Source organism: Lytechinus pictus, chromosome 5, assembly GCF_037042905.1.
Source record: "Lytechinus pictus isolate F3 Inbred chromosome 5, Lp3.0, whole genome shotgun sequence".
In the NCBI taxonomy this organism is placed as follows: Eukaryota; Metazoa; Echinodermata; class Echinoidea; order Temnopleuroida; family Toxopneustidae; genus Lytechinus; species Lytechinus pictus.
In genome coordinates this window covers 25,578,710-25,867,067 of record NC_087249.1, presented here as the reverse complement: position 1 = coordinate 25,867,067, position 288,358 = coordinate 25,578,710, and the positions used below count along the sequence as shown (strand labels likewise).

The 288,358-nt window shown below is 35.8% G+C and overlaps 2 protein-coding genes across 3 annotated transcripts; one reads left to right on the top strand and one right to left on the bottom strand.

The window, feature by feature from the left end:
* Positions 1–124,975: 124,975 nt before the first annotated feature.
* Positions 124,976–233,462, top strand: LOC129261620 (dynein axonemal heavy chain 8-like). The gene is made up of 87 exons (XM_064100109.1): positions 124,976–125,361; positions 132,782–132,916; positions 134,529–134,616; positions 135,365–135,510; positions 136,208–136,409; positions 137,677–137,840; positions 138,028–138,204; positions 140,118–140,231; positions 140,760–140,867; positions 141,382–141,630; positions 142,884–143,081; positions 143,604–143,680; positions 144,738–144,831; positions 145,157–145,276; positions 145,403–145,538; positions 147,626–147,813; positions 148,370–148,567; positions 149,880–149,999; positions 153,359–153,521; positions 154,148–154,331; positions 154,939–155,032; positions 155,537–155,705; positions 156,258–156,454; positions 157,372–157,498; positions 159,314–159,549; positions 160,381–160,485; positions 160,945–161,058; positions 161,445–161,507; positions 168,015–168,253; positions 169,391–169,631; positions 170,147–170,346; positions 170,779–170,932; positions 171,361–171,524; positions 172,504–172,606; positions 173,214–173,318; positions 173,752–173,913; positions 174,514–174,738; positions 177,734–177,906; positions 178,460–178,638; positions 178,868–179,055; positions 179,492–179,686; positions 180,021–180,155; positions 180,645–180,806; positions 181,764–182,010; positions 184,044–184,285; positions 185,768–185,908; positions 186,939–187,182; positions 187,443–187,585; positions 188,033–188,167; positions 189,674–189,796; positions 190,259–190,472; positions 190,764–190,870; positions 191,415–191,578; positions 194,601–194,793; positions 195,661–195,783; positions 196,216–196,346; positions 200,574–200,727; positions 201,205–201,369; positions 202,023–202,249; positions 202,555–202,777; positions 203,067–203,411; positions 204,086–204,301; positions 204,648–204,785; positions 205,919–206,046; positions 207,088–207,256; positions 207,595–207,750; positions 208,180–208,335; positions 208,806–208,895; positions 210,348–210,440; positions 218,116–218,220; positions 218,656–218,794; positions 219,203–219,317; positions 220,095–220,285; positions 220,545–220,666; positions 221,061–221,179; positions 221,814–222,016; positions 222,868–222,941; positions 224,437–224,589; positions 226,458–226,613; positions 227,239–227,355; positions 227,868–227,969; positions 228,440–228,600; positions 228,869–229,025; positions 229,516–229,668; positions 230,209–230,398; positions 230,661–230,782; positions 231,350–233,462. Exons 1-87 carry the CDS (start codon positions 125,206–125,208, stop codon positions 231,635–231,637), a joined length of 13,881 nt encoding a protein of 4,626 aa, XP_063956179.1. The 5' UTR covers positions 124,976–125,205; the 3' UTR covers positions 231,638–233,462.
* A 4,262-nt stretch (positions 233,463–237,724) lies between these two features.
* LOC129262212 (zinc finger protein 629-like) lies at positions 237,725–255,544 on the bottom strand. Of its 2 annotated transcripts, none has more exons than XM_064100107.1 (3): positions 255,415–255,544; positions 250,479–251,447; positions 237,725–249,751 (listed from the first exon to the last, which is right to left on the bottom strand). In XM_064100107.1, exons 2-3 carry the CDS (start codon positions 251,307–251,309, stop codon positions 247,277–247,279), a joined length of 3,306 nt encoding a protein of 1,101 aa, XP_063956177.1. In that variant the 5' UTR covers positions 251,310–251,447; positions 255,415–255,544; the 3' UTR covers positions 237,725–247,276. The 2 variants fall into 2 exon arrangements, with proteins under 2 accessions (XP_063956177.1, XP_063956178.1); XM_064100108.1 differs by lacking the exon at positions 255,415–255,544 and adding an exon at positions 253,560–253,745.
* Between the last annotated feature and the right edge of the window lie 32,814 nt (positions 255,545–288,358).

The window sequence follows — 288,358 nt, the reverse complement described above, 5'->3', positions numbered from 1 at the left end:
CGTCTTAATCAAATGTATTTTGTTTGAAATTAAAAGAAGAATCTACTGTATAAAATTGTTTACCAAACGAAATGGGAGTTGAGGATTGTGCACTTGTCTACTAAAAAAAACCCCAAGATTATTAGAGTATTATCTAAAGAGGGAGAGAGAGAGAGAAAGAGAGAGAGAGATGCATTACATACTGGTCTACATCGCATAAATCTAATTCCAGTTCTGATAATGATCACGAATTGAGTTCGAACAAACTTTAACGATGACCAATCACCAAGGACGAAGGGTTTTGAAACTAAAATGTACCAAATGACTGTAAAAAAGTCGCATTGCTGAGGATTGAATTAAGTAAACGTGGTAAGCTTACTGGGTATATGATTGTCATTGTTATTTATTTTATTTAAGGCAATAATACATTCTCTCACATCTGCATGTCTGTATTGGCCATATTAAGAGTGATTTTTTTTTCAGTTAAGATTTCATGATTTCAAAAGTTATGTTTATAAGTGTATCAGATCAAGATCTGTGTTTTTTATGGTAACAATTAACATTGATTTTAAAGACTTTCACGTGAAATAATTTTCCCCTGCAACTATGGTTTAGCTCTAACTTTGGTAAAATCACTAAGTGACAACTAGTGGCATTCAATGCATTTTCCATTATTACTAATGTAGATATGTGTGTTGAAATGTATGTTTAATCTATATACTGTATATTATTATTTCTACATATGGAAGGATGTCTTCCTACCAAAGTAAAACTGACACTCTCCACCCGAACTAAAAATCTATAGGGTAGAACAAAAAATATAGGGTAGAAAAAAAATGATATATATCATCTGCTGTCGACATTGTTAACACGATGTTTATCTTCACATATTCATCATATTGGAAATATTTTACCAATGTCTGTCAACCACGAGGAACACAGAATAGACTAAGAAAAATGAAAATGTAAATCCCAGTGCATACTGTGCGTGGTTGCTTCATGAAACCCCTGGACTTTTATTTCATTCAGTACAGTCTCTGACAGGACATTTCACATTTTAATAGCAGAAAGTACAATATATATTACTGAACTCTTTTTAAGTCATATGATAATGATTTGAACATTACATTTTATATTACTGGTATACGGGATTTCTATGACGGTATTCGTGGTGTTGGATAATACATGTAAATAATCTGCGTGAATTATAATTATACACCGCAAACTACTTTTACATACTGACCACCCATCAATCCGTTACTGCTTTTGGGATGACGTATTTGCCAATAACATTCAGTTATAACTCTGTTAAACTTGCGTCAGGCGTGTCAGAAGAAAAATACAGTAAACTGGTTCGGCTGTCATGTGAGAGGTGTAATAACCGAGGTCGTGAGAATTGGTTAAAAAGCTTGCGCAGGCAGTTTAACTAATAAAAGGGTGTCCTTCCCATTCTTACCAAAATTGTTTAAAGGCAAATCGCGAATAGCGTAGTACACCAATCCATATTATAAACCATTAAATGATTTAAAATCCCGGTGTATTTCCGAGAGATGAAATCAAATAACCTTAATGTCTGGCATGTGCAGTTTGTACCGTATGTAAGAAATATATAGCAGTTATAGAGGACCTTCTTCTCTACAATACCTCGATGACTACCCTTTTGAGATGTAAGACAGTTAATTAAATACTTTTTGAAATAAAGTCAATCTAGGTACAAAGAACAGAATTGCAATCGATTCAAGGGAATTATTGTACACCAGTACGGTTAACCCAATAATGGGTTTAAAGGGAACAAGCATGTTTGTTGGGTATTACTATACCTCTTAATGTGTGTAAATTTTACGCAATGTTGTGAGAAAATTGGGCAACTTTCTTTTCAATCTTTTTAGAGTGTTACTTTGATTTTTATTCGATATGCAAACAGGATGTTTCTCAGATATTAAACAAAGCAGCAACTTTTACCCATCCAAACGAAAAACGGAAACTCGTGCTGAAACAAGATAGTTATTGCAAAAAAAACCTTAATAGGCTGTCATGTTTACATTCGAAATATTTAGCTAAGAGGATGAGATCTATTCAACTGCGGGGCAAAATATTGTTCATGCTTCAATTTTCATCCATTCATGACCAACAGGTCTGTGTGGGATGTTGATACAGTACTTTTATGTTTGTTGATGTTTTTGGAAGTAGTTAGAATAGTCTTCTGGCAAGACATTGAACTATCGCAAAATCACCAGACAAATATTCTACATGGATGTTTGTGTCAATGCAATTATATTTATGATTAGCTGATTACCTACGGGAGAATGAATTCGATCAAAATTCATCAAAAAGGGCAAGTCGCAACGGGGAATGTCACATCCAACTGAGCTTTTATATAAACTCTGTAACGAAACAAACAGCTTATATCAAAGAGGCCTCTGTTTTGAAGGTTACACTTCGTAATTCCGAAGGTTCGTAATTCCGAAGGTTCTTTATTCCGAAGGTTCGTAATTCCGAAACACGTAAATTGCCTATACCTCGATGTTCGTTAATCCGAAAACGTAAAAGGGTTCGTTAATCCGAACATTTGTGGCGTTTTCCGAAGGTTCTTTATTCCGAAGGTTCGATAATCCGAAAACGAAATAAGGTTCGATTTTCCGAAGGTTCGTTAATCCGAAAACGAAATAAGGTTCGTTGTTCCGAAGGTTCGTTAATCCGAAAACGAAATAAGGTTCGTTGTTCCGAAGGTTCGTCAGTCCGAAAACGAAATAAGGTTAGTTAATCATTTAGTTTTTGGACTAACGAACCTTCGGAATTACGAACCTCATTTCTTTTTCGGATTAACGAACCTTCGGAATTACGAACCTCATTTCGTTTTCGGACTAACGAACCTTCTGAATTACGAACCTTCGGAAATACGAACCTTCGGAACAACGAACCTTCGGAATAACTGAACCTTCGGAATAACGAAGCTTCGGAATTACGAATGTATGCGGTTTTGAAGAGGTATGAAAATGTATTTTTGCTTTTATTGAACATTCTTATACTCTCGCTCTGAGGGGGTAGATTGAGTTAATCGCAAATTAATCTATCGTTACGTATTTTGAAATATATGAACGACAACAGTACAAATTTTTCGGAATTCGGCTCATGAACATGATTACAATCTTTACTGAATTCTGTTTCATAACAAGGTTCATTGCGCCATTGTAGGAACCTGGCTTCTTCTTTTTCTTTCTTTCTTTGCTTCCTTAGCTTTTTCCTCATATATCCTAACAAAAATTATATCGGTATTTCCACAACCATTGGTATTTGAATATTTGTTGGCTAATGAAGGAAAATAAAGTTCCAGATGGAAAGGGTAATAACTCATCCGTACATTGGCTGCCCCCCCCCCCTCTCCCTTGAGCACTTATCCACTAATCACACACCCACAACCTTGCATAAATGTTCAGAAAAGATTAAGAACACATTCAGCATGTTCAGGAGGTATTACTATCTCACTTTTGTCATAAGAAATTGTTATCCTAAATGTGCATCTCATGGCAGCTTAGGGGGAAATGTGAGAACTCCCACGTCTCGTATGTGATGTATCGCTTTTAGTCATTATCAATACGTTTATTTGCATTGAAACAAAAGCGAAGGCATGTTCCATATATCTAGTCAGAATTTACACTAATAAAGGGGGAAGACGCCTTTGTAAGGATTTATCACGCTCGCCGCTCTTTAAATCATTTAACATGAAACATAACACTTCCTACGTGTTCTAGTTAAACATCGTTTACACAACCAGTGATTTATGATGGTCTTATTGATATACCGCCACAAAGGATGGAGATCTCCAGTAACAAATCATGATATGCTTCTGTGTGATTAATCTACAGGATAGGTAGAGGCGGTGTGATGCATGGCGGTGCTAAAGTTAAAAACAATGCAAGAGCAATCCAGTTCATTTTTATGTTTGAAAATTGAAAAAAGGACCTACGTGTATTTATTCAACAATTTCTAGGCATTCTGGACAAATCAGCCTTTAAAAGAAACTGATACGTTAAGGGATTGTCATAATTGGACGTTTAAGCCAGCTCATAATACATCCGTATCATACATACCGCAGGCCGCACTGCAAAAATACCCGTGTACATGTAAATTTAACCCAGCTCGGTATCTACAATGCGTCCCACAAAAAAAAACGAGATTTAGAGATGATTTATCATTACTTAATCACAAATACAAAAGACAAATTACCTACCATTGTAAAGCTTAGTTTCCATTTAGAATTACTTAGATTATTCCTCATTCACGCATGAATGAGCAAAAACAATTTGAAGAAGGGATATCAAAAACTCATTTAGCGGGGGTATCTGAATTTCAAAAAAAAAATTACATGCCTAAAATATTCAGAATCTGCTTTGCTATTTGATACCTTAATTACAGAAAATGATTTCATTAAACAAACGTTTTTTCACCGGTTTCCCACAAGCTATCGCTCGGTTAACAAAAGACTTCATGCATGGCTGATCGTCAACAAAACGGATTGTCGAGTGAGTCTGAACATGTTGAACGCTAGCCTGTATAACCTATTCATTTTATGAAATCATTGAAATTCAAGCCTTATTTCAAATAACCAGAACTTTGTTATTTCTTGACTATTTTGTGTAATTGCGTAAAAGAGGAAAAATCTAAGTATTTTTAGATGAAAGAGGAGATTCTAAGCTTTGCAATGGTAGGTCATTTGTCCATTTTATTCGTGATAAATCATCGATAAATCTCGGTTTCGTTTTTTTGTGGAAAGCACTGTATAAAGGAAAACGCCAGAGGTGTTGAAACGGTTAGCACCACTTAAGGCTAGCACCAGATAGGCATTTAAACAACACTAACCAGTGTTAAACCAACATTGGTCTGATTCTTAACCTTGTTAAATGGTGTTGTTTCAACACTTCCCTGGTGTTTTCCGATACGGGCTTTTATTAAATCAACACCGGTGTTTTTGCAGTGCGTTTTTCTCATTTAATCCTCTTTTTCGATAATTATCAAGAATTGCACTTTAACAACAACACAAAGGTTTTTCGATACACAGAATTTAGGATCTTGATATTTTTGTTGTTGTAGACTGTAGGCAATTGTTTATATTAAGAATAGAAAGAAATAAAATTAAATGAGAAAAATGCTTGCCAGTTGGACCTACATGGCTACGCTTGGCAAAACGTCCAAATGAATTAAATCTTTAAAAAGGTCCCTGAAAATTGTATTTCTTGGAAACAGAGGAATACATATTATATCGTGATCAAAGTATCATAACTGACAGTACTTAGAGTTATCGTTTACGGATAAAACGCCACAAGCATGTCATTGAACACTTATTTCAATAAAACGCGTTAAGTTTCAATTGATTCCTATATAGTTTACAGATTGGCCGGACCGAAATAACATTCCTCGAAACAAATTCCACCGACGTCTTTATGTAAAAGAAAAATACTTTATAAACCTGTCTGTCTAAAAAATAGCTTTATGAACCTGTCTGTTCTAAGAAATGAAAAATTACTTTCGATTTCACTGGGATTCTTTTTGATTAACGTGACTTGAATGTGATTTTACAACGCAAAACCGCATCCCCCTCCGTGGGTGACACTGGGAATCAAAATATACCTTGCGGAGTATACGGGTCAAGTATATTGGTTTGATAATTGCCTACGTTATAACTGTCATATTAATAATGTGTGTCGGTTACCACGAGAAATTATTTGAATATGATGAATTCGATATCTATCGCCCGAGCGAGTTTTATTAATATTGTACAATAAATAAGCTTATTTCTACGCACACTGGCGGATCCAGGGGGGAGGTCACAGCCGTCCCGTGCCCCCCCCCCCCCCTTTGGAGAGGCACAATAAAAATTTGTAATGTAAAAATGCCGTTAAAACATAAGTGTGTCCCCCCCCCCCCCTTTGAAAGTGAAGACCTTTTTTTTTTGCTTGTCAATTTTGTTCGTGGATGAAATACTCTTAATTTTTGGTTAAAACCCTCTATTTCCTCGGGAAAATGTGCCCCCCCCCCCTCTTTGAAAATCCTGGATCCGCCCCTGATTACGCACATTGACTATTGCAATGAAATATGCAACAAAAGTGCAGTATGTAATGTAACAACAGTTCAAAGATTTGAAAACCCGTATGCTAGATTATGCAGATTAATATATACCTCTTACATCGACATTATATGAGATTTATTAGCAATTTTTGAAACAAAGAATTAATTATCAAGCCGCCTATGTTCAAATCTAAAACGACCATCCTTTCATATGCAACAAAAGTGCAGTATGTAATGTAACAACAGTTCAAAGATTTGAAAACCCGTATGCTAGATTATGCAGATTAATATATACCTCTTACATCGACATTATATGAGATTTATTAGCAATTTTTGAAACAAAGAATTAATTATCAAGCCGCCTATGTTCAAATCTAAAACGACCATCCTTTCATATTTGAAAAATGTAAGTATTACGAGAGAAGTTTTGTTTACACCTACCATGTTGCTAACCACCCACTTTATTTACAAAACCAAGAACTGAGTTTCGGTTTTATCCCTTATGCAAATTCGAATTCGATTTTATATCATACAGAAAATAATTTGAAAAATAATAACATTCAATGATATCAATGATAATACAGAAATCAACATTACATTTTCGTAGACAATATTAAATAATGAGTATCTTTGGAAATGAGGGGGATTCACTCAAAAGCAAAGCTTGTATAATTTGATCCCCACCCCTTGAAATAAAGAGAGACAATATATTTGTATACGACTATTTACTAATAACAAAGAATTAGAACATATAACAAAACGGATCGAGAACAAATTAAAACAATTTAGATCATGAAAAATGAATAAATAAATAAATACACAGGACACAAGAAGGCTGTATTAAATTTCAATAAATTAAGTGCTGAGACAAAACTTGTGAAATAAACACACAGATAAATGGAAAATAAGAAAGTCGACTAAATGCTACTAACTCCCGCTATTTTTTTTTATCAAAACCGAGAACTAAGTTGTTGTTTATACCGGTTATTGCTGTGGAAATTAACGCCCCACTATTTTTATTAAAACCGAGAACTGAGTTCTGTTCCCTTTATAATTATGCTGCTTACTCACCACTATTTTTAAACAAAACTGAGGGGGAAAAATCCTTAGAAAATTATGAACGTTCGTTCACTCAGTTGGAACAACTTGCCACCTGTATCTAACATCAATACATTCTTTAAAGAGACATTGTAAGCTTTTTACTCTAAACTAGCTTGAACTCTTTGTCGTTGTCTAATCTAGCTTTTTTTATTGTTTTTTTACAGTATAATGTATTCATCTTTCGAGTATGTTGGGGTGAGTGCTTGTGAATGCTCAAACATAATTAAAATATTCAAACTCAAAGTCTATTTTATTTCATCCAATATCATACAATATTTTAGGTTGTAGAGTGTATTCTACTCGATATTTTAATGTGATTTTGTATCTGTACAGACAGCCAGGTCTCCTTGGTCCTTTTATTGAAAGGTCTCCCTTGTATAAAGAAGATTGTATAGAAAAAATAAATATGAATAGAATTACAAACTGTGCTTAACTTGTCCCGTTTTCAGATCAGTATAACCGGAAATTTGAACTCGCGCTCGCATTTGCCGACTGGGATCGGCGGGTGAAGGGGCCGGGGTCCGCTCATCGGACTGTTTCCAACTCGCTAGTTCAGTGACATAGGTATACCGTTCATAAATTCCTATACAAACAACGTTTTAGATCACTTTGTAACAATCGACTCATGCTTTGCTCGCAATATTTATTTTGTTTGGTGAGATTCATTTCCACTTCATGACTTCAAACGATGCTTATAACTATTCAGGCCAGAAAAAAAATAAGCTCAATTAGACACATATTATCATTAAAAATAAAGATCAGTAGTCGAAAATGTGGAAGGCTCCCCCCCCCCTATTGGACTATACTGGATCCGCCCCTGATCATCACTAAATCGGACGTCTCACTTTAAAAATCATTCCGATAGACCTCTTACGCAATAATACATGATTAACTGGAAACAATTTGGTTTGGGGTGATGTCTAAACCTTTTAAGTAACAATGTTTTGTTGATTTACCCTTCTGAATTGAGCGATTTACTTTCAGTATCATAAAATTGATATATTTATTTTAAAAATAAATATGCGGGAGGATGATTTGGAATACTTCACATATATAGGAATGACTTAAAATGCATTTGTTCTAGAACATTAAAAGAATATATTTCGAAGTGCATATGCGAACTGTTCTAATAACGTTAATAAGGAGATCGCGGGACTTTAATTGATTCTCAAATAACGTTTTAGGATAAGTTAAATCTCCTTGTATCAGGTTAAAACAATGTTTGTTGCAAATTAAGCAGGAACATAAACCGAATTTAAAGTGCTCAGATCAATGCTAATGAAGTAAAGAAGCTTTAGAAACTTGCTGTATTACCTAGAATTCCTCTTTTCAGGAGGGAAGTGGGTGGCGTTGAAGTTTCTATGAAGATCATATTTTTTTTACTTTCCCCATGTACAGCGCGTCCCAGAGAAAATGTCCCTGTGATATAAGGCTGAATTATTTCCGAAATGTGGTAGTATCCTCTATTAAATGTTGTGGAACAGTAAGCTCATTTCATCTTCTAGCATCTATGAACATTTCATTGGTCTCGCTTCAGCGGTTTTTAACACACATTCTGTTACGTAACAGTGGTGCATTTCAGCCCATTCCAAGTTTGCCGCACTGGTGTATTTCTGCATTGTCCTTAATAGCGTATTAACTCCCATTTAACATCCAGAATTTGAGCAGGGAAATTTCCATTATCTATCCAGGCTTATCTAGATCATGTTCAGATGGGCAAGAAACATCCAAAATGAAGTTTGTTTAATGATTGAAAGGGGAATCAGTGTACCAGCCTAAAATATAATATGAATGATTGAGGATGATAATACGCTGAGAACAGAAGGGTAAACCATAAGTGTATCCTACTTTGCGAAAGCGAACATTACCAGTAGAAATTGGGGGAGGGGGTATCGAACGAAATAGGTACAGTGAATTAACTTGATCCCAGTTACTTAACGAATACAAGGATGCAATAAAAAAAACCTTAGGCATGAAACCAGCATGATCTGTTGGCTCAATCCATGTGCATTGCCCATTATCAAACTTGAAATTAACTGTCAATCACTGCTGTTGCTCGTCTGAATATGTGACCTACCACCCCCAAAACCACCAAGAAGTCGCCAGGTAAGTTTCTCTGTAAAAAGCCAAAATAGTAATTTAGTCTCCAAAAACGAATAAAAAATAGCTTATCTGAAAGAGCGAATCTTCTTCTTTACACTGTGAAAATTTGAAGTCGGGAAGTTGAATAAAAGACAAGATACAAGAATTTCTTGGACACTACTTTTTCTGACTGCTTGGAAGTTTCACTGAGATTACACAGTATGCACAAACTTCAAACCTTGTTTTCTCGTTATTTTTTAAGCTCTTGCTGAATTTCCTCTGCAATTAATCAAGCGGTTGTAATGGTTATTGTTGGCCAATTTAACATATTATATATCATTTTAAAGTTTAGGAAATTAATTTTTAAGCTCAATAAAAATTTCAACATTCATTTGGGTCGACTTATTGGGGTGGCAGGTCACATATGCTCAAGGATGCAATTTGATGAGCCTGGTTAGATCATGACCATTTCCCTGGTCAGATCAGGGAATTCCCTGGTCACTGAGATTCTGGATGATCAAAAGGGGTTGATATGCTAGACAGTGCAGAACACGCAACAGTACTGCATGCAAACTTGGAATGGGCTGAAAAGCACCACGTACATAATATATAGTGTATTCAAAACAGCTTAAGCGAGACCGATGAATTTTTTGTAGAAGATAGAACATGATCCGGACATTATTTTAATTGACTATGATATTTTATTTTAGAATTAATTCACCCGTATGGGGGTAAGCGCTGTATTTAGATTGATATTAATGTTTGCATGTCGTTTCATTATTTTTCAAACATGACTAATAATTTAAATAACATTATTAATAAAATCAACAAAATTGATATCTAATGGCAAGTTTCCTTGTGGCCATAAAACACTATTCACAAACAGAAAACACATTCTACTTACTGCTCCTTAAAACTCAAAGAGGAATCCAAAAATCATAAACCCAAGCGTACATAATAGATTGTGTATTCAAAACAGGTTAAGCGAGACCGGTGAATTTTTTGTAGAAGATAGAACATGATTTAAGCTTTCGAAATCCGGACATTATATTGACTAATATATTTGCATGTCGTTTCATTATTTTTCAAACATGACTAATAATTTAAATAACATTATTAATAAAATCAACAAAATGGATATCTAATTATGTCAATGGCAAGTTTCCTTGTGGCCATAAAACACTATTCACAAACAGAAAACACATTCTACTTACTGCTCCTTAAAACTCAAAGAGGAATCCAAAAATCATAAACCCAAGCGTAATCTCCGTTCTGGCTCGCAAAATCTTCTCTCTGAAATTACTGTCAAGACCAAATCATATGGGGATCGGGCTTTCCAAAAAGCTGCACCAGCACAATGGAATTCTCTACCACTGACATTGCGAAATATTACCCAGCTTGAGAAATTCAAAGTACAATTAAAAACCCACCTCTTTTCAGAATGTTTAACTTAGTCGCATGTAGGTCCAATCCATGTTTATTGTTTAATATTCTTTGATATTATGTATAATTATTTGATGTCTAATATCTAAATTTACAATTCTAACCATATTTCTCGCTTTCCTCGCGCATAGAGACCTGTAGGTGTTATGCGTATTCAAGAACTGTACTATTATTATTATTATTATTAACTTAGCAATGAATATCGGACAACGTCTTTTACACCTGTTTACAAAATGGAGAGGTGAACTAACGATGATGAATCGCACATGGACGTCATGGTTAACCATGGGTATCCCCTTTCGTATGTCAAGTGATTGTGGTTTCTACACGGTTCACTTCTATCAAATCATTTTAATGCGTTCATGAGGACGTGTCAGTGTAATCTGGGCCCGTCACACAAAGCTTTGCAGTCAATCGCTAGATGCCAATGACCAATCAAGATCATCGTTACATACGCATTTTGTTCAAAATCCTGTCCAGGATCCAATCAGAGGGGTTCTTTTATATCTGCAATTCGTCGCAAACCTTTATGTTACGGGGACCAAGTTACGTTCACTGATAACATTAAAATTTGTAGATGGGCTTTAAAGGTATTGTTTAACTTTGTGAGCAGCTGATTTAAAAAATTATCAAACCAAGATGAAACATGTGTACAAGTGCATGTATTAGAACTAATAAACCCTGAAAACAACCATTATTGAGAATGAAAAGCTAAAACTAAAAGGCAAACCCCGATTTTGTAAATAGGCGTCTTATAGACACCTAAATAGTACACATGAGTGTATGGGATGAAATTAGGATGGTGTTTTCGGTCACTTTATATTTCAATTTTTGAAGCACTAAATAATTATTTTCGAACGCAATTTTTTCTTGGCTTCATTTTTGTAACACATCACAGACACAGGTGACAAGTGTGACCTTCTAGCTCAGATTTTTTAAAAGTCAAACCAATGTTAACCAATCACTTTAAAGGTAGCCATTACCCATCCGAGGGCTAAGTAAGGTAGCTGATTAATGGCGATTCCTCTGTTATTGCATAAGAATGTAACACTGAAAGATGCATGGACGTCATTTGCCTTATCTCATTCCGTCCGATATCAAACTAGACAAAAATTATGACGATAAATACAGATGACTGATTTTCTTAATTCAGGGTAATTATGCTGCAGTGTTAAAGGGACTTCTGAAAGTAAGGGGTAAGCGCTAAATAAGCATGTATGATTACTATTCAGCTTTACTCTTGGTATTAGCAACTTTTTTTAAATACATTTTATTGAATTGACATGCTTGAAATTTTTTGAGCTACTATACCTAAAACATTAGCGCTGATGGAACTAAAAACCAAGCAAGAAGTATTTTCAATTTGTGATATTAATTTTAAAACTTAAAATTGATTAATATATGAGATTGCCTTGTTGCACCTTATTCTGACGCCATTCTCTATTGATGTTAATACCTTAAAACAAGAATGAATGTTAATTTTGAATGAATATACTTCTTAAATTTAAAAACTATTAAGATAAAATCCGTCGACCACAAATCTCTGGCCATTGGTCCTAATTCTCAACAACGAAACTCCCAACTGGTAACATTATTTTTTTTTTTTCATCCATGTTTTTATATCGCAAAAATTCACACCACATTATACTTTTACCATGTAGAACAAATTCTTAAATCGCCCAAAGATCGTTTAATTATGCCTTAAAGGCCTATACATTTCAAGACGGTCTGTCTGAATATCGTAGGTTGTAATTCCATTGAAATCTACGGAAGATGTTAACACACTGTATATATAAACGGACTCAATGATCATTATACCTTGTGGATTTATTTAATCTGGATTTCGAGGTGGAGTCTGATAACGTAGGGGCCTCAATCAATCCCTCTTTAATCACTTCATGTAAAACGAGATGAAATTAGCATAATGTTTAGAAGGCTTGAAGTAATTAAAATTGAATAAACATGGCAAATGATATTACATAATAGAGGCGAGGTTTTTGTCTCACCTGCATAGCAGAGTGAGACTATAGGCGCCGCTTTTCCGACGGCGGCGGCGACGGCGACGGCGGCGGCGTCAACACCAAATCTTAACCTGAGGTTAAGTTTTTGAAATGACAGCATAACTTAGAAAGTATATGGACCTAGTTCATGAAACTTGGCCATAAGGTTAATCAAGTATTACTGAACATCCTGCCTGAGTTTCATGTCACATGACCAAGGTCAAAGGTCATTTAGGGTCAATGAACTTAGACCATGTTGGGGGAATCAACATCAAAATCTTAACCTAAGGTTAAGTTTTTGAAATGTCATCATAACTTAGAAAATATATGGACCTAGTTCATGAAACTTATACATAAGGTTAATCAAGTATCACTGAACATCCTGCATGAGTTTCACATCACATGACCAAGGTCAAAGGTCATTTAGGGTCAATGAACTTTGGCCGAATTGGGGGTATCTGTTAAATTACCATCATAACTTTGAAAGTTTATGGATCTGATTCATGAAACTTGGACATAATAGTAATCAAGTATTACTGAACATCCTGTGCAAGTTTCAGGTCACATAATCAAGGTCAAAGGTCATTTAGGGTCAATGAACTTTGGCCAAATTGGGGTATTTGTTGAATTACAGCCATAAATTTGAAAGTGTGTTGGTCTAGTTCATAAAACTTGGACATAATAGTAATCAAGTATCACTGAACATCCTGTGCGAGTTTCAGGTCACATGATCAAGGTCAAAGGTCATGTAAGGTCAAAGAACTTTGGCCACGTTGGGGGTATTTGTTGAATTGCCATCATATCTCTATACATGTAAGTGTATTGGTCTAGTTCATAAAACGTGGAAATAAGAGTAACCAAGTATCACTGAACATCTTGTGCGAGTTATAGTAGTTTTCAAAATCAGCACTGCTGCTATATTGAATCGCGTGATGCAGGTGAGACGGCCAGAGGCATTCCACTTGTTATATATCAAGTTGGAAAGTTAATTAATGTAGTAAAACGTAGCTTTGAAAAACAAATCAAACGAGAATAAAAGGAAATATCAACTTTCATTTCAATTTTCAGCAATTATGTGTTCACATCTACTAAAGATAAGCTCAGTGAGGTTTTCCATGGGCGATTTGGGTGGTAACTTTTATCTGGCAAATTCGCTATCGACAAATCAGATGAAAGGATTTTAGTACCTGTTAAACCCATGGGCAAGAGGTTTCGTGTAACTCTACCCTTTACGAATATTATAAATACACTAAGCAGTTCATGAAAATGCAATTTTTTTTTTTTTGGTAATGAAGTGAAATTTTCTTACAGGAATATTAAATACACTCACTTTTCGAAAATCCCTATCATTCTTTTCATTCATCCTTGTCTATGTGTCTATCTATTTTTTTTCTGTGTCTCTCCTCATATATATCTCCCTTTATACCTATACGCCACTGTTGGCTATAAGGGAAACTATGTTTTCGTGCTGTATGTCCGTCCATCCGTCCCGATTTTATTCTCGCGATAGCAAAGAATCGTTCGACGGATCAATTCAAAACTTACGTGTGCAAACATCGATAAAGTAGTTTGGAATCACTTAGTTAAATTAAAAAGTCACCAAGTTCACTATCAACCATACAATATCTCGTTTTCGCAAGAGCCAAACAACCATTTAGGGATCGACTTCAAAGTCGGTACATGTATGCTTGTGCATGGGTAGTGCTTGATCCGATTGCATTTGGTGACCAAAAGATCAAAGATCACATTGGTAATTATTTCAAAATTTTAGAATATGCGCAAAATTTTTCTAATCTAGCAACGACGGAGGCATGAATTACAACTGCGGCAATTGAGAACCTGTATAGTTTTTTTCTCTCTTTCAGCCTCACCCCTCTTTGTCTGTACATTATTACCTTCTCCCTTTCTACCCACTATTCATTATCTCACGCTTTTAAACATTAATGCGTAAAATATGACGCAAGTTTGTTTTAACGCGACGAAGGAGAACATAGAACAGTTTTAACTCCATCTTGCTCATCGTCACTGGTTAATCAAAATAGCTTTTAAGGCTTAGTATCACCTTACCATTAAAACTCTTCCAATTGGTCTTATCTTGATATAACGTCGACTCTCTTCGGATGATGATAAATCACTCGCATAGTCTTCAGAGTAGGTTCTGTATGCATGCAATGAAAACAATGGATAATGCAAAATGTAAACATATCCCATGTTACTCTAAATAACCTCCGTCTGTCTACATAGACTGTTAAACATACTCAATACAGATTAAGTTCCCCCTATTTTAGGCTTCCGAGAAAATGAAACTTTAAACTTTTATTATTGTAAGAGAAAACTTGTTGTATATTTCATTAACATGGGTTAAAGTTTGTTTTAGTTCATAATCCATGAACTTGTTTTCTTAGTGGCGTTAACAATTATCTTGAAATCATCCATTCTTCATGTTCCTTCTGAATACAGCATATTGTCATGCTGACAATGACGACCCTCTATTCTCTAACATCTAAGTCCATTCTAAGATATCAGAACAACCATCACTGTGTGAAAAAAAAAATCATCAGAATTGATTCAGCTGGAAAGAAATAATCCACAAAAAACACAAGATGAATATTTTAATCAATTTCAACATACCTCCATGTTATGTCATGCATCTTGTTTATGAAGGAATGAATACTGCAAATACCTTTTCGTTTAACATCCGAATTTGATTGCTTTTCAGTATCTATCATAAATTCACCTCTTGGTTAAACAAAAATTAACGTTATGGTGTTGTTGCTCTTTGTGATTCCAGAGGGATCAGCAAATATATGTGCTATGTGACTGGGAAATATCATATTATTGTACGAACGTGTCTCCTCTTTATTTGGGTACTGTGGCTTTCTTTTATCGTTTTCACTAAAAATGGATTTCCAGGCACCATTTCGCCACACCACTGTTTCTCATCACCAAGTCTATTACGTTTTCTCCCTTGCTACACCTTTCCCTAGTTCCACTTGAACCCGACGTCTATATAGCGGCGTACCTAGGGCAGAAATCACCCAGGACAAACGATGAAATTATTCCCCTTCCGTCTTTCGATTTTTTTTCCCTGATTGTCCATCACGCTAACCTTCCACATTTTTTAAAAATAGATTTTTGCTCTTTTACCCAACCTTTAAAGTCGGACCCTGGATGCGTACCCCATGCCCCTCCCAAAACAGCACAACACCAACGCTGCCTCCATCCATCGACGGCCACTCAAGAATTTGATGATTGTTCCATTTACCATCTATCTTTCTCATTCATCTTCCATCAGTAAAATGTCAAGCACGACATGTCTCATCAGATTCATATGACATGGCGGTTAGTGTCCTTTAACCATAGTATAGGGCTTGACTCAGTTGTAGGCAGGATGTATTTACAAACATGTTCATCACTGTTGAATTGAATGATAAAATTTTGAATTAATTTAAAAAAATCAACCACGTATTTACAACGAAATTTCAGAAGATATTTTATCTTCGTTTCTCTCTCCCACATTGAATAATGACTACATACGTGTGATTTGAGGATGTGTGGTACAGTTGAAAGAAGTAGAGGAGAAATACATCGAAGAGTTAAAGGTAAATGCTAGTTTTGGTAACGATATCAAAATGAGTTCGTACAGAATCCAATGAAATGACCACCAAAGTGTCTGTTTGTATAAATAAAACGCATGTGCCAAAGGATTCTGGAAGAAATTGTGTAATTGCTGAGAAATCAGCAAATAAGCACAGGATTCGGGTAGAGCGTCGGGCCCGACGCTCAAAGCAATAATTATACACTGTCCCACGTGCGCTTATCTGTGTTAGGGAAGTTCAGTCTGAACATTTTTCAGCGTAGATTTCAAGATTTCACAAAGTTCAGTTTATGTAACTGTACCAGATCTAGATCCTCGATGATATACTGACAATCAAGCCTGGTTTTACAGACTTTCTCATGAAATAAGTGTTTACTGCAACTACTGGAATTTCTCTTTAAGACGACCTATGTTTGACTATCTGCATTTTTTTCTTAAAATGTTCATGTTAAGCGAATTGAGCATGATATTCATATTAAATTGAATATATTACCTAATCACCATGTCAATGTTTTCAAATCCACCATCGTGAAAGGATTACAATTTGGCAATTGGAATTTTAAAAAAAAATCATGAAATAGACACTAACTTGCTAAATAGGTGACCGTCTGCTATCTATAATTTTGCCCTCTCTTTTTGTTTCGAAATATCTACATTGTTTCGAATATCTACGATCTTGTTTCGGGTCTCCATGACCCCTAATACCTGCCAGAATAGATCAGTGGCGTAACAGGCGGGGGGGGGGTAGGGGGGCAAGCTGCCCCCCTGGCGGAGCTCACCGGGAAAAAAAACGGGAAAAAGAAAAAAAAAGGGGGGAAGAAAGGGAAAGGGAGAGGAAAGAAAAAAGGGGAAAGGGGAAGGGAAAAGAGAAAGGAAAAGGGAAAAGAAAACTAAGAAAAAACATAAAAAGGGAAAACGGAAAGATAACGGGAAAAGGAAGGAAAAAAGAACAAGTGAAAAAGAACAATTCGCCCCGATATACAAATACATTAGCATGATTAGTAAGACAGGGAAATAAATTAAAGATGACAAAAAGGCAAACAAAAGCGGGAAATAAAGGCAGAATGGACTTTAATAGCCAAAATCTAAATTGAAAAATAAAGAATAGGGACAAGATAACGTACACTACCGGGCTGCCGAGGATTTAGATAACGAGCGGGAAGAAAAAAATGATGGTATATAGCATAATGTCGTATGCAAGTCTATCATAAGTTTGCTAAATCTCCAAAGGCTCTATCCAAGAGTCAAGACCCCGTGCAGTGGGGGCTCTTCATCTGTAACCTTTAATGGGTTCTATAACGGGCCCCTATATGGACCCTTCCTGCATTAAGCTTTACGTTGAAGCACTGGCGTACCGGGGGGTGGTTCCACAGCCAAGGGGAAATAAAAGAAAATAAAGGAGGCAGCGAAATGAGATGAATGAAAAAATATATATGACATGATATTGCTATAATGATGTAAAAATATATCACATAATTAGAATTTCATTTTAACAGGCCATTTTTTTTTTCTGGCTCGCTTCGCTCGCTGGCGATATTTACAAATTTTCCCACATTTGCTATGGTGTGCCCATCACATATTTGGATGATTACGATACACAACTGCATTGAATTTATGTGTTGTGTTAAAGCTATATAAATTTACACGCAATTTGATTAAAATAAGTGGCCATCTGTAAGGTTTAAAATGGCTTTGATATCAAGAAGTTCCGGGGCTCTGCCCTGGACCCCACCCATAAAGCACTGTTATATGGATGAGTTTGGACCATGGCCCCCAAAAGTTCTACAACCAAACCAAAAAAAAAATGAGGAAAGAAAGGAAAGTCTATTATATTTTTCTGAATATCACGTTAAAATCTATCTTCATGTTAGATTCTCATGAAAAGGTGATTTATTTATCTCGCTCGCTTCGCTCGCTCGGGACCTATATTAAGCTACTTCTTGCCAGAAGCGCCATACTCGGCCCCCTCGGGCATATAGAGCTTCGCCCTGATGCTCACAATCATATTAAACAAAAATCCTGTTCACCGTGGCGTACAAAAAAAAGAGAGGAAAAAGGAAAGAGAGGAGGGTGGAATAATATGATATCATCTTTTTAACATTATGTCAAAATCTATCACAAAATTGGATTTTTGCAATAAAAATGTCAGAAATTTTTGCTCGCTCGCTCGCTTCGCTCGCTCGCTTATATATATTTGCCCGATACGCCATATTGCCCCCTCAAAATGTTTGCCTTATGACGCCATTGCCTGTTTCATGATATGACCGGGAATTTTTTGGCTCTGGCCACCGACCCCTGTTACGCCGCTAGAATAGATTCCAGTGGTTTGGTGATTGGGTGTCGATAACCAACTGCTGATAAATTACACTGCTCGTTAACACGCGATAATTTCTGTGACGTTTGTAAACCCATGTGACTTTGACGGATTGTAACGAGCTGCCAAGGCACAGGTGAAATGCCAATTACCCCTGGGCCCCGTCTTACAAAGAGTTACGATTGATCCGATCGGTCGCAACTATGGACGGCCAGCAACGTCAATATGTATTATATACGTCTGTTCAAAATATTTTGTAACTATGGCACTGTGCTTCTCTTTGTTTATAAAGGACATTGTGCCAATCTCCTATAGAACAAATTATGACACTGATGGATTTCCATAGAGTTACGATTGATTGGATCAGTCGTAACTCTTTGTGAGACGGGGCCCTGATGTGATGCGATAGAACATACTTGTGGGGTGATGTTGGGTGGATGTTGTTGTGGTCCTAGTAGCCGCTGCGGACCACGAGGTATCAATCAAACTCCGAATATAGCAAGTAATTATCTTATGAGGCTGACAAATGGGATGAATAATTTGTGCAACAGGAGCTATGGTCATTCCAAACCCCTTGACCTTAACTTGGAGGTGTGAAATGTCACATACCCATGCAATTATGACAATACCTAAGTATAATACCGAGTATAATGATATCGGTGTTTTTTATCCATCAACAGAATATATCATAACCACACGGTAACACAAAATGAACATCCGGAAGTGATAACCGTTGTATATTTAAGAGAATAGACCTACGTATATGAGATGAAGATTTATGATCACCTTGCTGCTAAATAACTTTCACTGGATTATATTTTATTGTGAATGCTATAAATCATGAAAAGCATGTATGAAATTCGAAATAATCTTCGATTGCCATTATTCTTCGTATTCGGGAGGCTTATCAACATGATATACTAGCGAAACTAAAGTAAAATAAAACGCCCCCAAATGTGTATTGTAAGCAGGCGAAACGGGACACATTTCTTTTCTTTCGTCATGTGTAACACAAATTATTATACATTCGAGTTTCACAAGCTGAGTGGTAGATGCATTAACCATGTCAACAACAGAGTAGTCTATTTACGGGGTGGTAATTTTGACCACAATAGTCCTCTCCACTTATTCTATTCACTCATAATAATGTGTTCGCATTTGAAATTACAATCTTTCGTTGTTTTTTTTTCGTGTGTGTGTTTTGCTTTTGTTGTCAATGTTCCTTTTTACTCGCGACAGGCGAGGAAAAGACATTTACATTACATTGTATTATACCAATTTCTGTCATGTAAGTGTGCAACGTGGCATTTGAGGGAACTTGTAGCCAGAAAGCCTTAAAGGTTTCTACTTTAAGTTTTCTCATTTCATTTCTTGAATTGGCGTGTGATGTGATTATTCAGAAAAAATATTATGAAAATGAAAATTTCATTTAGTCTTATTTATTTTTTCAATGTACATTTCACCCCCCCTTCCCACTGGCCAGATATTGGATGTCTAGATGATTCTCGATATTTAAACATTAATTGTGTATCTGCATGTATCATCACGTAAGAAATAATTCACTAGTTCAGCACTACCTTGATCATATTGGGGCACAGACGGTTAGAATGCCTGTTCATGAACTTTAAACCATTCCCTATGTTCACCATAATTAGCGTTGTGAAAACTCCAGCAGATAATGATATCAAGTGATGAACAAAGTAACACACGACCTTTAGTCATTCACAACATTTCAATTGATGGGGAAATCAGCCATGGGGGTAAATGATAAGTATAATGCTCGTACAGTGCAATACAAAGTTTACGTAGAAATAAAGTATCAGGTCACCTAAAAGGTTAGTAAATTGATATCATGAGATTGTCTGCAACACCAAAAAGTTATTTTCCCTGCGTTATTCAAATTAGATAATAACATTAAATTTATCAAGCGAATAATAGTTAACAGTTTATTCTAAGTACACTTTATAAATTGAATAACCAATAAGATCTAAAGTACGATCACGAAAGTTTATCTTCATAATGGGTGCAGAGCTAGGATAGCCAAAAAATATCAAGGTAAATTTTCCAGGGTGCTGTGAAGAGAAAATAATTATTCTCTTATTTTAATCGAGTATTAGGTAAGTTGGTCTTAATGAAAGCAAAAAAAAAGATGAATGTTTAAAAATAACAGAGCTATGACTAATTAAATTCTGATTTTGTGACGTCAGAAACGAACATCTCGCTACATCGTGTGACAATCTTCTAAAAAATGAATATGATTTTATTCATTCTTGTGATATTACTGGTCACATCATTCCATTTCCACTTTTATTAAAAAAAAATCTTTATCCAATATATTTCATTGAAAAAAATTATGGAATTTATGTTACGTGATATATGAGGAGCTGCTCACGTATGACGTCACATATTATATATTTTAAACATAATAGTTCTCTTATTTTTTAATGGATTTTCATCACTCCTTTAACATTTTTTATCTATTTTTCTGATTTTTATTAAGTCCTACTGATCGTCGGTGTGAAATTACTATTTCAAGATAACAAAACGACAAGCGTTGAAGTTAACAGGGTGACTAAAAATATATATTTTACGAACTAAATCGAAACGTATACGTTTGTCTATTTATTCCTTGAAATGCGTGTGCGCTGTAATCTTAGTAATTACGGCTGCCAAGCTACAGCTGGGGTAATAATATCCAAGTCCTTTGGAAGCGCATAGAGACATTATTCATAATCGTGATATGCGCTATACAAGAACTGTTTATTATTATTATAAATCAAAGCAATTTTTATAAGATAAGAAGAGGGAATGTCTTAGTTAAAAAAGCATTTGAGAAATAAAGTATATCTCCTTGAAGTAAAAATGTGACTTTGATTTCACTTTCCACCTTAGACACCTTGCCCCAGATTCGCATAGAGGTTTAAATTTATCCGCTCCCGAGAGTGTGTGTATGTATACGTATCGCTTTAACCTTGTTGATATTATCTGGTAGTCCTAACTTAATGTAAACAGCAACCGGGGAACATGGATCTTGACTTAAGACAACCCCCAGCAGCAGAAAGGCCTATATGATTCTTACTTTCACTGGAACAACCTCCAACAAGACAACCGAAGAGAACCAGCCAATTCTTTTCATTATCCATAGAGTTATTATACAAATGCACCACCCATCTCCTGATGCCTTTTCAAGAACAAAACTTTATATGGAATAACGGGATATGTGAGAAAGCTAGTGCGTTTATCTTCAGCAGCAAAATTCAACACTCACACTGGAGAATGAAGAAAAAGAAGAAGAGGAGGATGAATAAGAAGATGATGATGAAGAAGAAAAGGAAGAACAAGAACAAGAAGAAACAGAAAAAGAAGGAGGAGGAGAAGAAGCAGCAGCAGCAGAAGAAAGGGTGCTCTCTTTAAGAAGTGTTTACTCAATTATCCCCGGGCACTTACCTGCCTTTTATCCAAGATGTAGCAAACCGGGATTTTGCGGCCTCGCTCTTAATACCAAAACTGTTAACGTGGCAGCTCAGCTCAGCGAAAAACAGACTATCAGTAATATTACGTTCATGATATCACCTGCATTGATTTTATCTCCTCGAAAAAAATGATCATTACTAAGTGTGATATATGATTATGATAGTTTATAATCAGTATTCATCCATCAAGTAAATATTTATCCGGAGCAGGATAATATAGGTCTAGTTCTGACTTGCAGTATGATATGGTGTGGCGACATGCCCAAGATGTAGCTGTAAATAATTAAAGGGAATCCAGCCTTGGCCATTAAATGTTGTGTTGGGAAGGAGAAAAATAAATTAAACAGAATGGTGAAAGTTTGAAAGAAATCAGACAAGCAATAAGAAAGTTATAGCTGCTTTAAAATTGAGATCACTAATACTATGTAAATTTCAAATTGGCAACTGGGTAAGTAAATTATGACAAGGGGCAAGAACAACTTTTCCATAGGCCATGTACTTTATTATCAGGGATTTGTGGTTTTCTCCTAAGTACCCATTCCCCTGGGGCAGTAATCTAAACATAATCCAGGTAGTATATTGTTTTATGTCCTCATAAAGAAAAATATAATTAGCAATAAAAAATTTGGGAATAATGACATTTAAGCCATAATATGTATTGGAGTACATGGAAGAGTAGTCCTTGCCTTACATCCCTATGACATCCCATATGCGGCCAATTTGAAGTCCCCATGGGTAAAGTGATTACCAATATTTACAACTTTTAAAAATTCATAACTTTCTTGTTGTTTGTCCAATATTGTTCAAACTTTCACCTATCAACTTGTCTGATTTTTCTTTTCCTTATAAAAACAAGTTTTTCTTTGGGTTGGATTCCCCTTTAAGGCAAAATTGAGGATAGACTAGAGTCCCTAGACAGTGCCCATGGCCGTGTGCACAAGCTCAACTGCAAGAAGCGAAACATAATTTATCCTTTTTTTTTAATTATTATGGAACGTATGCAATATGATTCTGATGTGATGATGCTTTTATCGAGTGAGATAAAGTTTTAATTCCGGAACAAAATTCAGAATTTCAGAATACTGATTTGCAATGACTTTAGCGTCTTCATATAAAAGATAAGAAAGGAGATAAGAACGTTTTCAGAATACCACCCCAGAATTTTCTTCAGGTTCTAGGTTTTATTATGAAATACCATATGTACCATATTTTTCTCATCCAAAGTTTTGTTTTGGCAAGAAAAAATGGGAAGATATTCGAATATTGCTTTGAAATGATAAGTATTATCTTATTACAAGCATGATGTTGGTATACGTGATATAGTCTGTCTTGCATGCACGTTTATCCTTAAAGCACCCATAAGTTAACCCATTGAGTGTGTTGACAACCTTAGTATTTTGTTACTTAATAGCATAATGCAAACCCGATGGTTATAAAGTTATCCATGTTTTGGAAGCACGCTCTTATTTATCTTTTTTTTAAGTACTCCTTGAGAACGGAATCTTCTTGCAACAAGCCCGAATACAGATATTATTCCCCCGCAATGCTCGTGGTAATAATGCAACGGCTTGAGTTTCAATCTTTAGTTTTTTTGGCTTATCCGTCACGGGGTACATTACTGTCCCCTCGTTAATCAGGAAAGCACACAATAAATCCCTTCGGTCTGACATGTTTCTTTCCCAATCCCACTTCACTCTGTCTTCCTGCTAATTTCCGTATGTTTGTCACGAGTCATTTTCGATGTTTTCACGCATTCTAGAAAGGTGAACTGTCAGGGGTTGCTTTCAGTCAAGGATTGGGAAGGGAAGATCTAAGAAATAAAACAAGGTTAGGACAAGGGGGCTAGAGAGACTCAAATTTTAACAATACCCAAAGATGACAAATAAGCCCTAGAGATTGAAGCTATGGAATAACATTAGTTTCGACTGAAAGATAATCAGTGTGAAAGAAGGAAATGTAAAAGATGAAAAATATCAGTTATGAGCTACAGAGGTTAATTATATAACGGAAAGATACTACTTACCTGTATCTTGAATTTAATCGAAAAGGGTATTGCATGAGGGCCTTTTTATCAATCGTATGATTAATTGTAATACTGATAATACTGATTTCAGTTATGAAACACATATCCACTTGAATACCTAAGTTTGGTCATTATCATTACACAGTTTATGTTTATTTCCCCCAATTTAATGTTAAACATGGTTCAATTATTCCTGTTCGAGCTGTTAAGTTTAAGGAATTAATTTGGTGTTCGAATGTGTTGTTCTTGACCAATGTGAGGACAATAAAAAAAATGTGTTTGCCAATGAAATTTCCTTCGAGCCGATTAAAATCAAGGATTGTTGTCATATCTGACAACTTGTTGGACAACAACTGTTCACTAAACGCTTCCCTTCTTTTCAGGTCCAATCACTCCATGATTTAGAGAAGGGAAGTGGTCTACTACAGAATATGATATGACGAACTCTCTTTATCACATATTGCGCATGCGTTAGCGATACGTAGGTGTGCGGAAAGTATATGAAGAGTTTAGTTGCAAAAGGGGTTAGGTCCACTTTGGACCATTCCGAGAAAAACCATGTTTTTTATTCTCACTTACTGCAATATTCTTACGAGAAACTAAATTGTCATGATGTACTACCCTCTCATGTGAACATAAAATTGGGTTTAAAAGAAATCTACCTGTCTTCAATTTTTTCTATATATTCTTTTAAAGATTATCATTGTGGACCTAACACTTTTTGCAAGTAAACTTAAATGAATCAAATCTATTTTGATTAAAAAGGTGATTTTTCTTTGCCATTTTTATTCACGTTTTCATGTGAATTTCAAGTATTCTTTGTTTTCATCAGAGCGACTAAAAATTTAGAGGTTTTGAGACAGAAAACAATAAAATGTATAAACAATGGACCTAACCGCTTTTGACAAATGAGCTCTTCAGAAGAGTTTGCAAAAGGGGTTAGGTCCACTCCAAGAAAATCATTTTTTGTTCTCCCATATTGCAATACTCTTATGCGAAACTAAATGTTCATGATACCCTACCATGAGAATATAAAATTGGGTATAAAATAAATCTACCTGTCTTCATTTTTTTTAAATATTCTTTTCCATAAAAATTCTGTGTGGACCTAACCCCTTATGAAAAAAAGATTGATTTTTCTTTGCCATTTTAGATCACTTTTTAATGGGAATTTCAACTTTTCTTTGGTATCAATTTATAGAGCTTTTAAAAATCTATAAAATTGAGACCAAAAAATCAAATTTGATGAAAAATGGACCTAACCCCTTTAGCAAGTGATCTCTTCATGTGTGTAAGCAAAATTATTGGCAAGGTATCTACGAACGAATTGGGAAGACATGAATTTGATTCGTGCTATCACCGGCGAGTGGAACGCACGGCAAACACCGTCAATCAAAATCATCAGCACGGGTAATATAAGAATATGAAGAGCATTGTTCACGTATCTAAATTTTGTTGGCCAGGATTTCCAAATGTTTAAATTCTTGCAACGACTTCCAAGCATTGTCCTGTATCAACCCTCGACCTCCATCATGTTACAGCGAGTCTGACCTCAATGTACGAATTATTTAGAAATATTTCGAATTATTTCGAACGTTAACAAAAAGAACCACACCTGTACTTGATTAATGTAATGGGTGTGTGAGTTACTGTGCGATATTGTGTGTAAATGTGGATAAGAACATTCTGATGCGTGTGCTTGGTATTATAGAATCAAAGTCGATGTGTGTGCAATTGAGTTTTTCAGAGTCATATCAATATGATTGTTTAAGTTTGCATCAATGTGTAACTTCCACCAGGTAATTTAATTGGATTACAGGTGCACGGCACAATGCCCAGTTGTAATGAACTATACATAAAATACGTAAATCATACATAAAAGATAGGATAGGTCAATCGTGGGCGTAACAGTTCCTTATTTTCGTTCTCAAGAAGATCAGGATCATAAACTAAGGAAGCGGCTTTCAGGAAGGACATTAGTCACCGAAAAAAAGACAAACGTATAACGGAAAGGTTTTCAAACCATGCTCGCATACGAATAAGCACCTATGAAATGAGACAAATAAAACAACGAACAGCAACACATACAAATCTACAAATATCTACTCCCCGAAAATTGTTGAGGGGCACTCTGCTTGTCACTTATACCTACATATTGAGTCACGTGTATTGATACTGATAATAACTACAACCCAAATGTCTATGAACATTACGATTAAATTGAAGTTGTGTTAAGTGGATTTGTTGAGGGTGTGGCGACATGGCCAAGATGTTGCTGTAAATGGTTAACCTCAACACTTTAGCAAACGTCGTTCTCATCATGCGTTATGCATCAAAGTCGTATATTAGGATTTTTCTTCTCTTTGTGTTCAATCTTAGCTTCCTCAATAAAAGGTCTGAACCATCTCGTATTTTTACCTATTTGCGGGCCGGCTCAATTTTATTTTTTATAGAGGGACAGACCATATGCAGGTGCATGATGCCACCTCTTTTCAGATTAATAATAGGGGTGATAGAGAGTTACAACATTTTTTTCCCCTTTATTTTACTCTTATTCATTTTTTCACTCTTGTTCCTTGTGGTTTTTTTATCCTTTGTCATTTCATTTTTTACTACTCGAAAAAAAAAAAATCATGGGGGTGTTCACATTACCTGTAGCATCGCCATGATTTAACGTGACCAACAGGATAAATAATGCGCGAATGAAAGTTATTAGCGTAGAAGTGAAATAGCGCCGAGTGGTAGATCACATTTTCTATCCCAACTCTTGAAATGATAACATTTCGTTTGTTATTCTAAAATTTAATTAAAAATTGGTATTGTTAAAGAGTACTCCTGACAATTGTTTTATCTACATTATTTCAGGGTCACGTTACTAGTTATCAGATATAACAAATCTTGTTGGTTTTGATGGGCTAGGAATGACATGTATCTGACTGCTACTATGGTACATTAATTTTGTCGGTAATGACACTTCCATGAATACACTACTCTCATAATGCGTTGATCCAGTATCGAATTATGAGGCAATGCCTGTCCCCGTTCCTCTGACAGTATTCAACACTGTTGGTCGTTTTGGGTATCGTACTGGTTTCCAAACGAGTAAAAGTTACACCGTTTTTTAAGGTTTCATATTAATTATTCAGGCATTTACGAACCACAAATCAGTTTTAAAAATTACAAGGAAAGCTTATTGATTATATCGTGATCTTTGCTCTCGGGCCGGATTTTGATTCTTCCTTTTCTTTCAAAATATACTAAAATGAATTTGTGCTTATATCTCGTCATTTTCGCTCCTATTTGCGCAATCTGATCTTGGTGTGTGAACTTTATATACTTATCAACTTGTGACAAAATGATAATTATAAAGACTCAGTAATAACTATAGGTTTTATGCTATTAACTGATTTCCCAAATGAAATCAATAGTGTAGCACAAACCTAATTCAACAGCTAAAGACAAAATTTTGGTCAGCTTTTGGCTGCCTGCAAAATCCCGATTTATTAATTGCACGTTATTTTCTGATTTCATTCCTCCCCCAATTAAGTCACAATCCTTCCCATTTGCCCTCCCTCCTCTTTTCATCTTCTTACAGTATCCGTATCCCATCTTGTCACCGGCCATGGGTCCCATCACTCATTGCTTCTTACCCAACCGTGTTCATTTCCGAGATCTCTTCTTCATGGAGTGCATATTAATTACAGCAACCTAGGATAAATCGGTCCTCATTAATCCTCTTCGATTATTCATGAATTAATCAAAAACTTGTAACGAACGGTTCTCACGACTAGCAGATCCCTTACTCGAGTTAAGAATGGAAGCGTGGTATTCCTACTTGTGGATCTTAAAGGGAAAACGTTTATTTTGCTTTAAGCATTCTTTTTTTTAATATGAATATTGAATTAAGTTGCATAATTTGGGAGCGTAATTTGTAATGCCTACTACATGTAGTATATTTCTTAAAAATTTGTGCAATATCAAGGAAACAGAACGGTAAAGTTGATCATTTATGCATAGACATGTCACATGACTGTGAAGAAATCCATACTCGAAATTATTTACACAAAAAAAACCCAGATCGATGATCTTCAAAAGCGGATTAACAAAATGTACCGACAGATATCAGTACCGATTGCCGACGTCCGATATTCATCTATATCCAACCCAGGGGCAGATCCAGGATTTTCAAGGGGGGGCATTTTTGTTTACAAGAAATTTGACAAGCCCCACCCCCAAAAAAGTCTTCACTTTCACTGGCACGTTTAACAAAATGTAAAATTCTACACAACTGCCTATCTAAATAATGGCCTGGATTAATATCAGTGTTCCTCTGTTTCCACTTAATGTAACTTATACCAATTACAACTCGATTCCATTGGAGGAGATTTGCAAATAGAACGATCACAGCACCTACTGGTAATAATGGTGTCACCCGCAAACTGATGCGGCAGTACCTCACATTTTTATAGGATTAACTGCTTTAGCTCTTATGGTAGAAAAAGAAACAAAATATCATCTATTATACTTTCATCATTCATAGCAGTACTACAAATGGTAGAACAGGCACATAATACAGGTCTTGGTGTTGTAAAGTCAGATTTTGATAATTTTTTTTTTTTTGTATTCTGCAGTGATCTATGCCTAAGTGCGATAAAAAAAATCTAGTGCGGATTTAGGTTTTCTTTGTAAAGAATAAATTAAACAAATATATCAGGCTTTGAGAAAGTATAGTGGAATTATTTATCCGAGGTTGGTCTGGCAATTACTATTTTTCCCCGAGGGGCGAAGCCCCGAGGGAAATATAGTAGTTTTGCCAGTCCAACCGAGGATTCATAATTCCCACTATGCTTTCGGATGAAACGCCTGATATATTTGTTTTATATCCTACTTTTAATAATTTATAACCAAAATCTATGCGCTGAGCATGCAAAGTCCTGTTACTTGCGTTGAATTACCTACTTTTCTCCGAGCCACCGCGCTCAGCGGAACGCAGATTAGTGTCTGCGCTGACGCATCGCGCTGGACTTGCGCGCCCGGGAGAGAGAGCGCGCAAGCCGGTGCGTCGAGATATATCCAGTTTTGTGAAATAATGACGTCAGAATATTGGTATATCCAAAAATATATCGAGGTCTGACGTCACGCAACATCATAGTTGAAATATATTCGGTCACATGATGCTACTTGAACCAATCACTATACAGGATTCAATCTATGTAGGATATAAAAGTCAATTATTTCACACTCCCTTGTTTCTAATGCAGTAGGGCATGAAGATTTATATCAAAGTATTGTTATGTCTTTTATTTAAAGGGGAATGGTGAGTAGAATAATAATTCTGCCACAATCAAGTCACTGCAACCGCTGTTTAAACCCCCAAATTCCCAGAGAAGCAAACGAAAATTGAAAGAAGCAAATATCATCGTAATTATAGGAATTAGCGAGAATTATTAAGGAGTTTCTGTAATAAGTGGAAGAATTGGTAATGGAATGACATTCACGTCGTTATAACACTTTTCTACTATACTAGGGAAGCGCAGGTAGAGGTGACATTTTAAGAGAAATGCACAATATATTTGTTGAAGAGAAACAAAATTATCAGGATTCGTTAATAAAGCTTTTTTTTCAGAAACAAGCGAACTACTTTCAAAAGGTATCGCACTATGAGACGGATAATGAACGTAACAAATAAAAACTACTGGTAATGACAACTTACAATAGTTGATCAAATCTCATACCATAAAAATAAGGTGTTAGATACGGAACACTAAACAGTTGTTCATTTATTTACGGTGTAACACTATAACACCCATTGATGTCACATCTAAAGAGTCAAGATATATTTCAGGAAGGGCATAGATTTCATTTTGTACTTGTTGAATTTATATTACCTAACACACAAAATGTAGGTAAAATATACGCAATGTAGTAGCATACTTGTGAACACATCTACACCACAATAATATCATGAAGGTTAAAAAGGGAATACCATAGGCATACGATGTGGCCTCCTATGTACACTGATTCGTTGTTATGCGAATTGAATTACCACCAGTTTGGTAGAATAATGGAGATATATGGTATGATTATAATTTAGTGTCAGTGTTAAATTGTGTGTTAAAATTAACCCCATCACAGTTTCAACACTTTGTCAAAGTATATAGGCACTGCTTCGTTGAACACTAATGGTGTTAACCCCACACAGTTTCAACACCTTGTCAAAGTGGGCACTGCGTTATTAAACACCAATGGTGTTATCCCCTTCACAGTTTCAACACTTTTGTCAAAGTGGGCACTGCGTTGTTAAACACCAATGGTGTTAAACCTAACACCACTCTGTTTGCAGCGTAGTCGGTGAATGCATCTACAGATTTTCGGTCAAAATGTAATGGCTTTTACTATACAAGTCTATGTTTAAAATACCCGGTAGCGCTAGCGCTTTATCACCTATGCGGATACCACAGTCAAAGGTCTGAGGCCCATTGCAAAAATAGTTACAACCAAATGCAACTAAAAAAAAATCAAACGCAACTTCGTTTCTGACCAATCAAAAGCGCGTATTTGGGACTTTCGCACGATTTTTTTTCAAATTGCATAAACGCAGCTGTTTGTGAAACAAGCACCTGAAGTACCACACAGGTGAGTAAACACACTACAAGTGAAAACGACTAGGTTCCTGCAGCTTTGATGAATCCCATGCGTTGTTTGCATCACCGAGCTGACGCCTGCGGTCACACCAACAAAAACGACACAGGCTGATCAAAGATTTGAGTTATTAACAATTATTGGTCGATTTGGATACGCTTTCGTCGGTGTAAGTGAAGCAGAAGCGATCCATTCAATTTTGAGCCAATCACGTTATACACGACTTTTCGACGAACACAATCTGGAGAGGAAAATGTATGTTTCAGGATAGGAACATCTTTAAATATATGTATAAAAAAAGTAGTCTTAAATGAGGAATGTCTATTTCACTTCACATAAATCAATAACAATCTCGTAAGAATTTATGTACAAGTATACATTTTTGCTTAAGAACGTTCAATAAAAATATAATTTCGTTGTAAAAAATGTGCATAGTGTATTTGTTTATAGATAGATGTTGAAACTAAGGAATACAAATATAAGATATAAATAACAATAGATCGGCTATGGCAATAACGGGGTAATTCATTCACATTGAAAATATGACTTATTATGGACCATTTCAGATTTCATATTAAGAGTTACGAGTCTGACTCTTTGCCTTTAATTTTAGCATATTCTATATGTTTTTATGTTTTCCGCAATCTTCCCTATGTGAGCAAAACTTTGTATTTGATGACAGGCGTATATCAGGTGCTTTGCGGCACTATAAAGATATTTTCCAAATAACCTCAAATTGTTTTTCATTCCGAGACGCATTTGGCTGACACAAATACACTACCAGTTCAGAGTATACACTTTAATCCTGTATTTTAGACGTTTTTTTATTCTGGAATAAGCAATATTTTGTCCAATGGGATCAATTTGAAAACATATAAGTTCTTTTCTATTCTATCCAGCAGGATATTTTATTCATTTCTATCAGTAAAACTTCTAATTTCTGTTCAGATATACGTTCAGGTATTTTGCTAGCACATGATATTTGTGCATGATTATATTCCTGCTCTAAATTACGGTTGTGCATGAGCTATTTCTTTTTAATTGTGATTTATCAAAACAATGTTTTTATTTCATAATTTGAGTTAATTTTTTATTTTTTATTTTGATTTACTTACTTTCTTTATAATTGTTTGTTACTTGAACATTAAAGAATCTTAGGATTTTTTTATTTTTTCTTTTATTTTTAATCTTTGGAATTGTGTTTTATGCCTCTTTCATACATAAGATTATTTATATCGTTACACCTAAGCAATGTTGTATATTCTCAATATGTTTCTGTATTAGTTTGCGAATAATATTTATTAAGTTTCTTGCTTAGACCTATCGAAAACGAATTCAGTGCTGGATAAGTCTCGTCGTGTTGAAATTGATAAAAGAAAAGAAAAAAAGAAAATGAAAAAGAAAAATAAAGTATAAAGGTGATTTTCATATCGTATTATATTACATCAACACTCTCACTAATTGGTTTGGTATAGAATGTGATGTAGAGTTGGTGAAATTGTCTTCTGTTTACAAGCTCTGAGACCATTTTAGTAAGCATAAACCTGATTCCATTTCCGCCTACCGTGACTATGCTTTTATTTCATGGTCATCGGTCTGGCAATAAAACCAGGAAATATTACCACGTTTACTGATCTTCAGAACGTGATAAATGGCGTCCCACATTGGAATTTTGATCTAATCAAAGTTGTTTATAATATCTCAAATTTCTTTCATTCCATCAGAAATAAACTCTCTCCGAGAATTTCACACTGACTCCACATACATAAAGACTCAAGTAATTGCTTTTATCAAAGTACAAACCAAAATTATGTATCGTTTAATAGAGTTTCGAGTGTAAAAGGCTACAAAGAAAACATGCTATTAATTAGCTTGTGTAAAATCAGACTGATGATAATAATATCAACAAAGATTCGGGGGAAAATGGCCTTACAATAAGAAAGATATGAAAATTTAAATATAAAACGCTATGAGATCCTAAAATTAGCATTATGGTAAAAATGCGTGTTCTCGTTCATAATTAACTCTCCCATGTGACAAGGTTTGGTGGATAATGAAAATACAAAAAAAATATTTATTTGTTCATTTTAACTAGTACGTTTTTGGTTATGATTTCATGAAACCTGTATTACATGCCTCCCCCCCAAAAAAATAAATAAAAAAACATATCTTCCTATAAACCTGGTGAAAAAAAAACAAGTTAAGTGACATGCAATAATGTGTTCCTGTTTGACATCACACATCTTGCTTTCATTGCAAAAGTGAGGATTTTCATAACATTATTGATATTGATCTAAACATTCCAATACTCATGAGTTTTTATTACTATTATTTACTTAATTTTCATGAAGTTCCATTGATCTGTTTCTTTGATTTTTTCTTGTTTTTTTTAATATTCAACCAAGCACAATAGACCAATCTGAAGTGCTTCTCTCCCACATGCTATATCCAAAATTCCTCTGTTATCCCCTTTCTTGCATTGTGTTTGTTTTGTTTTTCCTGTTGTACGATAATCAAGAGGATATAGACCTCGATAGGCCAATGGCTTTCTGTCTTTCCCCCACATCCGCCGTACAGCGGAAATCATTGTTTATATTTACTGTGTTTTACTATCTGTTTATGACTACTTATACTTTATACTTGTCAATATCTGTTCTGTCGTATAAAATTTTTATTTGTATTTATGTATTTTTGTATTTTAAAGAGGTGTGAAATAAATGAATCTGAATCTGAATCTAAAGTTAAACGTAGAGAAATCGCGAAAATATCAAACTATTTTTTTTTGCTGGTTTAAGATTGAGCTTGGAGTGTCACCTGCGGTTATTCTAAGTCATGAAAAGTCAGTATGAAACATGTTTCTAAATGTGTGGAATGTCGTAGAAAAATATCAATACATCTTGTTTACACGTTAACGTTAACTAGCACATCGAGTATGTGTAGAATGTGAAAGGAGGGCAGTGAAATTGGGGCCAGTGGATTCTCTTTCTAATACCTGATGTTAGGGAGGTACTTCAGCAAAGAAGTGTTTGCATTTTAGGAGTGAACTCATTTTCAAGTATGCACAAGTACCCCAACATCAGACCTTAGTTTTTCCCTCTCCTCCATGAATGCCACCTGAATGTTGAAATTCTCGCAGAGCGACCTTCATTTTCATGCAACTATAGGGAGCTTTTGGTTTCACTCGTAGTGCAGTCACTATACAAGCACTTTAAGTGCTAAATTAGCACTTCATTTTTTACAGTGTAGTAGTAGTAGTAGTAGTAGTAGTAGTAGTAATAGTAGTAGTAGTAGTAGTAGTAGTAGTAGTAGTAGTAGTAGTAGTAGTAGTACTAGTAGTAGTAGAAGTAGAAGCAGAAGTAGTAGTAGAAGTAGAAGCAGAAGTAGTAATAGTAGTTAGTAGTAGTAGAAGTAGAAGTAGTCATTGTAGTAGTAGTAGTATAGTAGTAGTAGTAGAATCAGAAGTAGTCATTTTAGTAGTAGTAGTATAGTAGTAGTAGAAGTAGTATATGTACAAAATTATTGAAACAAGAAAACCAGAAAAAATAGTCCGGAGCCTGAAAACTCCAGTGCACATACATGAGATAGCAAAGTACAATAATATATATTGTGACACCAAATAAATTATTCTTTTTAGATCTAAAATACCCCTAAAATTCATTAAAATGATTTTTATCAGTGAGACATGTTCAGCATTTATAGCGCTTGCATTTGGGTATACACTAAAACAGTCAGTAAGATATTCCGAATATGTACCCCAATATACGCCTCGTTACTTCTCATACAACCCATCAAACCAATTAAGTTCTTAGATAACGCATTGCTTTTAAATATTACATGCAATGTAACAAAAAAGGACAGCGTGCTATTCACACCCCTAGGAAAAAATGAATATTCACGCTCTTTATCATCGTTACAAAATTAATTCATCTCTTTATTATACTTCTTGAATTCAGTTAAAGCATTCTGTGCTGTAATTCTACTGAATTCTAAACATGTCGAGATCTGCCTCCTGAATTTCACATTTATCATATTGTACCAGCCCAAGTGCGACTCCTTACAAATTTTTAATGAAAATTCTTTTGAAACACCCAAAGACAAAGAAATAAAGTGAAAACAGCGTCATCTACTTGATATTAATATCATCGATGATATTATCATCACCAATCATGACAAGAATACACTAGGCCTATATTTCTTAATCATCTAGTTTTGTAGTAAATACCCACAAGAAAGATAATAAATATATGTCCTAAAATCTGGCATACCTTTACCTCATACGTGTAATAATAACAATAATGATAATAATAATAATAATAAATGTGATTTGTAATGCGCCAAATCCACTCTGCGGAGTGCCCAAGGCGCAGTGAAAGAAAGAGAGAGAGAGAACAGTACAACTACAAAGATAAATTAGGAACAATTAAGAATAGGAAGCATTGAACAGACGTGTCTTAAAGTAGCGCTTAAATGTGTCAATGGAAGTGCAGTCACGGATAACCAGGGGAAGGTCATTCCAGTGAACAGGGCCAGCATGAGCAAAAGCCCGTGCCCCCCCCCATGTCTTAGCAGATTTGGGAACAACGAAGGGACCTGACAGGAGTTATTTGATAATTAAATTAGTATTGTATTGTGGAGCAGAACCATTAATTGCATGAAATACATGGAGAAGGACTACATTACTATGTCAAGCGTTTTTCCAACATGCCCGTACACTCCTGGGACCTATTAATGGTCATTGCAATGACCGTCTTTCGCGTCGCCGATTTATTATAACATGGGTCGTATGAGACGTGTTTTTAATAAATTACCTACAAAATTAATTTTCCAGGTAAAGTAAACGACGAGAAATCATATTTATAATATACATGTATATCATATGATCTATATAATATATCCTATGACCGGGGTAATAATAATAACAATGTAAAGCGCTTAGAAACCAACGTATGAAGCGCTTCGCGCGATATTTCCGAAACGCATAAACCTCAAAGAAAAAGTCTTAAGATTTTGCGTTTTTTTGTTTGTTTTTTTTTCGCGCAAAGCCTTGTTGGTTGCATGATGCCCCACAGTCCTGCTAGGGTTAAAGACTAAAATTGGGAAGCATTTATTATATTTTTTCAAGATCATTGATTATTATTATTATTCATCAGGATTTCCTTATTTCGATTGAAAAACAAAAAGTAAACCCCCCAAAAAAGTCCGAGTAGAAATTACAAACACGTCTCGGATTGCCACCATATTAGGCACATTCTACAATAATCCATTTTGAGATGACTTTTGATAACATTAAAATTCTAAACACGTCTTGTGGCGATGTGCACCATAAACTTTCATCGGAGTAGGAATTTGATCTTTGAGACCTACTACACGAATTTGATCTCATTCATGTTTTCTAAATTGTCATTATCCATTAATTATTTCCTATCTCGCCTTCCCGGGGGAGGAATGGTAACCCCTTATAGGGTATCGACGGGTAGGATAACATTTTTTTTTCAAAGATGTATTTCTTGGTAAAATAATATATATATTCTGGGCAATTATTATCCAATTGAACAAATCTATTACCAATTATTAGTTTTTATAACCCAAATTGGACACATTTTATCCAATAATTGTGTGGACAGTATGTTGCCCAGGGTTGGTTAAACGTTGGTCATTTTTTGCCCAGCTATTTTAAAAGTGTACAATAAAGCAGCATCTGTGGGGTCAGCTAATTAAACTATGCCATCGAATCGGACGGCAGATATTCTTCTGCTCCATTCGACAAATTTGAGTGCAGTTTTGAATACTACACTTCGTAAAATATTGGATAAAGTTTTAACCAGCACGAGGGTAATTATTATTTTGTTCAATCAATTTTGGGCGGTATTTTACCCAATGCGGGAAGCATGTTGTCCAGTAAGGTTAAACAAATAAGCAGCAATTACTTTAGAATGGGAAAATGTTCTCAATATCACACTGGATAGATAATGCCCAAAAGAAATACCCAATTTTGGTTGGACACATAATTACCCTCATGGAGCATTTTTACCAAACATTTTTAAGAGTATAGGGATTTTTACGTTTAACCGAGAGAGTTTGGTTTACTGCTACATTCCTATACACAGTGGGAGTCAATGCAACGAAGCTGATCAACGACAACGACTCTTCCCTCCGTCTCCTGCATTTAAGTTTTTCTGACAAAAATAAAATTATATCTAACAAGTTCGGTGAAAAGAACGTACAAGACAACGCGCGTCTACCTTCTTTGTTGGAAAATGTACACTCTGTACATAATATAAATGTGCATGCCATACCAAAATTTATTGTAGTATTTAAGTATTCTTGTGAATTTCCCTAACCTGATACGTAAAGTCCTTAATGACACCATACCTAGCTAAGAAATAAATGAAGCAATTACACTACGTCCTATTGTCAGAAATTCGATTATTTAATCGTGCAGTCGTAGATTTTAGTTTATTCATTGTTTTGCGACAAATTTGTCTGCACATATTGAAGCAACTGCAACAGCCTTTTAATTCAATTAAAACTGTTTCGTCCAGTATAACATTGATTTTGGGGTATTAACAGATGTATACAAATATGTAACAAAGTAAATGATAATATACAGAAATAATAAATCATTGTAATGAAAACATTACAAAACAGGATTTCAGCAATAAAACGGAATTTCAAACTGATAGTCATGACATAATTGCCTATGCCGATAGCCACTCTTTGCCAACACCTGTTCCCCATCAAGTATTGATGTATATCTTTGTTTGATTGTCTTGTCTCTCCTACTCCTTTCTAAAAGCACCTCACTTGGCAGTGTTATTGCAAAGGAAATCCCCATGAGATGGCTATGTCGTTTTAAGAGGGACCACCGTAAAAAAAAATGTCATAAATCGGGATGATTTTATGGAGCTTTTGAAAGGTACTTTGTGTACAGAAATACATATTCTAAAAAGAGTCGTTAATGCTTGATGCAAAACGGCAGGAAATCATTTGTTACTCCTGTACTTCCCTTACTGGCATCGTTGCGTGTTCTCAAAGATATCTAAAGTAAGCAAATACATGAACAAGTTCTTATTGAACTTCAAGAAGTGTATTAATCCGCGCATATGTTATTATTTAGGATTAATGTTTGTTGTCGATATGCTCCTAAACAAGGCGGCAAACAGTATCCAAATTCATCGATAAAGAAATTCAAAACTATGGAAATAATACCAACGTTAAAGAATTTTCATTTCAATTGTTCAAAAGCTTACAAAAACTCGAAGATGTGTAGATTTTTCAAGAATTGTCTGAGGTTCTCAGCATGTTTAGTTTAAAGGAGAATGAAACCTTTGGAACAAGATAGCTTATGTGAAAAAAGATAGCTTGTGTGAAAACAGAAAAATCAAAGAAACAGATCAACGAAAGTTTGAGAAAAATCGGACAAATAATGAGAAAGTTATGAGCACTTGAATATTGCGATCACTAATGTTATAGAGATCCTCAAATTGGCAATGTGACAAAGATGTGTGATGTCACTTGTGAACAACTCTCCCTATTACTTTAGTATATATTTCACTTAAATTGCCTCTTTTATCACATCTATCAGTAGATCATGTGTTCTTTCTATAGGAGGGCATGTAATACAGACTTTTAAAGAATACATCATGGATAAAGAGTTTGTATTACCATAAGAAAAAGCAAAAAGAGACATTTTGAGGGTATTTTATAGTCCATCAAAGGGAAAGTTGTTTACATGTGACATCACACACACTAGCATACCTACGGGGGGGGCAGAGGGGCAGTCTGCCCCCCCCCTGACGAGCCACCACTCATGCAAAGCCACCACCCACGCATGTATCCCTGCCCCCCTGACGACCTTGAAAGACCTTTTTGCCCCCCCCCCCCTGACGAAAATCCTGGAAAATCCTAGGTACGCCAGTGTTCACACATCATTGTCGAATTGCCAGTGGGAGGATCTCCATAGCATTAGCGATTGCAATATTCAAATACTCATAACTTTCTCATTATTTTTCCGATTTTTCTCAAACTTTCTTTGTTCTTATTCTTTGATTTTTCTGTTTCGACACAAGCCTACTTGTTCCAAAGGTTTAATTCCCCTTTAACTTTTTTCCGGATGAACATCTTTATTTTCCCAATGACATTCCCATTAAACCCTATTTAAAGGGTTCATAGCTAGAACAATATTGATCTAAAAACGTTTAAATATAATGTAATATTATCTGTCATTCATGTAACAAACCGTGTACATGATCGCCTGAAATTTCATCTTATTTCATGTTGCTGTTTTGTTTGAACTTCGATAAGGAATGAACACAGTATCCCACAGTGTTCACAGTGTGCTGGAAAACACAGTTTCACACAGTGTGTTTACAGTGTGTCATCTTAGTGAACTATATGAACATGTAATTCACACTGATAAAATGCTAACAGTGTATGAGAACACTGTGTGTGCGGTGAGGTGTCCAAAGTGTTTCCACATAGTGTTAATATGTTGAAATGTACCAACGTAGAAGGGATTTTACATCTGATTCACACTGTGACCATACTGTGGGGCACAAAGAGGAATACTGTATGCTCACAGTTACAGTGTTGTAATATATGGGGTTGATTATCACTTTGGAACACACTCCTTTCAACAGATTTCAGGTGAGCGCATGCATATCGCGTCCGGCGAAAGTTCGATCATACACTAAGATGTGTTCGGTGTTCCAGGATCGAATTAATCCAGACGCATTTAACAGTATGATCCATGGCATATAACACAATGTGAATCACACGGTGAACCACACTCTCGAATTGAATATGTAACACAGTGGGAACACGCTTAAATTGGTTTGTCCTTTTTGTATTTTCTGTTTTTAATTATTCATCTTGAAATAACCATATCTTAGTTTTACTTTTTCTTGCTTGTCACTACCTAAAGAAAAAAAATCTTGTCCATTGGTGTTTTTAGATCCTTCCGAAAATAGAAGTGGTGTAATGAATAAAACCTAGGTCGTTTTTTTTTCTTTGTCTGGGGACCAAAATCTACTTAAGAGATATTGAATGGATAAACCAACTTTTAATTTAAAAAATAAACAAATTATGCCTACTCGTTGTTACGCCTGCCAATGCCCTCGCAATCCGTATAACCCAGCATTGTAAAATCAATTAAAACAGTAGTATCGAATACGGAGTCTGCTTCCCCTTTTTTGTATCAGTAAAAACGGGGGGAAATAAATGAAGGATAAACACAATCGGCGATCAGTTAAACATTGAAATTCGCAGCATACAACGTGATAACATATTGAAATAGATTGAAAAAAATAATTAAAATGAAGAGCAACGAGGATACGGTAGGAGATGTTCCATAATCATTCAATAATGCGAGTCTTATGGGACACAACTAGTAAATTGGACAGTAATGTCTCCGACAGAATTGATATGGGATTGTGATATTTTCAACACTAAAAATACTAAATCGTGAGATTAAAATGCTTCGTTCTTCGTTCTAGATGCTAGAAATTCAATATAAGTCGGTTGAGTGAATGGATGTTCCATTTGTTTTTTGTTTTTTTCTGGAATAATCTATATACGTGATGCAATAGAGTACCAAAGCGATGACGTCAGTTGCCGTGGTGTCATGGTGGCCTGGGGCCCATTTCTCAACACCTGGACAAGTTAGTCATATCTTTATCCACCAACCACGGAGTAAGTTCCAATCTTACTAAACCTGTCTCACGAAAGGCTTCCTAACTGGAATACCTTGATATCAATACTATCGGTAAAAAAGAGCAGACGAGACGTAGCCTTAGTCACAAAAATCATAATTTTCAAAAAGAAAAAATATGACAAAATTGCGAATATTGTGATGAATTGGGAAATATATATTTTCAAAATAATAGCACAGGTAAATTATGCATCACACATACTTAGACCATGAAGACTGGAGCATTCGATTGCTTAGAAAATTAAATTATGAATAATTCAATTCATGACTAAAAATCACATGAGGACGTAGAGATGGGTACCCCCGGGATATCCAATTTTAATAGTTTACGAAAGTAAACCATAACAGTTTTCTTTGTAAAATGATGATAATTATACTGTCTTTTACGATTCCAAACATCATCGAAATATAGTTCAACAATTTTTTTAAATCTTTGATACCGAAACATACGATTTGACAAATTCTATGCATAAATTAGAGATATAATTTATCCAAATGTTAATAGGGGTCTGAAAACGACAAATACGAGTCCAGTTATGGATGGCCTGACGTGGTAGAATCTTTATCGATTAAATCATTTTACTATTTCAAAATGAATGGTTTTGTGGCGTTTTTCCAACAGTTTTTATAGTTTCTTTGTATTACAATGATCATTGAATGCATAATCCCATTTGTTTTGTGATGTAATTTCAACCTCTATGATTTATTACGTAAGATTATAATTTTCACATTTCTAGGCACTTTTGCATGTCATAGTCTACCCACGTGATGCCACTACGTCATTAAGAAAGAAGTTATGACAGGTTCGGAAGTGTCATAAATATTTAGTGAGGATGTTGTACCCGATCTTGGTAAAGAGGGCTTCGTGAAACGGTTAGCGGACAAGTACCTCACTATCTCCGATTTTTAGACTTATGACGGTGTTGAGAAACGGGCCCCAGGTTCTAAACAAATGAACCCGTGAGCCGTTCCATAAAGCTGGTCGTAAGTTAAGAGCGACTCAAAGACGACTAGTGATCCTTTCTTACGCGCTAAACCATCGCCAATTTATTTTACCATTTACCACAAGAAAGGTTCACCAGTCGTTCTTAAAACACTTGTAGACGATCGTGCAGCTCAGTTAAGAACCAGCCGATTCGTTGTCATGACATCGTGACGTCACACTTTGGTACCCTATAATGTTTCCAGCTATCCCAGATGTTCATTGGATATTTCATGATCACTTTTTCACCCTGTTCATCTCTGTCTTCGCGGAAAATGAAGTGCGCAGGTTTTCGAGTGGTGTGTGATGTGAGTTCATTACTCCCACACCCTCGTGTGTAGGTAAGGGTTTTTTAACTGGGGCCCGTTTCATAAAGCTGTTCGTAAGTTAAGAGCGACTTTAAGAACGACTGGTGAACCTTTCTTACGCGCTAAACCATCGCCAATGGTGTATACCATTTACCGAAAGAAAGGATCACCAGTCGTTCTTAAAGTCGCTCTTAACTTACGAACAGCTTTATGAAACACCCACCCGATATACAATCTTTCTCTCTCTCTCTACTTAATTTTCCTCTTCCTCTCCTCTTTTTCTTTTTTTTTCTTATTCTGTTTCTTCTTTGTCTTCTTCTTCTTCTTTCCTTTCTTCTCCTTTACATGAATGAACTTCATTTTGTTGAGAATTAGATTCCATTTAGATTCCATTTAGATTTCAAAGTCTCTAATTGTAATAGATTTCTAAAAACAAAGTGTTACAAAAACATATTCATGCAGATGTAGTGTTATGCGGATCAAGCCAGCGTTATTAATGGTAAGCTGAACGCTTGTTCTTTTACACAAAGAGCAAGTTAATTTGAAACACGAATGATTAAAAAACAATATTGGCTATAGGTAATTAAATCATCAGCTTCAACAATAACAGTTTTTTAAGTGACTAAAAGCGATTGTTAGCGCACATGATACTGAGTACCCCAATTACATTTTCTGCACGTATGCTGTATAGTCCAAAATGAAGTCAATTAAAGTATGTCACATTCATAAATCCCTGCTAATATGAAACACGAAATATGTATCATGGTTTGAAATGGCATGTTACAGACCCCCACCATGCCCAGCCACCCCCTCCTCTCCCTCTCCGAATCAACATGAATGATAAAATTCTTTTTGAGAGGATTTCATGAAAAGATTAGCCCTAAAATCATAGTGGGCGGATGTGTGTCCGTGTATTACCTGGAATTTGAAATGACCTAATTCTGGGGACATTTCCTTATATTTTATCCTTCATTTGGAGACGTCGGACAGCCAAGGATGTCCCCTGTTCAGATAAATATACCAATCAATTCCACTTTTCATTTCAATTCATTTTACATAGTAGATTTATGATGTGTAAAAATCGGCCAAAATGATTTAATTTCTCAGTGTTTATTTAAAATTTTGACATTTCCAAGTAGAGATTTTGTCACTCTCATATTGCATTATGATCAGTTCTTGTTAATATTCAACAGCAATGACCCATACAACTGGAATTTGTGTACCCATTACCATCTACCACCTTTAAACTCAAGTTGTGTATATTGGGGCTGTAGAATGCGTCCACGTTTAGCGAACTATTTCCGACCTTTCGTTGGAGAACGCGAACGCTTATTTACGACGGATGTTGATTTTGGAAGAGACTTTTGGACCGTCGTCATGGTCGTAAAACTCTGTCCTGCAATGCAAATTGTGTGACATGAGATTTTTTTTCGTTTCGCATCTGGAACGGAAACATTCAATCTGCGTTTCGTGTGCAAAATTCTGGTTGCTACTATGGTAACAGCGATACATCCGATTTAGGACGACTTTCCAGAGCCACATTTGGTTCCTCCCAGCGCTCGAGAGGCCGCCCGGGGGACCCACTTCCATTTAAGAGTGGATACCAGGCGCGACCACGCGTAAAAAGGGAAAGAGTGGGCAAGTACGTTACGTATAGGCCTATGTAACGTTATAAGGGTGTCAAAAACGATGTTTAAAATACCGAAAAGGGGATATTTTTCCAATACTTGTAGGGTTTCACAAGCTAAATACTTGTTTAGAGATGCATTTTCATAATCTGGAAAAGACTTGCTTCCCTTGTTTAGGGTGCTTTTCGAAACCCCATGGTCGCGCCTGGTATCCACTCATCAATGGAAGTGGTCCCCCGGGAATTTGAATCTAATCCCCCATTTCTGGGGAAAGTAATACATAATGCCCATTATATTGTGTGCTAGAGGCATATCGTTTGTGTAGGAGTAAGCAAAAGAAAAAACCCCGCAAATTCGACTGATGTTCAGACGTTTAGGCCTATTGCATATGCCGTGTAAATATCAACGCATGCGAAATGGTTTCGGCTGGAGAGGTGATCTGACCCATGGAATCAATTGCCAGTGATCCACCAATAATCCACATTAAATGCAATATCGATTCAATAGACTAATGATCTATATCTAAGCCTTAATTCAGTATTTTTTTCCTCACTCAATATGTACTCGATTTGTTTGAAAACCACTTTCTTATCCATGTCATAATCTATTGTAGGCCCTGCCTTTCGAATATATCCAGCCAGCTGTCATAGTAGAGGCTCGCCGCCGGCTCAGGGGGCATATACGATGATGACCATCAGTCGTACTCGTAATGTACATGCATGTATGGTGCGGGTGTCGAGTGAAATAATTTTGCAAACGAAAAGCAGATCTATAGGGCCTGTAACACAAAGCTTAGCAATGATTGTAGAGCAGTTTTCTACGTTTGATTCTATTGACAATAATGTACAATCAATCTTAAAAATCAAGTATATGATTTATCGTTAATTTTTGTTTTAGGGGACCCTAATGTTACCGTCCCTGATGTTTGCGAAAGGTGGCTATTATCAGGTAATGTCCGAATATACCGAAAAAATACCGGTCAACGGAATAAATTATTTTGTATGTATGACGCGGCCAACACCTCTCCACCTTGGGGATTAATGATAAGTGATGATTCGGAGGCAGCCATGATGAATTGCGAGAGTCGATATTTGCATATTTAATATATGCTGACGTCATGCGAGAAACGTTCGCTGATTGGCCGCTACCTCTCAGGTAGCAATTTCCGACTCGGAAACAATGGTTAACATAAGAAATCCAAGTCAGGTTCCAAAAGGCCCTCACGACAAGTCGTTCGGCTCGCGCGTTCACTCGGGTATCGCCAGGCCGCTAGTCTCGTATCAGCCATTACCTGACGAGGATAGAGCCAAGTCGCGAGGGCCTTGACAAAAGGCTAGGTTTCCCCCTACTCTTATTCGAATAGTGCAGTGGGTTCTTAACGTGCAAAGGTGGTGATTCTCCTCTACACGGGGACTCCATTTAACGCCCTATCCGAGGGACGGAGTGTTTTCCACTGTAACATAGCCTGCATCTATGAAACAGGGGAGAGACGTTTACACACAACGCACTGGATTCAGTCATGCGCCCGGGGTGGACTCGAACCCACGATCTTTGGTTCGACGGGCAGACCGTTTACACGACTGGGCGTGCGTGTTCGAATGTGTGGGCGTGGATGAGTGTGTGGATGTGTTTTTGCGCGTATATATATCTATAAAAAAATAACATAAAATCATTTCAAACAAAGAGTTGTATTTTTTTTCCAAAAGGAGCTAAATCCACTTTTGATCAAACTTGATTTTTTTATACGAATATATGTATCTTAGACGTGGGAATCAAAATAATGCAACATATTGCACTTGAAAAAAAAAATGGAAAGGTTGGTAAAAATTGATTGCAAATTTGAGTTTTGTTCCAAAAGGAGCTAAATCCAAAACAGTTTTGTTCCAAAAGGAGCTAGATCCACTAAACGGTTATTTAAAATTGGTTATTTTTCCTATTTTACATAATGTTATGCATTCATTTTTTTAGGAAATGCTGTGGATAAAAGTTTACGACATCAGTGCAAATTTTGCTGAAAATAAGATAACTTTACAATTTTTTATGAATATTTTTGGATTTAGCTCCTTTTGGAATTAGATATCAAAACGTTGCCGTCCTTAGAAAAGACGACAATTTTTTTTTCTTTTTGTATTTTTCAATGGATAAACATCAGAAAAGATGTAAAATGTATTCTGCTAGCCATACTTATGTGCTTCATGTTCAATATCCAATATCAAACATGTTTTAATTGGCAAAAAAAATACATTTTACTAAGGTTTTGTTCCAAAAGGAGCTAAATCCATTAAAAATTTAATTTAAAAAATTCTTAAAAAATCAATAATGAATGCTTGATTTCTGAAATCCTGATTTAATTTAATATCAGATGATGGTACTACCATACATATCATAGTAAACAGCAATGGCTGAAGGAAAGTGGTGAATTATAGAACCTTGATTTACAGAAAAATAACAAAAGTGGATTTAGCTCCTTTTGGAACGAAACTCTTCATTATATATATATGTATATATATATATATATACATATTTATATAATCCTTAATCAAACATTTCTATCTGTATATCCTTAAAGTGAATGCCTCCTCCCCTCTCTTTCTTTTCACTTCAAATATTATTGTTGTTTAATAATCCATTTATCTCTCTCTCTCCGATGTATCTATCGTTATGCGATGATAAGACATATAGACATATCTCACATAGTCAATAATACATCAATACCTAATCAATAATCCTACAGGAAATGTAACTGGTAACTATATGTTTATTAACTTCAACTTCCTTTAGAAAGAATTTTACTGATTCTCCTTCCAGTTAAAAGACCTCTGACGCAGACTAATTTTATACGTCGCCTCTTCACTAAAAGGTCCCCTACCCCAAATTCAGAGTAAAATTATGACGTACAGATTGTTTTGGTCAAGTACTCAAGGTTTGCCAGCAGATGTATGTCTTGACCATGTTGACCGGACTGTTATAAAAAGGGTTCACTTCTGAACTCCAGACAGATTGGTTTAAGATTAAGAGTTTATTGATACATGCCATTTCGTTATGAGTATAATCACCCTGCCTCGACTTACTCTTAATTACGGTTATCATCGCGTCTTGTTTTATACTTGAATATTTTTTTATTTAAAATGCAATAGATCTGACAGCTGTCATTATATATGTATACATTCAGCCCCCCCCCCGTACCCCCTCTCTCTTTCTCTCTAACTCAAACACTCTTCCTTTCTCTATTTTTTTTTTTGCGCCCACGTGTAGTGTGGTAAGTGGATACTTGAAAGAATCGATTCCGCACTTTGCTCAAATGGCTAAAGAAATCTACCTAAAACCAGATTTACGATTTCCAGCTCACTGCATATCGTAGAACGATTTTATGCTTAAGTTCGTAGACCTGAATATGGGCAGTCTATGGTCAGATCAAGCCATGACGATGTAGAAAAATATTGTATATTTTCGTTTTATTTTATAGCACAAATAATTATATTCTATGGAATATGGAACCCATGTAACTGTGAGGCATCATTCTTAAAAAAAAAAAAGTTCAATCCCTGAAGCATTTGTAAAACGATATTCTGACAGTGAAGCCCTTAGGTACTCAAAATTGCCCGAGGTAAGTCAAGTGGTCTAGGGCACCTGACTAGACAGATGTAATTCCAGGATTCCATGACTGTTTTGGGCTCAGTAAGCTAATAATAGAGAGTTTTAGGAGCGGTGAACGTGAACGACGTAGCAGTCATCTGATCGTTCGAGTCAACGTCGTCGTCTGCCCTTGTTCACTACAGATGCGAATACTTTAGATTTCACTCGACTTGTACGTGTACGTATATACGTCCACATGAAACAGCGCGATAACCAGCGGGTCATGACACGCTGCCCGACCCGGAAGATCTGGCGCACCATCGCCTGGCGACCCGGTTGGGTGATGCGAAGGTGCAACTTGTGCACATGTGCCCGTTCACTTGCTTTGATTCCTTTTTACGCGAGTTAGGATATATATCGATGTATATTTTCGAGATCAGAAAGCAATTTCAAATATGATAAACATAATGCATCGTACAACTTACATTAATTTTGTGAAAAGTCACTGAAAACTGTGTTTTAAAAGGGAAAGGTTGATCTTCATGCTGGGCTTGAACGGTTAAAATGACGTCACTCACGTGCACGTCGTCTATGATTTAGGAGAACCGCAAAATGGATGTGGCGAGGTTCTCGATTTTGATAGTGGACGTGTGTGAGGACCTGAGGCATATGGCAGGCCAAAAAATGACGTCATCTCGTACCAGTCCTCTATGTCGACGTACCTTTCTAAAAGTGCTCAAAGACACAGAGACGACTACAGAAAACTTGGTTGCAGTCTTGCAGACACAGTGCTCACAGGGTTTCTTGGGCAACTAATTAAGTTCCCATAAAATCCAGCATTGACAAATTACTGCTATCCCATGGGACTGAACAGATCCAGAAGTAATCCTTTTCTATGCCCATATGAAAAAATTATTCAAATTGGCACCATTGATTTTATATGAATATTTGTCTAACCATTTCTGTACGGGTATAAAGGGTAATTCCGAAATTGCCGGATCCCATTGGTGTGTGCGTTCTTCAAGAATGTTTCTCCTGCTGCTTACATGCACGCTAGTCTTGTTTACAGTCAATCATGGGGCTAGTCTTGGTCAAGGTGTAAATCTCAATATCCTATAACAATGACTGGCATGGCACTTGTGAATTTGAATGACGTATTTTCATTTACAATGCTCTGTAATCATGTAATTCATTAGAAAATAGTGTGTTCTCCATGTTCTTCACAACTATAGTCTGTTCTAGTAAAAAAAAATGCATTGCGGAACTCCTATTTGAAGTTCTATATTATGCATGGCATATGCCAATAAGTTTTTATATTATTCTATAATTTATTTCCTTGTATACGGCATTAATGCATCGCATACTGGCACTCTCAAACTTAACATCTACCTGTGATATGCGTGATACAACGTTTGAAAAAAATAACAATAAAGGTGATGCTCAAGCATAATTATTTAAAGGGCAAGTCCATCCCAGCAAAATGTTGATTTGAATAAATAGAGAATAATCAAACTAGCATAACACTGAAAATTTCATCAAAATCGGATGTAAAATAAGAAAGTTATGGTATTTTTACGTTTTGCTTATTTTTCACGAAACAGTGATGTGCACAACTCGGTGACATGCAAATGAACCAGTCGATGATGTCCATCACTCACTATTTCTTTTGTTTTTTATTGTTTGAATTATACAATATTTCATTTTTTTACAGATTTGACCATAGGGACCGACTTGACTGAACCATATAGTATTAAACAATGCTAATTCCACATGTATAGGGAGGAATTAATCACTGTTTCACTTGACAATGAGGAGAAATTTAGAATATTTCATATAACAAAATACAAAAGAAATAGTGAGTGGATGACGTGATCAGTCTCCTCGTTTGCATACCGACCAGGATGTGCATACAACTGTTTTGTGAAATTAAGCGAAACTTTGAAATGTCATAACTTTCTTATTTTACATCCGATTTTGATGAAATTTTCAATGTTATGCTTGTTGGATTTTTCTCTTTTTATTTAAATGATTTTTTTGTTGGGTTGGACTTGTCCTTTAAGTGAAAAACTGCAGTGGTTATTTACTGTGCATGTTTACAAGAAAAATGCTATCCCTCTTTTCCTTACTTTTTTTTAATGTCAGACTTCACAGTTCGTACAAGAGGCGCGTTTGAAGCATCGGGAGTATATTTAATACTGCGTGAAGTGGACTGCGACAAGCTCTGTTTTCACCGTACAATTGATTCGATGATTTCCATGATGGGCGCTTCATCTTTTGAACTGAACTTCAATGATACAGTCACACTAAAAACATCCCTTCTCCAAACCGACTGATGGCCTGCCATTTGTAGTACCTTAATAACTTCTGATGGTCTGGAGTCATTTTCAACAGTGTGACTGGAGCTTTAAGAGTTCGATGCAAGGATACACCGGCCGTTTCGTTCATTCCTTAAAAAAAAAACAGTGCGTTGAGAATGTTGCCTTTGATTCAATAACTCCATCGTCTAAAATCGCCATGAAATACATTTTCCTGTTATAAAATGGAAAAGCCAGTGGAAAGGAGTGTTGCTTTAACAGACCGTGGTAAGTTAAAGTTCTGAAATTCATCGTAATCGGCGTGTAAAATTAAACCCGTCGCTCCACCATCCCATTTCCCACCCACATTAATGTGCAATATCGGATGCGGAAATAAGAGAATTCCAAAGATAAATAGATGTGAGCATATCAACCTGTTTCAACAATCTGACAATATTAGTCAATATATAGTTAATGGTCCGATGCAATCACTTGCCGGAATTGTTTTTGTTTTGTTTCATAAATTATTCCTCATATGGACTCGATAATAAATAGCTTTCTGCTCAGTGACTCATTAAAGTATAGAACCATCGTACACTGGTGAGTAAGCTACATGGCTCAGCTGACAAGTACATGTATGATGCATGTTAAAGCTTAATGAGGATTCACTAATTTTCATTATAGTTTGAAGGGACTTACGCGATGACGTAAACACTGCAAGAGTGGTGTTATGTATATATTCAGGTGAATTATTAGATTCGACAATAACCCGTTTGTAAATTCTTAATTATTTCTTCATTTGGTTGACAGTATTTCGAGAAAGGCAGTTATTTATTTGGGACACAATAAATATAATGGGTACGCCGATATACGATATAATAATAGCCTAATATTACGAACTACTTTCTATCTTTTGATATATTTTTTTTATCCTACAATGTGATCTATTCAGGTATAATATACTCCACACTAACGTCGAGATGGAGATTTCTTAGTATATTCGATGCCATTAAATACAGATTAAACGATATTGTATCTACCCTTCTAATACACTATTTCATAAACATGTGCATAACCTAATTGAAACAAGTTAATTATGTTAATGTTGAATTCTGACCACTAAGGCAATGCCCTCTACGCGAGGGTTCAAAAGCTCAGAACTATTGTTTAACTGTCGTGACCGTTGGCGATTTGGTCCAACTGTCAAAGCCAAAATCATCGGCGTATTCTTTTAAAGCCATATTCATAATACAATACAGTAACAGTCTACGTCAATTTGATTTTATGATCAATAAATTGAGAAGCATAAGTAAATATGAAAATGTTATTAACGCATGGATTAATGATCAATTAACGGGTTTTCTCCATGGACTTACTCCGGGATCCGTGATCGAATTCTTCCAGTTACCACATTGTTAAAGGGACTATACTTGACACTAGTTCGTCAGAGGATTATATGTAGGATATTAATTATTGTATTCAAAGCGTTTACTGGTCAAGTCATATCTCAAAATGATTGATATTGGAATCCCATATTTATGGCCATCACTCCATTAGTACACCATACACACTTAGGGGGTGTTGCAAATATTGCAAATTGCAAATATTCTATTGCATTTCACAATTGATAAATCAATCTTAACTGCAGCAAGTCAGATTGCACTGCTTGTTTCAAGAAGCAGATTACACATAAATCGCAATTCCGTTTTTAATTTCAAAGCTTATGATCGATTTAGGGACTGAAAATAGACTTGCAATTGATTGCAAGTTTCTTGTAACGCACCATATATCCCAACACAAAATCAAAGTAGTGGAGATCATTCCTATTGCAGCCCAAGAAAAATCTATACTGAGAGCTTTTACAGCTCAGAAGAATAGATAATAATAGTAACTGCACTTTACAAATTCATATTACCATTTTTATCATTATCCATATTTTCTTATCAAAGCGAATAACAACGTAAAATTGACGGAATGATCTAGTACGTTTACAGCTTCCGTTGCAATTGTATTTTAATCCTTTAATCAAAATTGTTCTTAAAAATACGATTCTCTCAGGCTGGATGCTATGTTTGATTGGAAAATTCGTCACGTTGTTCACAATTAGTAATTATAAACTTTTGAATTGGCCCATTAAGTCATGACTGGGAGTGCATTATTAATTTCACTTTGATCTTTAATATTGTCGATTGCAGATGTGTTCTTGTTGAGACTTTTATTAGATAGATGACAAGAATTATAATTATGAAAGATGATCATGTTAATCACGAATAATAATGAAGAGAAGGAAATGGTGCTATTACGGTAATAGCTTCATAGACATTGTTTTAATTATCTTACAAGTATTAGTGAGAATAAGGAGAGGGATAGAGAAAAGTTGTCTCACCCCGTACCTTGTGGTTCCAACTCCGGACACCTAGCCACTGAGCCACACTTGTGGTTGGCTCATCGGTATCTTTCCCATTGATACACGAGCGATCGATACATAACCCAAAATGAGTTAGCGAAAAAAAAATACACTGTGGGATACAGGCCGGGAATCAATATTCTGACTTTGAATCGCATACAGAAAGATATAAATGGTGTTAACAAACGTCACTCTCCAGCTCCAAAACAAAAGTCAGTCTTGATTAAACCAGTCTGTGTCGTGTCATGATCTCATCAGGTACTCTGTCATTATCATCTATGTGGGTGTCGAGTTTATGTGTGGGCTAAGTTATTTGAAGTTCACAAACCTACACAACTCAGGTGTATGACACCTTCAACGCTGCTGCTATTGGCACTATCTTACTTCCTAAAATTAAAATGGTTTTACCACTCATCCGTTAAATATTAAATAAATACCCGAGAGTAATTGATTTGGCGTGGTGGGTTACCTGTAATTTGTTCTTATCTTCCCACCTCGCGTTTTGCCTTTCTCAAGGACATTTAATGCAGGGCAATGGCCCCATCACTTTACCTTTATGAAGCTTTGCAAACATTTCAACTACTAGAAAGCTATAATATAATATGTCTAGGTTGATTTCAATCTTAATTGTTTATTGTGGATTTTTTAAACAGATTGTATTTATTTTTAATCCATTATTGGATGATATAACATCTCACCTCCTCTAAGAACACTCCGGAACGTTTATGCCATCCATGTTTTTTCTACCTTAGATCACCCGTTCAGTAATGTGTGTGTCAATTATTCGTTCATTGATCGAGGGATGTCAAGAACCAACAAAACAACGAACAAAAAAATAACGAAACATCTTATTTTGATTTTCTACTTTGATTAGTTTTTTTAATTTGTTGCAACAATCTAGTTTCCCGCCAATGTATAGGATCGTTAGGGACCCAACAGAAAAAAAATGTTGCTCATATCTACATTTGTAATGTAAAAGAGGCGCAATTAGACTTACACACACTGGTACCGACTGGTTCACACACCCGCACGCACCCATTTTCTCAAGTAACACAGACACATACGCACACACACAAAAACTCACACATACATGTACATTTTGTTTGAAAATTACCTCACACTCCGGACAGTGCATTAAAAAAAACATGTTACGACATTACCGTAAATGGCTATTTCAGAGGCGTAGGCAAATAATGACAGTAACCATCCATACAAACAAAACCATGAAAGTCATATTGATGTCAGAATATGGATTCACAGAAAGATAGCTGCATATTCTTTTCCACAAATGACCATTATGCTCGTAATATAGTTCCGTTTATTTCAAACAAGCTTTTCATCAAATGTATAATGACATAAGTCGTGTGCAGTTAGGCACCACTACATCATTTCACTTCTGTGGCCCATAACCCATAATGATATTACGAGTCTGTAATGTTCCAAAGGAATAAGATATTATTACCTTTGCTTTAGCCCGACAAGAGTTTTTTACAGTGCACCAGCAATAATGAATGGATGCTGGCAGCTCCCGCAATTAAATCACCTGTTGATAGATATGTTTATACAAAACGTTTTTGTATTACTATATGGTAAAAGTCAATGAAAATAATTTCATGCAAGAGATTCTTATTCTTCAGATAAAACTTGATAGATTTTTTATTATGTTTCCTTTATCGTTTAAATTTTATTGTAAAAGGAAAATGAACATCAGTCAAAGCATTTGCACAGTATCGTTCAAATTTACCCTCATTTGTCGCTTTTAAGAAATAAGGGGGTTATGACTTGTGGCCGAGTGGGCTAACGCGCCTTAATACACACCTAAAAGTCTGAGGTTCGATTCCCGGTGCACGTTTTTATGTCCTAGGGCTCTTCTTATCTTCAGTCAAATAAATGAAAATGTTCTATGCATTACTAGTAAAAGAAACGTGTGCATGTGTTTAAAAAATTAATAGATAAATAAATGCAAAAAAGAATATCGTAGGGAGATGAGTTTGGAAATGATGTTACGTCATAACAATCCTTCTCTAATAGTACACTGCACGTTCAGAATATTCAGCGAAATGATCAATAATTTCCATCTCGACAAGCGTGAAGGAAATATATCTAACATACTTTGTAAAATTCAAATAAGGTTAAATGAATGTCATAGAAGGGGAAATCGTAGAGATCGAACGCTTCGATACACCTTAATCAGTGTTAAAAACGCTACCCTGTCTGAAAAGACAAAGACGACATAACCTCTAAGAACGACAACAAAACAATTATTATTTAAGGTTTAGTTTAGGAACAATAAGAATGTATGCACAGTGAACAAAATGCAAACTGGAATCATATTTTCAAGAAGTGGGCTGTCGATCGATAATGATACCTTTATAATTTTCCCACGCGGTATTAGAGGCTTCTATCCTAGACGTTAATTGCCTATTATTGCCTATTTATGTACTCCATCTGTATTTATCATTCTAATAAACCCTAATTGGACCAAATTAGACCTGAATAGCATTAAGAACTTTTTATTGATGTATTTATCTGCTTACAGTTTTCTTCTCCCAAACATTTTCTTCTCAAAGAAAGAGAGATATAAAACTGATTGCGTGTTCTGCCTAACTGCTCTCGGGAAATGTGAATTGAGGATATATATTCGTGTCTTACTCAAAATGCCCTTTGACATACATCAAAGGTGCCTTCCAAATCAAGTATCAGATTGAGAAATCCTTAATACTATTGTGATTTCTGGGAAAGTTCCATCAATTTCGCTCCTCAACTTGTGAATGTACAGTCCATTCTCTGACCGCCGAGTAAGTTTCCCTTAAAATTAAACTGTTGGTGCATTACATGTTATCCCTCTTTTGTACTTAACTGTTTGAGTTAATACAACGCAACAGCAGGCATGTGGATATTGGGATCATTAATGTCACAAAATATTTCTTTATTATCTGAACAGAAATGGGGAGAGGGAAAGTACAGAGAAGCGGAACAGTGGAAATTTATGCAAACTTGTCAAAATTCATGATTTCTTTCGAAGATGATTGAGGGCAATAATGTCCACATAAATGTAAAAAGATGAAAAATAGGAGGCCGTATAAACATGCAAATGTATACATACACATATACACCCTCTCACATACGCACCCACACCCTCACAAACATATATATATATATATATATATATATATATATATATATTGTGTGAAATTATACATGTACAACAGCTTTGGCAACTCTTTAATATAAATATTTTGTGAAAGAAATGGATGAAGAGAACAATGGTAGGCGTATAGCTTCAATCAAGGTTCCCAGAGCTATCTGCCCTTTGGAAAAATTAGTAATGCCGAAAAAATGTCTCTGCCGGCAATAACATTTTTTCGGCATTACTAATTTTTCCAAAGGGCAGATAGCTCTGGGAACCTTGATTTAAGCTACGCCTACCATTGTTCTCTTCATCCACTTCTTTCACAATATATATAAATATATATATATATATATATAGACGTGAACAAAAAACCAATTGCTTTACACGTAGACGCTAGTCGTAGCTTAGCTTCTCACGCTAATATTTTTAACGGGAAGAATGATATAGCTTTACTTTTACGGTGCAGTCGTTATCGGGAGTCGACTCTAATGAATACATGATTTAATACTCCATATAAGAACTTTTCTTTTTCGCAACATACCTTTCAGCGATCTTGAAATGACGACCAAACCACAGGTATGAGAGCTTGAAATTAGGTAACAGAAGCCGCTGAGAATGAAAAAGGTAGAGCATAACGAAGAAGTGAATACACAAACGCAACACAAAATTTTCCTTATTTGAAAGTCAATATTCTAAGAAGTGGATATATGTATACCCAAAGAGGTTGGACAAATGGATTTTTACTAATTCTAATTTGTTTGCAATGCTTATTTACAATTTTAAGGAGAGACATGCTGTGCAATATCACTTACATGCATACTACAATAGGCCAATTGCCAGATTGCTCTTGATATTTGAATCACCTGTACATTAGTTTTTTGTGACGCCATCGTATAGAAATATCAGTAGTTATCGAATTCTACTTTGAAATTAGTTTTTGGTTTAATCACCAGCTCGGAAAATTGTCTTTATAATGATTTCCATAAAATTTCATGCGGTATTATAAATTGACTGTCAAGTTTTTATTATAAACCGATACGGCAATACCCTCATTATTGGCAAACGCATTCTAATATTTACCGGATGGTGCAAACCCATCTGGAATCTTCTGTTAAAGGTCAAGTCCACCCCAGAAAATTGTTGATTTGAATCGATAGAGAAAAATCAAACAAACATGAAGCTGCAAATTTCATCAATATCGGATGTAAGGACATTTTTAAGTTTCGCTTATTTTTCACAAACGGTTAAATGCATAACTCAACGATATGCAAATGAGAGAGTTGATGATGTCCTTCACTCACTAATTATTTTGTTTTTTATTGTAAGAATTATACAATATTTCAATTTTAAATTTTACAATAAAACCAACTTGATTGAACCATAAACTGTTAAAATAATGGTAGTTCTACATGTTCAGGGAGGAATAAAATTTTGTTTCACATGACGATGAGGAGAAAATTACAAGTTTTCATATTTCATATAATAAAATACAAAAGAAATAATGAGTGGGTGACATCATCAGTCTGCCAATTTGCATACCAACCAGGTGCATATAACTGTTTTGTAAGATTAAGCGAAACTTTAAAATGTCATAACTTTTCCGATTTTGATGAAATATTTACTGTTTTGCTTGTTGGATTTTTCTCATTTTACTTTTAAATCAAGCTTTTTGTTGGAGTGGACTTGTCCTTTAAATGATAAATATAATAAATTTGTCGCTTGCATTTGTTGGTATCATAAGCATACAGTCAGAAAGTATCTTGGAATAAATAAGTAAGCAAAAGGAAAATACTGATAATAGACGAAGAAATCATCAATCATTACAGTACAATAGATAATTCATAGCAACGGGGATGTCGTTCTATTAATCTGTTAGAAAAATCGACTCTCGAACTGTTATTACATTCATCACGGTACAGCATAAGGGAAAGTGACCTATTGAGTGCGGATGTGGGTGTGTGAAAGAATATATAGAGGCTCTAATCAATGTAATGATTCGAGATCAATATGCTACCTCTATGAGATGAACACAGGTCAGCAGCAGGAGAGCTGGAGATAAGAAACACAAAACATCAAGGATGGAGCCGGGCTGAAATGTTGTTCATCTTATATTATCCATTAGTTGAAGCCCGATTTCCCTCCCTTACAGAAATGCTATTACCGTCCAGCAATATTTTCCATCCTATAATTCATGTATTGGGCTGTAACAATTTTATTACCAATAACATGTCGAATATGGATGTACTCAACCTAAATATTGCTCGAATTGGGGACATTAAGTTAGCGCTTATTGACAGGCTATAATGCCAAAATGGATATGATGACGTACCACTACTATGTCGTTTTGGATCTTCATATTTTAAAGGAAAACAAGTTAAAGTCGTTAGTAATGGGTAGACGATGTCGCGATTGAAGTCTCCGCTCTTTCAATTTCAGATTATTTGCCTTTATGCAATTTCTCACAAAGCAGGTGACAAAGAGAGTTCGAAAATCTGAGGGTTTGAAATAAGATGAATGAAAGGGAGAGAAGAAAAATTGTATGAGTAAAAATAAGTTTTGCTGATCTAATCAACCTTTAAGGGAAGTTAAGAACATGGCAAATATGACAATAAGGGCAACGTAGAAATTACATTAGGTGTGTCTTGTAACACACCAGCCTTTCGATGTTTTCACGCTGACGATACACTTATTGGTGAATTTATGAACCCTACTTTTCAACAAAAAATGAGGATATATGCATGGGAGTGTGTGTGTTTTAGAGGAGTGTGTGCAGAGTGTGGGGTATAGTGTTCTCACAGACATAAACTACGCATGAGTTTGGGGGTGTGTTTATATGTACGTGAGGGATGACGGTGTTAGGGGGCGTTGGTGGGTGTATCCTATGGTGTGTGGGTGTGGGTGAATAAGAGAAAGAGGTGGAGGATGTTTGGTGGTCCTGGTCCTTTAACTATCATTTTAATATGCTACTTTATATCTGATATGAAGCTCTGTCCAAACTTATGATTTTAAAAAGTGATATATTATTCTATCGTCGTGTCATATACCATATCTCTTTTTCTTAAAAAAAAACGACAAATATCGAATTTAGTCGTACACCAACGTGTGCAACCTACCGCAGTGCCTGTGGCATGCTGGCACCGCCTGACCGAAATATTGATTGACGGTATTGACGGTATAATGAAATATGAATATTCTAGCGTGGAGTTATTGATATTAACAAGTAAAATAACTGATCAGGCGATTCTTACCTAAATGTTTTCAATTACATTTACAACAACATCTCTGGCAGTGATTTTGACTTTTAAACCTGGACAAAGTAGCTGCCTTCAGATTTCAAGTAACCCTTTACACATCCTTCGATATAAATGTTTGCGATAATCAATATGTCTTGTCATATGTCAATCCAACGGAATGTACAGCAATCGTTACCCAACGAGTTGGTCAAGTTTCCATTTCTCACTCCGGGCTAACAGATTTGTATACAACAGTTTTCATTTTGTTAACTGTTGATGTGCTCGAAACACTTTTTACCAAGGTTTCTACTTAGCAAGCTTTTTCTTCTAACGTACTTTAGCCATGGATGTATAATTTTTCTGTAAAATTCAGATTGAATAATTAAAATATCGATGTTGTTACTAAAAACATGTTTAATACTTTCAACCTGAGCCATGCATAAAATGTTTTTTTCCACTGTGACTAAACAGACTAAACAGAATGGACCATCAATATACTTGGATGACCTTGGTGTTACATGCAAAACGTGCAGACTAAAAAGAGCACTAAAAACAATTAATCAAAATAAGAGCAGCTTGATAATCACCAATTACTCAACACGTTCCATTAGAGTAACAGTAATTCAATAATTGTACTTCAGCTTTATTAATCGTGTCTAAATTAAGTTAACCTTTTGCCTCCCACCGACAACTCATACTCGGACGCTCACGTTATCATCGTATATAAAACAAAATAAAATAACGATTTTTATGGGAACACATATAGACACAACATATTTCCCCATCTTTTCTAAACATCACCCATATGTGTTTGTTCTCCGCCTGATTAATTGTGTTTATTCTGCATACCTGTATGTGCTTGTTCGTCATCTATCTAATGAGAAGAAAGTCATGTTTGCTGATCGTGCTGAAAAATGCAAACACCGTCACCCTTAAAATACCAACACGCCTTTAAATCATATCATGACAGACGACACACGAAGGAATATTGCAACATACAACAGCTTCGTTTCCCTTTTTTTATAGGCGCCGCTTTTCCGACGGCGGCGGGGGCGTCGTCAACATCAAATCTTAACCTAAGGTTAAGTTTTTGAAATGTCATCATAACTTAGAAAGTACATAGACCTAATTAATGAAACTTATACATAAAGGTAATGAAGTAATGATGTATTAATGAACATCATGCCGGAGTTTCAGGTCACATGGACAAGGTCAAAGGTCATTTAGGGTCAATAAACTTTGGCCATGTTGGGGGTATTTGTTGAATTACCATCATGATTCTGTAAGTATATTGATCTAGTTCATAAAACTTGGACATAAGAGTAATCAAGTATCACTGAACATCCTGTGCGAGTTTCAGGTCACATGACCAAGGTCGAAGGTCATTTTGGGTCGATGAACTTTGACCATGTTGTAGGTAATTGTCGAATTGCCATGACTTTGAAAGTTTATGGATATAGTTAATGAAATGTTGACATAGGGATAATCCAGTATCATTGCTCACCTTGCACAAGTCGTAGGTCACTTGATCAAGGTCAAATGCCATTTAGGGTCAATGAACGTAGTATCATGTTATTATGAATGGTGTTTTTTTGTGAATAATTATCTTATAGTCATTTTCAAAGTCAGCACCGCTGCTATATTGAATCGCGTAATGCAAGCGAGAACGCCAGAGGCGCTCCACTTATTTAGAGTTGTATTAGTTTTAAGAAAAGAGAGAGATATTTTGAAATAAATCAGACTATTCATTGATTAAGTTCCAAATATTTCTATATCAGTTGTGTCAAATCCTTACCAATCTGAATATAGTTCTATGATAGAACTGATTTTGATGTGAAAGATATTTGACATAATCGCGTCGTGTTCCAAATCGTCACCGTTTTTATTTTCTTATATTTCCAAGGACGAGTAAAAACGGTATAAATTAAGATTACAGTGCCCAATTACTTAATATCCAGGTGAACAAGAAACGGTATTTTGCATATTTAAATCAACAGAACAAAGTCTTTTTGAATACCGATCTAATCGTCAGTCGAAAATGAGATGTACGGTATTTTGTGTATTTTAAGGCTTCAGCAATGTCAAAGTTGCATCAATAATTGTGATTATCCTTATAATAATGTATAGTGCTCGAGACATCTCCCCGAAGCATGAGTTCACATTCCCGGTCTCTCTCTGCTTCGTGTTGGATATTTGCATGCTTGGGTACACCTTCCGTGATGTCCTTCCTTGGAAATCGTTTTCACAGCTATGCATGAGTATTGAATGTTTTCAGGTGTTTTTATTAAGAATCTTTGTAGTGTCTTGACATGTGGATGAAGATGAGCAAAACAAAATCGTTCGGCTGAAACATCCAGACATGGTGCACAATTTACAAAATATTGCTGGGAAGATGTAAGAAAAGGTCGGCCATGTTAAATAATTAATTTCCCCACAGATTTTATTCAACTAAATATGCCCGCACATATGCATATAATTGGTCTGAACAAAATCTTAACCGAAATTATTATAACTGGCGAGATGACACTGTTCAACGGTTACGCATGATGAGTGCATTGTCTTTGTCCTTTTTAGTTGTCGGTGTTTCTCTTTATATTTTATGGAATACTAAAACTAGATTATCGCGGTACTCCGCCGACTGATGATGGCTTGATAATCAGATATTCCCCTATCATGATCGCGAAGATGAGGCAAAATAGCTTCAAGTGTAGAAACGTGGTGATAATTCATCATCACCCTAGGGCAATCAGTATTTCGGGTTCTGGGCATAACATTTCAGTATCATTTTGCAGATTCCCAAAGTTGCAAAACGCAGCTGATGTTTGCTTTACTATACATTACAAAGGCCTCTCCGAGTACATTCAGCCCCCCCCCCCCCCTCCTAGCCTAGAATACAAGGCACGTGACACATACTGATAGAGTACAGTGCAATGTTTGTTAATCCGTTACGTTCTCAATTTCCATATCATCTTGGCGCGATGTTCTTCACCTTCAGCGCCTTTTAGCCTCCTAGAGCAATCTGATATTCTCTCCGAAACCTGGAATATGGCTCTAGTGAAATAAGGACAGACAAAAAAGGTTAAAAGAGAAACGGAGGCTATAATTGTTAAATAATTTAAGCTGCATGTCAAAGAGATTTAGAGAAAGGTGAAGGGCAATAAGTTATCAATGATGTCTCATGTCCATCTCATGTAAACTCCCAAAGGTCAACCCCAAACCATTGATCATTGATTGTTACAGTTAGAAAAGCGAGAATCGCCGAAACGTGTGTTTTGGGGATACAAGGCAATCAGAACACTGCCCTTCAGCATGCTCATTCAAAGAAATAGTATTTTGCGTTTTATTTATAAAGTAGACCGATACTCTTACCAAACGTAGAAAATTCTGAGCTATTCTCTCTTGATAGAACAGCGAATTTTATGGAGGGTATATGGTCTTGGTGATCAGCATCCCGCGTCAGGAAAATGGTATATGAAATACAATTGCACTCGGCAAAAATTCAATGTTAAGTTGGTTGAAGATCCATGTTATAGAAATTTCCTTAGAATTACCTTAATTAAAAAAAGATAAAACGTCGACATATCCTACAATAACCAATATATTCATTATTTTTAATGAAATAGAAGTATGTCAGTAGGAGGCCAAAATTGTGAACATGGAATATGTTTACCGAACATTGCAATTTAAAAACAAAACATGATTAAAATAATTAGGTTTTGCCTCTATTTGCAACTATTGATCCGAATTCCATTGTCAGGAGGGGTCGTCTACTTAATCCTCTACTCCTACAGTCTTCCATAATGTCCGCTAGGGAGGAAGTCATTTGCTCCTTTATTAGGAAATAGAATGAGCAACGTTACTCTTGCAGATCGGTTTAATACCTTGTGACGAGTGATAGAGCTATACGAATGTTTATAAAAGAAGAAAAACATAATTGAGGATACTGCGCTAGCGTTCAGACTGCTTGAAACCTCAGGCATGTCAGCCTTAGATGAGATTTCAAAGTATCGCGCTCACATTAAGATGTAGTACTAATAAATCCCAGCACATCAGAAATGAGACGTGAAGACGTCGTTCGTGATAATGTTCTACCATCGCAGTGTATCACAAGATAAATATTTGAAAAGGGATACAGACAGTAGATAGCGGTTGTTATGATATAAATGCAAATTGATCTGATAATGGGGTATGACCAAGGTAACATTTTGCATCATTATGTCACATTAGAAATGTCAATAAAATGAAAGTGAGTTGTAGTAGCTGTGTACAGGAATATACCATTGCATCCTTTACAGCTATATCCGGATTCTACAATTTCGAAGAACAGATTGAAAGATGAATATTCCCGACAAAACACTCGGTTTCCTTCATGTCATTACTAATTCATCATAAGAAATTTTCGGGGTGCCTCCTATCAATGTATTCCTATCTTGATATACTGATATTAATTCACTTAAGGAAGAAAACTTTATCCGATATGTCTCGTTAAAAAGGGGTCATCTAAAAAATTGTATTCATCGATCATCACGCTTTCTTGAATTCGCAATGAATTAATTTTGAAAAAGGAGAGATCTTGTACTCAACATCCTGAGAGCCATGTCTTATCATGATTGGCTCCCCCCCCCCCCCCCCCCCCCCCCGTAAAGAAAATTGGGTAATATTTCAACCAACACGAGGGTAATTATGTGTCCAACCAATTTTGGGCAGTATTTTACCCAATGCGGGAAGCATATTGTCCAGTAAGGTTAAACAATAAGCAGCAATTACTTTAGAATGAGCGAAATCTTCATCACACTGGATAAATAAAAATACCAAAAAGAAATGCCCAATGTTGGTTGGACATATAATTACCCTCATGGAGCATTTTTACCCAATACACCCTTTTATCTATCTCTCTTTATCTCAACGTCAAAAGGGGAAAGAGTAAAGCGCCTGTAGAGCAGCTAATAAATAGCGAGAATAAAAAAAAACTGACAAGGATAGTACACTTCATGAATAGTCTTCCCTTCGTCGTACATGCATTTTAAGGTAATTAAACTTCGATCTCCACTTCTTCTGGTTACTTGGAGTATCGTTGAGTTGAAATCGATACCACTTCGGTTTCATCGCACCGGGTTCATGTGAAGAGTCAGATGCACTCCGCCTTGACCGCTCCTTGCAAATTAGAGCAAATCCGGACATTCCAGTGACCAAGACACAAACAAGCGTTGATGTAATGACCTCCCGGTCATGTTCACCTTTAATCGGACAAATAGGGCTGTTCTCCGGGATAAAAGGTCGTAAAATGTTAAATGGGTTTCTCGGATTGATAGCATCATCCAAATCAATAAACGAACTTTCATAATTGACAGGCTAAGGGTTTCATATTCGGAGGACATGCACTTTCTCTCCGTCTGTTCTTCAATCCTTTCTCATCATACCTCAACTCTACGCTGCCTCCGTACCACCCCCCCCCCTCCCCCCTCTCTCTCTCTCACCCCTTTCTCTCCCTTCCTCTCTCTCTTTCTTTCTTTCCGATTCTTTCTTTCTTTCTCCCTGATTCCCACTCTTTCTCCTCTCTGTCCCTATTATTCTATCTTTTTTTCTTTCTCTTCCCCTCTTTCTCTCACCCACCTTTCCGTTTCCAGAGTCCACACCTATAGGCCTGTAGATTCGTTCATAAATATTTCATACAATAAATCAAGTACAATCCCTCTTCCAGCAAATTGAACTATTTTCAACTTCACTTAGATCTGATATATTTTATCAATGATAGCAATACCTATCCATGGTCAATCGATGGACAGTCCTCGGCATATACGATGATATATCATCCTGGCAAGCAATGTCAATAAAATTACTTCGGTCAAGTTCAGTTGCCTTATGTATCATACCTTGTCCATAATCAAAGCTTGATTGTTAGACAATCTCTTATGTCCCCGTCTTAGTGTCTCATCCAGGGTATCAAATCGTATGGCAAAATGCCGAACTTCTCAAACGTTTACTTTTATCACTTTATGCAGTAGAATAGAAAGAATATGCAATGCATATTTCCATCCACGTTTTACTAAGATAGACATATATTTATATTTATAAAAAAAAAATTAAAGAATCAAAACAACGTTTAGACGGGGAAATTATTAAAACGTTGAAAAGAACGCGCTCAATTTAAACTCTCTTTCAGCGGAAACGGTCTGGCAGTCGAAAATATAAAATGATAGTGATTTTTTTTTTATTGAGTAGTTTTTATTGACAACTTCAATTCATATACAAAATAAAATATATATAACAAACAAATAGAACTTTGATGTCTTTACAAATACCTTAACAACTCATAAATTCAACATATTTTTTTTTTCATGAATGTTAAACACAATGTTAGACATCTTCCAATACATAATTATAAATAACATTGTTGATAATTGTATGCATCAAGAAGAAACGTCTACAGTAAAATCAACATATTGAATTTTTTTTTTTCAGTATCAAATAAAAAACATAAGAGATTTTCCAATTACAGAATAAATCATTACTAAAACCTAAACGAATTGAAGCCATCAGCATATATTTTTTAAACCCATCACCTCGGCCTCTTCACTCAATTAAATTCAAACTGAAATACAAACTCAGCCCTGGTCCCATACCCCCCCCCCCGACCCTCCCTTGGACACCCCGTCCCCTATCCGGTGGAGAACTGGCTCTGGGCTCCAATAAATGGTATAATATTTAAGTTTTCCCATTTGGAGAAATGGATTGTAAGAGTACCCCTCTTTGTTGCTAATTTCTTTTCTTCTCTTTGATCCCCCCTAATACTATTTTTTATTTCAATCAATGAAGGAGGTTTTTTCAATTCTCGGTTTTTGTAAATAAGATATTTAACTAAAATCAAGATATGATTAATTAATTGATATTTACCTTTACTTTTCTCCTGCTTCCCGAAAAGAATTTCCTGCCAACTAAATTTATTTATTTCAAAATTTAAACTTCTTGCACACAGATCCCAAAGTGATTTTGAAAATTCACAAGTATAAAATAGATGTTCATACGTTTCTTCTTCCTTTTCACAAAATGAGCATAAATTGGTCAAAGTAAGACCAAAACGGAAAAGGTGGTGGTTAGTGTATATAATATTATGCAAGAGTTTATACTGGAACTCCCTTAATCGACTATTCAGTGTGCAATATCTTAGTCTTAAAAATATACTTTCTATTTCCTTATTGGTAAGATCATAATTCGTTCTAATTCTGTCAAAAATAGAAGGTTTAATTTCATTTTCATACAACAGCTGTTCGTATATTTCTTTTGATTTTAAAAACATTAAATTAGTCGTTTTTTTACCCAAATTGAAATCGATTCCAGAGTTATGCTTTGCATTTATTTCAATATTGTTCTTCCAACTAACGGGTAAACAGGCATAAATATGCTTAATCTTTTCAACATCCTTTGCATCTAAATTCAAATTAAGAAAATGTGTATCACATTTTAGTTTACCGTTATTATCCAAAATATGATGCAATCTATAAACCTCTTTATCGTATAAAATCTTATCAAATATACAACTCCCTTTATATCGAATAAGCTTATTATTAAAAATCACCACTTTCCCAAACTCTGTACTCCTAATATGTCTTATATTTACCCACTCTTCTAATAAGTCCATGTAAAATTTGGAAGCTGTTACTTTCAATAAACCTGGTATATAGTCACATGAAAATAACAATTCTCCACCCAAATGTTTAGTGGCAAAATTAAAATACTGTTTCCATTTCATATCTTCATCTTTATTTAAAAGTCTTTTAATCCACATTATTCGCTGTGCCTTTACCTGTACTGGGAAGTTTAACATCTTTAATCCTCCTTGCTTATAGTCTAAAAACATTGTATTCCTATTAATTTTGTCTTTCTTACCTTTCCATAAAAAATCAAAAGTTAATTCATCCAATGATTCATAAACCCACTTAGGAACAGGAGTAAGAGACGCTCGGAAGAGGACTTTAGAATAGATATGCACCTTCAATAGTTGAATTTTCCCCATAAGCGTTATATCCCTTAACTTCCAAAAGTTCAAGAGTGTTTTAATTTTGCTTAAGATTTCTTTGTAATTTAGATCTTCTTTCTTATGTTCATCTAATGTGAAAAATACTCCTAAAACTTTAAGAAAATCCACAATCTCGCCGAAGGAAAAGTCATAATCCAAATGTTGGCATGAACCTAATTTTAATACTTTAGTTTTTTCATTATTGATTTTTAATCCAGAAAGTTTTTCAAAATCTGCGAATAGAACTTTTAGTCTATCAACTGATTTTACATTACGAGCAAAAACTGTCATATCGTCTGCATAAAGAGCTAATTTAATTTCTTCATCTCCAAATTTAATTCCTTCAATCAGATTATCTTTTCGTAATTTATGAGCCATTACTTCAATACACAAAATAAAAAGGTAAGGACTAAGAGGATCCCCTTGCCTTACCCCCCTTTTTATTTCAAAATAGCCGGTGGAATTTCCTTCATTTAAAACGCAACTTAAAGTATCAGTATACAAAACTTTGACCCATCTCTGAAAGGATGGACCAAAGCCAAAAGCCGTCAGAGCCTTTTGAAGAAAATGATGTGATAACGAGTCAAAGGCCTTCTCAAAATCTATAGCTAACAAAAAACCAGGTAGATTAAAATGGGATGTATGAAAAATGACGTCATCTATAGTACGAATGGCTTCACCAATATTTCTACCTTGTATGTAACCCACCTGATCCCCCACAACGATTTCATTAAGTATTTTCTTGATTCGCTTAGCCAAGATTTTTGTTAAAATTTTGTAATCTACGTTAAGAAGGGATATGGGTCTATACTTTTTCAATAAAAGAGGATCTTTCCCATCTTTAGCGATTAACGTAATAACTGCTTGTTTTTGCGACGAAGCCAATTCCCCGGACAAATATGCCTCATTTAAAGCATCTTTAACTAAATCTCCAATATCCGGCCAAAAAGTATAGTAGAACTCCGAAGAAAGACCGTCATTTCCAGGTGATTTGTTATGTTTCAATTCTTTTAAAATTTCTAGACATTCTTTGTTACTTATTACTCCTTCACAAAGTTCTCGAGATGTCTCCGCCAATTCAGGTAATCCTTGAAAAAATTCATCAAAGAGGTTATCCGAACACACGCACTCTACTTTATCATACAACCTACTGTAAAATTTCCTAATTTCTTCACTTATTCTTTTTTCATCACAGCAGATGTTTCCATCTGTGGTTTTAATTTTTTTAATTGAGGTTTTTCTTTTATTACTTTGCATCAACTGGTTGAAATAACGCGAGTCTCTCTCACCACATTCATACCAGGAGGCACGAGATCGAACCTTAAGACCTTCAGTGATGACAGTGTTGATCGATTAATAGCCGCTAACGTTAAGTACGTCAAGGAATATTTATTCACTGCACGCGTCTTTTCAATTACTTCCCATCATTGTACATATTATTTGAGAATGGGGCTAGAAAGCCTAATCCCTTCTCATACTTTTTTTAAATCGTTTTGTTATACACCCGCCAAACGAAGTTTGAAGAGGGTATATAGGAATCAGTGTTCGGGCGGTCGGTCGGTCGGTTGGTCGGTCCATTGCAAATCTTGCGCATCGAACTACTTCCTCAGTGTTTTAACCAATTCTCATGAAACTTGGCATACATATTGGTTCGGGTAAAGATGCGCAAGACACGTTTTTCGTATGTGTCGGAAATTGTGTTGCCATATGTCAAAAATAATATAAACATCTTGCGGTATGAATTAATTCATCAATTTTCAATCAATTCTCATGAAATTTTGCTCTCTGATAGGTTTTGAGGTAAAGATGTCCGAGACACATACATGTATTTTGTGTGTGTCGAAAATCGAATTGCCATGGTAACAACATTATATGCCCCAAATTAGGTAAAAATTATCCGGTTTGTACTTCTTCATTAGTTCTCAACCAATTTTCATTAAAATTTTGCTCACACATTGGTCTAGTGGTAATACTAAGCAAGACATTTTTTTTTCCATGTGTTGAAAATTGTTGCCAAAATAACGGCATAATACGGCGAGGGTATCAATCACCTTCAGTGATATTTCTTTTTTGTTGTTGTAAATATTAACGAAAATTATGTGTGCTTTAAGGGTTTATTTTAATGCACCGACATTATCCTTGCTTCACATTATAATTTTAAGTGTTGTATGCCAATTTGAGAGATATAACGAGAAAAAAAAACATGTATACGTACTTCACCCACGCATGATCTGTTGAGATTTTATAGCATGTAGCAAACCTGACCGAATCGAAGAAGTCGAGTTTGGGTATGTTTGCAGTTGAAGATTCGATTACGTTTTTAAAATGCGATGCAAAAGACGTAGGATGGCCATTTTGATAATGTGAAAGTTGATTCCGATGTTTGCAAGCCAAGGTCGTAGGAGAGCAAGCCACGTCGGTATTTTTGTCTCTACAGATCTCGCAGAATATTCACAGGATCAGTCTAGGGAACTTTAAAAAACAAGTTGAATATTCAGACACGATGCCGCCTCAGAGAACAAGGGAACTTACCAATTCGCGATTGTAAAATTAGGTCATACGCTAGTTATACAGTGCGTCCCAGAAAAAACGAAACCGAGATTTACGATGATTTATCATAACTTAATCATAAATGAAATAGACAAATGACCTACCAATGTAAAGCTTAGAATCTCCTCTTTCATCTGGTATTACTTAGATTATTTCTCATTCACGCATGATTGAGCAAAAACAATTCGAAGAAAGGATGCCAAAAACTCATTTGGCGGGGGGTATCTGAATTTTAAAAAGAAAATCACATGACTAAAAAGTTCAATATCTTCTCTTTTCTTTAATACCTAAATCACAGAAAATGGTCAAGTAGTAAAAAAGTTATGATCCCTCGAAACAATGCTTGTATTTCCATAATTTCATTAAATAAACGTGTTTTCACCGGTTTCCCACTGAAGCTATCGCAGGGTAACAAAAGACTTAATGCATGGCTGATCGTCAACAAAACGGAGTGTCGAGTGAGTTTGAACGCTAGCCTGTAAAACCTATCATTTTATGAAATTATTGAAATTCAAGCCTTATTTAAAATAACCAGAACTTTATTATTTCTTGACCATTTTCTGTAATTGAGGTATCAAATTAAAGAGCAGATATTGAACTTTTTTAAAATGTGGTTTTCTTTTTAAAACCCAGATACGGCCCGCCAAATGACTTTTTGGTATCCCCTTTTCAAATTGTTTTTGCTCACTCATGCGTGAATGAGAAATAATCTCAGTAATTTCAGATGAAAGAGGAGATTCTAAGCTTTAAAATGGTAGGTCATTTGTCTATTGTATTTGCGATTAAGTTATGATAAATCATCGATAAATCTCGGTTTCGTTTTTTGTGGGACGCACTGTACAAGAAGTTTGCTATTCCAAAACATACAAATTGCTTTTACCAAGATGTTAGTCCGACAAGATCCGAAAATGCTTCGTAAATCGTAAATTGGCATTTGTTCCTAAATTTCTTTCCCGCTTTCTTTATTCTGACAATAAAAAAAGAAAGCTTCGTTTTTTCCAAACATCCTAAAGCTAAAAAATGAAATAGGGTTCGTTAATGCGAAAATAGCGAAATGCTCAATAATACGCGAAATTTGCATTAATTTCGGACGATCTGATATTTTATTTAGAATAACGAACATAATCATGATTATGTCGTATTCGGGTTTACGAACATTCTAAAATAATGTCGATCTTTATTTCTTGTTCAGAATAACAAACCATCGGATCTACCTTGTTTTAAACTATTGAACCTTTTAAAAACAAAACCTTTTAAGTATTCAAATCTACTTCTAACCCTCCCAAAATGTGTTAATTGTTCTAACGTTTGTTGATAATCGCTTTCTACTTCATTTGCAAGTTCTGCTTAACCTTAATTCTGCTTTTAAACACGCTATTTATTTTGATTGCATGTAATCATTCACAGGCAACAAAATTATAGTATGAACTATTTAAAAACGTATGTAGATCATCGAATGAATGAGATTATGGCATAATTATTCTGAAGTTTGATTGTTCCCTCCACTTGCCCCGGTGCCCCTTGACATGTCCTCAGTGCCTTCGGGAGCTCCTGCAGATTTCCGCCACCACACCAGTTTAAATGTGTAACATTCTATCCCGAATATGTTTTCAAGCTTAAGTGTGGGCTATCAACTTGTTTTTGTATCTCATGAATTCTATCCCGAATCTGTTTTTAAACTTAAGTGTGGGCTATCAACTTGTTTTTGTATCTCATGAACTTAACTAATCTTATCCATACATAACATTTGCCTTCGGGAGCTCCTGCAGATTTCCGCCACCAATTTAAATGTGTAACATTCTATCCCGAATCTGTTTTTAAACTTAAGTGTGGCTATCAACTTGTTTTTGTATCTCATGAACTTAACTAATCTTATGCATATATAACATTTCATAAAAAATTCAGCGATCGGTGTTTTGATGTTTGCAGCATCTTCACTTTCAGTGGTGTTTAGCTTAGCCCTCTTTCGATTATTCTCTTCATTTTTTCTCCATTTCTCATTCATGAATTCGAGTGCTTACTGATGTGACTCCAGTGAGAATAATGGTAAAGTTCAGCATCCTGTTTCCACTGAAGTGTATACAGGACAAAAATGAAGAAAAATAAGTGAAACTGATCTTGTGGTTGAGTTGATAAATGAAGAAAAAAATATCCGCCCATCCGCTCCCTTAATCAATTTGTTCATATTTCCTTTTTTCTCAAGCAAATATACTTTATTGGGTTATTGCCAACATATTCACAATAAATAACTTAGGATACCTCCTGTGTAAACAGAAGGTACAAGGAATACAAGCAGCTGCGAAATCTCAATGCGTTGGCTGTGCGCTCCTCGTGAGACATGCGTGTGTGACCAAGCCTTAAAGGTCAAGTCCACCACAGAAAAAAGTCGATTTAAATAAATAGAGAAAAATATACGTATATTTATCTTTAAAAGGACAAGTCCACCCCAACAAAAAGCTGATTTGAATAGAAAGAGAAAAATAAAACAAGCATAACACTGAAAACTTCATCAAAATCGGATGTAAAATAAGAAAGTTTTTAAAGTTTCGCTTATTTTTCACAAAACAGTTCTATGCTCAACTCAGTGATATGCAAATTAGAAAGTTGATGATGTCACTCACTATTTCTTTTGTTTTTCATTGTTTGAATTACACAATATTTCAATTTTCACGAATTTGGCAATTAGGACACCCTTGCTTGAACCACAAAATGTTAAAATAATGGAATTCCATGTGTTCAGGGAGGAATGAAACTTTGTTTCACATGACAATGACAAGAAAATCAAAATATTTCATTTTTCATATAATAAAATACAAAAGAAATAGTGAGTGGGTGATGTCATCGGTCCCCTCATTTGCATACCGAACAGGATGTGCATATAACTGTTTTGAGAAATTAGGCGAAACTTTAAAATATTATAACTTTCTTATTTTATATCCGATTTTGATGAAATTTTCAGTGTTATGCTTGTTTGATTTTTCTCTTTCAATTCAAATCAGCTTTTTGTTGGGGTGGACTTGTCCTTTAAAGATAACAGATGTAGGAATATAAGAGAGATCATAATTCAACAAAAGAACAAACAAAACATGGTAACATTGATAAGGAGAGTACATACTTTAGAAGAAAAAACTTCTAATAGGGTAAACAATCACAACAGGACCTTAGTCTGTAGGTTAATAGTATGTACGTTGGAGATATTGGTAAGGCAAATGTATGTAGAGTTATTATCTTGAAATAATGAAATTATAACATCATGTATAAAAACATAATTTAGTAATGGATGGTGTTTGGAAAGAAAAGATACATGTGTTACCTTAAAATTAACAATTATAGAATTACACTTTATATGTGACCTAACACCCCCAAACCACCAATAAGTCGCCAGGTAAGGTTTTCTGTAAATAGCCAAACTAGTAATTTATTCTCCAAAAACCAAAAGTAAAAAAAAACGCTTATCTGAAAGAACTACTCTTCTTCTTTATACTGTGAAAATTTAAAGTCGTGAAATTTAATAAAAGAAAAGATAGAGGAGTTTCTTGGACACTACTTTTTTTCGGACTGCTTGGAAGTTTCACTGAGATTACACAGTATGCATTCTCATGCTTGAGTGAACCCCAAACTTCAAACCTTGCTTTCTCCTTATTTTTCAAGCTCTTGCTGAATTTCCTCTGCATTCAATCAAGTACTTCACTTGTAATGGTTATTGTTGATCAATTTCAACATATTATAATCATTTTACAGCTTAGGAAATGAATTTTCAAGCTCAATATTTCATTTTGGTCGACTTATTGTTGGTTTTGGGGTGGCAGGTCACTATTATGTGACCAACCAGCCCAAAACCACCAATAAGTCGCCAGGGAAGGTTCTTTGTTAAGAGCCAAAATAGTAAACTGTCTTCAAAAAGCCAAAATTCAATGCTTGTCTTAATTGTCTAAAGAAGTATTTCTTCATCTTTATACTGTAAAAATTTCGAGTTGTAAAGTTGAATAGAAAACAAGATACAAGTGTTTCTTTGACACAAGTTTTTTGCGGACTGCTTGGAAGTTTCATTATAACTCAGTGTGGACATCTCATGCCTGAGTGAGCAAAAACTTCAAATGTTGTTTTCTCCTTGTAGTCTGAAGCTCTCACTTTTTTTCTCTGCATTCAATCAAGTAGTTGAGTGAAGTTATTGTTGATCAAATTTGACAAATTATATATTGGTTTAAAGCTTAGGATGTGTTTTTTTTTTTCAAATTCAATAAAAATCTCAAAATTAATTTTGGGCGACTTATTGTTGGTTTTGATGTGGCTGGTCACATATACACAAGGGTTGTGATTATTAAACAGTATAGTATTTCAATACTAATAAATATAAATGTATAATGGCTGAATACTATTAAGAAGGAAGCATGCTTGTCAAATGAAAAAGAGTAGCATGGTTTAATCATAGCCTATACGTAAAGTGTACAATATTCCAAAAGCAGCTATTTCTTAATCATCTAAATGACAATGATACTAATGACATTCGTGTAGTAGATAAAAGCTTTATATGACATAGCCTACCCCTTATGAATGAATTATCGGTATTATGGCAGAGCAGCGCCGGTTTGGCCCATGATGGTTCAGCTCTTCCGTTAAATGTTGCATAAGATGTTAGAATGGCTATCTTGGATATGGATGGTTTCACAGAACGGCAGACAGACTTTAATAGTGCAGTTATCTGGTATTTGTTGTCCTTAGTTATCTGTCCCCTTGATCCATCCTAAAAAAATATGAGACGGCAAGAAAAGCCGTTTTCCAAATATCTTAAATTAAAGGGACATATTTCTCACATTTCTTTCAATATTGGGCTCGAAAGATACAGTTGATTTTCCAATTATGGTACTGATTTACGGTTGGTATCCACAATTAGAATATCCGGCCGTTCTGCTGTTGTAATTACATCAGTACAGGTATATGGGTACAGTTCCCCAATTTATGTGTTATACCTGAGATGTCTGCATATATCAATAGATCCGTGTCATTAACAATATGCTTAAGTGATTGCACAACAGATTTAATGATATTATCATGTCTGTAGTTAAAACGTTCTTGGCTATAAGGGAAGTAGTACATATATTAGTATGTGAGAATAAAAAATAAAGGAATATGAATTAATTAAATCAATTAATTAATTAATTCATGATTATAGAAGTAAACAAATAAATACATGATTAAATTTTCAATGAAATCAATAATCGATAGATAAAGAATTGAACAAATAAATTAACGAATGGATGAAAAACAGCCTAATTTTTTAAAATAGATCAATGGAATAAAATAATATTATATAAAGAATGTCAATGCTCTCAGCAGCGTGTTCCTTACCTCACATCCTACAGTCACAATAACAAACCGAGTCCTAACCAAATAATTCTATTTCATATGAAATATAACTGAACGTGATAAATTTAGTCGGTTTTGGAGTTCCTTCGCCGATGTGGCTGTTGCATTAATCCCAATGCCTCCCAACGTCTAGGCTCAATAACTTCCTTTGCAATATCAAATCTCCGCTACTGTTCTTGTTTTTATTACTTTACCCCACTTAACTTGACCTCATACAAATTAGAATCGCATTTTTCAATCGAGTCATGCTGAGCCTCCTAAAATTGTTGTTGATTCTTGTACGTTTTCATCCAATTTCCTAATCGCATAACTCTATACTTTTCGTATTATTGCCATTGACATTATTCAATATTCTTGCTACCCCTATACCCCATCGACCGATTAAAAACACTGTTCCCGTTTATAAGAGGTTGGAATTGACTATTGTCGGGGAAGAAATAAAGAAAACTTGATTGTACTTTTTATTTTTTTAGCTTGGTCATAGAGCTAAATTATATAGAGAATATAAAATAGCGGGGGGGGGAGAGAAAAGAAATAATGGGTGAAGAAGAAGACTACCAATCAAAGCATTTCTGATAATTATAGTAGTGGTAGTAGTAGTAGTAGTTGTAGTAGTAGTAGTAGTAGTAGTAGTAGTAGTAGTAGTAGAAGTAGTAGTAGTAGTAGAAGGAGTAGTAGTAGTAGTACTAGTAGTAGGAGTAGTAGTAGAAGTAGTAGTAGAAGTAGTAGTAGTAGTAGTAGAAGGAGTAGTAGTAGTAGTAGTAGTAGTAGTAGTAGGAGTAGTAGTAGTAGTAGTATAGTAGTAGTGGTAGTGGTAGTAGTAGTAGTAGTAGTAGTAGTAGTAGTAGTAGTAGTGGTAGTAGTAGTAGTAGTAGTAGTAGTAGTAGTAGTAGTAGTGGTAGTAGTAGTAGTAGTAGTAGTAGTAGTAGTAGTAGTAGTAGTAGTAGTAGTAGTGGTAGTGGTAGTGGTAGTAGTAGTAGTAGTAGAATAAGTAAATTGGTAGTAGTAGTAGTAGTAGTAGTAGTAGTAGTAGTAGTAGTAGTAGAAGTAGTAGTAGTGGGAGCAGCAGCAGAAGTAGTAGTAGTAGTAGTAGTAGAAGTAGTAGAAGTAGACGTAGTACCGGTAATAGCAGTTGTTAATGTTGTTTACATTGCCGTTGTCGTAATGAAAAGATACATCTTAATAATTATGGTAATTGAATGTGCATATTTCATTTAATTTTTTTATAAACCCTTAGAAAGGATACCTACCCGAAAAATGAAAATAAAATGTAAGACAGTAATATGGACCAATAATGATGCTAATTGGTTTGGACAACAGCAATGACAATAGTTATTATTATGTAATAGTAATTTCAAATTTACAGTTGATGTTCTGAAGATTTCTAATATTGATTTTACATTTCAATTCAAACTCCAATTTCAATTTCAATTTCATTTTAATTTCAAATATCAGTTTCAGTTTCAATTCAGATTTATATTGTAATTTGAATGGCGGTTTATTTAATTGGACAATAAACACTACCATACAAATCTTACCGGACCTTATATGGTGCCACGATCCTAATTACAACAGGAAGGCAAAATATATTCATTCGACCCGACCCATTCCAATTGATATAGCTATTTGACAAAGGTGTATGAATATGATTGAAAATCTAACACTCATTTTTTTTTAGATGGTATACTGTACTTCCTTTGCCCAAATTGTGATCAATGACTTTGGAACTACTTTTGACTGGCAGAAGAATTAGGGCTATTTTACTGTTTCGGGTGATGAATTTGATCCCTTCATGGGTTATCTTCATAAATGGCGATTTATTTTTAAAATGAGCTAGTCAAAGTGCCCTTTTCTGGTCAGATATGGAATGTCAGATATATATCCTATCAACTGGTACTAAACGTTCGACCCCCTCATTTCAACTTTATATTTATGATTAGTTTAACAGTGCCATTCTAACACACTAGTCTATGGGAAATGTTTTACGCGCGTGATCCATTATGAATTCATGTTGGTAAAATAGAATTGATAATTGCTATGTCCATAGTGAATAGCCAAAACCGCATCTAGTCAATTGTGGAATATTGCACAAAACCGTGATCACGTTATTTCCATTTTTGATCATGGAATGATAAAAGAGAATTTGTTAGGGAATAACCAAAAAATGCATATGATATGTTTTATTCAATTTCCTTGCAAAAGTTGACTGGAGAATTCTAAACAAATTAACGGCATGTTTTCAATTCCGGTATCCAACTCTGGAGACAGGGACCTGGGAAGCGGGGATGCTGCGTGTATTATTTTCCATAGGCAGCACCTCCACGAAATCAGGTTCCCCCTGTATTTTTTAAAATATGTTATAGTGTACATAATTATCACATCCGACACAATCGCAAATCATTTACATAATAGTCTTTCACATATTCCAATAACATCCCTCCTATAACGCGACTCAATCAAGCTCCGGCATTCCGATACAGACGTGGTCGCACGCGATACGTTATAACCATAGTTTACACACTACTCGATAGCAGAGAGGGACATAATAAGGGTGTGGTTGGACTTGACACAATGACACTTCCATTTTTTTTGTCGAATCAAGTGTGCGCGTGCCCGACCGCCCATGTTTTGTATAAGCAGTTACAAGTCAGACAATATAAATCAAATTTCACAGTCTTTTTCGCCCTGCCCCATGGCCCTGGGAAGCGGGGGTGCTGCATGTATTATTTTCCATAGGCAGCACCTCCTGGAAAGCTATAGGCCTAGTGGTAGGTATGATAAATGACAGAAATGTAATCAAAATGAACGACGTTTTGTAGAACCCCCCCCCCCTTCAGAATTTTCTGGTTTAAATTCACCCTTTTTCAGATCGGAATATCAAATATTTTCTGCTCGCGCTTCGCACTCGCATTTTTGACTTTTATAATAAAAAAATGTATTTAGAATGCCCATGCAGATACTAGGTCTAACTCTAAACAAGCGCACGCATGTTTATTCAGATACGTAGCTTGTTTTGGGGGTACTCCGGGCTGAAAATATTTATATCAAATACATTTTATCAAAATAAATAAATTTTATGAAAATCTGATAACAAATAGTTAATTTATTTAATTCTAAAGTTTAGCAATGTTTTATGAAAATAGTGATATGCATGTCGTCATGAATATTTAATAGGTGGGTTGACATGGGCGGAAATCTTTCCCCAAAGGTAGGGGGGACCAGGGCCTGTAAAATTTGACAAGCAAAAAAAAGGTAATCACCCTAAATGTAAGGTCACATTTTAACCCTAACAAAATTTGACAAGTCCCCCCCCAAAAAAAAAAAAAAGGTTTTCACCCAAAATGTAAGGTCATTTACTCCAAAATACATGTATATTATTTCGATTGTGAACTGATGTATTTTTCTCCATCACGAGAGACCAAAAATAATAGGGGGACATTTGATATTGTGTCCCCCTACTATTTTTGTTAGGGGGGACACGTCCCCCTGTCCCCTCTGGGATTTCCGCCTATGTGGGTTGAAGATGTCACATCCCACTATATCCTGTTTCTTGTGTTATTACATGGAATCAAAATTGTTTCATTTTTTCATACCAGTGTGAATGATATGTCTCCCTTATAATGAAATAAGATGCAGCAAAAAATATCTAATGGACTAAATCAGTTGTCAATTCAACTGTTTTTGGTTCTTGAAGGGAAAATATTGAATAAACCTAATTATATATAATAAAATACAAAAGAACAAGTGGGGATATGACATCATCAGTTTGCTCATTGAACATTAATGAAGACATGCTTAAAACTGTTTCACCGGAATAATGCTAATCTTTAAAATGCAATAACTTTGATATTCTTTGTCGGATTTTGATCAAATCTTTATTCTTATGTTCGTCTGATTTTTCTTTATCTGTTCAAACCATATTACATTCAGTGCGGAGTTTCAGATCAGAATATCAAAAAATTTCTGCTCGCGCTTCGCGTTCACATTATCAATGTCAGAATATATCCAATTACCCATCATTTTCTTGATTTACAAAACATGAATAGAATGTCCCGTTTATAGGTCTGAAATCTCAATTTTGTTTCCGCTCGCATCAATTGTATAGTTATATACCTATCCTGTTCATGATTAGAAAAGTGCTTAAGATGTCCTGTTTTTAGGTCTGAAATCTCATTTTTATTTCCGGTCGCGCTTCGCGCTCGCATCAATTGTATAGTTATATACCTATCCTCTTCATGATTAGAAAAGTGCTTAGAATGTCTCGTTTTTTGGTCTGAAATCTCAATTTTTTTTGCGCTCGCGCTTCGCGCTCGCATCAATTGTATAGTTATATACCTATCCTCTTCATGATTAGAAAAGTGCTTAGAATGTCTCGTTTTTTGGTCTGAAATCTCAATTTTTTTGCCGCTCGCGCTTCGCGCTCGCATCAATTGTATAGTTATATACCTATCCTCTTAATGATTAGAAAAGTGCTTAGAATGTCTCGTTTTGGTCTGAAATCTCAAATTTTTTCCGCTCGCGCTTCGCGCTCGCATCAATTGTATGATTTATATACCTATCCTGTTCATGATTACAAAAAGTGTTTAGAATGTCCAGTATTTAGGTCGGAATGTCAATTTTTTCAGCTCGCGCTTCGCGCTCGCATTATTTGATTATTGATATATGTATCGTCTTAATGGGTAACTGCAAACAGTCCTTATAACACGTCCCTTTCGATCAGGCCAGAGCGTATATATATAAAAAATATCTGCTCGCGCTTATCACGTTCGCAGTTATTATTTGTTACATACGCATCTTGTTCAGTACCACAAAACATTGCTCAAAATGTTCAATTTTCAGGACAAAATACATGAAATTCCCCCCCCCCCCAAATAAAAAAAAAATAACTCGCGCTTCGCGCTCGAGTTATCTAATTATATATCTATGTTCTTTTATAAGAAGATAGCTAAGAAGTGACCGTCAAATATTTGTATATATATATATATATATGTGTGTGTGTGAGGGTGAGGGTGTGGGTGTGTGTGAGGGTGTGTTAGGGTGTGTGAGGGTGTGTGTGTGTGTGTGGGTGTGGTGCCCTTAGATGTGTGTGTGTGTAATTATGGAAAACTCAATTGTGTCCCTCCCCCCACCTTCGAGGAGAGATTTAAGCACCCCCACTGAAAAAATCGTTCCCAGGTCCCTGTCTAGAGATGACATTTTGGAAGATCTTTTTTTGGGGGGGGGATTTGTTTGGATAGTGACGCGTCATTTATCGACAACTTTCCCTTTATTATGCAATGGAAAATAAAGTGTTACAGAAAGCAAGGTTCTTCTCGATTAAGTTATACCATGCTTATATTTGCTACGACCCTCAAATTTGAAGGAAATTGAACTATACTGAATTTCTATCGAACTGAAGAAAAATAAGGAAAATCAGGTGTCCAAGGTAGTCAAATAAAAAGTTTAGTATGTGATGTGTTAGGTGTTTGACACAAGTGAAAGTGTCAAGTTTTCCAGTTATTATTATATTATTAACAGAAGCATTGACAAATGCATCAAGTTTTAGTGCTGCCTCCTGCAGAAATAAACATCAAGCAATGGCAATCTCGAGTTCAAAGAGCTTTCTTTCTAAAATGATGTCATTTCAACGTGATCGTCTATAGAATAACATAACCAAGCATGAAAGACATTTTAATGTTTATTTGTTTGGGGGGTTTTGGAAAGGGTGTGACTACTCAAAATTACGTAAAGAAAAAAATAGAATAGAATCAATATTCTGCGAACTAATTAGCTCAGAAACCATTGGAAATAAAAGATAGAGCCATAATTTATCACCCACATTAAAAATAGCACAAAAACTATACAGTTCTGCCAAACAGATTCAATCAAACATTGATTGTATCCACCCTAAAAAGAAGTTACATTGACTAGTTAAAAAGCCAACGGAATGCTAATTATGATCGTTTGAGGCTGGGTAAAGTTGAATCCTCCTACGTGTGGTAAAGAATGAAGTGCATGCTTTAATCCGCTCCTCATTTTATTTTCCTTTTAAGTCCTGAAAGAGAAACCGCTTTCCAAAGGACACTTCTTGTTTTCCCCCAAGAGGCAATCATGGCATGAACCGACAAGGATACACCCATACCTTAATGATTTAAGGAAAAGTCGTTCGTGAATACCCTTGTCACTAAGCGGTATAAACCCGGAGATTCTAGGTTAGAAATGCAATATGACTCATTCCCAAGTGTAATATGCCTCATCATAAACTCAGTGTGCACTTTCATGAAATGTTAGGTTTTATATTTTCTTGCTAAATATTTAGGAGAAAAGTTCTTTCAAGACAAAAAAATATTCTTCTCAGAGCATAAATGCTTGTAGTTAACTCGAAAAATAGTTTTAACAAATAACAATCACTTTGATGAAAACAATTGATAAATCACATTGATGTTAAAAATTGTTCTTTTCAGTCCTAATGACAACCAAGATAAATTTACTCGTACAACCGAAGAAGAACGTTGGCTGGTAAGAGAAATAAAGTGATCATGCACTGGGTTTTGTCAATCTAAAAGATACTTTACTTTTCAAAGGACTTTACAGGATTATAGCAAGGCCTGACTTACCTCTTCATATACGACCCTATCAGAGGATCGCCCTACACTAGTCTACAGTCTATTCACCTCCATTCCGTGACGCACAAGCTTTCCTATGGACCTAGTAAAATCACTCACTCCCAGTCCATAAGCATGATAAGAGGCATAGCCCACCTGATCATGTCTGAATCACATAAGGACTGGACTAGACCGGTACGATCAAATGTCCTCATGCAGAAATAGGGCTACAATGGCATGAATGGGGACTAAGAAACTACATGCGACTACGAGGAGGATCAGACCGTGACGACGCAACACCTTTTGGTCTGCCCTATTCTACGTGTATCTCAGCCATGCACTGCAGGAAATCTGGGGTCTTTCAACAAAGCTATCTTGTTCCCTTCACTGGTCAGGACTTGTGTGGTGACTCTGGAAGATGGAGGCCTTTCTAATAAAGCATATGCGATTTTGAGTGATCTAGAGTTTATTTTATTGATGAAGCATGGATCATACTAGCAGGAGCCATGGTTGAAGGTACTTGCGATAAGCCATCATGTAGTAATATATCTAATGTACACTACAAAAACCCCGGTGTTGATTTAACACCAGCCCGGAATCTATATATATCCACACCAGAGAAGTATTGAAACAGCACCAGTTTGGAATCAAACCGATGCTGCTTGAAAACGAATTGGTGTTGTATAAACACCTTTCTGGTGTTAGACCAAAACGAATCTGGTGTTGTTTAACACTTCTCTGGTGTGGACATATATAGATTCCGGGCTGGTGTTAAATCAACACCGGAGTTTTGCAGTGTACCCTCTTTCCTTTCCACCTATAAAAAAGACAAAGACTTAATGTGGGAAAATATGTCGTTGATGTTTTTGGCAAAATTCTTGTTCATTTTCAAATTGAAAAGGTATCTATATATCTAGTACATTAAAGGATGTCATGGTTGAGGTATCTCATGTTCCATCCCGGGTTAAATGCACTATTGAGGATGGAGCTGCGCAGCGCAACGATGTACACCGCTAAATAACGGACGAGTCATATCGTGTATAATGTACGAATACAAGACAGTCAACATCGACACGACTTCCAAGACAGCCGAATGTGTACTTTGGACGGAGGACTTATTATCGTTCTTTTATGTTTCAGAAAGGTATCAAGGTCATTATATTGATTGCTAAAGACTTAAGGGTGAAAGAACATTCCGATGGGCACTGGTACCCATTATTGTTTCATTCGGAAAGGGACAATAATTGGAGGAAATTCAATAAACAAGTACTGGTGTTTAAGGCAAGACACATTTTAATCGATAATAAGGTTGATGACACAAAAGGGTAAATATCAGTAGAGAATTGAATGGGTTTTTTGTGACATTTACATACAGGCCTAATATCCGCCTTCTTATATCTTTAGTGCCAGTTTGAGCGGTTACGTCAATTTATTAACTTCGTAGAGGGGGAAAATAATAATGGTGAGAGTATACTTATTAAATTTTGACTATTTTATGAAACTGCCGTTATCAATAACTTGGCAACACTGGTGGATCCAGAGGGGCCAAACCGGCCTGTGCCCCCCCCCCCATTGAGAGGCACAATTAAAATTGGAAATGTAAAAAATGCCGTTAGAACAGAAGTGTGCCCCCCTCCCTCTGAAAGTGAAAAACTGTTTGTTTCTTTTTTTTTACTTTTTTGCTTGTCAATTTTTTTCGTGTTTTCGTTGACGAAATGTCCTTTTTTTGTTGAAAACCTTTTTTTTTTGCTTGTTAAATTTTTCCTCGGGGAAATGTGCCCCCCCCTTGGAAAATCCTGGATCTGCCCCTGCTTGCCAATATAATGTGATGGGGTGGGGTTTTTTTTGGGGGGGGGGTTCTTTATTGTTGTTATTGCTCATTAGGGCTCTCTCGATTGACTTAAAATTTCTATTTTTTACATATTTTTATTGCATTTTGTAACATGTGTATGCTTGCATTTGCCAATTAATGATCCTAATTTTCTAATCTTTCCATTGTCATGATTGTTATGAATAACTTTACTTCCATTTACAATTATATCGTAAGTTAAGTAAACATGAAAGGATTTGGATTTTGGACATGCAAATTAAGTTGTTAAGTGAGCCCTTAATCCCGAATAAGTTATAAAAAAATAAATAATAGCAGCAGAGAAATTCTGTTTCCATTTTATGACATATCGCAATAGGAGAAACATCCCCTCCTTCCTGTCTCAGCCTAGAACTTTTGTAGCCTGTAGGCCCTCAGCACACATCCATTATTATTATCGAGTTCGAAAATATCATCCGTCTGGGGAGTGTTTCATCAACATTTTTATCCGACAAGTTGTCAGATCTGACGACTTTCCTCGATTCTGATTGGCTTAAAAGCGTTGTTACTATGGTAACTGTCTGATAAAACAGGACTTGTTGGATCGAGTCTTCTCATAAAACGCTCCCCAGATCACAATCCAATGTAGGCTTTGTAACTCGTATGAAATAACAATTCTGATTGGTTACTGATTAGAATCACAAATGAACATAATTTTTTAAATAGTTATTTGCAGATTATATTACTGCTAATTTAGTCACGTTTTTATGGCAACCTGTTTTGGTTACAAGTATTCACGTTGCGTGACGTCACGTGACAGCGTTGTTTTGAAGTAGGCCTACTTATTTTCGAATGAACTATGGATGTTCTCCTCGAGCTGTTTCCCTCGATATTAAATCGTAACAGTGGTGAGGCCATGCATTAGCTCGTATTTTCTCAAGCCTTTCTTGGGCAAGTAAGTAAACCCGGTACAACGAATTTTAGACGCCCGCCAAATCAGAAAGTCGTAAAAGAAGAATCTCTACGGAATGTTAATCACGACGAAGGGTAGAAGTGGGTATCGGCAAAAGATCCTGGAAACGCCTTCGGTGTTTGTGTTCGTTTTATTGAAAAACATTGGTTGGTAATCGGTGTAATGATCATGAGAATTCCGGATATGTTGTTTCATTTCTGTTAAGGAAGTAGAATGGATGCTAGAGGCTGGGTTGTGACGCTGTCAGGAGTTACTAACGAGGTTCAACCCCAAACACCAAGTGTAATGTAATTGAAGCGATGGGGAACAAGAAGGGTTTACATGATTTAGATGAGTGGTAAGAAGTTAAGAGAGCCAGGAGAGTGAGAGGAAATAACAAATTGCGATTGAGAAAAAGTATAAAGTTATGACATGGTAAGATGGAGGATATAATTATAAGGAAAAATATTTGCTTTCCATGCATGTGGTTATGCCTATAGCACGTCAAATGGAAAGAAGAAAATGGTGATTTCATTTTATTTTTCTAATTTTCAATATCTCGAAAAGTAATGCTGTTGATAGTTTAAAATAGGTCAGTATTTTGTTATCTAAACTCCAAAACCGTTTTCAACGAAAATATGTGAGTGACAAGGTTGATGAGGCCTTCTCGAGCTCCCGTCGAACATTGCAGCTGGCATTAATCCTTTTCACGCCTTTTTATCTGTTAATATCCTAATCATTCACTGTAATCGATAAACTTGCACTGTTTATCGATTGTGTGTTTGCACTGTTATGTGAGCCTGTAGTTCATGATAGTTATCACAATTCATCGAAGGAGAAGGTACGACCAAAATAATCATTTGAAAAGCTGAAATGTCAGAGGTATGAATATAAAATGAAACATAATTATGACATAACTAATTAATTATGGGATCTCGCTGTTGCTAAAAAGTCGGGTGACAACTCTCAGATAAAGCCAATTGAAAAGGTAAGCAGGGAAGGAGAAGCACTCAAATCCGGATACTCGGACCAAGACGCCCTAGGGACATTATCGCATCCATGAAATGTTTTATTAAGGGTTTTCGTCTCTTTTTCAATCTGCAGTAGATATGAAAATCCTTTAAAATAACAGTGTGTATAAATTGAAAATAAAAAAATATATAGCAGAAATCTCAATATAATCTCACTTTATATTCTTGCCCTTCAATTATTTTATCATTAATCCAGTCATCTTTCCATATCTATCTATATATCAATCTATTTATCACCCATTATAAATTGAATACAGTGCGTCCCAGAAAAAAAAATGGTGAATGCTGTTCGAGCCGGGGAAGGAAAACACTATTGTAGCGGTCTTTGCCTCTTTGGTCTATCAATGGCTATGGGAATGTTATAGTGGTAATAATTTTGATAATTTATATCTGAAACTTCTCTAAGTCGTTTCATTCTTCGCTACATTTGACAGGGGCGATCAAATATGTTTGAAGGGGGTTGGGCTTAGCAGAGAAATTGTACATCACTTTTTAAAAGTGTAGAGGAGAAAGCCAATTTTGGCTCGTAAGGTTTTTTTAATGGGTCTCATGCCCCTTCAGCATTCTGCTGCCCCTACATCGTCTTATCATTTCAAGCAATTTTTACAAGTTATAAAGAACTCACACATACCTACCATCATATTTAAGCCAATCATACCCACCACTCATTCACCGGTTCGCCATGATTGTCTGCCGCTTTGCTTGATGTTCAATGATCCGTCTAATATATAGAAATCAAGCATGTTTTCATGCAACTTTTTCTCGACCATGCGTCGACCAAGGTCTCAATATAAATGATGAAAAATTTGATATTTTAGTTATGAACTTTGTTTTTCGAATATATAGCAGTAAAAGCCAGAAAAGCTCACTCGAAATCGTAATTTCCTCGTGCAATTGGAAATAATTTATGATAGCACCAGTTTCCATTATTCTAACTCTTGTTAGATCTTGTTGTTCCAAGATGTCGGTCTGATTATTGCAAACATTCCGTATTTTACGCATGTCCGAAATTGTGGAATAACTTGCTGGTCATCATTCAGGAATCGTCATCTTTAAATTCATTCAAATATTTTATATATTGTTTATTTTTTATGTCTTCGCAATATAACATTTATTGCATTGTTTCCATATATTATGTCATTTTGAATGTTTTTATCTGTATAGGGGTCCCATGGACGATCAACTGTTGTTGAATGGGCTATATATCCCTTATCAAATAAACAATAAATAATGAACTCGGTCATGCCTGCATTATGCCTGAACGTTGAGATGGGCTTTAAATCAAAGAGGGAAAGCAGATCTCTTCATTGACGTACATCTTTATAATTATGGTGGCAAAAAATACACTGAATTGCTACGGTTTCCTTTTTTCTGGGAAGCACTATAACTATATATATATCAAATTCTTTCAACTGTTTTTTCGCCTCTGATATCACTCCACTTATTGGCTGTATATTTCCCATATTTCTTCAGTCCAACAAGGCCTCAAGCAACCGTTTATCCCGTGGATTGGAAAAAGAAAACAATTCGTGGAAGTCAACATGGATTATATGTGAAGGTTAGAATGACGCAAACGTGTTTCATTAAAGTACACACCCGAAGAATCAAAAAGTATTTTATAATGACTTTTTGTGGTCATCATTGTAAAGGAGAAGTATTACTAATCAGATATATAACTTCACTTTTTAAAATAGTGATTAGAGTTTGCAGAAATCAGCTCTCAAAAATGACTTATTTTCATGGCATATTTCTGCCTTCAACGGTCCTTCGCCGAGCTCCAGCTGAGTGACGTCACACCAAGAGCAGTGAGCAGCTGAGCTGACAGCAGCCCATTGAAGACGATCTTTCCAATCAGAGTTTTTTGCTCTTGAATTGTTTATTCCTCACAAGATTGGTCTTAGTATATAGATAAAAGTTTGAATTTTCTGAACAGTAAAATGAAATGCGCATTTAACATATTTTGGTAACCGATATTTAGCTTAGAAACAAATAATTTTTTCAAGAAATATACATGTGATTAAACAAAGCATATTTTCACTTAGAAATCACACTTGCGTCACGTTGATATTATAATCAATAAAAAGCATAGATATTCTTCTTCACGACTGAACAAAAATTATGAAATTTCATTACGTAGCAAAGCCAAGGAACCCCAAAAAATACGGCAATATCCATCGCGAAATGATTGGAATTGCAGTTGAATTGCCGAAGCATTATGAGGCAACATCGGCGAACGGACTTTGTTTGATATACCATTAAAAACCCGGAAATGAGAGGCAAATGGTATGTGGCCAAACCTGTAAGGCTTGTTTCGATGAGTGCGGGGACTCTGGTTCGAACCTCTGACTCGGGGATTTTTTATTATTATTATATTCCTACCCAGCTCTTTTTATTTTCATGTGAGATTCTATTCAGACCTGCAGTTATTAAATCTTACTTCTTAATTGCTGCTTTTGACTTTCAAGTTCTTGATTAGATTCTACACTTATTCGGGCAGGGATGGGAGGGGTAGAGGATGAGTTAAAAGTCAAGTCCATATCAACTAAAAATTATTTGAATAGAGTAATTTCCCTTGTTTTTTGTGTTTTTTTACTCAAAACAGTTATATACACAAAACAATAATATGCAAATTAGAGTTATGTCAGATTTCAGATTCATTTATTTCACACCTCTTTAAAATACAAAAATACATAAATACAAATAAAAATCTTATACGACAGAACAGATATTGACAAGTATAAAGTATAAGTAGTCATAAACAGATAGTAAAACACAGTAAATATGTCACATCACATTCATTTTAATTTTTTTGGCATTTTATTATTTGAATTTGAATCAAAGTTTTTATGAAATATTCTGCAATATTTTATTATTTTTCTTTAAATTCAAATGAATTTTTGGTTGGGTGGACTTTCTCCTTTACTATGTAGGAAGTATGTACACTAGTAGGAAGCCTACCAGACATTTTTAGTTTGACTTTATTAATCAGTTTATATTCTAGTTTTGGTGCACAGATTATCATCATCATCTGATACAGGAATAAGTCGGTGCAGTGGCATGTAATTCCCGGTCGACGACAAATAATAGTAGGTTTAGACTGTGAAAAGTTCCACTCAGAGCACCAGTGCTCTACCTCAAGTGATGCTCGTGTAAGCTCCACTCCACTTCACTACCGCTACACTACACGTACGCTACCCGGGTATGTGTAGCGTAGTGAAGCGGAGTGGAGCCTACACGAATATCACTTGAGCTGTGCTCTCTGGGTTATTACAAAGTCAAAGAGTGCATTTATCTTCATTGTTGAAAGAAACACCAGACTCTAATTTCGGTCAGGAATCAGGGTAACCACTGCAGTGCTGAAATTTTGTCTGGCTTCATGACATCCTATGTAGACCAATCAAACTGGTTATACATGTCTTTGTAAAGGCACAAACAGCCCATTCAGCACTGCACGTACTAGACGAATTATGTTGACGACCGTAAGCACAACAGTATATCCATGACATTTGATTGGGGATATAAGATCTCATCACAGTGTGACTACATAAGCACGGAATATTAAAAAAATGTCTGACGCCAAAATCCCAGGACCCAGTGATTAGGTAAAAATGACGCTATCGTTGGTGCTTTGTTATTCGCATTCCGTAGAAATACAGTCGTCAGTACGACCGTTCGCACGAAATTTATTGCGTCACACACGCCCACACCACACATAGGCATACCCACACACCCTTTAGATGTCCTTTAATGTGTAGTTTTTTGCCACTATTATCCATGATAAAAAGTACTCAAACAAATAAATCGCAATATACACCATGGCTGTTGAGAAGACTACATTAATTGTTCAATTTGCGTGAGCGTCCGCCTTGCGAAAAGGAGGTCATGTGTTCGGTTCCCTGCCAAGTCATTGCAAAGAGCTTTTGAAAGTTTGGAGGACCCTCTACTTTCTAACCCAAGCGATGTCATTTTGAATTTAATTCAATTCAATTTTATTTCACATCTCATTATAAAAACATTTGAATAACATGTACATACATATATTAATATAAAATACATATTTTTAGCATGTGGGAGGTAGTATAATTGTATTTGCTTTTTTGGCTTGTTGGTTTTATTCTCATATACCAAAAATGACACAGATAAAACGCTTTGCCTTATACACAAAACATTGTCGTCATATATAAAGTGGAAAGGGTAATAGAGAAAATAAAACATGGCTCTGAGTCCATAACATGCATCTCCCATGAAAATAGATTACTTAGGGAATAAGATGGCTATAGAAAGTTGACCAACATTTAAAAAAGAAACCACTTATATAAAGTATACAAAGTATCCCCAACCACTTCCACAAACACCAGCCACCAATGTATTAATCAGATGTTTTTTCTTCAAATACCATAAATATATTACAGAAGGCTACGTGTGAATGAATTGAAAATGATGAGATTGCGCACATTCAGAGACAGCGCTATAAGAGATCCAAGAGGGATATAGGAACGTCTTCTTAAGCCCATCAGGGTAAAACATTTACTCAGAAAAATTCCTCTTCGCGATTTAAATATCAGTCTCCATTCAGATGATTAACAGGTAATTCTGGAAGGAATTACACAAAACAAGGTTGAAAGTAACTCTGTGGGTGTTTCTTGTTCGTATACCCCTGTTCATGCGAACCAGAGGTTCGTGAAGTGGTGTAAGAAAACACATGTAATGTAATTATGATCCATTATATTCGTACGAACTCCGTACGAACAACTCAATATCTCCTTGAGAGTAGAGGTGAATTTTAGTTGAACAATTAATTGTCCTAGTGTTTGAAAGTTTTTCGTGCGAATGTCTTAGCCGGGGTCTTAGGTTCTTCTAACGTCTTACGGTCAACTAGCTTACGATCTGACGATTACGAGGGAAGGCTGCTCTTTTACAAAGAAGACAAAGGGGCTCTCTATTTCTTATCCTGCTTAAATCTAGGAAAACTGGCATGATGGAAATCAATCACATCATCCTTTCTTCATAATTCAATCTACTTACGAGCATTCTTTTTCACACTTTCCATTACCGTTTCAACTGTAACTAGGACGATTTGCTTTCGATGGGTGCATATGTAGGCTTATGTATCGTACATGTATTTTCAATATGGGGACTTATAGCTTAAAATCAACCCACAACACAACTCAATCATTATTGACTTGGAGCTGTGGATTCATATGTTGTGGTACAGACCCCATCATTGTAATGAGAAATAAAATCCGGTGGACAGTGTTTGTATGACATTCATCGGATCACGAATCCAATAACCATCATATCACCACAACAAAAAATATATCTAGCCCACGGCCTTTAAAAACCAACCCATAGCTAACACGTCATATCATTCTGTTATTCTTCCATTTCACCAAATGAATGGAATAGTTTCCGATCATGAGGATTCATGAGAATGCGATTTCCTCCTTAAGTGGTTGTCAGAGGTTGCCAATGGCAGGATTATAGAAATAATGAAGGATGGCAAGAAAGTTTCTTATATGACTTATTCGGGCAGATGTTTAAACCCAATTCTTGAAAATATAATGCGGCAAGGTCAAGGCAATTTGATGAAATGTGAACGATCATGAAGATGAGAGATTTATTATGACTTCGCAGAAACTATACTATTTTTAATTCACACTATATAAAAAAGAGAAGTATATAAAAGTAAATTACTGGTTACTCGATTACAAACGGAATTAATGGTTGATGTTTTTATCGATAATGTATTGCTATACCGTACTGTGAATCATATGCAGCTTGTCGCCTGTACGCTTATTGGTCAAAGAGTCGCATTTCCCCTTAACTGTAAAGTCGAAGGATAATGTCTTTAACACCTTCTGATGAATTTGTTTGATGACGAGATGAGTTGATGCGGGGTGACACGATATTTAGATCAGAAAATTCAATTTCTAAATAATCCTTTATAATTTGGGTAATAATTTGCTCGTTATCCATTTCCCTGAACCTAATCGGATTACCATGTTAACTCTCATAGATCTTAACCCTGTTTGAAGGAGCATCTTGGCGACAGTTTGACAACGCAGGGTGTGGTTTCCGTATCGGTTGGTGCGCCAGCCCTTGCCCAATCCCGCCACAAAGCACTAAACCACAGATAGGAGGGAGTAGGAGATGGATATTAGGTATCCATTCAAAATTAGTTGATCATTATTGAATTCAAAATCCATTTACATGCCGGAAAGACCCTGACCCTTACCCCTTCAACTGAGACATGAGATTTATTTTAACTTACAACCACGAAAATTCCATGAACCCCCTATTCTCTACGTTTCTCTCCCCCCCCCTCTCCTCTCACCCCCCCTCTCTCTATCTATCTATTCCTACTTCTCTATCTCTTTGCTTTCTCAATTGTGTAATTATCGTTATGAACTGTGTGTGCGTGGGTGTGTGTGTGGGTTATTTTTCCCCTTGTATAGATTCTTCCAGACTATCCACTGTTAATTTCCAATTCTTCCGTTTCCAATCTTCCCTGTTTAGAAAGTATTATCTGTACTTATAAAGTCCCATTTATTCCATTTTGAAAGACTAGTTTATTACGAATTGTGAAATCATTTTCTTCACTAATGAAGCTAAAGACATTTCTAACCAACCACTCGATGGAAATTTGGAAGCAGTTATACAACTCAAGCATCTAGATTTTATTGCTTATCAAAAACGTGTTTAACCTTGCCATATCCAAGGAAAAATAATGATCATACGGCTCTCGAACAAAGAGCAACGAATAATAGACATAATGATTGATCAACGGTATAACGCTTTTATAAGCAGTGTCCATGACCAGATGTTTGACAATTAGCTTCAAAAGAACCGTCAAAAGAATGGGTCATGTATGTTTTGTATTTGATGAGGTTATTGGTTTATATGATCAGGATGTGTAATTGAAAAATAATTCGATATTTGGATGATGACGGATGCTCTTAAAGAAAAATGTCGAAACTTGTAAGGGAGAAAACATGCTTGCACTAGAAGTGGAGAGGGCTCATTGCATTGTGAATCAGGCCCTGACCAGAAGTCGAGGGGCTGGTGTCATTTGTCAAGACATGAACCCTCATTTCGAAATATTTAAGACTGGATATTCAAGCAGTTTTTCAGTTTGCCTACGTGAGCTCACAAATGCAACGTAACAGTTACTCAAGGTTACGTTATCCAAACTAGGGGATATTGGTATTTAAAGGAGAATGAAACTTTTGGAGCAAGTTAGCTTTTGTGAAAGCAGAAAAATCAAAGAATAAGATCAACAAAAGTTTGAGTAAAATAGGATTAACAATAGAAGAGTTATGAGCATTTCAATGTCGAGATCACTAATGCTATGGAGATCCTCCCATTGGCAATGCGACCAAGATCTATGATGTCACAGATGAACAACTCTCCCCTTTTGGACACTGAAAATATACAAAAAAACATCTCTTTTTGCTCATTCTAATCATATGACAAACGATTCATCAATGATATAATGTTGTGAAACCTCTGTACTTGTCCTCTCATAAAAAGAACACCTCACCTTGTGATAGACTCTATAAAAGTGAGAATATAAGTGAAATAAGTACTAAAGTAATGAGGGAGTTGTACGTGTGTGACATCACAGATCTTGGTCGCATTGCCAATAGGAGGATCTACATGGCATTAGTGATCTCAATATTCAAATGCTCATAACTTTCTTAGGGTTCATTCAATCTTCCTCAAACTTTCAACAATATGTTTCTTTGATTTTTCTCTTTGATATGGATTTAGCTGGTTTCAAGGGTTTCATTCTCCTTTAAGAATTTAAAAAAAAAGTACCTTTGGGTCTAAAAGTCTCTTGGTCGTAGTCTGCTGGTTTTGGCTCAAGTCCTTAATACATTTTTTTCTTGTTCGAATCCCAGCCATACATGTAGCTGTTTCCATTCAGAATAAAATAATGTATCCACGTTGTGCTGCACTCTACACAGGTGAGAGGAATAAGTGACCGGCAAGGTATTTTTCTGTATTTCTTAAACGCCAACCTCGCCGCTCAGCTATACCCGTGTTGAAAAAAAAATGATACGCAAGTATTAATTATTACTAGCTGTGATATTATGAATAGACACATTATTACCAGCGATGGCAGCATGCAAATCTTTATAAAATACATTTCTTTCTCTTTGATATAAACTCATTTACATGAAGAGTGAGTATCAACAAACAGTGGCTATGCCACTGAGTTATAATAATTCAATTATGCACATCTATATATAGTGAAATAATGATCGTCTCATTCAGCTCATGATTTGATGTTGCCATTAACAATCAAGTAAGTGGAATGAATGAATGTTTATTATACCCCTAAGATCTTTAATAAGAGCTTCCCCAAGCCGATTACCGTTTCCTTCTCTCCTGCCTTCTTTCTTTCCTAATCTTCATCCAGGTCTTCTTCTTAAACTTTACTTTCTCCGATTCACGTTATACGAACTTATCACAATCAACAACAGAACCTTTTTCCCAAACAGCGTCAAAAATAATTTTTATTTTATTAATTTTTAGTTTCTTCAGACGGGCGCCGTTTGTCTAGAAATACTAATCTATAGGTCCTTCACATTTGATATAAATCTGAAAACACAGTTCGCCTAGATGACAGGATGTTTTTTGAAAGATGGTATTTTATGGGCAATTAATTTGAGGTCGTACGAGAAATGACCAATGTACTGAATAGCTCGTCCACTGATATGGGATCCGATAAAACTCTTCCCCGGGGGAATGTTAAGCTCTTCGTTACTCAGAATGAGAACAACGTTCTTAATCACTTGAAACTTTGATGCAGTGAGCATTTTCGATTTGCTTTTCAAATACATTGATTAACCCTTTAAATGATTATTTGTATGGTGCAGTCAGTTTTTTTTTTTTTTAAATCATCATCCGCCCCGATATTGTAATGATATGTGACAGTTGATATTTTAGATTTTACCGTTTAATCAAAGCATGAAAGTAGGACTCGAAGTAATAGGCTTATGCAATATTATATTGTGGATTTTCTTATTAAAAAAAACAATTTTATGCATACTGAAGTGTAAATTTTGCGACCAAATATCAACGTAAATAAATGCGACTACTGCCAAATGATTCTTTTCAGAAGGATTATTGATGTTGTGCTTTCGTCTAGGTATACCTTCATTAATTCGATTAAATTTTTTTAAACGTAGGCCACTTTTCATGTTACTTTGGCTTATTAGCGTTGATTATCAATGAAAACAAAAGTAAGTGTGTTTTTTTACTCGCCGTGCACTTTCATACATTATTTGTGTAGGTCTATTTTATTTAATTTCTTCATGGTTTCATGGAACCTTATTTTTTTCACCTATATTTACACTAACAACTACTAAAAATCGGACGCATCCGAGTATGAATCAACAATGGTACGCCAGGCTTCGCTCTCATGTCAGATCGCGAAGCCTGGCATACTCATATATTTCAAGTGTATTAATACACGTAAATCCTCCGTGTTCACATAATTAATGAATGAAGCGCTATACTTTCAAAGTTTTGAGTTGATCAAGGCATTATCAACGCGTTGAGAATCATTATTTTCGTAAAATAATGTTATATCGGCTCCAAAAAATGAGATATTGTACATGAATACCATTTTACACTCTTAAAAATGTTGGGCAACATACGGTCCACACAACAATTGGTTAAAACTTTATCCAATTCTGGGTAGTTTTACACCAATAATGTGTGCTTTGGGTGAAAACTACACAGTATTGGTGTAAAACTACCCAGAATTGGATAAAGTTTTAACCAATTGTTGTGTGGACCGTATGTTGCCCAACATTTTTAAGAGTGTACATTGTTCCAATTTCCAAAGATAACATCTTAAAACTTAAATTTGTACAAATTTGCTTTTTCAAGTAAAATTAAATTCGAAAATCGGTGATATGGAAAATACAACTCTTCTAATGTGATACTCGATAAGCTGTGTTCTTTAGAGAGACGTCAATCCGTCACATGTTTCTTATCCTATTCATGGTAGTCATTTGAAATTGTTAAATTCAAAGGAGAATCAAATCCTGAGACTATCACGGTGAGTACTTGTGGTTTTCCCCTCAGCACTTTTTTTTTTCATTTTTGGGCTGTAATCAAAATATATCATAAGTAGATATTGTGATATATGTCCTCATAAAAGATAGAAATAATGACGTGTATGACTTTTTTTAATTAAAAGAAATATGACATTTTAGTGTGTATTGGAAATTGGAACAAATATAACAGTCGCCCCTACCATACACCACAATGGCCTCACGTCTGTGGCCTCCATAATTATGAAACGACTTTCTACAACTTACAAAATTCATTAACTTTTTATCGTTCGTCCTATTTAGTTCAAACTTTAACCTACCTGCTTCTTTGATATTTTTATTTTCTTTCAAAACAACTTATAATGTATGTTGGATTCCCATTTAAAAAGGAAATACATGTCTGCTACATATTATTTTCTTTAGGGAATACGACTTGAAATCAACTCTGTTGAAATGAACTTCGCCCATCATATGACATAATTTTTTTTATTAATTTTGAATACAATGGAAATGTTTTTCTTATTACATTTCCTTTATATAAGAATCGGCATTTGAGCATATAAAATCAATGAATAAAACAAATCCTGTAGACTGAAGAAAAAAAATCGATTGCACTATTGTCCGATACCGCCATCGAAACCAAAGTCGTCGTCTGCCTTCTAGCTCATTTCTTATCATTTTTTTTTCTTTGGATGGCCTTTCTATTGCCTTATATTTCTCATCATTTTGATTCTCATTTTGTAGTGTTCCAATAATATCGTATCTACTGAATTGTAAAATTAATTTGTGTTTGTTGGTATAATGATAATGGAAACGGCCTACAATGGTCTATATGTCAGGGCAACCAATAACCGAATCAGAACATACCTATTCTCCGTCTTGAGCAAATATTGTGTTCATACCTCATCGTGTAACTGAGTCAGTTCATTTCATTATACGTAAATGATTTGGGTCATGTTTTAAACTATTATGTAAAACGATTTAGCAATAGTCATGTCATTTCCTGACTATTTAATCATGTCGTAAATTGTCATTTTTAATCTCTTGTCTGATTACACACACAAGGTTGTGCCTCTCTCTCTCTCGCTCGCACATAAACAAGCATACACTTACACATCTTACGCATCCATCTTCCATCATTTACGCATTTACACTATTTTTTATTATCTTACACTTTTCTCTCACTTTTCTACCCACTCACATACGCATGCACCTAAAACACCCCCCTGCCCAATCATTAACCCTCTCACATGGCAACCTATTATAATCCCATCCGACACACACACACACACACTAACGCCCTTCCACAGACTCACTCACAAACGCACACACTTGCCGCCTAGTAAATGTTAACTGTTTCTTCCGTCATCAATGCTTATTTCATTATTTATGTAATTCATCATTGCTTTCAACCGAATTAAAATGACATTCGATAAGCATGTCTTTCGGATAATGTACAGTTTTATGTTATTAGTCGATTATAATGTGATAAGAATGAATAAATTTACAAACAATTATCCACGCTTAGAAGATCTTCAGTAAATCTTTATTTATACTTATATATTATTATTTCCAAACCGATCTCCTTTCTTGAATATCCGAGGTGGATGTGTTCAAACAAATGCAAATATTACTGGATAGCGTTTATCACATTTATTTTTCTAACTGGCGTAACTTAATGTTATCTATAACCAGGGGCGGCGATCCTGGGGCGGGGGCACATTGCCCCCCCCCCCCCAATTTTTGAAGCACTGAAAGGTGCCGTTTTTAAGCAAGAAAATGCCCCCTCACGAACGTGTACTGTGCCCCTTTCATCGGAAGAAGACCCGTTAGGTGTTACCAAGTGCCATTTCTCGTAAACATGTATTAAAGTGCCATTTTTTCTCCAAAAAATGCTCCTTGCGGACGTGTTCTGTGCCCTGTTCACCTAAGAAGGACCCGTTTTATGTGTTAGCAAGTGCCATATCTTGTTAGTGCGGCAGTGCCTCTTTTTACCCAAGAAAAGTACCCCTCACCAACGTGTTCTGTGTCCCTTTCACCTGGGAAGGGCCTTTTTTATGTGTTAACGAGTGCCTCTTTGCCTTCTCATAGGTGCCTGTTCTTTTTATGAGATAAGTTGTCCTGAAAAACTTCTCTTTTCGTGCCCGAGGAGCGCCCGGTTTCTTTATTTAGCGCCTTCCTTCTGCAAGTGCATAATGAATGAATAAACTGGTAAAAATAATCCTAAGTGCCTCAATTTTTATGAGTTATGTGAGTGGGGGGAGATAAGTATTTTTCTTTGTTTTAAGATCATGTCCGTATGCAGCGGGGGCAGGGGCAGTTCCCCCCCCCCCCCAGAAATTTTGAAAACTCACATTTTTTTACTGCAGATTTTCACAAAATTCATCAACAGTATGCACAAAATACGTCAATTTCACTTAACAAAATGCAAAATCGCCTCAATGATAAGCTCGGGCGTTTCGTTCCCTCGCTTTCGATTTTTTTCTCCAGCGAAAAATTTCTGCATACGGCTCTGTTTAAGATAGTTCCCTTTTTTTCCTGTGCCCCCCCCCCCCCCCCAGTTTCAAATTCGCTCCGTCGCCCCTGTCTATAGCAACGAAACTGGGAATGAAACAAAAGGATTTCGTTGGGCGTCAGGTTATAGAAACCTGTCTTAAGAACAGCTATTCGGAAAAACTGGTTCTCTATATTGCCCGAATGTAAACGAGAAGATATTAGATGCAACAGAAAACAGAGATAATTGCAGACCCATCGATCGCTGTAGCACAACAAAACCACATAAGCTTTCAGATTGCTTTTTCAGGACGATTACAACGCGACCTTACAATAATGTCCGTTCTTACATTTTGATTTTGTTCGAGGAATAAACAAGATAACCCCCTTCAAGCTTATCCCTTTGATGATTATATGATTGTTTTTTTTTTTTTTCATTCCTGGCACTTGAAGTAAAATGTTTTCTAATTCCAACAAGAAAAAACAAAAACGCAAACGGCAAGGTGAGATATTTGCATTGTAATTCATAATTTTCTATGGGGGTCACGCTTGATTAGGTCATTCATATTATATCTGTGATGTATGAACAACAAAATTGTGGAATAAGATGGTGATTTCTGGGTGAACATGCTTCTTCGTACGCCAACGGCTCCTAACGTCATCACCTTTGTCTCCTGCTTCATGCGCATCTATTTGCACCCCTCTTCCACCCAACGACACTTTGGTGAGCATTAGTGTTCGCTACAAATAAACACACGGGAAAAGAAGAATTGTGTAAAGAGCACTTCAAAGATTGTTGAAGGTCCATTCCCGACATTTAATTTGGACACAAAGGTGAAGGAATTCTTGCTTCGATTACCGATGACGAGTGCTAAATGCATATTTGACCATGACGAAGAATCGATTTGATGTCTGACATTATCATTTTTTTTTTAAAGAGAGATTCGCCATGTTCGCGTAGGACTACAGTTTGAAAAGCAAAAAAAAATGAAACAGAGATTTGGGGGTAGTATAGTCACACACGATAGCATCTTTCCACGAAGACATACATATCTCACACGCTCACACAGCACTGACGAACAAAAGATGATAACAGTAAGCCTCTGTTGGGAAAGGCTAGATTTATATCTTATTAAGACGAAACTTTCAAACATTCAATATACAATGGAAAAACATCATAGTCGCCATAAGGAGTATCTACATTCCAGTTCTACTTGTATACTGGAAATTAATGGAAGTAGATTACTGTCGCTCTTATTTTGAATGTGCGATCTAAATTCGGTGAATAAATCTTTACCAAACACTTTTGTGAAGTATCGTTTTACAAAAAAATCCTGGATAACTCGTTTTGCTAATAGTGGAACCACACTTGAATAATGCCTTGTGACCATTTATTTTAGATAAATGCATTATATTTTGTTAAGGTTGTTGATGTTTTGTCCACGAATTGACCTTTCTTGTTTTTATAAGTGGCCTGTGTATGAGCATGAAGCTAATAGCTTCATGGTATGAGTGTGTGGATGTGTAAGAGTCTTGCGTGTAGGTATGCTCGTGTGGGAGTGTGTGTTTGGATGGGTGTGGGGGTGTTCTCGGTGTGTGTGTGTGCTTATCGGTGATTGGAAGGGATGTGTTTTACCATGTTTACCATTCTATATGGGGCCGGTGAACATTAGATCATCATCAAACCCCAATAGATAAGAGCGTACTTATTATAATGTTAGGACAAAGAATGGATATTGATTGACAATTTTCCCCTCAATTCTTATTCCATCCATATAATTATATGTTGCTCTAATAATCACCCAATTCCATTTATCTTCATTAGCCAAAACATGATAGAAACCCAGGCCTTGCAGATATTTCTCGTCTTCAAAAAATATATTAATGAGAATGAAGATCTCTGAATAATGACAATATCCAATATCAATTGACTAGATTGCTGTAAAAGATGATACATCATTTTTCCTTAGAGGTTCCCCTGTTTGATATATTTTCCCCGAGGCAACTTCATCTCATATAAAATGTATTCTGCAGACATAATCTTCAGAACCTTCCTGTTAAAAAAACTGTGGGGTTTACTATAATAATAATAATATTATGCTTCAAGATTGTGCATCGATAAATTTTTCAAAGCATTTCATTGCTTAGGGTAAAATACGACTTCATGAAAATGAATCGTCATTTTTAAAGATAAGCCTGCTTTTAAGAAAAATTGGATCGATCGTCATTTTTTTCACACATGCATTGTGACAGGGTCAATAGTGTGTTAAGGTATATTATAAATGTGTATTACAATGCTATATAAATAAATAGTAACATTAATTTGCCAATGAAAATTTAATTTCTCTTAAAGTACATTTTGCTTCTTATCTAGAATTTTATAGGCACAAAAGATGATGTTTCGAACAAAAAAAATAATTCTATAAATGTAAACAGCATCATTCCTTCAAATATCGTCGGACATATTTAAATAGTTCACTTTGAGTTTGCATCACAATGGGAGACAATTAACGCTGAACTGCACCCCTTTTCCCCGATTTCATTCGATGATTGAATATTGCGTTGCTGTGGTAACCATTAATTGAGACATGCCCAGGGTATCATTATGAGTCTTTGCACTTTTTCGGGACATCATATTTCATCATAAAAAACTGCAATAAAGTAAGACGCCAAAGTAAAGAGGGTGGTCTGGAACGATGAATGAAATTTCACTCTCAGATGTATACATGATTGACAATGCAATAGATTACACATGTATAGAAATTTTGACTGACGTGCATTAGTCGAGCTGATTATAACAGAACCACTACAAGCTGAATATTATACCAGGAGAGATGTTTGTAAATACAAGCTCTCTCTTTCTCACACACTCACTTGTGTATTCAAAATGCTTTAATTAGCGAGAAATAAAATCAGCACTCCACCAATCTAAGTAAGTGGTTCATTATAATAATTTGAAAGAAATCAATTGCATGTTATCAGGTAAGAGGAACATCAGGAGATCGACTCGATCCGAGAAAATGGAATTATTTAAGATCGCAAAACCTTCAGAAAATATTGATAATGATTTCTAATTGTATTGGAAAATTAAAAAAAAGAACCATTAATATTAATATGTTTGAAAATCCCGCAGGCTGTTCAAGTATATTTTGTTCTTCGTCACTTGTGGGCATCGTTGTTGTGCCCATACTTTCTCTCACTTAATCTATGACATTCGTCCACACAAAGAAAATGGCGATTATGCTTTTTTTCGTGTTCTTTTGTTTTATCAAATTCCGGATATTGTTACATCGTAGAAATGACATCAATTTCTTCGTGTTTTTTAAACTAGTATTAATATTTTTTTCAGAATATGAGGGCAGTAAAGCCATTGCAAGTCATCAACAATACCCAGATATGATATTATTTTTTTAAGGCGAACAAAATTACCTTAGATTACAAATATTCAAATGCTATTTGAAGATCTTGCGGTTGTACATGGTATTTGTGATATAGACTAACTGGGTGTGGGTATCGGTAGACGGCGATGATTCAGTTCATTTATTAACAAATCTAAGTCACAATAAAGAATAAGCAACAATATAGAATCCTACAGGGCATAACATAAATTGAGGTTAAAAGGGATTCATCGGTTTACGTAAAACAATCAGGTTTCATCGTTAATTATGCACGGCCATTTCCAGATAAGGCTACTGTTTATCATTCACAGCTCATGTTTTCATGGAAAATATCATTATCTCCAGCCCACCCGATGAAACCTATCACAGAATGTTACTGCACATTGCGCCAAACACAAATATTCATCATCTTTTTCGCATATTAATCCACATTCCAAGGAGTTTTTGCATGCATGTGGTTCCGATTCGATTTCAGTTCCCGTTTATTTTCTTTGTAGAGTGACGGAGGTAGTGTACAACGTCAAGTCGTTGTTGTTGTTAAAGGTCAAGTCCACCCCAGGAAAATATTGACTTGAATGAATAAAGAAAAATCAAACTAGCACAGTGCTGGAAATTTCATCAAAATCGAATGTAAAATAAGAAAGTTATGACATTTTAAAGTTTCGCTTATTTTTCACAAAACAGTGATATGCACAACTAGGTGAGTCATGCAGTCGATGATGTCCATCACTCACTATTTCTTTTGTTTTTTATTGTTTAAATTATACAATATCTCATTTTTTATAGATTTGACAATAAGGACCAACTTGACTAGACCATATAGTATTAAACAATGCTAATTCCACACGTTCAGGGAGGAATTAATCATTTGACAATGAGGAGAAAATTAGAATATTTCATATTTCATATAATAAGATACAAAAGAAATAGTGAGTGGATGACGTCATAGTCTCCTTTGCATACCAGCCAGGATGTGCATATAACAACTATTTTGTTAAATTAAGCGAAACCTTAAAATGTCATAACTTTCTTATTTTACATCCGATTTTGATGAAATTTTCAGTGTTATGCTTGTTGCTTTTTTCTCTTTTTATTCAAATCAACTTTTTGTTGGGGTGGACTTGTCCTTTAAGTAAATTGGCCTTACAACACCCAAACAAATTATCAGAAAGAGAATGACGATTGGTGAAGCGCATTCTGGAGAGGAATTCATGATTCATTTTGAAGGTGGTTTAAAATACATATACTTTCACCCTCCCATTGTATACAGTTTTCAGTAGTACGATTATTACTATTATTATCTTCATTATTACCATCGTTTGGGTAGTTGCGTGTTTTTATTTTTCGTTTCTTGGAACATTTTGATGGAAAAAAAATTAATGTGCTTAAAAGCCGTCTTTCATGTCTTTTCTTGTATGGATTCTCCCCAAAGGAGACCAACGAACAAAATTAAAAAAGAAAATCTAGGTTATCGAAACTTAACATACTACTATCGGCACGTGGCTCTCCTCAAAATGACGCAATACTTGTTGCCTAGGCACGTGTGGGCTCCCAGGTATAAGCTTATTTTTACAACGTGGTAAACAATACAAGGTCGACAAAGTGCCAATGGTATCGTCCTGATGTAAAAGATATATTTATCAATTAGGTATCACAAAAACGGTTTTTGGTATAATTTTCTGCTACGATTTCACTGATATCACATAGGAGAACCCTGTCGCATTAGAGTTTCAAAGCAATTCGAGATATAATACCTTTTCCCACAAGTAGGCTCTATTCGACTATCAGATATAACTAGGACTTTATTTTGGTCATTTTGAGAGATAACATTTGCAGTTTGCTTTCTGATGTTTATTCCACACAAACATTATAAACCGCATGAGTTTATTTTAGCTCATTAGGGTAATAGACAAGATTTTATGTTGTTTTTATATGTATTTTAAAAGCGTGATTTGGGGATTTAACAAATAGACATTATTTGATTGTAACAAAGCTTTTATGTCCAGATTTAGTAGTAAAAACAGCAGTAGTAGTAGTAGTGGTAGTTGTTGTTGTTGTTGTCGTCGTCGTTGTAATAGTAGTAGTAGTTGGGTAGTGGTAGTAGTAGTAGTAGATTTGGCGTATCTAGATGGGCAGGGGGCACGTGCCCCTGGCGCCACTTTCAAGGGGACGCAAAAAGGAAAAAAATGAGAAAAGGCAAAGGAAAAAAAGGCGTAGAACGGAAAAAGGAGCAGATAAGAAAAAGGTAAGATAAAAAATGAAATCTGCTTAAGTGTCTTGTAAACTGAAATTAAATGTTTTTTTCAACTCAGTTCTGCAAACTCTGCTACTGTGCCTACTTGTTACTGTTTTGATTGCACAATAAGTCAAAATGTTAGACCCCTTTTCGCGCTTGCTTTAATTATTTATTGCGATGCATTTCCTGTTCATGATTACAAAGAGTGCTAAAATTGTCCAGTTTTCGGATTGTAATAGCAGCTCGCGCTTCGCGCACGCACCAATTCGTTTTATAGTGAGAAACCTATCCTGTTCATGATTACTAAGAATGCCTAGAATGTTAAGTTTTTAGGTTAGGGTTGTTCAAATTTTCATCCCGCGCTTCGCGCTCGTATCATTTGATTGTGAGTTATATAGGGTCTATCTTTTCCATTGGACACTGCAAAGAGTCCTTATTAAATCGTTTTTCATGTCAGTTTATTAACATTTTCAGCTCGCGTTTCACACTTGCATCAGTTGTTTAGTTACACTGTATGTATAGATTTTTTTTTTAATGCTCACATGGATTTAGGGCCTTTTGTATGTCTCCCTTCTGATCATAAATATCACGACAGATTAGCGTGTACATAAATCAAGTTGGCTGATCTATGTATAGTTAGTATGATAGTATAAAAAGAATGAGTCTGCATTTATAGCCAATCTTACAATAATCATGATAATAACAACATATTGTGGCGGTAAATGTCTGGCAGTGTGTAATATTAGTTTAAAGGGGTGCGATTTTAGCACTTTCCTCCGGCGCCGTTTTTCCTACACAAGCCTCTGAGGAGTAGTAGTAGTTGTAGTAGTAGTAGTAGTAGCTTATATTGTTATTATAATACTTGTTGTTGTTGTTGTTGTAATCCTAGACATAGTTCAAGAAATAGGCTACTCTATAATGTATTTGATAGCCAATGGTTTAAATACCACATACAAACATGTACATTTATTTGTTCTTTGTAATCTAATTATAATGAACATCTATTATTGTAATGTCAATGATCACTCTGAAAAATGATATATTTAATTATAAAAAAGGCCGTGGATATCAGTATTGATCTTTTCGTTGACCATGTCTATCAAAACTAGCATGGACAAGATTAATCTACATACCTGTTGTCAAGAAAAAAAAATCTCCCAATTTTAATAATTGAACAAGAGAACAGCAAAATGACAATTCTATAATTCTAAAAAGAGATTACCTTTCACCTGTCTCCAAGAATTAACTTCCGACTCAGTCTTCTAATACAATTTGTTCATCGATCAAAAAGTATCTGAAGTGTCCGCACTTTATAGGAGAAAGATTTCGGCTCATGCAATTACAAGTCTCCAGAATCGAAGCGTATCCGCCGGCTACCATTTAACGATAACATTCATGCTATCAGAGAACCAGCTGCAGTTACTGATCCAAAAACTATAGTAGAAATCAGAATTGATTTTCTTTTGCTCGCCAGCTCCTCTTGCCTCTTTGAATGTAATGGGTATACGGCAGTGCACTAAACTTGAATGTTACCAGGACGTCTTCTGTGGTTCATGTTTGGTGGAAAAACCTCGCGTATCCATTCAACTTATCTCGCCCAGTGATTGGCTAAAGATATAATTAATCTGAGCCTCAGAGGGCGTGGTATCTTGGAGTTCACCATGGCCGGTTTACCCTTGTTATCCAGGGACTCAATCATTATACGTTGAAAGTTGAGCAGTTCAAAATAATGTATAGGTACACAGTTTAAAGATGTGCAATTTTGCTCCCTTTATAAGCAATTACACTGGGAGCTCCTTTTGGTACAACTTTGCGCCATTATGATGCCAACTGGCAACTGCATCTTTATGGGTGCAATCAGCGAAATATGGCACCATTTTAGGGTGCCGAGACATTGGCAGGTTCAAGGGGTCTAAACAGCCGCGGGCCCCCAGGTTGGCGGCGCAATAAAATGTTTTTAAAAAGGGAAGGAGGGGGGGAGAAAAAAGATAAGAGGAAGAAGATAAGTAAGTGAATAAGGGGAGGGGACTAATTGGAAAAGTTTCTTGTCATTATACAATCATAAAAGTTAAAATTTCGATCGCGATACGCGCTCGCATTGGATTTATTTATTTATTTATTCAGTTTTATTTAAAAACAGGGTAGTCCTTTCAGAGCACAAAGGCCTGCTTTACAAAAGAGCCCTGTAGACATAAAAAGATTTACAAAATAAATGAAATACAATTAATATAAAATAAAATATAGTACACAATCAAAATTACATGACATCTCAATGCTATCACATTAAATGAATCAAAACAAAACTTAAAAACCTAGATTAAAATCAAAAGACGGTTTAAAAGACGAAGAAAATCATAGAAATAAAGGAAATTACTTCAAAAACATGTGACTAAAATTAAACTAAGTAAAATCAATAAATAAGTTATAAAATTGACAATTTAAAAGACAATGAAAATTATTAATATAAAATGGCATAAAGCAGATAGCATATACGGAGAAATAAAAATGGGTAAAATGAAACAAAAAAATACACAAAAGTATCACAAATACATAAAAACAAAAAGAAAAAAACGTCACGAGCCTAAGTTTCATATTGTTTCAGTGGGCAGTGCTCGCTCAAGCATGAATAGTTTTCCAACTTTTTGGGGTCATTTGAAAGTTGACTTTATTGGCTTCCAAATATTCCCTAAGTGCTATATTTTTTATTTGGGTGCCATTTCAAAAGTGTATAGTTCTTTTTGGGACGCACTGTAGATGAAGCAGTAGACTGCAATATATTGTATTAGTCGGGTATATATGATCAAAATTATTGTATGACCGTCAAGTTGGGTATATATGCATTTTTTTTTGCTGAAAGTTGTAGTGTAGTGTGCCTACTTCAAGAATCCGATGGGTGCCACTTGGGTACCCTTGGGCACTATTCCGCTCAATAGAAAAGTAGTAATTCAGAGGAATGTAAGAAAGTTTATGTGGTTTATGACGTCAGAAAAGTAAAGATTCCTCAAGATGCCAAGGTCGCACCCTTCGGATTCTTAATATGCGCACCCTCAACTTAACTTTCAGCACAAAATGCACATAACTCCTAATTTATTTGTATTTAAAACATGGTATTTTTCGCCTTATATGTATTACTTACATTTGTAATGCAATTTGACCTTTTATGACCTCCAATGACCTTTAACTGACATAAATGTGATTTAAATGCCCAGTTATCCATATATTGGCGTTTGATTTTTCATTAGCTTTAATTTGATACCAAACATGACATGTTTTTTCGTAAATAATGGAAGTCATATATAAGAGGTATGTAAAAAAGTGGGCATGGCCTATGACGATTAAAAAAAAATGCACAAGGGTGCCCATGTGGCACCTGTCGGATTCTTGAAGTAGACACCCTATAATACCACTTTCATAAAAAAAAATTGCATATATACCCAACTTGACGGTCAGGTTGTGGTTCTACTTGACTATATGTTGTACCAGCTCATCAAAACGTATGATTGGAAAACTCAGTGTTAAGGTGTTGGTTTAGCTTCAAACCTGCTTGAGATTACTTCTTTCATTGCCCATTATATTTCAGCATCTAGTATACTTCAGATTTAGAAGCAATTGCCACTGTACGTATTTTTTTATTTGATTATAATGCTGGGCCGTAGAGTCATTTGCATAATTTTCAGATATTTTACAATATTTTCTAGATGATGAAGATAAATAATGTACAACTGCACATTTTCCAATAGCTTGGGACTTCGAGTACGATTATAGCGAATGAATCGAACGTACATTGATTGTGTCGCACATGTCTTCTTAGATTTGGGCATGTAATTTGTCAAAAAATTAAGTTAAGACTTTCTTGGTTAATCAAAAGAAGGGGAAAGCAAAGCCACTGTGAATCATGCATTATGCTCGACAAAGTATATTAGAGGCAACAGATGAATACATCAAGAAAGTTACAGTCATCATCCTATTCGATGGGAAGATGAATTTTTCATCAATCGAAGTGTAAGAATCATTTCTCCCCATAAGGACATTATATTGCGAGACAAAGTGATAGTGCCACCAGCAGAATCATTTCTATCTGATTTGGACATGCCAAGAAGTATTGGAGGTATATGGAAGGAAGAAGCATATCATAACTAAATCCTAATATTCTCTGGCCGAGTGTGGATCACGTCCAGACAACCTGATATTACAAGCGCTTCACATGTATGTGACAAAGTCAGCTGCGCATAGTCCTGCAAAATCTTTAAAGTCATGATAGATCTTGAAGCTGCAGGATCTAAGTCAAAACACCTGCAATCGGAACTGACAGGTCAAAATCAACTTCTGCAAGAGCTTTCAAATCATGATAGATCACGGAGCTGCTGGATCCAGGCCAACACGCCTGAAACAGAACTGACCGGTCCAAATCAACTCTTGTGAGGTCTTTGACGTGATGATAAATCCTGGAGATGCAGGATTGATCCAGGACAAAACACCTGGAAACAGAATAGACAGATCTAAATCAGCTTCTGCAGGATTTCCTCGAGATAGATTAATCATATAGCTGCAGGGTCCAGGCCAACACACCTGAAATAGACCTGACCGGTCAAAATCAACTTTTGCAAGATCTTTGACGTGATGATAAATCCTGGAGATGCAGGATTGATCCAGGACAAAACACCTGGAAACAGAATAGACAGATCTAAATCAGCTTCTGCAGGATTTCCTCGAGATAGATTAATCATATAGCTGCAGGGTCCAGGCCAACACACCTGAAATAGACCTGACCGGTCCAAATCAACTTTTGCAAGATCTTTGACGTGATGATAAATCCTGGACCTTCAGGACTGATCCAGGCTAAAACACCTGGACATAGACCGGACAGGTCCAAATCAACTTCTGCATGATTGAGTCGAGATAGACGAATCATATAGCTGCAGAATCCAGGCCAACATGCCTCGAAATTGAACTGATCGGTCTAAATCAACTCTGGCAAGATCTTTCACGTCATGATAGATGCCAGAGCTGCAGGATTGATCCAGGTAAAAAAAACTTGGAATCGAAACTAACAGGTCAAAATTTACTTCTGCAGAAGACACCATAGATCATGTAGCAGCAGGATCCAGGCCATCACGCCTGGAAACGAAACTCCGTGATCCAAATCAACTCTAACTGATCTTAACTTCGTGATAGATCCCGGAACTACGCAGGATTGATCCAAGTCAAAACACCTGGAGACGGAAATGACAAGTCAAAATCAACTCATGCACGTAGCAGTAGGTCCGGGAACAGCATGGAGAACTAATATCTTCATTGCAGGCTACGGAAGGGAGGGGTAAAACCAAAGCCTTTCAAGCGACCGACTACTGTTAGCAAGGTATAAAATGGTATTCATGCAAGCACTCATTTTGAAATTACATTCTGGCGATATTTTGGTGTTTGAAATGATTTTAAACTTAGTTGACTGAATCAATTCTTGGCGGTCATTCTTTCACCTCTCCAAGATCAGAGATGTTTAGGTTGTAAGAACACATGACCTCCTGGTCAGCTCTTGTAACCCTTCTTCTACATGAGTGACCTTTCGTTAAATGTTTATTTGGTGGAGTCTTTCCAAGGGCATTTGTAGGTATACAGGGTCTTAAGAGTGATTAATAGGGCCTCCTTGGAAAATAGATACCCACAAAATTTACAGAATGTCAACGGTTTCTAGACTTTTGATTCTTGATGATACAAGTGTCGATCAATTCTACCTTCATTGTCAATCGCTCAGATAAGTAATCATGTGGTCTATTATCATTCATTGATAAGCATGTTACTATACAGTGCGTCCCAGAAAAAACGAAACCGAGATTTTGAGATGATTTATCATAACTTAATCATAAATACAATAGACAAATGACCTACCAATGTAAAGCTTAGAATCTCCTCTTTCATCTGATATTACTTAGATTATTCCTCATTCACGCATGAGTGAGCAAAAACAATTCGAAGAAAGGAGGATGCCAAAAACTCATTTGGCGGGGGGTATCTGAATTTCAAAAAGAAAATCACATGACTAAAAAGTTCAATATCTGCTCTTTTGTTTGATACCTTAATCACAGAAAATGGTCAAGAAGTAAAAAAGTTATGATCCCTCGAAACAATGCTTGTATTTCAATAATTTCATTAAATAAACGTGTTTTCACTGGTTTCCCACAGAAGTAAACTCACGGTAACAAAAGACTTTATGCATGGCTGATCGTCAACAAAACGGAGTGTCGAGTGAGTTTGAACGCTAGCCTGTAAAACCTCTTCATTTTATGAAATTATTGAAATTCAAGCCTTATTTCAAATAACCAGAACTTTGTTATTTCTTGACCATTTTCTGTAATTGAGGTATCAAATTAAAGAACAGATATTGAACTTTTTATAAATGTGGTTTTCTTTTTAAAACCCAGATACGGCCCGCCAAGTGACTTTATGGTATCCCCTTTTCAAATTGTTTTTGCTCACTCTTGCGTGAATGAGAAAGAATCTAAGTAATTTCAGATGAAAGAAGAGATTCTAAGCTTTAAAATGGTAGGTCATTTGTCTATTGTATTTGTGATTAAGTTATGATATATCATCGATAAATCTCGGTTTCGTTTTTTGTGGGACGCACTGTATAGTAATAAAAAACATTAACAAATAACCCTTTACTATGAAAGACACCAAATAATTTAAACAATTATTGATCTTTTACAAAATTATGTTTAGGTTAATTCCTAATAATTATGGTTTCCAAATGGAGAAAGATTGGTTTTAAGGTGAGTTTTCTTACAAGCAACAAGTATCATTATGCCAATGATATGGACCCCATAGACATCGTTTTTGGAAAAATAAACCATATCATGAGGTAGTTTGATTTGTGCAAGCTTTTACGTTTTTTAAGCATCTACTAGTATGAATACCTCTTAAACGCATTAATAATCTTACCATACGGCCTTTAACAATCGGTTGCAGAAAACATGCTACTTAGCAACTGGTACTTATCATGGGTAGATAAACATGGTATACATGTTCCTGGGTTGTTGTGATTAATGTATTAATGCTTAAATAGAAAAGATGTGATGCACATGGCTCTCAAAAATTATAATCATAAAAACGCCTTATAAGTACTGATTATTGAGGAAATATATTACCTATATCAACCTTTGCTTTGGTGCTCATTGTGTCTACCTATGGAAACATTCATCACATAAGGAATCTATTGGCCAAAATTAATTTCTGTGCTCTTCTGAGTAAATTATAATGATCTGAACTATGATAAACTATTGTTGCTATCGAAAAAAGGTCCCTTAGAAACCGTTGCTATGAACAAATGGATCAAAACTGTTGTGATATACAGAGAAACATGCTTTACATAAAAATCTATGTGACATATTGCTCATAAAACTGTTCCTCAAGCCCAATAAAGCTCGGTTACTAAGGTAAATATGTTACCTAGTAACCATTGCTTTATTTGGGAAACTCACGTTGGCACCCCCTGCTAAAAATGTTTAGGATAACTTACTCTACCTTTTTTGCCAATTTTCATGCTTGTACCATTTTCTGAACATTTTTTTTCACCAATCACCTAAACTACTTGCATGTATCAGGTACCATCACATTACTCTAACTCTCACAAGCTTACACACTTGCTAAGATCCACATAATAAACTAAAAATGCTACACTAAAATTACAATTCCTGTTTACTCATGCATTACATTTCAATTTAGTAACTCATGAAATTTGCTTAAGAAACCAAAGCTGATCTCATTTCATCAGTAATTACTGAGATCCACTTGAAAAAGTGAAAAATTGTATATAATGTTCACTCATGCATTAAATTTTAATTTAATAATTCTTAAAATTTGCTCTAAAAACCTAAATTGATAATGCTTGATCATTGATTTATCAGAACACCCTCAACTTTCCAAGTTCCAAGGGACTCGCATCTCAAAAACTGAAAGAAATTGGAAGGCTAATTCCTGCGCACCCTAATGTTCATACCCTTTGTTTAAGTGGGTAGTGCTCACCCAAGCATGCAACTTTTTGGTGTCATCTAAAAATTGACTTTATTGGCTTTTCATATATATAGGTATTTTCCTCCCATAGTGACATATTTTTTGTTTGGTAGCCATTTCAAAGGGTATATTTTTTGGGACGCACTGTAGTTTGGTTTCACACGTGCTAAAAATTCGTTATTAGCCTTATTTTTCACTGGCATCATTTTACAATTTTTTACCGTGTGAAAAGGCGGTAAATCTCAGGAGATTCGAATTTGCGGCTTCTGTCCAGCATTTTGCTTTCGACCACATCCGTTTATGCTTACGCTTGAAGCTCTCTCCCCGTCTCTCTCCCTCCCTCTCTCTCTCTCTCCCTCTAGCCTTCCAACACCGTCCACCTCCGCGAGCTCATCGCCTTTAACGAAGAGGTTTAAAATGTGTTAGGTTCACTGATGGCACCTTATTCTAAGTTTTGTAATTTTGCTTACCGGCTAAACATTTATAATTTACTATAAAACGAGCAATTACTTCCCATATTACCCCTCGTCATCTATTTCATTCGAAAGTCATATCATAGAGGGGCTCATAAGACTATATATATTATATATATATATTTCTGTTTCCATTTTTTTTTCAAAAGTGCACCTAGACTGCAAACACCGGCTGTGACACACAATGAGGTCTTCATTCATGTATAGACAGTTAGGGTCACTTGGCACAGACTCTATTTTGGTAGTGATCCAAGTATAAGAATACGGATTTGGTGAAGTATACTCTTGGTTTTTATTCCCGGTTTTATTCATGCAGACGTCTGCTATTTATATAGTTTCAAAATAAGGTTTGGAGAATACAACTTTCTACGTGCATTTTCCTGGAAAATAAATGACGCACCTCCTAAATCCCCCTTTCACTGGCGTAGCTTTGAGAGGGCATCAGCGGGTGACCATGCGTTGCCCTCCCCCCACCCCCTCCTCCTCCTCCCGTTATATAGAGCGGCAAGAAAACGAGAAAGAAAATCTACACATTCAGCTATCTCCCTTCAATTATATAATATACAGTATTTATTTTGCGACCCCCTTATCGGTGTTTTTTTTTAACTTCAAATAAACTGCAACGAGTGAAATTTACAAACTCATACTGCTTCCTGTTAAAGATTTTAACTAATCCATAAATTCAATTCATTACTGCGTGAAATACCGATGGATTACCTTTTACTGTCATGCTTATCCCGTAGTGTTACTTTTGCATTTAAGGAAATGTAATGAATACATTGAATTTACATAGCCAACAAAAACAAAATCTTTCGAAAGTGTCTACTTTTTGTTAGTCAAATATTCTACAACAAAATTTTCAAGGATCGAAAGGGAAATAGTTTCAGCGAAATCAATCAAGTTAAATCAAGGTTTTTTGGAAATAGCAATCGAGATAACATTTGCGTCTTGCAGAGTTATGCATATAGGCCTATGTTTAATTACAAGGGCCGCGGGGGCTGGGGGGCGCTTCACTTTTTTCCAAAACCGTGTACAAAAACGTAAAAATGACCATAGGATTGTGATTTTTTGCACGGTCAGCCCCCCCCCCCACTTTTGGCTCAGCCCCCCCCCCCCCCCCCCCCCCCCCCCACTTTGAAAACCGTTCCGCGGCCCCTGCATTATTCTTGAGACGTCAGGCTGTCATAATACAGTGCGTCCCAGAAAAAACGAAACCGAGATTTAGCGATGATTTATCATAACTTAATCACAAATACAATAGACAAATGACCTACCAATATAAAGCTTAGAATCTCCTCTTTCATCTGATATTAGTTAGATTATTCCTCATTCACGCATGAGTGAGCAAAAGCAATTTGAAGAAAGGATACCAAAAATTCATTTGGCGGGGGGTATCTGAATTTCAAAAAGAAAATCACATGCCTAAAAAGTTCAATATCTGCTCTTTTATTTGATACCTTAATCACAAATAATAATAATAATAATAATAATAATAATATAGGGTATTTATATTGCACACATATCCAAAAAATGGTCAAGAAGTAAAAAAGTTATGTTCCCTCGAAACAATGCTTGTATTTCCATAAGTTCATCAAATAAATGTGTTTTCACCGGTCTCCCAAAAAAACTAGCGCATGGTTAACAAAAGACTAAATGCATGGCTGATCGTCAACAAAACGGAATGTCGAGTGACTCGGAACGCTATGTTATGAAATTATTGAAATTCAAGCCTTATTTCAAATAAACAGAACTTTGTTATTTCTTGACCATTTTCTGTAATTGAGTTATCAAATTAAAGAGCAGATATTGAACTTTCTAAAAATGTGGTTTTCTTTTTGAAACCCAGATACAGCCCGCCAAATGACTTTTTGGTATCCCCTCTTCAAATTGTTTTGCTCACTCATGCGTGAATGAGAAATAATTTAAGTAATTTCAGATGAAAGAGGAGATTATAAGCTTTACAATGATAGGTCATTTGTCTATTTTATTTGTGATTAAGTTATGATAAATCATCGATAAATCTCGGTTGCGTTTTTTGTGGGCCGCACTGTATACAGTGCGTCCCAAAAAAAAAACATACACTTTTGAAATGGCTGCCAAATGAAAAATATAGCACTTTGGGGAAAAACACTTACATGTATGGAAGTCAATTCAGTCAACTCTCAAATGACACCAAAAAGTTAGAAAACTATTCATGCTTGAGCGAGCACTGCCCACTGAAACAAAGGGTATGAAAATTAGGGTGGGCTGGAATTAGCCTTCCAATTTATGTCAGTTTTTGAGAGGCAAATCCTTTGCAACTTGCAAAGTTAAGGGCGTTGTGATAAATTAATGATCAACCGTGACCAGTTTTGGTTGTTTAAGCAAATTTCATAAATTATTAAATTGAACTTTAATGCATGAGTGAACACAAATTACACTTTTTGGGCAGCATTTTAACTTTATCATTTGGATCTCTTTTTTGGCAGCATTTCAACTTAATCATGTGGATCACAGCAATGTGTTCATGGGTGAGATAGGACTTAAGTGGGAGAAGTAGGTTGAAGGAATAAGGGTCAACAGAACATTCAGTTCCCGTCCCCTTCCTCTTTACTGCCCTCTCCTCCTGTTGAGAGATTGATGGCTATTGTCATGTACGCGTGAAGTCCAGAGCAGAATGTTGATTTAATGATAAATTCTGAATTGGGGCATCAACTTTTTCCTATCAATCATTTAATCAAAAATTTATCAGTAAACCAACTCATTCAATGTGTAATGTGATCAATCAAACATTCAGGTTTTTTTTCAATAAATTATTTCATTAATCATCATAATCAGTAAATTTCTTGGTAATCATTCAATGAAAAAAACTCAGCCACTGGTCACTTGGCAGTTAAGCTTTGAATAGGCTACAATCCACGAAGTGAGACAGAGAGAGAGGGGGACTGGGAAATGGAGGTGGACGGTACATATGACTTTAAATTTGTAATAGGACAAAAAGAAGAGGAATGCCCTTTTAACCAAGTCTTAGCATATCTCGCCCGTTTGCTTGTAACAGGTACCATAACATTACTCTGACTCTCACGAACACACTTTTGAGGTCAACAAGATGAAAATGCTACACTAAAATTACAATTCCTGTTCACTCATGCATTAAATTTTAATTTAGTAACTCATTTTTCCTAAGAAACCAAAGTTATCTCATTCATTAATTTAGCTTAACACCCTTAGCTTTGCAAGTTCCAAAGGACTAACCACAAAAAAAAACTGTAAGGCTAATTCCTGCCCAGCCTAGTCGAGCTTAGTCTCTCAGGAGAGAAGTGGAGGGGGGTAGAGATGGAGGGAGGGGTTGCTAAATGTTCTGTTGACCTTTATCCCATCAACGTACTTCACCTACCTAAGTCATATTATCCCCTCATCTGACTCTCATGAACACATTACTGAGATCCACATGATAAAGTCAAAATGCTGCACTAAAAATTGCAATTCATGATCACTCATGCATTAAATTTCAATTTAATAACGCATGAAATTTTCACAAACAACAAACTGATCACAACTGATCATTAATTCACCAAATAACCCTCAACTTTGCAAGTACCAAACAAAAAGCCTGAAAGAAATTGGGAGGCTAATTCCAGCCCACCCTAATTTTCATACCCTTTGTTTCAGTGGGCAGTGCTCGCTCAAGCTTAAATAGTTTTCCAAGTTTTTGGTGTCATTTGAAAGTTGACTTTATTGGCTTTCCATATATATAAGTCTCTTCCTCCAAAGTGATATATTTTTTATTTGGCAGCAATTTCAAAAGTGTATAGTTTTTTTGGGACGCACTGTAGTACTGCAGCCTTCCCAAATTAAAACGATGTGGTCGGCGTTGGTGGCGCTCAAACCACAATCTCTCTCGCTCCCTTCGGGAGCATACGTATACGTAAGATCGTATCTCTGTGCAATCTCTTCAGAATCATTTCGATTCAATCGATGCTTTCATTTTCAGTTCTTGTTAATTTTTATTGTTGTTTTATATTTAAAAAAATCTGAGTGATTTGCGTTTCGACCAAGCATCATATACGACGAGCACTGAATTTGAAATTAGATAAAAAAAGGTATGATTTTGGCCCGGCACATTTTTTCTTCGGACCCGAGACAAAAAAATATTGTCATTTCATGTTGAAATAAATTTGTGGGGGCGTCGTGGTCTTGTGTTAATGACTCTCATCTTTCAATCTGAGGGACGCGGGTTCGATTCCTAGCCATGGCGTGTTTTCCTTCATCATTGTGCTGCACTCAACCCATGTGAGGTGAATGTGTACCCGGCAGGAATTAAGAAAAGAATACCAGAGCGCCTATAGGCAGCACGGCTATAATTATAACCGGGGAAATAGTAATAATAACATTATTGCAAATGCGCAGTTTATATATATTATAGAAATTGCGCAATATAAATGTGTAATTATTATAATTGTTATTATTATCATTATTAAGGTAAAAAGTACACAAAAAACTGTCGCCACTGTAAAACCTAAAATGACCCATTTATAGCCCACTCCTATATATTTTGCTGAAAATATTAAATGTTACATCATATATTCCAATATAATCTTAAATATTCAAAATCTTTCATTTCTGCAATATTTTCCTTTGAATTTGCATCACTGTACTTGCACGTTGTTTTTTTATGTTTATATTGTGGCCTGTGATGGCTTTATTTCATAAAGCACCCTTAATCCCCCTTAATCTCACCTAGTAGTAGTAGTAGTAGTAGTAGTAGTAGTAGTAGTAGTAGTAGTAGTAGTAGTAGTAGTAGTAGTAGTAGTTAGTAGTAGTAGTAGTAGTAGTAGTAGTTAGTAGTAGTAGTAGTAGTAGTAGTAGTAGTAGTAGTAGTAGTTATTATTATTAGTAGTAGTAGTAGTAGTAGTAGTAGTAGTAGTAGTAGTAGTAGTAGTAGTAGTAGTAGTAGTATAGTAGTAGTAGTAGTAGCAGTACGTAGTATATTAGTAGTAGTAGTAGTAGTAGATATTAGAATAAGTAGTAGCAACCGCGTAGCCAGGATTTCATTTTGGAGGGGGCGATAAATGCACGCGAAGCGTGCCAACGCTTACAGAGCGCGTGAAGCGTGAAGCGCGCTCCCTAGGGAGCGGGTGCAGGGAGGGGGAGTTTCCCCCTCCCTTGCGAAGCGCGAAGCTTTTGGTGTTTCATAAATTAAAATGAAAAGGAGTCGTCTCTCTTGTAGTAGACCGGCCAAAAGTAAAAAAGTGCTCTAGATAAGGATTCGACGGCAAAATTTGTTAATGCTTGGCATCCCAGCTAAAAGTCTTGCAAAAATACCCAGGAATAGCGTAACGCCGGATGCCAAGCGCAATTTTGCGTGAAAGTGTCATTTTAGCGTAAAAACTGAAAGAATGTCGAAAATCACGCATTTTGATATTTTGACGGATTATCATCATATTTTTTATTATCTTTGATATGCAATTAGTTTTATTCAGAGTTTCAAATTATAAGTCTCATAAATATGCATTTCAAATTTGAATATTACACACACACACATGGCACAGGGAAACATATAACCGCGATTTCCTCAAAATAAAAGTTTGTGAAAACTATCAATAGTTTGAAGTTTTTTTACGCAGCTTAAATTCTTCGATTTAACTGCGTTTATCAATCAAGTATATAGTAAATGTCCTAATGTCACAAATATTAAAAGAATTTTCAAGTAAGATGGAAGATATCTCACGTTATGTTATCCGAAAGAAGACAATGTGCATTTTACCAGGTGCGCATTTTGAAAGAAAAATTGAAAATACCGTACATTATGTACATAATTACATGTATAAGTACATACTAAAGCGAGTTTTTAATTACATGTATAAGTACACACTAAAGCGAGTTTTTAATTGAATAGCACAATTTGTCAATTCTTTGCATCCCAGCTCAAATTCTTGCGGAAATACTGAGGAATAACGTACGGGCGGATGCCAAGTGCACTTTTGCGTGAAAGTATCATTTTTTGCGTGAAATCTGAAAGACTGTCGGAAATCACGCATTTTGATATTTTGACGGATTATCATCATATTTTTGATTATCTTTGATATGGAATTATTTTTATTCAGAGTTTCAAATTATAAGTCTACTAAATATGCATTTCAATTTGGAATATTACACACACATATATGGCAATATGACATAAAAAAATCGTGATTTACTAAAAATAATAGTTTGTGAAAATGTTCCGCATCTCAATTTCGTCAATTTTAGCGCTAACCGAATAAATACATAATAATTGTTGTCATGGCACATATAGTGAAAACAAATGTTGAAATAAGATGCAAGATATATCATTTTATGTTATATATGCGAAAGATAACAATGTACATTTATCGGATGCGCATTTCTGATAAAATACAAACAGCGCACAATATTACATCTATACTGCACATACTAATATTAATCAGTGCGATGCTCGTCATGATATTATATAGGATTATGTTTACTTTTGTAGAGTTCGATCTTCTTCGAGCTATTTCCGCGAATTAATTGGTGCTGAACGTAAATCTACCAGTGGCGATATTCATAAATAGGTCTGATATTTAATTTGCCGTTACCATGGTAACATTAATTTTGTAGGAATATCTATATCCAAAATCATAGAAACAGTAGCGTACCTAGGATTTTCCACAGGGGGGGGGCTAAACCGTCGGTCAAAAAATTTGACAAGCAAAAAAAAGGTCTCAAGCTCGTCGGGGGGGGGGGGGCATGGATACGTCTTTTGCATGGGTTGGGACTCGTCAGGGGGGCAGACTGCCCCCTCTGCCCCCCCCCCCCCCCGTAGGTACGCTAGTGCATAGAAAATATACATTTATGAATAAAACGATCGAATTAGCATTTTTAAACTACTCTGTCAATCTACATTTTACTTCAATTATTGGATTATCAAAGTCTAAAAAAATATGGCCGTTGCCACGGCAATACCTATTTTTGGTCTCGCTTGCATGCATAGCAGAGCGGGACTAAAGGAGCCACTTTACCTGCGGAGGCGACGGTAGTTTTGATTTAACAGCGTCATATCAACCTTGAAATCTTAACCAAGGTTACGTTTTCGAAATTTCGTTATAACTTTGAACGTACATGTATAGAAAAAAATTAATGACACTTATAACAGTATTCAGGTATTACTGATCGTCTTGCACAAGTTTTAGATCACATGATTAAGGTCATAGGTCATTTAGAGTCACTGAACTTTGGCCATATGGGGGTATTTTTTCTTAATGTCATCATAACTTTTGAATTGTATTGATCCAGTTCATGATTAAACTTGAATATAAGGGTACATTAAAGTATCATGAAACATTTTGCACAAATTTCAGTTCACATGATCAAGGTTATACGTCATTTAGGTTCGATGAGCTTATTATTTTATTATCACATGAATGGCGCTTTTGTGAATAATTATTAGTTTCAATTGTTTCCAATGTTCTGCTGCTATAATTATTATGTGAAAATATGAATAATAAACGTTATTTGGTCTTTTGCATTGCAAGTTATAATTTTCATTCAATTCATTTTGCTTCATTACAGTTTTCGCGTTTGCTATTATCATAGGTCCATGCTGTTATATATCGTAGTCTAAGACGGGGGCCGGACAGCCCGACCCTGGGCAGCCCTGGACATACATGTGTGTATTGCCAATGCCAATTTGGGAAATGCAATCTATATATTACAATATCTGCGCTGAACGCTGGTAATTAGCCTTTAGATTTGTTTGTCATAATGGTCGTGCGACTGCATTTCCCAACATGGCAACACATGTGATGAAATGAGCTTTAAGCATTAAAATGTGAACTTAAAGAACCCACTCTTTTAGTATTTCAAACATCATTCTCCACAGATAAAAACTCTTAGCTCATGCAAATGGTTATTGACCGATCTATTTTAATATCTGGTCTAATGAACTGTTCAATTAACTGATCAAAGAGACCGCAGTTGCATGAAACAACGCCTTCTACATTCTAAAATTGGGAAAATGAGCTACGGACACTGACATAAGCCTTGTGATAGAAGATGCATGGAAGTGAGGGGGAGGGGAAACTTGCCCCCCCAAAAAAAATCAAGAAAAGGCATAAAACAACAAAAGCAAAATAATAGAAAGCTTGTTGGGGAGGGGGTCATTTAGTTATTTATTTATTCTTTTATTTATATATTTATACATATTTATTTATTTATTATAACCTTAATTGAATGTAAATATTGTAATTTTAACTTACATTTTGTTATTAATATACACAAATTCTTCCCTAAATTAAGGCTTTTGCTTAAAAGACTTGGTCAGTCAGCTCACTCACCAGCAGCGTAGCTAGGATTTTGTCAGCAGAGGAGCACGGGGGCGGGGCTTGGTATTTTGCAGGGGGTACCAGAATAGATTGATTCATCAAGTATTTATTATTAAGTACATATTAGCTTTATTCTCACAAGCACGATTAAGTATCTGACAAGGCCCATTTGAATAATTCGAGCGCGAAGCGCAAGCATTTTTATAATATGCCATGAAATTTAGAGCTGAAAGTTAGAAAGTTACACAATTCGTAAGTGTAATCATGAACATTATTGTAATGTTAAAATTTCAGAAATTTTTAATATTCTGACGGGAAAACGGAGCATTTAATACATGATATATAGGCTATTGATGCGAGCGCGAAACGCAATCTGATTTTTATATTCCAATCCGTAAACTGGACATTTTGATGACGTTTTGAAATAAAGAATATTATGTATCTGTTTTTTTAAAAATCCAGCACAAGCCGAGCTGGCTTTTTTTTTTTAATTAGAAACGAAACATTCTAAGGCGCGATAGCTCAATCGGTAGTGAGGGGGTTTCGGATTCCGGTGGCCTGGGTTCGATTCCCACTTGGCGTGCTAGTGCCAAGTAAGGCATTTAAATGGTAGTAAGGCATTTTAATCCTATAGGTCCCTCGGATAGTACCTTAAGCCATCGGTCATCTGGTTGCTTGCTTAGAAGCATTCACGCTTTCTTAGCAAATGAGGTAAAACTAAAAATCGTCAAATCATGAACAATGATCAGTATTTAATTATAGCATTTGATGCGAGCGCGAAGCGTGAACTAAAAATTTCGAATTAAACGAAGGATTTTAAACATGTTTTTAATGTAGAAAAAGATGAATATCTTGCTTAACAAAAACGTTAGCGCAAAAGCGCGAGCTAAAATTGGGAGAGACTAAGAGCTAAATATTGGACAAACAGTATTCACATTTATTTAATAATGAACTGGATGCGACTGGATTCTGAGAAGTTGACATTTCAAGCAAGGTTTTTTTTAAACAGATAGCAAGTTGTTTATCTCATATATTAATGCCAGCGCGAAGCTCGAGTCGAAAATTTATTTGCCATCATTTTGTAATCCCGTGTAGGGTGCCTATCTCGCTGAACCACAATAAAATATACACTCGAATCGCGAGCAGAATACTTTGGGTATATTACAGCGGCGTACCCAGGATTTTCCAAAGGGGGGGGGCAATTTTTTTGGAGGATATTTCGTCCGCGAAAAAAAATTACAAGCAAAAAAAAAAAGGTATTCAACCACAAATAAAGGATTTGGTACCAGAAAAAAAAAACGTCAGGGGGGGGGGGCAGGGGTACGTACCTTGCATGAGTTGTGACTCGTCGGGGGGCAGTCTGCCCCCCCCCTTTACGCTGGTGGTATATTATCTTGAAAACGGGATACTTTCAGCTCCATGTAATCCTTTCGGACACTACACATGACCTTAGGCAGCGGGGGGAGGGGGGAAGAGGCAGTTGCGGCCAGAAATTTTGTAACTCGTTTTAAGTATGTACTTATTCATGTAATTATGTTAATAATTTACAGTATTTTCAATAGTACATTCAAAATGCCCCCCCTCCCCGCTAAATTTTGCATGCCCCCTTTCGGAAAATATTTCTTCCATCTTACTTGAAAATTCTTTTAATATTTGTGACATTAGAAACGATCGATATTCAAAAGATGAACCAATTTCAATCGAAGAATTTAAGTTGTAAAAAAACTTAGAACTATTGATAGTGTTCACAAACTTCTATTTTGAGTAAATCACGATTTTTTTATGTCATATTGCCATATATGTGTGTGTAATATTCCAAATTGAAATGCATATTTAGTAGACTTATAATTTGAAACTCTGAATAAAAATAATTCCATATCAAAGATAATCAAAAATATGATGATAATCCGTCAAAATATCAAAATGCGTGATTTTCGACAGTCTTTCAGATTTCACGCTAAAAATGATACTTTCACGCAAAAGTGCACTAGGCATCCTCCCGTACGTTATTCCTCAGGATTTCCGCAAGACTTTTAGCTGGGATGCAAAGAATTGACAAATTGTGCTATCCAATTAAAAACTCGCTTTAGAATGCACTTATACATGTAATTAAAAACTCGCTTTAGTATGTACTTATACATGTAATTACATAATGTACGGTATTTTCAATTTTTCTTTCAAAATGCGCACCTGGTAAAATGCACATTGTCTCCTTTCGGATAACATAACGTGAGATATCTTCCATCTTACTTGAAAATTATTTTAATATTTGTGACATTAGGACATTTACTATACACTTGATTGATAAACGCAGTTAAATCGAAGAATTTAAGCTGCGTAAAAAAACTTCAAACTATTGATAGTTTTCACAAACTTTTATTTTGAGGAAATCGCGGTTTTATGTTTCCCTGTGCCATGTGTGTGTGTGTAATATTCAAATTTGAAATGCATATTTATGAGACTTATAATTTGAAACTCTGAATGAAAATAATTGCATATCAAAGATACTCAAAAATATTAAAATAATCCGTCAAAATATCAAAATGCGTGATTTTCGACATTCTTTCAGATTTTACGCTAAAAATGACACTTTCACGCAAAATTGCGCTTGGCATCCGGCCGTACGCTATTCCTGGGTATTTTTGCAAGACTGTTAGCTAGGATGCCAAGCATTAGCAAGCATTAACAAATTTTGCCGTCCAAAGTATAAAAAATCGTTTTGGCCGGTCTACTATTGTCTCTAGTATCATATATCAGCTCCAATTCAGTTGACTATATTGTGATTTTGAACCTGGTTTTCATGAACCTTGTTTTCAAAAAAGATTGTGAACGCACAAAAAAGGAATACAATGGAGGAAATTAAAATGATAATAACCCCGCGCGAAGTGCGGAAGCTAAAGCGTTTTATCAATTTTTTGCCATGAAAAGGGTCCCGAGAAAAGGATATTCTCAAACATATATTGAATACTTCCCTTGGAAAGATCAGATTTGATTACAAACAATTTAGCGACAGTGCATATCTTTAACTCGCAAAACAGAGGAGAAGAAGTGTATATGCCAGGAGGAAGATATTCCTCCCCGCGCAGAGCAACGAAACTCTGAAATTTCAAAGGGCGGATGTTTCATCAAAATAATGCAGATACCTCCAATACCCCCATCGGCTCTAATTCAATGAATTTTCTAAGATTATTGAACTTCATTAAAAGGAAAATAGTGCGCAAAAAGTTGAAACTTCTGTGATTTATTGAAATTATATAAAAAGGATGCCTAATTTCTTTGACTTATCCTGAAGCGCTTCATTTTGAATTATAAAGAAACTTAAGAGTCATTCAAAATTTCAAACTGAGGGCGAAAAACAGGACAGGAGATGAATGTACAGGGAAATGACATGAAGTTGAATAGAATTTGATAAAAAATATTGTACTTTTTTATTTAATACCCTTATACGATACGAATTTTATACCTTCCTCTTTTTGGATTAGGAACCTGTTTGCCCCAAAAATTATGGTTGTTTAGTAATGAGCTGAAAAGCGGGAGAAGTTGACATTATGGAGGTGACGGCAGAAATTGATATAAAGATTTTGCCCGCCCGGAGCCGACCCGACCAGAAGTTGCGCGATCAATTAAAAAAAAAGATAACTTCATATACTTCGGCCTAACCTTACTCTAATTCCATGCCCTAATGTATACATTTGAACTTTAACTGGCAATAAACACATATAGCTGAGGTAGAAAAGCAGGGTTAGAGAAAGGGTGGGGGAAACAATGGAGATCTTCAATATTTTCATTTAACCGCGCGCAGCGCGGAAGCAAAATTCATAATCATAAATTTAGAGCAAGAGTGAAGGAGTTTCTCTTTTGAGAAAAAAAATAAAAAGAAAAAGAAAAAAAAACACAAAGCTACCTTTCTTCCCTTTCCTCCCTTCTCTTTTCCTTTTCTCCTCTCTTTTTTCCCTTCTTTTTTTTTGGGGGGGACGTTTTTTTTTTGGGGGGCGACCGCCCCCCCCCCCTGGCTACGCGCCTGAGTAGTAGTAGTAGTAGTCGAAAAAAAGTAGTAGTAAAGAAGCAGTATATATAGGTTTAAGTTAATATTTAAACAAAATAAACTATAAAAAAAAAAGGTATAAGGTGCCCCAAATCTTCTAGTGCCCCTAGTCTGCGCAAACGCGTATATCTGTACGATTCTAATAAAAGAAGACACGCAACGACCACAAACATTACTCCTGCAATACATAGACAAATATTCATTACAAAATACGACTAAAAATGGTGGACTCAATTTCAGGCATTGACGGCATCTTGATCGAAATGCAGTCTTATCAAAATCTCCGATATTTTTAAAATCTGAATAGACTAAAGATAACTTGCCGAGGTTATTTCCCAAAAAATCTTTCAATTTTGTATAAGATATTTACTTACTCCTAATAATGTAATGAATACTATCAACTGACATTTTTCGTGGAATTATTACCACGTTTAATCTCTACTTAGGCATATACTTTTATCCAACGATGCTTGTAGGAATAGGCCTATTTTGATCTAAGGGAATAAACTGGGAAACTGTATTCTCCACACTATAATTTATTTTCAATCATTTGCATATGTGGCAAGCAATATCCTTCCATTGATCATATCAGCCGATTCTCAATTTTTTTGACAGACGGTGCATGCTGAAACCACATTTTCTGGTAGACAGTTCTAGTAAACAAATATATCAGGCTTTGAGAAAGTATAGTGGAATTATTTATCCGAGGTTGGTCTGGCAATTTCTATTTTTCCCGAGGGACTCTAGGAAGGGAAGACCTGGGGAGCGTTTCATGAAAGGACTTGTCGGACGTTTTATCCGACAAGTCCCACTTTATCCGACAGTTACCATAGTAACAGTACCTCTCAGCCAATCAACATCAGAGAAAGATGTCAGATCTGACAACTTGTCGGATGAAAATGTTGATACCCGGTAGGAAGAAATTCCTTGAATGCTTTGAGCGCCTAGGCAGCCCAGCTAAAGCCGGGGTAATAATAATAGCAGGGCCCGCTGGGAGAACAGTTTTCGGAACTGAAGCGGCTTCCCTGGGTAAATATACCTGTATTATTATTATTATTATTATTATAAAACACTCCCCAGGATTGAACGTGACGTAGATAAGAACAAAATTAAGATAAGAACGTTTTCAGAATACCGCCCCTGGGGAGCGTTTCATGAAAGGACTTGTCGGACGTTTTATCCGACAAATCCTGTTTTATCCGACAGTTACCATAGTAACAGTGCCTCTCAGCCAATCAGAATGAAGGAAAGATGTCAGATCTGACATCTTGTCGGACAAAATTGTTGATGAAACGCTCCCCTGGTCTTCCCTTCCTAGAGTCTAACATGCATAAAATTGCTTATAAACAAGCAGCATACATCAATCAATCAATCACAAGTTATATTTTAGGTGCGCGCAGACATGCCCCCCCCCCCCCTCTTTCTCATACGGTGTTAGAAAATTGAATTTTATGAAATCTCAATCTCAAGGAAAATTCATAATCGATTGCATGCAGCCGGGGCGCCGGGTACGATAATTGCCCGATAATTGTGATGTGAGATGATCGTCTGCAAATTCAAACTGCGCTAGCACGTACGCGCAACGCCCAAATAGTATGCATGTGCGCAACAATTCGCGCATGTACGCAGGTGGTATATGCGCAAAAATGCGCGCGATACCAATATGCCGATATATCGATCATGGAGTCATGGACATGGTTGTTTGGCTGGTTTTTTGCTTTTCCTTTATTATCAGAGCTCGACTCTGTCGATGTTTTGTTTTACCAGTCTACCTAAATTAACACTTTTTAAATACAACATTTATGTGTGTTAATTAATGCTACCACTCAACTGAAAACTGCTGGCCATTATCTCAACAGTCCTGCGTCTGAATCAGTCTGAAAGATGTCGAATCACGATCATCATCTCGACCCTGGCGGACCTGGCCCCGGCCCGAGCGAGAGGCGACAGTCCATCTTCCCGGGAGGCGCAGGCAGGCTTCGCACACAACGCAAGAGTGTGGTTGGGGCACTGCAGGCGGAAACTCTGAAGGAAAAACAGGTGGGCTTGTCATGTCACATGTTATCAGATTTGTCCAGACCATTTTGCCCAATTGTTGACTGTCCGGACGGGTCGTTTGTCTAAGTTCTAATCTAACTTCTTAATTTTTTCTTTGTCTGGATGATCAAATTACATTGCCATTGCCCATTGGAAAAATAATATCCTACAAGCGAAGTTTCATCAATTTTTATTTTAGACTTATGCATACAATTTGTATTACAAAATGTTATTGTTAGGAAATATTAATAATAATATAGGCCTAGGCCTAGATAATAAAATAGGAGATGACTGCAACTAAATTTAGGGCCTAATTCATAATATTTAGTTAACCCAGGCAGGGAGCTCTGGCCCGCTTCGCGGGCCGGACCCAGAGCCAGGCAGGAATCGTCCTAGACAGCTGGCAGCCGTCTGTTTCGAGGAGTTTTTCAACATTTTTTTATTTTTTTAATTTCTCCTCATACACAGACGGCTCGCTAGCGTGCAGCCACCATTAGGGGACTTGCAATGCAAAATCCCCCCGTCGGGGCTCTTCAATTTTTGTCTTTAATGAATAAAAATTTTGAAAATTAACGCGACCAAAATGCAAATTAATATTCCCTCTTGGCATTAATTGCCCAAAAATGGAGAAAAATCAAGTTAAAAGGAACAAAAACAGTGACTTACCTCGGCTGTCGCGCAAATTCACTTCCCCGTTTTATCCGATCTTAAGTATGGTCAGTTCCCCCATGTCTGCGCGGTCTCCCAAGTCTGCGCACCCGCGTATCTGCGCGATTCTAGTAAAAAAAGATACGCAACGAGCACGAACTTTACACATGCAATACATAGACAGGTATTCATAAAAAAATCCGACTCAAAATGGTGAAAAAATAATGAATTCAGGGCATTTCATGTGACGGCCTCAAAACGCAGCCTTTCTCATCAAAATCCTTGAATCGTGTGCAAAGTGAATGGGTGCGCAGACATGGGGTACCATTTTTTTTTTCAATCTGAAAATGACTGCCCAAGGTTTTTTCAAGAAAATCCTATATTTTCTTTCATTTTTTAATGAGAAATTTGGTATACTTACTCTCAATAATATAAGGAACATTATTATCCAAAAGATTTTGTGAAATAAGAAGAAATTCATGTTAAATCTTAACTCAAATTGTTAGGTGCGCAGACTTAGGGCCCACCATCATACATAAGTCATAAACATATGGCCATTGAGTCCCCTGTACAGATCGCGCTAGAACTTCGGTCTCTGTATTTGGTGAGTGGAGCCAACGTAGTTCAGCGGAACAACCAACATAACAGAGACCGAAGCTTTTGGTCTAGAATCGTCCGTGACCGTGTTACTGACACTGTTACTAGTGACAGTGTTACTAATCTAGGCAGAGGATACTCTCCAAAATGGGGTGTGCAATAGCATCCCAAATAAAAGGGGGAAAAATCACTTACCGTACCTTGATTATATATGGATGAAGGTCTATCCAGTATCTGACACACATCGAGGCACAAACTGGACCTTCAAAAAAGGAAAAGTTCTGTCTCGTTCGTTCTACTTCTTTCAAAATTGAAAACAAAATGGCCGATCGTTACCGAGAACGAGCGCGACATGGTCATGAATGTCTAACTTTTCCTTTTTTTGAGAGTCCAGTTTGTGCTTTGATGTCGGGATTCTGTGTCACGATAGACCTTCATCCATACATGTATGGCAAGTTCCCCCAAGTCTGCGCAGTCCCCCATGTCTGCGCACACGCGTATCTGCGCGATTCTAGTAAAAGAAGATACGCAACGAGCACGAACTTTACACATGTTGCAATACATAGACAGGTATTCATGAAAATATCCGACTCAAAATGGTGGGAAAATAATGAATTTAGGCATTTCAAGTGACGGCCTCAAAATACAGCCTTTCTCATCAAAATCCCTGAATCGTTTGCAAAGTGAATGAGTGCGCAGACATGGGGTACCATTTTTTTTTTCAATCTGAAAATGACTGCCCGAGGTTTTTTCAAGAAAATCCTATATTTTCTTTCATTTTTTAATGAGAAATTTGGTACACTTACTCGTGATAATATAAGGAACATTATTAACTGAAAGATTTTGTGAAATAAGAAGAAATTCATGTTAAATCTTAACTCAAATTGTTAGGAGCGCAGACTTGGGTCCCACCATCATATAATCTAACAGAGTCTAACTCTAATCGAGGTAAGTGCATAATTTATTTTTTCCCCTTTTATTTTGAGTGCTTTTGCCAACCCATTCTACCCCATTTAGGAGAGTACCGGTAGCCTACCCATGTCTGCCTAGTATTACATGGACGAGTCCTGGGCTCCGGCCAGCGAAGCGGGCCGGAGCTCCCTTGGTTAATTTTTAGTGTAATTTTAAAGGGCAAAGACAAAAAAGAAGGCTTCAAAATAAAATGTCCGGACACCCGACCCCTAATCCTACTAATTTAGGGGCCTAACTTAGTCTGATCTAGATATAGGCCAAGTCTAACTCTTAGACCTAGAAAACCTAGTCTAGAGAGTAGAGTCTAGTCTAGCCTAGATCTAGAGTCTAGACTCTTAAGGTTAGAATCTAGCGTTAGCCTAGGCCTAACATTAGTCATACTGTAGCCATAGAGCCTAGACTAGAGACATGCCATAGGGGTCTAGATCTAGGACTAGGTAGTCTAAGTACTAGGTGTCTAATCTAGCCTAAGACGAAAAAAGGAAACAGCATTCTAACGTTAGACTAACGTCTTAGGTCTAAACTTGGCAGCTGACTGTTTCGAGGAGTTTTTCAACATGTTTTTTTTCTCTCCTCTTACACAGACAGCTTGCGATTGTGCAGCTGCTATTTGATTGTAAAAACTTAAGCTAGATCTAGACCCTCAATGAAATTTCTCTAACTTGGAAAACAGAGTAGAAGACCGGTAGAGTCTAGATCTAGATCTGCAGGGATCAAATATTCCTTCCCGCAAATGGCGTTGAAGCTCTGAATTTTATATTTTTATAAATTTCACTGAATGAAACTTTAACCTGCCCTAATTTTGATATTTCTTAAATTAGAATCTAGTCTATGTAGATTCTAGATCTAACTCGATTACGAAGAAAAAAAATGTGAAAGGGGTTAGAGGTCTATGCAAGCTAGAAGAGGGACTTCCTTTCTCATGCTTGGAAGTTCGGAAACCTCTGATTTATTTTGGAAGAAAAAATTGTTTAATTTTGCTCATTATTAAGCACTTCCCCTTTTATGATTTAGAAAATTCAGTGTTATTCAAACTTTCAAATCAGTGGCACAAAACAAGACAGGAAATGGATGTAGATCTACAGCGATATAAGCGAATAAAGTTTCATTGTATAATCCATACTTTGGAATATAGCACAGCATGACTTTACAGCCTCCCCCTTTGAGCAGTTACTTTGCCAAAAATTGCTTGCTGAAAATCAGAAGAAATAGCATTTGGGAACTCGGGGAGTGACGGTAGACAGTGTTTTCCCGCTTCGGACAGAAGAGCCGAAATTTTGTGTCAATGCAATTAAAAAAAACTACTTTCATAGTTTTTTACACTTGTGTATACTTTATAATTTTCTGGCAAGAATATACGATTCCCATAGACGGGAAGGGGAAAAACGGAGTAGAAAAAGGTGTTGGGAAACAAAGGGGGAAAGGCAATTTTCCTGGCAAAATGCAGAAGCAAAATTTTGTGTGAAGAGAGAGAAGAACTTCTTGCTTATGTTTTTTTATTATTTTGACCAAAAAAAAGAAAAAAACAAAGCTATACCCTTCTTCCCTTATCTCCCTTCACTTTTTCATTTTCTCCTTTTCCCCTTTTTTTTTCTTTTTTCTTTTTTTGGGGCAACTGCCATCACCGCCCCCCCCCCCCCCCGGCTACACGCCTGATCTAGATCTAGTAGTCTAGTACAAGTAGGCCTAGTCTAGATCTAGTCTAAAATATCTCTAGAGATCTAATGTAGAGGTCTAACTTAGAACTCTACTAGCATTAGACCTAGATCTAACGTTAGATATTAGACCTTATCTAACGACATTAGACCTAACGTTAATGTAGAAGAGTAGATATAGTTTCTAGATCTAGGCCTATACAGTATACAGTACTGCTAGATCTAGGCCTAACGTTAGAAGATTCTAGTCTAGAAAGTAGAATCTAGACTCTATAGTCATAGAGGGTCTAAATCTAGAGCCTACTATAAAAAAAGAAACTCGCGTGCCCGAAAAATATAGGTCTAGATCTAAAATGTAAGTAACAGTGGTACTGTTTAGAATCATCTAGATTCTAATGCCAATGGACTTTGTTAGATTATTGATATCAAGGAGAAGAACTGAATAATCATGTATAAAATGGTGAAATTATGACCTTGATTGACCTTTTGAGAAAACGTGCCGATACGTATGGCAAGCAGAAAAAAGACAATTCTAAAAACATTTTTTTTCAAGTTGAGAATCCTCTGAAACAAGTAGAGTCCAACCCCTAACGTTAGACCCTAGACTAAGCAAGGCTAGAATAGATTAGGTCTAGAGTATAGCCGGGGCCTTAGTAAAAGCTCCACCGGCAGATATTGTTCTTAACGGCAGATACTGAGTACTGGGTCCAGTGTGTGGCTGCTTGAAGGGAATCTGCTGATTATATTCAATTAATAAAAGACTCACACAAAGTTCAATACCATCAATGCAAAGTGCAGTACTAACTAATCAAACACAATGCAAACTTTTAATTATTCACCAACTAGACTGACTCTAGTCTATATCTGGATCTATGTGGTCAGTAGAGTCCATTTTTCATAATGGTGTTGGGGATCCAGCGTGCAGCCGCCCCTTCCTCAGTGGACGGCCGCCTTTCTAGAGAGCAATAAGCACATTTCTGACTAAGAATCAATGTCAAATTTCTTGCTTTAAACTCCATACTTTTTTTAAAGTAGACATAATTATATTCTGTAGAAACCAGTAAAATATGTCAGTGGTGATGACTTCATTAAATGCCATGTCAAAAAATTAGGAAGAGTTCACCATGTCAAAAAATTTAGGAAGAGTTCAATCTCCTTCGAAGACCTGCATTTTGTACTAGTTTTACATAGGGAGGCTGCTCACTGGACCCAGCTAGAAAAATGGCTCCAGTTAGGGACCACCTCCATGCAATTTTTTTTCTAGTGGTGTAAATAAGATTTTCTGCAGCAAAATAAGGACCATTGGATTGGCATCATTCTCTGAAAAACTCATATTAGTTCAAATTGAACAAATAAAGTTTATGTATTGGCTTAAATAAAAATGAAAGTAGTTGCAGTTAACACTGATTTCACGAGAAAGTGTGTGAAACCAAGCTTAATTGTCACTATATCATATCTAGATCTGGTAGTTACATATTAAACTGAACTTTGTGAAATCTTGAAATCTACGCTGAAAAATGTTCACACTGAAGATCACCAACACAGATAAGCGCACGTGGGACAGTGTATTATTATTGCTTTGAATGTCGGCTTGACGCTTGACCCGAATCCTGTGCTTATTTGCTAATTTCTCAGCAATTACACAAGTTCTTCCAGAATCCTTGGGCACATACTTTTTGTCTCACCTGCATAGCAGAGTGAGACTATAGGCGCCGCTTTTCCGACGGCGGCGGCGTCAACACCAAATCTTAACCGAAGGTTAAGTTTTTAAAATGACAACATAACTTAGAAAGTATATGAACCTAGTTCATGAAATTTGGCCATAAGGTTAATCAAGTATTACTGAACATCCTGCCTGAGTTTCATGTCACATGACCAAGGTCAAAGGTCATTTAGGGTCAATGAACTTAGACCATGTTGGGGGAATCAACATCAAAATCTTAACCTAAGGTTAAGTTTTTGAAATGTCATCATAACTTAATGGACCTAGTTCATGAAACTTGGACATAAGGTTAATCAAGTATCACTTAACATCCTGCACGAGTTTCACGTCACATGACCAAGGTCATTTAGGGTCAATGAACTTTGGCCAAATTTGGGGTATCTGTTGAATTACCATCATAACTTTGAAAGTTTATGGATCTGATTCATGAAACTTGGACATTATAGTAATCAAGTATCACTGAACATCCTGTGCAAGTTTCAGGTCACATGATTAAGGTCAAAGGTCATTTAGGGTCAATGAACTTTGGCCAAATTGGGGGTATTTGTTGAATTACCATCATAACTTTGAAAGTATATTGGTCTAGTTCATAAAACTTGGACATAAGAGTAATCAAGTATCACTGAACATCCTGTGCGCATTTCAGGTCACATGACCAAGGTCAAAGGTCAATGAACTTTGGCCATGTTGAGGGTATTTGTTGAATTACCATCATATCTCTATAAGTGTATTGGTCTAGTTCATAAAACGTGTACATAAGAGTAACCAAGTATCACTGAACATATTGTGCGAGTTATAGTAGTTTTCAAAGTCAGCACTGCTGCTATATTGAATCGCGTGATGCAGGTGAGACTGCCAGAGGCATTCCACTTGTTATTTATACTAACAGACACTTTGGTGGTCATTTCATTGGATTCTGTACGAACTCATTTTGAAATCGTTACCACAACTGGAATTTATCTAAGTATATCAAAGTTTTGTTACTTCCCGTATGTCATGAAATGGGTTCCTAATTCAAAATGAAGTAATTGAAAAAAAATGATACATTTTTTTTCATTACAATTTTTTCCTTTGTGTTGTAAGAGCAGATGCTGTTTTAGCACTTTCAGATCTTAGTCAAACAGGTGATGGTACACCACAGAGATCGAGTAGTTGGCTCTGTACCAATGCTTGATGAAGACTGTGAAAAATAAGTCTTGGGAAGTTTGGGTCAGTGGGACTGCCCTAAAGTGTGGTTTCCAGTGCCACTTAGATATCCTCTTCCTTGTAATGTAGCCTGTAACAGCTGCAGTGATGTGCTTTTTCCATTGCTTGTACAGACTTGTATTTTGGATTTGAGAAGTACAATGGAATACAGTGTGCTTTTAATTGGGGGCCATTTTGCCAGCGTTGCTTGCTGCTGGGACCGTTCTGAAATACCAGAAGTACCATTATTATTATTTTTGGGGGGGGGTTGCATCTATTGCCTAGATACAGCATAGTCGTCGTACATCACACTACTGCATAAGAATTAAAGATAAAAATTATTTGAAAATGATCGATGCCCTTCTAGGTGCTCCATATTTTTTGGGTCACATGTGTGTGCATGGATACGCGATTAAACTCCTCCGCTCTTTAAAAACTAACCCGACCCTCTCCCCCGAGTTGTCTCAAAACACAAGATAATACTTAAGTTGGTAAGTGCTATCCTCACATGGTAAATAAGCTAAGGGAGGAGATTGAGATTGGTGGTAGTTTAATTCTTAACCATCATTCAGCAGCCATGCCCTCTCATATTCTCTGATCTAATACTTAATTAAATAATAATAAGACTTTGATTTCCCTGTAGGCACGAGCAAGAGAGGCAAGAGATATGCGCCGAATCCGGATATCTCCCACTCACAAGTACTTGCTTGTCATGGTAGGGAGTTATCTTGATATGGACCTAGCTTCTGTTGAGGAATTCATCTTGGATTCTGCAAAGGTAAATTCAAGCAAACTTGTGTTGATGTAGTAGAGTTATAGTCAGGATTTCATCATGTGTGACCACCCAGCCGAAATTGGCAAAAACAAATTTTGTATTTTATGTACTTTTAAAATACAGTTCAAAAGCTTTGAAATAGTAATAAAAATTTAACTCCATAAATAGCTTTATTCAATGAAGACAAATTCTTGTATTGGCAGTTACAAAAAGAGACTTGAAATCAAGTATGAGATGTGCATGCTCATGTATCTTGTTCTTATTCAACCTTTGACTTCAAATTACAGTGTGTAAAAGAAGAATTACTCCTTCCATAAAATTACATTTTTCTCATTTTCAATTTCAAGACCTAAATACTATTTCAGCTTATTTGCCTGGCTACTTGGTCTTTGGAGGTACATGTAGGTGTTCACTGTTTTGTATCATGTTCATTGAAAAACTGTTAGTCGTTTTGTAAGTTATATACTGTAAATACATTAATGAAATTGATACACATATACATGTATTAAAGCACAATGAATATATAATGTACCGGTAAATCATGTGAGGCGAAGGATGAGTTTTCTTTGTCAGAGATAATGACCTGGGGTGGTATTCTGAGATCCATTTTACCTCAGATAAAATAAAATATTTTATCTCCGTTAAAATCAGTGAGATAAAATACCCTTAAAATCTCTCCGAATTGGTATTCTGAGAACAATTTTATCTTCATTTTATCTCTGTAAGACACACCTATTTTTTAATCAACATCCAATAAGAAACGTGCTTTTATAGCTCTCTCATATCACTCAACCAATGGAAATCCATTCCGCTAGGAGCTGTGGAGAAGGAGTGAGATTGCGTCAATTTATTGACTTCAATAAGCTTGCACTATACGCTTGCGCGTCTTTACAGAGATATCTTTTTACCAAAAATGGCAATACTCTCATCTTTTTTTCGAAGTCTATTTCGCATCTTTTCAAGCATCATTTCAAAGACAATATTAGTCAAGAAAAGTCTTGTGAAATGCTTCCTGATTGTACAGGAATAACTTTAAGGTGTTGTTCTCAATGAATATCATTTTTCTTAATTTTCATGCCAACATTTGGAGTTAATTCACCTAGAAATATTGACGAAATCAATGTCGTGGAGATAAAATAGCCCCTACCCTCTTTTAAGTTTATTTTTATTTTTTCTTCAAAGTAACTTGGGCGCAAGAACATCACCCGCGTTGCAATGGCCAGATACGCGATGGGTATGTCTACGCAGCCACTGCTCTGTTGCGTATCATCATAGATACGCAAGATAAAATTTATTCGCAAGATAAAATTTTAAATTTTATCTGAGAGATAAAAAAATGTCATCTCAGAATACCAATTTCATTTTAAGAGATAAAATAAAATATTTTAAAGATAAAATGACCTCAGAATACCGCCCCAAGACTTCTTTAGAATTAAGAGTTGATTCCATTTCTATGCATCTAGACTATAGTTCCCTTTTCCAATATTTTAGGCAGAGTTTATTTCAGAGTTGTGTTGTTCATTATACGGTACTTTGGGAGTTCTGTTGGTAAGTTAATTCATATTCATGTTCAGCAATTTCAATCGAGATTCTCAAATTTTCTGTCTTTTATTAGCAATTAGACTTGATGGACCATTTTCTTGAGGCAGGTGGTTCCAAGGCTCTAATGTTCTTTCTTCAAGATTCTGATCCTCCAGGACATGGTAAGTTTTATATGGCATTTAATGTTAGTAAAGAATGAGGTATTCAGTAGTATCTCATAGGCATTTTTTATGTGAATTGTAATGTCATGAAGCACTTGAAATACTGCAATTCACCTATTGCTTTTAGATGGATAGCACACAGCTCCTAAAATTCCAATGTGTCATTTTGTTAAGCCTGGCTTTGAAGCATACATGTAACTTGTTCTTAAAACTTCCAGGTTCTTGAATTTAGATAAATTTTTCCATGCAGAATAGATTTTTGTTGGCTAATTCATATACCAGAAATTAAGAACTCTTGTGTTTGTTGTATTTTGTAAACTGGTCATGAGTGTGTTTTATCTTGCTGGTATTCTTTGTAAAATTCATATACATATAGGTTTAATTGAAATATTTCTGAATAGAATTATTACACACCGGGCATGGAAGCTCGGTGAACGGAAGGTCGTGGGTTCAATCACGGGCTGAGTCATACCAAATACCTGAAAAATAGGACCTGCTGCCTTGTCAGGGGCTTGACTTTCGAGAATGGAGAAGGGTAATAATAACATATTTTATTCAGGCCCACTTGAAAGTCAGCTAATACTTGCAGTGGCTACCCTGGGGTAAATAACGGTTTTCATTATTATTACACAGGCGCATTTACAATAGACCTTTACAGATACTGCAATGCCATCAAAGAGGTCAATCCTTTGCTACATGAATATATTGTGCTCTTTAGTTACCTTTCTGAATCTTTATTTAAATCCAGATTCGGGGCGCATTGTATCAGTACCCAAAGGATCCAAGATGCAGCGCCTGTTTATCACCAACGGCAAAGAGGAAGGTCTCACAGGGAAATGCATCTACTTCCTGCGCACAACATCACAAGCACTCACGATCAAGAATGTCCATGACGTAATGAATAACAAACTTAACATACCAAAGTTACAAACAGGAAGCACACATTTAGCTTTTATCTTAAAAAAAGTAATGTTTGAACTAATGGAGGAAAAAAAATGACCAACAAAAACCCAAGTCAGTACAAGTTACAAATGCCAATCTCAACCCTACATTTCCAGAATAGCTTTAGGCCCAAAATGCACTCTCATACTAAAAACTTTTTTTAACTGACTCATATATTTCCTTGTCCGACTTACATGGTTTAGTAGGACTTTAATCTTGGCTCGTATGCTTTGGACTTTTTAGGAACAATGTTACATATTCATGTAGTTTTTGTGCCATACATGTATTTTGGGGAAGATGATTCTAATAGCTGTCAATAGTCCATCCACATACAACTGTAGGAGGTTTAAAATGCTCTCAAAGCTGGAGTAAAATTTAAAATTTTTCCCCTCACATTTTAGATTCAGGTGTTTGAGGCCTAGTATGTACATATCCCCCTCGTATTTTTTGTTTAAATTTTTTTATACTTACTTTTTTAAGTACTTACACTAAGCATCTTGAAAATAAGAATAAAACTGAACCCTAATTCAAGTAATCTCATTCACAACTTTCATCTTGAAATAAGTATCAAGCAAGTATTAAGTCAACATTAACGAAACTAATATTGCATAGCAGCATACCTTTAGTGTTATTTTGTTATGACATGCAGGAAGTAAACTTCGGAGCTTTGGACACAAATCAATCAGGGAAGCTGACTATCCTCCCTGCTGCCAAACAAGCCCTTAACACTATATTCAAACCAGCCTTGAATGCATTAACAAGCTGGGGAGCTCTGAGTGAGACACCTCATGGAAAGAAAACAAAGAAGAACTTCTGTGACTCCTATGAAAACTTCATACACTTTTTGAATGGTATGCTCAATATATCTTCTTGATATTATCTGATGTCTTTACTCTGCTTTTCACCATAACTTGCTAAGACGAGCAATCAATAAACTTTATAGTTTTCTAAGCTTGTAACAATTTTGTTCACTGGGGTATATGACTTTTGTTTTCTTCAAATCTCATATCATGAATATTGTTTGATTTAAATTAATGTTTTGAAGTAGTATTGTTACCTGGGGACCGTTTCATGAAAGGACTTTTTATCCGACTAGTACTGTTTTATCCCACAATCACTATGGTAACAGTGCCTCAGCCAGTCATGATTATGGAAAGTTTTCAGACAACTTTCCTTGATGTTGATTGGCTAAGAAGCAGTGTTACTACGGTAACTGGATAAAATGGGACATGTCGGATAAAACGTCTGACAAGTCCCTTTCTTGAAACGCTTCCCTTGATACCATTCCTCCTTACAAAAGTGAACATCATACATAGTCTTCACTTTGTGTGAGAAATTGAAGATTTTTTGGAGCATAAGTGCCTTTTTTCTCAGAGAAAGATGTTGGACAAAGGGTGTTGGTGTTTCGACAACACCATACTTGAAATCTGGCTGGTTTTGGGATTGACCTTGAAAAATATTTCATATTTCCAGCAGTTCTTGTTGAAGGCTGGTGTTGAATGTCGTCTGGCTATACCCAGCATTGCGGCTGGTGTTGACGATCTATGTGTAATTTCCCCATTCACCAACACCAACCCGCAGGGATTGGGGAAAATTGTGATATCAAATTTGGTGTTGATGTTGGCATCTCAAGCTTGCGAACAGGCGGCAAACACGATGAAACATCCCAGTAAAATTAACTTTCATAGTTAAGATGAGTACAAATCATTTTAGTTTTATATATTTTGATGAACAATAATATTCACTCTTTCGAATTCTCGAATTGATTAAAGCATTGGGTTGGTATTCTGTGCAATGAGAATTTAATGCATTTCTCTCCAATTTCATTTTCGTTGTCGAAACTTCTCGCGTAAAGTTGAGATGATTTAGCGGCGCAGAGGTGTGACATCATGAGCTTTCGATAACGCAATTGGTATCGTTCTTCTGAACCCAGCTCGGCGTTGGAACTCGGTTCAGCAGCCTTTTAACGCTCTCAACACCAACACTGAACTTGAAATCACCCATTAGTAGATGTCCATGTAATTATATCTATTGTAGGATACAATCATTGACTACTCTGATGTTTGGGTAAAGGTCTTTATATAAAATAATGAAGCTCATTGGAAATGTCTCTTTTAGGAGCCCAAATAAATGTATCTGGAGCAGTCAAACTGTGTCCTTGTGAAGAAGTTGAGATTGACAATATACAAACAGCTGCTGATTGCATTGGAGCTTCCACTAATCCGGAGATTGTTGAAGTCTTTGAAAATCTGGTTCATGCTTGGTGCAAGGAAATCGAACAGGTATTTCTCATTTAGGGGATCTTATTTGACTATTTTTTTGGGGGGAGGGGGTGATTTTTGTTTTCCAAGATGATTTCATGGAAACTAATATTTTGTTATGCGATATCATGAATGTATGTTTGATTGTTTTCTCGTGCCTGTTGCGTAAGTCTGACTTTTTCACTGTCCTTTGCATTGTGAATGATAGGTGATAGCAGAGAGTGAACAGATGCGAAAAGAGGCTGATGATACTGGTCCGTTGGCTGAGTTAGAGCACTGGCGATTCCTGATGGCTCGTTTCCATTCTATCTTGGATCAGATCAAGAGCCATCATTGCAGGACTGTAATCAAGGTTCTTCATGCTGCCAAGAGCAAGACTCTCAAGGTCATTATCATTTCACTTATTTCTGTTATTCCATTTTGAAGTGATGGATGGAGTGTTTAACTTGGAGAAACCATGAAATAAACAATCCTGTAATGAATTGAGTTCAATTTCTTTAAATAAAAAAGGTACTAACCTGCTATTTTCAACTTCATTCTGGGCTCTGTACCATATAGGTATACATTCAGAATGAATTGTTTGCCTTTAAAATGGCATTTCCCAATATTGTACATTAAAAATTCAGAACTGATAATAAATTTTGTTCCTATGATAGTTTTCCATTGACATGCTATTTGAAAACTATTGCTCTTTATTGTAAAATTGTACCTTCAAATTTGCAATGATGATAACTTTTTATGTGATAATTTGCGATTGATTTAGTTTTATGGTCACTTGTACAATTTATGAATGTATTTTGTTTCACTTCACTCACCTCTTATGTATAGGCCCGATTGCATCTGTTATCACATTGATTGATACTATGAGGTTAAATCTTCATTAGATATGAACATATAACATTCATTGTTCACTGTATCATGCATGTATAAATAGTCATATTTGTTCATTCTTTTGCATTTGATAACTGCAAGTCCATAATTTCAAGAATGTATATGTTTTAGTGAAATATTTATGTGTGGAGGATATTAAGGGAGTAAAACTTTATTGAATCAATGTGGGGGATTGGGCCACCAGCTTGATTTTTTATTGTCTCGCCTCCGTATCGAGACCTAGGTATCACTATTTCCGGTGTCGGCGTCGTCAACAATTGTGTTGTACACCCAATAACTTTCTATAGCTTTGAGGTGGGATCACCAAATTCATACCAGAGGTCCATCTCCTGAAGGCACAGGTCAAGTTCGAGGATGAGTCAAATTTGAATAAGGTCAAAGGTCAATGAACTTTCCATGACTGGCACTGTGCTGTGTTGTACACATATTAACTTTCTTTATCTTCGAGGTGGGATCACCAAATTCATACCAGAGGTCCATCTCCTGAAGGCACAGGTCAAGTTCGAATATGAGTCGAATTTGAATAAGGTCAAAGGTCAATGAACTTTCCATGACTGGCACTGTGCTGTGTTGAACACATAATAACTTTCTTTATCTTCGAGGTGGGATCACCAAATTCATACCAGTGGTCCATCTCCTGAAGGCACAGGTCAAGTTCGAATATGAGTCGAATTTGAATAAGGTCAAAGGTCAATGAACTTTCCATGACTGGCACTGTGCTGTGTTGTACACATAATAACTTCTTTATCTTCGAGGTGGGATCACCAAATTCATACCAGAGGTCCAACTCCTGAAGGCACAGGTCAAGTTCGAATATGAGTCGAATTTGAATAAGGTCAAAGGTCAATGAACTTTCCATGACTGGCACTGTGCTGTGTTGTACACACAATAACTTTCTATAGCATCGAGATGAGATCGCCAAATTCATAACAGACGTCCATCTCTTGGAGGTACAGGTCAAGTTTGAATATGAGTAGAATTTGAATAAGGTCAAAGGTCAATGAACTTTCCATGACTGGCACTGTGCTGTGTTGAACACACAATAACTTTCTATAGCTTCGAGGTGGGATCGCCAAACTTGTAACAGAGGTCCATCTAAGTCGTATAGCATACATGTAGTTTTGACATGCAGTCTCTTCATGACTGCAATATGCAGGCGAGACAACGCTTGGTGTTTGCCTTGTTGAAAGATTAAAATCTATTGTCTGAAAATTTGATCAAAAGTTGCTCTAAGCACTGTCATTCTTGTCTCCAACAGTATGATATATATTTTTGTTGTTGAGAATAAAAGTGCAATGTTTTTTTTCTGTTAGGGGCAGGTTACCTGTATGCATGGTCTTTTTAGAAAAAAAATACATATCTGAGAACAATATAATACCATATTCTACTTTCTGATTTATATTATAGCAATGGAGAGAACTTGACTGTCGGATTACTGATGCAGCAAATGAAGCCAAGGACAATGTGAAATATCTCTATACTCTGGAGAAGTTTTGTGAGCCCCTGTATCACTCTGATCCAGTAAGCATTATACTGTTTTGTTCCAGTGAAATGTCAGAATCCAGTAACAGTAGTGATCACAGTATAGAGTATTCAAGAGGAAAAATTTGACCAATGCTGTTTGATAGACTGTCATGTTAAATGATCACTTTTCTCAAAATACTTTTCAATAAAAACACCAACTGATATATTGACTCACACAATCCATATATTTTCTCACAAAACAATCCAGTACTTGGGTTCTTTTAATGTAACTACTAAGAATTTTTATAAATCAGACATGAATGATATCTACCGCTGTAATCTCAAAGAAAGCTTAGGCCCCTTTTGACTTTCTAATGTAATCTCGATTTGTATTGTCTTCTAAGCATTGTTACCATGATAGTTACCGTAAATGCAAAGTTACACTGAATGATAACTTAATAGCTGTGGAATCATGGTCATTGCAACACTTTTATTTTGTAGAATGGGGGATGGTATTCCATCTATTTATATTTGTTGTTGTTGTTAATGGATGCTGCTTGATTTTATTGTCTTCACTATGTATAGATTGGAATGGTAGAATGCATACCTAGTCTCATCAATGCTATTAGAATGATCCACAGCATCTCAAGATATTACAACACATCTGCTCGCATGACATCCCTCTTCATCAAGGTAAATAAGGGGCCTTTTTTCAGCCTTCAAACCATTTCTTTGGATTGTTTAAATCAGTTGTTTTCCCCACTGCTTTTGGCTATGTAAAATTTCGCTTATCAATTTGGTTCATTTGAATGGCTCAACTCATGTATATTTGAGTGTACAATGAACTTGCATATATTATTGTTTTTTATCAAAATTTATGAAATGTTTGCTGTCTATTTGAAGATTTTATCATATTTGTTTTTGGTTCATATAGACTTTTCTGTTGATTTTCAATAGAATTTTGCCAATTCCTTATGTTTGCAGGTAAAGAAAGACACAGGAGAGGTATTATGTCTCTGTTCAATGTAATTATGTTATTTCTGTTATGGTGATATTTTTGTTCTTGCTGTTCTCTGTAAGGGAGCACCTTGCTCGACAAGCATAAGCTTTTGAGGTTCTACCTTTTTTTTAACCTTAGTACATTTTATATTGTAACATCTGAAAGTAAATAAATGAATTAATTGGATTTTACTTTACTTTTTTCCAGGTAACTAACCAAATGGTGACTGCATGTAAGAACTACATCACTGATGATGGTATGTCACGCATATGGGATCAGTCCTACAAGACACTGATAGAAAAACTACAAGTCTCTGTCAAGCTCTACAAGGAATACCAGACCTGTTTCCATAAGGCTAAGAAGAAGATTGAAGCGATTCCAGAGGAGAGACCATTTGACTTCTCGGAGATGTACATCTTTGGGAAGTTTGATGCCTTCTGCAAGCGTATAGACAAGGTACAGCACTGTACATAGCCTGAAACCCATGCTTTTTTTCTATATTAATTTCTGTTTTTACCATGGATACAAAGATGTTAACAATGTAGGTAAAACTTTTTAATTTTATATCCATTTGAAGTTGGCCAATGCTATGTTTGCTAGGAAAGACTGAACAAAATCAAAATGTTCTCCTCATAGACAAGGTTCAGCACTGTACATAGCCTGAAACCCATGCTTTTTTTCTATATTAATTTCTGTTTTTACCATGGATACAAAGATGTTAACAATGTAGGTAAAACTTTTTATATCCATTTGAAGTTGGCCAATGCTATGTTTTCTAGGGAAGACTGAAAAAAATCAAAATGTTCTCCTCATAGACAAGGTTCAGCACTGTACATGGCCTGAAACCCATGCTTTTTTTCTATTTTAATTTCTGTTTTTACCATGGATACAAAGATGTTAACAATGTAGGTAAAACTTTTTATATCCATTTGAAGTTGGCCAATGCTATGTTTTCTAGGGAAGACTGAAAAAAATCAAAATGTTCTCCTCATAGACAAGGTTCAGCACTGTACATGGCCTGAAACCCATGCTTTTTTTCTATTTTAATTTCTGTTTTTACCATGGATACAAAGATGTTAACAATGTAGGTAAAACTTTTTATATCCATTTGAAGTTGGCCAATGCTATGTTTTCTAGGGAAGACTGAAAAAAATCAAAATGTTCTCCTCATAGACAAGGTTCAGCACTGTACATGGCCTGAAACCCATGCTTTTTTTCTATTTTAATTTCTGTTTTTACCATGGATACAAAGATGTTAACAGTGTAGGTAAAACTTTTTATATCCATTTGAAGTTGGCCAATGCTATGTTTTCTAGGGAAGACTGAAAAAAATCAAAATGTTCTCCTCATAGACAAGGTTCAGCACTGTACATGGCCTAAAACCCATGCTTTTTTTTTCTAGTTTTATTTCTGTTTTTACCATGGATACAAATATGTTAAAAATATAGGAAAAACTTTTTATTTCCATTTGAAATTGGCCAATGCTATGTTTTCTAGGGAAGACTGAAAAAAATCAAAATTTTCTTCTAATATGCTATCCTAATTTGATAAGGCTTGTCAGATAATTGATATTCAGACATCGATACTATATGTTAGGCTGCCATTTTATGGGGCCTCCTTTTTTTTCTCTCTTAATTCTTAAATAAGTTGTATGTAAAGCATTTGATATGTTGACTGTTCAATTTTCTTTAAAAATGATTCTCTTATAGATCATTCAGATGCTGACTACCATAGAGACATATTCTGTTCTAACCACTTCCCGTATCGAAGGCATTGAGCCCATGTGTGCAAAGTTTCAGACCATCTTCGCCAATGTGAAGAAGAAGCCATATGATATTCTAGATCATCGCAAGATAGACTTTGATACAGACTTTGAGGATTTCAAGAGCTCTATCTATGATCTTGAGGTAGGTTTCCATGTTATGTTGATCATATTTTAGGTTTGAAAGAAAATACAGAATATTTTGCATGACATTAAGAGAAAGACCTCATGCTTTGGATTTAGTACATTCATTTTTATTTGTAAGTGTATTTTTTGGTGATCAAATTTTTGTATTTATACACTTCTATGCTAGCTTTGTGATGAGAGAAGCATGGAAAGACTAGATTAATATTATTTCAAGCTAAGAGAGTTTGGGGCCATTTCACGAAAGTTTCATCACTGGGAAGATTTAATACTTGAGTACCATAGTAACAGAGACTATACTGACATAATTTTCAGACAACGGATGTTGATGCAATGACCATGCCCACCCCCTCCCCTTCCACCCCTCCTATCCTTGAGTGCCTTTTGAAGCAGTATTCCCAATGATCTACAGAAATTTCTTGTAATTCCCTCTCTTGGATTTCTGGTTGTTTTGCATTAATATGATGATATTTTTATTTAATTTGAGAAAGATAATTAGTATAAATAACTTTGTGTTTTGCAGTACATGTTACAAGGCTTCCTAGACACATCCTTTGAGAAGATTCCAACTGCCGCCCAAGCTCTTACACTTCTTGGAAGGTAACATTTCTTCTGTCTCGCCTGCATAGCAGAGCGAGACTAAAGGCGTCGCTTTTCTCAGGGCGACGGCAGCATCAACATCAAATCTTAACAAAATGTTAAGTTTTTGAAATGTCATAACTTAGAAAGTATATGGGCCTAGTTCATGAATCAAGTATTAATAAACATCCTGCTTAGAGTTTAGGGTCACATGAACTAAGGGCAAAGGTCATTTAGGGTCAATGAACTTAGACCATGTTGAGGGAATCAACATCAAAATCTTAACCGAAGGTTAAGTTTTTGAAATGTCATAACTTGGAAAGAATATAGACCTAGTTAATAAAATTTGGACGTAAGGGTAATTAAGCATCAGTGAACATCCTGCATGAGTTTCAGGTTGCATGACCAAGGTCAATGAACTTTGGCCATGTTGGGGTTATTTGTTGAATTGCCATCATAACTTTGAAAGTTCATGGATTTAGTTCATGAAATGTGGACTTAAGTAATCAAGTATCACTGATCGTCTTGCACAAGTCTTTGGTCACACGATCAAGGTCAAATGTCATTTAGGGTCAATTAACATAGTATTTTATCATCATATGAATGGTGTTTTTGGAAATGATTATTCTATATTCGTATTCAAAGTCAGCACTACTGCTATATTGAATTGCATAATGCAGGCGAGACTGCCAGAGTCGCTCCACTTCTTTTGCGTTGTCTTTGCTGTAGATATTACATTATACTTGTTGTATCGGTGAAAATGCAGTACCAGTCAATAATTTGAAATATACTTACTAAATGTTATTGCTCACAACCATCCATAGCTCATATTCATGTGAGATAAGGAAATAATATGAAATATCTGCTGATAATGGGACATTTCATGAAATGATTTGTTATTGATTTTCACCAACAGATGTTATTAGCTACTGCAAATTCTTGCATCTGATTGAATATGGGCAAATAAGTCAGTAGTGAAAATCACTGACAAAAATTTTAGGATGCACTTAAACTGTGGTTGAAACATACTCATATTTTTTCCATTGTTTTAAAATTTCCTACCTTCATATCTTATCAGATTTCAACGGTTAAACTTCCCTTGTCTGAACATTGATGAGAAGTATGCTGTTGTCCTGCATCACTTTGGATCAGAAATTGAAGGAATTAAGAAGGTACTTCATATGTTAAAGTTATATTGATCTTTCTTTTGGTATTACCGCATTACCACTCCATTTGTTTTATTCATGTTTCATGTACATGTATAAATACATGGATACAGCTATGTAGGAAAAATAATGTAATATCAGTTCACCTTTACAAAAGTATTTATTCTCATGTGGGTTTTATATCTTAAAAGGTAATTTCAGCTTTTTGATAATCTTTGTGATATGTCAATTTATAAAATTATTGATAGGATTTTATTCAAATAATTCACATTTTATATTAACTTACTATAAGAATTAGTCACCCAATTCTCATTCTTGTGTCTCATTTCAGTTGTACAACAAACACAAAGATGACCCACCCATTCCAAGGGACATGCCTCCTGTAGCTGGTAAGATCTCTTGGGCCAGACAGCTCTTCAGAAAAATCCAGGAACCTATGGACATTATCAAGGTAAATTGTTAATTAAAAAGCTTCTTGTGTTATTCCTTTATCAGTGGTTTGTCCCATTTTGATGGAATTATACTCTAACAGACTTTAAAATATATATATGTTTCTTCTTATTCTGTCTTTGATTAGGATGTTGCATCAGTAATGAAAGGAGTAGAAGCAAAGAAGATTGTTCGCAACTACAATCGTACTGCCACTGTCCTGATGGAGTTTGAGATTCGTTACCACAGGGCTTGGATTGATCAAATTGAAGCTATTAAATCAGGTACTCCTCAAATTGGTAGCCTAGATAATTACCAAATCTGAATTGTACCTAAGCTCATCAAGACTAAGGAGTACCTAGATACCAATTACCAAGCCAACCAATTGGTTTTATGTTTATACTTGGTTTTTGTCTCACCTGCATAGCAGAGTGAGACTATAGGCGCCGCTTTTCCGACGGCGACGGCGGCGGCGGCGTCAACACCAAATCTTAACCTGAGGTTAAGTTTTTGAAATGTCATCATAACTTAGAAAGTATATGGACCTAGTTCATGAAACTTGGCCATAAGGTTAATCAAGTATTACTGAACATCCTGCCTGAGTTTCATGTCACATGACCAAGGTCAAAGGTCATTTAGGGTCAATGAACTTAGACCATGTTGGGGGAATCAACATCAAAATCTTAACCTAAGGTTAAGTTTTTGAAATGTCATCATAACTTAGAAAATATATGGACCTAGTTCATGAAACTTATACATAAGGTTAATCAAGTATCACTGAACATCCTGCATGAGTTTCACATCACATGACCAAGGTCAAAGGTCATTTAGGGTCAATGAACTTTGGCCGAATTGGGGGTATCTGTTGAATTACCATCATAACTTTGAAAGTTTATGGATCTGATTCATGAAACTTGGACATAATAGTAATCAAGTATTACTGAACATCCTGTGCAAGTTTCAGGTCACATGATCAAGGTCAAAGGTCATTTAGGGTCAATGAACTTTGGCCAAATTGGGGTATTTGTTGAATTACAGCCATAAATTTGAAAGTGTGTTGGTCTAGTTCATAAAACTTGGACATAATAGTAATCAAGTATCACTGAACATCCTGTGCGAGTTTCAGGTCACATGATCAAGGTCAAAGGTCATGTAAGGTCAAAGAACTTTGGCCACGTTGGGGGTATTTGTTGAATTGCCATCATATCTCTATAAGTGTATTGGTCTAGTTCATAAAACGTGGAAATAAGTGTAACCAAGTATCACTGAACATCTTGTGCGAGTTATAGTAGTTTTCAAAATCAGCACTGCTGCTATATTGAATCGCGTGATGCAGGTGAGACGGCCAGAGGCATTCCACTTGTTGTCTTATTGTTGTTTGTTATTTTTTACAGTCCTATATCATCCAGATGCAATTATTAGTATATGGGGACTGTTGGTGTTTATTATGTAGTATGTCCCATTGACACAGTTTGTGAAGACCATGTCCACTGACAAAAAAAAGCAATGACTGGGTGTTTATTGTTTAACATACAAATTAACTTTCTTTCACCTTTGGTTATTTTTGTTGATGTATTTGGAAAACCATACATACTTTGTTAGAATCTCTCCAAAATTTTATCACTTTAAGCTATAAGTGAGCCCCAAAAAAATGCATCATTGAAATAGTAATACTAGTAAGTTCTAGGGAAATATTCTCACATCTGTTGTTTTAATATACATATCACTTATAGATACATATTTACTCTTACTTTGTTTAATGCTTTATCATATATACTTATATGTCTTTTGCACATTATCAGTTCCCCATTCTTTTCCTTTTTTCCCCACTCTTATGCACCAGTTTATTATGCCTTTCTTTGTAACCTGTTTGACCCACCTCTCACTAATTCTCTTGTTATTCATCTCTTCCTCATACCCTCTGTCACTGTTTTGTTCCAGATCCTGTTTGATGTTGCCTGCCTCATTATCTTAATCCCTCTTGGCTTGAGGTCTTTTACTGGCCTTACTTACACTAACCTCCCTTTGTGTCTGCCTACTCCTTTTCTTTCATCCCCTTCACTAACCTGATTGGTCTTCTGTACTCACTAATGCCCCTTTTGTCTCCTTGTTTCTAGTGTTACTGTAGCTTGTCTGTGGTCTATATTTTGGTTGTTCCAATTTATATGTTTGTCATTTTGCCTCCGACGAAGATTCTGCTAGATCAAAAGCTTAGGCCCCTTTTGACTTTCTAGTTTTCTAGTTTTGTTGGAATAATCAAAGAGGAAATACGACATTCAAATTGAGTGTAGGATAGAATTCCAGAAACTGCAGCAGCTGTGGGTAATTTATCCCAACTTCTCTTTTCAATTTTTGATGACACCTCTTTCAGGATTGAGAGCAACATTGCTAATCAGGCACCCAGAGACCGGTCAGTTGATGGTGAATTTCGACCCACTTCTCTACCAGATCATCCGAGAATCAGTCTGTATGATCAAGCTTGGACTGGATGTGCCTGAGGCAGCTCTTGTTATTGTCATGGGCCAGGATCAACTGAAGGATAATGTCAATTCTCTGAAGGTAAATATCATTCTCATTGAACAAGTAATACATTTGCATACATTGAACAATATCTGTCAAAGATGAAGTTTTTATTATTTTAATCAGAGAAAAAATACATTTTCAAAAGTGAACTTGGATGTGACACATAACCTTCAAGGAGGGGAAGATCTGATTTCTTACTGAAGAAGTAGGCAGTAGCATTATTGAAGTCCAACAACTATCAAATGCAAAAAATGGAAAGAGGCTTTTATTGCTTATAAGATTTTAGTTTCATTTATAAAAGGTCATTTATTTATCTGAAGAGTTCATTCCGGTTTTGCATTGTCAGAAATGTGTGCAACATTGGTATCACCAAAATGAATACTGTCTTTATCTGTTTGATTAATTGAATACTGCAGGGGTGTGAGAATTCAGCCTTTTTGCTGATTTTAGCTATTTTTTGCTTTTGATTTTCAGCTTAATTTCATCATATATGAGCTTTCGTCTGAATAAAAGTATTGTAATTCTTTCAATTTTAGCTTTTTTTTTTTATTTGTGCTCACAATCCTTTTACTGTCACCTATTTTATTCAAAGGCTATTCTTGAAGAGAATGCTGCAGTAAGGGCCAAAATAGGCCCCATCTTCCAGCAACTCATGATGTCCCACACTAGGAAAGTGGACATTGCAATCCAGCCGGGACTGACCATGTTGACGTGGACTTCTCTCAACCTTGATGCTTACTTCATGAGCATCAAGGAAGCACTGAGGAACCTATCCCTGCTCATCAAACAGGCAAGGGCTTAATTCTAAATCAACAAGGGGGGGGGCATTTCGACAAGCAATCCCCTCCCCTTCCTTTTATTTGCGGTTGCCATTTTGGGAGCTTGTCAACTAAAAAAAATGGAACCTGTGTACTATTGCTGCAAAACAATGCAAATTAAATCAGAATTAAATTGTGGACACATTCTGTGAGAAACGTATGAGAGTAAAAAAAAAAAAAACTTCATCAGATATTGACTAAACAATTGTTTTGATAACAAGGCAAAGTCAACTTATTTTGTAAAATATATTGTTGGAAATGTTCTCTACAAAGTTTACAAAATAATATTGGGATTAATACTAAAAGTTTGAGAAAAATAATAAAATTTAGAAATACAGTTGTCTAATTTGTATAATTATAAGTTGCAAAAATGTATTACCTCACAATTTCCTTGATGAAAAAAAATATATAGGCCTACATATTGACATTTCAAACAAGTCCCAACATCAGTGTGGAATTTGATGTTGATTATATTTTGTGCAACCCAAGGATTACCCAAGGACTGAATTTTATGAATGAATGCTTGGGGGAGTGCCAGATGTTGAGAAATAGAAGTGTTCTTTAGTTGTCATTGATATTTGACAGCCTAAAATCACAATATTCTGAAAACTTATGTAGGTAATATGAATATAATATATTTGGCTTCCGATTGTTATTTGCATGTTTATCCTTATGTTTGTTTTTTTTTATTTATTTTTGCATATTCATGTTTATGTCATTACTTATTATGTTCACATCTATGTTGTATAATATGTTATTGTCACCCTGTATCGTGTTCGGTAAGAACCGATAGCCTGGGTTTTATGTTTATTACCTTTATTTGATTTTATGATTGATCAATAAAGAGGTGATTTAATATATATATATAGTAAATAAATAATAATAATATAGGATTTTTATAGCGCACGTATCCACTTTGCTAGGTGCTCAAGGCGCTCCTATATTACCCCGGCTAAGGTAGTCTACCGATTCTGGTGCGCACAGCTTTTTTAGGAATTACTTCCTGCCGGTACCCATTTACCTCACCTGGGTCAAGTTCAGCACAGTGTGGATAAATTTCTTGCTGAAGGAAAACACGCCATGGCTAGGATTTGAACCCACGACCCTCTGTTCGAAAGACGAGAGTCAGAACCACTAGACCACGACGCCCCCACAATATATACATTCATATATACGTATATGGAATAAATACTTTAATTGCCTGTAATAATGGACAGTGACATAGCAGCTAGTGGGTGGAAATATCCTATTGTTTTTTATTATTTTTTTTAAATTTCTTATCAGGTGAATGACATTCGAGAAGCTCGCATTGATTCAGGTTTGAACACCATTGCCAATACCTCCCTTGTGGAGTTGCCTACAGAACAACCATGGACAGCAGAGGAGTTTGTCTCTAAAACACAGGTAAGTACAGACACACTTGCCCGAATTCACAAAGGTGGATTCTGCAAAATCCACGGATTAATCCATGGATTTTGCAAGATCCAGAGTCCACGGATTCGCTTTTGTGATTCACAAAGGTGGACTCGACGGAATCGACCAAGCCTATTACGTCACGATTTCGAGTAAACTGTTTGGGGTGGTCTGAACAGTGGACTCCACGGAATCCGTGAATTTTAGGCGTAATTGGCCAATCACAGCGCAACATTTTGTGCAGACGTCCGCTGGGCGGTAATTTTGCTGCAAAATCTTAAGTGGAAAACTGGACGTGAAAGTGGTGGAAAAAATACATGCTGGACCGAGCTCCTAGAAAAATTGTGAGTAATTTGACATTTTTTTTTATGAGCAATATTTGTTGTAACTTTTTATGCATCGATTTGTGAAGTAATATCCGAATGTATGTCATAAAATGCATGTATCTTAGGTGCAGTCATGAGAGTCGAGTTAGTGAATAATTCTCGCGCGGAAATGGTTTTGTGTAGCCCCATAAGTGCATTTCTGTGTTGGTCTTTCGCGAGCTCTGTGACACGGCTAGAGCTAACCCAGGGGCAGGGAGCGGGCGGGGAGCTCCCTGGGTTAGGCTAGAGCTACGTTACTCGTTACTAGACGTTAGACGATTAGACCCTTGACTTGTTCCCTTTTTCACTCAGTTCTCCTGAAATTTCTGATTTCTTCTGACCCTGTCGCTGGATTTTCTTAGATCTACATGGTCTATCCTACTCTAGCCTGAGCCTCTGAGGCTGAACTTTTGAAGGCTCCTGGAGAGTAAAAATCAGTCTAGTTAGTGTAGTACTAGTACTAGGCCAATCAGATTCAGAAGTTCAGTTTACTCTCCATCATGGTCATGATTATCTCGAGCGAAGTTAGTGCAGGCTCTACTCCACTCACTACCGCTCCACCTACCCGAACTTCGAGACCGTGGACTCTATCTGATATTCCGAGTGAAGGTGGGATTTTATGGAGGGATCATCGAATGTCGAACAAAGTCAGATTTCCAAACTTTTTTTGAGGAGTTTATATTATTGGATATTATAATTTTAATTAAATTATTAACAGAATATGTGTACATGCATGGATAGACCATAATTGATCATTTTAATTCTTAATCCTCTGAATTAGCCAAGGGCTTCTCTGTTCTTTGCTGCTTCAGTACATTTCTGTAAAGAAAAAAAGTCCATCTTAATGGCATGTTCAGCATAGTTGGCAATTTTCATTTAATTTTTCATATTCAGCGTTGATCAACTTCATTTTGATTTCGTGCTCTTTGATCATAAGCCTCATTCTGAGCTCGTGGTCTTTTTTATCCAGCTCTAGAATGGCTTCCTCTGTTGTCACACGAGCTCTCTTGGTGCCTTGGCGACGATTTTCCAAGCTCTTTCGAGGTGATGCATTGCCGTTAAAAATTATTGACCAAAACAAAAAAATTATTCAATTAAGATTTAATGGTGTTCCATGATAGTATGATGTATTTGAATTTTAACAAATTAATTTGTACATGCATGTCACTCGACTTGCAGAAAAATTAGTTTTAACAGTCATAATCTATGTAATCATAGTTAAATAATAATGTAAAGTGTGGTTATTAATGTGTGGAAAATGTGACAAAATAGTATATTAAATTGTCTGTTATCAAATTTAATTGATTTTGCTTTGAATTATTCCAGATATTATTCCCATCGATAAGAGTGATCATGGTGATGGTATGTTTTTTGTGTGTGTCAAAATCGAATATAATGCTGTGATATTTTAAATTAGGTGATGATGTTTAAGTATAAAGGATTGGAATGTCTGATAACGTTATTCATGATTAGTTTCCTGATTGTATCATGATCATGGCGTGATTCAAAGTGAATTGGCAATCAGTGTTTACCTTGTTCTTATAGATGGATCCAGTGGTGCTTTAGTGATGTGGAATTGGTTGCTGTTAAAAAGATTGTGATTACTTTATCGTTTACATATCTTATCCTGTCTATCTGAGATTAACTCGATTAAATAATGGATTTCTGCTTTCTGCCACTTCAAGGCCATGGTTGATCAAGTGCAGCTAGCTGATGATGTGCTTCTATTTTGTGTGTATGCACATTGTGTGTGTGTGTGTGTAAAGATACACAACAACCATTGCCAGCAAACATAATTCTTGGGAGATGGGGGGGGGGGGGTCTGTACCAGCAAACATTTATTTTAGAATAATATATTTTTGGTTTATTGTGTATAATTATGCTGCAGATGTTTATGTTTTTATGACACTGAGCATGCTCAGTGAAGTCTAAAAAAAGGTGAAATTCCTAGATTTGATTGAAAATCCATGGTTGAATCCATGGATTTAGTTGAGTCCACGGTTGAATCCATGGACTCAACTGTGGGTCTGGTGGAATCCGCAGATTTTTTAGTCCACCGTTGGTGAATCACAAACTGCAGAATCTGCGGATTTTCCAGAATCCATGGACTCAAAAATCCACGGATTCTAAAATCCGTGGATTTTGCAGAATCCACCTTTGTGAATTCGGGCCATTACATTCATCCTTGAATGTAAGTAGGGAAAAGGAAAAAAGAAACTAAGATGAATATTTCCCTCTTGAAACGATTTGATTGCAATATAGAAGAAGTGAGCAGTTCTTTCATTTTTGTCTTGCCTGCATAGAGAGCGAGACTATATGTGCCGCTTTTCCGACGGCGGCATCAACATCAAAGCTTAACCAAAGGTTAAGTTTTTTTAATGACATCATAACTTAGAAAGCATGTATACCTAGTTCATGAAACTTGGACACAATGTTAATCAAGTATTACTAAACATTTTGCCTGAGTTTCAGGTTACATGACTGAGGTCAAAGGTCATTTAGGGTCAATTAACTTAGACCACGTTGGGGGAATACATGCAGGCGAGACTGCCAGAAACCCTTCACTTGTTCTGTTTTCTTTCATCCCTGTGATAGGCACTTTGGTCTTGACTGTATTATTTGATCTCCCCCCCCCCCCCTCTGTATCATGACCATTATAACAGATTTCAAAAAAATATATATAATATGACCAAATATGTGCAAGTTCAGTAACGAAGTATCAAACAAAAATAGCATCACTAAAAACCGTTTAATTGATCAAATTATTCGTGTCATAATGGCATAGAATGTATATATTGTTAAACTAGTATTTTGCAAATTAATCCACACTAAAATCTCAATATCAATATACAAGTCTGTTTATTGATGTAAGAATGAAAATAACAAACCTAAACCCTCACTGACTTCCTCGTCTAGACTCCAATCGTGTGAAGTATATAGCCTATATACATTCATTGACAGTAATATAACCTTTTCTTAATCCAGACTGCCTGTGAGCAGAAGGCACTGTTGTTGGATAAAGTCAGCATGCGGGTTGAGGAGGCTGTCACTGAGCTGGTGGAGATCTTCATTGAACAAGCTCATAGAGTGTCAAATTCTATCAAACAAAACATCGGTGACAAAGATGGTACTGCAGAGGGGAGTGAAGGTACATGTACTGCAGGAAATATCCTATTTTGTAGAGTTTTGTATTTTAATGTCTTGTGTAAATTTTTAAAATGCATAAAGACTATTGATATCTTTCAATTTCTGATCATGAATTTAGGGTATGGAAATGATTTGTTAAAAAAAGTATGATAAGTTCATATTAGACAGTCTTGACTTGACTAGATGGAGATATTGGATGAACTGTAATTTTTTTTTTACATTTCAGAATGCCAAAAAATGCATGCATTTTACAAAAACTAACATCATCCAATGTCATATTTATTGCTTAGATACTCCACAAAGAATTTCAACCTGTGATTAATTAGGGATTACTGATTATGTTGTAGGAATCAAATTCAATTCCAATTACATGCAAATACCTTGCAAGCCTGGCTAGTATAAAACACCTGCAATTATTCAGCGCATCCTTGGGATACACCCTGCTTGCACAAATGATCATTTTATAACCAATTAATAGTGGAAGGTGCACTTTTTTTTTGTACAACAATGTGATATGTTTTATATGAACATGGCCATGGGCGTACATGTAAAGCATTGGATTCAGTACTTGAGATTTTTTGAAATTTGTAAGTTACATACTAGATAACATCAACATTTATAACCCAGCCGCATCGGAAGCAACAGAGTCTGAGATGAGTCTTGCTACCTCAGAAAGCATTGAAGAAGAGCAGCTCTTACAAGAGGAATGCCAGGAGTTGGTGCTTCACTTCAATCATCGCATCCTGGAAGCATTACTCAAAGCTACAAGGAATGCCCTAGATTCCATCAAGAAAAGGGTATTCTTCTCAACGTAAGGATTTGTATTCCTGCCCCCCCCCTCCCGTTATGTACTTTAGTATGTTTCAATAATTCTTTCTAACAGTTTATTTCTTAATTTTCCTTTTTTGTGTTATGATCTTGGCTTATAAAAGTCACTGTTATTATTTTGCTGAAGAGGTTTATCTAATCTTTGTGATGATCTGAGAAAGGATTCGTTAGTCACAGTCAAGAAAATTTATTTATTTTTGGTGAGCATATGACTGTGATGCTGCAAGTTTTGTCAGATTTTTCATAATAGATGATGCAGTTAAGGAAGAGTTAGAATGTGATAATATTTTGGAGATAAGGCATATTATCTGAAGTCTCCATTCCTTCACTTTTTTCTTGCATATTACAGAAATGAAGTGATTTATTGATAATGGAATAATATCCACATTTGACATTTATTTATGTAATTAGGTTTCAAATGAATTTGTATACTAGATATTGAAATATTCCCATTGCAGTCATTTGAATTGATGTTCACAAATAGACGGCTTGAATCATTTTAGCAAAGAAAGATCATTTAGAGAAAATATATATTTTTTTTTTTTTAACTGAATGAGAATTGCACAAGATGATTTTTTTTCCACTGCTAGGCCCATGGGAAGAGGAGGATATGGAAAGAAGGCCAATATGAGGAAAAGGGAAGCATTCTTCAAAGTCAATGTAGCTCTAGCAATTCCAAATGTGGTATGTCTTGAATAAATCTATTGAAATATTCTCAAAAAATGTGTATGAGGAAAAGGGGTTATCAATCAAAATTGGGTTTGATCATAAAGTGACAAAGCTAAAATCTGCAAAAAATAATGTAAACATGCTTTCTGGGTACATAAATGTTAACGACACTCAGTAAAAATGTGATCTACTATTTCAATAAGAATCAAATTTTGTTTGCATGAACTGATTTGTATGAGTTTTTTTTTTTCATCATTGGAAGGATGATTCATTAATATTAAATGCATCTGAGGGTTTAAGGATATAAAGATTAGGTTGCATATCAGAATCAGTAAAATTGTAATGATTGACACCCCCCCCCCCTAAAAAAAAAAATCTTTTTTTTTATTAAAAGTAAAACAAATTGAAGATATTGAATATTGTACAGAAGAACAGGACTAGGGGAAGGTTTATAAAGTGGTACATTGTGCACAGTACAAATTTTGCAAAATAATACTTATCTGCCCCTTCTCTTTGAAGGTTCAGCAACCAAGTCTGGAGGATGTCCAGAGTGCACTGAATAGAGCCACATCTTGTGTTCTTGAGGTTAGCCGTGGTGTAGCTCAGTGGGGTCAGAAGAGATTTAGACCTGTTCAGGCATCTGTTACATTTGTGGAACCTGGCAAACACAGACATGGCGCTCACTCAGGTAACAGGAACGTATATTGATGCCTTATTTTCACTCATATTTATTTAATAAAAGTTTATATTATAATTTTTTTTCAAGATAGTTTAACATAAATTTTTTTAAGAAATGAAAGTGAAGGTCCATTAGATTTTTCAATCAATGTTATATTGAAAAGTTCTTTGAAATATGATGTGAATTAAGGTTTGAAGTTGACATTCCAACATTTGATTATACTCAAAAGAATGGAGTTGTGTTCGTATTCTTGTAGCAAATTTGAATTTTAAAATTGTGTATATTTGCAAAAAATGTGAAAATGCTTTTTCAGACTATTGTTTTGTTTTTAATATATCATAGCTGAGAAATCACTCATTATGATTTTAAATTGATTTAAAATTAATTGTCATTTGGTAATCCAACTAAACTAAATTATGCACACATACTTTCTTGCCATTTCAAAGCTCCACAAAATACTATTTTCACACTTAAAAATGTTCTGCTAACTAACCTGTAATGAAATACCCTTGCCTGAGCAAATAATTGCTCTTTTTATTTTTATTTTTTACCTTGGAATAGCTCCACAAGTGGAGTTAATCCCACCCCAGAAGCTGAGAAACTACTACAAAAGTATTGCTGACCATAAAGACATCCAGAAGCTGCAGATGATGCTGAGTAATGCTATTGGTCAATCCAAACCCAAGATTCAAGAAGCATTGGTCATCTTCTCTTGTTACCAGTACTTGTGGGAGGGAGACAGGGAGGAGAGTGTCAAGGTATTTCTAGTGTACAATTGAGGTCTTTTTATACGACTAAGTAAAACTCTAGTTGGGCAAAACAGATGTCAATTAGTAGTATTTTGTGTCTAATTTCTTTGATGTTATCATTTGATGCTGAAGTGAGAATAGATCCATTGCAAAACATGTAAGTGTAGATAAGCATATTATAATTAAAGATATTTCAGATATTATATAATCCTTTGAATTTTATGTACATGCATCAATATTCCTGCCAGCAGTACTGTAAGTCCTAATGGTTGAGTTGTTTCACTCACATCCATTTATTACAGGTATTTACATGCATGTATATCAGACAAGTAATAATAAATATATAATAAAATGTGCAGAATCAGGGTTCCCAGCTTTTCAAGAAAACAAAATTCCCTGATTTTTCCCTGATGAAGTTTAAAATTCGCTGATGATTATTTAAACCCATTCCTAGTTTTGCATGTTTTCCAAGTTGTTGCAGTGAATTACATGTATTTTCAGTATAAAACAATAATGTAAAACTAATTAGTACCACCATAACCAGTCAGTGAATGGATATTGTTTTGATATGCAACAAAATATAACCGAGTCTGACTGACTCGTGCTTTGGATTTCTGGGATAATCGAAAGTCCCTGATTTTTCCCTCACTTGAGGCATTTTTCCCTGATTTTTCCCTGACTGGAAAAAAGTAAAATAATTTCCATGATTTCCCTGATGGGCTGGGAACCCTGATAATACTGCTTTAATAAAAAAAATTGTCTTTCATTTTTACAAAATCACACTTTGCAAATAAAGCTTGTAGGTATTGCCCAAAATTATAACTTGCACCTTTTTTATTCTCTTACAATTTCATCTCAGGAGAAAACTGATTACCTGAGAGGAAAAAAAATTTGGTCACATTTTGCATAAATCCTTCTTTTTTCAGAATTTCATCCAGACAGAACCAATCCTTTCTGAATGGAAACAAGAGATTTTGAATTATCAAGAACTTGAATCTCAAATTGAGGAGATTGACCCAACAATACAAGTTGGTGCTATCCTACTCTACACAGGTGAGTCCAATTTTAAACCATTTCTCATGTTCTTCAGGAGAATTATGTTTGCATGATGGATGTAAAGATGATGAAAAATGTCAGTATTCTTTTTAAGCTTTGTGATTTTTGTCTCGCCTGCTTTGCATAGCGAGACTATAGGCGTTGCTTTTGCGGCGGCGGCGGTGGCGTCAACATCAAATCTTATCTAAGGTTAAGTTTTTAAATGACATCATAGCTTAGAAAGCATATGGACCTAGTTCGTGAAACTTAGAAATAAGGGTAATCAAGTATTACTAAACATCCTGCCTTGGTTTTAAGTCACATGATCAAGGACAAAGATCATTTAGGGTCAATTAACTTAGACCATGTTGGGGGAATCAATATCAAAATCTTACCTAAGGTTAAGTTTTTTCAAATGTCATCATAACTTAGAAAGTATATAGACCTAGTTCATGAAACTTACACATAAAAGTAATGAAGTATTGCTTGAGTTTCAGGTCACATGATCAAGGTCATGTGACCTGTAGGGTCAATGAACTTTGGGCATGTTGGGGTATTTGTTGAATTTCCATCATAACTTAAATGTTTATAGAGCTAGTTCATAAAATTTGGACATAATAGTAATCAAGTATCACTGAACATCCTGTGCAAATTTCAGGTCACATGACCAAGGTCAAATGTCATTTAAGGTTGATGAACTTTGGCAATGTTTTAGGTAATTGTTGAATTGCCATCATAACTTTGAAAGTTTATGGATATAGTTAATGAAATGTGGACATAGGGGTAATCCAGTATCATTGCTCATCTTGCACAAGTTGTAGGTCACTTGATCAAGGTCAAATATCATTTTGGGTGTATGAACATTGTAGCATATTATATGAATGTCGTTTTTGGGTGAATTATTCTTTCATAGTCATTTTCAAAGTCAGCACTGCTGCTCTATTGAATCGCATTATGCAGGTGAAACTGCCAGAGGCGCTCCACTTTATTTATATTAGCTTTGAATATTGACATAATTTTACATGAAGAAAGGCATGTATTAACAGTATTTTATTACTTTTATTGTAATGATTATTACTACAATTAGTATTATGATTATTGTTTATATTGTTATCATCATCATAATCATTATTATTATAATTCTGTTGGGAAAGTTACACTATTTGAAAATTAGAAATTCTAGATTTCTGAAAAGAACAGACTTAGCAAAATTGTATTGATTTTTCACCTTTATTTTTAAGTGTGCATTCTCAAAATAGTTTTGCATTGATAAACTCATTTCATTGAATTGTTTAATCAACATCCACTGTTCAGGTTGATGTATTTTCAATATGAGGGTTGTTAGTACTTTGTTCATATCTACTGTAGATGTTTTCAAATTTGAAATCTAATAAATCAGCTCAAATGTGGATAATAATACTGTGTGTCAGTATGTGTATTTTCTTTTCCATCATTATTATTGTGTATTTTGAATATTTTGATATGTTTCTTTTCATGAACACCTTTTAAGCAATTTGTGCTTCATATCTACCTTAGATCTTTGGTAATCTTTGATTCCCAACAGTATAGCTATATTGTTTCATGACATAGATTTGCAATTTTATGCTGTATAGTTCTATCAGAGTGGTGTTCACCTATTAACTCAAAATTTTAGTATGTGTCATGTACATCTTATTTTACAGCTATTCTAGATTAATTTCTTCTCTTTATAAATAATTTCCAGTAAGACAATTTTCTCAATATTTTGCAATCCTATTGCATTCCTTTGAAATATTAAGTATGATTCCTTTCTTAAATTTTAATAACCCTCTGGTAATTTTCATCTACCTTCAGAACCAATTCGCATTTCTCTCACCGTGGAAGCACGTGCATGGAAGCTGCTGCTTGGTCGCAGTCTCAACAAGGAGTACTGTGCCAAGATGGACGAGATCAACAACTTTGTCAGTGATTATTCCAAGAGACTTAGTCGACCTATCAAAGATCTAGATGATGTCCGCAATGCAATGGCTGCCCTTGAAATGATACGTCAACAGGATATCCGTATTGACATGACCTTGGGACCGATTGAGGTAAGATACTTTTCAGCATCTCAAGTTATGTGGATTTGATGCCTTTTCTAAGTGAAACCTCCCATGCTTCTCAATATATGTATTAGTTTCAAATTTGAAGCAGAACAGATTTATACCATAAAGTGCTTAGTTTTATAGGCCTACATTTTTCTTGTTAAATATATACTTGTCGTATATATGTTTGAAGAATTTGTTTAACAATGATCTCAGTTATTCTCATTTTTTGGGGGGCGGACGTACGTCAAGCAAGACATGTTTTACCAAAATAACTCATCTTTTGCTAAGAATAAATCCCATAATTTAATAATTGTGCCAATCTTTTAATCAATTTTTATCCTGAAATATTTTGTTTTCTAGGTAATTAAGCTGTGCAATATTTTGATCATATCCAGCAAGAAATAAATTTTAATTATTGAATGCAAAAATCCTATGTTTCATTAATTTTGGATGGAAACACAATTTGTATTGAATTTGTATTATATATTAACTAATTTTTTGGGGAAAGTATCGCTGATCTTTGTAATCTCATAAAGGGGCCTCAAAAGCTTCATCTTAAAGGTTGAATACTATAATATTCAAATACAGCTCAAATTACAAAATGATATTAATCTGGTCTTTGGTGAAGCTGATTTATAGTGTATAAGATTTCATTCACTATATTGATAATATTAAAATAATAATTACAAAGAATAATATGGATAAATCATCTTTTGAGTGGCAAATGTCACAGTGTATGACACAATGTCTCTATGCACTTCATTGAATCATTTATCAATTTAACTGCATTTGGGATTCCTTAATACTCTTTGTACTTTTCATTTATTTTAACAGGAAGCGTATTCCATGCTTCAGAAGTTCCAGGTTTCAGTGCCTAGAGAAGAAGCCAACCGAGTGGACAGTCTTAGATACTCCTTCCAGAAACTTAGCAGACAGGCTGTGAGTAGTATTTTGCTTCAAAATTATTTTCATATTTGATATTAAGGGATTAGACTTGAATATAAAATAGTGTGCATTAAAATTTGGTTTGGTTCTTAGAGCCCTATTGTAAGTCATTAGACAAGAAGCGGAGGGTAGGAAAGAGAAGAAGATAAAGCAGATGAGAGGTGCAAAGATATTGAAAAAAAATCTATCTACGAACAGTGTTTGTAACAGATATTTATTAAGCACCGAGTTTAGCCTGCATGAGAATATCAAAATATGGGCAATTCATGATTTGATATTATAAGCTTCTGATTAACCCACCCCCTTCTTTCTACTGCACTTGTTTTATCCGAAGGCACATTGTTACTTGGGAACTAACCTGATAATCATACATTTCCCTAGAACTACTTTTTATTGTGCATCTCTTCAGCTTTGATGAATGAACTGATGTGGTATAAAACTCTTTCTTTTTAGTCTTCTGTGCAAGCAAACCTGGTGAAGATCCAGCCTGAATTCAAGGGAGAGCTTCTAACTGCTGTAGAAACCTTCCACGTTGACAATATGTCATTTGATGTAGACTATGGAGAGGTGAGCCCTATTTCAATCGAATCATTGCAAATTAGTTGTGCATGTTTCTGGTGATGTTGCAACTGCTTTTAATGGAATCTTCAGAGATGCATGTTAACCATAATTCTTTTAAAAATCTATAGATTTGTGTTATTAATTCTGCAAATCAATAATATAACAATGAAACAGAATTGAAATATTGATTAGTGATTACATATGAAAATGAATGAAATTATACTGCAAGGTCTGTAGCAGTCCTCTTAGAGCAACAGTTGGCATCAAGGGGAAAGGACACCAATCCAAATCACAGTATCCATATTAGTTTCTCCACCCAAACCAACTAATGCAATTAGAAGATTGATTAAGAAATCTTTTTTTTTTAATTCCTTCTTTCTCTTGATACATAGAGTGGCCCAATGGAGCAAGGCATCTCACCAGAAGAAGCCAATGTTCGACTCCAAGTCTTCCAGGTAAGCACAATATTGTAATACCCTTAAATACCCATTTATAAGCCCAAATGCGTTTTATCGCGTGTATAGCCATTGTTCCATAATGAGAGTGTGCAAAGGAGTTCCAAGAGATTAGTAGGAAGTACCGTTATATTCTACATTAAAGCTAATTTGCATAATCCGTGCACGCTGGGGAACGGCGCAATTATTATCTCGATCGCTATTGGCTAAGCCGCGCCCGCCGGAGCGTTGCACGAGAATAGACTGAATAGTGTAATTTCACATACACACACACACAGCGCGCTAGCGTACACTTCACATAAAATGAGGTCTGTGTTTGGCGTGCACGTAAACAGAGTCTGCGGATCAACATTTGCAGTGAAGATGAGCTTTGCAGCGCGTGACGTGCGGGCGGATCTACGAGAGGGGGAATAGAGGTTGCCTGGGGCTAGCTTCCTGTACAAAGTACCAATTAAAAAAAAACACCCTTCCGTGTTTACGAGAGTTGCGCAAGCAAAACGGTGGCGGATCAGGACATGCTTTTAAATTGCTTTGAGGGGATAACGAGTTAAAATATATTTTGTATACCTTAAGTTATGAACTCCCGTTCTCCAAGTAGAAATATAATTGACGCAATATTCCAACAACTTCGGAAAGGAAAGTAAAACAGAATAGAAGTCACAAACATCTCGAATGAGTGTGCGATCTATCATGACATGTTTTTAAATTGTTTTTAGGGGTTAACAAGTTGAAATATATTTGATATACCTTTCGTTATGATCCCTTGTTCTCTGTTAAGAAATATTAAAGACGCCTTTTCTCGACAAAGTTGGAAACGTAAATAAAACAAAATAAGAGTGGGTAACATCTCATATTGGTGATCTATCAGGACATGTTTTAACATTGTTTTTAGGGGTGAACAAGTTAAAATATATTTGATATACTTTTCGTTATGATCCCATGTTCTCCGTTAAGAAATATGAAAGACGCGTTTTCTCGACAAAGTTGGAAACGTAAATAAAAAAAAGAATAGAAGTTGGTAACATCTCATGTATTGGCGATCTATCAGGACGTTTTAAAATTGTTTTTATGGGTCAACAAGTTAAAATATATATGATATACTTTTCGTTATGATCCCTTGTTCTCCGTTAAGAAATATTAAAGACGCCTTTTCACGACAAAGTTGAATACGTAAATAAAACAAAGTAGAAGTCACAAACATCTCAGATGAGTGTGCGATCTATCAGGACATGTTTTAAAATTGTTTTTAGGGGTCAACAAGTTAAAATATATTTGATATACCTTTCATTATGATCCCTTGTTCTCCGTTAAGAAATATTAAAAGACGCCTTTTCTTGACTATTGACATTTATTACATGGAAAATAGTGCGCAAAAAGTTGAAACTTCTGTGATTTATTGAAATTATATGAAAAAGGATGCCTAATTTCTTTGACTTATCCTGAAGCGCTTCATAAAGAAACTTAAGTGTTATTCAAAATTTCAAACTGAGGGCGCAAAACAGGACAGGAGATGAATGTGCAGGGAAATGACATAAAGTTTAATAGAATTTGATAAAAAATATTGTACCATTTTATTTAATACGACACAAATTTTATACCTTCCTCTTTTTAAATTAGGAACCTAGCTGTTTGCCCCAAAATTATGGTTGTTTAGTAATGAGCTAAAAGCGGGAGAAGTTGACTTTATGGAGGTGACGGCAGAAATTGATATAAAGATTTTACCCACCCGGAGCCAAACCCGACCAGAAGTTGCGCGATCAATTAAAAAAAAAAGATAACTTCATATACTTCGGCCCAACCTAACTCTAATTCCATGCCCTAATATATACATTTGAACTTTAACTGGCAAGAAAGACATATAGCTGAGGTGGAAAAACAGGGTTAAAGAAAGGGTGGGGGAAACAATGGAGAACTTCAATATTGTCATTTAACCGCGCACAGCGCGGAAGCAAAATTCATATATAAATTTAGAGCAAGAGTAAAGGAGTTTTCTTTTGAGAAAAACAAACAAACACAAAGCTACCTTTCCTCCCTTCACTTTTCCTTTTCTCCTCTCTTTTTCCCTTCTTTTTTTCTTTTTGGGGACGTTTGGGGGGGGGGCGACCGCCCCCCTGGCTACGCGCCTGGTCATAGAAGCGTTGTTGTAGGTCCATGGTTGAAGTCAACGACCCTATATAGCTATAACGACCCCTTGAACCTGACTTGGGTCAATTACGCCGTCTAGCACGTTTTGAGAACAATGGATGAAGGTGTGAAAATCACAAAGCAGCAAACAATAGGAAAATCCGTTTCAATTGAAGTTATGCTATAAAGGTCTCTGGCGTATAGCGGTTTGAACGTGAAACCCTGAACATGCTGAATGCCTCATTGTCTGTATGTTACTACTGTGTATACTAGTAGGTCCATGGTTATAGACTCTATTATAGTTGCGTGCATGTCTTCTCAAAGCCCATTCATAGCTTGTCGGTGACTTATGCAAATACAAATATACATGTAACTATTTAGGTCCCATTATGGTGAATTTTTGAACGGAATCGTCGATGAGATAATTTTGACAAAATAAAGATGAATCAAACTAATTATGCAGCAGATGTGTTTCTAAACATTACATGATCGTAGAAAAGACACGGAATGATATTTATTAAATTTGTTAATAGTCTTTATGATAAAAACGTTATAGGCCTTTTTATTTTCAAGACATGAGAAAAAGCTAAATCAATGAAATAATTAATTTGTGTGTGTTTTACTTTTTACAAACGTGTATCAATCGAACATCTTATATACTGTATTGACTGCAGGAAGAGTGCTAAGGTCTATGACATAATTTATTGGTATTACACCATCTGAGTTCTCAAATAATGGTACAAGATTTTAGAAAAAAAGTTTTGAGTGTTGTCTCGTTTACATCCAATCTCAGCAAAAAGTTTCTGAAATTTCATTACTGTGAAAGTGCACTTCATTAAACGTGGACATCAGCAAGGTGGTCTCGGGGGGGGGGGGGGGGGGGCTTGTGAGCGGGGCCCTGGATTACATAACATAAAATATAGGATATGCTAATCTACAAAATCCAAAGAGAGAAAAAAAGTTGATATAATAAGGTTAAGAATTCAGATATTAAACTATAGAACGGAAAACCATTTACAAACACAAAATAGGCTATGCACAACCACATCCACCCGTATGCAAATACTTTAATGAAGGTCTTCAAATTTAAATGCAGGATAGTACTAAAATAATTCCGCTCGTACCCAACGGCCTTAGTCCGGGTTATAATTGAGCAAGGTGCCACTTTGAGAAGGAGAAATTTTTTAACACTGAATATGAATATATGAGGTAAACAGGCTGCATCCTGAAAATTAACCTGTGAGGGCACTTTTTGTCTCGCCTGCATAGCAGAGCGAGACTATAGGCGCCGCTTTTCCGACGGCGGCGGCGGCGGCGTCAACATTAAATCTTAACCTAAGGTTAAGTTTTTGAAATGACATCATAACTTAGAAAGTATATGGACCTAGTTCATGAAACTTGGACATGAGGTTAATCAAGTATTACTGAACATCCTGCCTGAGTTTCAGGTCACATGACTAAGGTCAAAGGTCATTTAGGGTCAATAAACTTAGACCATGTTGGGAAAATTATTTTCAAAATCTTAACCGAAGGTTAAGTTTTTGAAATGACATCATAACTTAGAAAGTATATGGACCTAGTTCATGAAACTTAGGCATAAGGTTAATCAAGTATTAGTGAACATCCTGCTTGAGTTTCAGGTCACGTTACCAAGGTCAAAGGTCATTTAGGGTCAATGAACTTTGGCCAAGTTGGGGGTATTTGTTGAATTACCATCATAACTTTGAAAATTTATGGATCTAGTTCATGAAACTTGAACATTAGGTTAATCAAGTACCACTGAATATCATGTGCGAGTTTCAGGTCACATGACCATGGTCAATTGGTCATTTAAGGTCAATGAACTTTGGCCGTGTTGGGGGTATTTGTTAAATTACCATCCTAACTCTGAAAGTTTATGGATCTAGTTCATAAAACTTGGGATATAAGAGTAATCAAGCATCACTGAACATCCCCTGTGAGTTTCAGGTCACAAAACCAAGTCAAAGGTCAGTTAAGGTCAATAAACTTAGGCCATGTTGGGGTAATTGTTGAAGTGCCATCATAACTTTGAAAGTTTATGGATAGAGTGAATGAAATGTGGACATGGGTGTAGTTGACAGTCTTAGGTCTCCGTTCAAATGTCATTTATGGTCAATGAACGTGGTATTATGTCATATGAATGATGTTTTTGTGAATGATTATTTTATAGTAGTTTTCCAAGTTAGCACTGCTGCTATTTTAAATTGCGTAATGCAGGCGAGACTGCCAGAGGCGTTCCACTTGTTTTTAAAAAATCATGTATTTGCAAAATTTTCAATTTTTGGGGAAAAATGCAGTTTTCTATTTAAAATCTCAGCCAAATGACCTACTTATCCCCTATGAATAGTACCAAATTGTAGGAAATTTAATTGGCTTTCATATGACACTAATTTCATGGCAATTGGATGCTTATGTCAAAATCTATGTACGAATATTCAAATTTTATGAAAATTGCGTTCCTAATATCTCGGTCATATTTGCTCTACGGCGGGTGTACGGCGAGTCGAAAACAGCTGTTTTATCCATTTTTATTCAGACCACGTATTTGTAGCTATTACAAAAAAAATGTTAAAACGGCTTTTTTCGACTCGCCATACGGCCGCCGTAGAGCAAATATGACCGAGGTAAGCTAGGGGATGTTACAGGGGTTCACCCCCCTGCTTAGATTATTTTTTTGCTGGTAATTTTTTTTGGTTATGAAAAGACCTAATTTGGGGGTAAAAACCTCTGTCAAATTTTTATTCAACTCGAACTCCACCTTTCAAAAATCCTGCGTACGCTACTGCAAAAGGTAGAGCTATTGGTACGTAGAGTAAAGAGAATTTTGTTTCATGGTATAAAGCTCTGCCTCAAAACTACCATGTATTGTGTATGCTTGCGCGCACATGGTATCCAACTGATATTGTTTGAGTGGGAGGGTATCCAGCAAGAACGATACAGAGTCGTGACTAAACTTTTCTGAAGACTAATTCGGAGGAATCACGTACCAGTGACAATGCGGCCGTATTTGTCAGCGCTTTTTGAAATTATTATTAGGCATGGCTGTAATCATATAAGAGCGAACAGAGCTCTGCAAGCTGATTCAGTGGGTAGACTGTAGACGGCCTGTAGACGTTGTGCGCGGTCGCCGCGGCTGATCGAATGCTTCGACGGATCGCATTTTACTTCCAGGCGCGGCGCTAGTACCCGAAACAAAAACTATTTCCCTTTCCATCTTTGTCAAGAATTTACAGGAATTATATACATATTTTGGAAGCTCACATCATCAGGTACTAAGCATGAATTAGCGATTCGCCAGAGCAAGATTTTTGCGTCCAGGTTCTTGTCCCTTTGAATATTTGTCACGCCTTCCAACCAATTCATTACGGCACACATCGTCATTCATTATACTAGTAGTTGCACCCTCACAAGTTCTCACGGCAAACAATAGAGGTAACGAACTCCTCTACACGCGCCAATAAATTCCTCTTGGCTTGCCAGCCCTATGCCCGCGAACAATAGAGGTGCCAAAACGCGGCTGCAAGGGCTCGTTATGTCACTCCGCGATGGTCGCAGGGGTGCTCTATTGATATACAAATTCAACCTCATTAACTTCATGGCGTGCATGAAAAGTAATGAGCGCGTGTACACGCGTTTGCACACCCCTCCCGGATATTGACGTCTCGCCTTACCTGTTTTGTGTGACTTTTGGAATCCAACCAATCTGCAAAAATCAATTTCACTATACTACCATCTTGTCAGTATCAGAAATTCTATATAGGTTTTTGTTATCTTGATATGATATGAGATCAGCCCAAAATATTTCATCGTTAGAATATCAAAAATTAAATTTTAAGATTGTGAATGGAAGATCTAAGAACTAAACCACCAAAAAACAACACATTCTAAAAAACTCAATAGTTAAAAAGAGATATTTTTTTGTTTGATTGCTAAATATCAAGTAATGTGTTAGCTTTTTGTTGAATATTTACTGCTTTTAGAGGTGTAGTTAAGAGGTGATTTTTTTATCAGTGCTATTCTCACCTTTGTCACAATGTATAACACTTGTGAGAAATCACAAACTAAGAACTTGAAATAGAAACAGGCTATTGTCTGTTAATCTGCCACAGCATGCTTTGTTTAATAATTTATGCTAGATTATCCATTGAAATCCATACCAGCCTAAAAAAAGGTCAAAATGGCATTATTATGATGATACACAAATCTACATACATGCTTGGTGGTACGTAGTGGTTTTTATAATTACAGATTTTACCAATCAGCCCTAGAATCTTATTGCAAGGTATCTTAGTGTTCATATCACTTAATGGTTGACAATTGCAGTAACTTGAACTTTTTAATTTTCTATTTTTTGCTTTATAGACAAGATTTGATGATCTATGGCGTAGATACAACACCTACTCTGCTGGAGAGCAGCTGTTTGGTCTCCCTGTAACTGACTATCCAACCCTGATGAAGACCAAGAAAGAACTCAATCTCCTACAAAAGCTCTATGGTCTCTACAATGATGTCATTGACAGGGTCAATGGTTACTATGACATCCTCTGGAGTGAGGTGGATATTGATGCAATCAATCAAGAACTTGTTGACTTTCAGAACAGGTATCTGTCTGTTTCTGTATATTTCTTCCTTCTTGTTGTATCAGTGTATTTGTTCTTTGATGTAAATATTTTCCAGAAATTACAATTTCATTTGTAAGTTACCATATACAGTCCAACCTCTCTTATCCGGACACGTTGGGACCAGCACCAATCCGGATAAGGGATTTATCCGGATCTGGGAGACCCAATATCAAATACACACAGCTGCGCTGCTGGCTGCCTCCCAAGGCCAACAGCGGTAGCTACACGTTATCTATTGTAGTGGGCGTACAGACAGTATTCACTGCAGTTTCAGTGCAAATTGTAGGCGGTATTTTTACGGACATGAAAGTGATCGATGGCCAAAACTGTTGGATAATTTACCTGCTAAAATGATTGAGGTATACATCGGGCCATACCTCGAAAGAAAGAGAATGACTCGATGAAACTAAGTTTTACAATTAGATCATCGCGGCGGGTATCGTAGCTTTGCAATGTCAGCCATTGTTACACTGACTGTAGGCTCAAACATGATAGATGGTGCTGTCCGTATTGAGGCCTAACGTTAGCTAGCGAGACGTGTTGTTTTCTCGGGAAGCAAAAAGAGAAATGTGATGAAATGTTTGCGCTGCGCCCTGATTTACTGGAAATTATCATGCCTAAGTTTTTTCGGTGGTTTGGGTGAGAAATTTTCGTGAAAATAATGTTGTAGGTAGACTATTGGAAAATATATGTAATCAAAGTGAGTTTGCGTATAGGATTGAGTTTAGATTGAAATCTCATTGCCTCGCGTACTAGATTGAATTTTTTTTTTAAATCTCGGCAAGTGTGCGTCCGGATAATAGAGAGATCCGGATAAGAGAGGTCGGACTGTATCTATTTGAAAAACAATCAAATTCACAGACTCCTCCTAAAGTGAGCCTCCATTAGAGTAAAAACTCATGTTGTGACTCTAAGATAATAGAAATAAGTATTTAGCTAATAGATTTTACTTATCTTTTCTACTTTTGAGAGCATTCTTTTACATGTTCATTTCAATAAATACTTGGTATGCTTATGTCATTAATTGTAATGAAATAAATGTAATGTCATTGTTCCCACAACTACGTGTTACTTTGTGTGTGGTAAAGCATATTTCTTCATCCCTGAATCAATCAGATGCCGCAAACTTCCCAAGGGTCTAAAAGAATGGCAGGCTTTCCTTGACCTCAAGAAAACCATCGATGACTTCAATGAAACCTGTCCTCTGCTTGAACTCATGGCCAACAAAGCCATGAAAGACCGTCACTGGGAACGTATCACCAACGTCACTGGACACAAGTTTGAGATTGACTCAGATTCATTCTGTCTGCGTAACATCATGGAAGCCCCACTGCTACGTAGCAAAGAGGATATTGAGGTATTAATGTCACTTTATTAGACAGGGGTGTGTGTACTCTTTTAGATATTTATTCTTTTCATATCTTTGGAATTAGACATTACTTTCTGTGATTTTTTTTCATGTTTTTTTTTAAGTTTCAGTGACAGTCAACGTGTATCCCAAGTAATCATTTTTATTGTAAATCTAAAGATGAGTAAATTTGAAAAGAATATACTGGTGAGTCCAGCTAAGAAATTTTCTTAGGCCTGTTTTTGCAATATTCGTCTTTACTCTTAGAAGATGCAAATAACACATTTTTGCTTAATCTGAAAAAATTTTCCATTTAGAAAAAAAAATGTTTGGTATAGAGAAGGTCAACTTAAGCAGACTCAACTGTGTATGTCATTTATCTATGATTACATTTACATGATTGATTATTTGATTTTATTTGTGTTAAATTTGTGAACCTAAAAATTTCATGCCCATATCAGAATCATGCTTTTTTTGCCATTCAATCAATCTGTCCAAGTTTGATGCTTCTTTCCATTGTGTAGGATATCTGCATCTCAGCGGTCAAAGAAAAGGACATTGAAGCTAAACTAGCTCAAGTTGTCAGTGACTGGAACATCCAAGCCCTTTCCTTTGCCAACTTCAAGGCGAGAGGAGAGCTGCTGCTTAAGGGAGCTGAGACTTCTGAGATAGTAGCATTGATGGAGGACAGTCTTATGGTCCTTGGCTCACTGCTCAGCAATAGGTACATTCTTATTTTATTTATTAACCATCTGTATAGGTTTCTGGAGGAAACATAGATTTTGTTTTCATTTCATATATTATCAGTATTCACTAGGAATATTTATTAAAACTTGGTAGGAAGACAACCTGTACACACTGGATTTAGTCTATAGTGATGACCCTTTCTCACTCTTTTCTGTTTACAAATTTTCCAACATTTTAATTAAATTTCAGCTTGGAAATCGTGAGGAAATTTAATTACTCTTGTTAAAAGTGGCGACTAGATGGGCTATGCCTAGCTACTTCTATTTAAAAGTTTTATTTTGGGAGGTCCTAACCAAAATTTACATTACATATCAATATCTACAATATAATCTTTTAAAAATGATGTCAATTACATTTAAAGAAGACTTTTCAGACTTTCAGATTCATCAAATCTATTTTGACCTAACAGATACAATGCTCCTTTCAAGAAGGACATCCAGAATTGGGTCCAGAAGCTTTCTAACTCCTCTGACATCATTGAGAACTGGATGACAACTCAGAACCTATGGGTTTACCTTGAGGCTGTATTTGTAGGTGGTGACATTGCCAAACAGCTTCCTCAGGTATGTTACTAATGCAGTAATGGTCATCACTGTGTACCCTGAAGTATACTATTTTGGAATAAGTGATGTTTCATAAATAACTATTATTGTTATCATTATTTTCAGAACAGTATACAAATACCATCTTATCATATGTTTATAATATAAATCTTATTGATAAAATCTTTTGCATATTATCAAACTTGTGTTAAACATAGCTTTTATAGAGTTTGATTTGTATGCCATTACAAATAATTAAAAGTTATTGGGGCTTTTGAATATTCATGTGTATTTTATAATTTCTCTCATAAGTAAATCATCAAGTGACATTTCTCCTGGAGAATAATCACAAATGATTGTTAGGATTGATTTTCATATATTTCTAGGTATATAAGTAACTAGAAATTAGTTTTTACTAAAAAAGAAATCATTGTTATATTGTTTTGTAGGAAGCCAAACGTTTCTCCAACATTGACAAATCTTGGGTGAAGATCATGCAACGAGCTCATGAGAATGACAATGTGATCCAATGCTGCGTTGGAGATGAGACCCTCGGTCAGCTTCTTCCTCATCTTCTAGAACAGCTGGAGATATGTCAGAAGTCACTCACTGGGTGAGGGTTGCTACATTTGAATCAGACATTGTATCACAGAATATTATTGAAATTGTACTGGTGAATGTATTCATCAACACTGTTCACTCAGTATTTTGAGGATCTATTACTGTGTTATTGGGTGCTTCTAAAGTAGTTTTATTTTCATAGATTTTGCGAGTTCCTCATCGCAAAAATTTGCACTGTAATTTACTTGAGGCTACTTACAGAAATTACAAGTAAACTGGCAAAATTATCTCCTGAAAATTTTTGTAAGAAATAATATTGGCTTATACAGTTTTGTGATCAGTTATGGATGAATGTGTTTAGAAATGTTGCATACCATATAACCACAAACATGACAATATCTATGACAAAAGCCCAGTGCACACTATGGGACCCGATATGACACAATTTTTAAATAAATCACATTTTGCAGAAAATATGAAAGTTCCAAGAAGAAAAGATGCATTATTTGAATATGGCATAATGTTATGAATAATAAAATCTTAATTTTGCTCTGCGGAAAGCTCTTCTATTGGAGTAAGTCCAAATTGGCTTCAAGTCGCAGCCGATGATGACATCATTGCCATTTGGAATTGAATTTGCTTTTATTCCTAAAGGAAGGCTCAAACTAGGCTGAATTTAGATTATAGCAGTCCTACCACTATTCTTATTTCTGATCATTAAGATTTTATTAGTTGGAATGTTCATATCAAGTGTTATTACAATTTCTTTGAAAAATCGGATCGCAACAAATTGCATAGTGTGCACTGGACCTAAGTAGTCTGATTTTTAGAGGTCATCATTTTACTGCAGCCAGTTACACAGGTTGGTCGGAAAGAAAATGAATAGAAATAATTGTGTGCTTCGAGAGCGTGGTGCTTGTTCTAGTTTGCAATACGTACATTGCTTTTATCTTACTTATTGCATAATGGTTGCATCACTTTCACAATTTAATTGTATTCCTAAACTTTTGTGATATCTTACCTGCGTTCAGCTACCTAGAGAAGAAGAGATTGGTCTTTCCCAGGTTTTTCTTTGTGTCCGACCCAGCTCTGCTTGAAATCCTTGGACAGGCTAGTGACTCACACACTATCCAGGTAAATTAGTTTTCTCTTAGGAAATCTTTCACCAAACTGGCAGTTGTGGTGAGATCAAGTTATTGACTCTAATCACCACAATTCGTGAGGCAGTAGAGGGCACTCATCTTCCCAATATACTGGGCAGTTTAGACACTTTGCAAGGATGACAATGATATGATATTTTCTTCAGCCGTCGTAGAAAATGCGCACAAAAGTAAATCAGACTGATTTCACTAAAACGCTTTAAACATGTAATCAAATTTGCCATAATTCAATTATAAAGATTGGGTGACAATAAATCTATTGCTTGCATTTGATGAATGGATGTTTTATTATTATTAAAATATTTATCAGTTCATGTATTCTGATTCTTGATGTAGTAGTTTGTAGATCTTGAAGTACGTTTACACATTTATCATAGCATAGCATAGTTATTTATAAATAAATACTAAATAAATAAATACCAAATACTGATGTTTATCCAATTTTATGATGATTTTTCAAATTTTGATGATTGATTACACATTGCAATAATGGCATTTATATAGCATGAAGTTGCATGAATAATTTGAAGAAATTTGTATACATGTTTTTACCTTTTAATTTTGTCTTTCTTTCTTACTAGGCTCACCTTCTTGGAGTATTTGAGAATGTGAATGAGGTTGAATTCCATGAGAAGGACTATGATCGCATTATGTCTTGCATCTCAAGGGAAGGAGAAGTCATCCCTGTAAGTGCACTGATATTTGACAAGTGTAGAAGTATATCATTAACTGATGAATTTGAACTTATTACTAATCAATGTATTTGAATATTGTCTGTTATTAGAGAGTTTTAATGTATTTATGTTTCTCTTTGAAATGATTGATATGACTATTTTTGTGCAATATATTATAAGACTGATTGTCTAAATTTGCTGTTGGAGGACTATTCCTTTGATGTACATATACTTTAAAGTTTATTTTGAAGCATACAAATCATGATAAAGTTTTTCATGCACATTAATTCAATGTTTATTATTGTTTTTATTCTAACTGATTCAAACCATTCATATATATTTCTTCACTCAGTTTTGCTCTTTTATAATTTGATTAGCAGTTGTGTTGGTTATGTCACATCATATTTCACCAACAATATGATTATTTATCTGCTTTATAATTCAGCTTGAGAAACCTGTAATTGCAAAAGGTAATGTAGAGACCTGGCTAGGAGAACTATTGGACAATCAGATGAGATCGCTTCATGGTATTATCAGAGATGCTTCCAGGGTCATCAATGACTCCAGTTTTGAACTACTCTCCTTCCTCAATACTTACATTGCACAGGTAAGAATTTATATATTTATTATTGATTTTCATCTCAGGTGGGTTTTCGATAAATCTGTTTGTAAACTTACACACGACTGGAACACATTTTTAGGTGCTAAGTCTGCTTCTTAGGGATATATCATTCAGCACAAGAAAGGGTCACCAGTCATGCTTAAAATGAGTTATAGCTTACAAATAACTTAATGAAACACCCACCAGTGCCAATGTAGAAAGTCATTGTTTTTACTCTAGGCTTCATGGTATGCCTCTAGAAAACAGAAATGATCTGTATTATTACTTTATAGAATCTATCTATATTTGATAAATCATCATATATACATTGTCTGCCATTTATTATTTACTTCAGTTCAATAATGTTTACTTATTATAGGTACCAAATCACAAGTACCTGAAATACATTGTGTTTATAGTGTATTCCACTCCTTCCTTTTGACTATTACACATATTATTGTTGTTAATCAGATGTTTCATTATAAAAAAATTCAAATTCACTATCGGAATGCCAGCAAAATGATGTTTTTTTTTTAATATCCACTTCCTGACTAATGATATCCATGTTTCCCTACTTGACCTATCCCTAACCTATTTACCTTGTAGGTTGGTCTGCTGGGCATTCAGATGTTGTGGACTAGGGATGCTGAGGATGCCTTGAGCATGGCAAGAGCAGACAAGAAGATTATGCCTGCAACCAATGTCCGCTTCTTGGAGCTTCTGAACTGCCTAATTGAACAAACCACCCATGATCTTACCAAGGTGGAAAGAATCAAGTATGAGACTCTTGTCACCATTCATGTTCATCAGAGAGATATCTTCAATGATTTGGTAAGCACACTGGGTCAGTAATTGTATGGTCTGATGGTCAGTTCTTTGAGCCTGAACTGCTCTTCCTTCAATATTAGCCAAATGTTTCTCAATATTGTATTGTGCTATAGGAGTCACACTGAAGAAATATGTATTGCCTAGAAAACCAGATCATCAAAGAGGAAAGAAATTAAGTCTTAGGCTTTTTTCACATCTTCAATGTTACCTCTTAGTCTGTTGCTCTAAATTTGAGAATTTTACTGACTTGCGATGTTAATGATTTAAGTTTTCTGATCTTCTGACTGTATTTGAACTTGACTGTATCTGATCTTCTGACTTTATTTGAAGGTCATCTAACTTATGTATATATTTTATCAAGATTTAAGAGACAATAGAATCTTATCATTAATCTGAGTATTACCGTTGTCACTAAATATAGGATTTCCTTTTTTTTCTCACCTGCATAGCAGAGTGAGACTTACGTGTATAGGCGCCGCTTTTGCGACAGCGGCGGCGTCAACACCAAATCTTAACCGAAGGTTAAGTTTTTTAAATGTCATCATAACTTAGAAAATATATGGACCTAGTTCGTGAAACTTTGATATAAAGTTCATCAAGTATTACTGAACATCCTGTCTGAGTTTCAAGTCACATGACTAAGGTCAAAGGTCATTTAGGGTCAATGAACTTTGGCCAAGTTGGGGGTATCTGTTGAATTACTACCATAACTTTAACAGTTTATGGATCTGATTCATGAAACTTAAACATAAGAGTAATCAGGTATCACTAAAAATCCTGTGCGAGTTTCAGGTCACATGAACAAGGTCAAAGGTCATTTAAGGTCAATGAACTTTGCCCAAGTTTGAATTACCATTATAATTTTGAAAGTTTATTGGTCTAGTTCATAAAACTTAGACATAAGATTAATCAAGTATCACTGCACATCTTTTGCGAAGTTAATTTTTTTTTGTTTTTTTTAACCGCACGTGTACGTAGAATAGATCTTCCACAGCACTGTACATACTCCTGCATAATTCTACAAGTACGATGATACACCAACCTGGTGGACTGTACTTTAACGATGATGATGAAAGGTCAATGAGCTTTGGCCATGTTGGGGGTATCTGTTGAATTACCATCACAACTTTGAAAGTTTATGGATCTAATTCATGAAACTTAGACATAAGTATAATCAAGTATCGCTAAACATCCTGTGCAAGTTTCAGGTCACATGATCAAGGTCAAAGGTCATTTAACCCTAAAAAGACTGGGGGGGGGGGCTGATTCAGCCCCCCCCCCTCGACATTTTTCGCGATAAATCCGTCGCGCGAATTTTTTTGACCACGTCGCTCACTGACTTTTTACCTTCAAGTCTCGCGCAACTTTTGAGACCAAAATTGTGACCCCCGGGTACGCGGTTCTGAAATTACGCAACATTTCGTAAGTGCATGCAGACCCAAAATTACTCAAAAACATGAATTTGTGTACAAATCCAATGCAAATAGTGTTTTTAACCAAAATTCATAAATGTATCATTATTTTTCCTTTTACTGCTTAAAATCAATTAATTTTATCTTTTTTATGGTCAAAATAAAGTCCCCGACAATTTCTATTGAAAAAACAATAAAAAACAAAAAGTCGAAAAACAAAGAAATACATAAGAAATTTAGAAAACAATAGAATACATAAGAAAATAAATGTGATGTTGAAAATTTTGAAAAATAAATTTGATCAGATGCCTATCTAGAGTATGTGAAACAAAAATTAGCATTTTAGGGGCATTATTTTATTAATTAGAGCAAACTTATGATTTTACGCATAAATTAGCATTATTAATGAGCAATGAGATATTTCGCAGAATTTGATATTATAGTTTTGTAGATAATGCCATGGGTAACGTGCGTGCCAATTTTCATCGCAATCGCGCGATCGACGGCCGAGATCATAAGGGGGGGCTGAATCAGCCCCCCCCCCCCCCCCCCAGTCTTCTTAGGCGTCGAAATAGCCCAGTCTATTTAGGGTTAAGGTCAATGAACTTTGACCAAGTTTGGGGTATTTGTTGAATTACCTTCATAACTTTGAAAGTTTATTGGTCTAGTTCATAAAACTTGGACATAAGAGTAATGAAGTATTACTGGACATCCTTTGCGAGTTTCAGGTCACATGACCACACTCAAAGGTCATTTAAGGTCATTGAACTTTGGCCATTTTTGAGGTAGTTATTAGATTGCTGTCATAACTTTCAAAGATTATAGATTTAGTTTATAATATGTGTATACAGGGGTAATCAAGTATCACTGACAAGTCTAAAGGCGACCGCACACCTTAGATTGGTCTGCGACTCAATTTTGGAATAAAACGTAGTAGAATTTGATGCTAATATTGAGACTTGGAATATCTTACTGTGTAATGTTGGAAATCATCGTGCGAATACCTATGTTCAAATCTGTGACTATGCTATCATCCTTCTTAGAATAAAAGCAAATTTAATATCTAGTCGTAATGACGTCATAGCAGTCGTATGCTTGGCTATGATTTGAAACTAATTTGGCCTTTACTCCAAAATAAAGGCTTGCAATCTTTCAAAATAGCTATGTTAGTATTCTTTCAATTAATTTTAACCTCAAATAAAATGATATGTTCCATTCACATTTTCAGAAAATGAGAAAAATGCAATTTATCCAAAAATCGGATCGTGAACAGTCTTAAGGTGTGCAGTGGCCTTTTGGTCACATGATCATCAAGGTCAAATGTCATTTATTGTCAATGAACCTAGTATTGTATCATTATATGAATGGAGTTTTTTGTGAATAATTGTTTTATAGTAGTTTTCAAAGTCAGCACTGCTGCTATATTGAATCGCGTGATGCAGGTAAGACTGCCAGAAGCGCTCCACTTGTATGTATTCCAGTTTAAAATTTACATTCTTTGTGATGTAATTTCATGGAAGGGATTTAGTAGAGTAATTGCATGTTAGAGTATTTTATAATCTGTGTTGTGATTCTATAATTTCCAGGTGGCCATGCACATCCGCAATGTGAATGACTTTGAATGGTTGAAGCAGGCTCGATTCTACTTCAGAGAGGATACAGATCAGTGTATTGTGTCTATCACTGATGTTGATTTCATCTATCAGAATGAGTTCTTAGGCTGTACAGACAGACTTGTCATCACTCCACTTACTGATAGGTATGGTCTCAATATACCAGATTTATTATCACAGTCAACCAAGAGGTGCTAAATAGACAAAATTTAAAGAGTTGTTTTCTCCATTATCAAAAGTACCCCCAAACATGTACAAAAAGGCTTGAAAACGCAAAAAAAAATTGCAAAGTGAAGAAATTGCTCACTTTTGATAGAAGCTTCCTTAATCATTTAGAAAATGTTACTCTGTAAACTGAATTTCCAGGGTTCTCTTTCAGAAAAAATTGAGAGTCCACCATTTTATAAAGTATTTTGTGTTGTGTGGCAAAAGCATGAACAAAAACACAAGTCCAAATTTGTAGAATTAATCTTAGGTTCCTGTCTGCCTTTCATTGGCCATGCGCAAATCGTGGTTATCACGGATTACATTAAATATTGTGTTTATAGTAATAACTTTTTTGTTCTAGTTGTCTTGTAATATATCCATGTTGAATTATTCCTGAAGCATGACCCTATTTGAAACTTTTTGTGTTATTCCTTTGTTTTGCTATTTATGTTACAAGAATTATTTACTAAGTTATGCATCTCTTTGATACAGATGTTACATCACACTAGCCCAGGCATTGGGTATGAGCATGGGTGGAGCGCCTGCTGGTCCTGCAGGGACAGGCAAAACAGAAACCACCAAGGATATGGGCAAGGCTCTAGGCAAATATGTAGTGGTCTTCAACTGCTCTGATCAGATGGACTACAGAGGTCTAGGAAGAATTTACAAAGGTAAAGCAAAAATGATTGTCTTCTTTCTTATTTTCCATTGAAAAGCTGCCAGATGCATTCTAGATCATTTCTTACCTTAATATTCAGTTAGTTGGATTCTGTCTTTGTCAATAGATGATAGTATACTCTTGATAAGGAAATTGAAAGTGTTCTCAGACCAATAAAACATACTTAAAGAGTCTAAATGTTAATTTACATGAGCTATACTTTCATTTTTTTTCTACCATAGGGCTTGCTCAGTCAGGCAGCTGGGGGTGTTTTGATGAGTTCAATCGTATTGAGCTTCCTGTGCTGTCTGTAGCTGCACAACAGATTGCCATTGTACTTACTGCCAAGAAAGAGAGAAAGAAGGAGTTTATCTTCATGGATGGAGATGTGGTAGACTTGAATCCAGAGTTTGGTCTCTTCCTCACCATGGTCAGCACTTATTAGAATGTTTCAATTATATTTCATGTGTAAATTAATGTAGAATGACATTTCCAATTTGATTTAAAATGACAGTATTTTTTGTTTTGTTCTCTTTCATCTGATAATATCAAACCACACTTTTCTGTTAACCAGCGTGATTGTTTCATAACATTTAACTTACATTTGGTATGTACATTACACATGATTTAAATAGACATTTTGCTGCTATGCAAGGCTATTACATCTTCACAATTTGGTTTGTGCGAATTGAAGCATAAGCTTTGTATGAACCCAACTTGACAATCACAGTGCTTTCAAAGATGATATTCCAAACTACTAATTGATAGTACTTGAACTGCTGAATGTTTAAGCTGTGGAGGATCTTAAAAAGTTTGTTTTCATTTATTAAAAGAAAAATGTAATAATCATATCTCTAAATTTACAGAACCCTGGCTACGCTGGTCGTCAGGAGCTGCCTGAGAACTTGAAGATCCAGTTCAGATCAGTGGCCATGATGGTACCTGACAGACAGATCATTATGAGGGTCAAACTGGCCAGCTGTGGTTTCCAGGAGAATGTCATACTAGCCCAGAAGTTTTACACCCTCTACAAACTTTGTGAAGAACAACTTACAAAACAGGCATGTTTTTAGGTCTTTTTTTAATCTCTCAAAAAAGTGGAAGTTTAACTTTATATGTATCCTCAATTTACATACTTCATGGAGTATTTCATAGATTGGGGTAACCTTTATAGTTAAATTTCTATTTGTAACTCATTATTTTTTTCATTTGTGATAATATTAATCTACTACTCATTCATTTGATACTGGCTTACATTTATTTTGTTGCTAACCTACATTAGTTCTGACCGTCTGACTGTAAATTACATCTTCAATAAATACCAACGATCTTGATAGTGACAATATTAAGCCAAATGACATGTTTCCCATTCTTATGTTGTGATTCCTTATGCAGGTTCACTATGACTTTGGGCTGCGTAACATTCTATCAGTTCTGCGTACATTGGGAGCCAACAAGAGAGCTAGACCGGAAGACAGTGAATCTACCATTGTCATGAGGGTTCTCAGAGATATGAATCTATCAAAATTGGTTTGTAAAAACTTTAGTTTTTCTTTTTAGGTACATTTTCATTTAAGATGTGCGATGTTATTTGACAAATTACCATGTGACAAATCTAGATGATGATAAATATGATAATGTTACATTCAATAAGTAAGAAAAAGAAGTAAATGAGATAGATAATTAGCATGAAAACAAATATTTCAACTTTGGTACAGCATTGAAACATGAATATTGACAACTCAATGTTGCCACAGTATTTATTGTAGATATTTTGATATAATAAGTAACCAATTATTAGTTGGAATCCTGCATTTTCCCTATTAATGATTAAAGAGTTTTAATTGATTTTTTTTCTCAAAAAGTGCAATGGAGAGTTGACCTTACATGGGAATTAAGTTTAATACATTGCATAACAAACTTTTTTTTAAGACAGTGAGGTGCAATGGTTTTACACGCTGGTAAGTTGTATCAGTCATCATAGAAGATAAAGGAAAAGTTTTTTGTTTTTTTTGTTAGGTTGATGAAGATGAACCCCTGTTCTTGAGTTTGATCAGTGATCTGTTCCCTGGTATCCAGCTAGACAGTGCTACCTATGAGGAGCTACAAGCAGCTATATCTGTTCAAGTTGATGCACTGACCCTAGTTAACCACCCTGCTTGGAACCTGAAAGTTGTGCAGGTAAGAATGAAGTTTTTGATAATCTAAACTTGTGTCCTAGTGGCAAATAATGTGATGTAACCTGAATCTTATGTTTCTGATGTTCTTTTTAAATTGATATGCTTGCAAACATGAATTTTGACATAGTAGACAATAGTATATCTTTTTCTTCCTACTCACCTGATCTTTTAAATCATTGACTTACTCGACCCCCCCCCCCCTAAAATAGGAATAATAATTAAAAAATAAGAATATACTTCTATTTCTGTGATGAGACCAGCAGGATCAATGATGCCCTGTTCACACTTGCACGCATTGTGGTTCCCGCATATTTTGCGCATGGGCATGAACTGATGCATGTCAATGCAGGGATTATGCATGCTAGAGTGCTGATAGGTGCGGGAGGTACGTAGCAGTGCGTGAAATGCCTGCAAAAAGTATACGCGAGCAAAGCCGGAGCACATTGTAACTTTGTTGTGAATGTGTCAGGACAAATGTGTGAATTGATACAGGCAAGTCGTGCCATAAATGTCACGCACTGGCATGCATCAATGTGGGGCAATGCGGGCACCAAATTGTGTGCAACTGTCAACTTGGCGTAAGTAAGATTTTAGCACTGTACTACACTGTATCATGTCATAAGATTTGTACTGTTTTATATTGAGTGATCACAGATGTGATACGAGGAATGAACCATATTTTCAGCATGCTATAGTCACCTTCCTTGATCATCAATATATCAAAAAGCTAAAAATTCACTTGAAATTAATCAATTTAAGTCTAGGTCCATATATTATCAAGAGATTATAAAATGGTGTTTCTTGTGCTGTGTGAGGATGTATGAAGCCTTTATACTGGCTTACCAGCATGAGGATATAAAAGCATTCTCCACAGTACTTTCCATAAGTCCATACAAAATCTGAAAAAAGGAACCTTTTAATGCTCAGTTGTGTACACCAAAAATGCTTCCAACTATAGCTCTTTGAGACCCAAAGGGTACGCCATGGTATGATGACTCTAGGCCCCAGTGGTGCAGGCAAGACATGCTGTATCAACCTGCTAATGAAAGCCATGGGAGACTGTGGAGCAGCTCACAGAGAGATGAGAATGAATCCTAAAGCTATCACAGCTCCTCAGATGTTTGGTAGGTTGGATGTAGCCACCAATGATTGGACAGATGGTATCTTCTCTACACTCTGGAGGAAGACCTTGAAAGCCAAGAAAGGTGAGTAAGGGGGAAGTTGAGTCAAATATTAAAAGTTGATAAAGACAAATGCAAGGAAGCGTACAGAAAATAGCAAATGCTTACTTCTTATGTTTAAAAAAAAATCCTTCAAGAAAAAAATGAGACTGAAGAAAAAAAGCAAAAAACATTTCTTTAAAGGTTAAAGATTAATCTGTTGATCCTCATTTCTAAAGAGAGTAACGGTATTCTATTACAAATAAAGATCATTTGCTTTGTATCATATTTCTCTGGCTGTACTAAGCAACTAAAACATGGTGCTATAGAATATCTATCAAACAAAGTTATGTTAATATTGTTAAAGAATCAAATTGTTGTACCTCCCAACTTGATGTATATAAGCAAGCCTTGAAATAAGCGGGCGCTGAGCGCAAATTCGCGCTCATAAAGCCATCAATTGCGCCCATAAAGCCCCAAAATCATCAAAATTTTGATGACCGGGCGCAAATATTTTCAAGGTAATTGCGCCCGCCGTGAGTGAGCAGTGAAGCCATATCATACATGTAATTTAAACATCTGAAAAGCCAAAATCAAGTAACTTTCAATTTACGATAAGCACAGTTTCCAATTGCCAAGTGCATCTTTTTTTCTGTACCATAAAAAGTGAGCTATGTCCGTCTTTTTTTTCTGTAATACATGTGCGCACGTGCTTCCGGTAGCGGTTTTTCCATACTTCACCATGTGCAATTTCTAATGCACACATTTCCAGTTGGGATTTCACAATTCTGCGATATAGTAATTCGAATTGCACAGGAGATAAATCCCTGTTCACAGCACATACGATGTGCGAGTCTTTTATCCTCACAGTCGCCGACTTTGCTTGTCAAAACGGAGCCTTAATAATCCAAAATCACTTAGCTTATAGTTGTGAATTGTAGCTTTTTAATTTCTTTCTTGGAGAGGGGTAAATATCAGACAATAAATCATCAAACAAGGCTCCATCTAAAAAAAAAATAGGAGGACGCCGTGCACTTGAGTGTGGTGTTAGCTAGCCAGTTTGAGCTCATGTTCTCTTCCAGAGCTCTGGGTGAGAATTCTATCAGTAATGGCCTAAGTGATGGTGATTTTCCGTTTTAGATTTCATGTTAATTTTTGAAAACTGTCAAAAAACTTTATGATTTCTTCATTGTGATGAATATCTAAGTTATTAATGAATACATTTTCACCGAATTTAGACTCTCCCAGAATGAAAGGCATTTTCTGTGGAGATCTGCGTTTTCAAATAACTTGTGAAAAACTTAAGGTACATGAACATACAATACATGTACATAGCCTGTGGCTATGTGCTGGAATTTGAATAGACTGAGTTAGATATTGATTTCATTAACTTAATTTATATGCAATCCAAGTGCACCTCACAGTCACAATCACACACAAACACTCACCCACACCCCTGATTCTAACCATGAAAAAAAACCTTAAAAATTATTTTTTTTTTTCTAAATTTATTATTATTTGATCTGAATTCTCTCTCTCTCCATCTCTCTCTCTTTTTTTATATTTTTATTTTATTCATTTATTTAGATTTTTTTTTTGGGGGGGGGTTCATTGTTCGTGGTTCATTAAAGATGAAAAATAAATAAGCCCATGTGTGTGTGGTTGTAAAGGGGATGTGGAGTGAGGGTGTCAAAACACACAAACATTTAAATCTGATTTCTTAAATGTTTGAATAAGCCTAATACTTAGCATAATAGTCATGTACTAATTAAAAAATTGCAGGAGCTGCACTTACTATAAACAAATTTGCGGTGTGGTTCACCGTTATATTTTTTTAATTGCCCCCGGTTCCTGTAAAAAGCCCATGAGCCGGGGGCAATTTTTTTTTTTAAATTGCCCCTGGTCTGCAGCTGCTTATTTCAAGGCTTGTATATAAGATTTTAATATTATTAATGTTTTTAAGCTAATTTGAAGATGAGCAATTTACATTATTTTATTGTATCATTGTTGTTTCTGTTCATTTTGTGCTATCTAGATGCATTTATCTCATCTGTGTGACACATATTCAAATATATTAGGTGAACACATCTGGATTGTGCTTGATGGGCCTGTTGATGCTATCTGGATTGAGAATCTTAACAGTGTACTTGATGACAACAAAACCTTGACCCTGGCTAACGGTGATCGTATTCCCATGTCACCAAATTGCAAGGTAGTCTTTGAAGTGCATAACATAGACAATGCTTCTCCAGCCACTGTATCAAGGAATGGGATGGTATACATGAGTAGTTCCGCCCTGGACTGGAGACCAATCCTGCAGGTTAGTTCTGAATCCCATACTAAACCTTCTCGTCCCTCTATCCCTCCCTCTCCAATGTTCATCCTTGTTATCCTTTCTTTTTCTTTTCTGCCAACATTTCCTCCATTTAACTTCATTGTTTACTTATCAATTTCTATACTTTCAAAATATGTGTTTGCTTGCACCAGATGGTTGAGAAACACAATGTACATGTACACAACACTTTATTAGATTGGCATCAATGAGATTTAGAAGTCCTTGCTTATTGCAGTCTTGATAATGATTCTTCTTGCACATACTGTGTATGCAGACCTTCATTTTTGAGGAGCGCGATCGCGCCGGCGCTCCTACCGCGCTCCTTAAAAAAAATAAGGAGAGCAAAAAATCGCGCTCCTAAAAAAAAAAAAAAAAAAAAAAAAAAAAATGAAAAAAAAATTGTTAAAATTTCACATTTCACATCTTTAAATCCTTGAAATGGTCTTCTTTTTTCCATGATTCCTTGAAATTACTTTGATTTAGTTGAAAACTATCAGAAAAATGAAGAATATTCATCTCTTTCCCGACTCTGATTTTAATTTAAACTCGGTAAATATTTGCAGTCCCATGTAGTCCCATATGTAGATTTTCATGGCAGCACCATGGAAGTCTACATGTGGGACTACAATATTTACCGAGGTAAGTTCAAATCAGAGTCGGGAAAGAGGTGAATATTCTTCATTTTTCTGATAGTTTTCAACTAAATCAAAGTAATTTCAAGGTATTATGGAAAAAAGAAGACCATTTCATGGATTTAAAGATGTAAAATGTAAAATTTTAGCAATTTTTTTTTTTTTTTTTTTTTTTTTAGCAGTAGTGCATACGACCTCTTGTAAACGTATTGACGTGACCCAGGCCTAGTTTCACCACAGATTAATTAATAGCTAACACAGCTATTGCATATATATACAATGTTAAGAAAAATCTACAATTTATCATACATATATTGTAATGAATTGATTTGAGCTCCTCACGGAGAGTGATTCTGAGGAGCTCAATTGAGCTCCTCAAAAAAATAAGGAGAGCGATTTATTGAGCTCCACGAAATTATAAACGTGAAGGTCTGTGTATGCATCGAATCTGACAACTTAATGGATAACATCACTGGTGTTTATTATCTTTAATTGATATTTTACCCCAAAACCATCAAAAAAATACAATTGCCAAACCTTAGTGGCAGGTTTTAGGACAGCATATGATTGCAATATTGTTATATAATTATTGCTATCTAGGCTATCCGATGCAGGTAGAAACCTCCATCAAAGACAAACTTTTCATTTCTTTCATAGCTTTACATGACATTTCCAATTGAAATGAAATGTTTGCCTTGGGTAAGGGAGGGAGTACTCAATATATATTTGACATCCCTTTCTTTGTTCCTCCTTGCTCTCTCTCTCTCTCCCCCACCCCCCCCCCTTTCTTCCTCCATCTCCCTCCCTTTTTTCTCACTCTTTCTTTACATTTCAGAGCTGGTTGAACAAGCGCCAAGCAGGAGAGGCATCCATATTACATAGCTTGTTCCACAAATGCTTTGATGATATCTACAAGTATGCATCACTCAACCTCTTGCCCAAGATGGAGACCTTGGAATGTAACTATATCAAACAGGTCAGAAACTTTGTAAAAATACCATTGCAAGTTGTGCCAATCCAATATACTATATTGGTCATCTCCATGCTAACAAAATATATAAAGGCTTTGATTTAGTGTTGCTTTGACTTATTGAATGATCATGTTAATTTGATGTTTTTTGTCTTTGTTTTTATTACTATTATTGGTTGTGCCTTTCCCAAAGCTACAAAACTATTTGAAACTCAATCAATAATACAGGATATCTGTTTTCTAATGGAAGACACCTGTGTCATTTCAGTGAGGTCCCATTATTTTATTTGATTAATTAATTTCAGGTTTGTTATTAATTATTGGTCTGCCTTTGCAACAGAGAGTATGAATTCATTTTCTCTAGTTGATATAAACAGCCATTTTCAAATGAAAAATCAGTTGCAAATATTTTTTTAAACAACACACACCAAGTTAATATCTACTGTAGATAGATGAAATCCAAAGCACTGAAGTAAACAAATATTCACCCTGTATCCCATTCAGGCTGTTGACCCAATGGAAAGACAGATCCCAGAGAGATATTTGCTCATGTTAAACTGTCTTTTCCAAATTGGCACTCAATTGCAAACATTTGTTTCAATAATACTATAAAGTTAACATCTAATGTAGATACACAAAATGCAATACTGCATTAAACAAATGTTTGTCCTGTATCCCATTCAGGCTGTTGACCTATTGAAAGGCCCAACTCAAAAAAAAAGATATGCTCTTGTTGAAAATGAAATGTTATTTCCAAATTTGATATTAATTGCAAATATTTTTCACCAAATCTCTATAGGTTAATATCTACTGTAGATACACAAAATGCAATACTGCAATAAACAAAGATTTATCTTTTATCCCATTCACACGGTTGACCTGTTGGGAGGCCTGACCTTATTTGCTATAGTCAGAAATTACTTTCGATTCCAAATTGGCAATTAAAATAAATACATATAACATTTCAGAAATGCACTCTAAGTTAATATCTACTGTAGATACATGATATCCATTGTGATTCCTGTACCCCAATCAGGCTGTTGACTTGTTGGAAGGACTGATCCCAGTGAAAGATGAGCATGACCACTCCACCATGCCTGCAGCTCACCTGGAGAAACTCTTCATCTTTGCTGTTATGTGGAGTATTGGTGCACTGCTGGAGCTGGAAGACAGAGCAAAGATGCAAGACTTCATGATGAAACATGGAAGCAAGTTGGATCTTCCTCCCCTTCCTGAAGGAAGCGGGCACACCATCTTTGAGTATGTGGTGACCAATAATGGTACGTTCAGTCCTTTCAGAATTTTCTTACAAGGAATAATCAGTGTTCATATGTATGAAGTAATATATAAAAGCAGAATATTATTATTATTACTGTGAAGAATAATAGTTTTGTAGTCCAACTCTCATTGCTTTGATGGTTGGAAATGATAATTTTTTGGGAGAAAATGTGTTTTTAAGTGTCAGAGATCTTAAGTTTTCAATTACTTTTATTTTCTATATTCTCATCGTCTTTTTGTCTGTTTGGCTAATCAATCTTAGGAACTTGGGAGCACTGGTCCAACCGAGTCCAGGAATATCTCTACCCAGATGACTCTGTCCCTGAGTATTCTTCCATCCTCGTGCCTAATGTTGACAATGTCTGCACAAACTTTCTCATGAATACAATCGCCAAGCAGAACAAGGTCTGCATTTTCTTTAATATCAAAGAAGTATCTATTATTTCTCCCTCATCCCTTATTACTTATTCTCCTTTCCTATAATTGATAAATGTATTGGTAGTCTTCATTTTCATCCTTCACTCACCAAAGTGGCCGAGTTAAGGTACCAATTGAAATAAAAGTAAGTTGGGTGTATGGCAAAATATTATTTGAGCTCATGATACTGATAAAAAGCAGAATATTTTCATTTGCATGAAGGGCACCACTAAAATACTAAAGAAAACACAGAGGATTTAGTCAATGATTTGGTTTATTTATTAAATTTGTTTAAATTCTGTTATGCATAACAAGACTGCTGAAAACACATCCATTTTTGGTGAGTGAAATGTCAGTATATCTTGGTATGAAATTACTAATTTCCCAGTATGATTTTATATCTATTGATCTTGTTGCCATCTCTTATTTTTGAAGGCTGTGCTCTTAATAGGAGAACAAGGAACAGCCAAGACTGTCATGATCAAGGGTTACATGTCTAAATACAATCCTGATCAACACATCAGTAAGAGCTTCAATTTCTCATCGGCAACTATTCCTATGATGTTCCAGGTAACTCTCAATTTCACCTCCATATTTCCTTCATTCCATTCACATGCTAAGGCTATTTCTTCTGTTTACACAATCCTCCCCTCATATTTAAATGTAATTTTATGAAACTGCATGCATGGTCTGTGTATGCTGGTTTGATCTGCAGATTTTCCAATACTCTGTAGCTCCAACCGATTCTATTTGTAGGGCTGCGAGTCTGTATATTTTCACTTAATGCAAGAGGTTATGTGGTAGTGGATTGTATTAATACACACCTTTAAAAAACCATCCATAGTTAAGAAAATAATCAATTATCAACCAACCACTCAATCAAGTAACCAACCATTATTCAATCAATCTATCAACCTGTATGTCAACCAAATGATCAATACAATTGATCAATCCGTTATTGTTTAATTCAATGTGTCCTTTTATCATTACAACATTAGATGCTCTGAACTTGTGCATTACATTTTTGTAAACCACTCAAAAAAAGACAATTTACACCCTCATAAAAGAGTTAAATATAAACATTTTTATGGAAATTATATTTTTTCTGTATTTTATACTTCTATTACAACATGTTGACCCATAAATAGTAGATAAGATATTATCTTATCTACGCTCCACATTTCAAATGAGGTACGCCAGAGTTTAATAAAGAAACAAGTAATTCCAGGCAAGAAAAGGAGCTTGATGGGTGAATTTAATAAACTCTGTGGCCTAGAGAGCGATCGTCGATTATACAGGGATATCAATAACCAATAACATCAACAACAACATAACAACAAACCATAATCCTAAATATGATTATGGCGGTATCTAAAAATAATCATAGATATCATATTCCAGTTATAAACGACAGAATCATCAATGAGTGAATACAACTTACTCTTAGATTATAGAGTACTTCCATCCTTTGTATCCTTTGTATGAATTAAATAAATGGCATGGCATTAAAATAACATTTTAGATATACCACATGTCAAAACGATCGTAAATAGAAAGTGTTAGATGATTAGATGATAGAAAAGAATAAAAGATAAAGGAGAAATAAATTAAATTCAGAAATAATCAAGTTAGAAAGAAGTTGATCTGTAAGGGAAATAATTACTCATCACTACAACAAGAACACACTGAGTGCCCTGAACTGATGGCAGCAAAAACACAGGTGAACCCAATCTTCACACTTGTCACATTTCACCCGGTTGACGATGGTGAGGCCATTTCTGCCCATAGACCTGCAGCCCGTTGCATAAAACTTTTGCCATAAAAAACTCTGGCAATTTTTTTGCCAGAGTTTTTCAATGTGTAATTTTCAATGGCATGATTTTGTTTGAGAGAATTTTTTTTTATTTGCCAGAATTGTTTTATATCGAATCGCGTATTGCTTAATGCAGACTGCCAGAGGCGTTCCACTTGTTTTTAATGTGTATATTTTATAATCAAATTAACCTCATTTAAAGGGTTGATTGTAGAGGAAATCCTGATAAATAGTCAAACTATTTTCTTTGATTTAAATGACAGCGTACCATTGAAAGCTACGTGGACAAGCGTATGGGAAGCACCTATGGACCCCCAGCAGGCAGAAAGATGACTGTCTTTGTTGATGACATCAATATGCCCATTATCAATGAATGGGGTGATCAGGTATTTCATTTATTTTTTACTGAAGGGAATTTCTGTAAAATGTGTATTAGTAAAACTACCTTTTTGCAAGACCTTACTGAAATGACTCATCAAGAATCATCTCTACTGACTAGTTTATATAATACAGGTGTAAGCTCTCAAATTATCATAGCTCAAGGACTTCATGGGGAGAGCGAGGTAAAAATTGAGATATATGGTGCTGCACATTAAAAACATCAGTTTTTGTGGGTTTGTCGCATATAAAGGCAAAACGAATGTTGTATTCTAGAAGAGCATTTTGGAACACATTCTTTAGCTAGTAAGCAATAGAGAAATCCTACAATATTCACTATTGCATGTAGCAAATTGGAGTGTCATGGGTATCAAAACGAACACAAATGTTGACTAACCAAAGTTTAAATCAGAAATAACCTTGAGGCACATATCTCCAAACATAATCAAGTGCACTTTGTTTTCTTGAAGGTGACTAATGAGATTGTAAGACAGATGATGGAGATGCATGGGATGTACAGCTTGGAGAAGCCAGGTGACTTCACCAACATCGTTGATGTCCAATTCATCGGAGCCATGATCCAACCTGGTGGTGGTCGGAATGACATCCCTCAAAGGCTCAAGAGACAGTTCTCTATCTTCAATTGCACTCTTCCTTCAAATGCTTCCATTGACAAGGTCTTTGGTATGTGACAGAAAAACTTCCCTTAACATAGCATTTAGCATTCATTGTAACTTTGCCATCAATGTTTATTACCATTAGAACTTTAATTTTATTCAGAAAATAAATTAAATTTAATTGTTAGGACATAATTTTTGTAGTCATACACCCTGAATATTTTCTCATTTAGTTAAAAACACTTTATAGCTTTGAACTATTAATTGTGTTCATTGGTGTAGTTGTGTACTATATTTCTTCTATTTTTATCCTCATTTTGTGTATTCATTTCTTTAACACAATGATTTTGATTTGCAGGGATCATTGGCTGTGGGTATTTCTGTCCTACAAGATTTGATGAGGAAGTCATTGAGCTGATCAAACAGCTCGTACCTGTCACTCGAATTCTATGGCAGCAAACCAAGGTATACTGCCCTCTATGGATTAATTTTGTTATTTTGGATTACTTAGTATTTAATTTCTACCTGGTATAGAGGAAAGGAGGACAATTCAAAGGAATATGCCTGTTGACTTTATCGATATTACAAAGTCTAGAATAAATGCTTCATGTCTTGGACAATTAAATAAATTTCTTTTGTCCGACTCCCTTTACATGGGACCTTATTGAAATTACTTGTTTCTTGATTCTTGTTTGTATACAAATTTGTAATACTTTATAAAATTATCATGGCTTGAGCAATTCATGAAGTAAAGTAAAATGGATAAAAATAAGGGTCAGACTATAAGATGGTTGATAGTTTTTATTGCATTATCCCTTTTAAAAAATTACAGAAGTCAATATTCAATTTATCTAGCATTAGCGCACACTATTTTTATCTACCTACTTTCATGCTCATTACATGTACAAGGTTTGTTAACCCAATGATGTTTCATGCCTAAAATTTGGCATGCCTTTTCCTAATGTCTGTTAACATGGCTTCATTGATCAACATCTTTTTTTCAATTTAGGTGAAGATGCTTCCCACTCCAGCAAAGTTCCACTATATCTTCAATCTTCGTGATCTGTCTCGTATCTGGCAAGGAATGCTACACATTGCAAGGGAAGAGTGCTCAGACCAGGCTACTGTGCTTGCTCTATGGAAGCATGAATGTACTAGAGTCATTGCTGACAGGTAGGTAGTGCTTATTTCAGGGAATTATTACTTATTCGGGGAATGCAATTCCATTTTTTGTTAGCAAGAAGGGTGGTAATTTCAGGTTTTCATATTATGGATCCTCTTTACCAGCTAATATTTACATTCTTTAAAAATATTTGCTTTACATTGTCTGTTTTCCCAAGAAATATATAACTTGATTCATTCATATGTTGAATTATTAACATATTGTACCCAAAGATGCTTGTGAATAGTTTGAAACAAAGCATAACATAAGGATCAGACAGTGAAAGTTAGGCAGCACCTTTTATTTGATGAAAAAGAGGTGCCCCTATACTTCCACTGAAAAAAATGTTTTGTAAACAGAAAAGAGCATATCACATGATAATCTTTATAGTGATTATCTTTTATTAGTATTTCCTTTTGAGCAATCTGAACCATATAAAACAGCTTTTGTCTCACCTGCATAGCAGAGTGAGACTATAGGTGCCGCTTTTCCAACGGTGGCGGCGACGGCGGCGTCAACACCAAATCTTAAAGTTGAATTAAGAAGACGATTCCAAATATTGAGATATTTACATTAATAGCAACCTTACAACCCCCCAAACACTAAGAGGTGATTCGACCCCCCATTTTCTTTTTTCAAAATAGTGAATTTGAACGATTTATCCCTACCCATTTTCCCTGAGTTCGCTCCTGCAATGCCTACCGAGACGGGTGTTCTTTGAGTGTGACGTCACCGGGGGGTATTCGGTCTCGGTGTAGTAAACAAGGCAGTGCCGCTTTGTGTACTATGCACGTACGCCTTCATATGGAATAACTGCAGTTGAAGTTGTATCTGCGAGCCATAGAACTTGCAAAGAGGAAATGATTAAAATATTTGTGGCCGTACTATTATTCCAAATATGTAAATTCCCTCAGAATGATACCATAGACCCTAAAGGAATAATTTCAAGGTGAATAATATGAAATTTGATCGAGATCTTCTCACCAGTCGATAACGTAGCAGACGTGTATTATGACATATTTATCCGCGTGTAACGCGGCTCTTGCAAAAAAACACAGTTGGTTGCGGAATTGCTTTGTGCCGACCGGCCGCCCGCTCCGGCGCAGCTAGCTGTCGAGCTACCGTACCGCATACCTTTCTTGTTGTCTTCAACCATAGATATGTATACTAATTACTATAATATCCCTCTGTCTTCAACTCACTTGCGAATTGCGTTTGTATGTGTGACGGTGACCCCTAGCGTAATTAAATATAGAAAACAACTCAGAAGGCCGAGAAAGAATAATACGTTTGGTTCAAGATTGTTCTGTGGAATGAGCTATGAGTGGAAATGATCCAGAGGATATAAAAGTGGAGTCAAAGACAAAAGAAAAGAAGAAAAAACGCCAGGGGATCGCTGCACGGCCATGAACTAAGTCGACGTACCAGACCATAACAGTACACTCAATGCCTGGGTGTTGTGTCTACTAGTATTATGCGTTCAGCGCGCGCTGAGCGAGAGCTGAGCTAGCCGCCGGAATTACTTTCCAGCTATTCACTTGATTGAACATCGTGATAAAATAAATGAGAAATAGTGAAAATATCATTCAATAACTCACTGTTTGCTATCTTACATCATGATTGAAGAGTTCATGATGGTTATTCATACTGTTTTTTATACAGGGAAAGTAAAGATTTGTACATATCAGTCCTATTTGTTTGATTTGAGTTGCTTTGAAAAAAAATTGTAAAATATCTTTCTCTCTCTGCATAGCATTTCTGTATGACATTCAGGCACCTCTTATACTAAATTCCCCCCGGTGACGTCACACTCCGAGTGGCTTTTCTGTACACTCGTCTCTCGGGCTCTGACAGGTGGCTAATTTCATAGACTTTCAAAGCAAAATATCGAGAAGGCAGAGGATTTTTGTGACATGCTATCTGTTTGAACAACTTATATATACTATATATTGTGTGTAGAACCTATATTTATGGAAACTCACCCCCTTCTTAATTCAACTTTAACCGAAGGTTAAGTTTTTGAAGTGACAGCATAACTTAGAAAGTATATAGACCTAGTTCATGAAACTTGGCCATAAGGTTAATCAAGTATTACTGAATATTCTGCCTGAGTTTCAGGTCACATGACCGAGGTCAAAGGTCATTTAGGGTCAATGAACTTTGGCCATGTTGGGGGAGTCAACATCAAAATCTTTACCTAAGGTTAAGTTTTTGAATTGTCATCATAACTTAGAAAATATATGGACCTAGTTCATGAAACTTGGACATAAGGTTAATCAGGTAATTACTAAACATCCTGCCAGAGTTTCAAGTCACATGATCAAGGTCAAAGGTCATTTAGGGTCAATGAACTTTGGCCAAGTTGGGGGTATTTGTTGAATTACCATCATAAATTTGAAAGTTTATGGATCTGATTCATGAAACTTGGACATGTAAACAAGTATCACTGAACTTCCTGTGCGAGTTTTAGGTCACATGACCAAGATCAAAGGTCATTTAAGGTCAATGAACTTGGCGAAGTGGGGGGTATTTGTTTAATTACCATCATAACTCTGTAAGTGTATTGGTCTAGTTCATAAAACTTGGACATGAGAGTAATCAAGTATCACTGAACATCTCATGCGAGTTCCAGGTCACATGACCAAAGGCAAAGGTCATTTAAGGTCATTGAACTGTGGCCATTTGGACGTGATTATTAGATTGCTGTCGTAATTTTCAAAGTTTATAGATATAGTTTATAAAATGTGGATATACGGGTAATCAAGTATCATTGACAAGTCTTAGGTGGCATGATCATGGTCAAATGTCATTTATTGACAATGAACGTAGTATTGTATCATATGAATGGTGTTTTTTTGTGAATAATTATTTTATAGTAGTTTCAAAGTCATCACTGCTGCTGTATTGAATCGCGTGATGCAGGTGAGACTGCCAGAGGCGCTCCACTTGTTTCTAATTTTCTACCACAAAGACCATCCCTTTTTCAAGTGTATTATATGTCTTTATTGTTTTAAATGTTCTAACCACCCTCAGATTCACTACTCAAGCAGACAAAGATTGGTTTGAGAATGCTACATCCAAAGTCTTACTAGATCAGTTGGGCAAGAGCTATGTAGACCAACTAGCCAATGAACCCTACTTTGTCGACTTCCTTAGAGAACCACCTGAACCAACGGGAGAAGAGCCTGATGATGCCAACTTGGAAGCTCCAAAGATCACAGAACTTGTAACTAATTAGATATATGATAACTATCAGTTCGCTCAGCTACCTTTTTTGATTTGTTGTTTATGAAAAAAAATGCTTAACATTGTTTTTTGCTCTGTGAATATAAGTCCAAATTTCAAAAAAAAAATTGCCTTGATCGTAATTAGCCTAAAGTTATCATTAATGCCTTGGTAATCATTTGTAATTTCATTAACCCATTGCTTACTGCAAATGAGTTGTCCTTGTACAAAACCTAATAATTACAGAGTGCATTAAGGCCACCGCACACCTTACGACCCGACTGGTCTGCGATTGGCATGCGACTGAGTGAGGGGAGATGAATCGCAAGGTGGTCATAAGCCTCAACACCGCACACCTTGCGATCCGACTACCACGTTGTCTGCGACTCACGCATGCGCTTTTTGCTTTTTTCCATAACAACAGAAAATGCGCTTACTACTGCGTATGCGCGTTGTTTATCATAATACGCGTCGTACAACTCTGCTGTCTGATTGGCTGGAAGTTGGATTGAGCTTGCGATCCAGTCATAAGGATTCGACATGTCAAATCCTTCCGATTTTCCTTGCGACTTGTCTCTGACCGGTCTGCAACTATCAAGCTGACAAGATCTGTGACGTCACATCTCCCCCACTCAGTCGCAAGCCAGTCGTAGACCAGTCGGGTCGTAAGGTGTGCGGTGGCCTTTAGTCAACAGGTTAAGGGAAGTGCATCCTCGTGATACCTGCGCATAAGACTGATTTCTGACTTGTCATGTTGTCCCAAGTTTTGACCATATTCCATCTTGTCTCATGTGCACAAAATTAGATGTATGAAAATCAAATAGAATTGTAAATGTTGATTTTCATTTTGAATCAATGATGACCACAGGTTCCTGACTTGGAGTTCCTCTCTGAGAAACTGCAGCAGTATATGTCGATGTACAATGATGCAGTACGTGGTGCTCACATGGATCTAGTCTTCTTCAAGGATGCTATGACTCATCTCGTTAAGGCAAGTTAACCACTCTATTCTTTTCTCAACTCTTCTCACCACCACAGAGGTACCGACCCTCCCGATTTCATTGTAAGGCTCCTAATAATTTGGTGCAATTCCCGCTCTTATGATCACCACCTTAATCCTCCTGTAAACATATATTTAACAAATACGAACTATTATATTTCTTTAAACGTAAACTTTTGCAAAAACATAGCTTTAGATTGAATCAGAGAGCGTCTAGGAACCCAGATATTCCAGGGCCCTTAGGCAGGTCCTTGCCCCCAGCCTAAAGGGTCAAGCGCTCCACCCACATAATTTTATGTCACTTGCAAATCCTCCCTCATTCTAATTTTCAAAAGTTGACATCTCTTCTACCACCCCATATCTATTAGAGGACATTCAAAAATTAATGGAGGTATTTTTATATGATTTTGGTTTGTAATTCAGATCTCTCGGATCATACGAACTGATAGAGGCAGTGCCTTACTAGTCGGAGTTGGAGGTTCTGGCAAGCAAAGTCTAACTAGGTTGGCTACCTTCATCGCAGGATACAAGATCTTTCAAATCACCTTAACAAGGTTAGTCTAGTATTACTTGTTTTACAATTTTCTTATTGATTTATCAGAATAGTTGATGCTTAAGCATTCATACTTATGATTTCTAAGTTGAAGGGGTTTACTTAGCTCGCTGGCAGGTTCATTGTTTCTTAGCTTCTATTTATGCATGTATGTAAGTACATCATGTAGAATTCTACCTTTTTAAAACATTTATCAGTCATCAATATTCAGAATTGTATGTCATATATGTATTAAATTTTACTTGTTCATTAATTCAAGTTTATTTTTACAATTTTAACAGCTTTAATTATTGCATTGTAATTAAGATGTTACATGATCAATGAGAGATTGTTTGTCTTCATAATTTCAATGTTTCATCATATTGTATGGTGATATCTTACTCGCCATGAACTAAATTTTTGTCTCGCCTGCATAGCAGAGCGAGACTATAGGTGCCGCTTTTCCGACGGCGGCGGCGTCAACATCAAATCTTAACCTAAGGTTAAGTTTTTGAAATGACATCAAAACTTAAGAAGTATATGGACCTAGTTTCAGGTCACATGACCAAGGTCAAAGGTCATTTAGGGTCAATGAACTTTGACCATGTTGGGAGAATTATTTTCAAAATCTTAACCTAAGGTTAAGTTTTTTAAATAACATCATAACTTAAAAAGTATATGGACCTAGTTCATGAAACTTGGGCATAAGGTTAATCAAGTATTAGTGAACATCCTGCTTGAGTTTCAGGTCACGTGACCAAGGTCAAAGGTCATTTAGGGTCAATGAACTTTGGTCAAGTTGGGGGTATTTGCTGCATTACTATCATAACTTTGAAAATTTATGAATCTAGTTCATGAAACTTGAACATAAAGTTGATCAAGTATTAGTGAACATCCTACCTGAGTTTCAGGTCACATGACCAAGGTCAAAGGTCATTTAGGGTCAATGAACTTCTTTGGCCAAGTTGGGGGTATTTGTTGAATTACCATCATAACTTTGAAAATTTATGGATCTAGTTCATGAAACTTAGACATTAGATTAATCAAGTACCACTGAATATCCTGTGCGAGTTTCAGGTCACATGACCATGGTCAATGGTCATTTAAGGTCAATGAACTTTGGCCGTGTTGGGGGTATTTGTTCAATTACCATCCTAACTCTGAAAGTTTATGGATCTAGTTCATAAAACTTGGACATAAGAGTAATCAAGTATCACTGAACATCCCCTGTGAGTTTCAGGTCACAAAACCAAGGTCAAAGGTCAGTTAAGGTCAATAAACTTAGGCCATGTTGGGGTAATTGTGAATTGCCATCATGAATGATTATTTTATAGTAGTTTTCAAAGTTAGCACTGCTGCTATATTAAATCGCGTAATGCAGGCGAGACTGCCAGAGGCGTTCCACTTGTTAATATTTTCTGGTTTGAAAGTTGTTCATATGTTTAGACTAATCATCAGAGTCATTGTTTGATAGTTTTAACTACTTTGTTTGCATTTTCATCAAGTTTTGATAAAATTTTCCAGTGTTCTTTTCTTTGTTGGAATTCACCCACTTTCGGTTTGTTTCCTGGGCGGTCAGCAAAATAGAAAAGGTAATTCTTCTTGTTATGACTTTTCATTGAGTTAATGTGGATACTGTTAACAATATATTTTGGTTCTTTGAGCTGTTTCATAAATCTTCTCGTACAGTTGAGAATTGATTTATGAAAGGCTGGAAAATTAAGTGCCAATTAAGCTGCCTAACTTTTGCCTGATACTTTAACAAAGTTTTAGGGCATTTTTCAATAATTTTCATTAGATTGCTGAAAATGCAATGGTATTTTGCATTAATATGATTAAAGAAATATTTAATATAAATTTTTAAAAGTGCTTTCCTTATTTCAGTTGTTTGAAAAGTCATAGATTATAAATATTATGAACAGTTTCATGGAAACACAGCCCAGGGAGTTGTTTTAGAGCTACCAACACTTCTATGAAGTAACTAAGAATTTACATTCTGTAAAGACTATGATTATCATTAACATTTTCTATATGTATTGACAAGTGTATAACTACATAATATGTGGTGCATGTCCTAAAACTGATATATTGTAGATAATATGAAATTGAAACATGTGGAGTGGATGTGTTTGCAATTTTACCTGAAATTGATTTTGGTATTAAAGGAATTACAGATGAAAAAAAAAGGATTTCACAAATGATATAGTTAGAAGTATGAAAGATTTAAATTTATTGACTCTTCAATGCTTAGACAGGCTCTACGGAATGGACAATTTCCATCCTGAATTATGAAGAAAATATTTTTCTTAATCATGTTTCAACTCACTACCGTAAGGGCACTAGTATTCAACCCGTTTGGAGAGTTTCCTCAAATATATAGAAATATAGAATTTACCTGAATCTCAGACCGTCTTATTTCCAAGAGCAAATGCTGGTTATTCTTTTTCCGTTATTTTTGTCTCACCTGCATAGCAGAGTGAGACTATAGGCGCCGCTTTTCCGACGGCGACGGCGGCGGCGGCGGCGGCGGCGGCGGCGGCGGCGGCGGCGACGGCGGCGTCAACACCAAATCTTAACCTGAGGTTAAGTTTTTGAAATGACAGCATAACTTAGAAAGTATATGGACCTAGTTCATGAAACTTGGCCATAAGGTTAATCAAGTATTACTGAACATCCTGCCTGAGTTTCATGTCACATGACCAAGGTCAAAGGTCATTTAGGGTCAATGAACTTAGACCATGTTGGGGGAATCAACATCAAAATCTTAACCTAAGGTTAAGTTTTTGAAATGTCATCATAACTTAGAAAATATATGGACCTAGTTCATGAAACTTATACATAAGGTTAATCAAGTATCACTGAACATCCTGCATGAGTTTCACATCACATGACCAAGGTCAAAGGTCATTTAGGGTCAATGAACTTTGGCCGAATTGGGGGTATCTGTTGAATTACCATCATAACTTTGAAAGTTTATGGATCTGATTCATGAAACTTGGACATAATAGTAATCAAGTATTACTGAACACCCTGTGCAAGTTTCAGGTCACATGATCAAGGTCAAAGGTCATTTAGGGTCAATGAACTTTGGCCAAATTGGGGTATTTGTTGAATTACAGCCATAAATTTGAAAGTGTGTTGGTCTAGTTCATAAAACTTGGACATAATAGTAATCAAGTATCACTGAACATCCTGTGCGAGTTTCAGGTCACATGATCAAGGTCAAAGGTCATGTAAGGTCAAAGAACTTTGGCCACGTTGGGGGTATTTGTTGAATTGCCATCATATCTCTATAAGTGTATTGGTCTAGTTCATAAAACATGGAAATAAGAGTAACCAAGTATCACTGAACATCTTGTGCGAGTTATAGTAGTTTTCAAAATCAGCACTGCTGCTATATTGAATCGCGTGATGCAGGTGAGACGGCCAGAGGCATTCCACTTGTTTTCTTCAACCAGTTGACTGTGTGCGCGGGTGATCGAATTATATGGCGACGGATTTTGGTACTAGTATTCAACCCATCCGCACTAGTATTCAACCTAGCAATGAAAGATGGCCCTGTCTCACAATCTGCCCTTGTCCCATCCTACTATGGACTAGACCATTTGAGATGAGACCAAACAGGGAATTAATCAAAGCCAGAGACTTACATAGATCTAGATCTAATTTAGCAATCTAAACCCTTTTGAGATTTGCTATCAATCCTCACTAGGTTGAATACTAGTACCATTCAGTGCAAAAGGCCATCGCCGCATAATTCGATCCTCCGCGCATACAGTCGACAGATTGACAAAGAAAATATCGACAACAGATTACCCTGGAAATAACAAAGGTATGAAATTAAGATAAATTCCCTATTTCTAAATATTTTGGGGAATATGTCAAAATCTTTGAATTATGCCGGGTTGAATACTAGTACCCATACGGTACTATGTGCTTTTTTTTCTTTAGTGCAACAATCCCTACGTTCAGGAAATAGAGTAATGCTTATTTTCACTGTGTTGAAGCACTGTATCTAAAAAGTTAGAGGGCATCTCAGAAAAACCTCAATCTTACCAGTAAATATGGCAGTGTATTACATTTCCTGTAGAAAACTCTTCCTAGCCAAAAGTAGATTGATTTTTATCTCATAACTCTAAAATCAAGCTTTTTCTTAGGTGTCCGCAGAAAATTCTAATTTTGAGACATACTCCAGTGGGAGTGTTTTCAGCGCTTTTTGGTCATACAACCCTTTTGATTTGATACTTAGGTCATACAATACTGGTAACCTGATGGATGATCTAAAGTACCTGTACCGTGTAGCTGGAGCAGAGGGTCATGGTATCACGTTCATCTTTACTGACAATGAAATCAAGGATGAAGCTTTCTTAGAATACCTCAACAATGTCCTATCATCTGGAGAGGTAGGGATCTCTTGAAGCAATAATCACAGTTTACTTCATGTATTCATATATTAGTCAATTGATCCATTCATTATTTTATTTTGAAAACTACCAGCATGACCAGGGGATAACTGCTGATGTAGGCCTGGGCTGATTTACCAGGCATGATTTATATCCCCTTGTATATAATAGTTTCTCATCTGGCTACATCAAGGTTTTTAAATGCAGCTTATTCAACTTCGGTCTAATTTGGATTTGGCTGTCTACTACAAAGATGCTATTTCTTCTATAATTATGTACACGTGAAGAAAAGATATTAATCAAATTAATGACTAATTTTATTGGCACTTATAGCAACGGGAGTTTAGTGAGATGCTGTTGTGTGTGTAATTTATTTTTTGTCTGGCAATAGCAGGGGCATAAATGTTGACAGTGTGGTGTTAAGAATCCATGTAGTGATTTCTCAATTTCCTCTCTGTCCCTCTTTGCCATACCAAGGTGTCCAACCTGTTTGCTAAAGATGAGTTGGATGAGATCACACAGGAATTGATCTCTGTCATGAAGAAAGAATTTCCCAGAAGACCTCCAACCAATGACAACTTGTATGACTACTTCATATCAAGAGCTTGCAAGAACCTCCATATTGTGCTTTGTTTCTCTCCAGTAAGTATTGATCAATCCTTAATAACAAATTACAATCTTTTATGCTGTCTTGTAGTTCATTTATATAATGTATTATTGTGAAATGGAGATAGAAACATAAATATTTGACATTATTATGTACCCTGAAGAGATCAAAATTTTCATCTAAACTTTGATGGTAATAGTTGGAAAATAGTCTGCTTTAAGGTAAAAAAAAAAATAGCATGTTGAATACATTTATTCATAAAAATCATCTTTTATCTTGCAATGTGTTAAATTCTCCAAAGATGCTGACCCATGAACTGAACACCTGGGGCCAGTTTCCTAGAGACTTACAATGATAGTGAATTTGCCATTATTGTAACTACCATGGAAACCTTGATTGTGATTGTTTGCTGAGCCCTGTTACTATTGTAGTTTCAATTATGACAAAATTATCATAGTTGTAACTCTTTATGTTAGAGACCTGTCTGCACTACCGTGTTGGTGATTTCAGTTTTAACCGCATAAAAGTGTTGATAGTAGTTTGGCCTTCTTTTCCCTATGCTCTCTGTTGCCCTCTACATGTGTTAGATGTTCTCTGTTGCATGTTCTGTTGCTCTCTACATTTGTTGCATGTTCAATTTCAGCTTAATCCATTAATATTATTTATCATTTATTTGTAACCTTGCCAGGTTGGAGAGAAATTCCGTAACCGCTCCCTGAAGTTCCCTGGGCTCATCTCAGGCTGTACAATGGACTGGTTCACCCGCTGGCCCAAAGATGCCCTGATTGCAGTATCTAACCACTTCTTATCTCAGTTTGAGATCATCTGTCCTGCAGAAACCAAACTCCAAGTGGTACAGACCATGGGGGAGGTGCACGATGGAGTGGCCACTACCTGCATAGAATACTTTGAAAGGCAAGTCACATAGTCCTCAGATACCGGTCTTAATGTCAAATGAACATAGGGGTAATCACAAAAATAGACAGATTTAGATATTGTATATCAAGGATTGAATGAAAAAAGCCAAAGAAAACCATTGAAAAATATCTTTATATTTTCTTTAACTCTTAAATTGCAGAAGACCCACATTGCTGCCACATAATACACATTTATTGTAGAACTTGTTATTTATGACTTACTATTAGGGTAAATAGATATTCCTTCTTCAGGCCATATCTTTTTTTTAACAAGTTGTATCATGTTTGTTTTTTCTCTGCCAGGTATCGCCGTCAAACCCACGTCACTCCCAAGTCTTACTTGTCCTTCTTGGATGGCTACAAGTCCATATACCTTGAGAAATATGCTGAGATCTCAGAGTTAGCTCAGCGCATGAACACTGGTTTAGACAAGCTTATTGAGGCTAGTGAGTCTGTTGCAGAGCTATCCGTCCAGCTGGTGGTCAAAGAGAAAGAACTGGAAGTTGCTTCCAAGAAGGCTGACAAGGTAACTAGTTGAGCCAGAGATTCTTCTCAATTATTTCATTATATCTGTTTTATACATGGATGAAAACAATTTATCAAATATAGAGACATATAGTTGACCATTAAGTTTTGAAATAGAAGTAAGTTTAATTGAAACTGAGAAGGCTCAGGGAATAATATATTTGAAATGTATTTTACATTTTTTTACTTTAATAGTTGCATGGTAGGTTGACACATGTAGATTGATACATTTTTCAGTATCGTAGTACTGTTAAAATAGATATTGTTTCTATTGATTTTGATTGAATAAGGTGTTAGCAGAAGTGACGGTGTCAGCCCAAGCAGCAGAGAAAGTAAAAGCATCAGTGCAGATTGTGAAAGACAGGGCCCAAGCCATTGTGACTGAGATTGAAGCAGACAAATCAGTAGCCGAGGGCAAGCTAGAGGCAGCCAGGCCTGCTCTAGAGGAAGCAGAGTCTGCTCTCAATACCATCAAACCTGCCCACATCTCCACTGTGAGAAAGCTTGCCAAACCTCCCCATCTTATCATGCGTATCATGGATGCAGCACTCTTGCTCTTTCAAAAGAGGCTTGACCCGGCATTCCCTGACCCAGAGAGACCTTGCCCTAAGCCATCTTGGAGTGAATCACTGAAGGTTTGTCATTGCATAAGTGTGCGTTGATTTTGTGATTTTATTCAAAAGTCCATTCTCATAAGTAACTTTAGATATATGATAATGTTGAATTTTTATATAGATTTTATGAATAATTGAATCTCTAAAAATAGTCTACATTTCTCACATCCTGACATTTTCTAATGTTCAAGGTACATTATTGTCTTGTAAAAATACATATTTGTTGTAATAACACGATATATGCATCATTGGCCAAAATACAGTATATTTACTAATAATACTAAAAATATGAACCATTTATAAAGCGCAGTAACTAACTGCATATACTCTACTGCGCTTGACACTTTAATTGCAGCCTAGCCGCCATATAAGTGTTCAAGCATTCTAAGGAATTTTTTTCTTACCGGAAATATTGAAAGATACACCATGATTATATCATAAATAATGCTCACACTTTAGTTGCGATCCAAGCACAATGCTTAAAGATTTCTCCAATGAATATTTTTATAATAAAATTAAACAAGAAGGATTATCATACAAGGGTGGCAGTCATTACATAATTTTTTTTAAAAATTGCGATGTACTAGAATTTGAGGAAGGAAGGATACTCAGTAGAAAACAAAATGATAGATAGAGACAGAGAGGGATATAGAAAAAGAATGATCATGAATTGTTTGTACTTCCTTTTTTCCTAGTTGATGAGTGGTGGTGGATTTGTGAATGCCCTGCAATCCTTTCCTAAGGATTCCATCACAGCAGAGACAGTAGAGCTACTTCAACCTTATCTAGGCATGGAAGACTACTCATTTGAGAATGCCAAGAAAGTGTGTGGAGATGTTGCTGGTCTGTGCTCATGGACGTGTGCAATGGCAACATTTTTTGGAATCAACAGAGAAGTTTTGCCCTTGAAGGTAATTGGTTACTTCTTGATTGGGTTTGATCTTTGAGTATTTTAAAGAGACTGTATTGTCCGTAAATTTTCTTTTCTTACATGTATATTCATCATTGTCAACATAGGATTTTGCAGTGAAACTGCTTCTGTTTATTTTTTTAAACTTTACCAATTGCCCTTGTAAAACACTAACAATTATCAGCAAGTTGCCCTCTCTTCTTTCTTTACCTCTTACTCACTGGTTGGTTATCTAGAGAGGAAAAAAATCTAGATATTTGTGAACTGAATTAAATGCGAAACAAAATCTGAATAATCATTATTTTAAAACATTGTGATGTCATATTCCATATTGCTCTTTTGCCTAGGCCAATCTTGCAGTCCAAGAGGCCAAATTGAACGTTGCTTCCAGAGAATTGGCCAAAGCTCAGGGTCAGCTGGATGAAAAGCAGAGAGAACTAGATGAAGTCCAGGCCAAGTTTGATGCAGCTATGAAAGAAAAGCAGGTAACTACTTCCAAGGTCATCACTGGCTGGCCAGGGGAAACTACCTGGCATAAACTTTTTTTTGGGGGGGGGGGGTCTTCTCCCTAACCCCTGTGTTTCTACACATAAAAATCAATTTTAGCTATAAAGATATGAAATTTTAACACTATCTGTAAAGCCTTTGTGTGATTACTAATTTAATACATTGTATATAGTGGTAGTCGGCAGTGGGCTTTTTGTGGCGCTATGAAAGCCGGTCAGGAGCCATGCCAGTTTTGCCACCCACGTTAGTGATTTATTAGCTTGTGTTGGTTTTTTTTGGGGGGGGGTTGGTTTTGTTTTATTTTTTATTTGTTATTGTTTAAAGGTCAAGTCCACCCCAATGTTGATTTGAATAAATAGAGAAAATTAAGCTAGCACAATGCTGAAAATTTCATCAAAATCAAATGTAAAATAAGAAAGTTATGGCATTTTAAAGTTTAGCTTATTTTTTCACAAAACAGTGATATGCACAACTCAGTGACATGCAAATGAGTGAGTCGATGATGTCACTCACTCACTATTTCTTTTGTTTTTTATTGTTTGAATTATACAATATTTCATTTTTTACAGATTTGACAATAAGGACCAACTTGACTGAACCATATAGTATTAAACAATGCTAATTTCACATGTTCAGGAGGAATTCATTGTTTTTTCACTTGACGATGAGGAGAAAAATAGAATATTCCTTATTTCATATAATAAAATACAAAAGAAATAGTGAGTGGACTACGTCATCAGTCTCCTCATTTGCATACTGACCAGGATGTGCATATAACTATTATGTGAAATTAAGCGAAACTTCAAAATGTCATAACTTTCTTATTTTCCATCCGATTTTGATGAAATTTTCAGTGTTATGCTCGTTGGATTTTTCTCTTTTAATTCAAATCAACTTTTTGTTTGGGTGGACTTGTCCTTTAATGAGAGATATACATTCAGAAGGATATTGCCAACACTTTGTGTTCTAGCTAGAGATTTTGTTATAATTCAGTTCTGTCAAAAGTAGATGTTTGTGATTGCAACCTTGAGCAATATGAGTGTATCTTTAGCAAAGAAGACTTAAAGGATTGCATGTATGAGTAATGAATTTGATTGTGTTTTGTGTACAGGATCTGTTGGATGATGCAGAGTCTTGTAGGAAAAAGATGCAGGCAGCATCAGCACTCATCAATGGTCTCGGGGGAGAAAAGATTAGATGGACTCAGCAGAGCAAGGAGTTCAAATCTCAGATCAATAGGCAAGTCAAGATAAATATCAAAGAATGTATTTCAAGTGAAAAATAGTGTAAATTCCCATTCTCTCTGTATCAACAGTACTCATTTATTTCATATATTCATCTATATATTTATTTATTTATCTATTTATTTATTTTTATTTATTTATTTATTTATATAACTGATTAGCAGCACCAGCTGAAGGGATCAAGGTATAGTTTAGATACTTACAATATGATTCCAAAAATGAATGAAAAATATAAATACAGTATACAACATATAATGGTTTAGTTTTATCAAAGATTAATCAAAAGTTTAATCAAGATTTAAAATAAATTGTCAACAGTTGATGATAGTATCACATGAAATCAATTGAGCAAAGTACTTTTTGTTGGATGTTCAAACCACTCAATTTTGGATTACCTTGGACGATAACACAGACTATTTCCTTTAATATATATGGTAAGGTCCCCCAGGTCTGCGCACTTGCATACCTTCGCAATTCTTTTAAAAGAAGATACGCAACAACCACAAATTTTACACATGTGATACATGAAAAAATAATGAAATTTGGGCATTTCATGTGATGGCCTCAAAATGCAGCCTATCATCAAAATCCCAGAATCGTGTGTAAAGTGAATGGGCGTGCAGACATGGGTTATCATTTTTTTGTTCAATGTGAAAATGACTGGCCTAGGTTTTTTCCAAGAAAATAATTTCTTTCAAACTGTTATGAGATTTTTGGCTCAATTACTCTTAAGAATTTAAGGAACATTATCATCTAAATTTTTTTGTGAAATAAAAAGAAATTCATGTTAAATCTAGGTGCATAGACATGGGGCTCACCTCCATTTATGAGCCTCAATGTAATTTCATTTAAAATCAATAAATGATGTATGTTCACCATATCATTGTTGAAATTAAATTGAATAGTCAACAGGCAATAAAATACACTAGCTGTTCTCAACTACTTATTATGTCTCCATCTTTCAATTTATCTCTCCCTCTGTCCCTCTCTTGTTTATCTTCTTCTCTCACTCCCTCTTTCTTGATCATCTGGATAGGCTGGTTGGTGATGTGCTGCTTGCTACTGGTTTCCTTTCTTACTCTGGTCCATTCAACCAAGTCTTCCGTCTCATGATGATGGATGAATGGTCTAAAGAGCTGTCAAGGAGACGCATTCCTTTCTCAGCCAACCTCAATGTCACTAACATGCTGGTGGATGCTCCCACTGTAAGTCAATCAAATTCATTCCCAGAATGCATTCAACAAATAGCAAAACAGCGTGATTAAGAAAAATAATTTAATGTTTTTGAGTCGATAATTAAATTTGCTGGAAGTTTTATGTCTGATTTTTCTTTAAATTCCAAAATGCCTCAAAACATCTCAACCAGAATCTGTGCATGTTTGGGTTTTGTGCTAGTTTGAAATATCAAAACATTCTACAATGTAGATCGGAAATCAATGTATTTATTCATAATGGTTAGCCACAGTCTCTCCTTGTTCCTGGAATCTGATTTTATTCCAAATCATATTGACTAAATGTTGTTTTCTGTCTGTGTATGTTGTAGATTGGAGAATGGAATCTTCAAGGTCTTCCAAATGACGAGCTTTCCATACAGAACGGTATCATTGTGACCAAAGCTACTAGATATCCTCTGTTGATTGATCCACAAGGTCAAGGCAAAACATGGATCAAGAACAGGGAGAGTGATAATGGCCTCCAGGTAAATATAGGATACATGCTCTCCCTTTTGCTGTATTGTATTACATCAATTATTCTGCCAATCACCTGGGGGTTGTTTCACAAAGATTCTAAGAATCACTCTTGAATTGCCTGTTGCATGTGGTATATAACACATCAACACATTGGTCACGGGAGTGTCTCGTGAAAGTGCTTGTTTGACATTTTATCTGAAAAGTCCTGTTTTATTAGCAGTGCTTCTCACCCAATCATATTCAAGGAAAGTTGTAAGATCTTTCAACTTTTTGATAAAAAATATTGATAAAAAAAAACCACTCCCCAGATCATCTGCAATGGATGCACTCTACCATGTTATCCTTAATGAGATTATGCCTAAAAATATGTCTTTAAATGTCCATAATGGCCGTGCATAATTCCCTAAAAAATCATGGGAATACTTTCTTGACCTTAGGTGACATCGCTGAACCACAAATACTTTAGAACTCATCTTGAAGATTCCTTGTCCCTTGGGAGACCTCTTTACATTGAAGATGTTGGTGAAGAGTTGGATCCTGCCCTTGATAATGTCCTTGAGAAGAACTTTATCAAATCTGGCAGCACATACAAGGTAATATAGACAACTTACAAGACAGATATTAATCTCTGTTATATGAACAATACTAGTAAGGGAAAAGAGTATTTCTTCATTTATTTAATCTATTTTTATGTAGTAACATGTTAATTTTATTTTCTTAGTACTTTCAGTCTTGATTGAGTCAGTTAAATAGCAAGTCCAGTTATTTCAAAAGCATGAACAATCTATTAAATTGTGGGATAACCACATGCTGCTAAATGAAATTCCTTTGTCATGTTTTTCTATTGTTTCGAGTTTAAAGTTACCTTATTTACTGTGTTTCATATATGTCAATAATTCCATCAGTCAAAGTCTTTGCACTCTTGCTCTTGGCAGATAGCCTTCATGATATATGTCTTAAAATAACTTTCAATGGTTAACTATTGCTGGAGATCATTTTCAGCGATTGATGTTCTAAATAATGTTAAATCATCTGAACACTTGTTATATCATTTTTTTGTCAGGTGAAAGTAGGAGATAAGGAATGTGATGTGATGAGTGGATTCACTCTCTACATGACCACCAAGCTTGCTAACCCTACCTACACACCAGAGGTAAATTGCTCTTTTCAACATTTTCAATATTTTTTTCTATCATGGTACTTATGATTAGCTGTTGGCTACAAAAATCTGTGGTACACCATATCAAAGCTAAGAAATTTGTAGATATTAGTAGTCCACTGGTTAATTCTATAGTTTTTATATCAGGAATATGTTATTTTCTGGGAGCATTTTATGAAGTGACCTCTCAACGATTCTCGTTCAAAATTTTTATTATTAGCCAATCAGATGCAAGGATTTCAGAAGCTTATCAACAAATGACAATCATAGTCTCTTCTTGAAACTCTCATTGTCTATCTTAACAGGCTTCTCTATTGGACATCTATGATGCCTATCTGTTTACATCTACCTTAGATAGCATTATTAATATGTGTTATATCCTGTTTTGAATGTAATTATACCCTAAATATTATTTGTAGGGTTTGGTCATTCTTTAGAAGGTTTTTTTTTCTGGGAGGGGTCCTTCCTTCGATGGTTGTACAAAGAACTTCAGTTTCAGTTTCAGTTTAGTTTATTTCACTTCCATTTTCTGATAATAAACATAACAAACATATATATATACATATGTATAAATGTACAAAACAGAATAAGTGTCATAAGAATACTTCAATAATCAAATAACAAATTTGTAGGAAATAGATGAAATGTATACAATTTTTGTTCAAGATACGTTTTGATAATTAGACAAATTATAGATTACAGTTAGCATGTGAAACTTGAAATTAGTTGCCATAATAGTTCTACATCTACTCAAGATTACCATATTGTTATTTGTTAATATTGTTCACTATTGTTTATCAGTACCAAATAATGTGTATGTTTGGTTTAGAAAGACTAAAGGAAGAAAATGTTTGTTTAGCCCCCCCCCCCCCCCCCGTTATTTTCAATAGGTTTATATCTACTGAAGATCAAATTATTTCTTGATATTAAAGTTAAATGGCATATTCAATTGTACTAAAGTAACAATGCCAATTCTTTTCAATTTATTTCTCCTTTAAATGAATAAATTGAAGAGGAAATTTGCTTTCTTATAAGAAATACACATCTACTTAAAGATTTATTTGATTAAGATATCACTAAGAAGACTCATTTGCAATAGTATAATCCCTCTTGATGCGATGGTGTTAAATTCGTTTCGTTGCAAGAAAATAATACAGAGATGCCAACTTGAGCTAGTAGTCAATGTAAAGCATTACACATGATTTTTTTTTCTTCAAAATGATGGCATTATTGTAACTTGTGAAGGTTTCCATGGCAAAGAAGAGTGTAGTGGGTCACCATGTATTCTTTGGTGGGCATATGTTGGTCCTGAAAAAGACCACCCAAAGTCTATGCCACCAAAGATGACTGGCATTTCTTCTAAAGTTAGCTTATTGTCAAAAGTAATGGAAGATACTTCACAAACAGTAATGAACTGGCTGTAATCATTATGTTGTTGTTTATCAGGTTTCAGCAAAGGCCTCTATAATTGACTTCACTGTTACCATGAAAGGTCTTGAAGATCAGCTGCTAGGACGGGTAATCCTCACGGAGAAGCAGGTATGTGTTCGGTAAAATTCATATTTTTGTTACAGCTATGAGACAAATTGTAGTTTGAGAGAATGAAATTGCATTGCCTGCCATTTATTTCCTTTCTAGAACATCCTCCTTGTGGCAGATAGAAAAGAAGAATTGGCCTTGCATCTTATCTCATTTTCAATCTATAAATATGTGAAGTATTCTGCATTGTAATTTATTGTGAATCAGTAAAAAGCTCCTCTATCCACAAAGCTAGATGAATCTGATTGTTTAATATTAGATAAAATGAATTTGAAAAAATAGTGAATGTTTGACGTTATCAGCTCACCATTTGCATATACCAGAGGAAGTGTAATATTTTGTTTTGAGAAAAAAAAAAACTAGAAATGCCATAATTCTCATATTTTACATCCGATTTCGATGAAAATTTGTGTTTGATTTCTATCTATATATTATAGTCAATTTGTTGTTGTGAACTTAACTTTTAGATAAAGATGCATGATTATGCATATACATATACATATGTTAATGTGTAGTGTTTTTTTTTATTATTATTATCATTATTCTGTTTCTGTTTATGGTAACTCCCAAAGGAACTCGGCAGGACAGCATTTTTGCTGGTAAACGCCAAGCTGGTATATAACCAATTACCTAGGAAACATTTTTACGTCTAGGTTAATCAGTCATAGTGGCTGACCTTATAGACGACAGATATTACTCTCTGGCCTTTTTTTTATCAAAGTGGAGACAATGGCAGAGTGAGGATTCGAACTCACAACCTTGCAATTATGAGTCCAATGCTCTAACCACTGGACCACACAACCCATTATTATTATTATTATCATTATTATTATTATTATTATTGTTATTATTATTATTTGTAATATTATTATTATTATTATTATGTATTAATTATTATTATTGTCGTGGGTGGGGGTTGGACCTTGCTAAGGGACCGGACAGTTCAATAAAGAAACCGGGACACCAGATCTAGGGCAGTTTCATTTAATCGGCGTCATAGGAAACATTAAAAAAAAAACCAAGGTCAGAAAAAGGTCAATCAACTGCTTCAAACTACAGGCTGCCACTACCAGTACAACAGACTGCAACCCCTGGACTGCAAACTCCACAGCCACTGCAAGCCCCACAGTAGCTCACTACCAGCCACTGCCACCCACTGCCACAGGTAGACCCACTGCCTATTGGACCAGCTGAAGTCCCAATTCTCCCAGCGAAGAAATCTCCAACACACGTTTAAAACTTCTCGTGCTCTGCCTACAAACACGTCCGTGCACGTAGATCTTCAAATGCCTTCTCCTAATCAAACCACACCCAAAGGGCTATCACACGTGAAACGGTACGAGTACGACCTAATTAAAGATGCATATATCAATGCGCTTCAAAAAAAGTAAATTCGGCCTAGTACGATTACGTAACCTAGCGTAAATATTCGAAACACCTGGTTCAGATACGCAGATCTCACCGCACAAATTAAATCCTTATAAATTTCGCCTTCACAAAAGTCCATTTCCCGACATCTTCCCCGCTTGTTACGTTGTCGTCCCCGACAAACTATATCTATAATGATTAACCCCAAAAATATACTTGAATCATTATACACAAATCCATTGATTTTATCAATTCCAAAACAATTATAGCAGAATATCTATGAAATTTGATTTCACACCTTTTATAATATATTTAAGAAACTGAACACTATATCCATTCTCTGTCAATATATAATATGACCCACAAAGAATTTCATATTTCATAGCTCAAAATAATTCAATCTTATACTCCTATCCTATATATACATATATATGTCACAAACCGGTCTCTATCAATATATGACAAAAAAAACAAATGTCACATTTCCAAAATATCAATCGTATACTACTGGAAAAGGAACCATGAGTAGCTGCACCAGCATCTTTGTAATGAAAAGATATTTGAATATACTGACAAACCACTTTTTCTCTAGAACAGGAAACAAAGTAATGCCAAATTCGAAAATTCAATACTTTTCCCACTGTTGCTATTAACCTCCTTTTCTTTTAGAAAAATGAACCCCAAAACATTAATCATGTATTAAATCAAGTGCAAAGTATCTCCTTCCCCGCTTGTGTCATAGATAATCTGTACATTTACATTAACAAGTGGGAAGGCCTGTGATGGAGGACGTGGGTAATCGAAAAGGATTTCGATTTACACCCTTATTACTTCGCGCCGAACGTCGGACCGGGGCTCTTACTTCGGGTTCCGGATTCCTCATACCCTGTCTACTCGATAGATAGAGCCAACCTGGGATATCGCCCTCATCATCACTGTCATCATTGCCGTCGTCATTTTGGTTCTCGATGTCGACATCATCAACGTTATCATCAACGTGACGACTAAGTTCACTCTCTGCTTCAACATTATCCTGAGGGTAAGGGAAAATCTGGTCTATCCCTCTATCTTCCTGACGAGGATCTTCAACTAGGCGACGTCGATTTACCCACTTAGCTTCTCCTCCAGTAACCGGGCGGATCTGGTAGACATCCTCTTCTTTGTTCTTTGTAACAACGATGTAGGGTCTTTCATAGAACTTGTCTACAAGTTTATGTCTGCCTGTGAATGCATCACGATGGAGTAGCACCCTGTCGCCTATTCCCATGGCAGCAACAGATCCTCTCTCTTTCTTCTGTTGTCTCTTTTCCTCCTTCATGGCATCCTCTCTCTGCCTATCAGATACTTTCCGACAAGCCTGTTCTACTAATCTCTGCTGCTCTTGGCCATAATCATTCAAGTCTATGGGTGACTTATTCAGAAGGTGATCGATGGGAAGAGTGGGAGTTCTGCCAAACATCAGGAAGTAGGGAGTAACTCGAGTTATCCTGTGTGGCGTTGTGTTATACATGTGAACAACATGGTGAATCATCTCTGGCCATCGTCTTCTCTCTTTCGGATCCAAAGCCCGAAGCAACCCACACAAGGTTTTGTTAAAGCGTTCGCACTGCCCATTCCCGGATGGGTGATATGCCGTCGTACGGGACTTCTTGATCCCATACAGTCTGCAAAGGTCTAGTACCAGTGTACTCTCAAAACACCTTCCTTGGTCAGAATGGATCCTACCAGGGATCCCATAATGTGAAATCCAATGGTCACGTATTATCTTGGCCACCGTCTCTGAAGATTGGTCTCGACATGGTACAGCCTGTGAGTATTTGCTAAAAACATCTGTTAGCACTAGTACATCTTCATATCCCCCGTGCCCTCTGTCTAGTTTCAGAAAATCCACCGCTATTACCTCTTGTGGATGGAAAGCCATCAAATGTCTCTGAGGGGGGCGCACTGTTTGGGTAGGGGGCTTAGAAGTGACGCATCGAAAGCACTTCTTCACATACTCCTTCACATGTTGAGCCATACCTGGCCAATAACATCTCTCTTTCAGCAAATTGAGTGTCCTCTCAACACCTTGGTGACCCCACTGGTCATGAGTTAGGCTCAACATGGTCTCCTTCAATATCTGTGGTAGAAGCAGTGGTCGAATCTTCCCATAAATTGGGTCATCAACCTCTCGATAGAGTACACCTGAACATTCTGTGTAGTTCTTCCACTCCCTTAGCCAACTTCGCAGAGCGACACTGTTTGACTCTACCTCTTGACCAGGTATCCAGTTTATCTTCACTCTTCTAAGACCATCATCGTCCTCTTGCATTTTCACCAGTTCCTCATTGCTGTACGATGGGAGAACACTGGAAACAAGTCCTCCTCCATTGTCATGCTTCACTGTGTCCTCTTGCTGAACATCACACGGTAGCAAACTGGTTGAACCAGTAACTTCGTTCACCATGGCAGTTACTTCTTCATCTGACACGTCTAATACTCTACTCAAGGCGTCTGCACACCTATTCGATCGGCCTGGGCGGTACTTCACGTCAAGGTCAAAGGCAGCAAGCTGAGCCACCCATCTGGTTTCTGTCGCTCCTAACTTTGCACTTTTAAGGTGCACTAAGGGGTTATGATCAGTGAACACCTCACAGTGACGACCTTGGATGTATGGGCCAAACTTATTCACAACCGCCCATTTCAAAGCCAAGAGTTCCAACTTGAAACTCGAGAAATCGGGGTAATTTCTCTCTTCTCCTCGAAGAGTTCTACTTGCATACGCTATAGGGTGAAGTCTTCCATCCTTATCCTTCTGTGATAGGCATGCACCCAGTCCTTTCCCACAAGCATCTACTTCCAGGGTGAAGTCTTCATCGAAACGGGGATAGGACAATACTGGGGCCTTCGTCAATAACTCCTTCAAAGCCTTGAAGGAAGTCTCTTGATCATCGCCCCACTCAAATGATGACTTCTTGGTTTGCTTCTTCTTAGCAGAAACCTTGTGTAGTGGTCCAGCCACATAAGCAAACTCCGGAATAAACCTCCTGTAATACGAAGCCAGCCCTAAGAAAGAGCTAACATCACGTCCGTTCTTGGGAGTAGGCCACTCCCTGATCCTCTTTATCTTGTCTTCATCGACAGCGATCCCGTCACTTGTCACCACGTGTCCCAGATACGTGACTTCCTGCCTGAGAAATGAACACTTCTTCCCTTTAACTCTCAAACCATTATTGTGAAGTTTGGTTAGCACTCTATCCAACCGAGCCAGATGCTCTTCAAGCGTCGAAGAAAAGATCAGGATATCATCCAGGTACAAAATCACTTCAGTCAGATTCGTATCCCCAAGAATGAATTCCATGGTTCTCTGAAAGGTTCCTGGACTATTGCACAGCCCCTGTGGCATCCGTAGGAATTCATACAAGCCCCAAGGTACCCTGAATGCAGTCTTCTCGATAGACTGCGGGTCCATCACTACTTGGAAGTAGCCATGCGCAAGATCAAGGGTAGTGAAGTACTTTGCCCCAGTCAAAGCTTCCAAGGTCTCCTCTATTCTTGGCAATGGGAAGGAGTCTTTAACTGTCCTCGCATTCACCTGTCTGTAGTCGATACAAAGTCGATTAGACCCATCCTTTTTCTTCACAACGACAATAGGGCTTGCGTATGGGCTCTTTGATTGCCGGATAATCCCCTTATCCAACATCTCTTGTAGCATCTCTTTAATCTCACACGCCTGGTCTGGGTGGAGTCTCCGATAAGGCAGTCTAATTGGCGGGCCATCACTCAGATTTATCTCATGTGGGACAATACTACACTCCCCCAAGTCAAAGGGTCCTGCTGAAAATACATCAGTGTGCTTTGTCAAGAGTTCAGAGACTTTCTGCTTCTCATCAGCTGATAGTCCATCTAATTGCACACCTAGGGGAAGGCAGGGATCACCACTGCGTGGGCTAACTCCATCTCCATCATCCTTACATGGCTCATGCTCGGTGACAACGTAGCACAGAGAAACAAGTATGCTATCTGATTGTACCACACTCAAGAGGGGGTGCCTTTCAACTAGGCGCTCCTTGTCCCTAATCTGGTCTAGGATATTACATCCTACAAGTATCGAGGTACGATTACTGTTCTCTCTGTCTTGAGTGATCAGGAAGCTACCAAGTACCATCCGTAACTGCGACTCCTCCGACGCCTACCACATTCAGGGAGAATGGCAATTGTCTCGGGCTTCCCAACTTGTCTTTGAGGTGGCTATGATAAACCGAAGAAGGAATTACCGACGTCTCAGCACCACTATCCAAAACGCAGTCAAGCTCTTCTCCACATATCAGAATCTTCGTCCTTGGGCATGAAGAAATCAACCTGGCGTATAGACCCTCATCACTGCACGAAGTAGCACCCATGCTTGACTCTTGGATTGTACCCATGTTAACTCCTGGATGCTGGCTGTTGTTACGCTCTGACATGACAGCTAGTCGGCCCTCTGGGCAGTCCGTCCCCTTGCAGCCGTAACACAAGGTAGGTTCTTGGCACTCTGATCTAGTGTGACCCTTCTTCCCACAATTATAGCAGGTCGTGTCCCTTTTTGCTTTACTGCTACGACCAGTCCTCTGGTTGTTGTCCCTAGTCATGTGACTCACAACTTCAACTAGGCTCGAGACCTGGTGAGCCAACTTTGAAATATCACTTTTCAATAATTCCATCTCTGAAGGGCTAGGAATCTCCCTCTTTTCTGCCACTGCCTCCTTCACCAGCACAGCCTTACTGGCAAACGTTTCTTGTCCTTCGAAAAACTCTAGAACCTCCTCTCTCATTTCTAGAAATGTACTTCCTCTTGAGGCGAGTTTAATTCGTCGTACCTCTCTCTTCATCCAAGGCTCCCTAATGCCGTTCAAGAAGTTCTCTTTGAGCGAACCATCTTTAAGGAGTTCCAGTGCCTTCTTCTCCTCAGAACTGGCCGCTTGCTCCATTCTTGAGTGTAATCGCATTAAGACTCTACTGTATTCGGCGAGTGACTCCCCTTCTTGCTGTACCCTTGAGTGAAGAGCGGCACTCAGCGATTGCACGGACTCCGCCGGACTGAAGAGCGACTTCAGGACAGTGACCAAAGAATCATAGTTGCCTCGCACACTGGAATTCCTACATAGCACCTCTTCTTTGGCCGATCCAGTCAAATGTTCAACCAAAGCCTGGGCCTAGTTCGTGCCTTCTAGCTTGTACCTACGGCAGTAAGTGTCAAACTCCTCGAGCCATTCGGTTAGGGAGGGCTCTCCTGGCCCCTTAGGCAGTCCTCTGAATTTCTGTAGCTTGACTGGTGGAGCTGGCGGAGCCTGCTGCACGGAAAGGCCTGTCAGAACTCCGGTCAAGGCCTGCAGCATCTCGGACATCGACGCTTCTTCGCCGGGCATCGTTACAAGGGCTAGATTGGTCTTATTCGGGAGAAAAGGTTAATATACTGTACTTAATATAACCACAAGTACATAGTATACATCAGTGACAACAATTAATTTTTAACCTTTACCACTCAATTTAAAGTTCGTTCTTGACTGGCAAGACTTGGTTGACTTCACTGCGAAGACTTGCTGACTTGACCTCTATTGACTGGTTGACCATGGGGTTTTGTTCCTCGACTCCTGACGGTCATCGGCGAAGACTGCGCAGAACCAGTGATCCCATCCTCGTCGCCAAATCTGTCGTGGGTGGGGGTTGGACCTTGCTAAGGGACCGGACAGTTCAATAAAGAAACCGGGACACCAGATCTAGGGCAGTTTCATTTAATCGGCGTCATAGGAAACATAAAAAAAAAAACCAAGGTCAGAAAAAGGTCAATCAACTGCTTCAAACTACAGGCTGCCACTACCAGTACAACAGACTGCAACCCCTGGACTGCAAACTCCACAGCCACTGCAAGCCCCACAGTAGCTCACTACCAGCCACTGCCACCCACTGCCACAGGTAGACCCACTGCCTATTGGACCAGCTGAAGTCCCAATTCTCCCAGCGAAGAAATCTCCAACACACGTTTAAAACTTCTCGTGCTCTGCCTACAAACACGTCCGTGCACGTAGATCTTCAAATGCCTTCTCCTAATCAAACCACACCCAAAGGGCTATCACACGTGAAACGGTACGAGTACGACCTAATTAAAGATGCATATATCAATGCGCTTCAAAAAAAGTAAATTCGGCCTAGTACGATTACGTAACCTAGCGTAAATATTCGAAACACCTGGTTCAGATACGCAGATCTCACCGCACAAATTAAATCCTTATAAATTTCGCCTTCACAAAAGTCCATTTCCCGACATTATTATTTGAATGCATTGTAGGAATTAGAAGCAGAAAGAACTGCTCTGATGGAGGATGTGACGGCCAACAAGAGAAAGATGAAGGAACTTGAAGATAACCTGCTCTTCAGACTTACAAGTACACAGGTTAGTATATCAATTCCACTTTATTTAGTCTTCATACCTTAAGATGTATTACTCAGGAACCTTGTCAATATACTTTAAAGAAGTGATATGATATAATGGATGGAAAGTAGAATGTAGTATGTATCTGAAAATGGTGATCCCTTCCCTAAATAAATTAATGAATATATCTGTGGACAAAATTGTTTAGAAAATTTTATATCAGAACAGAAATTTTGGTACTACATTTTCTTTTGTAGTTAACATAAACTTAATTTGAATGTGATATGACAGCTTTTGGTTAAAAATTTTTTCTGTTGGATTAAATTCATATTTATAAAAAGTCAATATCCTACCGATATAAATAATATGTTTAGATTCATCAATAAATAAAATAGGGCAGTGATTTCATATATATATATCATTAATTAATATCATCATCTATGTATACTCTTTCAGGGTTCCCTTGTTGAAGATGAGTCCCTCATCACTATGCTTGCTTCTACTAAAGTAACAGCTGAAGAAGTGACAGAGAAACTTGTGGTAGCAGCAGATACTGAAGTTAAGATCAACGAGGCAAGAGAAGAGTTCAGACCAGGTAATGAACAACAGCTATAGTTAATGTATATGCATGAACAACAAGGCTTCAATATGAATGGATATTGTATAAGGATAAATATAGGTCAATTCAAATTACTAATCAATAAAGTTATTCACACCTGACCATGATTTTTCTCAGTTATGATTGTATTCATGAAGTTACAACTTTTCATATAAAATGGAAAACTGACAGAATCCATTTAAGGATAAATGATGTTAATCATTATTAATATTATTATTAATGCCCTGCACAGTGATTGGATTTGGACTACAGTGTACGGTACTGTATTGAATTGCCATAATGCACTGTGGATTCGCTATATGCTGGAGTGTGTTATGATAACTGTAATTTATTTGTAATGATTATATCTTAAAGATGATATATTTGTTTGATTGCTTTATTCAGTTGCTAATCGAGGTAGTATCCTGTACTTCTTGATCACTGAGATGAGCATGGTTAATGTTATGTATCAGACATCGCTCAAACAGTTCCTTGGAATATTTGATCTCTCCATGGCAAGGTAAATATTTCTTTCTTCTTATCCAAGTCACTTTTAATTTCCCATACAGAGATAAATAAGTCTAGTTGAGTCCTAAAAACAGTTAATGTTATTGCTCCAGACTTGTGTATTATATTGTCTCTAAGTTATGAAAATTAACTTGCATTAATATTAATGAGAAAGGAACAAATTTGTTCTTATTGTTTTTATAGCTGAAATAATTTAGTGTAACTAATTTTATCCCTAGGTGTTGGTGAATACTTTTATATCTTCTTGCTGTTTACTACTTGCTGTGCTTTTGTATTTGAATACTTATGATTCATATTCTTCAGGCATGACAATTCTCCGCGTTTCCGCGGATTTCCGCGTTTTTTGTTTGCTGAATTCCCCCCCCCCCCCCCCCCAAAAAAAAAAAAAAAAAAAAAAACAATTTTTTTTTTAAACCAGGGAAGTGCTATTGCTATTTTTTAGTTTTTTTTAATTGAATTTTGGACAAAAAAATCCATATAAATACTTCATTACAATCATTCAACTCAAACAGGTTTTTGGAGTTGTAAAATTGATAAAACCCAGGAGCTTAAGGGGGCGTTGCCCCCTGGACCCCACCCGTTAGCAGCGAGCGGCAAGCCGCTCGCCCGGTGGGCTTCGCCCACCGTCTTGTCAACGACATTTCCAAAACCCTTTCAGCTTTTTTTTTCATACCCAATTTTCATGCCTGATTCTTACTATAATCGCTTATTGTTTTTACTTTTGTTTACCTTATTGCACAATTGATTGCCACTTTTCTGTTGTTGATAGATCTGAGAAGTCACCCATTCCAGCTAAACGCATTGCTAACATCATTAGCCAGCTGACCTATGAAGTGTTCAGGTATTCCTGCAGGGGTCTCTATGAAAATCACAAGTTCCTCTTCACCCTCCTCCTTGCTCTCAAGATTGATCTTCAACTTGGCAATGTCAAACTCAAAGAATTCCAAACTCTCATCAAAGGTATGTATATCAAGATCATTCTGTCTGCTTCTCTAATTCATTGTGGAGATGTATGGTGATTGGTGTTGCTTGATAAGTACATATTTATAAGATTTATTTTCAGGGTGTCCAAGAGTTTGTAGTATTCAATTCAAATTATTTATGCCAATGTGGAGAAGTAGCTGAATATTTTCACAAGAAAGTCTTTAAATTCAAGGTTCATTGTTGTCATTTTAAGTTCTGTAATTTGAATGAACATCATGTATTATATTACTCATAGGTGGTGCTGCTCTGGACTTGAAAGCCTGTCCATCTAAACCATCAAAGTGGATCACAGATGTCACATGGCTCAATGTAGTAGAACTAAGCAAGCTACCTCAGTTCTCAGAAATCCTCTCACATGTATGTGTATTTCTTTTTAAAAAAAACACTTAATAAATTAGTTAAGGCTGACGCTTTATAGTGATATAAGAAGAGTAATCACTTTGTCAGAGCTTCAAATCTCTTTACCTTAAATCCAGTCTAGATACTATTTGCGTTGTAATCATATATGTTTTAATTGTGGCATTCCACATTCATTGTTGTATTTCTAAATAAACAACATAAAAAGAATTGAAAAATATAATCGAGTTCCCAGCTTCTGAACAAACAACACATCTGTTTTTCTTCTATTTCTATCACAGACTGCTAGTTATTTTGTACATCATATGTCTTTACAAAAATTATATAACTGACTAGCAAGATTAGATTTATCATAGCACTAATGTTCTTTCTTTAAATTCATTCATTGACATAGATCCAACGCAATGAGAAAACGTGGAAGGTATGGTTTGACAAAGATGCCCCTGAAGAGGAGATTATACCTGATGGTTATAACAGTTCACTGGATACATTCAGGAGACTTCTCCTTATCAGGTAAGAGTTTATTGTATAATCAAGCTTTGTAAATGTACGCCAGATTAACAATATTCATTATCTTCTAGCACCAATAATGTTTAATATGTTGTGTAATAATGTGTCAACTTTTATATTAGTACACTATCCCAAAGAAATATAATCTTGTCTTGTTAAATCTAATAAAACACTGCAATATATTTCTAAGACTTATCAGTGCTGAATTGCACTGATTGAAAATAGTATGTGATCTGAAATCTCAGCTGACCATTAGTGGTGATGTTCATTGTAAGTCCCCAATAATATTTTACTTTCAAGAATAAATGATAAAATAAGTAATGATTGCCAAACTTGTTGGTAATTAATGTGTCAATTTTATCTAAAGGTAGAGTCTTACATCTCCTAATTTATGGAGATTTTTTTTAATTCCAGGACCTTGCCATGTATTACAGGTTGTGAAAGATTTTGTGATTGAAGATTGATTGTGTTCAGGGATATTTAAGATTGGTCTCAGTTAAGATTGATTTTAGTCATTTGTAATAAGCCCTATGCCGTTGTGAAAGAAGCCTTCAAGGACAATACATATACTGCACTTGTTCAGCATTGCATTATCAACCCAAATCTTTATGCCTTTTCAAAATTTCAAACATACCAGATCTTGGTGTACAGATCGTACCATCCCACAAGCTAGGAAGTACATTGCTGATTCAATGGGAAGCAGGTATGCTGACCCTGTCATCCTTGATATGGAGAAGACATGGGAAGAAAGTGATGTTCATACTCCTCTCATCTGCTTCCTATCCATGGGATCAGATCCTACCAGTCAGATTGAAGGACTTGGAAAGAAGCTCAGGGTTGGTAAGTGACTCCAACATAGATTATGTAGGAAACAGTGATTTTCTTTCATCCTTGAAACAGAAGGAAATTCCAAGCATAGCCATGAACGCAAGAAATATTTCAGATTATACAACTCTAAGAATGTTCTGTAATCTGATTGGTCCAAATCGGATCACATGATATTCAGCGAATTGCACTATTGCATCCAAAATGCACTATCCTGCACTCTGATGTCAGAGTGCAAGATAGTGCAAGTTCTGGAATTATCTAGACTTATCTAAAATTTAGATCAAATATGGCATTGGGGCAACTCAGTAACATAGGTGAGGGGGGAGGGTTGTATAAAACAAACAATACACACATTCTTGTGCATAGAGGACCTAAATAATGAACTCTGCTTGACTCGCCAAAAGGATACCGCACTCGGTCCTGCGGACCTCGGTGCGGTATATCCATTGGCTCTTCTCGCACATCGTTCATTATTTGGCCCTGCATGCACGCGCTTACGTGCATTATTTGAATAATATATGTTCTTGCTTTGACCCTATGAAGGGTATTGAGTATAAGTATCAGAAGATAACATACATGATTTGCTTATTTTGGAATGCGTGATGTAGTGTGATTCCATCATGCTAAGAATTATTATTATCTCCCTTCCTCTCAGTTTAATCACAGCAAAACTATTTATTTGTCTGTTTTCATTAATATCATTTTTTGCCTTGTAAATCGGGGTTGAAGAAACAAAATCTTGGGTTGGATGGGTTTTTTTTGTGAAATTGATTCTGCTTTACTGAAACATAGTTGCTAGAACATGATGCCTCATGAAATAAGTTTAGTTGAGTATAACATTGCAAAACGCTTTTACCTTGCAGCTTGTAGAGCTATTTCCATGGGGCAGGGTCAAGAGGTACATGCAAGGAGACTCATACACCAATCACAAGCAGGGGTAAGTTATCCGTCCTCAATGGCATTCTCCTGATATCATGCCTTTTACTTTAATTGGTCACAATCCATTTCTTTAGTCTATATGCATTGCAGTCCCTCCCTTTTTCTACATTTCCTTCTCTGCTTTTCTCTACCATCCTATCCTATCCTGTTCTGTAACATTATGCTTTTTAATTTGCATTGTATTTATACTATGTTTGTGTCCAATGGTATACTAGTACTTCAAACTAGGTTCCATGTGCTATTGGATGTAAGCATTATATGGTATATAACATGATTCTTGAAAGTATAATTTTTCTCATTTTTCACTATATTTCGTATGAAATTAGCTTGTCAATCAATGCAAGATATCTTAAATTAGGGAAATTTTTTGTTTAATATTTAAAGTAATGACGAAATCTTTCAAATTGGAAGGATCATCTTACACTTGTATCATTGTAATGATGATTGTTCATGAAGTCACACATTAAATAATTCATTCATAAACAGAGTATGAGGATTGATGATTTATCCTTGTTTTACAAGGGCTAGCATCAACCTTTCCAAGAAACAGTGATGATCTTCGTGATTTATAAAGAATTTTATTTCCATTTAATGTGATATTGCAACTGCTCACCTCGCTGTGTAATATACCTTTGATTCATGCCACACATACTTACAAGACTACATGTACTTTTCTATCTCATACATGTACATCAATTCATCTTGGTCCTATTACATAACGTAAAATAAATGGTAACTCTGACATTAGTGGTCTGTACTATTGTTACATTCCTTAAAGGTCAAGTCCACCCCAGGAAAATGCTGACTTGAATAAATAGAGAAAACTCAAACTAGCATAGTTCTGAAAATTTCATCAAAATCGGATGTAAAATAAGAAAGTTATGACATTTTAAAGTTTCGCTTATTTTTCACAAAACATGTGATAATGCACAATTAGGTGAGTCAGTCGATGATGTCCATTACTCACTACTTCTTTTGTTTTTTATTGTTTGAATTATACAATATTTTATTTTTTACAGATTTGACAATAAGGACCAACTTGACTGAACCATATAGTATTAAACAATGCTAATTCCACATGTTCAGAGAGGAATTAATTGTTGTATCACTTGACAATGAGGAGAATATAAGAATATTTCATATAATAAAATACAAAAGAAATAGTGAGTGGATGACGTCATAGTCTCCTCATTTGCATACCAGCCAGGATGTGCATATAACTGTTTTGTGAAATTAAGCGAAACTTTAAAATGTCATAACTTTCTTATTTTACATCCGATTTTGATGAAATTTTCAGTGTTATGCTTGTTGGATTTTTCTCTTTTTATTCAAATCAACTTTTTGTTGGGGTGGACTTGTCCTTTAACAATTACTCGAAATCTAGGATTCCATGGAAGTAACCATTGATGGTAAGTTGTGTGCAACATGGCATCAATAATGGTCTGTACTTTCAGTATTCATGTTATATTTTCTTTCATTGTCTTTGGATGTAGGGTGGATGGGTAATGCTTCAGAATTGTCATCTTGGTCTTGAGTTCATGGATGAGTTGCTGGATACTGTTACTGGATGTGAGAATCCCCATGAGAGCTTCAGGGTCTGGATCACTACTGAAGTTCATCCACAGTTTCCAATCAGTTTACTTCAGGTAGGTTTCAAACCCAGGCCCTAGCTGTCACACATACAAAATACAGTGCCTTCTACAATTAATTGTAACTGTAAGTCTATGGCAGACCATGTTCAAAAAATCAAAATTAAATATAAATATTGATTTTTTTTTTCATATGTTACAGAGCTGATGTGTATATTAAAAGCATTGATTATGGTAGTTCAATTCAGTATGTTGATTTAAAGGGGAATGAAACCTTTGGAACAATTAGGCTTGTGTCGAAACAGAAAAATCAAAGAATAAGAACAAAGAAAGTTTGAGAAAAATCGGACAAATAATGAGAAAGTTATGAGCATTTGAATATTGCAATCATTAATGCTATGGAGATCCTCCATTGGCAATGTGACAAGGATGTGTGATCTCACATGTGAACAACTTTCCCTTTGATGGACTATAAAATACCCCAAAAAACATGATCTACTGATAGATGTGATAAAAGAGGCAGTTTAAGTGAAATATAAACTTAAGTAATGGGGAGAGTTGTTCACAAGTGACATCACACATCTTTGTCGCATTGCCAATATGAGGATCTCCATAGCATTAGTGTCACAATATTCAAATGCTCATAACTTTTTCATTATTTGTCAGATTTTTCTCAAACTTTCGTTGGTCTGTTTCTTTGATTTTTCTGTTTTCACACAAGCTATCTTGTTCCAAAGGTTTCATTCTCCTTTAAGGACGTTCTACAGTTAAAATGAAATCCATGTCATTTTCCCCAAATTTGCACAGAAGTACTTCATTACCAAAGTATTCCAAATATGCTAAAAATTACATGGGTTCATGTGCTTGATTTTTTTCTATCGAGCTTTGTGTTCACCCAATTTGAAGTTCTCGAGAAATGCGCTTTCAAAAGGTTTGGAAATTTTTTTACATCATGGGATTACTTCGTTGAGTTTAAAGATCTATTTCTCAGTCAAAATCCATGTAAATTTCACAGTTTATATCCATTCATATTGCTGTTTGATTGCCCTTTTAAGGCTAGCAGCACCTTCAATTCTTTAAAATGGTGCGAAAAGATCATGAAACCCTATCTCAATAATTTGACATTTCTGCAACATATTTACAAAGTACAATAAATGCTCCACTTTTTTCAAAATCCATGTCATTATCAAAAGTTGCAAAAGTTGTAGAGAAAGGTATACCTAAGAGGTGTAAACTTTAAAAAAAAATTGGAATTTATGTGCTTTTTTTTAAAACTATCAGCAGTTTTGTTGGATGAAATTGGCTTTTTCCCGAATGCTGTGATTCTATGTGAGGTCATATTTGTCATACTTTGCAGTAATGCGAGTAAAGTATTCTGAAATTGTAGAGGTATTTAAAAAGTGGTTCCATGGATTATTTTCAGCTAATCAGTTTCATAAAATAACACATCTTATATGCCGTTAAAATGCAGATCAAGGGAAAAATCAACTGATACCTATAGCTAATTAATCGCCTATTCATCCTCTGTGACATCGAAGCGCATAGCATAAAATATGCACAGATCATGATGCGCACAAACTTAACTGTGGAATGTCCTTACCTTGGGGTGTCTGGCCTGCAATGGACAATGTTGTACCCATACTTTCTCTTATGAATACCATTTCATAAGTTTTATTTCTGCGGACAATGCCATATAAAAAAAAGCTTTAATACAGTATTATCTGTCTTTTTTCCTGTTTATTCATTCCATTTTAAAGATTAACCTTTTGATCTATATTTGTTCTTTCTGCACAAAATATAATTTAATTTACAAATGTAGATTAAACAATTATGAGTTTATCTTTGTTATGTTTCTTGTACTTGTATTGAGAAAATTGCTAACATTTAATTGATTCCGATTGAATTAATTATTTTCATTTCTGCAGTCTTCCATCAAATTCACCAATGAGCCACCACAAGGAATGAAAGCTGGTCTGAAGAGAACTTTCACGTCTATCTCACAAGATCAGCTGGATGTCATCAATCTACCTCATTGGAAACCAATGCTTTATGGTGTGGCCTTCCTTCATACTTGTGTGCAGGTACCTATTATTAATGTATACTTTGCCTTGAGAGACTCTGGGGTGAATATATTGGCAAGAGATTCCAAATACTATACTCTAGAGGGCACAGCTCTGAAGTGATTGATAATATTAGCAGCACAAGTCCAGAAATTCAAGATATTAACCAAAAATATGGAAACATATATTTCAAAAAGAAAAGAAATTAGACTATGTCTACATCTAAGGTAGATATGTCAATAGTATCTTCCCATTTTTCTGCTCTTGTTGGAATCAGCATATATCTGAATGGAATCAAATTCATTTTGAATTGAAAAGTCCTGAAGTTTTAAAATCAGTTTTAACCAATACATTTAAATACATTCTTGCAATTAAGTTTGTTTTTTATCCGTGTGTACTTAAAATGTAAGTTACTACATAACAATGGAATTGATAATGCAGGAAACAAAAGAGTAATTATCTTGTAAAATGCTTAAATATGAATAACTTTACATTTTTGTAACCTTGCCTTTTCACAAAGAGTGTAAAAATCAATAAGTCCATATAAAATTTGATTCATTTTATCATCACTTCTCTATTCATGAAAGATATAAAATTCATCCACTCTGTAAATGTCCGAACCTATTTTGATTGATTCATTTTTCAGGAACGTCGTAAATTTGGTCCTCTTGGTTGGAACATCCCATATGAATTCAACTCGGCTGATCAGGCAGCTAGTGTACAGTTTGTACAGAATCATCTTGATGACATTGATCCTAAGAAGGTACAAATTTTATGTTGTAGTAGTAGTGGGGAAGTTTCTTGATACAACCAATTAAAGAGAAATGTGGTGTTGTCATCCTTTTAAGTAGGGGAAAGACTTACAATTAAATATTTTACTTTAATTGTAATATTTTGGTGTGGAATCTATGTTGTATGAACCTCTTGCTTTTATTTCTCCATTCAGAAGTTACAGGTTTGCTACATGGTATTTGTCTTGGCTGTAAAACTGTACCAAAATATCATTGGACACTTAACAGATTAGAGAGACTGCATTTGAATATAATCATCTGCAAAATCATGGATACACTATATGATATGTCTGTCTTGGGCATGAACATGTCTTTATTTGTCAATGTGTACCGGGTATGATTAAATAAATATAATTTGTACAAATCTTGTATATCTTGATGAGTTTTTCTTACAATTGTCCTTTTTCTGCTGATATGCAGATTGCATAGATCCCCAAAACAAATTCAAATGTTCATAATTCAGTTACCTTGTGTTATATTATAGGGTGTATCATGGAACACAGTGAGATACATGCTTGGTGAAGTACAGTATGGTGGAAGGGTTACTGACGACTACGATAAGAGACTTCTCAACACATTTGCAAAGGTAAGCAACTATATCATTGGTATGATATCAGCGATCATTAATCTCCCGAGGTTAGCGCTAATAATAGATAATTGTGTTATTTACTGAAAGATGATAGTTGTTTTCTGCCTACTTATTGCACATATGACTTCAACTCACTTTTTTCTGATTCCATTTGACACACATTCCCACAAGGAAATATTCAATAATATTTTTCCTTTCCAAGACCTGCCAAATCTCCCTGACTATTAGAGAGGCTTATTTTAAAATTGATTAATTTAGCTTAAAAATTTAGTGTATCAATGATTTCTTAGTAATTTCTCCTCAAGAAAATAATGTTGCGGCGTCAATTCCATTCTGCATTTCCTTTCTCTTCTTCTGGTCTTTTTACCTTTCTGTTGGAATTGTTTTGATTTGTTTTGATTATTGTCATGAACTTCTACAAGTCTTTTACACTTTTATGCTCTTCAAATATTACCATAATCCACTAGGTGTGGTTCGGAGATCATATGTTCCAGGACTCCTTCAAGTTCTACACAGGCTATATCATTCCCAAGTGCAAGACAGTACAGGAATACCTTGATGTTATTGAGACCCTGCCACTCACTGACTCACCAGAGGTGTTTGGTCTTCATCCCAATGCTGACATCACGTAAGTTAGTCATTTCAGGTTGAGTTAAATGCAGATTATATCAAGTCCTTCCTGATTAAATGACGCAAGTTGAGTTGGTATTTTCCAGGCTGGGAGATCGTAATGAAATAATTTCTTGAATACATTACAGTAAATGACAGTATATCCTTATTGTCAACATTTGTTGTTTAAAATGATGCACAAACAGATGAATGGACACTTGAATTAATTCATTTATTAATGAGTGAATCAATGAAAAATGTGATTAATGTGATGTACTGGTTTACAGCTATCAGAGTAACACATCTAAAGAAGTATTGGACACCATCCTGAACATCCAGCCTAAGGATACCGGAGGAGGTAGTGGAGAGACCAGAGAGAGCATCGTCTACAAACTAGCTCAAGATATGCTGGAGAAACTACCTGCTGGATATGTTCCACATGAGGTATCAAAGACAAATTATGCAATAAACTTTGTATGGATGAATAGAAAAGTATTACATAGTGTAGTTAAGAGGCTCTTTGCAGGGTGTGATTAGATTTGTGTGTTCTTACATGTATAATTGTGATGTGATATCCCCTAATGTTTCAAGTAACCTGGCAATGTTATTCAAAGTTGAGTCTTCATATCTCTAATAATTGCATAGTTCAATGCAAAATTTGAGAACAGATAGCACAAAGTGTTTGTAGTTTAACTCTTCTAAATTAAAATCTTGTGTGGTCCCAAGAAATTTCACCTTTCACAGACTCATCTCTATATTCTATATTATGGTAGAAAGGCTCGGCACAATCACCATGACACTTTTGCTTTTAATTAAATTGCAACCCCCCCCCCCCCTCCAGCTTAAACTCTCAATGTGCACTATTATCTATTTTAAGCAATTTTGTTTGGAATTGAGAAGACTACAAATTTGTTCACCCTAATCAAATTACCAGGTTAAAGCTAGGTTGCAGAAGATGGGAGCATTGTCTTCTATGAACATCTTCCTTCGTCAGGAGATAGATCGTATGCAGAGGGTTATTAGTCTTGTACGTACCACACTAACTGACCTCAGGCTGGCAATAGAGGGCACTATCATCATGAGTGAGGTGAGTACATCCAGTGCAAAAATAATATCATGCAATTATTCAAAGGCAGGTTTTGTTTTGTCACCTATTTCTTTTGTAATTTGTACTTTCAGGTGCCTGTATATTGTCAGCATGTATTTCATTTTCAAGGTTTTATTTTTTTAAATGTTTGGTTGGAAGATGTAAAAGCTGATGAAATCGATGATATCTTAATTGCTGTCTTAAAATATTTTTCTTTCAATTTATTGCCATTTATTCAGAATTAAGTTCACTGTTTAAAGTTCTTTATTAGTCATGAGGTATCATAATACAAGAAATAGTTGATTGATATTTTATCTTTTCAAATTTCAAATCTTTAACATGAATATTTCTTTTGTCCCTTCCACCCTTTTGTTTTAATAATTGTGACTTTATGTATTGGTTGTGATTTGTAATTGGTAACGCCTAATTTCTTTTTCAAGCTAATTTAATTTCTTTTTCATTGAACTGCCAAGAGGCAGTTTTGTGCATGCATACAATTAATTATTGATATACATTCTCCATCATTTTATCACAATTTAGAACTTACGAGATGCCCTGGATAATATGTATGATGCCCGTGTACCAGGGCTGTGGAGAAAAGTGTCATGGGAGTCTTCTACACTAGGATTTTGGTTCACTGAACTTATTGAGAGGAATAGTCAGTTCTATTCCTGGTGCTTTGAAGGGAGACCTACCGTCTTCTGGATGACTGGATTCTTCAACCCACAAGGTATGTCAAGAGATCTTTATTTATGATCAGTTGTTGTGCTTCAGACCTTAGTAATTACGGTGCTTCTCGGCCAATCAAAATCGAGAAAAGTTGTCGGATTTGACAACTTGTCGGACAGCAATGTTGATGAAACACTCGCCAGAATACGGGCCTATGTCTTCATTTTAATCAAGATAAGTGGTGGGTAGGTAGAAAACTTATCAATTCAAAAGAAATGTATAGTATATACGCAGTGCCTTTTTTCTTGTCTTTTATTGTACAGGTTTCCTGACAGCCATGCGACAAGAAGTAACAAGGGCTCACAAGGGTTGGGCCTTAGACTCTGTTACACTGCATAATGATGTCACTAAATCATTCAAAGAAGAAATTGGTGCACCTCCTACTGTAAGTATAGTAGTAGGTCTATTGGTATTTTAGTGGTATCATTTTAATTAGTGATGACAGAATAGTTTCAATAATTGATTATTTGGTAGTACAATAATAGAAGATTGTAATAATTAGCTTTTAAAAAATAACTATTCTTGTACCTAAAACCTGAACAAGTTCAGTGTTACCATGCTTTTATAAAATGTAGACATGTTTAAAAATGATTTATCTCTTTTTGTATTTTTGTCATACTTTTTTATACATTAACATCTTGTATGTAAATAGTAATCAGATCAATGAAAAAAAGTATCTTTTAAAAATTTAACATCTTTCGCCTATATTTTTTGGTAAATAGCTACTAACTGTGAATTGCCTAGCTTGAAGACTGATTATTAAAATGATACAGTAAATTTTTACTGAAGTTTAACATTTCCTAAGTTGAATATAGATTATTCAAACTAAGTGTTATTACCTCTTGTAAATCAAAATTTTCATAAATAGATACATGGTCCCTAGAGATTTGACTTTGTTTCCTTTATTGAACATGTATAAAAACAGAACTAAACTCTCAACTTTTATTTACAGGAGGGAGTCTACATTCATGGTCTGTACCTAGACGGGGCTGGGTGGGACCGACGTGGTGCTAAGCTGATGGAACCAACCCCTAAGGTCCTCTTTACACTCCTTCCTGTGGTTCACATGTTTGCTATCAACTCCACCGCTCCAAAAGATCCTCGCCTCTACCAGTGTCCAGTCTACAAGAAACCCTGCCGTACTGATCTGACCTACATCACCTTCATTGTTCTGCGGACCACTCCTTCACCAGACCACTGGACTCTCAGGGGTGTGGCACTGCTCTGTGATACCAAGTAGATCTCAATCTTGAGTAGAAGCTCAGCCTTGTGGGCAGTTGCTGCATTGGCTTTGGAAAGTTTGTCTTCTACACAATAATCACATGTTACTTTCAGGAATTTGTTTTTTTCCTGAAAATTATTGATTTGTGAGAACAACTTCTGATGTGAAGAAAAATAATTTGATTGAATTTTCATTGTGTTTGCATTTAATGCCATAAAATGTCAATGGTGACCACAATATTTACTGCCATTATATATTTCTCTGGTATCAAAACATCAAATGGCAAATTTGGCATATCATTTCAAATAATAGCATACCATTTCAGATAAAGAAACGAGAAGGTATAACAAGGTTGTTATGAAATGAAATATTTTCTCAAAATATTATCTCACTAGTTTAGCTTCACCAACTCGAGTTTCCTCATTACATTTCTATCAGCAAAATATATTGTATGAACTGCCTAACTACAGTTCACAACAAATTTGATAAGCGATGTCAAACTGAAATTGAATTTATGGAACAAATGTGATTACTAATTTGATATTCTGTATCTGTGTTCTTGAATATTTCACATGAAATTATTTGCTATTTGATATTTGCCTATATGTATTTGTCATATTTTGAAAAATAATAAAGTTTGATCCTCTTGATACTAATTAAATTTATCAATTAACTGATTTTAAACTGAAACAGATTTAATGGACAAAGATGACAATAATTTGATGATATTTTATAATATCTATGTTCTTGAAGAATGTGTTATGAATGTGTTAAATAAAACTACTTGCTAATTGCTACTAGCGTACTTGTCATATTTGACAGCATGATCCTCATAATAATATAATTGAAATTAGTATTTGTAAATATTGTTACCTTGTTTGGCATTTGAAAATTTTCTGTGAATTTAACATATCAAAGCTTACACACTATTCAACAATGGCCTTTATCCATTTCTTCATTATTTTAGTATTAAAAATGGAATTTGCGCAAGAGGGATGATGGTTTTTACAATTGAAATAATTCTCTTTCAAAATTTGAATTTAAATCTATTTCTGATTAAATTAATAGTGTGCTGAAATATGTTTTCTCAATATTCAACGAGATACTTTGTGCTTATAATGCTGAATGCAGTTCTTGCCAACTTTCAATGAAATGCCAAAATATACTGTTTCAAGTTGTTTTATCTTTCTGAGTTAGCATTAAAAATTTTCATTCATACGATATTTGCCATTTCAGATTTGTTTAGTTTGAAAATTTTGATTCTAATAAATCTTATAAATTTCCAAATTGAAATGTTTTTTAATGAAATAAAACAAAATGCAAAGAAAACGGTTTTCAACTGCTTTATTGTGTTTGTGTGAATAGTTGCATTGTTATGATCTATCATTTGCTATGATGACTTATAATTCATCTTTGGTTTAAAATACCGTGTTTGCCAATTATTCAATTACTTTTAAACTAAACAATATTAAACAAATATTTTTTTGTCAAAAGTAATGAGTCAAACTATCGTTTCCAAGGGCACTTTGAATTTCAGTGTAGTCATCTTTCCCAAGCTTTAATTGCTTCAAAGAGTTTCTACAGTCAGTTTGTTGAGGATTAGGTTTGTATTGTCTAATAACCAAAATGGTGATTGTTTTCTATGAATTCCACATCAGAAAAACAAATCATTAAAAAAGAAAATGTAGCAGATTTTTCATTTCAAACATATATACTTAAAGAGAAAACAAAGGCACCTATACCAAAGACAGTACAGTGTTATGCTTTTCATATGTGCATACTCAAACTTTGATCTAAGATGTTGACTTGAGAATTCAGTGAAAACTACACCACTTAGTGTTTAGTCGGCCAATCTATTGTTTTCCATGGTATTCACTTCTGATGATTCTAAGTATGTTAACGTGTTGACTATAAAATTCTGTCAAAGTAACTCCCTGTTGACTTTGTATAGGGACCAGCCTGTTCCCATAGCCAACGAGTTAATGGGAACTATCCCTATTTTGATAAAGGGGAAAAGCAATGTCACCATTGAAGCTATCCCTATTTTGAAAGAATACCGGTATGTGTAAAAATATGTAAGGGAACTTACAAAATATACCTATCAGGTTTTCTTGTTTGGAGCTTATGGGTAGATTATGCCTTTCATGTACTAAAAAATTAGAGTAGGGGAAGGTGGGGTAAGTTGTGACACATTTTGCATGTTAGAATTGATATGACTAATAATATTGTAGTATTAAATACCTTGCCTTTAAATTTGATTCTTGGGAAATATTTTTCACCTACATATAACTTTCTACCCCCACACTGAAAGTCTTTGTGACCTTTGATAAAAACGATGTCAAATGGCTTAACTTGCCCCATCTGTGGGGTAAGTTGAGCCACAAAAACTATGTACAAAATGTATGGGGGAAGAACTGGAATGTCAATTTTTTTATTTAAAGTCTTTTCACTTGCTAATTCTCTATAAATACTAACATCCTCTATTAAAAAGTAAAAGAATTGTCATGTGAATTTGCTCTGTTCTGCCTGCATATCAATGGTTTTTTAAGGTTTTTTTGTGTTTGTATTATACATTACCATAAGAATTACCATGGCTCAACTTGCCCCATGTTAGCTGGCACAAATTACCCCAGTCCGAACTTAATACGATATTTTCACATCCACACATTTCTTATGCATCCATCATGTAAAAGACTATGACAAGAATGGGAATCCATACCTGGACTAACAATATTGTTCTTATTTGTTTATTATATTTAAAGACGTGTGGGTAAAAAGCACTGATTTATTTCACACCCTTTTTTACTTTTTGGGCTGAAATTTGTATTTTTCCCTCTAAAAAAGTACTGTTTGTTTCAAAGTTGAAAACAATGTGGTGGGGTTAAAGGTTATGTAATGGGTCATCAATGTATGATACCACCACAATGTCTGACTCATTGATTATTGGCCTGAGGGTGGTGGCTCAACTTGCCCCGCCTTCCCCTGCTTGTCATTTCTTATCATTCAGTTAGCATATAATATACAAATGAATGTATTCCATGAAAGATCTTCCAATCTCTTGATGTATATTCAAGTTTTTTTTTTATTACTGCTTACAGTATTCCTTTTCTTTTCTCATTTGAAATCCTTGATCTTATTTCATTTTATTTAAAATTGTGTTTCATGTTTTGTTTCATCATACATGTAATGCTTTTCATCACAATATAATACTTGTTCTTCCTCCCGTTCTGTGCAATGTGTGTTGCCTGTGCCCATTCTACGTTCAGTTCTTTCCTTTCCTCCACCCTTTGGTTAGTACATGCACTGCCCCTTTTTCTTTACCTCTCTGTTCCTAATGATTGTTTTAATCCAAACGCAGTAATATTTTGTTTCTTCATTATACTAGTCCTTATAAGGTCCCCTTCTCTTTATCCCTCGGCCTGTTGTGATTGATACATGTGCTTTTAAGATCAATCATAAATTAGTTTTGTTATTATTATCATCATAATTATGTTAACAAAAAAACATGCATCATTGATTATCACTATCATTAATTTCATTGTTTACTTCATGTATTATTATGAATCAATATATGGTACAATGATATATCATTCTACTTTCTTTATGTTCCCAGTTTTTACTGTTTTATATTAACTGGAATTGCCATTCTTGCGTAGTCGTTATCTTCCTATCCCATTGTTGTCATAGCAACTGTTCTTGTCTCTCCCTTGCTTTCGTCTCTCCATCTCCCTTTCTCTCTTTTCCTCTCCCTCTTTATCACTCCTCATCTACCTACATAATTCAATATTGATGTTTTTCCTGAACCTCTCCCTCCTCTCTCTCTGAGACACACAGACACATACAATCCATTCTCTTGATATCTGTTTTCCCTTATTTGCTCTCTCACACACACATTTCTCTCCTTGACTCTCTTCTATCTCTGCCTCACCAGACAATAATCCCTCCGTCTATTGAATTTCCTCCGCTGTCCGTCTCCCATCCCTCTCTCCATTAGATGACATTTAGATGAAGGACGAGCAAGTCTAGCAGTGGAGTCACTTACATACAAGGCATGATTCTCAGATTGCCAAGATAGAAAGATTATGCCCCTGTCCACCGACATTCTTCTCTTTCATCATGATAATATGTGCAGTCCATCTCTTTTCTTCTTGTTCATTTTGCTCATCATATAAAGTTATATAGATCATGATGATTTTCTGAAACATTCCATCATTGCATAGAAAACCCCAAATATTTTTTTTTTCTCGGTATCAATTTTATTAGTGACTTTTTAATCATATTTTCCAGAATTAATATAAAAAATTGTGTTCCATTCCATTATATCAACACACATCTTCACAAGTGTGATACCTTTCTCAATTTCATCTAAACTGCAAAATCGACCATATTTTCATAGTTTTTGCCACTGACATCTTTTTTCATTCGTGGTTAATTTGATTGTGTGACATTTTTGCTGGTACATAAATTAACGTCTAGAGGATTCATTATTCGACCAACCCCTAGAATATTGAAGTCATTTATGATGTATTTATTTTTCTGTAAATATGTAAACCACCCCATTCAGTCTGCCCTTTCTTTGTTTCTTTCCCTCTTCCAATCTCATGTCTATTCCCCTCCTTTTCTCTCTCTCTCTCTTTCTGTCTGTCTCTCTCGCTCTGTTCCTCCATATTCCCTATCTCTCATCCTTCCCATATCACTTCAATGCATCACTCGGCCTCTTTGTCTCATTCACTTTACACCACCAGCACTCTAATCCTACTAGTCTACTGAATTTCCTCCTTCACCTCTCTCTCTCCCTCTCTCCCATCTCTCTTTCCATTAGATGACATTTAAATGAAGGATGAGAAAGCCGAGTAAGGAAGACGGTTATCTATCACGGGAAGTTATCAGGAAGAAACATCGCTCTACATATGGAGAGAAAGAGAGGCATTTTGCATGGCTATATTTCTATTGTGGCAGAGACATGTATTTATCCAAAAGGCTTGTCTTCATACCCAGAAAATTGATATGCATATAATTATCTCTTGTCTTTTCTTCTGTTTTCCTTTGCCTTTTGGTGTTATTTTATCTTTTATAGTGACTACATACCAGAATTAATACTGTTATCTATGACCTCTTGCCAATAAATTGCAATGTCTCTATTACCATGGTGAATGCATTTTGGTTCATCTAATTAAAAGAATCTAGCACAGGATGATATAAGACTATGATCCGAATCCATCACACAGTGACTCTCAATTATTTTCCCCTTCAAGTAAAATCTATACTTTGCGCCCCACAAATATAAATCAAATTTATCAAATGTGGCCAATATGACACTTCAAATTATAACTTAAATTTGCTGTCTTCTGACATCACTCCCACTAGTACGGATATTTTCACCCTAATTATCTCCAGAGGCAGGGAATAGTACAATTTGTAAAAGCAAAATTGTATTCTGCAATCATCAAGTCCTCTCATATTTTAAATGACAATTATTAACATTTTCAATATTTCACTCATTGCGTCTTTAATAATAAAAAATGAAGTAAGATTGGATTTGTCGCAAGTTCAAACCAGGGGACCATTTCAGTTATCCAAAGCAAAAAAAGATTTTAGACTGGACTGGGGTTGATAAATAGAGACTAATTCTTTGGGAGAATACATTGTCCCATTTCCCTTTCTGAAAATTTCAGTCTTGTATGTGTGTTAGAATATGATTTGAATTTCATTCATGCATTTAGCAATTCAGTGAATATCACAGTGAATGCAATGAAATCAAAGAAAAACAAAGGACATGACTTCCTTTTTTTTTTTTGGATTTTACTTGATGTAATGTAATTTAATGATTAACTTGCCTTTCAGAGATGTAAGGGCCGCTGAACGGTTTTGAAAGTGGGGGGGGGGGGGGGCTGACCATGCAAAAAATCACAATCAGATGGTCATTTATTTGCTTTTGTACAAATTTTTGGAAAAAAAAGCTTCAACGGCCCCTGAGATTGTCCCCATTAGATTTATATCACTCTCAGCTTATGCCTCTGGCAATAAGATACATTCAGGTAATAGAACACATCACATTTTCATGTATTTTACTGCGGGTTTCAACAGTATACTTGCGGAGGCATTTTCAGGGCACCATGAGGGGTCAATTTGTTGAATGGATTACCATGCTAAAATATAATTAAACTGAATTATGAAAAATGAAATAACTTTATCAAGGCCCAATCCATATAGATACTGCAAGGCAAGCAGCAGAAACACGGTTGAGCAAAAGGTCTGGAAGGTGCAGACTAATGTATTACAAGGAGACATGAAGGAGGAAGAAGGAAGCTTGTGAGGAGGAAATGAGAGTCGATGATGGATAGATGGGCTGATTATAATACAGACTACAGTGGTATATGGCAGGAAGCATAATGAGGAATACGTATTACATATGGAAGGGCAGCACTGCTTCCGCAATTCAGTAGCCTTCATTATTCTTGAATATAAATTCGTCCCACATAATTACAATTCCTCGGCCAAATATTAGGACAAATTTCTTAATCATAGCATGCAGATGTATGTATGCAATAACGAGATGTATACTTGCCAACACTGCCAGTCATAAATTGGGAAAATGGAAACAGAACATGTAAAAATTGCTCAATTTTATACAAAGTACTATGGATATTTTTTCACAAAAATATGGATAGAGAGCTGTGAAGGTTAAAATTGCCCTTTTTCTGCAACAAAAAAACATATTGGAATAAATAGAGAAAATTAAATAAGCATAGTGCTGAACATTTTATTAAATGAGATGTAAAATAAGAAAGTTTACGAATGCTTTTTTTCTCATTTTTTCACAAAACATCACATCACAGTGATATGCAAATGAGATAGCCTTTGATGAAACACATTCCTACAATTCAAGGAGGAATTAAACTACATTTCATATAATAAAGAGGAAAAAAGTAAGATATTTTATAATTCATATTATAAAATACAAAAGCAATCATGGTGTACATGGCATCATTGGCTCCCTCATTAACTGTCTTGTGAAATCAAGCAAAACTTTTGAATTTCATAACTTTCATAATACTTTACATCCAATTTTGATTTTTTTTTTTTTTCCTTTTTATCCAAACCAACTTTTTGTTGCAGTGATCTTCCCCTTTTGAAAGGGACAGCTGGCAAGTATAAAGATGGAAAATGCATGTACTCTTGTATTTGCCACATACCAACCAAACTCAGCTCTCACACAAGATGGTATAGCCCCAATCAACGCAAACATTATTTTTCATTTTGGGGGGGGCTACTTTTTCACAACTTACTGCCTAAATTTGCAACATTAGATAAGCTTTAACATTGCGATGAATGGGGATTTTTCAGGGATCTTTTGAGCATTTTTTTTTTTGGGGGGGGGGGCTAAGCCGCCCCAAGCCCACGTGTAATTTTTCTTCCCTGCCCTAATCACAAATGTTCCACCAGGGAATCATGAGGATCTACAGAGATTTCTATTACATCCATTACCACTGCATGCGATTGAAATATTGACCAACAAAATGGTATCTATTCAAATATTTTATTAATACAGTTAGTTGAACTGACAAATATACATTACACATTAAGATTTAATAGCAAATTAATTTCACAACTTGGCAATTTGTTCAAAACAGTACCTCTCAGTCTCTGACAAAGGCAATTAGAAATAATAATGAAAAACAAAATATAGGCTTGAGCTTTTACTTTACAGCCCAATTTAAAGCCAATGATGAGCTTCTATGTATAAAACAATATCAACCTGATATTACAGGAAAAAAATATTACTTCCCGCCCCCCTCCCCATACCCGATATCAAATGAAAAGCACTCTTTAGAGGGACCATTCTCCCTTAAGAAAATCACATCAGATACCTACTCATATTATTCACATGACCAAAAAGTTAAATGCTACAATTGTCAGAAGTAGCCTTGGCAACATTTCTGAAAAACCTTCACTAGTCAATGTCTTTGAACAAGCTCATATAACATGGGGTATTCAATAATTGGGTCAGTGTTTATAGAGTGGGACCTCTGTGGGTCCTGGGAACAATTTATTTGTTTATATCAGGGGGTGCTGGTATTGTAATTTTCCTAATGGGGGGCATCAATGTTCATAAAAAATTAAGAAACAAAAAAGGGGGTCTTCACTCCAGAATGAAAGCGATTGTCACAAAAAGGATTATGTGACTGTTGGCTGTTCCTGTGTGATAATTTTGTAAAAAAAAGCCTTGTGGTAATTCATCAGAAAAGCACCCCACCTTCACAGGGCCATGTCTCAAGGGCCTTCTGAACATCTAAACAAATAATTTCTATCATACATACAATTTTGTTTTACTTTATCTGGTAAAATGGGTTTAAAATTGTATTAACCAAAAGAGGAGATGCTGCTCTTTTTGTTTTAAATGCATTTACCTGCACCTGTCCTTGTTCATCATTTGAATGCCCGATACAAAATCTGGCAAAAATGTGCAAATCTGTTGATAACAAGTTAATGAGCCTGGGCTCTGGTTTGGAAGAATAATTTGAAATAAATTTCTTCTTCTCTTTGTATTCTGTACTCCATTAGAAAACAATTTGAGGTACCTACATGTGCTTCTTGATTTCATAAAAATGTGAATGTCAGTATCCGATTATATTGCATAGTCAACTGAACGTTATTCATACTTGTGGAAAAAAAATATACAATTCTACATTAGCTTTTTAACATTCAAATAAATTATAAATTTAAACAAAGCTATCTGATATCTTCAATCGCTCTTAATTCTTGTTAACCTTAGGAGGCCAAGAACAGCAAGTTGTATGCCTAAAGATCAATGGTAAATAATGTAACACAACACATGAGAATGCAGATACTGATCAGGAAGGTACAGTATGACCCCCTGTTCTGACTGATGAATCACTGGTTTTCTAGAGAAACACAGCAATCCATCAATTGATGCTCCTTAAGGAGTAGTTAGGGGTTGTACATGTATTGTTTTTATTCAATACTAATACAACAGAAACAAAAACATTGTTCAAATAAACCTTTACACCAGGGAATCATTTTACTTCTCAAATTTGATTAGGTATTTCTGATTAGGAATTTCATGGGTGTTTCACGAAAGGACTTGTCAGATACATGTATTTAATCTGACGAGTCCTTTATTTTTCTATCCAACAGTTTCCATAGTAACAATGTTTTTCAGCCAATCAAAATCAAGCAAAATTTGTCATATCTGACAATTTTGTAGGATGAAAATGTTAATAAAATGCTCCCCTGGTTGTTACAGTAAAGTTTTCAACTATGTTATGCACGGTCCTATGTCAAATCATGCCATACAGAGGATGTTTTGTGTAACAGGCATAAAAAATGTCGATAGAATTGCGATGGGATACCAGGTCCGTGTACATAAAGAAAAACGTGTAAGTAATCTTGCATACATCTTACATGTATTTCTTTGTTTTCTAATCCAATTAAAATATTGAGGTAAACCAGATACTATACCGTAGCAAAATACTCGGATACCATTAATTTTGTGTGTGATAACTAGTCCACAGTATATTACTATTACCCTTGTTACAAGCTGTTAGTTCATAAATAGTAAATAATTAAACACTAAAAATCAGAGTAAAATTTTGTTACAAAAGAAACAACAAGTAGATATATTCTGAGTTGTTCATCTTTTTACCAGAGAGGAAAGCGATTAATTAACCTGATTAGAATGAATGCAGGAAACCTAGCAATCAAATATTGAGGCTACTGGTCAGAAAAATAATACTATCTATAAGGTAATACATGTAAATAGAGGTTTTTGGCACTTTAAAAATAAACCTGATAATTTTCTTTGCAAATGGGTATTACAAGGCATTCCAATTAGTCACTCTTGAGTTGATTACCATGTTAAAAGAAATAAGAACACAATATTATGCCAGCAATTTTTCTGTGATGTACAGTATAATTGAAATGCCAGTTTGGAGCCTTCGTCTTCGATGTACAATGCAGTTCAATATGATTTTATTTTTTCAATGTTTAGAATACGGTATTTGACTTGTAAAGCAAAGTCTGGTCAAAGATTGTTAAGGCCTACTGGGTCAAACAATTTTTCCTACGACCTACAAAATACAGGTAGCATGGGCCGTGAATTGAAAAACAAAAAAAATATTTTACTGAACAAAGAATCACAAGCACATGTAAGAATAACAATTAGAATGAGCAGTGGGATCCCAGGAAAATTGTAGAGTATAGAGGAGGTTTGTGATCACTTTGAAAAGAAACACCCTGATTAATGTACTGTGAGGTGTTCAATACGCTTTGGTCAACCAATCTCTCAAAATGAACACGTATGAGTGATCAATGTCAACATATTAACTTCCGCACATGTACAATGCATGTGGTATGAAACTAACAAATTGTGTATGATTGTTAGCAAGGCAGTCAGCGGAAAAACAATGTATACATAACTGATAAATATCAAATATATTTTAAGAGGCATTGGTTTGACAAAATTGTGTTAATTTGACAAATGTGACTAAAAGGGGCGTGTTAACTCATTACGCTATTATTCCTACTTACAAGTACACAAGAAATATTAAGTGAACAAATGGAATGCCTCTGGCGGTCTCACCTGCATCACGCGATTCAATATAGTAGCAGTGCTGACTTTGAAAACTACTATAAAATAATTATTCACAAAAAACTCCATTCATATAATGATACAATACTATGTTCTAATACTTAATAGGTTCATTATTGCGGACCGAAATAATCGCTAGAGGGTATTCATTTGTCTCGCAATCTACTATGTTCATTGACATTTGACCTTGATCATGTGACCTAAAACTTGTCAGTGATACTTGATTACCCCTATATCCACATTTTATACACTGTATCTATAAACTTTGAAATTTATGACAGCAATCTAATGATTACCTCTAAAATGGCCAAAGTTCAATGAACTTAAATGACCTTTGACATTGGTCATGTGACCTGAAACTTTTACGGGATCTTGATTACTCTTATGTCCAAGTTTCATGAATCAGATCCATAAACTTTCAAAGTTATTATGGTAATTCAACAGATACCCCCCATATTGCCAAAGTTCATTGACCTTTGACGTTGGTCATGTGACCTGAATTCGCAAAGGATGTTCAGTGATACTTGATTACTCTTATATGTCCAAGTTTTATGAAGTAGACCAATAAACTTTCAAAGTTATGATGGTAATTCAACAAATACCCCCAACTTGGCCAAAGTTCATTGACCTTACATGACCTTTGACCTTGATCATGTGACATGAAACTCACAAAGGATGTTCAGTGATATTTGATTACTCTTATGTCCAAGTTTCATGATCAGATCCATAAACTTTCGAAGTTATGATGGTAATTCAACAGATACCCCCATTATGGCCAAAGTTCATTGACCTTTGATCTTGGTCATGTGACCTGAAATGCGCACAGGATGTTCAGTGATACTTTATTACTCTTATGTCCAAGTTTTATGAACTAGACCAATAAAGTTTCAAAGTTATGATGGTAATTCAACAAATACCCCCAATTTGGCCAAAGTTCATTGACCTTAAATGACCTTTGACCTTAATCATGTGACCTGAAACTTGCACAGGATGTTCAGTGATACTTGATTACTCTTATGTCCAAGTTTCATGAATAAGATCCATAAACTTTCAAAGTTATGATGGTAAGTCAACAGATACCCCCAATTCGGCCAAAGTTCATTGACCCGAAATGACCTTTGACCTTGGTCATGTGACGTGAAACTCAGGCAGGATGTTCAGTAATACTTGATCAACCTTACGTCCAAGTTTTATGAACTAGGTCCATATATTTACTAAGTTATGATGACATTTCAACAAGTGGAATGCCTCTGGCCGTCTCACCTGCATCACGCGATTCAATATAGCAGCAGTGCTGATTTTGAAAACTACTATAACTCGCACAAGATGTTCAGTGATACTTGGTTACTCTTATTTCCACGTTTTATGAACTAGACCAATACACTTATAGAGATATGATGGCAATTCAACAAATACCCCCAACGTGGCCAAAGTTCTTTGACCTTACATGACCTTTGACCTTGATCATGTGACCTGAAACTCGCACAGGATGTTGAGTGATACTTGATTACTATTATGTCCAAGTTTTATGAACTAGACCAACACACTTTTAAATTTATGGCTGTAATTCAACAAATACCCCAATTTGGCCAAAGTTCATTGACCCTAAATGACCTTTGACCTTGATCATGTGACCTGAAACTTGCACAGGATGTTCAGTAATACTTGATTACTATTATGTCCAAGTTTCATGAATCAGATCCATAAACTTTCAAAGTTATGATGGTAATTCAACAGATACCCCCAATTCGGCCAAAGTTCATTGACCCTAAATGACCTTTGACCTTGGTCATGTGACGTGAAACTCATGCAGGATGTTCAGTGATACTTGATTAACCTTATGTATAAGTTTCATGAACTAGGTCCATATATTTTCTAAGTTATGATGACATTTCAAAAACTTAACCTTAGGTTAAGATTTTGATGTTGATTCCCCCAACATGGTCTAAGTTCATTGACCCTAAATGACCTTTGACCTTGGTCATGTGACATGAAACTCAGGCAGGATGTTTAGTAATACTTGATTAACCTTATGGCCAAGTTTCATGAACTAGGTCCATATACTTTCTAAGTTATGCTGTCATTTCAAAAACTTAACCTCAGGTTAAGATTTGGTGTTGACGCCGCCGCCGCCGCCGCCGTCGCCGCCGCCGTCGGAAAAGCGGCGCCTATAGTCTCACTCTGCTATGCAGGTGAGACAAAAACTTAACCTTAGGTTAAGATTTTGATGCTGATTCCCCCAACATGGTCTAAGTTCATTGACCCTAAATGACCTTTGACCTTGGTCATGTGACCTGAAACTCGGGCAGGATGTTCAGTAATACTTGATTAACCTTATGGCCAAGTTCCATGAACTAGGTCTATATACTTTCTAAGTTATGCTTTCATTTCAAAAGCTTAACCTTCGGTTAAGATTTGGTGTTGACGCCACCGTCGCCGTCGGAAAAGCGGCGCCTATAGTCTCACTCTGCTATGCAGGTGAGACAAAAATGACTCTCACCTTGCATTCAAGACAAATAGCATAAGTTAACTGATAGGGCATTCATTCATAAGAGAAAAAAAAAGACATTTGAAATTCATAAATCAATATCAGATCATAAAGACAATGATTTGTAAGCATAAGATTAATTTTTTTTTTCAAATCAGATCATGATCATCTAGGAGCTTAGTAAATGAGCTAGAGTTTAGTGAACAATATCTTCATGAAATACATGTACATGTATCTTCACTCTCATGACAGCTTTTAATAACAAATTTTGTTGATTACACAACATTACCCTATACAGTAGATGCAGTTCCTGTTGTATAACCTCAGAACAAGGTATTTCATTCAGATGTTTCAATTATTTTCAGCCATTCAAATAATTTTTCATAAATCCGATATTGCTATGTCAGCTACACACATATTCTTAAAGTTTCCTGTAATTGCCAATGTATTACCATGCTCCACCCATCATGATCAAAGAAATTCATTCTGGAATAAGCTAACGAGTCAGTTGAAATAGACCTGGGGAAGTGTTGGACATCTCCTCCAATGCAAAAAATATGTGATTCTCATTTGTGGATGAAAACATAAAGTATAAATGGATGATTTTAAGGGCATCAGAAATTTGTAACTGGCTAAACATGTGCAAATTGATAAGAGCATCATAATCAGGTGAACAAGAATTGGTTACATGATTCTCTTAATGTATCTAATAAAAAATAGGCCTATAGGTACGTGTACGTAATACAAATAATGCACAGGTGTGTGTGTGTTGGAGGCAATACAGCGCACTAGAGGGAATAACATGTAGATGCAAAAAAAAACATTGTAAATAGAAATAGTGGAGATGCCTACATCTAGCCATAAAATCAAACCTCTACCTAGTCTATTTCATAAAATGGGTTGACATGAATAATTCATGGCAGAATAATGGCTACAATCTGAATGATTTTCCAATATCACAATCAATAACAAAGGCCTAAATTTCTTTAAGACATGATCATAGTCATCGCGTAGCAAAGACACAGATTGCGTGCATACTGTATCTGTGCCCACTATAATGTCATTGGCACCAATATCCTAAGTGTACAGTATATTAAATTGTGCATTTTTAAATGCACTCAGACTGGGTTTGTACTTGCTTAAAACATAGGCCAATTCAGCATGCAATTATGCTTTTTGCCCCGCAGTTGTTAGTGCAAAGATGAAGAGCGCACCTGTAACCCATAAGGGCACATAATTGGCTACAATTGTTAAGCCATTTAATGTAGGCTAATAATAACTGTCTTCTAGACTAGATAATAAGGTACTTCAGTGTTCATGTTGGTCAGGTAGAGCCATTGATTGGGAATAATCATTTTGTCTGCATACATGTGTCAGGAATCTCTAAAACAGAAAGTTTCACATTGTATGCTAATGTAAAACATGATCTAGTCTCAGTATTATACAATGTACAATCATATTTCTGAAAGACTACAGTACATGTATAATGCCATTTTATGGAGTCCATGTACAAATTCTAATTCTCCATACTGTAGTTTATTATTCTTCATAAGCACTACCACAAAGAAGGGAAAACAGCACACTGTAATATAACAGTACAGCATATGTATAATTTGCAAACATATACAACATTCTTTTTTTACTACATGTAATTGTTAAAATTTACATTTAAAATTTCTTTACAAAGCATATTTTCAAACTGCTGTAGATACAAGCCTATACATACGTGTACATACTGTACATGTTTAATATCACATCATCTGCATACATGTACATGTACAGTATATGTACACTGTACAAACTGTTAATATGAATTGAAATCTAGCATGAATGGTGTGAAATTGTACAATTATATTCAAATAAACATAATTAGTAAATAGTAATCAGTCATGTAACGAATTCTAAGATATACTTCAGCATCTTTCAAGTCCCTACAAATTTTACTTTTTATCAGGTTTAGCCATTACTGTAACTAACACTACATGTACAGTGTAGTTCTTGTACATGTTATGAATTACAAATTCATCAAATTTTCAATTTAGTTCAGAAATGTACACCAAAGATGGAGAACATAAAATCATATGAGACCAGTGTATTTACTTTTAAGGTACATATACATGCTCATTTGAGGGGAAAAAAATCACAAAAGTTCTAAATTTACATTTTTGTTAAGTACATGGTTATGCTGTGAGAGGGCACATTGAAAAATAAAACTTGTTTCAATTTCACAAAATGTGTTCAGTTGACGAAAAAGAAGTTTACTAAAGGGAAAATCAGTAAAAGGGAGGCCATGAACTTGTTTTCAACATATCAGCACTTATGTAGTAGCAAATGCGCTTTACAAACATTTCAAATGTGTCAATGAATGGAGTTTTTGAAAGAGATGTTTTATATTCGAGGAGTATAGAATTACAGATTAAAATCTTTCAGGATTAACATTTTTTTTCAGGACTCTTTACTTTCTTGCAATTGATTCAAACTTCCATCCAATGATCAGTACTCTGAACATCAAGTCTACATTCATATTTTCATGAGGTCTACTTACACTTTCAGTGATTCACATTTGTAGTCCCATATTAGAATGCATTAACATGGGATTCTGTGGTGCCATGGCCTCCCCTTGTTCAATCTTGAATCTCTCTACATGATGATATGCATGCCTTGGATAGGCAGCTTGGGTATGGTATGGAGGGTAACTTTCCCGACCACCCACTTGATCGCGAGGCACATAGCTTTCCAGATTTGTGGGACGGTGGTGATCGGTATAGACCAGGGGCTGACGTGGAGGCTCACGACTGACATAGTTCCGAGGATGAATGGCTTGGTCATGATCAGGAAATGAAGGCTGTGGGTGAGCATGCTCCGGAGTTCTGTATGCCTCAGGGATCGCGAGACGCTCATGAGTTGGATAACTTGGTTGCCGAATGTATTCACTGTTCCCATAGCTCTCTGGGGCACGAGTTTGCTCTTGCTCTCCATAACTTTGTCTCCGTGGATGTTCCCGGTTCACATAGTCTTGTTGTGAAGGTGCAGGGGCCGGAGTTGGGGCTTCTTCGGCTTCAGAATAGTGTCTTTGGCTCAAAGGACGTTCAGGCTCCTCATAACTTGACTGACTCACTGGACGTGGGTGGTCACTAAAATGCTGTTGGGTAGAGCTTGGTTGAGGAGGTTGTTCAAATGTTTGCTGGCGTTTTGAGGGTTGTGTGGGTTCCTCTTCGAAGTCTTCCTGGTTTGTAGAATCATAAGATGGTTGTTGTCCAGGTGTGACAGCTAGAGGCTGTGGATTTTCATTGAAGTTAGGTTGTGTAGTAGGTACCTGTTCATCAGTACTGTCATCGCCATCGCTTGATACTTGAGTCATATCTGCTTCTCCCTCACCAGGTACCTCTTCACTTGTATCAAGACCCACCCTCCCTGCCTCATCAATTTGCTGGCTATCATCAGCAATCTCTCCACTTTCATTTTCCTCCTTTTCCCCATCAGACTGCAAGTCAGCGTCCAAACCATGTTTATTCTTAACATGCCTCTTTAGATTTCCCTTGTTGTTGTACTTGCTGCCACAAATGGTACATTTAAAAGGTTTGTTCCCAAAATGGAGGTACACATGGCTATCAAGATTCACCTTGCGACTGAACTTCTTGCCGCAAATGTTGCAGGAGAATGGTTTCTCATCCTTGTGGACAACCATATGATTACTGAGAGTCTGCTTTTGCGAGAAAGACTTGTCACAAATTTGGCATTTGTATTGTCGGTTGTTAATATGGAGTTTGGCATGGCGAAGCATATTAGCCTTAAGAGCAAAGGCTCGGTCGCAAATGTGACACCTAAATGGCTTCAAACCTGAATGGATCAACTGATGTTGTTTAAGATGGTGCTCCTTGAAAAACTGGTGTCCACATTCAGAGCAAACATGAGGTCGTACATCTCTGTGCCTTGCTAAATGATCTCGCAATTCAAATGGAAAGGCAAACTGCCTTCCACATTCTGTGCAAGTCAGTTCAGGTTTAAGGGGTGCTCCTTTCTTCTTTGTGGATTTTCTTGGAGAATCATTTGGTGATCGATTACGGAAACGTTGGGTTGCAGGACAGTTCCGCGTAGGCTGAAAACGTAGTGTTTCCATAGCATCAGGCTGGAGGACAGCCTTACCAGCATCTGGGTGAACAAGCTCTGGTTGAAATAGCTCTGCAGGAAGGAGACCATCATCATGGGGTCCATGTTCTGATCCTCGAGGAGACTGTGACCCACCATGACTAAACTGCTGTTTCATGTGATCATGCCCCGGTGACATGGCACTACTCCTTGAAGATACACTGTCCTGCCTCTGGGGCACCTGATCACATCTGGGTGGAGTCCGATCGTTTTTCTGATACATTTGATCACCTCCTTCAGCATTTGGATCACTTCTTGGAGACATTCTATCATTTCTAGGAGACAGCTGGGGATGTCTTGGTGGGGTACGGTCATTTCTCTGCAACATGTGATTTGATGAATGTGGCATGTGGTCTCCTCCAACTGGTAGATGCCCTGGAGATATAGGCATGTGATCATTTGATGGTCTCCTCACTGGTCCTACAGGCATTTTACCATAAGCAGCTTGCATCTGAGCAGCTTGCATTTGAGCGAGCGCTTGTGCTTTCATGGCTTTTGTACGTCTCCTGCCAGATGGCATATACTGCGTTCCTTCAGGAATATTTGCATACTTGCCCTGTCGTTTGACACCACCAATAGGAGGCATTTGATTTTGAGAGGCAATCATAGGGTGCATGGTTGCAGAAGCATTAAAGTGTTGTAGATTGTCACCATCACTTGAAGGACTTCGATTGACCTTCTTGGGAGGGCCGCTTCGCTTCCTATGTACCTTCTTGTGGTGAAATTGCAGCTCTGAAGGGAAGGCAAACTTGCGTCCACACAGCTCACATGTGCAAGCGACGTTGATATTGTGGGTTACCATGTGTCGCTTCAGGTGGACTCTCTGATTGAATCCCCTCCCACAGATTGGACATATGTGCTTTCTTCTGCCTGTATGGATTACCTGCAGATAAAAAAGGGAGAAATAAAAAAACAATCAAAGAAATTGCAATATGTGTGTCCCAATGCATGTATGTATAAAGTATGCAACAGAAAAATAATTTCAAGTACCAATATTCCTCACTCATGCTTTGTTTTCATTCTCTTAATGATCCTCTGCTTAAATTTTTATCAATACCAATTTATCAACATACAGTTCAATTCTTGATCTCAATAAAAGACTGCAAAAACTTTACATTTTTTCTACTATATTTAAAAAATATATTTTTTAAGTAAAATTCCACGCCATTGATATTGGACCATATGTAAGCTATGATCAATTATGAAATTCATCAAAGCAACCGCTACTAAATACATACCAAAATACATGACAATATTCCTTACTTTGATAAGCCTCAACACCAACATTTGTTTTCAAATCAATCTCACTTACAGTCTGACCTTGACATAGAATTTAAAGAAAATGAAGAAAAAATGACTAAAGGTAAAGTCCACCCCAGAAAAATGTTGATTTGAATAAAAAGAGGAAAATCAAACTAGCATAATGCTGAAGATATAATTTTAAAAAAAATCTTATTTTTCATCTGATTTTGATGACATTTTCAGTGTTATGCTTGGATTTTTCTCTTTTTATTCAAATAAACTTTTTGTTGGGGTGGACTTGTCCTTTAAATGAGAAAATTAATGTGTGTATTTTTTCATAATAATCAAATGTTAACAAAAGGACTTACTCTGTGAGTGTTGAGGTGGGCAACCTGCTTAAAGCTCTTTCCACATGCCAAACACATGTGTGGCTTGATCCCACAATGATCCAAAAGATGGGCAATGAGATTACTTTTACTAGTGTAACTCTTTGGACACTGATTACACATCCACTGCCAACTACCCCTCACCAAGATGGGGTTAGAACTCTTGGTGTCAAAGAGATTTGCAGTGTTACCAATTTCATCATCGTCCCCTTCATCGTAGGATGGCATCATGGTGCCTTCTTCCATACTTGTCTCTGCAATGTGCTTCTGCTCTGTGGAAGTCTCCATGCTGCTATTCAAGTTGGAATCTGCCTCCATTGGAACATTAGTGTTAGAGTCCATGCTGGGGTTCATATTGGGATTAGGTTCCATCCCAGTTGCAGTGTTTGGGTCTATTGTGCCACGGTGGTTAGGGTCCATGGCTGCCTGATGACTAGACTCCATAGCAACCTGATGGTTGTGGTCAATGGTGCCCTGATGATTGGGGTCCATGGTCCCTTGTTGGTTAGTGTCCATGCCAGCTTGATGATTGGAGTCCAAGGTGCCCTGATGGTTAGGATCCATGGCTGTCTGGTGATTAGGTTCCATGGTGCCTTGGTGGTTGGGGTTCGGTGTTGGTTCTCTTTGATCTGTGTAGGCAGCCTGGGGCATGGAAGGCATCTTGTTGTGGATGTTGGGTACTGCCGGAGGAGCAGTTTGAGGACCTCCTTGCTGGTCTGATGGCAGTATGAATCCATTCTCACGGGCATTCATGGCCTGATTGTATTCAGCACCCTGTGCAATGGCTGCTTCTACCGCCTTGCTGTAATCCATACTGGGAAAGGGTATATTTTTAAATGAAGATGGTGGTTCTCTTGGAAGCCTCTTTCCTCAAGAAAGATATCAGAATAAAGTAGTTCTCAGCCTCCAGACTGCATGGTGTTGACGTGTTGAATAGTAGCCATCACATTACTAAAAAGAAAATGAAGAAATAATAAAGTGTTTAGTAAGTGCTAGATAAGACCTGTCGCATTTTACTGTATATCAGGGTCAAATAGAGTTCTAGAAATAACCCATAAAGGATAGGCCTGTCAGGCATTTTGAAAATCTAACACTGCTGGGGCCCCGTTTTATAAAGAGTTACAAATATTGTAACCTTGCAATCTGACAACTACTGTACCATGGTAATAGAGCTCAGCAACTAATCACAATCAAAGCTTCCATGGGGCTTACAATAGTGACAAATTTATAATAGTTGCAAGTCTTCATGAAGTGGGTCTGGGGTTGGCTACTTAATCATATCTCTAAATAAAGATGAACATTGTTGCAGATAAACATTGTTGCATTTGCTTGTTATTACAGTATACTCTGTGCACACCATGAGGTAAGTCAGATACAATAACTGCAAAGCAGAGGTGTGCACTGTACAACTAGCCAACTACATGTACCAGGACAAAAAGTGTGATTTTCTAATAGAGTACCAAAGCGAAAACGTCAGTTGCCATGGTGTCATGGCAGCCTGGTTCTAAACAAACGAACCCGCCGAATGAAGAATGAAAGTGTGTTTCTCACAGGAGAAAATGGCTGGTATCGGAATTTGATCGCTTTTTTCAGACGAGCCAAAGTCATAAATTTTGCAAATACAAATATGTACAGTCAATCGTCAGCTGCGACTCTGTTTAGAACCAGCCCGCCATGACACCATGGCAACTGACGTCACACTTTGGTACTCTACTGCAATTGCCATGTACATCTACAAGGTCATGCATTGGCAGTTCTTGCTGATTGCACAATCAAACACTTACATAACTCCACAACTCAGCAACACATTACAACCCAAAACTTAATCTTCATAAAATGTCTACATGTATGAAGCTATTCATTGTAGAAGTTCTATGGACAAGTCAGTTAAATATTCAATTTGTCTTTTCATAGAAAACATATATATTAAAATCGCAGCAATTTAGGGGATCCTAGTTTTACAATTTAGATTGTCACAGAGTTAGCTATTACATGTATGTAATCTGCATTTCAATGATAAATTTTCCCAGACCTGTCCTCTTTCACCTGGGTTGAGTGCAGCACAATATGATAAATTTCTCTCTAAAAGATAATAAATTCTAATATGTATTTTTTTATCACGATGAACAAAAATCTAGTAGTGACAAGAACTCTTATCGATGTGTGTCAAATTTTAAGGTTACTGACCAATCAAATATGATGTTCTCACATTTTTGCTTATTTGAAAATCAGTTATCCGGTGCATAATTTGCATAATATTGATCTTAAGAACCCTGGATATAAAGTTGTGCAACAGGCTAAACAACTAATTTAGTGCTGAGTCAAAAGGTTGAAACCATTGATTAAAGTAATACACGTTTCCTATTTTGAGTTTTACAAATGTTTAATAAACCATATAGAAAACAAAAAATAAACCTCCCCAGTTCGTGAAATTTATTTTTTTACATCTTACAGTACATGTACATCCATGAAAACACCATCTATTGAATAATATCACCTTGATATCATTTTGAATTGGTTGGAAACTATCAACAAAATTAGGAATATTATGTTCTTTCTTCACTCTAGAAGATCAATTTCATTTGATCTAACAAAATCATTAGATTTATTAACATCAATGTCTAAATCCCGACCAGTACAGAAAATACCATATTCTGACAAAGCAAAGTAGTGAAGGTATACCATTCTTATAGACTTAAATTTATTTCATACCAATGGATAGACCGAAAATTAATTATTGAATCATTAATTGTACTTATTTTGGCTCATTTTCTCAACTTAAAACAAGTGGAGAGCCTCTGGCAGTCTCACCTGCATTACGCCATTAAATTTAGCAGCAGTGCTGACTTTGAAAAACAAATATTGAATAGTTATTTATAAAAAAAACAATTCATATGACAATAAAATACTATATTAATTTGACCCTAAATGACCTTTTACCATAGTCATGTGACCTGAAACTCCAGCAGGATGTTCTATAATACTTGATTACCCTTATGTCTAAGTTTCATCAACTGGGTCCATATACTTCCTATTTTTTAGATGACGTTTCAAAAACTTGACCTTGGTAAGATTTCAATGTTGACGACGCCGCCGCTGTCACCGCCATCGGAAAAGCAGCACCTAGTCTCGCTCTGCTATACAGGCATGACGAATACTGTATCAGCTCAAATCTAGATGGAGTTCGCCTACGTCACTGAACTTTTAGTTTATTGATAATATCCTACGAATCCATCTTGCCGAGTAGGCCTACAATTATATCAGAGCTGCCAACCAGAACGAGCATTTCAGTATTTCAAAAGCTGAAAATCAGTATATTTTGGTGAGGAAATCAGTATTTTGCATGAAACCATCAGTATTCTAATTTTTCAGTACTACTAAATACGAAAAAAAATTATTACTTGGTAGCTCTGCTAATAATCCCTTTGTTTGGGAGGGGGGTTCAAAATTCAAACTGATGAAATTAAAGTGGCTCAAAGTCATAAATAATTTGAAAATCAATGATTTATATATATTCTTAGATAAAATCCATTGGAATATTTTTTTTAAATTTACATAATATAAGAGTGAAATGAAAACTACTTTGCCAGAATATCATGCATTTATACTGGTCCAACATGTAGTTATTGTTGTTAGTAAATCTAGTGGAAGCTTGTAACATAAACTGAAATCCATCTCACATAGTCAATAAAGAAGGGAATATACCACTTTTTTTTTATAGTTTTCAACTAATTCAAAACAAATTTCGAGGAAATATGGAAGAAAGATGGGCATTCCATGGATGAAAATATATGAAACATGAAATTTTAACGACTCTTTTTTGTGTTTGTTAAAAATATTTATTTCAAAATAAACAATGCCTTAGTCCTAATCTAATTTTGAGCTCATTTGCCCATACAGTTTCAGTCCATGCAATTTGTTCACATTAATAACCTATTGTTCAGCTTAAAGGGGAAGTTCACCCTGACGAAATCTTTGTTGTAAACATAACAGAAAAATAATAAAAAATATTGAGGGTTTGAGGAAAATCCATTGAAGATTAAAAAGTTATTAGAATGTCAAGTTTTTTATTAGTGACATCATAAACGAGAAGCTGCCCCATGTTATGTAATATAAAAACCATTTATATTATTAATGGTATATGTATTAACAAAAATCATTTTCAATTTTCTGAGAAAATTACTTTCAATTGATTTTTTACCAATATGTAGAATATATATTTCTATTATTTTTTCTGCTACTTTTATAATAAATTTTTTGGTCAGGGTGAACTTCCCCTTTAATTTGAATTTTGTCATTATACCCAAATTCTAGGCTCTAGGACGTAAGATTTTCCTTCGGGGGGGGGGGGGGCTATTTTTTTCCTTTTATGAATCAGGTCCTACTTAAGTTGTCAATCATACATGCTGGCCCATGGTTAAATTATTTCTTTATTTCTACTTTATAAAAAAAATTGTATGATTAGTTCATCTGGAATATGCTCAATTTGCTACCACAAATTACTGTTTTACATCTATGTCATAGATCTACAACACTGAAATAGATTATTGAAGGGGCTGACATTATTTTTTTTTTCGTTAGATCTAGACCTAGGCCCTAGTACCATTAATCATTTAGTCTATATTCAGATTAGCAAAAATCATAACATATCAAAATGATTAGATCTGTAGTGTTAGTCCCGACTCCTATCTCAAACGTTTTTTTTTTTTTTTTAAAGAAATCTATTCTCAATTTCTCACAAAACCGTCTTTTGCCTGGAGCTGAAACTGGACCTATTTAGGCCTTAGGCTTAGGACGGAGTTAGGTCCATATTCCAAGACCGACTGTTGATAAATAAGGCCTAACGTAATTTAGAACGCAAACTAACTTGGTTAAAATGGTTAGACCTAAATACTTGACTTGACACACTAGCACTCACTACGTCTTCTCGCTGAACCACAGAGTACACAATACACAGCGTGTGTGTATGCATGTAGAAACAGCATGCATGCACACTCGACTGCAGTCATTCATTTCCGCTTCCACTCCTTTCTCCTCCACCTCTTCTCGCCGGAGTAGAGTCAGCCAACAATAAGCTAGCCAACAGCAAGCCAGCCAACAGTTCCAGCCAACAATATTAGCTATCTAAGATAAATCAGATACAGGATTTTGCGCGCGCAAAATAGCACGCGTTCTTGGACAAATAAAACAAACGGTGGGGTTTCCCTTCTTTCAATTTGTTTAAACAAACACGGGGCTAGTTCCCATGTCTTAGTAGCACTGCTGTTCAGGGGCGGCGGAGCGAAGTTGGAAGTGGGGGCACAGAAGAAAAGGGACATTTCCTACCTTGAAAATTGTATTGTTTAATGCAAGAAACGAAGCGAGCGAGCCAGAAAAAGCCAAACAAAAGCCCCCCCCAAAAAAAAAAACAAAAAAAAAAACCCAAAACAAAACAAAATGAAAAGAAGAAAAAAAAAAAAAAAAAAAAACACGATTTTCTGGTTATTAGGTAGCCCGCACCCCTATATAGGATGTTTCTTTGTATATTGAAGAGTAAATTAGAATGAATGTCTTCCTGATAAGGGCCAATTGGAAGACTGCTCCTGAAATATGTTTTGGGTGTGTGGAGGGGAGTTTCCCTTCTTTCAATTTGTAAAGAAAAACAACGGGCTAGTGCTTTAGTTTTAGTAGCCCACACCCCTATATATATACTCTATGTTTTTCGTATATTGAGGAGTAAATTTCAACTAAAAGTCCTCTTTATAAAATACAATTGGAAGATTGCTCCTAAAATATATTTTGGGTGTGTGCTGGGGGGTTTCCCTTCTTTCATTTTGCCAAGAAAAACAACGGGCTAGTGCTTTAGTTCTAGTAGCCCACACCCCTATATACTCTATGTTTTTTCGTATATTGAGGAGTAAATTTCAACTAAAAGTCCTCTTTATAAAATACAATTGGAAGATTGCTCCTGAAATATATTTTGGGTGTGTGCAGGGGGGTTTCCCTTCTTTCAATTTGTAAAGAAAAACAACGGGCTAGTGCTTTAGTTTTAGTAGCCCACATCCCTATATACTCTATGTTTTTTCGTATATTGAGGAGTAAAATTCAACTAAAAGTCCTCTTTATAAAATACAATTGGAAGATTGCTCCTGAAATATATTTTGGGTGTGTGTAGGGGGGTTTCCCTTCTTTCAATTTGTAAAGAAAAACAACGGGCTAGTGCTTTAGTTCTAGTAGCCCACACCCCTATATACTCTATGTTTTTTCGTATATTGAGGAGTAAATTTCAACTAAAAGTCCTCTTTATAAAATACAATTGGAAGATTGCTCCTGAAATATATTTTGGGTGTGTGCAGGGAGGTTTCCCTTCTTTCAGTTTGTAAAGAAAAACAACGGGCTAGTGCTTTAGTTTTAGTAGCCCACACCCCTATATACTCTATGTTTTTTCGTATATTGAGGAGTAAAATTCAACTAAAAGTCCTATTTATAAAATACAATTGGAAGATTGCTCCTGAAATATATTTTGGGTGTGTGTAGGGGGGTTTCCCTTCTTTCAATTTGTAAAGAAAAACAACGGGCTAGTGCTTTAGTTTTAGTAGCCCACACCCCTATATACTCTATGTTTTTTCGTATATTGAGGAGTAAATTTCAACTAAAAGTCCTCTTTATAAAATACAATTGGAAGATTGCTCCTGAAATATATTTTGGGTGTGTGTAGGGGGGTTTCCCTTCTTTCAATTTGTAAAGAAAAACAAATGGCTAGTGCTTTAGTTTTAGTAGCCCACACCCCTATATACTCTATGTTTTTTCGTATATTGAGGAGTAAAATTCAACTAAAAGTCCTCTTTATAAAATACAATTGGAAGATTGCTCCTGAAATATATTTTGGGTGTGTGTAGGGGGGTTTCCCTTCTTTCAATTTGCAAAGAAAAACAACGGGCTAGTGCTTTAGTTCTAGTAGCCCACACCCCTATATACTCTATGTTTTTTCGTATATTGAGGAGTGAATTTCAACTAAAAGTCCTCTTTATAAAATACAATTGGAAGATTGCTCCTGAAATATATTTTGGGTGTGTGCAGGGGGGTTTCCCTTCTTTCAGTTTGTAAAGAAAAACAACGGGCTAGTGCTTTAGTTTTAGTAGCCCACACCCCTATATACTCTATGTTTTTTCGTATATTGAGGAGTAAATTTCAACTAAAAGTCCTCTTTATAAAATACAATTGGAAGATTGCTCCTGAAATATATTTTGGGTGTGTGTAGGGGGGTTTCCCTTCTTTCAATTTGTAAAGAAAAACAACGGGCTAGTGCTTTAGTTCTAGTAGCCCACACCCCTATATACTCTATGTTTTTTCGTATATTGAGGAGTAAATTTCAACTAAAAGTCCTCTTTATAAAATACAATTGGAAGATTGCTCCTGAAATATATTTTGGGTGTGTGCAGGGGGGTTTCCCTTCTTTCAGTTTGTAAAGAAAAACAACGAGCTAGTGCTTTAGTTTTAGTAGCCCACACCCCTATATACTCTATGTTTTTTCGTATATTGAGGAGTAAAATTCAACTAAAAGTCCTATTTATAAAATACAATTGGAAGATTGCTCCTGAAATATATTTTGGGTGTGTGTAGGGGGGTTTCCCTTCTTTCAATTTGTAAAGAAAAACAAATGGCTAGTGCTTTAGTTTTAGTAGCCCACACCCCTATATACTCTATGTTTTTTCGTATATTGAGGAGTAAATTTCAACTAAAAGTCCTCTTTATAAAATACAATTGGAAGATTGCTCCTAAAATATATTTTGGGTGTGTGTAGGGGGGTTTCCCTTCTTTCAGTTTGTAAAGAAAAACAACGGGCTAGTGCTTTAGTTTTAGTAGCCCACACCCCTATATACTCTATGTTTTTTCGTATATTGAGGAGTAAATTTCAACTAAAAGTCCTCTTTATAAAATACAATTGGAAGATTGCTCCTGAAATATATTTTGGGTGTGTGTAGGGGGGTTTCCCTTCTTTCAATTTGTAAAGAAAAACAACGGGCTAGTGCTTTAGTTCTAGTAGCCCACACCCCTATATACTCTATGTTTTTTCGTATATTGAGGAGTAAATTTCAACTAAAAGTCCTCTTTATAAAATACAATTGGAAGATTGCTCCTGAAATATATTTTGGGTGTGTGCAGGGGGGTTTCCCTTCTTTCAGTTTGTAAAGAAAAACAACGGGCTAGTGCTTTAGTTTTAGTAGCCCACACCCCTATATACTCTATGTTTTTTCGTATATTGAGGAGTAAAATTCAACTAAAAGTCCTATTTATAAAATACAATTGGAAGATTGCTCCTGAAATATATTTTGGGTGTGTGTAGGGGGGTTTCCCTTCTTTCAATTTGTAAAGAAAAACAACGGGCTAGTGCTTTAGTTTTAGTAGCCCACACCCCTATATACTCTATGTTTTTTCGTATATTGAGGAGTAAATTTCAACTAAAAGTCCTCTTTATAAAATACAATTGGAAGATTGCTCCTGAAATATATTTTGGGTGTGTGTAGGGGGGTTTCCCTTCTTTCAATTTGTAAAGAAAAACAAATGGCTAGTGCTTTAGTTTTAGTAGCCCACACCCCTATATACTCTATGTTTTTTCGTATATTGAGGAGTAAATTTCAACTAAAAGTCCTCTTTATAAAATACAATTGGAAGATTGCTCCTAAAATATATTTTGGGTGTGTGTAGGGGGGTTTCCCTTCTTTCAATTTGTAAAGAAAAACAACGGGCTAGTGCTTTAGTTCTAGTAGCCCACACCCCTATATACTCTATGTTTTTTCGTATATTGAGGAGTAAATTTCAACTAAAAGTCCTCTTTATAAAATACAATTGGAAGATTGCTCCCGAAATATATTTTGGGTGTGTGCAGGGGGGTTTCCCTTCTTTCAGTTTGTAAAGAAAAACAACGGGCTAGTGCTTTAGTTTTAGTAGCCCACACCCCTATATACTCTATGTTTTTTCGTATATTGAGGAGTAAAATTCAACTAAAAGTCCTCTTTATAAAATACAATTGGAAGATTGCTCCTGAAATATATTTTGGGTGTGTGTAGGGGGGTTTCACTTCTTTCAATTTGTAAAGAAAAACAACGGGCTAGTGCTTTAGTTTTAGTAGCCCACACCCCTATATACTCTATGTTTTTTCGTATATTGAGGAGTAAATTTCAACTAAAAGTCCTCTTTATAAAATACAATTGGAAGATTGCTCCTGAAATATATTTTGGGTGTGTGCAGGGAGGTTTCCCTTCTTTCAGTTTGTAAAGAAAAACAACGGGCTAGTGCTTTAGTTTTAGTAGCCCACACCCCTATATACTCTATGTTTTTTCGTATATTGAGGAGTAAAATTCAACTAAAAGTCCTCTTTATAAAATACAATTGGAAGATTGCTCCTGAAATATATTTTGGGTGTGTGTAGGGGGGTTTCCCTTCTTTCAATTTGTAAAGAAAAACAACGGGCTAGTGCTTTAGTTTTAGTAGCCCACACCCCTTTATACTCTATGTTTTTTCGTATATTGAGGAGTAAATTTCAACTAAAAGTCCTCTTTATAAAATACAATTGGAAGATTGCTCCTGAAATATATTTTGGGTGTGTGTAGGGGGGTTTCCCTTCTTTCAATTTGCAAAGAAAAACAACGGGCTAGTGCTTTAGTTCTAGTAGCCCACACCCCTATATACTCTATGTTTTTTCGTATATTGAGGAGTAAATTTCAACTAAAAGTCCTCTTTATAAAATACAATTGGAAGATTGCTCCTGAAATATATTTTGGGTGTATGTAGGGGGGTTTCCCTTCTTTCAATTTGCAAAGAAAAACAACGGGCTAGTGCTTTAGTTCTAGTAGCCCACACCCCTATATACTCTATGTTTTTTCGTATATTGAGGAGTAAATTTCAACTAAAAGTCCTCTTTATAAAATACAATTGGAAGATTGCTCCTGAAATATATTTTGGGTGTGTGTAGGGGGGTTTCCCTTCTTTCAATTTGTAAAGAAAAACAACGGGCTAGTGCTTTAGTTCTAGTAGCCCACACCCCTATATACTCTATGTTTTTTCGTATATTGAGGAGTAAATTTCAACTAAAAGTCCTCTTTATAAAATACAATTGGAAGATTGCTCCTGAAATATATTTTGGGTGTGTGCAGGGGGGTTTCCCTTCTTTCAGTTTGTAAAGAAAAACAACGAGCTAGTGCTTTAGTTTTAGTAGCCCACACCCCTATATACTCTATGTTTTTTCGTATATTGAGGAGTAAAATTCAACTAAAAGTCCTATTTATAAAATACAATTGGAAGATTGCTCCTGAAATATATTTTGGGTGTGTGTAGGGGGGTTTCCCTTCTTTCAATTTGTAAAGAAAAACAAATGGCTAGTGCTTTAGTTTTAGTAGCCCACACCCCTATATACTCTATGTTTTTTCGTATATTGAGGAGTAAATTTCAACTAAAAGTCCTCTTTATAAAATACAATTGGAAGATTGCTCCTAAAATATATTTTGGGTGTGTGTAGGGGGGTTTCCCTTCTTTCAGTTTGTAAAGAAAAACAACGGGCTAGTGCTTTAGTTTTAGTAGCCCACACCCCTATATACTTATGTTTTTTCGTATATTGAGGAGTAAATTTCAACTAAAAGTCCTCTTTATAAAATACAATTGGAAGATTGCTCCTGAAATATATTTTGGGTGTGTGTAGGGGGGTTTCCCTTCTTTCAATTTGTAAAGAAAAACAACGGGCTAGTGCTTTAGTTCTAGTAGCCCACACCCCTATATACTCTATGTTTTTTCGTATATTGAGGAGTAAATTTCAACTAAAAGTCCTCTTTATAAAATACAATTGGAAGATTGCTCCTGAAATATATTTTGGGTGTGTGCAGGGGGGTTTCCCTTCTTTCAGTTTGTAAAGAAAAACAACGGGCTAGTGCTTTAGTTTTAGTAGCCCACACCCCTATATACTCTATGTTTTTTCGTATATTGAGGAGTAAAATTCAACTAAAAGTCCTATTTATAAAATACAATTGGAAGATTGCTCCTGAAATATATTTTGGGTGTGTGTAGGGGGGTTTCCCTTCTTTCAATTTGTAAAGAAAAACAACGGGCTAGTGCTTTAGTTTTAGTAGCCCACACCCCTATATACTCTATGTTTTTTCGTATATTGAGGAGTAAATTTCAACTAAAAGTCCTCTTTATAAAATACAATTGGAAGATTGCTCCTGAAATATATTTTGGGTGTGTGTAGGGGGGTTTCCCTTCTTTCAATTTGTAAAGAAAAACAAATGGCTAGTGCTTTAGTTTTAGTAGCCCACACCCCTATATACTCTATGTTTTTTCGTATATTGAGGAGTAAATTTCAACTAAAAGTCCTCTTTATAAAATACAATTGGAAGATTGCTCCTAAAATATATTTTGGGTGTGTGTAGGGGGGTTTCCCTTCTTTCAATTTGTAAAGAAAAACAACGGGCTAGTGCTTTAGTTCTAGTAGCCCACACCCCTATATACTCTATGTTTTTTCGTATATTGAGGAGTAAATTTCAACTAAAAGTCCTCTTTATAAAATACAATTGGAAGATTGCTCCCGAAATATATTTTGGGTGTGTGCAGGGGGGTTTCCCTTCTTTCAGTTTGTAAAGAAAAACAACGGGCTAGTGCTTTAGTTTTAGTAGCCCACACCCCTATATACTCTATGTTTTTTCGTATATTGAGGAGTAAAATTCAACTAAAAGTCCTCTTTATAAAATACAATTGGAAGATTGCTCCTGAAATATATTTTGGGTGTGTGTAGGGGGGTTTCACTTCTTTCAATTTGTAAAGAAAAACAACGGGCTAGTGCTTTAGTTTTAGTAGCCCACACCCCTATATACTCTATGTTTTTTCGTATATTGAGGAGTAAATTTCAACTAAAAGTCCTCTTTATAAAATACAATTGGAAGATTGCTCCTGAAATATATTTTGGGTGTGTGCAGGGAGGTTTCCCTTCTTTCAGTTTGTAAAGAAAAACAACGGGCTAGTGCTTTAGTTTTAGTAGCCCACACCCCTATATACTCTATGTTTTTTCGTATATTGAGGAGTAAAATTCAACTAAAAGTCCTCTTTATAAAATACAATTGGAAGATTGCTCCTGAAATATATTTTGGGTGTGTGTAGGGGGGTTTCCCTTCTTTCAATTTGTAAAGAAAAACAACGGGCTAGTGCTTTAGTTTTAGTAGCCCACACCCCTTTATACTCTATGTTTTTTCGTATATTGAGGAGTAAATTTCAACTAAAAGTCCTCTTTATAAAATACAATTGGAAGATTGCTCCTGAAATATATTTTGGGTGTGTGTAGGGGGGTTTCCCTTCTTTCAATTTGCAAAGAAAAACAACGGGCTAGTGCTTTAGTTCTAGTAGCCCACACCCCTATATACTCTATGTTTTTTCGTATATTGAGGAGTAAATTTCAACTAAAAGTCCTCTTTATAAAATACAATTGGAAGATTGCTCCTGAAATATATTTTGGGTGTATGTAGGGGGGTTTCCCTTCTTTCAATTTGCAAAGAAAAACAACGGGCTAGTGCTTTAGTTCTAGTAGCCCACACCCCTATATACTCTATGTTTTTTCGTATATTGAGGAGTAAATTTCAACTAAAAGTCCTCTTTATAAAATACAATTGGAAGATTGCTCCTGAAATATATTTTGGGTGTGGGCAGGGGGGTTTCCCTTCTTTCAATTTGTAAAGAAAAACAACGGGCTAGTGCTTTAGTTTTAGTAGCCCACACCCCTATATACTCTATGTTTTTTCGTATATTGAGGAGTAAATTTCAACTAAAAGTCCTCTTTATAAAATACAATTGGAAGATTGCTCCTAAAATATATTTTGGGTGTGTGTAGGGGGGTTTCCCTTCTTTCAATTTGTAAAGAAAAACAACGGGCTAGTGCTTTAGTTCTAGTAGCCCACACCCCTATATACTCTATGTTTTTTCGTATATTGAGGAGTAAATTTCAACTAAAAGTCCTCTTTATAAAATACAATTGGAAGATTGCTCCTGAAATATATTTTGGGTGTGTGCAGGGGGGTTTCCCTTCTTTCAGTTTGTAAAGATAAACAACGGGCTAGTGCTTTAGTTTTAGTAGCCCACACCCCTTTATACTCTATGTTTTTTCGTATATTGAGGAGTAAATTTCAACTAAAAGTCCTCTTTATAAAATACAATTGGAAGATTGCTCCTGAAATATATTTTGGGTGTGTGCAGGGGGGTTTCCCTTCTTTCAATTTGTAAAGAAAAACAAATGGCTAGTGCTTTAGTTTTAGTAGCCCACACCCCTATATACTTATGTTTTTTCGTATATTGAGGAGTAAATTTCAACTAAAAGTCCTCTTTATAAAATACAATTGGAAGATTGCTCCTGAAATATATTTTGGGTGTGTGTAGGGGGGTTTCCCTTCTTTCAATTTGTAAAGAAAAACAACGGGCTAGTGCTTTAGTTTTAGTAGCCCACACCCCTATATACTCTATGTTTTTTCGTATATTGAGGAGTAAATTTCAACTAAAAGTCCTCTTTATAAAATACAATTGGAAGATTGCTCCTGAAATATATTTTGGGTGTGTGCAGGGGGGTTTCCCTTCTTTCAATTTGTAATGAAAAACAACGGGCTAGTGCTTTAGTGTTAGTAGCCCACACCCCTATATACTCTATGTTTTTTGGTATATTGAGGAGGAAATTTAAACTCAAAGTCCTCATGATAAAAGACAACTGGAAGATTGCTCCTGAAATATATTTTGGGTGTGTGGAGGGGGGTTTCCCTTTTTCAATTTGTAAACAAAAAGAACGGGCTGGTGCTTTAGTTTTAGTACCCCGCACCCCTATATACTCTATGTTTCTTTCGTATATTGAAGAGTAATCTAGAATGAATTTTCTTTCTGATAAAGATTGATTGGAAGATTGCTCCTAAATCAAATTTCGGGTGTGTGAAGGGGAGTTTCCCTTCTTTTAATTTGTAAACAAAAACAAATGGTTAGTGCTTTACTTTTATTAGCCCATTACAGACGTTTAGCGAAAAATGTCAAGGGGGGGGGGGGGGGGGCTTATTAAGCTCCCCCCTTCTCCTCGGGCTAGATAGGGTTAAGGGGGCTACAGCCTTCTCCCCCATTAACCCCACTTTGATTTGTTTTGAAGCAAGATAATACGCGAAAAAGAGCATTGTGAAAAAGAAATATAATTCGCACTGTATAGGCTTTTTAAGTGGTGTATAATGCAAACTAACTTTCAATACCCAAGAAATTTTCTCGCTTGGTCACTTGTTTCTATAGCTGTTATTCTGACTCTCTTTTGTTATCAACACTGGCGTACAGATGGAGAGGGGGAGGGCTTTTGTGGGCTGGAGCCCTCATAAATTCCAACCATTTTTTTTTCAATTCCCTCGAAGTTATATATAAAAAAATATGAAGCAAAATCTACGAGTATTTTATAGCAAGTAATTTTTGCTTATTCGCTTTACTGGCTAGCAAATTTTTCATGGCAAAGTAATTTATTCAGATATATTTTGCGATAATTTGTGCTCTCCCATGTCCCTTATTGTAAACTTTGTTCATATCTCTAAAACTTCAAGTCAGACATTACACTTTTCTCTATTTTCCCCCAAAATTTTCAGCACGTTCTCTTTGCTTTCTTGCAGAACACGAATTACGCTGCAAATATTTCCCAGAAAAATTGGGATCATGCACATGCCTGAACCTCGGGCCCCTCTAAATTTTCGTTCATTATACCACTGGTTATAAGCGAGATAAGCGAGGTGAGAGGGGGTATCCTAGCCAACTGCAGTCGCTTCACTCTCTTATATTGGCCCGAACCCCCTTTATAATTAGTTCTTGCTCGGCTTTAACATTTAAGCGAAGGCTGATAATAGTGCATTTTCAAGTTTCAATTGGAAGAGGGAGGCTGTGCATGTTTTGTTTATCTCGACTGATTAGTTTTGACACAAGAAATTATGTATTTCATTTACATTACAATTATGCACGAACAAACTCTATTTTTTTTTAAATTATGATTTAAATAATAAAAGAGATTAATTTTTGGTTGATTGCACCGCTCGCTCGTAATACTAGAATTATTGCGAGCGACCACAGCAAGTGAGCGATTTTTTATTGCGAGACCGTACTTAGTTGATTATTATTATTATCATTGTGTTATTATTATTTGTTTAATTATTATTGTTTTAATTTATTGATTAATTAATTTGTTTATTTATTATCATGATTATCAATAGATCATCATTATGGGGGCGTCGTGGCCGAGCCATTCATAATCTCGTCTCTCAATCAGAAGGTCGCGGGTTTGAATCCCAGACATGGCATGGTTTCCTTCAGCAAGAAATTTATCCACAATGTGCTGTTCTCAACCCAGGTAAGATGAATGGGTACCGGTAGGAAAGCGTTCCTTAAAGAGCTATGCGCGCTCATGCAGCAGTGGGTAGCCTATAGCTTAGCCGGGTTATAGTATATCGCGCTTAGACGTTAGCATTAAGCGCAATATAAATGTTGAATATCATTGTTATCATCATCATAAATTAAGAGTCAGAAATTATTCGGATCAAATATTATATATATATATATATATATATATACATACATACATACATATATATATATATACAGAGAGAGAGAGAGCCTATATGTGTGTGGGGGGGGGGTGCGTGTGTATGTAAATTCATATTGTGATTTTAAGACGACTATACATTTATTTGAAATCCTTAATTTTTATATTTATTCCTTTATTCATTTTCTTTTTAAAGGGCCTTAAAATGGTTCTCATTCTACCAAGCCTGGCCTCTTCGAATTAGATATCTGTATTCAGTATTCGACCCTCACATAATTATTCCTCATGTCCTAATTTCTCATAGTTTGGAATGGGCTTGGGAACGTTGTAAAAATGGTGTACTGTATTACTAATATTAGCCGCCACCCCAGGCCTTCTTTCTATTAACCAAAAAATGTTTCCTTTTTTCAAAAGTTTTTGGTCACACATAATTATGACAGCATAACAATTTACGAGAAACAATGCTTTTATCTTAATACATAGATTGAAAATAAAACAAAAAAGAGAGAAAATTGGTTTAGTCATTTTTTACATCATTTCATTTTCTTTGGACCACCATCTTCTGAATATAATGTTTGAATTGTGTTTTCCAATATAAATCTCATATTTATTTTATTTCCTTTATTTTTCTATCTGCAGAATTGCTTTGCTATCCGATTCCTGCCCAAGTCAAATCGAAAACCTGGAAAAGGAAGAATGGATGTTTATGATTACGGCGTTAGCGATATATCAAGTCTTAAGACACATGGCCTAAATGGAGTCTTCTTCTTCTTCTTTTAATATTACTTATAATGATATTAATAATGGTGATGATAATGATAATGTAATAATAGTAATAATAATAATGTAATGATAATAATAATAATAATAATAATAATAATAATAATAATAATTATATTAATAATAATAATAATAATAATAATAATATTAATGATAATAATAATAATATTAAAACTTTTATGGGATTTTAATATCCAGACAGACAAGGTCATTGAAGCTAGACGACCAGACATCGTTCTCTTAAAGAAGAAGGAAAAGGAATGTCTCATCATAGATATTGCGATTCCGGGAGACTGCAGAGCTTGGCGTAAAGAGGAGGAAAAGATACAGAAGTATAACGATCTGGCATGGGAGCTGAGAAGGATATGGAAGGTGAAGACGAAGGTGGTACCAATAGTCATCGGAGCCTTAGGAACAGTGACAACAAGACACAGAAGCTTTCTGGCTGTTCTAGGAGTCGAGGTGTCCTTTGAAACGATACAGAAGGCAAGCTTGCTTGGAACAGCTCATATCTTACGGAAGGTCTTGAATTAGAAAGAGAAGTGAACAATGAGAAGAGGACCCATTTGATAGAATATAGAACAATAACCCTACATTTCTGGAAGAAGTCCGGTTGCTGTTTAATATACCAACAGAACATCAAGTTGTGGACAATGGAAATAATAATAATAATAATAATGATAATAATAATAATAATAATAATAATAATAATAATAATAATAATAATAGTATTAATAATAATAATAAAGATATTAATAATAAAAATACTCAAAATAATAATAACAATAATAACAATAATAATAATAATAAGAAGAAGAAGAAGAAGAAGAAGAAGAAGAAGAAGAAGAAGAAGAAGTAGAAGAAGAATCAGGGGCGACGCCATGGTGTTTTGATAGGAGGGGCGAAATTTTCGTAGGAAGAGGGCAAGATAATGTTTTACTGATGTTATACTCCACTCTTCTTTTGCCCTATCTGTCTTATTGCAACTTGGCGTGGGGAAGTACTTTTCAGTCCAGTCTGAAGAAATTGCTAGTAAGAATCATACTGAGAGCGAACCCAAAATCTACAGCTGGCCCGTTGTACTCGAATTAAATTGTTTACTCTAGAAAATATGACCACCTTCCAGCAATGTATTTTTATTTCTCAGGGTGTCAACAAACTTATGCCTTATCAATTTATCAAATTACATACGAAATGCACCATCCTTAAATACCTTTAAAATAAGACTTAAGAAGAATTTATTATAATGTATATATAATATAAGTTAGTAGATAGTGAGTGGAATTGCATATGTGTACAATGTTTTTTTTTCTCCTTTTTATGTGTTTCCCCTCTCTATTCCCCCTTTTTATTCTCCCTTTTTTCTTCTTCCCGTCCGTCTGTTTTTGTCTTTTCTTCTTAGCCTTTGACTCTTCTGTATCGATAATTTTCGTGTTATAAATGCACATTGTATCATTGTATCAAAGCTGCTACTATGTTAGCTTGTTTAAAATTAGATTGTTTCTGATGTTTATATAATGTTGAAGGTGCACTCGTTTCAAGCTGTGCTTTTTGAGTTGTCACCTCCAGTTTATTGCTATTCAATTGTTATTGTATTTACTTGATTTGTTGCTTGAAATAAATGTTCTTTGAATATATTTTTTTGAAATTGAATAAAAGGGATAAAATAGATGATACATGATCAAGAACACTATTCTTAATATTTTATTCCCTTCTCCTTTAATTTTCTTCCTCTTTTTCTTCTGTTCCCTTTATTTTTTAAATCACAAAAAAATTCGTAAGGGGAAACTGCCCTCTGCCCCACCTGTGGCACCGCCCCCGATAATAATAATGATAATAGTAATGATAATGATGATGATAATAATAATAGTAATAGTAATAGTAATAGTAATAATAATAATAATAATAGTAATAAAAATAACAATAATAAAAATAATAATAATGATAATAATAATAATAATAATAATAATAATGATAATAGTAGTAATGACGACGATGATGATGATGATGATGGTAATTATGATAATAAATTATCATGCAGTTCTCGTTAATTGCGCTAGTCGTAATACAGCTGGAATTAAGGAGGGCCAAAAGGCAGATTATGGACTGGCATAGGCTTAGGAAGATTTTCAGGATTGAGAGGGGGGGGGGGGGGGGGCCTTAAATAATATATTTTTAGGATTGGGGGGCTCAATCAGTAGATTTTCAGGATTGGGTGGGGGGCTTAATCAATGATTTTTCAGGATTGGGGGAGGATCAATCAGTAGATTTTCAGCATGGGGGGGGGGGGGAGGGAAGGGCTCAATCAGTAATATCTATAGGCCCTGCCAAAATAGTGTTGGGGGCTCAATGATATACAAAAGCCCCCCCCCCCCCGTTCCTCACCCTATGACTGGGATAATGACCTAGTCACAGAATAGTGTGCACTAATGTGTCCATAGAAAGAAGGTCAGTTTTTCGCCAGAACTCCAAGGGTCCGATTGCGTCCTCATTCAAGCATTTTTCCGAAAAAAATACAAGGGGAACTAGGATACGGACGATACGGATAGATACGGGTGGATACGAACAATCACTTGCGCCATCTTGCCTATCTTTCGACTTGCGTACAGTCACATAGAGTTGGGTGTATTTACGGAGATTTCGAATCCGTGCGAAGAAATACGAAGAGGAACGAATTATAAAAATAATAGTAAATCATGTGATTTTCTGATTAGTCCACTGCTATGCTGAAGTACACAATGTGGCTCACATTTTCTTTTGCCTTCATTTATTTTATTCATGACTAATGTTGTTGGTCTGAAAAAAAAACCTGTCCTATTGTATTGTAGGTGAGAGATGGGATAATTGAAATGACGCCGTAGTCATTGTCGACCAACCAATATTATAAGAATTATCATACCTTTTCATCGTTTAGATAATCTTATTATCCGACGGATTTGTCGGTTTTATTCGGTCTGGATTCGATCTTATGTCGGGCTGAAAAATCGGAATGCGATCGGTTTCAATAATAGGTGGAGTCCAGTTGTTGTCGGCCAAATTAATTCTGATTCAAGGTCGACAGCGTAAACAATAGCACACATGTAGACGTCCCGAAACTGAACAAAGCCGCACTTAGCCCGATACAAGACCGAATAAGGGCTGCATTAATATTGGACATGAAACCGATGACGAATATTCTAAGCACGTCAATTTTTGATAATTTTTGTATGTTGTAGAAGATCTTCAGGAGTTGAGCAATTTATTGAAAGTTTAATTTACCTTCAAATATCCATCGAAATAGCGGCAACGAAAAATATTGGTTAAAACATCAATTCCCGCCCCCCCCCCTTAAAGAAGAAGAAGAAGAAGAAGGAGAAGAAGGAGGAGAAGAAGAAGAAGAAGAAGAAGAAGAAGAAAGACTCGTCATCATCAAAATCAACAGAGCAGAGTGACTGTAGTACCTATATTATAATTGTTATCAATAAAAGAGATAAATTCTTGGCTCACTCACTTCACTCGCTTGTCATATAAGAAATATCTCAAGCGAGCAGAGCGAGCGAGCGAGCGATTTTTTTTTTCGATCACGAGACTGTGCCACACCCCCACCCCCCTCTTCATGGAGGACCGATTTTGCCACCTCCCCCAGTCTGAACAGTGGATCAACGCCTCTGATGGAAAGTGATATAGACTGAATAACGTGCTTGATTCCAAAATGAGCCAAAGCCACCACTGGCGAGTACTGGCTGTGGTGTGATGTGCATCTCTGACATGGAAATCAAATGCACCATAAAATATTATAAATGTTCTTCTAGTATTGTCCATGGTTCTAGAATGAGAAATAATTACCAAATATTTGTTAATATCCAGAAGGCACTAAATCCAATGCGATCATGCAGGTTTGTTAACCTTATTTCTGAACTTCAAAGTTCAGATTTTAAAAACCAATATTGTGGATACCGCAAACAAAAATAATCTGTATAAATAACCACTTTTTTCAGGTAGAAATAATTTTTTTGTAGCACATTTTCAATCCAAAATTTCATCCACATCACAAATGTTTTTACAAGTTTTAAGTCAATGGCAATTAAGAACGATTCTTCTCCTTTACATATACCAAAAACATTAAATTTGATAGAGATTTGGAGCAGCAATGACAAAATTTTAAGAGGTGTTTTGATCCGCACTCAGCTCATTAAGTATGCAGAACATGCCTCCGTCACGCATGACTGAAGAAGCTACTTTTTGAGGACCTGCGTATTTTCCAAGAATCTTTGTGATGTAGCGCAGAGGGAGGGCTTGTGATTTAACAAGAAAGTTAGACAAGAAAGTTATTCAAAACAAAAAAATTAGACAGTTCATTGCTTCGAGCTCCCTTTGCATCTTTTTTTTCTTGCCCTCTGTTTCTCTCTTTGAAATTCATTACAAGTGGACCTGAAGCCAGTTTGGTTGTCGAACCGATCATGGCTGTATTTTAAGTCCATGAACCGATCAACCAGGTGGGAAAGTGAATGACGTTGAGTGAATTCGCAGGTGAGAATCAATATCTTGAATTTGAGATTTTTTTTTTGTGTATTTTGTTTAATGCAATATCAATGTAGGTAATTACCGACTAAAGTGGTGTGATTATCTTATATCATCACATGTTTCCTCATTGTAAAGGAGGAAATAGTAAAACTTTTGATATAGAAACATATAATTGATACAAAATATAAATACAATAGAAAATTAATAAGAAAAATAGTCATAGAGGGGAAAAGGTACAATTTTAATTATCAAAAGATTGATATTGCAGCAAAAGAACTAAAACTTGCAATATTGGGGGGGGGGGGGTCCTTAATCTTCAGAAACAGAATATGGTTAAAAAACAAATTGTAAAGTTGATTGATGACAACGATATACGGTGTGGGAAAAACAAGAATACGTCTTAAAAGAAGGTGCTATCTATTTTTGAACTGCTGTATAAGAATATCATGGAAATGGAGATGCAAATTTTTTCCCTCACATTTTAGAATAAACTTTTCACAGTCCAATATGGAAGAGGAGTATTTTTTAAATGAAAAACAGTTAGGCCATCTGGTAATATGGATTTACAGAAGATTTCCTGAAAGTTTCTTTCTACATTTTAGGAATGACTTTTTTCCCCCCTCAAAACTTGTACGTGCTGAAACCTCTGGAAAATTTTATATTTCTCAAAGTATTTGCATAACAATAAATTATGTTGCTGAAAGGTGTGAAGGTAGCATTTCATTAAGTACTGGAGACCATTTTCTTTTTGAATGTTGTTATTATCGTGTTCTATTATTTATATAGACTAAAGTAAGGTGTTCCAGGTATAATTCGTTCATGTTATACGGGATTCATGGCTGGAAGGTTTACATTAGAATTTGTACGATTTAATTGCGTACATATAGAGAAAGAACATGTGCCTAGCACAATTTTATTGAATATTTTATTTTTTATTTCGAAAAGGACTCTCGAGAGATTTTTGCTGACTTTTTTTTTTAACGAATATAAATGTATATTTTCTTTTTTTGAAAATGATTTAAAGTAGTTAAGGTGACAATACGCTCTCAGTAGATTTGTTTTTGTTAGATGCTGAAATTCTGCGTCGATTCGAAATTCACACTCGTTAAGAAATTTCATTAATTTGTTTTAAAGAAATTCAGTATATCCTTGAAACATTTTAATTTAACATGATACAGCTGTCATTTTTGAATATTTGCTAAATGTATTTTAAAATAATGTGTGAGTTTTAGTGCATGGGCTGAAGATTAAAATGCAAAACATATCCAACATAGGTCTGTGCTTCACAAAGGGTAAGAAGGATTTAGAATTAGATGGGAGAAGGGAAATAATGTTGTGAAAACCTAATTTAAAAGAAGAAAACTTTTGTTACCTTGGTCTACTTTTCATGTTGTCATTGAGAAAATACCAGGCTTTAATTGCGATATAATATTTGAAATATAAAAACGCCATGTGATTTTATTTTGACTTTTTGCTATGTGCATTATAAAACCTCAGGCTGCCGGATTATTTCTAAGGTGGCATGGTCAACCATAAAACAGTGAAGATTTATCAGAGAATCAAATGTCAACAACAATTAACAATCAATGAACGAAACCTGCGTGTATCAAGAACACGCACACAATTATGTGATGAGGGTAGGAAATCGTGTGGCTGTTTTCATTTCGGGCGTAGAGGTCGAGGATTGTGTTATTGATCAACTGAAAAGTAGAACAGTCCTGGCAAAGGACTAGCACACAATAGGATTAGAGCGTGCGTGTGGTCAACACAGTTAAAGCACTAATCCTTTTGTTCACGCTGTCTGTGATGATAGTCAACATAAGCAAGCAAGCGCTGGTGACAGGAGTCGACTAGGAAGCGGGGAAACGGTTAAAAGATAAAGGCGGCCATCCTCAGAATCCACGGTTTCAGCTAAAATCTTCGAAAACAAGGCTTGCATATTTGATTTATATCATAACATTGCATTAAAAATGATAAAGAAAAAAATTTAAAACATCTTTGAACCCTGTTTTCAAAACGGCTTGTTTTTCCCGCATATAGTTACGGATCCTTTGTTCAAAGAAAATGATGAAAAATAATTACAGTGATTAACTTGATTTAAATGGGAAATATTAAAGAGAGATAGCTGGATGTTTCATGGTTCAGTTGTAATTTAAAACATATTTTAAGTGTATAATATATTACAAATTTACAAATTATTTCAGCAATATTTCATTCAATCAAGCGAACATAAATTCCGTTTTCACATGATTTCAAAACTGTGTTGGCACTGATTTTGTTTTGCATTTTTATTTTAAATATTTGTACCTTTCAATTCGTAATTCAGGTTTTTGATGATTTCCATGTTTTGTGAATGGATTTTTCTGAAATTGATAAAATTTGATATTTTTTTTCTTGTATTGTTAAGATGGGGCCCTGAGAGCTATAGTGCCAAGTCATGCAGCGGTGTTCCAGTGGGTAGTTCAGAGCATCATCCACCCTCACACCAACCATCACCACATACCAAGAGTTTGACCCATGTATCGCCAGCTTAAAATAGCTTGTGAGGTAAACGAATATTTTTACAACGTTGAATTGAATATCCTTCATGCAAAGTTAATGTGACTTTTTATTTAAATTCGATTAATTATAATACTCGTGTGCGCTCATGATGTCGATTGGCGGGAGGAAAGTTTCTATCCTGCAAGTTTCGAGTTTCGAGTGGCATTTTCGAGTTAAACCATATTTTCAAGTTTTACACTCTTAAAAAGGGCTTGTATAGGGACTGCACTACTGCGGAGTGCTGATTTTCCTTTTCGAATTTGAACACTTATACTTTCTTCTTGAAAACGCATAGATGAAATAAAAAAGTAGATAAAAATATCAAAAAGGAATTTCATATTTAAAAAAAATCCTTTTAGGAAATTGTAATAAATAAAATAAAAAACTATTCCCGCATGCATTCTGAGCTTGAATGACCACTTCATCTTTTTTGTATGTTTTTTTTTTCTTTTTTTAACAATATGCCTTATAAACAATGGGTAATTAATGATCAATATCAATTAATAAGTGATGGACCTGGGCATCTCTCTCACATTTTCTCCTACACATGCCTGAGGTTCAGCAATGTTCATGTTTCAATTTTTTGGTCCATTTTAGCAGTGTAATTTGTGGTTTGCAAGCGAACTGATTATTTTAGAAAAAAAAACCAATTGAGCAATGGCGTGATTTTGACATGAAATTGGATAGATTTGCACAAAGTTTCCAACTAGTGACGTGAGCTAGCTAAAGTTATCTCGAAACACTACCTGAAAACATAATTCTTCCATGAAAATTTACTTGAACTTGAATTAAATTGGAAACATTGAAGAGAGATAGCTGGGTGTTTCATGGTTCAGTTGTAATTTAAAACATATTTTAAGTGTATAATATATTACAAATTTACAAATTTAGTATTTTCCCCATTTCCCCCTCTTTCTCTCTCCCCGTGCCCCCGTAGTTACGCCAATGATTATAATAGATGCAGGGGCTGTCATCATAAACATTCGTAATGTTTGATATGATGGCAACCTTTCCCTTATAAAAGAAAAAGACTAAGGAACAAAAACGCCAATATTTAAGGGTCAACTTAAAGAGAGAGAGAGAAAAAAAAGTGCAAGTGCAGAAAAGGGAAAAAGGTGGGCATACGGTGGGGGAGGGGGGGGGTTGGAAGGCTACATAATATCTGCAGGCACTTTCGAAAAAAATATCCTCTCTTAAAATTACAAAACACATTTCAATGAAACTCTGCAAAAAATTTGTATACTTGTACAAATTAACCTAATTAGGAGGTTGCTACTATACATTACGGATGGTGACAGAGTTTCCAACTTATACTTTAAAAATTTACATCCAATTCTGCTCAAACTCGCAATTCTGTTTTGTTCTCCATTGACTGAAAGCATATCAATATCTTCTTTGTTAATTTCAATCGATGGTATTCTTGAAAGCTCACTAACTTCGATACTAGTTGTACCCTCACAAAATCTGTAATTTTAATCACCTGTTTTAGTTAATTCCAAGTCATATACAGTAATATTAAGTACAAGTTAAATGTCATAATCCTGCACAATATTCCCTGTGCCCCCCCCCCCCTGCCCCAACTATTCGGAGGACCAAAAAAATGTTCTCGTTTTCTCTGAAAAGTGACGCAGCTTTTCCAGGCAAAGGCCGAAGGGGAACTTTTTTGCCTAAGAAGGGGCATGCTCAAGAGAAAGGAATATAACTTTTTTTATCACTCACTTTGCTCGATAATTTATTTTTTTTGCCAAAAACTTTTTATTTTAATCCAATAAGAGGTAAAAGTGGAGAGTAGGTTTATACAGTGAATTTTCATGCACCCTTTTTTTTTAATGATTTTCTTATTTGTGTCTTATAATATGTATGTATTTTGCTTTCTTTATTTATTATTTGTGTAACAGGACCTTTAAGTAAAGAAGTGCTTATTGACCATTGATAAAGTTGATAACTTGATGAGTTGATATCTATTGAAGCCCATGATATGGAAATGTGCTTTCCACCAGCATTACAATTAACAAAACATTTGAACATGATAATGGTATATACAGAATAAAAATTGTAAAAAAAATAGCAAACAAAATATGATTCCTCACCAGTAGACATCCCATAAATATTGCAGTAATATATTCGTAATTTTACTTATTTTCATTGTATTCACATCCTTTTATTTTAGTAATTCTTCCGTTATAATTATCATTATTATTATTATAATTATTATTATTATTATATTATTATTATTATCATCATTATTATTATTATTGTTATTATTATTATTTTCATTATTATTACTATTATAATTATTATTATTGTTACTGTTGTTGTTATATTCATTACTCAATATTATTTCTATCTATTTCTATACCGAATGAGGAGTGTAAAAATAACAAACAAAATAATGATTCCTCACCAGTAGACATGGCAAAAATATTGCAATAATACATGGGTGTATATTCGTAAATTTCCTTGTCATGTTCATTGTATTATCGTCATTTTACAGTGGAACCTCGTTATAAAGAGCACTGATATGACAAACTCTCGTTACAACAAGGTGATTTTCCAGGTCCCATGTCTTTGCATTTTATTGTTTTTTGACCCCGATATAACAAGGTTTCGATATAAAGAGGTAATTTCTTTGGTGCCCAAGACCTCGTTATAACGATGTTCCACTGTATTATAATTGTTATCAGTATCATTACTGTTATTATTATTATTATTATTATTATTATTATTATCATCATCATCATCATCATCATTATTATTACTATATTTATTATTATTATTATTATTATTATTATTAAAGTTATCATCTATAAAAAGACTCAATAACTAATAAATGAATAAATATGTACATACAGTATTGATGTGCTCAAGAACTTTAGAAACCCACTACTTACAAAAATCAAATAATATGTGAAAGTGGAGAGCAGGTTTATAGAGTGTGGAAAATGCTCACGTACCATAGGAAGTTTTTCGTGAAAAACTAAAACGTTTAATATTTTATTCCTCTCTCTCTCTCTCTCTCTTCTTAATTTACAGAAATTTAAGGACATTCCTTGAGAAGTCGACGGGATTAAACATGCCACTTAAGAGGAAGAGAAAAGATGTCAACTACAACGTTATCAAATCCGTGTGCACCAAACACATTCAAAAGCAATCTAATGTTTCTGAAGAGACATATTCCTCTGTTTGGGGTTCTGTTCTTAAAGATTTAGGATGGCCTGTGACAATTGCTAATATTAAGTATTTGAAGCTCATATGGAGAAAAGACAGAGGTCAAGTTAGGACACACACTAAAGCTAATTGGATGACTGATGTTGAAGGTGAACACAGAGCCTCACTCACTGAAAGACAGAGGAGGAAAAGAAAGGCAAAACCCAATAGATTCTCTAAGTGTTGGGAAACTGACAAAATGTGTCTCTGTCAAAAACCGTGGAAAGGTATTGATAGACGTGCTTGTATAGAATGCGAGAAGTGTCATGAATGGTACCACTTCGACTGTGTCTATTTAGAACAGTTTTCAAGTGAAGACTTGACAGCATATACATTCTATTGCGGCTATAGAGGCTGTAATACTGGGGAAAGAGTATTTGGACTGAAGGATCGAGTGAAAACGACAAACGCAAAAGAATCAAGTAAAGTCAATAAAGGTGAGGCTGGTAATGATAATGGTAATAATGAAATAAACCGAATACCAAGTACCCTGAAAGAAGGATATGGCATCAAAGACACTTTACCCCTGGATGACTCAAGCAGTGAGAATGATGATAACGACGATGTACAATGCAATGTGTCTACGCACATTGAAGTTGATGTTACCAGTGAATCTCATACGGCAGAATCACAGGAAGACACGGACAATAAGAATGATGGTGACGGTGCAGGTAGCGATGTGTCGATGCAATCCGAAGATGAGGATAACAAAACAAATTATGAAGATGATACTAACTTAAGCACTGACGTGTCACCTTTGCAGGCTGACGTAGATGACACACCTATGGGATCCTTTATGGAGGATGTCCCAATTCATAAGGAAACCATAAGTGCCTGCACTGGAGATGGTGCTAACCTAACCACTGACGCGTCATCTTTGCAGGCTGATGTAGATGAAACACCTATGGGATCCTTCATGAAAGATGTCCCAATTGATAAGGAAACCATAAGTGCCTGCATTGGAGAAGAGGTGGGTGATAATGTAGTTAAAGAGTTTCGCATTCAGAAAAATGCAACTTTCCGCATAACAGAAGAACAGTGGACAGAAATGTGTAAAACTGTTAAGACCAGGTACTTCCAGAAAGGTCAATGGCACGAACCTTTCATCAAAGGAACGAAAGAATCGAATCCTTACTGTGTCCTTATGATCAAACGCCATCGAGTGACCGCAGGAAAGAAGAGGTTCCACAGCGGCAGGTCAATTTTTCACGCAGATCTCTACTGCAAATTCGAAGATTGTCCCATTACTGCCACACTTACAATGGATAAAAAGTTTACAGTAGACGTCACTTACAGCGATGGCGTCGTTATGCATCATATTGGGCAGAAGCACGCACGGCCCATTCGCGGGACTGAGAGAGAAAAACTTAAAGAAGTCTTCAGGTATGGCCAAAAGCCATTCAATGAATACATTACGCGTCTGGCGAAAAAGGATGCCGCGCATGTTGTACTTGCTGGAAATTTCGACGGAATTGGTAGAAACAAACAGGTACTCAGACAAGTTTCACATGAAGGTGGAACAGCGACAATCCTCGACAGTGATGAGCTCAAAAGTCTTCACCTCCTGAAAGAGAAGATGGAAAATCAAACAAAGAAAAAAAGGGTGAAAGGCTTCATCCAGCTAATAGCATCATCACCCACCTTTATATTCTACTGGACCGAAGAAGGTGTGCGTTTGTGGCACGATCTTTCCAAGAAGGATGTGGCTGTCATAGACGCCACAGGAAGCGTTGTTCGTACGTCAGTGGGTATGAAAAAATACCTATTGTATGAAATGTGCCTGAGGAATCCTGAAGAAGGAAAATCTACAATACCGATCATGGCTATGCTGAGCAACATACACACTGCCACCGTCATACGTTTTTGGATTGCTGAATTCCGGCGGTGTGAGAAGCTTCTATTTGGTCACCAGGCAGTGTCGACTCCCCGCCAGATCAATATGGATAGAGCAATGGTTTTTATTGTTGCACTTCTTGCCGAATTCAATAACGAATCATTGAAGGATTTCCTAGATCGCTGCTGGAGGATTGTGACTGGAAAAGCGTTGGATACAGACATGGCGAAGAAGATGGTCCCTCATGCCTGTGCCTACCACGTAATGCAGGATGTCAAGAAGGCTTGCAAGAAGCACTACTCTGGAAATATTGAATACGGGTTGTATTCATTCAGCTCCATTCTAAACAGCCATTCACTGGAAGAGGCTGAGAGTGCACTCTTCGATCTTGCTGTGATTTTGCAAGGCCGCAAACTGACATCGGAAGTTCAGAAAGCGAGCGAGAGAATGTCCGAACGGATAAGGCTTCTCTCTAAGGACAGAGTGCAAGAGGTGACAGAAGCCAATGAGTACAAAGAGAGTACAAGCATTAGCAAAGAAGAAGAATACACTGACAATATGAACAAAACTGAGGAAGAATATTTCCAGCTAGCAGAAGGAACGTGCTTTAAAACATGGTCCAAACGAACAATCGAGCGGGCGAAGATGAGTCTTTCAGTTGGTGCTAACACAATGGAAGACAATGGGAGGTATGGCCCCAAATTCCTCGAAGAGATATCTAGGTTGCTTCTTCCCACGATTCCACTCTGGTCTGCCATAATGCTCGGGGACTTAGGGAGACATGGCAAATCAGCCCCCTATCAGAGGTACAATTTCGTACGAGGACTACGGGAACCATCCAAAACCACCAGCGTTCAAGAGGGAAGATTCAATCTCCTCAAAACGGTTATTCTACAGGGAAAATCAAGGAACCGAATAGATGTATTTTCAGAGAAGCTGATGAACAGCACAAAAGCAGTTCAGACACTTGCACTAAGTGATACCATCAAACGGACGAAGAGAGCAAGCGGAAAGAAGACAATCTTAGTAGAAGAATCATGGGACAAAAAGGTTCGCGAACCATATCAAATGCGTGAGAAGAAGCTTGGAAAATACCAGCAGCCGCCTTCTAGGGACATACCAGTCACCAAATCCTCGACACCAAATTCAGTGACCAAGAAGGATAAGCAGCCAAGGGAGAAGAAAAAGAGAAGCTTGCAACTAAGCGTTGACGAGGAAACATACCGGGAAAAGAAAAAATTTCAAAGAAGGCACAGCAAATACCCTTTCCGACCGCTTCCCAACCTCATGAGCAACTGTTGGCTGAATTCTATGATCCAGGCTTTAACTTCTACGAGAGCTGCAGAAGCTATCTTACAGGTTTCTGCTACTTCATGGGAAAACCAGCAGCAAAGGGCAATCGCGGAATTTATTAGCAAATACACAAGCAACGGTGACGTTATGGAAGAACATATTCAGCAACTCCTTCAAGTGTTGTCGTCTTCCGGAGAGGAAGGAATCTTGTATGGGCAGCAAAATGATGCTCATGAACTCATCGCACGTTACATTGGGCCTATGATGTCATACCTCGGACTTAATACCTTTGAGGTTAATCAGTGTGTGGTCTGCACACATTGCAATGAAAAAACTACAACTAGACAAGAATTCAGGGAAATCATTGTGCCTGTGCTCAATGACCAAGATGTGATCAATTTGCAGGAAGAGGTTAATAGGGCGACCAGGTATCCTGACGTCCTAGAAGGTGGGAAACCTTGTAACAATTGTCTGAAAGAAGGCTTGCGAGTAGCACAGAAGGAGTTGAAGACAGTCTCTTCATTTCTGTTGGTTGTTATCCAGAGAAATCAAAGACAAGGAAAAGTACTCTCACATGTGGAACCCTCTGATGAGATTATCATGACATATTCCGAGGAAACAAAAAATGCAGACACCACGTGCCGTTTCCAGTTAAAGTCGGTAGTTGTACACAAAGGAGATACATGTCAACAAGGACATTATGTAGCCATGGTTAGGGAACCTGAAGCCATCAGTGGATGGGTCCTCTGTGATGACCACATCATCGAAACGCCCGGGCCTGAAGACATATCAGCAGTCTATGACCAGAGTTATATGCTCTTGTATGAATACGTGACGTCAGAAGGGTCAGACCAGTGCTATTCAAGCAGCAGTAGAGTACCCAGTCAAGGGGCTAGAGAAACAAAATTCCAAGAAGAAAATAAACAGCAGTTTCGTCATACCCAAACAAAGACTGGCCTCAAGAAAGGAAGGAAAGCAGAAAGTTCCACCGGGAAAGATGACATTATCGAGAGAAAATTACCCAAAGAAGACGAAGAGCAGTCTAGCCATACCCAAACAAAGACGGGAATCAAGAAAGGAAGAGAAGCAGAGAGTTCCACCTGGAAAAATGACATCATGGAGACGAAATTACCCAAAGAAGATGAAGAGCAGTCTCGCCATACCCAAACAAAGAGAGGTCTCAAGAAGGCAAGGAAAGTAGAAATGTCTACCTTGAATGATGACATCATAGAGGCTATCAAAGTTAATTGCAAACGGTGTCCTAATGATGTTATGGCACAAATAAATAAAGTTGCCGTTTGCTACAGAGACATGGCAACATTACTGAGGGAAAATTGGCTGAATGACGTGATCATCAACGCTTATCTTGAGCTGATACATCTGAAGTCAAGGACTGATGGTAGGGCAGCGAAAATATACCCCTTTCTCTCCCAGTGGTACCAGTTTGTAACTCTGAAAGGTGCGACATTGATGGAGAGGTGGGCAAGGAATACAGATCTTGCATCATACGAATGGTTATTGTTTCCAGTCAACACAAACGCCCATTGGTTTCTTATAGGCTTTCAGCCAAAGTCGAAGACCATTGCGTCATTTGACTCGCTGCATGGAGAAAATGAACTTGACATGGAGCTCGCAATAGATGCGTTGGCAGTCATGTGGAAAAAGAAGTATGGGATGCCATTCGTATGTCAGGCAAAGGTGGTGCCCGTTCCACGTCAGAAAAATTCCTACGACTGCGGAGTTTATCTATGTTACTTTGCCTATTACTTGAGTATTCAACCGGATGCAGAAGAAATACCTGACATAGATTCCAAAGAATACAGGCATAGGATGGTCCTAGATCTGTATCGAGGTTCATTGATGCTTTAGCCGTGCACTCGTTCTGGACAACTTAGTTATCACTTAAAATAAGTGTTGGTATTCCAAAAGGAAGATAAGCATGCTTACAAGTCAAGCAATCTAATCATCATAGTCAGGCAATCTAAACACTGCCACATCTTAGCTAAATTGAATATTTCTAAGCCAACAGTGTCTTAACGTAACATTTTCTTTTCCAAAGATTTGTGAAGACAATTGTGAGATGTCTTAAGTTAGGTTGTTGGGCTGAAAATATAGGGAATATGAAAGCTTCTATCCACGGCCTGCATCACAACTGGCACCGACGGTCTGACGACTCAATGGAAACACTTCATAAGAAAACCGTTTTCTCTTTTTCGCACTTTTTTTTCACATACTTTGAATCTTGCGTCCATATAGGTATATAACACGAAATGTGTTTTTTAAGGATGCGGAAATTAAAGTGCGTAACCCGTGATTTACTTGCTGTCGCAACACCTTGCACAAGAATTAGATGGGCGCGCGTACTTAATGTATACGCGTTGGTCTTTAGGTCTTTTTCATGGAGTTAGATCTGAGATTGAACGCAATTAATGAACATATATTTTTGTTCCTCCCTTTGGTTTTAGATTGGGAATATAAAGCAAATAATCACCTTTTGATTTCAGAAGACGGGGCAAAGCATCCCTTTCTCGGCAAGCTTGATGTATACGCTATCTTTCCTTAGCTTTGCTTCGGAAAGATAGCTACATCCCGCCTGCCTCCTAAATAGTTTGCTCATCACTAATGTACTGACGCTCACAGTAAAATAGTCAAAGTTAATCCCAAGAAATGACTGCAAATATAGCCTAAAAGCAATGGCATGTCTATTATTTCTTAAAACTGTTAAGCCCCTCAAAATATTGAGTTAATTTGGTCAAATAATACATTAGTAGAAAGAAAATATATTACGCAACTAAAAAAGAATAATACTTTACAATCCCTTCAAGTAAATCCATTTAGTATTGAAATCGTTAAACAAATCGGAAAGAGAACTAATTCGTCTTAATAATACAGAATATATATATTTTTTTTCTTTACATATGCGAATAAATGTACATGGATTTTTTTTCTCATTAGTTTTTTTTTGTAGAAATAGATGTTGTTTCATTATAATTACAAACAGGGACAAATCAAAAATCATTTCTTTCTTATCTTATCAAAAAAAAAAAAAAAGACATTTTAAAACTTAACTTAACATGCGTTTGAGAACCACATATACTGTAAATCCTCGTTAAAACGTGAGCATTTTTCTTCTCTAAAAGTCTTCATCCAATACAGTTGTTTATTGAAAACTAAAATCCTATTAAGTATCTTATATTTTAAAGAAAACTTAAATCAGGCAACAGGGCATTTTTCCATTTTTATAATAGGAGGGGAATCATCAAATACCGATGCCGTTTTGAACATTTTAAATGAATGTATTTTGTTTTCCCGAGTAAAGTTTTATAAGCAAGTTTTATAAACATTTTTGGCATCCTTTTTGGTCATGTAATAAGGATTGAATGTGTGAGGGTATCAAAATATTTTCCATATTTTTCCCGTAATTTTCAACATTCACTATAGATATTGACACTTTATTACTTGACTAAAAGAAAAATTTAACATATAATGTAATTAAAACACAATTTTTTTATCACATTCGTCATCATTAAATTAATTGATAATTTAATGTCCTCGTCATACCAAATCTGAAAAGAAGATACAGATTTTTTTTTTCAAATTTAAATACAGCTATTCGATTGATAAGTAAGCTAACTACTTCTTGGGATTGAATCAACAAACACATAGCACAAAATACGTATTTACAAAATGAGTAAACACGTTTATGTGATCATAACGATAAAATATATACGTCTCCAAACTCAAATGGTTTAATCACAAATGACTTCACTAATTTTTGATAAATTGATTTGTTACAAATGACATGTCCGTTAATATCACTACTCTGGTATTTTTAATGGGGAGGTATATAAGATGGTGCTGTCTTGAATGATCGGTGGCTTTCCGTCTTTCCTGATTTTTTTTCCTTTTGGGGGGGGGGGTGCTACTTAAAAAAAAAAATTTTGTTACACTGTAAAAATATTCTTTGAAATTACTTGAAATTCTTCAACAATTTGCCTCAATTTTTAGAAGTAATTGTGACAACACCATTTTTAATCAAAATATACTAAATATTACTTGTAGAATATAAACTATCGGTTTCAGTAAAATCTACTCGGTTGATTTGAGAAAAAAATACGAATTAAAGAAATTTAAGTAAAATTGAACGCAATTATAAATATAACGACGTCATCATGACGTCATTCACTACTTATTTTTCTTGATTACTTAAACCAAATAGTGCCCGCGGCAATCACTCTTGGCAGTTATGGGCTCTTTTTTTACAAGATGTTACATACTGTTTGATATGCTTACCCCTCTTATATATGCTTGATTTGGTATTGTTACAAATTAACCGGCTAGCAATTCCTTTTTAAAAATCCAAATTTTTTATCTACTTATAGAGAAATGGCAATTTAAGTGTCCTTGCTTAACTTGAATATCACTATATAATATTCAATAGTCATAACTGTCTCTCAATTTCATTCAAATTCGAAAATATTGCTTGATTGATTTAAAATTTGTAATTTTTTAACCTTATCAATATTCATGGTTATAGTAATACCAGATTACTCATTTCTGTAGAAAAGATAAGTCAACGTAAAGCATTTTGGTTAAGTAATATGTATACTTCCAAAATTGATTTGTTAGTACTTAACTGAAACAAATTAAACTAACTTAAATGTTCTCGATATTTGTGTTTACTTAACATGCCATTTACATTCTACGATGGTAATGATGATGAAAATTTGAGTTAGTAAAACTAAAATAGATCATGTATGAGTTATGTTTTCCATGATATAGGCAAATTTTACTTAACAGAATCTAATATAGAAATTACAGATGAGAATTTTTCTGACAGTGCTCTTATCCATTATCCAGACTGCTGCTAATCTACTGTTTGAGCGTCAATTCAGGCACATAGATCATTTAAGTTACAATTACCCATTATTTTTTGGAACTTGATACACACAGTTTCTGATTTTAGGGAACTATACGTTAGCGTGCATATTATTTGAGACTTTTCTAAAATTATATTTATTATAGTTATTTGTTATGTTGTAATACGTTGATAAACAAATAAGCTATTGATTTTCTATTTTTATTGGCTATAGTACTGATTGATGTCCAGTTTTCTCCTGAATAATTCATTTGTAAATAACACTAAAATTGTTGTTGTTTTGTCTTTCAGAACATTCTTTGGCCTGTTATCCCCATTTTACAGGTAACCCTCGGTCTTCGTGTTAGGTTAACTACACTTTGTATCTCTTCTCTCTTTCTCTGTTTCTCCTTTCTTTGTCTGATTCTTCGCAGTTTGTGCATCAATGTCTGTTCATGCCCACATTGTCATTTTTGTTGTAGTGGTGTAGTGCCTCTAAAGTTGTTAAATTTTTTTCATGACCTTTATGTTCTGTTATCTACTAATATTCCTTTCTTTTACCATTATTTCTATTGTTGTTGCCTATTTTGTTATGTTTTTTATCTAGTCGCTTCAAAATAGAAGCTCATGTTTTTTAGTGGTTTGCTTCACTTTTCAACGTTGCATTTACGTAATTCTAGATAATCGTAGTAAGATGTTTCACATTTATGTCTTTAAAAATTACCTTTCGCTTTCGTACATTTGGTTATTTTTTAAAGATATATTTCAACAATATTCTACTAAACTTATCTTTTTTTGCGTAGCTATGGTATAATGCATTTTTATTGGAAAATAAAACAATATGGAAAATGAAATGGGAAAAAAAACACCGTACGTGCTGTATGGTAAAAGAAGAAGCGGTGATTTGTACTATTCTCTTTATATTTAGTTTTAGGCACTTATGCATTACATGCTGTACCATCCATTTCTCTTGCTTATATTATACCTTTCATGTACGGTTTCTACTATTTTACTGTGTTGACAATTTTCCTTATCAAATGTAGATAAGTCATTGCAGCGTTACATGCTTGTTGGAATAGAATACTTGCCTGTATTCATTATTTGTTCCGCTGTATTAAGTTAAAACAAAGTTTTTCCGAAAAAAATCAATTTGTTCAGAGTAACCGATTGTGTATTCTGACAGGTTACATGAATATATGCTTTACTTAAATATTTTTGCATATTAATGTGTAATTCTGTGTATTAATAAAGACAAGGCACACAGCGAATTTATAATAAAAACATGTAATAATTCATTGTTCAAACATCCAATCCATCGTGTGAACTAAAAGTAAGAGGAAAAAAACAAACATGCTGGTTGACATTTTGCTTTTTAACGTATTATGTTCTTAATACAGGTTGGACAGACATTTCACTACTTCTGTAAATATATAGCTATTAAAAAAAGGGCAAACCTTTCTGTTCATGCATTACAAAAATAATTTTTTGGTCAGTATTATTTCCGCGATACCTATTTTGCAAGGTTTAGTTGTTTTTTTTCCAATAAAACGAAAATAAATTAATAATATACCATAAATGTTTATCCTGAACTTTTTGTCATACGTTGACGATACGTTGACCGATATGATTGTGTATTTAACGTAAAGACACATGTAGATGAATGATATCTTGAGTAAATTCAGATTCGACTTTTTTTTGTTAAATTAAAGATAACATGAATCGATAATTTTATTTCCCGTAAAATAATTAATTCCATGAAGTCATGTATGTGAGGAGGTGGTCGATATGTAGTGCACCTACCATCAATAGTTTGGTAATTTAGAAACATGACATCGAATGTTGATACAATTTCGAGTTATACCATATTATATAACACATAGCACACGCTTATTGTCTTTCAGTATACCATGTCATTCGCATCCATAAATTTTGAATTTCTCTTGTGCGTTTATATATCAACCCGGCCTGCGGCCTCGTTGAATATAAACGCACGCGAGAAGTTTGAAATCTATGGATACTTATACCGTGTTTACACTTAATCGGCATTTGGTTCTGAACCAAATGCCGATGCAGAATCGGCATTTGGATTGCTATTACACGTTGTTACAGCTCGCGGTTCAGAACCGCGAGCCGATGCAAAAACCTGAAATGATACGCATACCTACAATATACTAGTACGTCATAGTAAAGACAACGCTGGATCAGTGCGCTTACAATTACGTCACAATGGTAAAGTAATTGAAATGCGCACAAATTGCCGGTGCAGAATCGGCTTTCTGTTTACACGTAGTAAAAAAGCCGATTCTGCATCGGCTCGCGGTTCAGAACCTACTACTTTGGTGGTGCAAATTGCCGGTTCTGAACCGCGAGCCGATTCAAGTTGCTCGCGTTTACACGATATGAAAAAGCCGATGCTGCATCGGCTCGCGGTTCAGAACCGCGAGCCGATTCAGATGCCGATTAAGTGTAAACACGGTATCATATTATGATATTTTGAACTCTTTAGCATGCACTATATATATGTATATATATATATATATGTATATATGTCCGTGTGAGGGTGTGTCAGTGTGATGGTGTGTGTTTGTGTGTGTGTGTACGCGCACTTGCCACTTGTTAATATAAACGTATTGAAGGAATTAGGGAACTCGCTCCACATACCCGAAATTTCTTTATGGATCAATCTTCCCAGGAGGGTGGGATCACTATTTTTTTTTAACTTTAGGACTAGCCCCTTGTTTGTAACCCTAGATTGCAAATATGTGAAACCCCCTACAAACAACTGAAAGCTCTACCAGGAGCAATCTTTCTATTTGTTTTCAACAGGCAATCTTTTTCCATTATATCATTCTCAATATTTTTAAAACATCGAGTATATTATAGGAGTGCGGGCAACTAAAAAAATCAGCCCTAGCCCTTCTTAGTATCCAAAAATTGAAATGAGGTTTAATAAACTTCCTACAAACAACCGAATGGTCTTCTAGAAGCTATATTTCCGTTTGCTATCAGGAGGTTTTTAATTTTATTTAATCCCCAATTACTGTCAACACTAAAATAAGGACAAAAAAAGGATATATATAATATATAGGAGTGTGGGCTACTGAAATGTTGGCACTAACCCCCTCCCCTTTATAAACGAATTGACAGAAGGGAAACTCCCCTCCACAAACACCCGAAATTTCTTTCAGGGGCAATCTTCACTTTTGCTTTTCAGTCAAGAATACTTCCATTTTTATTCACCCCTCAATAGTAAAAAAGAAATACTTTTTAAAAGGGCGCAAATAATAAGA

What these genes read in the sequence shown, in the direction of transcription:
- LOC129262212 (XM_064100107.1), bottom strand. Translation starts at nt 251,309, where the DNA reads ATGGATTACAGCAAGGCGGTAGAAGCAGCCATTGCACAGGGTGCTGAA. An exon ending in CCCACCTCAACACTCACAGA is followed by an intron (nt 249,752 to 250,478) that starts GTAAGTCCTTTT and finishes TTTTATCTGCAG; the next exon opens with GTAATCCATACAGGCAGAAG.
- LOC129261620 (XM_064100109.1), top strand. Translation starts at nt 125,206, where the DNA reads ATGTCGAATCACGATCATCATCTCGACCCTGGCGGACCTGGCCCCGGC. An exon ending in AACCTATGGACATTATCAAG is followed by an intron (nt 145,277 to 145,402) that starts GTAAATTGTTAA and finishes GTCTTTGATTAG; the next exon opens with GATGTTGCATCAGTAATGAA. An exon ending in GAGATATCTTCAATGATTTG is followed by an intron (nt 174,739 to 177,733) that starts GTAAGCACACTG and finishes TATAATTTCCAG; the next exon opens with GTGGCCATGCACATCCGCAA.